The 288,358-nt window shown below is 45.0% G+C and overlaps 1 long non-coding RNA gene across 1 annotated transcript; it reads left to right on the plus strand.

The window, feature by feature from the left end:
- Nucleotides 1-3,875: 3,875 nt before the first annotated feature.
- LOC146870477 (uncharacterized) lies at nucleotides 3,876-240,605 on the plus strand. Its single transcript, XR_014959399.1, has 5 exons — nucleotides 3,876-3,988; nucleotides 99,065-99,203; nucleotides 182,169-182,220; nucleotides 191,262-191,419; nucleotides 238,941-240,605. It is a non-coding gene; the product is annotated as an uncharacterized LOC146870477 (long non-coding RNA).
- Nucleotides 240,606-288,358: the final 47,753 nt, after the last annotated feature.

Genomic DNA, 288,358 nt, shown 5'->3' on the forward strand with positions numbered 1-288,358 from the left:
CCCTCTTCACTACAAGTGGGTAAGAGGGCTGACACTGCTCTCTCATTGACTCGTTTATTTTGCCATGTCGAGTTTGAAAGGGACAAAAATAAACGGTTACTGTTTAGCAATGTGCAGTGGTCTGCAGTCTCGTCGGAGAACAGGACAGCATTCTTAATAAGCACGGCGGCTAATGACGTAAACAGGTGCATCTGTATGACATTTCTGGTGCAGTAAAGCTTCCTGGGGAACAAGAGTTATGTGGGGGGATAAACACAGACTCGTGACATTTTCAATCAAGAGAAAGATTTCAAATATTGATACAGATACAACTTCACACAGCACGTTAGTTATTTATACTGGCTGTTGTTCCCGCACTTTGTTCGTGTGAAGAAACGAACCATAAATTCCAGTGGGCAAACTTGCTGTGGAAATAGGCCGCATTGCAGCCAGGATGAATTGCCCGGCCCCAGTTTGCCCCTCTGCCAAGGCCAGACAGGAAGCATGTAATAAAACTGAAAGAACCAGTTTCCTTTTCAGCCTCAGTGAATACCGTTTCTCATTCTTCCCTCCATATATTTCTCCATGTTAGTGACAGAGACAGTAGTCACCAGCTCCAAAACGAGACGGCTCCTCTGTGCAAATCTTCAGTCAAAGTAAATTATTTTCTATTCCCTCTTCATTGCTTAAGGAAGGCTGAACTTCAAAGCTCTATTTTATATCTCAAAACTCTGTGATGTTTGAAACTGTTTACTTTGATTAGCTGTGTTGTTCAATAAATTATTCAGAGAGATTGTGCTGATCATGTCAGTATGTACTTATTGATCTTTCTTGTTTGCCATGCAGTATGAAAGATGAACATATTGCATTCACGTTCATTTATATTAAAATAGTTGCAAAAAGTAGCATTTCTCTTATGACAGTCTTATACCGCAACACTTTCTTGGTGCAGGTATGGTGTACAAGTGGCCTCCCAAATTAAATGAGTATCAGTACCTTATCTGGAACTGGTACTACCCTATTGCTTGCACTAGCTAGCGCTTCCTTACTACCTTGGACGAGACATCGCAGCGCTGATATAAGTTCAGCTCAGACTGCAGCAAACTGGGCATCGGAGAGGCTGTTAAATCACCCCAGACTGGGCCACGTGTTTTATTTCTGGGAAGAGGAGTGCAGCAGAGGGATGAGAAATACAGGAAACTAAAAGTGACACCAAGACTTTCAGTCTGAGAAAAGAAGGGCAAGCAGCAGCTGGAAGAAGGAATACATGGGGGTAAAACAAAGTGTGAAAGAATCAAAGGGGAAGAGAAGGAAAACAGGACATAAAGGCAGAGAGAGGGGGGAGCAAAATAATTTCTGAAGAGGAAAGGCAGCAACAAGAGGTGGAGAAACGAAAAGGATGAGGGAATCAATATAAGATGTTTTAGCAGGCTTTTTTATAATTGAAAGTTTCACAAATCGTCATTAACTGACCATAAAACAGATACAGCAGAGGTTGCAGCAATGCAAGCTTCCTATAATGCACAGAACAGGCACGCATATAGCTGCTCTTTGACTCTTTTTTTAGCTTTTAATAGTGCATTCTTGGCCTTGTAGTTTGTCGTTTTTACATTCCTTCATCTGCTTCATTCCAATTAATTTCAGGGAGAAAACTGGAAAGTACTCCTGAGGTCGGGCTTATATCCCCCCGCTGGTAAAAAAAATGGTGGGGAGTCGCAGCAAACTGCCAGTTAGGTCAAGGGAGCCACAGGTCAAAAAAGTTTGGGAACCACTGGACTAGAGCAATGACTGGCTGTACGGGGCGCCCTCCCCAGTATCTTGGTGATCCACCTGGGGGGCAACAACCTTATTCCCATGGGAAGGAGGGCTCTACTACAAACCATGAAGTCTGACTTGGGGGAAATCAGCAAACGCATGGGACAATGCGAACTCTGGTGGTCACAAATCATCCCTCACAGAAACTGGCATGGGGCCAGGTCCAGCGAGGCGGTGGAACATTCTCGTAAGAGGGTTAATGCTGCCATGAATAAGTTCACAGACCAGAGGGGTCTGGGTTTCATCAGGAATGAGCTGATTCAGTCCAGAGTCGAGGGATACTTTGAGAAGGACGGGGTCCACTTATCTCCTGTGGGGAGGGACGTGTTCCTTCTGGACTTGCAGGAGGTGCTGGAAATAGCAGGTTGCAAATAACAGTATAGCTTGCGTGGGGGGGGCTATGGCGGACGCCTCCAGAGCTGTGGCGGAGTTACAGAGTAACCTGGAAGCAGACTAGTACAGTAAGGGTACCTCTGCACGGCACAGTAGTGGTGCCAGAGCCAAAGACCAGGAGCCTCAGGGAAGATTCCTGGAAAACCGTGACTGCGCCCCGTTAGTACTTCGGGTGGTTGGGGGCCTGACCAACCGGGGGTTTGCCCTGCTACGCTCCGCCCTGGAAAGGGCGTGCATAGAAGAGACCAACGTGTCACCTGATCCGGAAGAGGATCATGAAAGATAGCACTGACTGGGTGTCCCACAGTGCCGCAGCTCACCAGGCGGGCGGGGGCAGCATAGGTTGGTACAGCTGCCCGCCCTTGAATCGCCCGTAAGATAACCCACATATTGCATACTCTTGCATGCTATAAACCTGCAGCAATATTTTCCCAGAACAAAAGTGGTCTTGTGTATTTATTCATCCGTGCATGCTCAGACCGGGAGTGGGGGAAGTTGCCTGTAATGGCACAATGCAGCTGTCCGCGGCCCCCGCAGGGGCCAATACAGAGGGCAGCCCTTTAGTGCCATTTTGGGCACCACTCACCCCGTTCTAGCGGTTGGGGGCTCCAGCAGGAGCCCACTTGCCATGTCGCCACAGTGGCATCAGTTCCGGTGCGCCAGGTGGGGGGAGGGCATATAACCTCCCCCGCCACTCCTGGCGGCCTCTGTCCACCAGTTGATAGCACTATAAGAACCCTGATGGAACTGATGATGATTATGTTTGTATTCTAGAAACCCCTGAAGAAGTGAAATGCATTGGGTGATTTTAAATAAAGTGCGGCATGTGGAAACAACTTTTCTCCTGTGGTTATATGAAGAGTGAATGAACGTACATGACAAGGAGTAAAATGAATTGAATAAAAAGAAGATAACAAAGGATGAATAATTTTGGATAAAATTGAGGATTAATAAGCATGAATTTATTTAATTGGATTCGTTGACATTTGGCTGTGCAGCTTGACGGGGATCGTAAAGAGTTGCCCTTGTGTTTCTACTATGTTGCAGCGCACGTGGACAGAGCGCATAACAAGCGAGCACGCCTACCAGTTTGAAAGTGGAGAGTATACTACAAGGAATACATTAAAATTGGAGTACAGGGGAGCGCATCTCACCTCTAATGTTTTTTTCACTGAATGAATTTTCCGTCCGATTTGGTGAGGTAGCACCCACGGTTGAAATGACAAGCAGCAAGTGTTTAAAGGATTGGGATATTATTTTACTGTCAGCAACATCGACAACACAGTAGTCAAGTTTCCCCACATGCATATTGGTTGTTAACATGACAGTTAAATTATAATGAAATGATAGCAACTCGCACCAATTTATAGAAACTGTACATCACAAATGTAATTTTGACGGAAGGTCTAATTTTGTTCCTTTAAGAAAAAGTTGTGTACATTGACGTGTTTAGAGTATTAGCAGTATTTAGTAATATGGGTGAGAGCGCTCGTTGTAGTATTTATGTAACATGATTAGGGGTATTATGGGCATTGGAGTTTAACATTATATAACGATTACAGCCATTCTTCAATCCAGTGCACAGTTTAGTGCGCGCTCTAACACACGTGATAGTTCAGTTGAGGGTAGCTGGGGGACTAAAGTGAGCGCGAAATTGCAGTAGTCGAATACTGTTTTTTGGCGAACAAGGCGTGTTGAAGCAGAGCACAGGATTCCCTGAGTTACAGAAATAAATTAAGCTGAAAATGAGAGGACGTTCAGCAAAGCTTCGGTCTCGAAGGTTTTACTAACACATGTCACGGTGAGCGCGCTGCAAAGTATATTTTCTCTAATTACAACTAAGGACAGGTCTCAGGGGTGAGCAGTAGGATAGTAACATTGGAGCAGTGTATACGCTTAGTTTTTTAGACATTCCAGTTGTGAGGCTAGTTGATAAGGTACATGGATTAGCGTTTTTAGATAGGATTGCTGAATCAAATGGTTTTCAGGGAATGAAAAGAGTATAAATGTATAGTTTAAACAGCTTGGAAATATGTTTGTGTTTAACTTGTTGATAGCACTATAAGAACCCTGATGGAACTGATGATGATTATGTTTGTATTCTAGAAACCCCTGAAGAAGGGATTTTTTCCCGAAATGCATTGGGTGATTTTAAATAAAGTGCGGCATGTGGAAACAACTTTTCTCCTGTGGTTATATGAAGAGTGAATGAACGTACATGACAAGGAGTAAAATGAATTGAATAAAAAGAAGATAAAGGATGAATAATTTTGGATAAAATTGAGGATTAATAAGCATGAATTTGATTCATTGGATTCGTTGACATTTGGCTGTGCAGCTTGACGGGGATCGTAAAGAGGTGCCCTTGTGTTTCTACTATGTTGCAGCGCACGTGGACAGAGCGCATAACAAGCGAGCACGCCTACCAGTTTGAAAGTGGAGAGTATACTACAAGGAATACATTAAAATCGGAGTACAGAGGAGTGCATCTCACCTCTAATGTTTTTTTCACGGCCTCTGTCCACCAGCCACGCCGTCTACAGGGTTGTTCATTCATCCACGCCATCTAGAGGATAGTCCGTTCGTCGCTGTTTGGTCGTGCCCGGTGCATTTGAAGCAAGGATAGTGCTGCCCCTCCACCCCCTTTAACCTCTGCCCCGCACTCCATCTTTTTCGATATGGCCCGACCACTTGAGGCCCTCGGGGTTATTCACGCTGGCATGCTTGCGGTGAGGGACCTCAATGGGGGCAGAGGGAGAGAGGGGTTTCCATGCTGCTCGGCGGCATGCCAGGCAGCCGGGTCCCAGCCAGGGAGCCTTCGAGCCTCGCTTGCTTCCAGCCAGGTCAAGCCCAGCACCGGCACCCGTATAGCCATAGAGGCTATCCGGCAAGAGGCGACTAGCGGGCCTGTGGGGATGCGGCCTGCCCCACCTACCTCTTCGTGCCGATGGGGTCGTGCGGCCAGGTGGGCTTGTTGTTGGTAGGGTCGTGCGATTTGTGCGCTGGGTGGTGAGGTGAGTCACGTTACATTGGATGTGTTGATTGTGGTGCAATTCCTAAACCCCCCCTGCCCAAACATACTGCTTGTGTTGGTGGCCTGCAGTGCCATATCAGGGCCCTCTGCCCTGCCTAAATTTAAGTTTTAAATATGTTCTCTGTGGTGCACCTTCTGTTACATGACTCAAAAAATGCTGTCTTTGCCACCCCCAGAGATTATCGTCGAGTATGGCGAGTGGAGGCTCCAGGTTCAGGCTAACAGCTATAGGCAAGGCAGAAAGCGGTACAGGGCTGCAGACGCACAGAGGTATTCGGGGGTGACAAGCAGAGATGGAGGGCCCGTCGTGGGGGTGCACCAAGGGTGAATTGTAGACACGGCATAGAAGTTCATGCAGGGGGCCGCCAAAACAGGGGGGCACCGAACCGGCACATGTAGGGACATAACCTCTGTCAATTTTGTCACCAATGTTACGAAAACAATCGCCCAAGCCCCAATCAAGAGGCCCGACGGAGGTCACCGGGCCGCGTAAGCGTCGGAATCATTGTGTTGGGGAGGTTGGGCCAGCTGAGGGTGAAGGGGCAGAGCGGGGGGTTGATGTGGTACCAAGCCGCCATGGAATGTCCGAGCTAATCGGTCTTTCCAGTAAGTTGTCGTTGACGCTTCGCTTCCGCAAAAGCGCCGGCCACCCACAGCTCCGATACGTTCTTCCCGCGACCGCTCAAGAGTTTAGGTGTCGGGAATCCAGAAGTGAAGTAAGTACTGGGGCACGAGTGGGTTGGACACGCGCCGGGGATGGGAAACGGGGCTCCCTGTGGCCCAGCGGTGTGGCGGCACCCTCAGGAATGGAATTGGTTTGTGGTGAAGTGTCTCATTTACTATTTGAATTGTAGCAACCTGATCAACCTTGGTTCCATTGTTGTGGGCGCTTCGATTCCACAAGTGCGCAGACTACCCACCGCTCCGACCGTCCTTCCCGCGACCGTTCAAGAGTTTAGGTGGCAGGAATCTAGAAGTGAAGTAAGTACCGGGGCACAAGTGGGTTGGGCACACGCCGGGGATTGGGAAACAGGGCTCCTGCGGCCCAGCAGTGGGGCAGTACACTCAGGAATGGGTGGGGCACGTACTTAAAATTTTCTCTCCCCTCAGGGCACGACTAGGCAGTCGGCTAGACAATACGGAGACATGGACAGCCAGGGAACTCCTGCCACACTGTTCTCACAGATCAGCTGTGTAGACGAGTTCCAGCCCAGCACGTCGCAGGAGGCACTATGGCAGAACTTCATGGCCATGGCCAAGGCTAAAGGACCAGAATGGGCACAAGGATTCCTCGACGCCCGAGGGCAGGAGGATTCCGGGGTGGTGGCCTACATCCCACAGGTGACACAGGCGGGGCTCGTGGATCAAGGACCAGCCAGATTTAAGTGGGTGCGCAAGCCCACCAACAAGGAATTTCCTATGGACATGACCCCAGCGAAAAGCAGGGTAGTGAACACCCCCGCGAGAACCAGAACCCTCAGGGGTACCGGAGGCCGTACCGAACACTATCGCAACAGGCGCCGAGAACTTTGAGAAAATGGGTAAGGTGATGGAAAATATGCTGATGTTGATGGGGCAATTTCAGACGCGGCTAGACGCCATGGTATCAACAACTCCATTGCTGGCTGTAGCGCCCACGGCACCGTGGGCACCCACAGTATTGCAGGTTTGGGGGGGGTCAGGCAAGTTGCGCAAACACAATCACCAGGGTGGTGGGGTCTGGGGCCACTACGGGGCTAGGGCCAGGGTCTGACGCAGTGTACGTGCCAGACCCCACACCAACAGCCATTTCTGCCACCGGTCAAGGAGGCAGCCAACTGGCGACACCACCAGCAGATGCTAACCAAGCGGCAGCAACTAGTTCCCCGCCGACCGGGGGCTGTTACGACCACCCCACCTCAACCCACCTCCACCCCTCCCACTCTGATCCCCCCAAATCACCAGCGGTGACGGCACCCCGGCCACTGTCACGGTGGCACCCTTGGCCTCGGGGCGTGGCTCTCTGTCTTGGCAAGTGCCCCAGGCGGCCAAAGAGGGGATATGGAGACGGGAATTTATTGATATACTGACCCTGCTCATGCACGGGGCAGCAGGGGCAGATACCAGGAAAATGGGAGGAAAAGAGGAGAAGAAAGTGAGGTACCAACGCTGGCCCAAAAAAACGATTGAGAACTGGGTTGAGGCGTTCACCATACTGTCAGCAGCAATTATGGAGAAGTATCCAGAGCAGGGGGAGGCGCTAATGCAATATTCTCACACCATACAGCATGAGGCTAAAGTGACAAGAGGGGGTCGGTGGTTCAACTATGATCAGGATTTCCGTAAGCGAATGGTCATATGCCCGGAGTTAGGGTGGGATCAAAAAGAGATCCAGCTCTGGGTTCAACACATGTGTAAATTTACCGCTGAAAACAAGGATGGGGTTGCCAAGAACCAGAAGGAGGGGGACAATCAGAAAGGGACCAAGCAGACTGGTAAACGCCCCTTCAAACAGCCTTTTCGAGGGAGCCAGGGAGGGGGACGGAAGCAAGGGAGCAGGAAATTCAACTCCGGCACCTGCAGGCTGTACAATTCGGGGTCCTGCTCCTAGGGCAAGGCCTGTAAGTTTGCCCACAACTGCAGCAAGTGTGGAGCTACACACCCGGCCATGTCATGCACTGTTAGGCGAGAGGGTACCCCGCCTCACAAAGGTAGACAAGGCAGCTAGAAACAAAGAAGATAGAACCGTCCTCTGCCTCCCACCCCACTCCCCCCCCTTGCCCATCCCCCAATGCCAGCAAGCGCCATCCTGCCAACCTCCAACGTCCCTCCCCCATCATTATACGCAACCTCCTTCCCCTGCTCAGGGCCTACCCCAATTCCAAAGACAGATTGCTTTTAGCCAACGGCTTCATTGAAGGGTTTAAGATTCCATACCAGGACCCCCTGGGTTGCAGGGATGCAGAGAACCTCAAATCAGCCAGGGACTTGCCAGGGGTAGTAAGGGAGAAGGTCCGGAAGGAAGTGGCACTGGGCAGAGTAGCGGGTCCCTTCAATCACACCCCCCTGGAGCACTTTCTAATCTCCCCGCTGGGTGTGGTCCTCAAGAAGGAGCCTGGGGCTTACCGATTGATCCACCATCTGTCCTACCCTGAGGGCGACTCGGTGAACCACTGGTTGGAAGAAGGGTCATGCTCAGTCTCTTACTGCTCCCTAGACATGGCAGTGGATATGGTTAGGAGGGCAGGGAAGGGTGCTTGGCTGGCCAAGGAAGGGGGATTGGCTGGCCAAGGCTGATATTGAGTCGGCCTTCCGCCTGCTCCCGGTTCACCCTGACTGCCAGCACCTCTTGGGGTTCAAATGGCAGGGCGAAGTGTTCTTTGACCGTTGCATGCCCATGGGCTGCGCAGTATCCTTCAGCTCGTTCCTCCAATGGGCGCTCTCCTGGGCTTACAGCATAGAAGGAGTGACACACTACCTGGATGACTTCCTGTTCATAGGGGATTTAGGAACCCAGGAGTGCAGTGAGGGATTGCAGTGTTTCCAAGATCTGCCGGGGCATCTGGGGGTCCCCCTGGCACTGGGTAAAATTGAGGGTCTGGCCCAGGTTCTCACGTTTTTGGGCATCGAGCTGGACACCATCAAGGGCGAGTCCAGGCTTCCTGCCGAGAAGGTGGAGGATCTGCGGCAGGATATCCAGGCGCTACTGGGCAAGGACAAGGCCCCCCTGGGCGCGGTCCAGAGTCTCCTGGGAAAACTGAATTTCACAGCAAGAGTTATCCCAGCTGGGAGAGTATTTTCCAGAAGGCTAGCTAGAGCTACTGCCAAGGTATATAAGAAACATCACCTGGTGAGGCTAGGCAGTGGCCTGAAGGAGGACTTATCAATGTGGTTTGAGTTCCTACTCGATTTCAATGGGACAGTCATATGGAGAGCCCCCTGGGCAGGCAGCCCCGAACTGTGCCTCTTCACAGACGCTTCAGGGAGAGAGGGTTTTGGTGCCATAATGGGGGAGGAATGGTGTGCCCAGAGGTGGCCTAATGCATGGCGGCAGCATAAGATAACCTCGAACATCACGGTACTCGAGTTCTTCCCCATTGTGATTGTCCTGCATTTGTGGCCCAAAGCGTTGACGGACAGGAAGGTAATTTTCTGGTCCGACAACATGGCTGTTGTGCAGGCAATCAATGGCCAGACAGCGAGATGCCACATGGTGCTGTGCTTATTGAGAGAATTGGTCAGGGACGGCTTGCAAAGCAACAGAGAGATTAGGGCTAGGCACATCGAAGGGGTCAAAAATGTGGCAGCTGACTCTCTCTCTCGTTTTCAGTGGTTCCGTTTCCGGGAGGCCTGGCCACGAGTGAGAGCGGAGATGACACCCTTCCCAGCACACCTATGGCACATCCTGCACTGGAGCAGCGGCTGAGATCGTTGGGTGAACGCTCCTTGGCACCGGGGACCAGGAAGAAGTACAAGGCCCACCTCGACACATTCTTAAGCGTTACAGAGACTCTGAGCACAGGCTCGCTTGCCTTGGACCAGCAGGTTCAGGCGTTTATTTTATGGGCCAAAGATCAGGAGAAGAGCCACTTGTGGGTCTGTGGCCACCTGGCGGCAGTGAGCCACTACACCAAGCTGAAGGGGGGGCAGGACCCAACCAAGTCCTTCTTGATCAGAGCGGCCCTCAAGGGATGGGCCAGAGATGAGGTTAGGACCCCGTTGACTTTCATACCTTACAGGGATTCTAGATGTAGTAACCCAGGTCACCCACTCGCAATCTGAGGCCAAACTATTCTCGGCTGCCTTCTGCCTAGCTCAGGATGGGCGAATTGGTAGCCAGGTCACAAACAGACGCGTCTGGTGCCGCTTTGAGCAACCAGGATGTCAAACTAACAGACAAGCTAGTGATACATATCAGGAGGTCCAAAACAGATCAGGCAGGGCGTGGTGCGGATGTGGTTCTGGAACCGCTAGGAGACCCTAGGTATTGCCCAGTGGCCAGAGTTAGGGATTACGTGTCCGTGCGCCGGCGGCACAAGGGTACTTCCTGATACATGCAGACTTGGGTCCCCTGACAAAATTCCCGATCGATCGGGTCATGGGCGCCTGCCTGGCTGGCTCGGGCCTTGCCTGCCCCGACAAAAAGTATTCCAGCCGCTCATTTAGAATTGGGGCAGCTACAGCTGCATTCAATGAGGGCATGGAGCCGGAGGGCATAAAGAGGGTTGGGCGCTGGCAATCGCGCTGCTTTGAGCGTTACATTCGCCCAAAAAGGCTCAGCGTGTAAATATAGTTTTGAATGCCGTGGTTTGTAGTGATTTTGATAAAAGTGTGATTTGATAGATATTAAACAAGTTTGTACAAAATGGCGTCCGTTTGTTCACTAGGTTCCAGAGTGTGGGTGATCGGCCATTCATTCGTTGACAGGATTGCTCAGTGGGCAGCATGCAGGAATTGGATGCGGGGGTTTGCGCAGACACAGTTTGTATGGATGGGCTTCCCTGGAATGAGATTGAGCAGCATCACCAACAGACTAGAGCAACGACTGGCCCTAGGGGGCGCCCTCCCCAGTATCTTGGTGATCCACCTGGGGGGCAACTACCTTATTCCCATGGGAAGGAGGGCTCTACTACAAACCATGAAGTCTGACTTGGGGAAAATCAGCAAACGCATGGGACAATGCGAACTCTGGTGGTCACAAATCATCCCTCACAGAAACTGGCATGGGGCCAGGTCCAGCGAGGCGGTGGAACATTCTCGTAAGAGGGTTAATGCTGCCATGCGTAAGTTCACAGACCAGAGGGGTCTGGGTTTCATCAGGCACGAGCTGATTCAGTCCAGAGTCGAGGGATACTTTGAGAAGGACAGGGTCCACTTATCTCCTGTGGGGATGGACGTGTTCCTGCTGGACTCTCTACAACACTGATAGTGGAAGATCTGCAGAAAATTCTACCTCGTGGCGTTACACGTTATCGACTGATGTCCTCACTACATGACATCTCGCCGTGAACTCTGGTAGGAACTGAAGCCACGCGATACTACAGCTCCCTTTCGGATAATTTACAACATTTACCCGTGGAGTAGTCCCGAGGTTGCCTGGCCATCATCACACTTTCAGAAAATACTACCAACCGCCCATACACGATTTTAAACAATCCCAATCCACGTCAAACCTTGTGGTATCTGCTACAGCTCACCCACCACAGATGTTTGGCCTCCCTTGCTTATGGGCAACAATCAATCCGATCCTGACATTGACACCAAACTTAAACTCTTGAAGTAACTTTTACTAAAACACATGCCTAAGCAACACCAATAGAGAACAGACAATACACTAAAATAAAGCCCGATCGCAATTCCAAAGGACAGACACTAAGATACCACCTACATAACTGTAGACAGTACAGTCTAGCCACACTCGTCTGATACAGAGCAATCAGAGCCCAGTATTTTGAGGGACAAAATGCAGTGTAATAATGTCTTACGCTTTAACGCAACAACACTAATTCACAGTTACATTTACTCTGCCTGACCCCTATCAGTACACAACGCACCAACATACATTCAGTGAAGTCTGTTTTATAGTCGACTCTAACACAGAAAGAAGTCAGAATGTTCTACATACCAATCATAATAGAGGTAAAATAGCCCTTATCAACCAATCGAAACAAAAAGGTAATTAAAACGTAAAATGCGAACCAAAACTAAAACAAGCATTGGCATAGCCAATAGGTCTCGCTTTTTGGACCTTAAAAGTATTTAGTTATGCAGCACAATATCCTTGGTGCACCAACATCAACTGTTGCATGGCTAAACACTTATAAGGTCCCAAAGGCGAGACCTATTGGCTATGCCAATGCTTGTTTTCTTGTATGGTGGGATTTTGAGGTGAGATGCCAATCTGGAGCGAAGGTTCCTTTGTTGAATGTATCAGGTGATTTTATTCCTGATGAAAAGTGGTCCTGTTCCATGCATTTCTTTGAGGGTGATACAAAGCAGCTTGACTGTGGATCTTATGTCAATCGGTAACCAATGGATGGCCCTCAAGGCAGGGGAGATGTGGGCTTTTGGCTGTTCATGGAGGGGAAGTCTGGCAGCATAGTTCTGAATCCGTTGTAATCTTTTCATAGTTGATAAGGATGATCCGTGGTAGATGCCGTTGGGGTAATCAAGTTTAGACAGTACGAGAGAGATAGTGGCTTGGACCTTGTGTGGAAATCACATGTCAGGAAAGAATCCCAGGTGGGGGAAGATGCGTTGCAGAGTTTTCATAGTAATGAAGCTTGATCTTGCTAATTTGCCCATTTGGGCATTCATTGATAAATTGGAGGCCATGGTAATTCCATGGTTTTGTGATGCCTTCGATATTTTAGGAGGTTGTCCCAGATCGTCAGGCCAGGCGCAAAGTGGGTCATCATTTTTACAGTCACCACATGCAAGTTTTACCATTTTGGAAGCATTCAATTTGAGATGGCTCTATGTCATCCACTGATCAACGGCTCTGAGGCAAACTGAAAATGTTTGAATCTCCAATGTCTTTGGGACTTTCCAGTTTAAGGAGTATTTGTGTATCATCTGCATAGTTATAGCATGTGAGCTGGAATTGATTGATGATTGCCTGAAATGGCTTCATGTAGATGTTGAAAAGCATTGGTGAGATAATAGAGCCTTGAGGGACCCCTACTTTCGTGAAGTATGGTTTGGATAAGAAAGGTGGAGAATGGATCACATTTATTCTGTTTTGAAGGTACGATGTGATCCAGTCGAGGGCAGTCCCCTCCAAACCAGCTTCATAGAGTCTTTGGGTTAGAATGTCATGGTCAACTGTGTGGAAGGCAGCTGAGAGGTCCAAGAGAAGTAGTGCAGCAACCCTGTTGCAGTCTACTATGTTTTTAAGGTGAGTCTTATCCCATGCCCAAGCATAAGTATCACAGTCAAATTGACGTTGAGTACAGATGGTATCATAAATAACAGCTACAAGTTCTTGTGTTCTTTTTTTGTATTTTCTTAAAACCAACGAATGTCCTGCCAACACGTGTTTCGTCGTTCGAGGCGAACCCCGCCACTTCTTCAGGGCTAAAGACAATATGATAAACAATGTGTCAACATGACAAGTAGTAGTGGAAACCCAACTCATGTGCCAAATCCAACAGCCTCCCGTAACCAGGAGGAGAAAGTGAAGGGTAATACTACCCGTCAGTGCTAACGTGCGGCATATAATGCATGACGGGGAGCGAATCATAGTGAACATAACCTGGACTAATCAAAGTGAGAGTGAGTCCCAGCATTATGGTGTGCACTTAAACAGCTATTCAGTCGTGGTTTGTGCATGGGTGTGTCTGTCTAAACGGTTGCCTACACATGCAAGTGCACGAGGTTCCATAGTAACCCTTTCTATAAGGGCCATGCCCCCTACCTGTAAGGATCTTCAGTACATATATCCTAATCCTATAGACAAATCACACAGTTTCAGAATATAGTATAGTCCTCATGTGTACATAAGCCAAAATTACTGTGGAAAAAGAAAGAGGCTCTGACCTCTCTGCCGGTTGAACTTCCGACCCGGCTGGTCAATAAGTGTAAAAACAAGCTGTGCCTGATTATTCAATGCACCCGGACTGCTGTTAACCTTAAAAAAGTAAATGTGTAATCAATAACTCCTCACCAAAGAATAGGAACTCTCTCTGTATTGCAACATCGCACTGTTATGCACTGTCGAAGTACCTTACCTTGTATAAGGTATGACGAATCCTCTACAGTAAAGAGGTAGTCAATCGAGTATGGCCCCACATGACAAGAAAATAATTCTGTAAATATAATGAGACGGATTACTATACTGTCAACCAAGTATTTTGAAGCTCAACCCACCAACAGTGGCTAAACAAAGCAACCTACATCTGGGGGTCTAGTAACACTTACCTAAGCGAGTACGCTCCTTCAGCACAACGACTTTTCAGGATTGTGTCCAAATCAGAAGTAACCCGGACGCGCTACTGCCGTTATATACACCTCGTGCTCTTTCCCACTAGTGCGCTAACTGTGCCGTACATAATGCACGCAGAGAACGCGTCTCATGCAAACAAAGATCCGGGATCACGTGTGAACCGGAAATAATCTGGGACGTGAAATAAACCAATGCGTTTAGATACTAGAGCGCTGACCGCGCCGTCTATAGTGACTGCAAATGAGAGTTAATGTTGGCCTCCCTGCCACTACGTCCCAAGAAGCTCTATGCCAATAAAGTATTCCACTCACAGCCAGTAAAGCCCATGAAGCCAAAGTACCCCATGTGGGGGTCAGACAGTGTCATTATAAAAATATAAAGCGAGCCAGTGAACCTGCAAACAAGACCGCTTCCATGTCACTATCAGGACAGTCAACATCTAAACACCTAATAAACAAGCATTGGCCGCGCGCCCGTGAAAGTGACACGGCCTCGCGGCCTGCGAAAGTGATCGCGATCAAAGACAGATGGCGGCTGCTCGCGTGAACGCAAGCTCTAGGCCACCAAAAGCCTGTGGCAGCACTTTGAAAACCCACACACTAAAAGTCTCACCAGATCAGCGCATGCGCTGGGTCAGGCGAGACCTAAACAGCACCTACAACCCAGCTAGCCTACGAGGGCAGAGGACGCAGGGCCGTCTGAACATTACCGACCTCCTCTAGGAACGAGGAAACACAATTGACCCTGAACTCCAAAGTCTTATCTAATCAGAGCATAAAACCTCACACCGCGAAAAGAGGCACCTGCAAATGGGCAAGTGGCACTGTCGTGTCGCTTCGTAACAGAATCACAGGAGACAGGTAAGGATGAGTGAATACTTTATTGGAGTCTATGTTGTTGTCGCCGTGCCCACGCACGTCTGCCCACGTCGCTCCCTTACTCTGCAATGCCCTCCCACATCCCCTGACCGGATGTGGTGTCCGGTTCCCTTCGTGTCCACCTAGTGTCTTGCAGGGTCCTAGTGCCCTGCCCTCAGGTCACTACATCTCCCCCTTTTGTCACGAAGAAGTGACGAGAAAAATGAAACATAGAGATGTGTAGATAGAGATAGATGCAAAGTCTGCCCGGGCACTTGTCGGTGTGCCTCCCATCATCACATTTCTTCTATTAGTCTTTTTGGACGTCTGCATGCTCTTTTCTGGCTTGCTTCCGTCTGTTGCTCTTCTGCTGGCCCCTCACCATTGTTATGCTCTTGCTCTTCTTGTTCTACTGTGTCCTTATCCTGGTCCTCTCTTTTTTCCTCTTTTAGTTCTTTGAAATGTGAACTGTTTCGTGTTATCCGCTGATGTGCTGATTCTGCCGTGATCATCGGTCCCTTTACTTTCGTTACTGTTAGCGGGTCTTTGGAGAACGTGCTGTCTGATTTCCTTTGTTGCCGCTGACGTACTATCACCGTGTCTCCTTCCTTTAGGTCTGACACTCTGGCATGTCGCTTGGCATCTGCATATCTTTTCATTTTGTTCTTCTCCTCTTTGTCTCTTTCTGCAATGCTGCTGTGATCCGGTGTCATTGTTGCCTCAATTTGCGGTAACCTTGTTCTGCTTGTTCGCCCCAGTACTAGCTCTGCTGGGCATCTTCCTGTGGAGTTATGCGGTGTGTTTCTGTAATCACGCAGAACCTGGCATAGAGCTTGGCCAAGTGAAATTTGCGCCAGTTTTGCTCTTTGAACTGCCTTTTTGATGTTTCCCATGAACCTCTCCACCATTCCATTCGCTTGAGGCCACAGAGGAGTTATCTTCCTGTGGTTTATCCCTAGGTAGGCCATGAATCTGCGGAAGTCTTCCCCTGAGAATGGAGGACCATTGTCTGTTTTTAGTGTTTCTGGTGAACCCCATGCTGCAAAGATGTCATCCAGTATCGGTAGTGTTGCTGTTGCTGATGTCGACGGGACCTGTCGTACTATTGGGAACCGTGAATATTCATCTATGACCACAAGCAGGTAGTTGCCTGTTTCTAGGGGCCCAAAGAAATCAGCCGCTAGTGTTGTCCACACCGCTCTCGGAAGTTCCGACATTTGTAGTGGTTCATTCCTAGCTGGTGATCCTGTTGCTTGACATAGGTGGCAGGTCGTTATGGTGTCTTCTACCATGTTGTCTAGGCCAGGGAACCATACTTTCTCTCTTATCAACTTCTTCGTTGCTACTATGCCTCGGTGTGACTCATGAGCCAGGTTTACCAGTTGCCTCCTGAGTGATCTTGGTATCACTATTCTTGTTCCTCTCATCATTATCCCTGTGGCTGTCTCTGACAGTTCCTCATTAATCTTCTTGAGAGCTAGCACTTCTTCCTTGCATACTCCTGTTTCCCAGGCACAATTATTGTTGACATGCCTCCATCGCTGCTTTCTTGTTACTTCTAAAGCCATTTGCATCGTGGCGTCTTTCTTCGTCTCAATTGCCAGTTCTGTTAGTGTTATTGGTGCCGGGGTGTTTTGTTTCAGTATGAAATTGAGGTACTCCTCTGCCATCGATGTCGTCTCATGGGCTTTCGGTAGTGGGTGCCTCGACATGTAATCTGCTGGGTTGTGCTCTTTCCCTGGCTTGTGCACAATCGTGAAGTCATAATCCATCAACCTTATGCCCCAGCGTTCAATCCTGGGCGGCATTTTGGCTGACGGGCTGCCATAGATCGTCACTAGCGCCTGGTGGTCAGTTATGATGGTGAATGACTTCCCGTAGATAAACATGTGGTAATGTTCACACGCCCAGACCACTGCTAGGCTCTCTTTTTCTGGTTGCGAATATGCTCTTTCAATGTCCGTTAAACTCTTACTCGCATACGCAACAATTTTCCTTTGTGAATCTCTCCCTGGCAGATGCTGCGCTAGTATCGCTCCTAGTCCTACTGGGCTGGCATCAACAGTCAGTTCAGTGCACAGTAGTGGGTCAAAGTAGGCCAGGTGTTCCACAGTCACCACCGCTTCTCTTATTTCTTCAAATGCCCTGTCGCATTCCTGAGACCAGATGAACTTCTGTCCTTGTTTTGTCAGTTCTCTTAGTGGTGTGCTCACCGTGGCGAAGTCCTGTATGTACCGCGCACAATAGCTGGCGAGACCTAGAAACGACCGTACTTCTGCAACATCTGTCGGGTGGTTTGCATTTTTCAGTGTTTCAACTTTGCTTGGGTCTGGCCTCATCCCTCGTTTGGAGAAGATGTGCCCGAAGAACACTAGTTCCCCTCTTCCCAACTCGCACTTCTCTCCATTTAGCGTGAGGCCCGCTCGCTCCAATTGTGTGCACACTTGACGCAAAGCTGCATCATGTTCTTTGTCTGTTTTTCCAAATACCAAAATGTCATCGCTGTAGTTCAGGCTGTTCCGTACCGGTCTTATCACTTGCCTTATTGTCTCCTGGAATATCTCCGCTGCTGACGATATTCCAAAACTCAGTCGCTTGTATCTGAACAGACCCATGTGTGTGGAAAATGTTGTGATGTACCTGGACTGGTGGTCCAGTTCTAACTGATGGTACCCTTTGCACAGGTCCAGCTTTGAGAACCGGCAAGCCCCAGTGAGGCAGCTGATCATGTCATTTAGGTGTGGCCCCGGGTGACGTTCTCTTGCGATTGCGGTATTCGGGATCCTCATGTCCACACAGATGCGGATCTTTGAGGTGTTCTTCTTTGGGACTGCCACAATCGGGGACACCCAGGGCGTCGGTCCTTCAGCAGGTTCAATTATATCCTGTGCCAGTAGGCTTGTTATTTCCTCCTCAACTTGTGGTTGTAGGTGAATTGGTACTCGTCTGTGATGCTGGGCCACTGGCTTGATCGCTTCATTTATGTGTAATGTTATCTGTTTTCCTTTTAGTTTGCCAAGACCCTTCAATATGGCTGGGTATTCTAGTAAGATGTTTTCCGTTTCTGACATGTGGTATGTCATTGCCAGTAGCCCCATCACCTGGGCCGTCACGTTGCTGAGCAGGCATGGTGCTGGGATGTCACCCTTAAGCACATGTATTTCATCTTGGTATGATTTGCCTTTGTATGTCAGAGTCTCTGTAAATTTTCCCATGTTTTCTACCGGCCGTTTGGAACCCCACGTGAACACGTCCACAGTTAATGGTGATAGCCGTGGTTTCACTATCATTTTTTGATATTCTGACATGCACATGATGTTGCAGGTTGCTCCACTGTCAAGCACAAACTTTGCTTTGTGGTTTCCTACGCCGATGTCCACAGTGGCCGTTTTCTTTATTTGTTCTTTTTCTACGAGATGCACATGTTCTGTCTCTCTGTCCTCTCTTGGGGCGTCTGACATCAGATATAGTCTCGCTTCCCTCACAGATGCTGCCGTCTCTTCTGACTCGTCGGAGGAGCTGCGATTTGCCGTGTCCATGTGTCGGGCGTATCTGTTGCTTGTCATCCGTGGCCTCATCGTTCTGCCTCTTTCACTTCTGAATTGTCTGGTCATGCACGTGCTTGAGAAGTGATTGTCCCTGTTGCACTTCCTGCACTTCTGACCCATTGCTGGGCAGGCGCCTACATGCGGGAACTCTAGGCCACATCGATAGCACGTTTGTTCGCCTCTCTTTTGTAGGACCGGCGCCTGGAATTCTTTCTTCTTGAAGTTCCCAGTGACGCGATGTGCTAGCTCCGCTTTCTTCTCTTTCCCCATCTCCATCTGCTTCGCTTGCTCCGTGGCCCGTGCTTCTGTGCGAGCCATCGTCAATATCTTCTCCAACGTCGTCGGTTCTTTCAGAACTCGTGCTCGGAACTCCACCGATTTACACCCTTCGATGATGCGCAGTCTTATTGCTTGCTCATTATCGAACTTGTCAAACTCGCAATATGCGACCAGCTTCCTTAGTCTCGTTGCAAAGTCGTCCAAGCTCTCTTCTCCCTGCTGGCATGCCGTGTTGAATGTATATCTTTCAAAATCGACATTTCGTTGGGGGTCGAACTTTTGTGTGAGACATTGCATCACTCCCTTGTAGTCCGCAGTCTGGTCAGTAGGGAATGTTAATAAGAGATCTTCGATTTCATCCCCTGCGAGATTCAGTAGTAGGTGCAGTTGCTTGCTATCCGGGACGTCTGTGGCACTCATGTAGCGCTCGAATTTCCTGACCCATCTTTCCCACCTAATGCCCGCTTGTGGCTCCGATAGGCTAAATGGTAACGGCCTGCGGAAAATGGCTTGCGTGCTCTGCTTCTCCTCGTTGTCATTCATTTTCTTTTATTTATTTCTTTATTCCTTTTATTTCTTTCTTTGTTCCTTTCCCTTTTATTTCTTTATTTTCCTTCTTATTTCTTTGTTCCTTGTGCTTTATTTCCTTTATTTGCGCCTTTATTCCACTTTTTCTTGTTTTTTTCAATGTATTTCAATGGCCGCCTGACTTCAAAATGGCCGCCTCTTATGCCTGGCTTCTCATTGGCTCCCTTGCCTGACTCTAAAATGGCCGCCGTAGTCTTGCGAGGTGTCTTTTCTCTCTTTCTCCCTTCGCCTGACTTTTAAAAATGGCCGCCGCTCGTTTCTTGCTTCTGATTGGCCCGGGATGCCTGACTCTAAAATGGCCGCCGTAGTCTCGCGATAGTTTGTTCAAACTAACGCGCGCCTTCCTTCTCTCAGCGTTAGTTTAATCGGAGCGCTCTTGGGTGCAGGAGCTTATTTGCTTGCCGCTTCCCTCTTTATTTCCTCACTATGCACAGCGCGCTTACCGATGTGTCGGTCGGGGTGGGCTCCCGCGTCGCGCTGTTTTCTGGCTGCACTGCTCGGACCAGGGTGGGCTCCTGGCTCCGCTCTTCTTTCCCCGTCACTCCACCACGCACGAGTGTTTCCTGAGTTGGCCAGCGGACCAGAGTGGGCTCCTGGTTCCGTCGCGCTTCTTCTCCAGGAAACAGACGTTCTAATCCACTTCTGTCCTTCGGATCCCACCTTCGTCGCCAGATGTCGTGTCGCTTCGTAACAGAATCACAGGAGACAGGTAAGGATGAGTGAATACTTTATTGGAGTCTATGTTGTTGTCGCCGTGCCCACGCACGTCTGCCCACGTCGCTCCCTTACTCTGCAATGCCCTCCCACATCCCCTGACCGGATGTGGTGTCCGGTTCCCTTCGTGTCCACCTAGTGTCTTGCAGGGTCCTAGTGCCCTGCCCTCAGGTCACTACAGGCACGAGAAACAGTCCCGCGAGCGATCAACAGAACAAGCAGCTAGATCCTAGATGGCGGTCGTGCAGAGGTGCGTGGGCAGGACGTTTACATCTTTCTCGCTGGGCGCCGAAAGGTACAGTCTGCTTCCGGGTCACGGGGCGGAGCAGGGCCAGCGTGTTAGCTGCTGCCCTTATGATTGGATGGTGCTGTTGCTTGTCAAGTGCGTGCTGCACCGATGAAGTGTAGAGGAGAAAAGGGAGGGAATTAGGAAAAGAAGACCGGATGGTGTCGTTACAGTCCGAAACATGTATAAAGGAAAAGTGTTACGCCCGTGTGCTCGGCTTCACTTATTAAGACGAGTATTGTAGATGTGGGAATTTAAAGAAATACGGTGCTAGTAGTCCCACAGGAGATATTGGAAAGCCTTCAGTGCTTGTTGATGTTCGACAGCAGGGCAATTGAACGCAGTAAAGGTAAGCAATAGTTTATTCTGTGTTAATCCGTTGTTAAGTAATTACTGGAACCAAAGGATTACTTTTAAGAAGTTGTTTATTACTCCAAATAGCACCACCAGGAGGCGCGGTCTTTCTTAACAGCTGGAGCCCGACCGCAACTGTCACGGTGCTCACACGTCATTCCAAACCGAAATGTAGAGCTCGCATCTTGAGCACGAGGGTTTATACAAATAGTGAACGCTAACCATCCGCCTTCGTTAAAAGTAATGAACCGAAACAAAATGAATCAATAACAAACACAATTAGAATTAACAAAATTACAAAGTGCACATTATACTAAAGTGTATACGGAATGATAAAAACCTAGAAAGAAATAATTGCAACACAGTTAAAACACATTTTTCCCATCCCCTTTGCAAACGTAATCAGACAGCCATGGCAACTAGAGCCACATTTCGGGGGGGGGGGGGGGCAAATAATTTTTTTTGGGGGTGTAATTCTTCCAGCATTGACAAAGTGTAGATGCAGGGGATCTAAGAAGGGGCGAAAAAGAACAAAGCCGCATTAACAAGCAAATGGTCTTTTAAAGACCTGTGAAGTACTCTGGTGCGGCTGTGTGTGCGCCCGGGAAGCTGTCTCAGCACCGGCTGCCACACACGACGGGGGGCTGAAGCCCTTTGAGCCCAATTGGTGTTGCACGCCTGCAGGTTTCCCCCCGTACCATTTGCTCTTCTGAATTCTCATTTTCTCTATTATCTGGAACATTTCATTCCACAGTCATATTCACTTCCTACAAGTTCTCCCATTTCATGTCACTGAACTCCTTCCTCACTTTGAGAATCCTGGTTATTTTCATAACAACTGTACATGTAAGATCTTTCTTTATTATATACCTCTTTCTCCGCCTTTAATAATGGCTATTATTTCCAGATTCCACTATTTACCCCCCCCCCCCAAAATTGTTACTCGAAAAGGTCCTATAAATTAGCTCTTGCGCTTTCTCGCTTCCCAAGGTTTTTAACCTTAACCCACATTCCTACAATAATGCTAGAACCACTTACTAATCCTCTCCTACAATCATACTTAGATTTGTAATTCCTTTGGGTGTCCTTAATCTTCCGCATTATCTACTTCATATCTACATTGGTAGAGGTGGATTCTACTAGCCATTAAGAGTTGTTTTTCATTCTAGGTAACCTACCCCTCATAATTTCAAAAGGCGAGCGACCAGTCATGTCATTACAAGTAGTTCTGTGCATCCACACTGTTTTGAGGACTTGCAACTCCCACTCATCATTTTCCTGCCATCTGAATTTCACCTTTAAGCACTCTATTAAACCTTTCAATCATGTTATTCCCGCTTCGAATATAAAGTGATGTAGTATTATGTTTAATGCCAATTCTATTGAAGTAATCTTTCGCATTGCCTGATAAAAACTTCGCTCTATTGTCCGTGATAATTTGGATAGGCAACCCATCATCTGTGAATATAACATCAAGGAAATATAGAACAGAATCCATGTCCACCTTGTCCTCTATCTTGAATGTTGACCACCTTGAAAAACATCAATAGCAGCAGTGGCGTACTAAGAATTGGCCCCTATAGGACCCATAATGTCCACTGCAATAGTCTCCCACGGATTCTTCAGGAACCCAATGAATGTTCATCCATGTAAGGTCTCAATGTTTTCAATAATTTATCAGCATTGGCACAGTGCCTGACCAATCTTTCAACAAAAAATCTTGCGTTCCGGACAACAAAAATCTTTCTTGATGGATTATTTGGTTCTTACAGTGACCCTATGTCCTTCATGACGTTTCTAAACGATCACCTCTCTAAGTTTGCTAAGTTCAAACATGTCAACATTTTAGGACAGGGATGTGGGAGATTTAAAGTAAAAAATCGGGAGAATGAAAATTCCCCATTTACTTCTATTGTAGAAAATGCAATTTCAGGCAGGAGACAGCTAAAATAAAGCCATGAATTGGGTCTATTGGCATGTATGTAGGTGGTACTGCTCTATCACTTCTCCATATAATGTCATTAACACAGCCCAGTTTGTTTCTAATCTCTGAAAAACGTCTTAAATCAGATTTCAGCGTTCCTTTAGTGGGTCAACCATTTTTTAATGAATTTTTAAAACCTCTTACAGCAATTCATCTTCGGCATATTCTCTCACCCATACATCTTTCTCTATAGGAGGAATACCATTATCATGAACTAATGCTATATGATATTCATCCCACTCTCCACAGACATACTTTCTGATTTGCAATGGCATCCTTGATAAAAATCTGGAGTAATGATGTCTTTACTCAAAACATAAAATATCTTATATACAAAATCCTGGAGCCTCATTGACTTTCCAACAAGCTGTGCAGATGCTTTAATTATCCCTTCAGTATTAACCAACCTATCTAAAAGTTTGTGATCACTCGTTATCTCACATTGTTTATCCCAAAACAAAAGGTCTAAAATGTTCTAAGGCCCAAGCCAGCATTTTTCTCTTGATAACCGAGTACTTTTCTTTGGCATGAGTAAGCCTCTATACTTTGTTCCTCACAATCATCTACACATTAAACTCTCTGTTTTCTCTCCCTCTGGAAAACCTTAGAAAAATGTCCCATCACCCACCAGTTAAGGCACGCAACGCCCATTGGGCTCAAAGGGCTCCAACACCCCCCACACCCCCACCCCCGTCGTGTGTGCCAGCCCAGGATGAGACAGCTTCCCGGGCACACACCGCCGCACCCGAGTACTTCACAGGTCTTTAAAAGACCATGTACTTAATAATGAGGCTTTGTTGTTATTTCACCCCTTCTTAAAGCCTCTGCAGCTCCACTCTGCCTATTACTTGAAGAATTAACCCCCCTGAAATATTTCCTTGCCCCCCCCCCCCCACGAAATTTGGCTCTAGTTGCACCTCTGCACCAGTTAGAAAACTTCTGCTTGAGAGCAGGACACAATTGCGATTCTCCTATTAACACGATCAGAGAATCTGGATTTCATTAAAGACACGGAGGGTAACATTATGCATTCATCTTTTAATGCAGTCACAGGCAGCCGCACTACATCATAAAGCAAAACAGTTCTAGAACAGAACACAGATAGTCTGAAAGGTATGAACATCAAACAGGCTGCCTCTTTTAAATGTGGAAGAACAACGAAAAAGTTCTGAAGAGTTCCAAAAGGTGAGATTCATCTTAATCTTGAAGGCGGAGGATCCAAGAGTCCGGAAGGAGATAACAATGAAAAGTGAGGAGGAGACAATGATGATGAGAAAAATCCATTAAGAGGAGTTGTCTGAAAAGAAGGAGGAGTATGTTAAACAAGTTAAAATAACAGAGCATCAAAATTGAATAATGCAATGGCATAATAAATAAATACAGGCAAAGATTAGAAGCAGCAACAATCGTAAATATGCATTTAGAAAGAACAGAATAAGTGCGGAATTGTCCGACCCAGGCAGAGACGGGAGGGATAATGTTAGCCTCCGTGTCTTTAATGAAATCCAAATTCTCTGATCATGTTAATACTAGAATCGCAATTTCATTACAAGACCGGAGGCTACATTATGCATGTTGGTAGCCGTGAAGGACAACGTCGGACATGTGCGCGATAGGTTTGCAATAGTGTCGAGCAAAGGTGGATGCATTGGACCAGTCCGCTGCTTTGAGGATATCATCCAACTTACCACCAGACCAGAAGGATTTACTGGCCATAGCACCTCTAAGAGAATGGGCCTGAAATTTAGATAAGTCAACACCGGCTAGTCCCATAGCGGACTTGACCCATCTGGCAATGGAGGCAAAGCTAATGGGCTTGAATTGGTTTGACAAAGGAAATAAGCAGTTGATTTGCGTCATGAGGACAAAGATCATTTATTCTCCTATCATATTCTTTCATACAGTCTACAACACAAAGTTTGTTACACAGGTCGAAACGAGGATAAAAAATCAAATCTGACATAGTTTTGGTTCTTCTAACAATTTCGAATTTGACACCAAACATATCATAATATCTATAAAATATATGAAGACATTTAATATCAGAGACTCTACGGCAGGAAATTAAGCACAAGAGTGTTGCAAGTTTAATAGAAAGACATTTCCTGTTCAGAAAAGAATTATCGTGCCAAGAAAAAAAAAGGTCTAAAATAGCCTTAACATCCCACATGGATTGATACTTAGGTCTAGGAGGCCTCTTCAGTCTAATACTCTTTATAACTCTACAAACAATAACATTTTTACCTACCGTCTTACCGTTGATGAGCGAATGACCAGCGGAGATAGCTGATATTTAACAATTAATAGATCTATAGGAAAGACCCATATCGAATAGTCCACCAAAAAATTGACTACGTTTACGATAGGAGCCTCCACGGGATCCAAGTCCCTCTCCATGCACCAACGAAACCATTTTCTCAAAATGTTGTTGTACCTATAGTGTGTTCCAGGGGCCCAAGATTCGCCGTGGAGAATTGCAGCTGATTACGAAAGGCCAGACAGTTCGTTGGATTTCCTGACACTTTCCAGGCAAGAACGTTCAAATTCCCGGAAAGAATTAGATGGTGATCTTCTCCGTCTGCGTTGGTGACCAGACCCCTGACTGCTGGAATTAAGAAAGGGATGTTGCATGCTAACTCCAGGGTTGTCGGGAACCAGGCCTGAGACGGCCAAAAGGGGGTTATCAGGATCAAAGAACAATGGTCCTGTCTCACTTTCTGGAGGACTCTTTCAATCATGGCAAAGGGGGAAAAGCGTAACCCCGGAGGTCTGACCATGACTGTAGAAATGCGTTCACTGCAAAGGCGCCCGGGTCCGGCATCCAGCTGAAGTATTTGTCTAACTGGAAGGTTAGTCTGCTCGCAAATAAGTCAATGTCGAGGGGACCCCAGAAGCGATTCAAAGCGTTGAAAACATTCACATTGAGTTTCCAATCGCTGGAGTCTAAGAGGAATCTCGAATTCCAATCTGCGGAAAAATTGGATTTTCCATGGAGATACTCTGCTTTTAGAGCGATCTTGGGCTCTAAGCAAAACATCCAGAGTTTCTTCGCTAAGTTGGAGAGGTCGGGGATCTGGTCCCGCCTAGGCAGTTGATGTAGGAAACTGCGGAGATGTTGTCCATCTTCAGGATAACAGATCTCCCTTGAAGAGAGTTTCTGAAGCTCATAAGAGCGTATAAGCCTGCCGTAAGTTCCAGAAAATGTATGTGGTGGGAGGTGTCCGCAAGAGACCAAACACCACCAGTGTCTTGGTTGAGGAGACGAGCACCCCAACCATGAAGACTCTCATCTGGTTCCAGCACAAACTCTGGACTTGAGCCGAAGATTGCCCTGCCATACCAGGAATCCATATTCTCCAACCGGCAGGAGAGCTCCGACCTGGCTTCTTGATCCAACTTCACTAGGTCTCCGTACCACAGGCCGGATCTGAGAGCCTTCCCTTATATTCTCTGAAGTTCCCGGTAGTTGAGAGGTCCCGGGAAAATGACTTGAATGGAAGATGAAAGGAGACCTAGAAGTCTGGCTAACTCTCTCAGTGTTAAAGAACCTTGTTTTAGAACAAATCTGATTTCTTTGCGAATCTTGGCGATCTTCTTTGTGGGAAGTAAGAGGAGACATTTTGAAGTGCCCACTGTAAAACTGAGGAACTCCAGGGATCTGGAGGGGCTAAGGATTAATTTCTCTCGGTTTATAATGAAGCCTAGACTTTCTATGACATTCATAGCAATCTTCAGATCCTTCAGGAGTTGAGAGTGTTGTTGGGACATAATGAGAATGTCGTCCAAATATATAATTGAGCGAATACCTCTTTCCCTTAGGAGAAGGGCGATAGTCCTCAAGATCTTGGTGAAGCACCATGGGGCAGAGGAAAGACCGAAAGGGAGAGCCTGAAATTGAAAAAGCCGATTGTTCCAAGTGAATTAAAGGAAGGGTTGGTGTTCTTTGGCCATAGGAATGGTAAAATAGGCGTCCTTTAAGTCCTGCTTGATCAACCAGTCTCCTTCTCAAAGTAGGTCGCTCAGGAGGTGTATGCCCTCCATTTTGAAATGCCTGTAGACCAGATATTTGTTAAATTCCCGTAGGTTTATGACGGGTCTCCAACCTCTGTCTTTTTTCTGAACGAGAAAAAGCGTACTTACAAACCTCTTTAAACTCCAAGGAACCTCTAAGATTGCGCCTTTTTGAAGCATGGAGGCAATCTCTTCAACAATTTTGTGTTGATCCTCTGGGAGAGATAGAACCTTCGGGGTGTACGTTTGTACAGGGGTAACGGTAAAGTCTATTTTGAAGCCTAAAAACGGTTTCTAGAACCCAATGGTCCTGAGTCAGGGTTTCCCATATGTGGGAAAAGAATTGAAGTCTGCCCCCTACCTTTGGAGGGAAAGAAGGAGTAAGAGGTAAACTTACTTTGAAGGTTGGTGTTGATGGGTGCGCCGCAGGATCTGAATCCTCTGTTCCTCGATCCTCTCCCGATTTGAGGATAGAATTGGGTGTTGGATGAGAAGAAACCTCTTCCAGAGCCTCTGAACCTCGAAAAGGGCCTTTGGTTGCCATGGCCGGAACGAAGGCCCCTTCTTCCAGCCCGTCAAAAAAGGTTGGAATTAAAAACACGCCTCATATTAGCTTTGGCTTTGTCGAGGGCGGTGAAGGTAGAAACATATTTACCAATTGATTTAATCATATCCTCACCAAAGAGGAGACCTTTTGGATTTTCAGAGGGTTCTTTTTCTTCCATATCCCCCAATTTTGGATTTATCTTAGTGAGGATGACTTCCTCCTTTCGATGTTGAGGCTAGAGTTAGCATTGCCAAGGAGGACCAAGGCCCTCTGGATCCACCCTCTGATAAGATCAGTGTCAAGAGGAGTGTCATTAATGTGACATTCTTCAGCTGTATCAAGAATTCTTGTCAAAGGTCCCAGGATGTTGAGAAGGCGATCCTGGCAGCCCTTGAGGGATTTCTCCATACCCTTCCTTGGGTCCTTACCCAGTTTGAACAAAAACTTAATCAGGTCGGGGTCAAGGTTGGGGGTCTGACAGACTTTCTCTTGAATTGCCGGTCTAGGGCACTCGGACCTGAGGGTACTACGAGTCTGAGCCTCCAGGGTGTTCCTGAGCCATCTTTTAATGAATTTCGCCACATGGTCCTGTGGAAACCATTCAGAACTCCTGGGGTGGGAGACGTTAAGTGGCGAAAACATTTTCTCGCCCAAAGGGTCGAGAATGACATTCTTAGAAGAGGATGGTGAATCATCATCAATTTGGCTATTGAAGTCCAGTTCCTCATTGTCCAAGTCAAGGACAAACTCATCATAAGGGTTAGGGAACCTATCCTCATCGTCAGAATCCGCATCAGGTATGATATGAGCACTCCGATAATTTGTGCCGCTAGGGACACCCATGTAGGTCGTGCCGCGATGGACACCTGAATGATTTGTGCCGCTAAGGACACCTGTAGGGTTTGAGGTGCGACGACCTCCTGCAATATTTGAGGTACCTAGACCTCCCAAGACAGTTGAGGTGCTAGGACCTCCCACAGTGCTCTTTAAATATGGCTCAGTGTTTTTACTTTTTTAAACTCTTTTCCCCTGGTTAATAGGTGTTAAATTATCAGTAATGGTGACTTCATGGACTTCGTCCTGAAAGGGGAGGGGTCTTTTTGATGACATAACCGCCTTAAATGTGTCAAACATGCAAGACCTCATCTCTGTTTTAATAAAATGTTTAAAGGCTTCAGTATTGAAATTAGGGGAGCAAGATGCAGCAGCATCTGAGTCAGAGTCAGACATTATTTTTTAGGTAAATATGGCAAGATTCTGAGCGTATGGGCAGAGAAACGAAAAAAAACCGCATATGGGGCACAGTCTCCGGCAGAAGCTGGTAACTGACAAGACGCGCTCGAGAAAGCGCTCGGGAATCAGCTGCTGCCGAGAGATTAGATGAAGGAGATTAGCAACATGGGGGCGTAGCGCCACCGTTGCTAATGTGCGTTTCTCTAAGGAACGCGGAGGGGCTTCGCACGGAGCCTAAAAACAAACTGCTGAAGGACGCGAAGGTTTGGCATCGATTTAAATAATGTTTAGACGCATGAAAGCGATAGGTTAGACACGTGTGAATGAAACGGGTTGAAGGCGATAGATTCGCGCAACCTACGCGAGTCTGGCTTGAGTTAAGTTGAAGAAAAAAACAAAGCTAATTAAAGCGGACCCCCCACGTTAGAAGTGCGGACCCGTCCGAGGCAAATTGGATGCAAACTCCGGTAAGGGGAGGGCGGGAGGCTTTGATAACCATAAATTGGAAATCAAGTGGGGGGGGGGAATGAGGACAAAAGACCTCTAAAAGATCACATTACCTAAGTCTACGATAATAATAATTAAAATGGAATAAACAGTACATCTAGTAGAAAACAAGAGAGAATAGAAAATGAACTTATCTGCTTGAGAGCCCCATTTAAAAGAGGCAGTCTGTTTGATGCTCATGCCCTTCATACTATCTGTGTTCTGTTCTAGAACGGTTTTGCTTTATGATGTAGTGCGGCTGCTAGTGACTGCATTAAAAGATTAATGGATAATGTAGCCTCCGGTCTTGTAATGAAATTTACCATGTTGTGGTAAATAATTTAATTACCGGAACTTAATTTGATGCGGAAAATCTATAACAATAGCTCAGTAAAATAAGAGGCAGAATCCGTGGTATTAGAGGTTCGGAACGGGCTTTATTCCATAATCAATTTAAATCGATGAGCTCCAGATTCCATCACCACGAAGGTTCAGGAAGTGAAGACCGTACTTTATTGATAGGTAATCATTTTTATACAATAGGCATTACAGTGAAACAAATGGAGGAGGCGTAACAATTGATAGTAAAGATAAAACATACATGCGTAGCTAGAGTGGGTGTAACTGGGCGTAACTTAAAGAACGTCATCAGGTATGATGTCATAATAGGGTGGTTCCATGAAAGAATTTCGCAATGTCAGCAGAAATACTTTGGCAGAAATGCGCGCGCAGCAGCATGACGTGTGATTGACGTGCAACTAGGGGGTGAAGGGGACTTGACATTTAGCTCTACATGTGGCGACAGAAGTCTGGAGAGTCAAGTCAACCTAATCCCAAATCATATCTAACATCCTATGTTTAAAGAACTATGTTATCCAAAAGAGAGGCCTTCTTGGAGTAGAATCTTATTCTATACTGACTATACTGACTGTGAGTGCGTGTACAAGCGTCTAAGTGTCTACACTAGATGCGAGGGCAGGAATCTTCCATAGTAACAGGGCTATGAATTACTTGCATAAAGACAGAGAAGCCGGGCCCTTTGCTCGGTAGCTGGAAGAATGTTTACTTAGACTACTAGTCAGGAATGCATTGGGTAGGGAGCGGAGCAGATAATTTCGAGGTGAAATACAGTTTTTGGCAGGCAACAGGCTGATGTCAGGCACCGTTAGCTGCGCAGAGAATGAGGACAAAGTTCATGGATACAGATGCGAGCTCAGACTGGAGCTTTCAGAGGCAGAAGGCAGGAAAAGCTTGATGGCAGAATCAGGGCCTACTTGCCTGGACTGTAAAAATGGCATAAGTGAACCATATAAAGCCGGTGGCCTTTCATACTTAGGAATGGAATATCCGGCCCATTCATGGCAAATCTGAAAGAGAACATGTTGGCGGTGGACACACATGTGTTTGCGTCTTCATAACTGGAACTGGAGGGAACATACATGTACTTGTGATTTATACATGAAACCGTTGGGGTCCAAGATAGGGGACATAACTGACCAGAAAAATCCATATTTCCACATTCCCTCCTTGTCCCCTACTTGCCCGTCAAGAGATATCAATCTTCATCAATCCATTGATCTGTTCATATAGCATCATTTGTTCTTCTTTCTTCTTCCGTGATGAATGAAATCTTGGTGGTGGAATACACGATGTGGCACACAGACCACAGATCGCTGGTCCACATTGTAGACATAGACAGCAACTGAATAATATGAGGAAGCCAATACCTAGGAAGGATAGGACCTTCCATCCAAAGGTAGATAATACACTCCAAAACCAACCGGACCAAGTCCAGGTGCCTGGATTCTGGTGTATCTGGCTTACAATCTTATGAAGGCGAGTTATGGCTTTATATACAGATGGCGAATTTTCTGGTATGAAAATGCAACAACTTGATCCGATGACCCTACAAGCTCCGCCCCTATCGGCCAGGATGACGTCAAGGACAAGACGATTTTGAAGCACAACAATCCGCATAGCAGACTGCTCTTCTGTTAAATTGCCTAAGGCGGAAATAGTTTCGTTCACTACTGCTTCAAGGGTTCTGGTTAATCTACGTATCAGCTTACTATTGGTAACTGTACCTATATAGGGAAAGAGACCTTTATTGAAATCTGTGTATTTTTCCCATGCTGTCTCAGTGTAATCGACTATTGGGAGATCTCTCCTTTCTCTATTGTGTACTAAATGAGTATTTCTGTGATAATCAGGAGGAGCTAGGAAAACAGGTGGCAAAAGGAATCCGATGTAGCAGGTACCATCCCAATCTAGTGGCAAACGTATGTATGCTGTCTGACCACATATGAAGTAGGAATGGCGGGAAGCTCTAAATGTAGACTTGCCTTGATCACTAAATTCTATTACAGTGGTGCATCTACTATGGCCCATATGTATGGAACCATTCTTTCTTACACATAATTCACCTTTAACTGGAAATACTGACATGGCGGGCAAAATTGGAGTAGCTTCGGATTCGACATTCAAGATCATGAGATTGAGCGTAAAATTACCTAATCCATATACTTCATTTTCTAGATCAGTTCCTGTTCTTTTGGGAAGTCCCTCCTTGTTAGGGTGACAGACTTTGAGTAAAACTAAGTTCAGATTTCCCCATACCCAGTTATCCTGGTAAACTGCAGAATTCGAATCTAGGGAATTAATTAAACTAAACCATGCTCCACAGGAGCCGTTGTGTGTGAACGGGTATGGAAAGAGAGGTAGAATTCCTTTATAGTTCTGATAGGGAGGGAGTCGACCACATATCCAACAATTTGTAGCATTGCTAACCTGATGGGAATGATGTAACATACTAATAAAAGTGTTATTGCGCAGCGCAAATCTATAGGACAATTCATGCGGAGGTAATTCACTAAAAGAATGTTCAGCAGTAACATTATAAACATGTCTAGAAATAGGATAATATGTGTGCAACAATATACTTGCAGTAATTACTAAAAGACTTAAGAAAAACAGAATTAATAACGTCACTGTGCAATGACTACGCAGTGATTTACAGTACGCATATCGTTTCAATTTTATCCTTCTGTTTCTTTCTCTATACAGGTCTAAGGGATACATGTCAGAGACAAATTCGACCGCTTCACCTTGGAGAGGACTTAAACAATCAAATTGCCTGACTGGTTAGACCTGAGTTTTAGTCTGTATAGTTCATGGCTATTCAATTCAACCAAAGGAAGTTTAGAGTCACTCGGGGAAGACACGCAAAGTGTGTCGTTTACGTCTGATGGTAGTCCATGAAATTTCTTGATATGACTTGAATGTATCCAGCCTTTTCGTCCTTCGATCTTTACGGCTGTCCTCGTCGTTAGCAGTACGAGCTGAGGCGACTTCCACCTAGGATCCAGCTGAGACTTCCGATCAAAGTTCCTCACTAAAACCAAATCCCCTGGAAGTACGTCATGGGGTTTCACCTCGGTGTTGTCGGGAAAGGCTGCAGCTACCTGTGAACGACAAGATTGTAGTGCAGACATCAAGGAAGCTAAGTAATCTGTCAGCATATTACAGTCAATATCAGTTATTTTGCGTGGTATAGGCGTCCCCCACATATTTGGTGGTCTACCGAAGATCACCTCATAAGGGGATAGCCCTGTTCGAGAGTGTGCTACCATTCTCATGTAAAAGAGTGCAACGGGTAAGGCTACTACCCAGTCGACACCTTTCTCTCTACAAATTTTGGACAATCTAATTTTCAGGGTCTGATTATGTCTTTCCACGAGACCTGCTGCCTCGGGGTGTCGGACACAGTGAAATTTCCACTGATAACCTAACAAAAGTGAAACGTGTTTCATTAGTTCGGATGAGAACGGCTGGCCGTTATCTGAGTAGACAACACGTGGTAAACCGTATCGTGGGAAGAATTCTCGAACTAACTGTTTGGCAGTAGTCGGGGCAGTGTAATCTGAAACCGGGTATGCCTCTGTCCAACGGGAAAGAGCACAGACAACTACGAGAACATATTTGAATCCTCGACATCGTTCCATCTGGATATAATCCATCTGGAGGACTTCAAAAGGGTGATCAGGAGGCTGAAATCCACCCTGTTCTACGGGAATGCTTTTACCTGGGTTAAACTGACAACAGATCATACAGGTACGGACTTTTTGTTTAGCTGCTGCTCGTAAATGTTTGTTGAACCAAATGTGTTTAATGCTGTCTAGCATAGCTTTTTCTCCTAGATGTGCTGGACTATGTACAGTGTTAATAACGACTTGAACCATTGAATCAGGAAGGAACCACACAGATTTTTCCTTCGTCATCCATCCTTGATCCGTTTGGATCCCTCCTAATTCAGTCCATTTCTTTATTTCGTCTGGTGTAGCATGTGTCTGTATGTCGATCACGTCAAGAGCGGGATCCTTAACCATCATGCAATGTGTTGGTGTCGGGACTATTGTCTTTGTCATGTCGGATGTTTGAGTTTGAGCAGTCTGTTTAGCTGTTCTATCAGCTAGATCATTGCCTTGAGAAATGATATCAGTAACTTTCGTATGAGCTTTACATTTCATAATTGATATTGCAGTGGGTAGATGTATTGCATCTAATAAGGCATGAATAAGGGGTCCGTGCTGAATGTGGGCACCGTGAGAAGTTAAATAACCTCTCTCTCGCCACAGCACGCCGAAGTCATGTACAACTCCGAATGCATAACGTGAATCAGTGTATATGTTGACTTTTTTATTTGTGGCTTGAATACAGGCTTGTGTCAGAGCGATGAGCTCTGCTGCTTGAGCGGACAAGGTATTTATGCAATTTGTTTCAATGATTTCAGTGTCTGTTGTGACTGCGTAAGCGGCCACTAGCTCTCCTGTACCTGTTCTCATACATGAACCATCTACATACAACGTCAGGTCTGGGTCTGACAATGGGACATCTGTCAAATCTTGTCTCGGTTTCGTCGTGATAGTGATAACTTCGATACAATCATGTGCAAGTGGGTCTGTTCCATTTACAGGTAACAGTGTGGCAGGATTCAATGTACTACAACGTCTGATTTCTATATGTGGCTGAAACAATGTTAATTCGTAACCAGTAAGTCGTGCTATAGTCAAGTGTTGTGTTTGTGTGCGGTTCAAGAGAACCTCTACTGCATGTGGTACTTGTACTGTCAATGGATGTCCTAATACTATGGCATCGCTTTGTCTGATTGCTAAAGCTGTTGCTGCCACTGATTTCAGGCACGCAGGCAAAGCCTGAGCTACGGGATCTAATGTACTAGAAAAATAAGCACATGGTTTGTGTGATCCTGCTTGTTCCTGTGTGAGTACTGACAAGGCAGTACCTTCGCGTTCTGTAACGAAGAGTGTAAACTGTTTATTGTAACATGGTGTTGCTAAAACAGGTGCTTGGCATAAGGCTTTCTTTAGGCTTTCAAAAGCTTGTGTATGTTCCTGAGTCCAAGGGAGAACAGTCGATGTGGCTGCCTCCTGTGTTGTCAATTGAATGAGTGGTTTTGCTAGAAATGCATACTGAGGGATCCACTGCCTACAATATGAAGTGAGGCCTATGAAAGCCCGCACCTCCTTTTGTGTCTTGGGTATCGGCATATTAGCAATTAGCTGGATGCGATCTGGTGTAAGCTGCCTTCCCTCCTTGGACAGCGAGTGACCAAGGTAAACAACTCGCTGGACACAGAATTGCAGCTTGGAAGGGGACACCTTGTGCCCCTTTTCGGCCAAAAATTGTAATACCGTCAGTGAGGCTTTCTCACATTCAGGTTCGCTTCTAGCGGTGATCAGCAGATCATCGACATATTGAAGCAGGGCAGTGTTGACTGGCATGTGGATACTGTCGAGTTCTCGTTTCAGTGCTTGGCTATAAATGCTGGGGCTTTCTGTAAATCCTTGAGGTGCTCGTGTGAATTTAAAGCTTCGTCCATTTAAACTAAATCCGAACAAGTATTGGCTTTCCGGATCTATTGGGACGCTGAAAAAGGCATTCTTGAGATCAATTACAGTAAAGAATGTTGCTTCGGAATCAATTGCTGTCAGTAATGAAGAAATGTCTGGGACTACGGGGTATTGTGGTACTATGCATTTATTTAATTCGCGCAGATCAATAACCAATCGATATACTGGCGGGGCTGTTGGATCGGTTCGTTTAAGAATCGGAATTATCGGTGAATTACATACATTGGAGTCAGTTTCCACAACCACTCCTTGGGTAATAAGCTCGTCAATGATTTGTAGTAAAGCCACTACAGCATCTGGGGGTAACTTGTATTGTCGCATTCGTGGAAGTACCACTCCTGCCTTTAGTGTGACTTGATATGGTGTAATGTTCATGCAACCAACATCTGTAGGGCCTTGCGCCCATAAATGTGTCGGTAAGGTCTGTAGTCGGTGATCCATGTCTCGGGACACGTAGTGCCCTTTGAAGTCACGTAAAAACAATCTTACTCCTTCCGGAGAACAACATATAATAGCTCCTAGAGCTTTCAAAGTTTTTATACCTAACAAATTTTCTGGACATGATTTAGTAAGCAATAAATCTGTAGTTCGTGTCAAGGGACCAATCGTAAGTGGAAGAGGCTGTGTTACTTCGTTAATGATAGGTTTTCCTGAAAAACCAAGGGAAACATTCTGTGCGCCTGAGAGGGGTGCCCCTGGAACTTCACTACGTTTTATTGTTGTTCGGCTTGCCCCTGTATCAAGTAAGAATTTTCTATCTTGACCTAACAGTTCACTGTGTACATAAGGTCCTTCTTGATCCACAGGGACCTCAATAAGGGGTAAGCCAACTTCCCTCTCTAGGCTGTTTCATGAGTATCGTTGGTACTCAGGATAGTCATACTGTGCGGTCTGATACATTTGTCGGGTCGTTGTTTGGGTGGCAGCAATAGGCTGCGGTGGTGGAGCTGGCATAGACTGTTGCAGAGCTGGCATGGACTGTGCATGCTGCGGAGCTCCTGGTTGGTTCTGATCCTGTCTAATTGGTCGTGGTCTTTCTTTTGCGTTACCTATGGCAATATTATGTTTTAAAACGGGACAATCGTGTACATAATGACCTGGCTGTTTACAATAGTTGCACGTCCCTTTAACAGGACCTGTTGAAACACTGGACTGTGTTATACCCTTCTTATGACCGTCAACTGGCACTGTCTGGGAAACTAGAATTTTCATTTTCGTGTCTTTCATGCGTCTATGTTCATGTTCTTGTTCTTCTCTAATTCTATTGTGATGGTACTGTAGCATTTGTAACATTTGTGACGGAGTGTTACCTTGCCAGGTACTCTCGAACTTCAATACTCTATTCTTAACTTGGGGCAAGGCATTTTCAACCAATTTTGTCACAAACAGATGTGGATACGACTCGCTACTTGCTTTTATTCCACTATTTATACCAAAACATTTCTCAAATCGGGAATAGAAATCACTAGTGTCTTCATCTGATTTTTGTTTACAGGCTGAGATTGCACCCCAGTCTTCCTTTTTCGTAGTTAATAAACGTGGCAGTACCTGTACTAGTAGACCTGGTAGTGCTTTGATCTTGTCCCCGAGCCCTGAACCTGGACCTCGAGCTTTTTCTTCGTTTTCTAATGCTGTCCAATCTATCTTCTGGTCTCCCACCTCCCAATCCTTTTCCTTGAGTTTTTCGTAAATGCCCGCAGGCATTAATACCTTCAATATTGTCATAATGTCGGGGTAGGTATATTCTCCCATGAGTAACATATCTTTAATTTCACGATGGAAACCTGCTGGGTCTTTATCATGACTGGGTACCACTTTCTTCATTTCTAATAGTTCTATTTTAGATATGGGTGTGTATACAAACACACGTTTAAACTCATTGTCATCACCCTTTATCGGGTGCACTTCGCGTAAGGGATTCTGTCTATCCATGTAATACGTCGTTCTTTCCTTGATGGGCAGTGAGACATGTTCAGGACATACAAAAAGAATGTACTGTCTTCTAGATTCTAGTATTTCTCTAATTAACTTAGTACCGGAACCTCTCCATTTATTCGTGAGTAATTCAGTCAATATATCAGGTAAGGGACCAGGATCGGAGTGTTGGCTTTTATATAATATAAGGAGTTGTTGAATCATATAGATACCAGCTAAACGCTGTTCATCTGGGGCGAGGTTCAAAAACGTATGTGCTAGTGTATCATCACCATATTTTCCAGGACTATCAACCCAGTGAACGGCTGACCTGGCTAATTCTTGTTCGTCCATAGAATCGAGTATATGATAACCCCTTCGTTCTCGGAGTAATTTGTCAGCGGCTTGGAATGAATGTTCGGGGGACCTTATATTTATTATAGGAGTTTGGAATTTTCTGTTATTATCTGGACGTATCGGACATATCGGATCAGTAAAGCATCTAGTATTATTGCAAGATCTTCCTCTACCTACATAGGCCATTGTTTCTAACTGTCCTGTGGGCAGTTCTAATTCTTCCTCGTCCTCGGTTTGTTCTGGTTCGTCTACTGCTAATCTTTCCTCGTGTATTCGTTCTATTTCTTTGCGGATCTTTCGGCTCATAGCTACTATGCATGATCGTTTATCGTGTCTCCCCTCTGATATATTCTTACCCCACGTGGTAAGAATTTGCATTTCTTCCGAATTTACCCCTGGTTGATCTTGATTTCTGATCACACAGTTTATGAGGAAACGTAACAGTTCCCCCTGTATTTCCACCTTTTGATACTCCATGGCTCTGTTAATACTCTCAGGGTCTCGCCCTGATTGAACAAAATGATATATATTTTCTAAATGTGCAGTCATTCCTGGTAGCTTCCCTAAATATATTGCAGCTCGTCGGATACGTAATGATGCCAGCATCATTTCGTCCCCTTTTCCGGGCACAGGGTCATATCTACAATCTATTAGAAGTTCCTTGAGCGTGCTGGGAGTTACTAGTTTGGGCGTACGTTGGTGGGCTAATTTTTGAAAGGAAAGTTTATTTGTTCTGGGTGGCGTAGAAAAAATGCTTGATGTACCTCCGGTAGCACCACCTGGGGTGCTGGATGTGAAAGGATTCGTTGAACGTGATATAGCAACCATAGGTGTGGATGCGGATGTAGAAACAGATGTGCTTGCCGGAACTTGTGTCGGAGTTTGCTGTTGCAGAGGTACAGACGAAGGAGGGTCTCGGCGTTGAACCCCCTCGGCAGGCGGTCTATGTGGCGCAGCATTAGCATACTCGGGAGCTGCGTCGTCTAAATAAGAGGAAAGAAAAACATCTTCTGCGGTTCTGGGATGCCCTTTGGGATGTGCTTTTATCGGAAACAATGGGGGTGGCAAGTCTCTCGGTATCTCCGGGGTAGCCTTAGGTAGTCCTTCGGCCAGGAGAGGATACATACCATTCACAAGGGCATTTCTTTGTCTGTCTGTTTGTTCTGACTTTACTCGGGTACCTTCTTCAATGAATACACTTTCTCGAACTTTATTTGAATTCTCCTTACTCTTCTCTTCCTGTCTACGTGCTTTTTCTGTACGTCTATACGATTCTTTACGCCATAATTCAATGGCGTCTTTCTGTGACTGTCTAGCTTTCCTTTTCCATAATTCTTCCTCTACTTTCACGATGCAATCTGCATCCCAGGTCCCAGCTGCGGGCCACCTCTGACTTTCTGGTAATTCCTTGGTGTAGTCTACCCATAGATCAAGAAATAATATGGCGTCTAGGCCATGTTTATGATACATGAAGTACCCTGGAGTGTCCCTAGGAGGAATGGGAACAGCTTCTTCGAGTACCCCTTTTCTAGTTGTGATCTGTCTTAATTTCGAAAAGAGCGGCATATTTGAGAACTGATCTGATACCTAATTTTGAACACGTTTAATACCATAAAACACAATAATGAACAGTCATTCACACCACAATATACAGAACGTATTTAAAACATTTTAACATTTAACATTTAAACAAAATAGACAATGATGGCCAATTAGGGAACTAGTCCCTAAGCATAATACTCGATACTAACTAGGTAATTCTGAATTATATACTAGACATACTTGATATACTGCTAAACAGTACAGATACACTGCTGAAACAGTGCAGACCGGATTTGTGTACCCAAACCCGTCTTGACCGGCACAACCTATGTGCACGTCAGAACGCCTCCCCGATAATGGTACTCACCGGGTAGCTCGGAACGGAAGGCCTCGGAACGGAACTGAACTTGAACCGGACTGGACTCGACTCGAAACTTCGGAAACTTCGGAAACTGGTGGGCCTCTGTATACCTCGGATCTTGCTCTCTCAGCTAGGCTCTGGTCGGGATACTTCGCACTTCTCACCGCCTCGTCTGGGTGTTGATCGCAGCCTCAGTTACCCCCGCTCGGCAGGAGGGAGATACAGGAAATCCTGTGGGTACGCGTTGTTGTCCGTCCAGCTGTGACAGGAGACCGGGCCTGCAACGCACCGCCGGCGCGTGAGATGAGAAAGTGTCCCTGTTCGGGCGCCATTTATGTGGTAAATTTGCTGTTGCAACAAAAACATCTTAAGTTTTCTCTGTTCGCTTCATATTGCTTCTCCTTATTCCCTTCAAAATGTTTTTTATCAGTTTTTTTGAAAGTCTCCTTTTCTGGGAGTAGATTTACTAGTGATTTTACATACACTTTCCTCACGTTGAGCATTCACGTTTGCTTGCACTAACCTAGCATTTCTACTTCACAACTCAGATTGCCTGACAATAACTCAAATATGTTGTAATTGTGCATCCTCCTTAACCTACAATCTTTCTTGATTAGATGGGTCTTTTACATGCATTACTATCTGGTCCCCTATTACATTTTCCTGAAGAACTCAAAATTTACAATCCAGCGACAAAGTTCTAAGAGCCGCTACGAAACTGTCAATTGATTCATCAGCCTCCTGTTTCCTCTTAAAGAACTAAGGGGCATATTATCAAGGACGACGTTACAATTATTGCCGCTTTAGCTGCAGGAAACCGCCGCTAAAGCGGCAATAATGGGCTTGATAATATGCCGCAGAGAATTCCAATCGAAGCCCATATTCACACCAGAACATGGGCTTCTATTTGAATTCTCTGCGGCATATTATCAAGCCCATTATCGCCGCTTTTAGCGGCAGTTTCCTGCCACTAAAGCGGCGATAATTTTAACGTCCTCCTTGATAATATGCCCCTAATACCTTACTATACCTGTACCTATACATACCTTAGAAAAAAATAATAGTCGAATTCTGCAATTGCACAATCAAATACATTTCTATCCCCCTCCCCACCAATCTCCTTAGTCATTTGTTCAAATGCTTTTAGACCTTCTGGATCCACAGAATGCAGGAAAATCCTTTTTTTCTATTCTGCAGACATGTTCCCTTCTTCATTCACCTTTAAAATATAATTTAAAAAAATATGCTCTCCATTCTGCCCACTTCATACAAGGCATACCCCCAGCAGGCAAAAATAATTGTGGAGGAGCGAAGGAATAATTTTGCGCCCACTTATTTATAGTAAAAAAAAAAAAAAATAAGGAAAAAGCAAATGGGGACTAGTCCACTGTCAGAGTATCCCTTGAACCAGAGAGAAGAGAAAATTCCCTTGATTCAACAATTTGAAGAGCATAAAGTATTATGTCAGAAAGGGGGGTTCTATGTAAGAATTGTTTATTAAAAAACATGTTTCTCATTATAAAACATACACAATCGCAAGGCATTTGATAATACATCAAGTCAAAATTATTAAAAACCTCATACAGTACATATCAATTCGATCTCAATCACATAAAACAGTATAACACAATTATGACCAGCATAACATGGAGACAGACACAAAATGTAAGATCCAATTACTCTTCTTTACAAATGCACATCAAAATGAGCTCTAAAATACAGCTTATTATACATGGATAAATCAGTCTATAGTTAATCTGTATTGATTCTTTGATTGTGCTTATCCACAGCGTTGACGCGTTTCGATGGCTTAAAATGATATTACCATCTTTGTCAAGACCACATGATTCTGTCTCCCACCACAATTAGTGTTTTTCCTACAACAGATAAATACAATTACTTTTACTGATCCGAATTATACACATAGTTGCTATTCATAACAATCTTAAAGTTTATGTGCCCACAGCTAGATGATGATTCTCATTCGTTCTGCTATGGTTGTCCCATGTAAAGCCCATCTAGGGGACATTATTGTATCTGTTACCCATACAAGTAAGGGTAATACGTACTTTAACCTGTTTTTTTCAATTGATTAATTATATATCGTAGGATTACCCATTATAATTCGTAGTAGTCCCTACATGGCTAGTGTTTTTTAGCGCCACCTTTTTTCCGTTCACAATGCGAAGATTATGACCCGATCCTTCATTTGATTGTATTCCTGGGGCAGTTATGCAATCCCAGGCACATAGTCTCTCGTTACAGTTCTTCATCTTTTACCCCAGAATTATTGCCATTATTAACCACCCATTTCCCATTGGAGTATACTCGAGTACTAGCCCTTTCCTTCATTAAATCGTATTCATTGGGGTAGCAGGCAAAAAACCTAAAATTGCAATTCTTCGTATTATTTATTTTTTACAAGGAGTTTCTGCAAAACTAAATTTTAGGCTCCTCTATGTTCCCTTAAATACAAACACATTCTCACCTTTGTATAGGGGGACGTTTATATATGCTCCTGGCTCTCTAGCTAGTGAGATAAACACAAACTCTCCTTCTACTGCCCTCGTAGTTTGTCGAGTAGCGTGTTCCACCTTATCCAGGATAAAGGAGATATGAGTATTAGCTTGAATTTGTTCTTTCCCAGCGTTGTGAGTAACCTAGTTGTGATAAACTCATATCCCTACTATCGCTCACGTAATTACCTTTTCGTGAATCTGGGAGGCTTATTTATTATGAATTGCCTCTTCCTTCGATTATAATCCGAAGTTCCCGCACCACAAGAATGTGCTAAAATCCTCTTCTTTTTAGCAGTGGGTCTAAAGAGAGGAGGGGGTGGGGGGAGGGGTGGGGGGGAAGAGAGGATACATTGTATGTATAAATATCAAAGGGTCAAAAGGACATGCTTTCCTCAATCGACATCAGTTTCAAAGCCTCTATTCCCTTACCTAATTTCCGCTGTTTTCTCTCCGTCGTGTTTGTTACCGGATCGCAGCAAAATCACTCTCCTGTTATCCCACTTCCTATTTATTGTATCCATCTTACTCATTGGTTCACCTCCCTCACATGATGCGTGTTAAGGTGCTACCATACTAAGCCGCTCAGGGATTGGTTACCACAAACACATGGTCTAGTTTTCCTCCTGCATGTTTTTTTCTTTTACTCCTAACTTTATTGGTTCTCCCTACGCTTATGTGTTTAGTTTCAGAAGCCGAAATTAAATGCCTATCGTAGTTTTCTTAAATCGACTCCTTTATCATGTGATGCGTGTAAGCCGAAATTAAATGCCTATCGTAGTTTTCTTAAATCGACTCCTTTATCATGTGTATGCGCGTGATGTGTTGTCGTGCAAAAGAGTTCCGAATTTATTTTTCATAATCACCAAATTGTAAAAACACTATCTAACACTACTTATATTCCCTATTAATCGATGCTTTCTGAATTATTTAGAAATTATTCTTAACATCATGTCTATACGTAAGTTATTCCCCCGCTTTGTCAGAATAACTGAAATATGCATCGGTGGCCCAAAAATCTTTATTTTGTAATAGACATCCAAACACACTTCTATTCACTACCTTTCTGTCTCTGTTCATTTTAATATTAATTCCAATATCGTTCCCCGCATTATGAGCAATGTTTTCATTATTGCTCTGATATTTATGGCCTTCCGTGAGTAATATCCCACACTCATTGTTCGTATATCATTCTACTTCTAATCTACACTAACCTATTGTCTTTCCTATTAAGAGTTTCCTATTTGTTGTCCAGGGAAATTGTAACACTGTGTATTCCAGGTAGGATGGATGGAAAACTTACAGCACTCCGGGAGCAAAAGCTTCATCCAATCCTCTCTGGAATGCAAGCCTCTTTCTACAGTGTTCAGATAACAAATAAACCATTGTTCTCTTTTTTTTCTCATAAAATCGGGATTTCCTCCTCTTCTGTTAATCGTGATCTTTTCCAATACAAACCACTTGAAATCATTACATTCATGGTTTGTCTTAACAAAGTGGTCAACTAGAGGGGCATTTTCCTTTTTCGTTCTTATCGCTGACTTGTGTTCTAAAAGGCGTATGCGGAGTTCTCTGCTCGTTTCCCCTACATAGCCTAGCCCACATGGGCAAGTTAGGAGGTAAACAATGTTCTTACTGCGACAATTATTTAATGTGGTTGCAGTCAAATTCTTACCAGCAAAAATAATACTTTTACCTTCTAAGCATTGTACACATATCGAGCAGGACCCGCATTTATAATTGCCTTTTGCTTTCTCGCCTTTTAATGTACTTTGTTTTTCCACTTCTGTTGGATATGTTCTCACAAGTGCGTTTCTAATTGTTTTATTGCGCCTAAATGACAAAAGTGGTTTATTTAGCTGGACATCTGTGCTATAGATTAAGATTTTCCAATTTCTATTTACTATATTGTTAATTTGGTTACTTATATTTGAAAACTGTGTCACAAATACCACTCTTTCTGTAGATGTGTTCTTCTTCTTCTCTTTCTTTAAATCCAATAGACTGTCTCTATCGTAGAACCTCGCTCTTTTCAGGGAGTTGTTAATTAATTTTTTGGGATAACCTCTGGCCTGTAATTTTGTTTTCATGGTCTCCGCATGGTGGTAAAAATCTGCAATACTCGTACAGTTTCTACGCAATCTTAGAAACTCCCCAAAGGGTATATTATCCTTCTGTGAATGGGGATGATTGCTTGTATATTGGAGGAGAGTATTCTTATCCGTGGGTTTTGTGTAAAGTTCCACATGCAATTCACTATTTACCTCTTTAATTTTGATGTCCAGGAAATCTACACTGGCATCACTATAGTGAGCTGTAAATTTCAAATTGGGGTCCCCCAGATTTAACCACTCCAAAAATTCTGTTAAATCTGAGCTGGCACCATTCCATATGAAAATGACATCATCTATGAAACGGTCCCCTAGATGGGCTTTACATGGGACAACCATAGCAGAACGAATGAGAATCATCATCTAGCTGTGGGCACATAAACTCTAAGATTGTTATGAATAGCAACTATGTGTATAATTCGGATCAGTAAAAGTCATTGTATTTATCAGTTTTAGGAAAAACACTAATTGTGGTGGGAGACAGGATCATGTGGTCTTGACAAAGATGGTAATATCATTTTAAGCCATCGAAACGCGTCGACGCTGTGGATAAGCACAATCAAAGAATCAATACAGATTAACTATATACTGATTTATCCATGTATAATAAGCTGTATTTTAGAGCTCATTTTGATGTGCATTTGTAAAGAAGAGTAATTGGATCTTACATTTTGTGTCTGTCTCCATGTTATGCTGGTCATAATTGTGTTATACTGTTTTATGTGATTGAGATCGAATTGATATGTACTGTATGAGGTTTTTAATAATTTTGACTTGATGTATTATGAAATGCCTTGCGATTGTGTATGTTTTATAATGAGAAACATGTTTTTTTAATAAAAAATTCTTACATAGAACCCCCCTTTCTGACATAATACTTTATGCTCTTCAAATTGTTGAATCAAGGGAATTTTCTCTTCTCTCTGGTTTAAAGTACCCTACTTCCCTTGAGTATCAAGGGGTCCCTCTCAAATCTTTTTCATAGAGTATCCCTTGAAACAGTGTCCGTTGTTCACCCTGCGAAATTCCAGAAAGTCAGTTGTAAGGGACTAGTTCACTGATTAGACTACACAGTGCCTGTTCCTCACCCTCGAGAGAACCAAAGCAGAAAGGGAAATAAAAAAATGTTACCTCAGAAAAGCTGCACGACCTGTGATAATGTAGACTGGAAACAACTGCAAACCTCTCTCACCAATTCAAATTTCTCGATGTATAGGGGTGCAAAAATGTCCTCAGAATATGCTGTAAAAACAAGAATACAAGCTCACTGCTGCCCTGGAAACCCTGCCGTGATGACTAGACTGCCAGCTGACACCTTTTCCTCTTTAGACCACATCCAAAATGGTAGCACGCAACTGCGCAACATACTGTGTCAAGACTCCCAAAGACTAGACCACACCACTGAAGAATACTGTTTTGTGTTCTCCAATATGTCATCACGCAATGTTGTGAAATTGACGGGCTGCGCAATGACAAACCAGCGCACTTCAAGTGCAGTGCACCTCCAAGCAGTGACAACACCATGCCTGAAACACCAGCAAGGTAAGACTCACGTGCAGTGCTAACGTGGTATCCTCGCACTTCTCTGCTTAACCGTTACCCCCGGAGGAGGAGCAGGGAAAGCCCGAAATGAGAAAAACACCTTACCAGGCCGAAGGTAGTGCTATTCAAGCCGATAACAAGCACAAAAACACCAGTCTCCAACTCTACTCAGAAACCACTCTTTTTTCCAATTCCATGCAGGTTTCAATTAGAATATTCCTGCCAGATTCGTATATAGGTTCGGTGTGGTGGTGCTCCAACTAGTCGCCAACTTCTAAATAATCACTGGAACCAAAGTTTTACTTTTAAGAAGTTGTTTATTACTCCCAAGTAGCACCACCAGGAGGCTATTGCGTCCTTTCCCAACAGCTAGTGCCTGCAACTGCGACGGTGCTAACTCGTAATTCCAAACTGGAATGCAGAGCACGCACCTGAGCACGAGTGATAGTACAAGTAGTAAACACTATGGGGCAGATTTACGAGGACTGGCGCATCCCTGCATATCAGCAGGGATGCGCCAGGTAAGATGCGTCACGTAAGTTTACCCTTGCGCCACCACAGGTGCGCCACATTTACAGTGCGGCGCATCATGGCGCAAGGATAAACAGATGCGTGATGCATCTGATGGCGTAAGGGCGGCGCATTGCTGGAGTCGTGTCGCAAGGGCGACGCAACTCCAGCAATGCTCAGGGCCTGCCCATACCTAACATGCTGCGTCACGCCTTACGCCTGCTTCAAGCAGGCGCAGGGTTTTGACGCAGCGGCGTCGGAAAAGTGACTCAGTAAAATCTTGTAGATTTCACTGCGTCACTTTTCTGAGGCTTTTCCCGACGGAACGCCCACCCTTCATACATTAAACCTGACGCAGGTTTAATGTGGCGCAGGGCTTTACAACGTGACGCATCTCCCTAGATGCGTCACGTTGTAAATAAGTCGCAACATGGCGCATGGTTTACGCCACCGCTGTCACAAAAGTGACGCAACGGCGGCGTAAATGTGTCGCAAGGGGCTTGTAAATCTGCCCCTATATCCTTGCATAAAAAGGGTGACCACATGATTCCATGTCTCCCTGACGCAACTTTCCAATTCTGGTTATGATTTAACATATCAGTGCATACTGGGAGCTGTTGTCTTGTTTCATTTTAATTTATCCAATTGGAGCAACACACATGGTACAGATGATATGTAAAAGCAAAGTCCAGTAACGGACACATGTCGACATAGAGCCATTTGGATACCCATCAGCGTAAAGCACCATCAGGGAGCCAACCAGCAACTTTTGGGATGCAGACATTAGTGCCTGGTTGCTTACCAGTAATCTTCATTATTCGTAGTCCGGAGTCTCCTCGTCAAAAAAAAAGTAATGACTGAGACGTGGACAGAAGGACAAAGGGATAATTCTTTGTTCTTTGTGACATCTTCAACTAGACGTATTTTGTTTGCGTGAAACAAGAAGTTTTTAAATTGACCAAAAGTGTACACACAAGGCACAGGGGTGCTTGATTCTGGGCTTGCCCATATCATTTATAAGGCTGAGCCCCAAATGAAAAGCTCAAAATTATAATGAAAAGAAAGGACGTGAGGTTTCAACAGTGGGGTATACTACATGATTTGTTGTACAGTCACTAGAACCATGGTGCAAAATCAGTTTGTTGTGTAGTTCATGCATGTAAACGGCAAGCATTGAGAATATCAGCCTGATGCGCAGTAAAGGTGGTTTCTGGAGTACAAACACAATTCCTAAACCACAGATGTCTGTGGACTCCACATTGAGTGCCCTGCTTTCTCTCCTTCCTGAAGCCCTATAAACCGTTTGTGTTCTCTGATAACACTCCAACAATTGGTGTTGGGACAGGCAGTGACAGAGTACTATAGAATTTATATAGTACTTCATAATGTTAAGGGACAAAAAGTGGTACGATTTGCATGATTATTGGGGGCCGTTTGACAGTGCATAGTGTATAGAGTGTTAATTGTAGTTTGGCCTATATGATTGTAGTGTGTGGTTTGCAGATATCTAAACATGTTCAGTTGAACTGTTAGCAGTGCCGAAGATGAGGTGTTGCTGAGAATTTAAGAATAGACATTGTCACAAATGTGGGTGAGGTAGCGAATGAACCAAGCCTGGCACAGACATTCCTGAACCATCAAAGGTAAGGTATAGGATGTCAAAGGGGCAATGAAAATTTGGGCAAGGGCACTACGGTCCCCTTCCCTGCCACAATTTTTAAAAATGTATTTAAAGTTTACTCTAGTGATGTCCATCTCGTAGTGCTTTAATCCATTAAATCCATTTGCAAGCCATTTCTTCGAAGCACTGTGAATTTGGTTCACCAACTGCAGATAATATTGTCTGCCACTAAATAATGAGATGCTACAGTAAAGCATTTGCGCCTGTTATGTAAGGACCTCCTGCAGGTAAATCCAGACTGCAAAGTCTTCCAACTTTGCATGGCCCTCTAGGTATCAGGAGACTTCTTAGAAGCTTTTGTGTCCACCTGAAAGAGTTGGTAAGTATGTGCCCAATGCATGATGATGAGATGTAGGGGTCATGTTGGGGTGCAAATTATATCAACTGTGATGACAGCTTCTGAGAGGACCACATACAAACGTGACCATCCTGGTACTGGGCAGAGGTCAATAAATACTTATATAGCAAAGCAATAATTTTCAAATGTAAATATTGACCATAGTCATACATCTAAAACAGAAAAAACAATTACTGTAAGCGATAAATGCTGACAGAGGGAGGAAACGAACTAGCCTCCTGTGGATAGTGCATTTTAGTTGTAAACAGAAAATTCAGAAGCAGAACCATCTAGTTATTAGTAAACAACCTTGGTGATCACACAACAAGAAATTGGAAAAATAACTTGAAAGCGTGTATATCCAGTGTAGTAACAAGTGCCTGAAATTAAATCCATAATCAGGGTCAGTTATTTAAAACAAGCATTGGCACTGGCTTTAATGGATTATTGTATGGTAATGTGGAACATTACAAGTAAATAGCATGGGAATAGATATGTATTTGTGTGGCAGCAAAGAACTATAAATAATACTGGTGTAGGTTAGAAGGTAACAGTTGCACTGTCAAGCTAGGCAAAATAATTCATGTAGGTTAATACTGCCCTCCTCCGATCTGTGCTGCTGCCAGAGAAAAACAGCATCAACTCTCTGATTATCTAAGACACTTTAATAGCAGTCTATTGTCATGTGTATACCCCAGAAAGTTCAAGCATACACGGCTGGATAATAAGCGAACTTTGTTACAGGGAGCGTTTTAGGGGTACTAAGCACCTTCACCGACTGATCGAGGGAGTTATTTAGGGGCAAAAGGGACACCTTAACTTGAGGCGGGGTGTGTAGGAACGCTCACACTAAAATGAAGGAAACAGATGTGTGAGCCATGGAAACCAAGCCAAAAGGTTTAACAGATTTATTTAGAAGGTGCAACTTCAAGAAACTTCAAGAAAAAGGCATAAAAATACATATATAGTGACCTCGCATTCACAGAGAGTCATATGAATCAGAAGGCATTTCTACATGGAAGCATTGAATTTATTTGAAGAGAGACACTTCAGAAAACCTCAAAGACAGATTTATAAATGCATTATGAAAAACATAATTTAAATCAAGGAAAATGTTCTCAGAATGCAAAACACATTTGATCTAAAATGCAGAGAATACTCATGTTTAAACCTAAAAGAAAGCAGCCATGCAAGTGTAATATAAGCATTAAATTCTCAATAAGAAAACATCAATTTAGAGACAAAATAGCATACATAACATATACAACAAATATATTGGCAAGTTAAATTATATCTTAAAAACAAAAAACAAGAGCCCTTGGGGAGCACCCACACCCGCTTGCCATCTACCAACAGATGGGTGGGGTAGTCCAACGAGAACGCCGCGGGACCCTTTTTATACTTTTTAAGGCAGTGAGAAGTGCCTACACGTCATCTCACGCCAGTCCTACCTATGTCACTTATAGCATGGTTCGTACATTTATCAGACATTGTCGCGCTTATTCTACTAAATGCGGAACATAGACTAGGTGAAAGGTTATATTCTCAGGCCAAGCGCTCGTCGTAAATTGCATAGGGCAAGCAGAAAATATGTAATGCAAAGGAATAAATTATATATATAGAGATATGCCTTGGTTGCCACATTCATTACCCTAGCTTGATGCTGCTGCGGTGGGAACATCTCTATTCTCATGTACAGACCCAGGATGTGATGTGCTATATGTGGACAGAATAGAGAGACAGTGAACTCTGCGCCAGTGAACTTTGCGCACACGGGTAGGGGGGAGGCTCTATGGTTTGGAGCAGGAGGCCTCGCAGAGAGAAGCTGGCTGTGATTTTTAGTCAGACAGGCTTAGAGCCTTCTTTTCAATAAAATGGGTGCAGAACATAGGTCAATTTAACAAAAGGCCTACAAATTAGGCAGGCAGGGCCAATGTAAGGGGTTCATACTTCAGGTGTGGGCAGAACGGGCCTGGGGTACCCTATGATAAAAAATAGACCCTGCTTCAACTTATCACAACTGCATGGCTGGCAAGCACTTTTTTTGCAGAAGCTCACAACTTTTGGCCAATCAGCATGTCTACTCCTGGCTTCTAACATTTGGGCGTAGCCAAAGCCCCTCTCTAGTGATGATCACATAATTGTCTGGTGATAGCTATGCTGTCAAGCCAGACCATAATGAGGCACAGCTCAGTCCATTAGCGACAGAAAAGAACCTAGTGGCCCATTGCGATGGCGTAACGATCGCCACCGCTGAGCCAAATACCCCCGCCATATTACGATGGCGAGGGGTATCGCGGCGGACGCAAAGTCCGTCCGGCGGTCAGCAATCGTTCCGATTGCTGGACGGGCGGTGCTGGGCCAGTAATATGGTGGTGGTGCCTAGCGGGGAACCGCCAGACATGTTATGATGTGGGTGGGTAACAGGCCCTTCCATGGCGGCGATGCCGCCACGTAAGGGCTGACGGGGATTGGCTTTGGGGGCCGTCGCAGGCCCCCGGGGGGGTGGAGGGTTGCACTTGGGTGGTACCCATGGAACCCCCCTGCAGTTCCCTACACCAAGTGGCAGACACCGCGTGGTGCCTGCCACCTGGTGCAGGAAAATGCTGTGCATGTCCTTTCATCATTGTGGACGGTGCTGCAGCCAGCAGCACCGTCTGCAATGGTAAAGGGACAGGATGTGCCCGCCAGTATGGCGAGCGCATCCTAATTGGGCTGGTGGGACCGCCGCACGTCTGGTGGTCGACCCCATCACCGTTATGGTGGAGGGCAGACTGATGTCCGCCCGCCATCATTATGGGCCCCCTAGTTTGCTTGTGCAATGTCAACCCCGTTTCAACCTCCAAACTTGCTTCACATAGTTATTATCAGGTCAGAAGCAATTCAACAACAGGATAAGAAATGAACAACTTCCAGAAAGAAGAAAAGGATCCCTGGGAAAGTCCAAAAGAGACCATTGAGTGGAGCAGCTTGATACATGTAGTATAGGTATACTTCCGTTAAATCGCACACTATAGTGGTAATCTCACAAAATTGCTCCTGGAAATTAAGTTGACTTTAAATTATCTGGAGTTGATAGTGAGTGTTCACACTTGTAAGAGAAATCATTTAATCCAAGATGCACCATTGGGGAGCAGAAACAAAGAATAAGGAGCTGCTACATACAGTGTAGAAACAAGCAACTAAACAAACTAAAGCTGACTGTTCACCTCACACCTTTAGATCCCTCACAAAGGCTAGGGGAGAACTAAGCAAACTCTTGATGGTGTAAACAGCAAAATAATATTATTTCTACATCAGAAACATTATGAATGGGGTGATCAGGCAGATTGCATCCTAGCTTATAAGGGCTCGAAAAATCCACTCGCCTGCTCACATTTGCAAACCAGATTCAATTAGGGCAAGCTATTTTTAGGTCCTACTCACCCTTTCTAGTGAGTAGGAAGATGGACTGACTTTTGACCTCTGTCTCTGAAAGCAGAGGAAATGTGACCAGATTGCAAGATTTAAAGGCATCTTTATTGCTCACAATCTGAATGTGAAATAAAAATGCCTTTAAATCTTGTTAACTTGTCACATTTGCTCCGCTTCCAGAAACTGAGGTAAAGTGAATTTCAGTTAGGTCATGTACATTTTTTAGGTTACTAGACCTACAGGTGTAGTACAAATTAAATGATTTTTCGAGTCCTGCTTATGGGCTCACCAAATCAGTAACTTTATCCAGAAGTTCAAACTATCTAAAGGAACAATAGTAACAAAAACGCTAAATATCCTTCAACAGTTAATCAATTTCTATATGGTTTCTATTGGGTTTGGAAAGTGTTGTTTGGGAGTTCATAAGTTCATAGTAGGAAAAGAGGCTTGGGATGAGTCAGAGTAGAGATGGGGATATTTCAAAAAAGGAATAGGATGAGTCAGAGTGGTGATTTTGATGAGGTTTGGGGAGATTTTGTTCTTTTCCTTTTCTCTGCAGTAGGTGGAAAATATATAAATATGTAAATACATGATCACCCATAAGAGGTATACATGCATAAAGATTTTAACATGATACATATATGAAAAAAAAACTGGATATCTAAAGTTGTACTAGATAAAGTCTTATATGTACATGCATGAACAATTAACTCGGGCTTTCTGTTTTTGCTGTATATTAAGATTCTTTTTTTTTACTTTTCCTTTAATTTATAATTGTCCCCAATATTTCAGTAGTGAATCACTTATAAATACAGTTGCTATAATCATATTTACAGATTGTGACGTGTAATTACAGGAAAATTAACCATAAGCCTATGTTATTGATGCATTGATCTACTTATATGTGAATATAATGATAAAGTTGTATATATACGTATATAATATTTTTTATTTGTTTTTTGAAATATATTTATTTATTTATTTTCATTCCTCTAGTAAGTATAATGATATATATAAAAAGCGATACATAGCCATATTATATATATATATTTTTTTCCATTAATTAATTAGTATTATTTGCTTTTATTATTTTGATTTGTGTGTTAATGATTTTTAAGTGAGAAATATATTTAATAGTTAACTTTTCACATACCCTCTGTATAATCATATTTATCTGTTGTAATATGAGTGATCATAATTGAGACCCAAAAGCATGCAGTCAATACTTATATGTTATTTACGTAATGACCTATAAACATTTTAAGCATAAATATAAGGAGTGTATATATTTTCACCATAAGTAATGTATACATTTCTTAACCATTAATAACCATTAATATAGGAATGTCCATTTTGTTTATTCATAAGTAATATGTGCATTTGAACAAAGAGACATATCTGAATACATACATAAAATCAAAGTATAAATGTTTACAAACACAAATATATGCACCATTTGTGCCTTGTGTATACTATTGCTGTACATTTTTATTTTGACTATGGTGGTCATATAGGGAAGAGCTAGCTCTTGAGTAATCTTCTGAAGATAAGATGTTTATCTGTGGTTCTTATGTTTGTGGGTAATGAATTCCATAGTTTAGCCGCTTGAACAAAGGAAGATGTTCCACTCATGTTTTTTTCTGGTATGCTGGGATTTTGAGGCAGGGTAATGATGGGGTAGATGATTCAACACATGAGGTGAAACAAATTCTCCAAGCTGCGGCCTTTACACACATAAAAGTCCCATTACACTATCTTGGAATATAGTTGCCCTCGCAATGTACATCCTTATACAACTGCAACCTCTCCCTTGTATAAATGGGTACCGAATCGCAAAATAGGGTTTCCTGCATCAGAAGAGCATTTTTTTGCATTAGCAAACGGCCGATTCTGCGAATCGCCCATTGGCGAAGGCAAAAACTACTTGGTGCACGTGGCCCTAACTGCCTTACTGGCCAATAAGATGCCCAGGTTCAAACAAATTTGAAGCCCATTTAAAACCTACACCAAGTCCAGGATCGGTGGCTGAAAAATAGCCCCTCATGTCCCGGATTAGGTGCTGAGGACCCGCTTTGACAGAATGTCAGGATCATCTGAGAGTAGCTCTAGAGAACCAACAGCCTCAGGAGCAACCAAATTCTAACCACAGTTTCTCGTTTTGTGGAGCTGGCTCTCTGACCCCTGCCTTAATGGGGGAGATGGGCCTGCTCCTGTGCTCTGCTGTATGGACTCATGTGCCATGTAGCGATCAGACTTAGCACTCCTCTCCACTTCTCTTATTTTCACCAGTTCTTCACCTATCGCTTTCCCTATTTTCCTATACCTTCCTAGATATGTACATCACCCATGTTTTTTCAACCATGTTTGTGTCATAGAGCCGATGTTATATTGTCATGTTATAACATTTGCATAAGCTTTTACCACTTGATGTAATAAATATAGTTTGGGAAAAAAAGGAACAAGCAACTATGGTTAAATCCAAAAGCTGGATCAATTATTTAAAATGAGTCGCAGCTTAGTCCATTAGTGATAGAAAAGGACCTAGTCTGTTGCAGTGTCAACGCCTTTGAACCTCTGGAATTGGTTACATGCTCATCATCAAGACAAAATTAATTAATGGACACAGGGAAAAGAAATTGACCACTACCAGGGCGTGGAAAAGGACCCTTATACATATAAGGATATTTTAATGGTGGCTATTTGCCTCTGCCCCATTTAGGAAAATCCTTAAGAGTCGATTATATAGATGATTTGAGAATATTGCTGGTGACGTGATATTACATAAAAAGTTAGTCCCTGAGTATATCAGTTGTGACTAATAACAAAAGAGAGGATTGTTTCCAGCTTTACAAATATATATAGATAATTGATTTTGATTCAACTTTCCCTATTTTAGAATAGGTTTAAATGATCACCAAATAGTTTGACATGATTGTAGATTTAGAAACTTGGTGGGATTGAAATAAAAATGTTTTTATACAATTGAGATTTTAATGTGCATTTGCATGTGCACATTGAATATGATGACTAACATCATATAATCACAAAGATGATGTGTGACTTAAGAATTTAAAAAGTTTACAAATATGTTGGTAACTAACTTTGATCTTTACCTGAGGAAATTAGGTTTATTTGAGCACCAAATAATTTGACTTGATCACTCTTAAGCTGGTGTTGGGCAGAGGAGGCAAGATTTCATAGTTCCGTGCATCTCAAATTCTGTGTTCATGGCAGAGTCCATTGAGAAAAAAAAGAGACTATACCAGACCGACAAAACATCTGACTAGACAGAATAATCCTGTTCACTGGAAAGGTCTGCCAGTCAGGTGAACATGTGCAGCTCTGGATAGAGTGGATGTGCTAGATCCCTTCACAAGTGGTAGGCCAATGGAAAGGGGCCTCCAAGAAGAGCAAGCTCAGCCACTGTGTAAGAATCTGCAAGGACAGAGAATACAATAACATAGGCACGAAAGGGGCTGTCCTCATAATACATTCCAAACATAGTACCAGGATCCAAACTATGACAAAGATGTACAGGTAGGGAGTTGGTGGGGCACTCCAGGTGTCTTGGACGAGAACCCTCACTCACCTACGGGTGACATGCTTCATCATTGGGTCCCTCCACACACTGCCCCACCAACTCCCTGCCTTTTATCTTTCCTTTATGCTTCGCTACTCTATACACTGTGATAGCCTAATTATCTTGGAAATTGTATAGTACAGTCTTTAGTAGCATATACATCCCTTCGACCCCTTGTGAGAAGTTGGCCTGGTATATGATGTTCACTAGTTAAAGTGACCACCTTGTACCATGCCAAGCAACCCTTATGGTGTGGTTGTAAGTCAACCTTTTTGGACTAGCTGCCCTAGTGGTAGCGTAGGCTAAGCAGTCTTTGAGGCTAAACTCGTTAAAGCGTGTTAAGCAGGCTGTTTTACCAAATGTAACCCCCCCCTTTATACCAATGAAAGGACACCACACAGATATATATTGAAAATATATATGTATTTATTTCTCAAAGTATCCCCTAGACTCTTTATGAGCACAGGAGCACAAATCGTTAAACAAGACAACGTTATAATATACAGAAGTTGCACTTTATATGGATGGGCCCTGGTGGCCACTCAAACCATATACTAAAATAGTGGTATAAGTACCACGAACAGGAAAGGGAAAAGGCCTAGGGCCTCTAGAATCGCTGGGCCTACAAGGAGCTAACTTCAGTTAGTGACCAGGAGGTCCACGGGTTGCGCTTGCAGTGAGGAAAGTTACACGCGGGCTCCCATAGGTTTTCAATGGGTGCGTAAAAGTTAGAAAGTTACTGCAGAAAGGGTCTTCTGGGTGGACTACGATCTTAAGATTTGAAACACAGACACTAGAGATGATTCTCTACACTTGGGCACCGGAGTGCCAGCTTTACCTCACCCACAGGAAGCGGGTGCATAGGTCTCGAAGTGCGTCGGGTTTCTTCTATCGATTCAATGGAGCCTGATGACAAAGATGCTGCAGGCGGTCGGTCCAGAAGAGCTGCGTTGGATCCAAGGGTGGATCGGAGTTGTAGAAGACCTGAAAGCAGAGGGGACAGTGTTCACAGTCACTAGCCAGTGACCGGCGTGGCACCAGGTAGGTACCAGGCGATGTCGGGTGCAAACAGGTGGTTAGGTGTAGCTTGTTTCCGCAGCCACGTGGTCCCTGAAGATCGACGACGTCCAGGAGTCGCGTCACGAGCTGTCCCACGCAGGCTCTCGCTGTCGGCGGTGTCGGCGACTTGAAAGAAGCAAACAAGCCTTGGCAAAGGCAGGAGTCGTGGAAGTTCAAGAAAGCTGATTGTTCTGACCAGCAAGGTCAGAGGGGCTGCTCTTTTGGAGAGCAGCTAGGGCCAGTCTGGAGCAACCAGACCAGCGTCGTTGATTTCAAAGTTCGTCGCTAAAATGGCCACTAGCCAACGGGCCAGGGACCGGGCAGGCGCGTCGAGATGCAAAGTGCAGAGGGGCCCCACGCAGATCGTGGAGATGCTGGAGAGCTCACCTTTGGTGCAGATGCTGCTCGGTGGTTGGGCTTCTCAGGACCCAAAGCACAACTTGGAGGGAGCCTCTGTCGTTGTGCTTGCAGCTTGTCGTCGGTCTTCCAAGATGGCTGGCTCCACGTGTCTCGGTGCCTCCAAGGGTTCCTTCTTTGCAGGGACTGTGGATCGGGCTGTGAGAGGTCTGGAGGTCCAGGTCTTGTGGGGCTCTGGGCTCGGGCTCCATCAGGAGGCGGCGGCAAAGCAGACGTTGGATAGCTGGTTGGTGCTTGCGTTAGCAAGATGGTCACTCCCTGACCATAGGGGAGATTTCCTTCAGTCCTCTGTGCAGCAGAGCGTCGAAGTTCCCGTCTTCTTCTTGTTGTTAAGTTGATTCCAGGATGTCTGAAGTCTTAGGATACAGCTCCTACCTTTAAGCGGATTCTAGGGGCCGGACTACCTGCTAGGTCCCTCCCTAAGGGTGGGACCAGGAAGGGGGGTGGTTACACCCCCAATACTTTGTCCAGCTCGCCCCAGGTCCGGGGCTGGTGTGCCCCAGGACCGGATTGAACTGGCATATGCACCGAGGCTCCTTGTGAGCCTCAGGCATGTCTGGTTTCTTTCAAGCCCTACCTGATCAATACACAAAATCCTGTCTGGGGTGGTGCTCGCACCTCCCCTGGCAGGAAACCCTTTGTCCACGTCTCCCAAGCTGGAAGGACTCCCAGCAGCAGGAGGGCAGACTTGTGTCTGTGGTGGCAGCATCCATTTTGTGGAGCTGAGGCTATGTCTGATTTTACCCGGGTTTCAGGTACTGTACATGTCGTGTCCCTCTAGAAGGGTGGAATGCTAACCCCGTCGCCAGAATTGGCGAGGGGTTAGTATTCCAATTCGTATGACACCTTACTCGACATGTTTTGATAAAGCCAAACCAAAGATAGCATTTAACCGCGAGGTTCATAATGCACTTAAGAGTATATGGTATGGCGATATCTGGAAACGGTAGAAGGAAGTTGTTCCGACCACTGCAGACCGGCTCAGCTCATGCCAGAGCACCATCTCACATGGAACCAAGCACTCTGCCTTCAGGATTATTAAGGCCTGCCATAGGAGTGACTTATAGGTTAACATGTGTCCCATTTAAGGTTAGGTATAGGTATACTACACCTAAGTAAGAGGTGGTTACACCAACTTACCCCAGCTGAGTGATCAGCCAGTTGTGTCAAATTTGTTAGGCCAAGCCTGGGGTGGCATAATACATGCTTCAGCCCCTGGCAGGCCTTAGATACACCAATGCCCTGGGTACCTAGTGTACACTGGTACAGGGGCTCACAGGGTGATCCAATTCCAATTGGTTATGCACCTAGGGTGCACAGTGTCAATTTAGTTAGAGAGAACAGCAGGCTGGGGGTCTGATTAGCAGGCCCACAGCCTCAATATGTCAAAAACCAGTGAAGCAAAAAGCAAAAATTTGGGGTGACCATAGGATAGCAGACCCTACTCTCCTACACCCCTTGTGTGGGATACAAAGATGTATAGGTGTCATCAGTAGTGCAAACTGGGATGTGCCCAAATTGGGGCACCTCAAATGTTAAGTGGTAGCCTAAGGCCTGAATATCGTAGGCCTAATAGACACGGGCACCGCTGTAAATGTGATGGCTCTCACTCACTATCAGCATCCCAAACCAAGGCTAGATGTTAAATATTCAATAATTGAACGATGGAAAATGAATAATTAATGTAATGGAGAGGTGGATACTAAGTAATTTCTCAGTTCCATACTCAACATATTTTGGGTGAAAAAACACTTCATCAGGAGGAAGTTGTCATAAATTAATATCTTCCTACAAATAAATATTTCAACTTTCATAACAAAAATAACTGCTTTATATTCAGTGTCACCCTTAAATATTTATGACCATTTTCATTCAGTCATAGAAATATATATTTAGAAAAGATTTCAAGAGAATTAGTTCATAAAATTTCAGAAGTGTAAAGTGAATAAAATATAGTAGTTTAAATAAAATTAAGTATTCCATACTGTAATCAATCAAAACATATTGTTAAATTTCTCAGGAAAAAATGAATATTTTAAGCACTGGAGAATTGCTGAAGACAATTTGTTGAGAAAAATCAATGTTTACATACACCCAAGAGAAAATGTCTGAAAAATCCTAATTAAGTTATAACAATTTGTTAAGTATCCTCTCTAGAAGATAGTAATTACCCATTTATAGGATTTAACAATTGTGAGAATGTAATCTGAGGTCCTGAAATAACTCATATATATATATAATGGGTGGAGAAAAGATTATGGCATCAGAATATGAAACGTGTAATAAAAAAATTGAATCTATTTAAGTGTATTGATGTCATGTGTATCTTGGACAGGTATCACAAAAAATAAAAATTTGAATAACACAGATCATCCATTGGAAACAAGGAACATGTTTCAACGTGCCAAAAAATTTCCTTAAAACAAATCGCCAGATGTCGAAAATTAATATTTCAAATTTGTGAAATTGTTGATAGACTATAATTATTAATAGTATTTGTCTCTACTCTCTGAACAATTGTAAAGCGCTTTAATAACCACAAGGGTCATGTTCGCGCTTTTATAAAGGTTTCTTGGAATACACATATATCACTATTGTCCACAAAAATGCCCCACTCCGGACAAGCTAATTTATTTGGTAAGCCTGCCACATTCCATGACAATATAGACATGCATTTTGTGTTCCCCACACTAGGACATATACTGTCGGGCAAAATATCGTCTCTCCCTAGGGGATTATCGTAACTGGTGGTTGCTAAGGATGATACTGGTAATTGATCATCGACTTTCCTTTCCAAAACAGGCATTACACCACTCCTTGGTCCTGCCTGGCCCAGGTTTCTTGGAATACACATATATCACTATTGTCCACAAAAATGCCCCACTCCGGACAAGCTAATTTATTTGGTAAGCCTGCCACATTCCATGACAATATAGACATGCATTTTGTGTTCCCCACACTAGGACATATACTGTCGGGCAAAATATCGTCTCTCCCTAGGGGATTATCGTAACTGGTGATAGCTAAGGATGATACTGGTAGGTGATCATCGACTTCCCTGCCCAAAACAGGCATTACACCACTCCTAATGCTACCTATTAGGGGGTTCTGAGCTCCTGGCGGCTCACATGCCTGATCTCTCTCCACCACAGCCGGGCCATCCCCGGCAGCTTCATCATGAGTCAGGATCTCATCCTGCATATCCTGCCCAGCAAAAAACAGTCAAACGACCTGGTCCAGGACGCAGAACCTATTGTAACATGGGATCTGATTCTGGGCAGATGGGTGGTGGCCATGCCAGTTCACCCCTCCCCTCCCCACTCGACGGTGTGATACGAGCGACCAGGCTTCGTCTGAGTCACTCAGTTGATTGCTAGTATAGAAATAGGAGAGAGGCCTAACTTCAATTTTTGTGCCTATGCTAGCTGAGCTCCATTTACATATGTGGTCTACAATATTTGGATCCCTAAAATTGACCTGTACACAATCGCCAGTTAAAGTTTTGGGTGTGCGCCCTACCCCTCCCACCCTTCGGACCATAGATATTTCAGTAGTCATGTGTGGGGGAAGGGGTCTATGCACATTAAGCCAATGTATGGCTTTGTTTTTCAAAGAAATATAAGATTCAACATTCGGCATACTAATTTCTGGGACCCCTGTTAAAACAATTAGATAGGGACTCACTTCTGGTGGCAGTTCCACTGTGGGCTCAATACGAGGTCTCTTGCTTATACCTGCATCTGTACCTGTATCTGCAGTGGCCCGCCCTTCGTGTGAGTCGTGACCCTCCTGCTCTACTGGGCACTGTATGCTGGGCAGCCCTGGGTATAAGACAATACATTTGTTCCCCCCGTAGATAAAGTGTGATTAGCAACAACTTGTTGTGTCAAAGAGGTGGCAGGATTGTCGTACGTCACAGCCCCCCCCAGCTAGGATCGACAAGTTCGATTTGCCCTGAGCCATTGCATTATTAGCCAGACTATTTAGGGTGCCCACTGTTACTTGTTCAAAGTTAGATAGTCGGCTTTCAATATTGGCAAGTCTCTCTTCTAGTGGACGTAGTGTGGCAGTCAGGAGTGCGGTGATTTTCATGCATAAGGAATCCTCCCATGTCGATGATTCTTCCCTGGATAGACCTGCGCCTGGCAGAGTATCACCTCCAGAGCTTCCCAAATGCAGGGGGGATTTCGGTGCAACAACTGACATTTGTGCCTCAGCATCATTTGGGCTTGGGCTTGGTCTTGGCCTTGTGCTTGGTGGAATTACATTTTTGCTATGGCCTTTGGCTGATTTGGCTGCCCTAGCTCCCGCCTTATTTGTAGATGGCTGTTTCTTCTTAGGAATAGCACCCTGTTTCTTCTTAGGACTAGCACCCGTGCAATTGCCCTGATGCTGGCGGGTATTAGGTCTTTCTGGGGTTTTAATCAAAGTGGGGGCATCCAATTGCACTGAAAAGTCCTGCTGGATCAAATGAGTAGGGAGTTTCGACCGGACCCCATGTAGGTAATTGGTTTTGGGCAGTCAATAAGGCGTTGTCAATATTCACATTCCTTAAACCTCGGGTGTGCGAGCGTTCGCAAGATACCCCAATGAAGATCTTTTGGCCATAGCAAGATCTTGCGACACCCTACGTTCCATTAGCACAATACCCTGATCAATCACTGAATTGGCTCTCAAAATAAAATTGTCCAAAGTTCCTGTAAGTTTGCTGTTGTGGGCTTTGCTTCTAGACTCCTGTGCAGCCATGTTACAATCGTACTTTAAAATGTAGAAACTGTATTCCCCCACCAAAGGTACTTACTAGTAGCTACAACTGGCTCCAAGGATGGCGAAATAGGGTGGTCCGGTCTCCACCGGGCTACAACTTTTGCCCGGCGCGTCCGCGTAGGACAGCCCCAGTAACGTAGAATGGTGGGCGGGAAGAGGACCCAACGTCGCCGCGCGGGCTGCTGGTCCTCGCAGTCCCGCCGGTGTCTCAGTACCAGTGCTTTGCCCCACAAAACCCTCCTACCTCCTTAGCCTTCAAAGTCTCCTGCTGCCTTGGCTTGCCTCAGAGCGGGGCAGTAGTTCTGCAGTAGTTCTGCACTTCCCTCCTCGGCCCCTGTTCTCTGGCCAGGGTCCCTCACTCCAGGCCTCAAATGCTCCCTCTTCCCGGGCTCGGCCGCCCTCAAACGCGCCGGTGCTCTTGTGCTGTTATGTGGCTCCGGATCGAGTTCTTTCTCGCATTAGTGCCGGCAGCAGGGGTGTGATGGCACTCCGGCACCCAGCTCTGCCGCGGTTCTAGGGTACTGCCTGCGGTGGGCGCTGCTCGGGGAGGGAGGCTCCCGTGCCTGTCCTCAGACTCTCTCCCTGCTCCTGGTGCTCCTGGTGCCTGGTGCTACCTTTAAACTGCAGCTCCAGGAAAGCGATAGTGACTTTCAAAATCTGTTCTCTGAGCCGTTGTTCCTCGATAGAAGCACGCAAGAGGCCCGTTCCCCTGCCACCTAGCACCGCCTTCTCCCGTTGGGTACCAGGTAGTGCTCTCGCACAGGTGGGGCCAGCAGGCTTTCCGGCGATTTTCACAACTTCTTGTACAAAATACAGTTACTGAAAGCCAAAGAAATACGAAGTGATAAAAGAATATCAGCATACAGTACGTCGAAATCAAATTTAACAATATACGAACACAAATGACTCGTGACTTTGTCTGAAGTATACATGGAAAAGAAAATAAACAGACTGACAACATTACATACAGCATATGGCATACATGTTTACGTAGCATCAGCTTTATGTGAATCGGGCTGAGTTGCAGTACGCAGGTATGTTAATAGGTGCTCCCAGATGTCGTTTGGTCGTGAGGACGGTGGCAGCTCCTCCGCAGGACTATATTTTCTCTACCGAGTGACAGATCTTTAAGCCACTGTACCACTGTGGGGCTCAGTGTACTATCCCACACCATCGACACCCGGCGTTTGGCAACAAGCAGTGCTACTCTCACTAACCTACCTACGGCACCTTTTATGAAAGGAACTAAACCCAGCAAGCGTATCTGTGGAGAGCATTGCAGCGCAATCCCAATAATCTTTGATAGCGTGGTGATCACTTCAGCCCAGTATTCCGACACCCGTCCACAGGTCCAGGCTAGGTGCCAGAAGTCCGCCCCATAGCTCTGCAGCGCTTACAAGCATCTGTGTCCCGGAACCCATTTTTAAACAGCTTATATGGAGTGTAATAAACCTGGTGTAAATATTTAAAATGTATAATATGGAGATTCCCATTAGAGGTGAGGGCGCTAGTAAGTTGGCAGCAGACTTCCCAGCCCTTCTGCGTGAGTGGTGGGTCGAGAAACGCATTCCAAGTCTCAAGGTTCTTGTCACAGCTGAAGGGTCTGTATTCCTGAGCTGCGCTATACAGCTTAGTGACTAGCTTGTGTCGGGTGGGGGCAATTATAATGTTGTGTATAGATTTAGATTCCGTATATAGGTTTCCTGATTTATGCCCTTATATAGGTACAATTCATATTGCCCTTATTTAGGCATAGAAAATCCAGCCCTTATTTAGGCATTGTCCATGCTAACCAAATACAGGCATGGTCTCCTACATCCGTCAATACACGTCACAACGAGTTCTTGAAAAACCACACTCTTAAGCCTTTAGGAATTTTCCTTGCTTGGATATTGATTTCTCCAAGAACTCATTTATTATGCATGAACATCTATTCCTTAGGGGTTCATTCATGACGTTCCGATGCCCGACTTTTACGTCAATACAGGCATTCCTAAACACCTTCAAGGTATAAATATACCTGCACTTGCCCTGGCAAAACATGATTCCGGTACAGTGCAGTTCGACTGCCTACTTGCGGTTCGCCACGTCAAGTTCGGAAGGAGATCAAATTCCCGCCTGATGCACTGACCAGACGCTGTCATCCTCCTCGCAGAGAATCCAGCTCCAGTTTTTCTGACTCCCCTTGCGGGGTGTTAGATATCGAGTCCCAGAAAGAGATTCCAACCTCACACATTCTAAGGTATGGAGCAGACTAGAACTTAGAGAAAATTTTGGCAACTCTTGGCAAAACTAAAACTATAGCTAGTTTACTTTAGAAAACAGCACCTACTTCTTACCTCGTACTACACTTAGGTTAGGTACACTGGGGTAGAACTATTTAGAAGCATCAGATGAGTATTCACATTTTAGCCTGTGTTATTTATGTATGTATTTTATGAATATATGTCATAGCTATAAACCATGCTATTGCAGTATTATTTTATCTTACTGCTAACCCTGTACGTATTGTACTTCGCATCCTGTCTTGCGATTGTAGCAGTTCATATCTCTTGCATGAGAAATAAGACTGTTCAATAAACCCCTTTTTATTGAAGCGCCCGTCTCTCTATTTCTGTGCAACTCTGTAGAAACGAAGCATGCACGATTGACTGAGTGAAACTGTTATCTATTGTATCCACGGTTCTGAGATTGTTCCGACTCTAAGGGAAACAAAGTTGTCATGTTTATGCGGTTGTCAGAAACTAATCCCTCCTTGTATATTCGAGAAGTTTCTAGTGACCTCTGAGTTAGCTGGCACACACAAGTAATTACATTTAATGTACTCGATAGAGACATACTGACATCAGTCCTATGTCAAAACTATAGTGTATATTATTCCAATGCGCAGAGCCTATCGGGGATATAGGAACTACACTACATGGCGCCCAACGATTTGGTAAGGCACTAATTTAACACTAGATACTGAAGTAACTCAGTCGTGCTTTTCTCAGAGACCCCTACTCATAATACTCCATAAGACAGCTGGAGTGGGTAGGGATAATATTCATCATAGCTGAGTAGGACAAAAATCCTATGCATTAGCTGTTTGGTTTGTTCAACGTTGAAGGATACAGTGTTCCAACATATTGTGCACCTTATCTTTGTTTGCTTGAAACTTGTCCTACATTTTTCATTAAACAAAATGTCTGATACAGAGGCTGAACTGACCAAGTCGTAGCAGGCTTTAATGCTACAGGTTTAAATGAAACCGATGAGGGTGTTATAAACAGCCATCAAAATTTAAGGAGAGCCATCACTCTAAAACTTATAAAACATGGTCTAACACCAAGAGGTGGTAGAGCAGTTTTTGTGATAGAGGCACATGAATCCCACCAGACAGTGGTATTCTATTCATGGATAGTATTCCCAGAATCAAATCCAGTAACTAAAATGTTTCCCTTCTACAAAGAAGATGAACCACCTGAGGAATATATTCCTTTCGAGGATATTGAAATTCCATTTACATACCAGGAGCATGATCTCTGGTTTAAAGGCGCCCTAAAACATTACAATCACATTACCAGGCTCAGTCCACTAGGTAGACCAGGAGCAACATGGACGATTTTAGCCGGCTACACACCTCATCCTGACATTGAAGAAATGACAGATGTAGAATTACTTGCTCAACTCAAAGAGTTGATAAAAATGTATAGACAATTGGTTCAACATGTCATGAGGACTTTCACAGTCCAACCAACAATAGCAATTCCAAGACAAATGTCTCACCAGGGGAATGCGCTAAAAATCACTCCACAGACTTAACACGCAGTCATGGGTAAAATGCCCACAAAACGTGAACAAATTCCATTCTGGATAGCTCAAAAAATGACTCAAATCGAAGCAGTATTTCCTAATACTAGCCCTTATGAGAAACACAGAATTCTAACAATCTGTTTACCAATGGGGATCAAACCACATCTGGAAGACTGCACCACTTGGGGCACAGTCTTTGCTGCAATCTACACAAAAACACATGGTGTTCCGTCTATGGCGGTAATACCTGATGTCCTGAAACAGATTCAAAACGAATACGGGAAGAGCTTGCTCTGAATTTAGGTATGAAGTTACTTAAAAATTTCGACCAGGTCTCAACAATAATATTATCTAATATTAAAGGAGAAGCAGCATCAGTGGCAATCCGCCAGAAATTAAGGGAATTTGATGTAACAGAACAGCCACAAGAACTAGCCAGAATAATTGAAAAATCCTATGAAGAATTAGGCAGAGACAGTTTGGGAGGGAAACCAGTCAAACCACAACTGTCTGAAAGTCCTGATAAGGTCTTTCCTAAAAACACTCCTACCTCTTCTAAAAAGAAGTGGGAAAATAACATTCAAAAGAGAAAGATTCTCAATCCTGAGGTAGGTCTCCTCAGAAGGAGCCCTCTGAAAGGAGGTATAACCTCAGGAATAGGGATAATTTGAGAAAACTTGACAGGTATCAAGATACTGATACACGTTCCTCTCGTACCTTTCAGATATCATCACAGACATCCGAAAGAAGAGGACGGTCCGAGAACAAAGAAGAACGCGTAAAGTCCAAAGACGATCAACACCTTAAGAAAAACAAACCAAAACCTCAATTCTCCAAAAAGAAGGTAGCAGTTCTGAAGATAAGACATGCAGAGGATTCTGAGAACACAACTCAAGAATGGAGAATGGGCTCAGACAATGTTGGACAGTTCAGCAGAAGTTACAGTAGCTCGCCAGATCCTGAAGGGGCATCTGGAGACAGTGGGCTTGAATGAGGACATTCAAGTTGAAACTGCAGATACCAGGGTTAGTTCCCCGCATAGGTTATATGAAATAACGCTCCGGATGGAGGGAGACATGCCAAGAAAAATGAAAGCACTCTTTTGGGAGCGACTTTTAAAGGGTTATGATATACTTCTAGCAGAACAAGACTGGCCACCAGAATTTGTCAGGGAGTGCCCACCTGGCGAAGACATCATTATGCCAGCCTTCTCCAACGATGTTCCAGTACACTTAAAATATACTTATGCCAGGAAATGGGCAGTGGCCCAGGCCCCAGCATTATATAAGAATCATGTAGGATGGGATGAGGACTCACCTCACCACAAAATCCAGTTAAAAAATCAACCAACTGCACAAAGGCAGTACCCGGTCAAGCAAGAAGCTAAAAAACAAGTCAGAGAGATCTTAGATCAACTTGAATACCAAGGGGTGATTGATACATGCAACCCATCAATGAACAATCCTTTATTTCCTGTCTCCAAACCAGACAATACATATTGTCTAGTTTTGGATTACAGATACCTAAACTCTTGTTGTGAAACATTTGCAGTGCAAAATGCACACAGTACAGCATTAATGAATAACATTGTGCCTAAAAAGTACAAAACCAAAACCATCCTGGCTGAAGAGGGGTGAAACCCCGAAACCGTTCCTAGGATGCTTGATTCCGGTCCAGGGAGGACACGGCTTGGCAGTTCGGGCTGGACTGTTCCCATGAGGCACAGGGTCAAGACTGATTTGCAAATGGCCATGTCTGAACTGGGGTGGCGTGGTGAGCAAAATAACGATGGATTAAACCCAGATCTGTGACTGCGGGTGAATGTTTTGCTAATGTTCAACATTCTGTCCATCATCTTGTGTGTTTTGCTGTTTGCCCTATGTGGGAAGGGTATGCCCAGACGTGGGTCCCGTGCTCACTGCGCCACTGGAGTCAAGCTATCCTGGCTGAAGAGGAGTGAAACCCCGAAACCGGTCCTAGGATGCTTGATTCCGGTCCAGGGAGGACATGGCTTGGCAGTTCGGGCTGGACTGTTCCCATGAGGCACAGGGTCAAGACTGATTTGCATATGGCCATGTCTGAACTGGGGTGGCGTGGTGAGCAAAATAACGATGGATTAAACCCAGATCTGTGACTGGGGGTGAATGTTTTGCCAATGTTCAACATTCCGTCCATCATCTTGTGTGTTTTGCTAAAAAGTACAAAACCACATTAGACATTTCAAATGGTTTCTTTTGTCAAAATATTACACCTGAAAGTAGATATTTGACCGCTTTCTCAATCATGGGGACACAGCGTCAATTTTGTCGACTCCCACAGGGGTTCAAAAACAGCCCGTGGTTATTCTCAGCAAGAGTAACAGAGTTACTACAAATTTATGATAACGAGGCATTGTCATATGTCGATGATATATATCTGACAGACGATGACCTGGACAGACACTTGAACAGGGTGAACAACATTATATTGGGCTTCGCCTCTGAGGGTTACAAATTCAACATTAAAAAGTCCAGAATTGCCCATCTCAACGTCCTTTTCCTAGGAAGTGAACTTTCAAGTGAAGGCAAAAGCCTGGCAGCCAACTTTTTAGAAAAGTGTGCGCTGCTCCAACCTCCAAAAACGCTGAAAAACCTACAGTCGATTCTAGGTTTCCTGAATTTTGGAAGAACATACATTCTAAACTATGCAGAGAGGTTTAAACCTCTCTACGAATTAATCAAACCTGATTTCAAAGCCACAACTTGGACACAAGAACACACAGAAATTCTGTGTTCACTTCAAACAGACATGTCAGCAACTAAACACTTGCAAACACGCATAAATGTACGCAACTTAGTGATCCGAATCATTCCGGGTCAATGCGGATTCACCTACTTAACTTTTAACGAAGGTGAAAAAGTACCAATTGCATACAAATCGCACTTGTATACACAAGCAGAAATGAAATTCACTTCTACAGAAAAGATTCTGGCAGCAGTTCAAACCACTATAGCAAAAGAAAGAGCCCTAGCACAGGGGAAACGCATTATGGTCGTGACTCCTGTACCAGCCTTAGAGGCAGTTACTAAAGCTAGCATTCCGAATGCAAAAGCTTTACATCCAAGATTGATACAATGGGTTAATTCTCTTGCTGCAACTGATGTTGAATATGTTTTTGATCCTTATTTAAAAACACAAGCATTCCTGCAATACGAACACGAATGTCCTCTGCCTACTGAAATTCTCCCTCTTGATCAGTACGAATTTATAATTTATACTGACGGATCTGCACAACCCGCTACGGGGAGTAAACAAGCTTACAGTGCAGCATGCACGATCGTTAAAGGTCGTATGCGCGATGGCAAATTCAAACCAATGGTCACAAAAACGCAATCTCTAGGAGATTGTACAGCTCAGCGAGCTGAACTACAAGCATTCAAGATGGCACTTGAAAACACGGATCGCAAATCCCCCACACTCATAGTGTACGATTCTTTTTACTGTGTTCAATCTTACAATGAATATTTACAGAATTGGCTTCAAAATGGTTTCAAAGATGCAAAAGGTGGCACAATCAAGCATAAAACAAGTAGTTCAGTTGCGAAACGGACTACAAAACACTCACGTGAGATACACGCTGAGTCATCAACGTGATGGCGTTCACGTTGAAGGGAATTCATTGGCTGATGAAGCCGCGAAAGGGGCTGTGCAAACGGCTTCCGTAGCTGCAATCACTCGTTCAAAAACGAAAATAGACAGTGAAATAATGCTGGCTGTCAATGCTTCAAGCAAAGGCAGCGGTGCAGCATTACCTAAAACATTTCCACTCAAATACTTACATATAATTGATGCGAACAGTGTTCCGTTTGGTCGAGTCCCTGGAGTGGGGGATAGGGTAATACCAAACATGGAACGAAGAGCAGCTTTGATTTATGAAGCACATCTGGGAGAGGGTCTAACACATCAGGGGATCTCTAAAACAGTTTTAAATTTAAAAGAGATGGACTGGTGGCCAGGAATGAATACACTGATTCATATCTTCATCAATAACTGCATAGACTGCAATAGAGATTGCAGTACAGAACGCCACCAGATACCTGACTACAACATAGCCAGCCCAGTTCAGACACCATTATTAGACAGCATTAGACTATCTACGTACAGGCGTCCTATTGGACAAATGCAATCCCAGAAGCACTAAATCTAGGTTCCTATGGATGTGGCCTCCGAGCTCGGCTGACGCTCGAACTGTTATAAAAGAATTGTGAGTCTTTATCGGCCTATACGCAATAGGCACACTACATTCTGACCAGGGTCTTGCGTTTAGCTCTCGAGCTTACAAAGAAGCCATGGCCAGTTTGGGCGTAGCATTGCGGTATTCTTCTCCATTCCATCCTGAGGGAAATTCTGTTGTGGAAAGAAAAAAACGGGACATAAAGCAGTCTTTAACAGCTAGGGTATTAGGGTCGGGTGATGGGTGGGTCAAACATCTTTATGGGTTCCAACGCTCATTAAACAATTTGCCAAGAAGTTCTCTAGGGGGTGTCACTCCATATGAAGTTCTATTTGGAACTAGAATGTTGGTACCGGACCTTGATATGCAAGGCACAGTGATGGAAAATAAGAAATTTGATATCAAAGATCGTTTGGCTGTTTTACAGGACTTAAATGAACTAAGAACGAAACAAAGCAACGTGCTCCTGAAGCCAACCATCACTGGGGAAAAACCGGCCGTCCCAGCAAGGCCTGTCTGGATCCCAAAGATTGGTGATCTAGTCAGAGAAAAGATCGCGGACAAGAAGGAATTTGGGCCTTCATACAGACAACCAGTACCTGTCTTAGCAATCCGTGGATCAAGAACAGTACTTTTGCCACCCCTTGCTGGTAAAAAGGAGAAAAGATTTGTGTCCATCAACCTGATCAAACCACACTATGTGGCCGATACTAACCAGTAGTCCAAGTTGACTCCGACAATGTAGCAGGCGCACTCCGCTAGCTACAATCCAAGAGGTTCAAACTGAGAGACTCATCTCCTTTGAAGATTCTGCAGTGAGAAATGAAGGACTAAGCAACAGAGCTATGGAACTCGTCCCTCTTGAAACCCAAATAACAGTTCGTCCTGATACACCTGTCTACAACGAAGTAACAAGTGATCAACTGGTTCCAGCGAATTCAACAAATCCTGATGCAATTCCAACCATTGACAGAACTGCCTCTGGCTATTTCATGAACTTTGATACGTTTTCTGAGGATCCCAGCGAACCTGAAATTACACCAGCACAAAGAACTTTCAAAGAACAAGCAACAGACTTTTTTCATCTCCTGAAAAAGACTTATCTGGTTTCACCATGGATTGAACTATGGATTGTTTTGGGAATATTCTTCTTTCTACTATGGTTAGCTCTGGTAATAACTCTAGGTATGCTGATAAGTGGAAGATATATTCAAATGCACAAAGCAAGTAAAAGAGTGAACTTACTTCTCCAGCCACACAAATCATCCCATCGTGAAGCAAGAGACTTGTCAGCAGTGAACATCACAGCCGTTCCTATACATGATAGTATAGTTTGGGACCAAACTGAATATGACATTTTTGGCCCGTTGGAGCTTTTGAAGATTCCACATTTTTTTAAGATTTCATTGAGTGACTTTATTACCTCTAGTACCTTTTCTGATGATTGGGACTTCGAGACTGTTAATAACATGAAGTCTGATCTAGAGATGTCTACAGTATTCACAAATCATGAATATTTAGAGGGTTCATCAGACTATGAACAAATGTATTGTTATAACCACTATGGTCATCATTTCTTGCATAAATCTGCAACACCTAGAAATGTATTTATGTATAACCAATGGGAACATTGTCCTACACCTCCAAAGGGTAGTTTGAAAACTTTTGCAATTAAATTTCCATGTTTTTCAGGCTACAATTTGTCTAATCCAGAAACGTTTTACTTTAAAAATGTGAACAAGACAGGAACGAAAAATGTTAACCAATACGAAACAGATTTATTCTGCAGCCTTTATTGCCCAGCTGTCTAGACAATCTGTCTGGGGAACAAAAGATTGGCAAGTACAGGGGCTAGAAGCTTTGTTTAGAGCCTGTATCATCCCTGAGCAAAATATGTTTTTGAATGACACTGTCCAACAAACGTCTTACCTTGGGTTAGCTGAGATCAAAGACATGAACACACCGACCATACCTATACCTGCAAGTAATAGCACTACACGGGGGGAGTTCGGCGTACATAATATTGTGCATCACAACAGATCAGATTCAAAATGGAAAAAATGGTTGCTCTGGCCCACAGACACGAATAACTGTCAAGATCGATTCCTGAACAAAACACAGGGTTTCACTATCAATAGGCCAGACCCACGCTATGTTCAAAGACAGCATCCAGGGGTAGTAACAACATACAGTGTAGGGAAAGTTTGCCTTGATTGCTACAGAAAGCTACACTGAGGGATGTAAAACAACACTTAACTTTACTTCAAGAAGGCGCAGACCGTAGGGAATTCTTGCTAGGACCAGGAAAATGGCGTCAAAAGCGTTTCATATATGCTGGTATCTGCGCTGCTTATAATGAAGTATGGAAGGTTACCCAAGCAGAGACTGCAGAACGAATACGAGAAATTGATCGTATTAATTTCGAGAAAACTCTCTCTGTAGTAGACAATGGGTTAACAACTCTGTCGTCCAGAATATATTCATTGGACAGCATTGTGTCCTCTGTCATAGACATCATGGAACAAGACTCGGTCATGTTGCAACATGCTACGTTCTATCATGCTATTGGGCTGGACGCTACAAAACTTGCGTGCAGGCTATGTGCCTTGGCGTTTAATCAACACTACGTCACTGTTTTCAGAATGCAATCTCACTGATAAACAGATCAAACTGGCACAAAGGGGAGCAGACTACTCTGTGCTGAGCATTGAAAAACTGGAAAAATTACCATTCACATTGGCAGAAAAACCAGCTACTGAATGGCTCATACATGGTAAAATTACTCTGCCTGTTACAACTTTCCATTTTCAGTATTGCCTAAAACATATACCAGTAGGCAAATATGAAAGGTTGGGTAAAGGATACATCAAGACATCCTGGGATTTACCTTACACACACAGATGTTGGAGTGGGGAATGTGAAGTGTTTCTTAGCGGTGAAAACTGTGAACACGCATGAAGCGGTTCTCTCCTTTGTCAGGGTATTAACTTACACGGGGCCTGTGAGGGTTCCACTACAAACTTATCCTGTCACCTGCAAGGTTCACCGGCTGCAGTGATTAATCCAATTTTTGGCCAACTTTCTTATGGGAGTTACATTATGTTGAATGATCACAGCTGCTGTGGCATGTTGCCAGGTATCCCATATCTACTAACGGTTACATCCAGGGTTGCTTACTGTATGCAAGTCTTGTTTCCACAAATAGACACAGTCAGTGAGTCGCCTTTATGGCCTTCACTGAACATCTCTTCTATATGAATTGATACTCTAAGCAGAATGAAAGCCATTCTTTTACAGAAAACAGTGACACTGACCTCGGCCAGAGAAACCTATGATCTACAAGTCGCAAGGACTTCTGCCGAAATACATACCCTTTTGTATACAAACTGTCCTGTACATTTCTCAGAAATGTTAGGTCGTATCTTAAACATGTCTGATACGAGCGGTATTATACATGTATTTAAGAATGTATGTGCAGGACTGTTAGCACCTTTTCAAGCAGTCCTCGGCATATTTCCAAACTTCGCGCACTCTGTGTTTGGCGGACTGCCGCTCCTTTTAGCACTCGTTGCAGGGATCCTATTTTTGCTCCTACTGCTACGATATGGTAAGCCAAATCACCAGCGACACCCAATTCACCATGGAGAGAGCTCTATTGGAGATGAAGTGGCGTGAGCGCATCGTCCAAAGTTTGGGCTTAGCTCGTCTACGAGAATTAAACTTCACATGGTTTCTGTCATTCAGACCAATCTGGCAAGATTGCATCTTACCTGTTCTACGCTGCCTGCTCTGCGGTGAAGAATGCATGCTAGACATCTGTCTAACGCTCCCATCAGTCATGCCTACGAATATCGATACTCTGCTGGACCCGGTAACGGCCCATGCTCTGTGTTGTCCCCAGTGGCTACCAATCCTGATGACGGCATTCATTGAGATCTCACAGACTCAAATTGCTACTGCTGAGGTACGAGAAGAAACATCAGGCACGCCGGTAACATTCGATTCAAACATTGCTGATGCAACCAATGCTGAAGGCGATAGTTCACATCTATGTGCAGTTAATCTTCTAAACAAGGTATTCCAACTTTCACCTACAACGGTAGATGACTTTTTGTCTACAGAATTAGAAGATTTCATGTTTTCGTCAGACCCACACACTGACTTTTGATTCAGGCACACAGTGTTCCCATGAGACTCTGAATTTGGCCTTCATTCTTTTCAGACAAGGGACTAACTTTGGAACTTTTTTCCTATGATTAATTCTTTTTCTTTCAAATTTGTATTTTTTTCATTTTTTGGCACAGTAATCTGCTTATAGTAGAACTATTCATAGAGAACAGAATTCTTTGAAAATCTTCCAGGGACATTATGCCATCTTGTCACATCAACAATTGATTTGTGTTAACCTGATATTAAATGGTTTTGGCCCCTTTTCTTCTGTATTAGCGAGCCATTTCATCATGTGTATATATTTCTGGTTCATTCTTGTTAGCATTTCCAATGCACACATATGCTTAGAAAGAAATATTGCTTTTAATATGGACAGCACCTTATGCATAGCAATGGTTTTGTAATGCATTTTTAGGACATATGTTTTTAGATATGTTTTAGCATGTTTTAGCTAATCATGCGATACTCTCTTTTAGATATGTTTAGTATGTTTGGGATTTAGTAATGTCGTTCATACGAAACTGGAGTGGGTGTTGTGTGTAGATTTAGATTCCGTATTTAGGTTTCCCGTTTTATGGCCTTATATAGGTACAATTAATATTGCCCTTATTTAGGCATAGAAAACCCAGCCCTTATTTAGGCATTGTCCATGCTAACCAAATACAGGCCTGGTCTCCTACATCCGTCAATCCACGTCACAACGAGTTGCTGGGAAACCAGACTCTTAAGCCTTTAGAATTTTCCTTCCTTGGATATTGATTTCTCCAAGAACTCATTTATTATGCATGAACAGCTATTCCTTAGGGGTTCATTCATGACGTTCCGATGCCCGGCTTTTAAGTCAATACAGGCATTCCTAAACACCTTCAAGGTATAAATATACCTGCACTTGCCCTGGCAAACCATGGTTCCGGTACGGTCCAGTTCGACTGCCTACTTGCGGTTCGCCACAACAAGTTCGGAAGGAGATCAAGTTCCCGCCTGATGCACTGACCAGACGCTGTCATCCTCCTCGCAGAGAATCCAGCTCCAGTGTTTCTGACTCCCCTTGGGGGGTGTTAGATATCGAGTCCGGAAAGAGATTCCAACCTCACACTTTCTAAGGTATGGAGCAGACTAGAACTTAGAGAAACTTTTGGCAACTCTTGGCAAAACTAGAACTATAGCTAGCTATACTTTAGAAAACAGCACCTACTTCTTACCTCGTACTACACTTAGGTTAGGTACACTGGGGTAGAACTATTTAGAAGCATCAGATGAGTATTCACATTTTAGCCTGTGTTATTTATGTATGTATTTTATTAATATGTCATAGCTACAAACCATGCTATTGCAGTATTATTTTATCTTACTGCTAACCCTGTATGTATCCTGTCTTACGATTGTAGCAGTTCATATCTCTTGCATGAGAAATCAGACTGTTCAATAAACCCCTTTTTATTGAAACTCCCATCTCTCTATTTCTCTGCAACTCTGTAGAAACGAAGCATGCACGATTGACTGAGTGGAACTGTTATCTATTGTTTCCACGGTTCTGAGATTGTTCCGACTCTAAGGGAAACAAAGTTGTCATGTTTATGCGGTTGTCAGAAACTAATCCCTCCTGGTATATTCGAGAAGTTTCTAGTGACCTCTGAGTTAGCTGGCACACACAAGTAATTAAGTTTCATGTACTCGATAAAGACATACTGACCTCAGTCCTTTGTCAAAACTATAGTGTATATTATTTCCAATGCGCAGAGCCTATCAGGGATATAGGTACTACACTACAATAAGTGTGCGCAGCACCAATGCCTCGGGTGGCTCCGAGGGGAATGTGGGGTAGTGAATCCGCAACGCCTTTTTTAATCTATGCATGTAAAACACAAAGAGCGGTATCTTATTCTGAATGTAGTCCATGTCAATGGGAGTCAGAAAAGTACCACCCGGAAAAAAATCTTGCAGCTTGGTTATGCCCACTTGCTCAAGTGTACGCAGTGCTCCCTGCTCATTTGTTACAGATACGCTCGAGTGGTAAGCCACCGGTAAGAGCGGGGAATATAATGGTAGTTTTCCTGCCTCTCGACCCAACACCTGCCAAGTGGCAATCGTAGAGTTAATGGTGTTGAAAGTGTTGCGAGGTGTAGTCCTATGACTATGAGTTAATAAGGAGCTCAGTGGGATGGGGTGTGCATCCCAGTGTTCCACAGCTACATGAGGGACAAATGCATGCGTGGAGAACCAGAAATGTGCATATTGTGCATGTGCACACAGATAATAAAGATAAAAATCAGGTACATTGAAACCCCCGTATTTGTAATCCAGTGTGAGAATCTTCCAGCTTACCCGCGCCTGACGGCCACCCCAGATGAGGCGAAGCATCAATGTGTGCAGAGTTTTAAAAAATTGTTGCGTGAGTTGAAGCAGTATGTTACCGAAAAAATATCAAAATTTGGGTAACGCCACCATTTTGACCAATGTGAAACGGTCTGCAAGCGAGAGCGGGAGTGTTATCCATCTATCCACTTGTTTTTACAGCATCGCTGTGGCAGTCCCGTAATTCTCACGGATAACAACCTCCAGATTGCGGTGAATCCATACCCAAAAGTATTTTACCGAATCTGTGGTCCACACTAGGGGAAATTCGAGTTTGTGCGGGATGGTGCTCTCCGTCAGCGGCATCACTACGGACTTGGACCAGTTAATATTCAGGCCAGAAAAACTGGCAAATCGGATATATTCACGAAGAACTGGTGCTAAGTAAGTGCGGGGCTCACGTATAAAAAGCAGCATATCATCTGCGTAAAGAGATATGATGACAGGCCGATGTAAAAAATTCAGAGCCGCGCATTTATGTGATTGTCTAATAAGGCAGCCTAGGGGCTCCAGTGTCAGAGCAAACAACATCGGTGAGAGCGGGCACCCCTGCTGAGTGCCCCTGGTGATTTGTATCGGGTCCAATGTGTAGCCTTCCACCCGCACGTGCGCCATTGGTCCAGCATACAAGAGCCGCACCCAGTTAATAAAGAGGGGTGAAAAGCCCATCCTCTGCAAGACATAAAAAAGATAGCCCCATTCTATAGAATCAAATGCCTTTGCAGCGTCAAGCATGATCGCCGCAGCCGGCAATTCAGGATTGAGGGTGCGGAGTGTGGCAAACAGCGTCCGCAAATTATGGGAGGTTGAGCGCTCTGGAATAAAGCCCGATTGGTCAGGCAGGACCAGTTTTTGCATGAGCGGTTGGAGGCGAGTAGCCAGAATCTTCGCCAAGATCTTTACATCTATATTAATGTGTGACAGAGGCCTGTAAGACTCACAACTAGTGGGGGATTTATCTTTCTTGAATAGTGTTACGATTAGTGCCTCGCGAAGTGATGGCGGCAGTCTGCCTACCTCATACGCTTCAGAGTACATTTCTAATAAATAAGGGGAGAGTTCTTCAACATAAGCCTTGTAAAATTCACATGTGTAGCTGTCGGGGCCCGGTCATTTTTTATTAGGTAACGTTTTTATCGCCATTTGAATATCTTCCACCGTGATCAGTTGATTGAGGTATTCGCTCTGACCATCTGATAGCCATGCGACGGCTCTCTGTGAGAGGTATTTATCAAGATCGGCAACATCGTTCTCACCTTGGGAGGAGTACAGTTTCTCATAAAATTGCCGAAATGTATTTGTTATGTCTGGAATACTGTGATAGTCTTGACCCGCCTCATCTGTCACTTTAGTAATGATCTCTCTCTCCAGTCGGTAATCTTATTAGCTAAGTGATGTCCCGGCCTGCCAGCCTCTCCATATGCACGTGCTCTATATCGTTTAGATATATACTTCATCTCTTCCTCCGCCAAAGTTGCATGTTCAAGGATAGCCTCTTTAAGGGAAGCTAGGGTCGACTCACAAGGCGCGGCTTCATATTCCTGTCCTCTCAGATCCTTTAATATATCGGATGTTGTGCCGATACAGGTGCCCCGAATAGTGGCTTTAAACTCCTCCCAAAGCACCCCAGCACTATCTATTGACCCCTTATTATGCTCAAAGTATTGTGTTATGGCTTCTCGGATCGTCTCCATGTAGACGGGGTTCAACAGCGCTTCAGACCTAAAGCGCCATGTGAAGGCCCTAGGGATATCCTGCGGGACAGAGGACAAGGCGGACAGGACAGTGATCCGAGAGCGTACGCGGTAATCCAGCCACGTCTGCCACCCAGCCCACTGCCTCCTCACTCATCAACCAATAATCGAGACGGGACCAGCTGCCATGTGTGGTGGAGATGTGTGTGCCCTCCAGTGTGTCAGGGTGTTTATGGCGCCAGACATCTAGCATTCCCAAGTCTTCCATTCCATCTTTAATCACACGCGTTGCTCCAGGTGAGTGACCCTCCCTGCTGCTAAATTTATCTTTAGTTGGAACCAAATGTGTATTAAGGTCACCACCCCAGAGAATGATAGCATCCAGAAGTGCACGGAGAACAGCAAAAATGTGCTCATACAATATAGGGTCATCAATGTTAGGACCATAGGTATTAACACTAGTAACAAGCGTGCCCATCAGTTTCCCATGCAGAATAGCATAGCGCCCTGCTGTGTCGGTATGAGTTTGGATTGCAGTGAATGGGAGACCTTTTTTGACAAGTGTGAGGACACCCCGGCTATAGGAAGAATATGAGGAAGCAATTCGATATCCAGCCCAGCGATTTCCCACCAACCTATCCGTTATTTGTGTCAGATGTGTTTCCTGTATAAGGGCAATGCCAATACCGTGGTGATCTAAATGCGCCAGAACTTGATGAATCTTTTTTGGTGAATTTAGCCCCCATACATTCCATGTCAAACAGGAGATTGACCTCACATTACTTTGGACAACTGCAGCAATTTATATCTGAGATGCACATAGCCCATCGCATCAAAATGCCTATCCTCACTAGGAAACGAGTACTGACCGAACATACAAACCACTGTTAAAGGATTTAAAAACAAAGTCAGTCACGTTAACAATCCCTACCACACCCCACCAACTCCCCCACCCACTTTAGCGGCCCCAACATGCCAAAGCCTTCCCGAACCTCCCAAAACAATATCCAAGTGTAATACCATGGGAGAAACCAGTTGCCAGGATCACCCATGAGGAGGGACCCTGAGCACAGTAACCCTCCCACTGAGAACAGGAGGTGGCCAAGCCATCATTATAACATCCGCTTGCTAATTGTTACAGCATCTCGCAAGAACAAAGCCATTAGCACAAGGTAAATATTTCCACCAAACATCAGTGATAGCATCGGAGCAGTACATGTCAATTATTAACACATTGTTATTTAATGCCAACGTGGCATCATGGTTAATGGCCAACAATGCAGCTCAGTAATATCACAATAAACCAAGTTGAGACAACACGTGCGGATATTGGCCACTATCATTCATCTTTCATATTCACTACTTCCTCTGGCATCAGGCCCCGCACTAGCGGTGCAGGAGCAACTGCGTTGTGTAATGTTTTTAGCAAAAGTCATCGCCGTCTTCGGGCAGGTGAAAATATTGTGCTTTCCATTGTCCTCTATGCGCAATCTTGCAGGGTATAGCATGGCGTAAGGTATTTTTGCTGCGATGAGAAGTTTCTTCACAGGTTGATACTCTCTCCGGGCCTCTTGAACTGCCATCGTGAAATTAGGGTAAAAGGTTAGATTGTTCCCTTGATGTGTGATGGAGCCCTTTTCACGCGCAGCCGGAGCACAGTTTCCTGATCTCTATAATTCAGAAAGGCGGGCAATGATAGGACACGGAGGCGCACCTGGAGGCGGCCGGGCAGCCAATGTGCAAGTACCACTATCAGGATCTGCGACAACTGTTCAGCCCCGAAGAGCTCTCGAAGAAGATTCTCCACGTATGTTTCCAACCGTCCTGTGTTTGTGGATTCTGGTAGGCCCGTAATGCGCACATTGTTGCGGCGCGATCTAGCTTCCAAGTCTTCATTACGGGCCTGTATGACTGCCAGCACCTTCTCCATAGAGGCCGCTTTGTCGTTAACTTGTTGTAGACCATCCTCCGCGTCCGATATGCGGGTCTGCTTCACCTAAACGTTGCGCATGCTTATCCAGTTTTGCGGACATGTGGTCCATGCGTAAATTCAAATGATCGATGTTACCATCTATGGTCTGAAGACTTTTTACTGGACTGCTAGGAGTGTTTTGCCAATGTTTGTGAGATAATCAGCGGGAGCGTCCGCCTCAGAGTCAGAGGCTGCATATTGAGAAGCCCGGCTGGTCTTTCGTGGCTCAAACGTGAGTCACGACTGGCCGCGTTCGGATTTACCCATGATAGTGACTCAGCCGAGTGTGGTCGGAGTGAGGCACGGACCGAAAAATAAAAAATAAGGTTAGTCTCTCTTCGTCAGGCGGTATGTCTCAGTAGCCCAAGGAGAAGATGAGGGGAAGGAGATGCTGTGCAGACTGCAGCACAGCTTTTGTCAGTGTGCACCCAGATCTCCACCGATATTTCCTGTCAGGCCTGCCCGCAGTGTACAATGCCAGTCAGAAACCGGGCCAGCAGGAGAAATATAGGCCTGTGCGTGGTCAGGAGAGAGGCACCGCTGCGCAATGGAGGAAACAATGCAGCAACATAACTCTGCCAGTCCGATGAGAGGCCAAGGTTCAACGAGACCTAGGTGATAATCAGGCAGGGCCGCAAGTCCTCAATCACCTACGGGGCAACAATATGGGTCTTACTTTTACATTAGCCCGTAGCCGCAATGTCAAGGAGGAAGGAGAGCAGTACAGCAGATCTGCAATGGAGCAGTGCCTCACAGGACTCCTCCACAAAGGCGAGTTACAATTGCACGGGATCCACTCCAAAGCACCACTGCAGCACAGCGCTCAGGATTCACTCCAGCAGCATGGAGGGCATATATGTCACCAGCCCACAGACCGCCGCAATCTCCTTACAGTAAATGGTGCTGCTGTCCGCACTAGGGGACCGCTCCTGGGCAGCAACAGGCAGTGATCGCAGGCACTCAGCAGGAGGTCTCCCGTGCACCAACGGCCACCACACCACACAGCAGAAAGGTAGGGCTGCCGCGCCCACACCGGGGAGCCGCTAACCAGCCTCGCAGTGCCGAACCTAGGCAGCCCGGAAGGTTCCGGCCAACAGCCGTGAGCGGCGGTGGGCAACACAGCTTCCCGCAAACCCGCACCGGCAGGCAGCGGAGAGCCGAGAGCGGCCTACTCCCCCAGCCCGATTCTCGCAGCGGCAGGAGCTTACCGGCCATCAGCTCGCGCCCCGCAGTCCACGGAGCATAGGCCTAGCAGTGCCGCGCCCACCACAGCAATGCAGCACAAAGCCGGCACCCCCCAGCCCTCACTGCACAGGCTGGACACAGTCCGCCACCTTGCCGCTGCAGGCCGGAACCTCTCTCGCCTCCGATCCGCTTGAATTCGGCTCCACCGTCCGCAGTTTCTGGGTGTGTTGTTTTACACGCCTTCACAAACGTGTATTTTGCCAAGATGGCCTTAAACAAAGGCGGATGATGCAGGATAATGAAATGATTGTGGGCTTGGCCGACGGAGCTGCTCTACAGAGCAGCCATCTTGCCGTGCGTCCTCTAGCACCCCCCCACCCCACATATATTTCATCACCTCTTGTAACACCTTATCATCCTTTACAGCTTGGACACACTCTTCTTGCGAAATTCGCCCTCCCACCACGACGCTTAAACCAGCCACCATCTAATCCTTCTCATTCAGATCATGTTCTTCCAAACAATTAACTGGCAACCTTGACAAACAGCCAGCTTGCTTTTCTTTCCTGGCAAATATTCTACAACGTATCATCATACTCATCATCCATCTTGCAAACCAAGCGGATGCCTTGTCTGCCCCCTCTGTGGTGAAGACATCCACCAATGGGCGATGGTCTGTCCGCAATACAAATTCCCTTCCCCACGCAAATTTCTTGAAATGACAAATTCTCCACTACCATTCTAGGGCTTCTCGGTCAATTGTGGAGTATGCTGATTCCGAATCCCTCAATAGTCTTGATGCTTAAGCTATTGTTATCTTTTTCCACTCACGACGCTGTAATAACACTGCACTCATACCTACACTGCTGGCATCCGTACAGATTATGCTTTTGTAATGAGTGTCGAATTGTTTCAATGAGGGAGCAGATGCAATGTCCTTCTTTAATTGCTCAAATTCATGCTCCTTCCTACCCCACACACTAATAAAACGTAAACATTTTTGTGATAAGTTTTCTCATATTCACAGTTCTATCAGCAAAGTTTGGTATGGAGCTCGAAAAGCATTCGGCCAAACCCAAGAAAGATTGCAGCTGGTCTTTGTCCCCAGGTTTCAGCACTCTGTCCATCATCTCCTTGTGTTTGCTTTGTTCACCCTAAGTTGGCAGGGCATGCCCAGACGTGGGTCCCTTGCTCACTTTGCCACTGGATTCAAGCTAGCCTGAAAACCAGTTACTCCTCATTAGGCTAACCATCAGGCCGAAACATGTTGGCAATCAGAATGAAGGAATACTAATCATCCCTATCCTTCTCCTTACATTTTGAATCTTACCAGGGCTAATCTCGTATAAAGGTATTCGGCAAAATTCTTAGGTAATTTTGCTTGCTCTTTCTCAGTCTTTATGCCAATCACAAATCATCATTTTGTTATCAAAGACCTCTGAATGTTATTCAGGTTAAGGGAGATTACTTTAACTACCATATGAGACTTTTGAGTGAGACCAATGAAGAACCATGACACCTAGTTGGATGAGTGAGGGCTAGTGTCCTTGTAATGAGAATCCTCTACAAGCCATTCATTGACCTACTAGTGGTGTACATTATAGTTCCAATTTCTGCTGAAATAAATTATTTGTTTTGTATAGCCTCGGGAGGGCTTCCATCAAGGGTGACCCCCTCTTCCCCATTTTTGTGTATAGGAATCATGAACCTTTGACCGGATGTCACTGTAATCATTAATGGAATAGTTCTGAGAGGGAGACACATCATTCTGCAAGAGCGATTCAGCACACTAACTTCCTAGCATGTGGCACGCTTCATGAGATGGTCTAAACAACAGCATGTCTTCAGTAATAAGTATTGTTCCCAGGAATAGACCCTGTGGAGGAATACAATATGCGAGATTGCATTATGTGTCATAAATCAGTACCCCCCTCCCCCATATCAGTACCTATCCAGAATGACACATTGATGGATATGCCATGACACACAAGGGTCAAGACTGATTTGCATATGGCCAGGTCTAAACTGGGGTGGCATGGTGAGCAAAAGAATGATGGATTTAACCCAGATCTCTTGACTGGGGGAGAATGTTTTGATTTGTTCTGCCTTCCGTCCATCAATTGTGTGTCTTTTGATGACACACAAACAGCACAGATTTCTGCTGTACTCCTGATGGAAGACATACATTTTCTGTGAGGCCCTCTCCCCAGAGCCACAGGGGTAGGATTTCTAACCCCCTGGTGCAAGGACTCAGTCAATACACCAATATGAATTAGAAAACCAATTGGACTGCAACCCATACATGACCCGGTAAACAATACTGCACAAGAAGTGTTTCTGGTAACAATCAGTATCAGTTACATATGATTGGGTCAGGGACACAGTTGAACACCAAACGCTCTTTCGTCCATGAATAGCACACTCAGAATAGCAGTAAGAAACAAAAAAAAAAGTTTAAAAAAAAAAATCCTTATCTAGTGCATAAAATATGAATGATAACCACACAGAATGCAAAAGATAATGCAGCAAACCTTTTAATTGGCAACAAGATCTGCAGGGATATTTTTAACATGGTTAGCAAAATTAACTCCTAACACCCTAAAGCTGTTTCTACGCTCTACCCTACATTTTATTGGAAGCAATATATAGTATTCCTGTGGTTCAAGTTTCTTAAAATGGATCGTACAGCATACCTTTTTTCAGTAGGAAAGTAGCCATTCCGCTATTCTCTATCACAGCTTTGCCTGGGAATGAAAAACAGTGCTGGACTGAAGGCCACTTCTCTTTACTGCTCCTTGTGTGGCCCCTGACACAGGAGTGAAATTTGCATGACCAATGGCTTGATAGTTCTTGTGCAAAGTCTCTACCCGACCTATGATCAGATACCTGGGTTTTTATGGTAACTGATCATCCAAAGCTGCACTTAATGACACTAAAGTATCAACAAGACTAAACAAAATGGAAAAAAAGGCACCATCTCGATTCACATATTATTAAATTCTCCTATAAAAAAAACAATAAAAACATGCCAGGGGGGGCGTGGCTTGCAGCCGACAGCGATGGCCGCTGCCTAGGAGAGCTCCGCGATCGCCAGCGTCTCCCCCGACAATCCTGACACGAATCCGTTAGCACGGCGAACCGGGTCCTGACACTGAAAGACCGCAGCCTGTATCGCTGCTGCTCCAAGACCGATACGTAAGCTGGACGACTCGCAACACCGAGAGAAGAGTCGGCGGCCCATGAATGTGAAAGCAGCCGGGGACTCTCGTAAGACCGCGAGGCCCACGGAGCGACAGGAAGCAGTCATCGGCGGGAGCAGACAAGGGACGCTGCAACGAAGAGAGCGGACCCGCTCCAGACCGAGTAGGAGACAACACTAGACGCCGACCAGCGCCACAGAGGATCTCACGGAGGCAAGGACAAGTAAAACGACATGGCGCGGGCCCGAGTCGGGCCCCCGCTTAGACGCGACGCGGGCTTGTCTAACGGCCCGACACTCTCCGCAATCAATCATCCGGCCAACAGCTCCTAAGAACTGTATACGGGGAGATTGCAAACCGGGGGCTGGACCGGGACCTCGCGCTCCGTTGTGTGGAGCTCTCACCACAGGAACAGGCGGGGGCACGGCCGTAGTGGAGGGCCAGTGCCGATCATGAGGCATGGATGGGATTGCGGGCGTTGGTGAAGCCCAGAACTGGAAGGTGAGCAGATCAATTCTACATAACACAGTTGTGCCCCATAGACGCCCTCACTACCAGTGCATGACTTGGATCGGCGTCCTGCGCACTGTATAACTCCTGCCAGGCGCCATTTTCTGGAATCACTAGCCTCTTAGGGCACGCAGAGGCAGAGACGTTTGCAGGCCTATACTAGCCCAGGGGGAAGCATTTTCACTGCTGTTAGTGGAGACAATAAAGTACTCCTCCAGGAGCAAACGGGCGAAAGGACACAGATACAGGCACGCTGCGACTATAAACCCTATATATCCCAGGAAGCAACAGGTCATACAACACCGCCAGTGGTCAGGCCTCAGCCATAGGCACGGTGAAGAAACCGAAAAACCACGATATTGACTGTGTGTGCTGATTGCTGGCAACAGCGGAGGCGGGGGCCAGGAAAACCGAAAGGCCGTGTGTGGCAGTAGTTCACACAGTCAGGCAGTGGCGATTACTGACCTCACTCCCGCATAGCTGCTACACCCACCAGCAGGTCCTGCTACCATGGGAGGCAGAGGCCAATGTGTGATGTAAACAAATAAACTAGAGAAATACGTCTGCCGCGGAGACAAACCGCAGACCCCGGAGACTCAAAAGGGAGGTGAGAGCGGTACTCAAACCGAGGAAGCCAAAGAAGTAACCTTATAGGACATAATGTGTACAATGACTCAAATGCAAACATCGATTGCCGCAATTTCCACAGACATCACGCTGCTACGTGCGGACGTCTCTAAAATTAGCGACAGACTAAAGGAGGTGTGCGCAGTCCGGCTCTGGACCTCTTTGTGGAGGATCTTGTCAAAACTAAACTACAACCACGAAGCTTATCAAGTTTCTTTTCAGTAGAACGCTTATAGGGTACCGGGGGGGAAGACCCAGGCCAGGAGCCCCACCCAGGCCAATACTTGCCTGGATATTCAACTTCCGAGACCGCGACGCCATCCTACAGGTGGTGCATATAGCACCTCCAATACAAGTAGACAATAGCACGGTCACGATGTACCCGGACTATACTGCGCTAGTAACAAAGCAGCGCTGAGACTTCTTGGAAGTGAAGAAAGAGCTCCGAAATAGAGAACTCAAGTACGCAATGGTCTTCCCCGCAAAATTAAGAGTGGAGGCAGAGGGAAAGCATTGGTTCTTCACATCTCCGCAGGAGGCTACGGATTGGTTGGAGAGATGGTGTAAACCGCAGAGGCCCCATAGAACGGAACAGAAACACAGGCAATCCGATAACAGATCAGCGGGACCAGAATCATCGGACAAGGGAGCAGCTGATGGCACACCGAACCACATCACACAGGAAGACTCGGTTGAACACAATGCAAACAGACACTGGTGATGGAACCAGAGACTTCCCCGACAGGACTGTCTTCATATTAAAAGCAGTGAGCGCCGACTCCAATGGAACACTCAAACTAAGGACTCACCCAGTGAAAGAGATGTGCAGACAATACAGATATGGTTGGACTAAGGGGATACATTCCTAACAGTGGTGTGAACAGCCGTGGACATACCGAAGTATTAAGGGGGAGATGAGAAATGGTTGTGAACAACTCTTCCCCCCCTACACCCAAGTACACAGTTATAGGGACTAAGCACTCTGCTCATTTGGGGAGGTGGGTAGTTTGGAATCCACCAGGCAGGGGAGGAGGGAGGGGGGCAGGGACCAGTTCGTTTTTTTTTTGTTTACAATGGTTCAGCTGCATAACAAGAAACGAAGGGAAAAATTGCTGAATGTTAAAGCATACACACTCGTAACCACAGACATGTCCTATAGCAAGATAATCAGAAACAAGAATACAAATGGTACCGAAGTCAGTAGACACCTCACGAACGGTAGATGATAGCGGAAAATCAGTACACCTCACTGTAATGTCATGGAATGTGAACGGGTTGGGAGACAAGATAAAGAGGGGTCTTGTCCTACAGTACATCAAGAGGAGGGGACCGGCGGTGGCATTGTTACAAGAATCACATTTGACAGGCTCCACTTATAAGGCCCTAGACAGATGGGGTTACAAAATGGCAGTACATTCCGAATTTGCTTCGGGTTCTAGGGGAGTGGGAATACTAATACAGAAACGATGCCCCTTAATACTAAAGAAGTCCTGGGCAGACGACCAGGGAAGATTTGCGGCAGTTACATGCCAATTGGAAGGGAAGTCATTTAATCTAGTATCGGTCTATGTTCCACCTGCATTACACCAATCCAACCTCCCAGACCTAGGCAAATTCTTGCTTTCGCTCCCGCAAGGAGAACTTACTATAGGGGGGGACTTCAACGCAATCATTGATGCATCTAAAATAGGCAACCCCCCAGAGATTCAAGCAGCACTAATCCCAAATTGAAAGATTTGGTCAATGCAATTGGATTAACAGATGTATGGAGGGCTAGACACCCGAATGAGTGCCAATACACTTTCCACTCAGGGCCGCATAACACTTTGTCCAGACTAGACTACATATTTACGCTGGCGGCAGGGATGGAGAGAGTACTTGAGATAACACACTTGCCCCGGAGTATATCAGACCATTCACCAGTATTACTTACCTATGCTTCAGTCCTTCCAGATAGATGCAGAATCTTCCCATTATACCCATACTATCTGAAGGTCAAAGAAATCAAGAAGAAACTAATTGCAACCACGAAAAGATATTTTCTAGAAATGAACGTTCAGTGCCGGCACCAACGACCCTATGGGAAGCATACAAAATGGTCCTACGGGCCCAGGCTATCTCACTGGTGATACATCACAAACGATAACAGCGCTGATAAATTCAAACGCTAGAGCAGCAATTAGAAAGGGCAGAAGCTGATTATGCCTCAGATATGAACGATGATACCATTCATAGGCTTAAACTAGCACAACAAGAATATAAAACCTTCGTATGGGAAGAAACAAAATCTAGACTCACAGCTACGCATCACACTATCTATGAGCAAGGGGATAAGGCCGGAAAACTCTTGGCCTGGCTAGACAAAAAGGAGAGAGCCAGTAGATGGATAGCGGAGCTCGAAATACAGCCAGGTATCACGACCTCAGACCCTCAGGGTATAGTTGACCACCTCGCGACTAACTACGAACACATATACACGCCTGTAGCCACAGCTACGGTAGACGACAATATAAACTTTCTAAAAGACATAAAAATGCCACAGCTCGACCAAGAGACAGCACAATCCTTGGAGGCAGGTCTTACACAGGAAGAACTAACTCGGGCAATACTAGCCTTACATACAGGTAAAGCATTGGGACCAAATGGAATTCTCGTAGAGTTCTATAAACAGACCACTGGTATACTCGTGCCCCACTTACTCAACATGTACCATGACAGCCTAGAACGGGGCGAACTTCCTGAAGAACAACGCGTGGCGACAATAGTTGCAATACACAAGCCGGGCAAAACACCACACAGCAGCATGTCGTATAGGCCGATTTCCCTTATCAATGCTGAAGCAAAGATATTAGCCAAAGCTCTGGCGATACGATTGATGCCATATTTAGAAAATGTGATCCACCCGGATCAATCAGGATTTATGCCACAACGCAATACGGCACTGAATTTGAGAAGGCTTCATGGCGTATTAGCGCGCAGATCCACTATAGAAGAGGATGCAATTATCCTATCTCTCGATGCCCGAATGGCATTCAATATGGTGGAGTGGCCCTTTTTGTTAGCTGTTCTGCACCACTTGGGCTTTGGACCCAATTTCATACGGTGGGTACAATTGTTATACACAAAACCAGTGGCGCAGGTGGTAGCAAAGGACGAATCTCTGCTTCTTTCCCACTGGGTAGAGGGACTAGGAAGGGTTGTCCTCTATCTCCACTATTATTCGCAATAGTATTAGAGCCACTTGCGGCATGGATATGACAAGACCTGGTAATCCGTGGGCTTAAATGGACAATGGGATGGGAGGATCGCATCTCGCTTTATGCCGACGATGTGCTCTTGTACTTGGCCTCGCCCTCGCGCTCGCTTAACTGTCTCATGGATATTTGTGCGGCATATGGACGGGTGTCAGGCTACAATATAAACTGGGCGAAATCACATATTTTCATATTGTCGGGTGAACCCCCACGACTCCCGCGCAACTGTGACATACAAATAGCTTGCGAAGGGTTTAAGTATTTGGGTATTTATATAACATATCAAGACATGTGCTTTATTGCAGAAAACCTTATGAAGCCACTGGCACGCTTTCGTCGAGACGTAATCCACTGATGATCTCTTCCACTCACATTGCTGGGCAGGGCGGCCCTCTTTAAAATGATGGCGCTCCCCAGATTCATATATAGCCTACAAAATACGCCATTCCCGATTCCCTTGACATATTTCTTAGCAATCAGTGGTGAAGTAAATAAGCTGTTATGGGATGGTAAGGCAAACCGTATAGCCATGCATAAACTGGTTAGAAGCTGGTACGATGGAGGCATAGCGCTCCCCAATATCAAAACATATTACTGGGCATCGCAACTGACAGTCATAAATCAATGGCTTCATGCCTCACAAGAAGACCAAGCTTACCGGCTAGACCGACACCTTCTGGGAACAGACGGTCTTATGGGAGAACTGTATAACAAGACTAAAACGACAACTTTGACAGGCCCGACAGCACACACAATCAAGATATGGCATACAGCGCAAAGAGAATTAGGATGGGAAGGGTTGTGACGCTTTCCACGCCATTATGGGACACTACGCAACACTAAAGGGTTTAGGCAATGGGACCTGATAGGCATCTCAAAGGTGGGGGACTTATGGCGGAAAACTGAGATTATCCCCTTTACGCAACTACAACAGACCTACGGCCTAGCAAACTCAAAGGTCACGATAGTTCGTCAGAATCTTCAGGAGTTTCTGGATGCAAAACCAAGTGATGACTTCATAGAAGTTGAAACCCCAGATCAGCGCATCAGTCTTCCAGACAGACTTTATAAACTAAACACACAGATTGAGGGTGATAATGCGGACTATAGGGGTAATATACTAGGAAAACGTAACACTAAGTCATGACATTCTCTTAGCGGAGGTTGATTGGTCACCAGAGTTTGTAAGAATAGACCCACAAGGAGAGGAAGTAATTTTACCATCTTTCTCAGTGCTTGTCCCTGAAGGTTATACAAGTGTATGCCGCAGAATGGACTCTTGCACAGGCCCTTGCATTATACTGCAACAATGTTAGCTGGGATAAGGAACCGCCTTTTCACATTATACCCATATGGTCCAGCCTGCAAGTGCAACCGCAATACTCAATTAAACATGAAGCTAGCGCTCCAGTGAGATAAATTCTCTCACAACTCAAGTGCCAGGGAATTATTGAACCCTGTGTTTCTCCTATGAATAATCCCTTATTTCCAGTAGCTGAAGCAGATCATTCCTACAGTACAGTCTTAGAGTAAAGACATTTAAATAGTCATACACACACATTTGCAATTCAAAACTCACACAGTACGGCTTTAATGAATAACATTGTCCTTAAAAAAAATACAATACAACCTTGGCTATTACCAATAATTTTTTTTCTGCCAAAACATAGCACTTGAAAGCAGAGATCTGAAAGCATTCTCTGCGCTCAACTTTCATTTTCGCTTTTGCCGACCCCCCTCTGGGGTATACAAATAGTCCTGGACTGTTTGCTGCCAGAGTAATGTCCATCCTACATGATATTGACCAAGAAGCATTGTCCTATGTTGATGATATATATCTAACAGTTGATGATCTAAACACACACTTAGCCAGAGTACATTGCATTGTATGGGGATTTGCTGAACACTCTAGAAATTCAATTTCAGAAAAACCAAAATTGCTTTTCTCAATGTCTTATTTTTAGGATACGAGTTATCGAATAAGGGCAAGAGCCTGACATCACATTTCCTAGAGAAATGTGCTCTTTTACAACCACGGAACACCATAACAAATTGCAATCCTTGATAAGATTCTTCACTTTTGGCAGAACATACTTACCAGATTTTGCACAACGGATAAAACCTTGACACGATTTAATTTGCCCTGATTTCTCCAGTACGCATCAGAACATACACAAATATTTAGATCACTACATACTGACATGCTTGCATCAAGACACTTACACACACGTCGTCAAAACAAATTTGGTCATCCATATAATTGCTGATGCCATTGGCTTCATATATGTCACATTCAATGAGGGTGACATTGCTGATTATATATAAATCACATTCCTATTCTAATGCTGAAATACATCCCCTGAAAAAATACTATCTGCAGTACAGATGGCTGTCATCAAGGAAAGACCACTGGCTCAAGAAAGGTGCATAATTGTTGTTACTCCAGTCCCAGCCTTAGAGGCTATTGCAAAGGCCAGCATTCCTAAAGCAAAAGCCTTACATCCTAGATGGATAAATTTAGCTACTTCCCTAACGACTACTGACGTGGACTGTGTTTTTGACCCTACTTTATAAACTCATGAATATATCCAATATGAACATGAATACCCCTTGCCAGTAAAATTTTGCCTCTTGATCAATACAAACACAAATATACTGATGGCTCAGTCCAACCTGCTGTAGGCACTAAGCACCAATACTCAGCGCTATGTGCTGCAGTACACTGTTTCATGTTGGATTGAAAATTCCATTCTTATAATTATTTTAGGCAGTCCCTCAGGGATTGCACTGCACAACTGGCTGAACTAGCATTGATTGTGGCACTAAAGAATACGGATCCTGAATTCCTCACACTCATAGTGTGTGATTCGTATTACTGTGGCCAGTCTTTTAATGAAAATGTATACTACTGGCGCCTGATTGGATTCAGAGACTCAAAGGTTAATACTACAAAGCATAAACTGCTTTGGGGAAAGGTGTCACAACTTAAAGAGAGTTTGCCACAGTCTCATGTGATACACACATTGGGTCACCTGCGTGTTGGGTAACATGTTGTAGGGAACTTATTGGCAGATAAAGCTGCCAAATCTGCAATTAAGACTGCAACTGTAGCTGCCAATATTCGTCCTCGCACGAGGGTGGATGAAGATAATACAGCTGCAATCAGTGCTTCGGGCCACGGGTCCCCTTAACCTAGAAATATCCAGCAAAATATTCCTTTCACTTAGGTGCTCAAAATATTCCTTTCACTAACATCCCTGGGGTGGGTGATCTGGGGAATTCATTACAAGACCTGAGGATACCATTATGCAACTCCACACAGCCACTTTAAAGTATGACATCACAATGTAGATTGTTCTAGAACATAATACGCTCAAGCTATAATAGGCATGCATTCTGTAAACTCTACCTCGTTTAAATGTGACTCCAAACAGATAAGTAACCTTACTATTTATTACCTTTCATAGCACATAACTATTTAATTGCTATTTTAACAGATGATCAAAAGAACGATATCTGTCTATAATCCTCCTAATGTTTACTCTTTTAGATAGGTATTGATTCTACTATCTTATTTTTGTATTGTTTCATAACCATTAAATCTTTTACTTCAATGCGGGCAAAGGGCAAGGCTTCCAATTTGTGGTTGCCCCCCACGCCCCTTTATTTTCTTCAATCTGACGATCAGTCGCAATCAGCACTCTAGTGATTGGTGGTGCCCTGGTTACAGCTGATCACTCTGCTCTCACTGCCGCCACGGCGTGCGTGGTAGGGCGGCCAACCTCGCCCCCTCCATCACCGTGGCTTACCTAGCCGCTAACACCATTTACCGAAAGGTGCAACTCATACCCCATAGCGAGGAGCATTGACCGCTCCAATTCTCAGGCTCCGCTTCTCCTGACACGTATCGTCATAAGAGCACATCGGCAGAGGTTTCATTTTGAGAAAAGGCATTGGCAATGGCCGCTTCGTGCTGTCATAGACTCAGCTATTCACTTGAGCAACTTTGTCAGTTACTACATCAAGCGAACAGCTGAGCATCTTTCTGGCAACCTTAGAAATTTGCAAAAGAGCCCATTTTAATGCCTACTAGCCCTTTATAGCCATATAAATATGAAAGTCAATAATAATTATTAATTAGGTCTGGCAGGTAAGACAACAGGGGCACTACCCAGTGGCGGTTATCATACCGCACGTCTACACGACTTTCTGTTTGAGATTGTCCGACCTCAATTCCTCATTTGGATGTTCACGCTTCAGCTTATTACTATAGGACTTTATACTTTGATCCCTCTTATGATTTTGGATACACATATAATCCTGGCTGATTGTGCCTTTCAGAAGACTTACTTATAATTTCTTTATGATTACATCATCATCTCAAACTTCTTGATTGTTACTTTGGAGCCCTGACTAAGTTCCCTTGGGGACGAAACGCGTTAGCTGTCTGCCAGTTTTAAAGATTGAACCTAATAAATGAACATTGTTTTGGAATAAGACCTGGTTGAATTGATTAACTTGACACCGAGTGCAACTTCCACCTTCTTTTATAACAATTTGTCAGTAATTGCACCTTTGGATGGTGGGTGCAGGAAGTGGTTGCACCACTAATTTATTCATTGGACTTTGGAATTTGAGGTGCTTGGCCTTGGTCAGCCGTTTGTCCTTTTCTTTTCTCGCACTACCCAGTACCTTGAATAATTTAAGGAACTCTATCCCCCAAAAAATAAAGAAAAATGTATAACAATAGAAAATAAGGTAAAGACCCTTATTTTTTATTTAAAATATATACATTAAATTAATTTAGAGTGCTCAAGATGTAAGATGTAGACAGCCAGAGCTCGGAAAACCCCCCATATTTAAATGAGGATCTGATTAAAAAAATTAATCCAACAAGAAATGCGCACTTGTGTGCGTAAGACCATACATCAGCTCATGAGCAACAAAAGAGCTACCCTCTCTGAGGAAGAACCTGACCTGAACTCAGTGTCTGGTGGGGAGTCTGAGACTCATAAACAAAGGGGAAAGAGGTTTAAAAAGACCAAACACATCGAGGGTGTTTGCTCCAATGACATTGCAATAGGTCCTAGTGCCTCAAAATGCCCAGGAGGTCTAAGCACCTCGAATATGAGGGGTGCCCTACTCGCCACAAACCCAGTGAGTGCACATAACGACACCGTTACCCGCACTAGTCTGAGAAAGACTCAAGAAAATGCACTGGAAGAAACCAATTCCCAGAATGAGGAGTTACTAGATAAATACATATTCAATCTAGACTAGATAGACCTAGATGTTGACGGACTGCTTAACGAGGAAGCCCCCTCCATATTTAAGGACCTAATACTGGAACCTCAAGGTCAAGAAATGGTCTCACCCAACAACATTAAACACCCTAGAAGGGTGGAGTGGTGGCCTCAAGACCACATGGCCAAGTTTATTAAAAAGTGGTTAAGAAATCCACTAGAGAGGGAATTGAGTAATCTCCTCCAATCCGAATGCTCTAGACCGGTCTTTCAAGATACGGTTTCCCTAATTCCTAACCTTGACCCAGAACTCATAACATTTCTATTTAAAATGGGCAGAGACCCTAGAAGGGCATGGAGAGGTACTTAAAGATGTGAAAAGACAGTCTACTCAATGTATTGGGTCCACTAGCTAGGATCATCGACATGGCTGAAGAATGCCACTTAAACCACCACCCTGTACACGTCCCTCTCCTTAAGGGTTGGCGCCAATGAATGCTGATCTTGCTAGGTAACTCTAACGCAAATGTAATTTCAGAACAATGTAGAGTTTTTCTATCAAATATAAATCCCAAGCTGGGTGACTTAGCTACCCAAGAATCTTCAGAGAACCCCAAAGGCCTCCTATTCGAGTTGCAAGCTTGACTGAAAGTGATAGGAGCAAAATCATGAAAGATGAGAAACGCGAACAATTTTAATGAAAGCCGGCAGTAAATGAAAAGAAGACGGGGCCGTGCAAACGCACTTAGAGCGTTTAAATAAAACCATTGTTGGATCTCTTAGCCAGATATAGAAGCGCCTGCTAAAGGAACTCACTCTGAATTCAGAACGGTTCCTGTAATACAAATAGAGACGGAAAACAACAGAAACGACACAGCTATAGCACAAGAAAAGGTCACCATACAAGTGCACAAGTAGAAAAGAGGATCCCCCTTCATAAGAAAAACACCACTGCTGTTAAATTCAAGAGCCCTAACGAGAGTTCCTGTACTTAATGCCCGGGATTCGCAAACGTGTTGGCACACGATAGTAACGCAGAGGAATGATGAATTGAAATTTTGTCTGTGTATTGAGGAAAGTTCCCTGTATTAGACATAAAAATGTTCCCTGTGTTTTCCCCCCTTTCTTTTTGATACCTGACGCAGAAGCTCTTTGAGATAGTTAAGGATCAGCACTTCGAGTTCATTGCTAAAGTTAGCACAAGAATACCTAAATATTGGATGTTTGTATGTTTATGTATGTATTTTTTTAATTGTATTTAATTAAGCAAATTGTCGTCATTTAATGTTTGTTAATTGATAATGCACATATGGATTGTTTAATGTAGACTTTTTGTGTTTTTTGTGTTTTTGTCTATTCAACAAAATGTAAATGTATTTGTACTTATATAGCGCACTCCTACCCAGAGGTCTCGTAGCGCTGTATTCATAACACTGTGGAACCCTTCCTGGTTTTCCTGTGAGATGTTCACTCCTGGGCACCCCCAAGGTCTAGCCAGGCATCCTAGCGCTGTGGGGGCCGTTGTGGAGATTAAGCAAGCAATTGCCCAGAGTTGCACAGTGGGACCCATGATTAGAATAGGCACCGAGGCGAGAATTATCAGGTCCGGGGAAATTGAATCCAAGAGCCGACGAGGCGGGAATTGAACCCTGGTCCCGGGCCAGACCTCTGCATCAGGGTCTGCCGCTCTAACCATTGAGCCACACTTCTCCAAATTCAAGTGAAAGGTATGAATAAAATACCAGTTCAAACAGAAAGCAATGTGTTTGTCCAAACGTGAATTAAAATACGTTCACTGAAATAATAAGGTTCAGGCCCACTCTCTTTGTGTAACAATCCTATTCGGAGACGGCATGATAAAGTCGCTCAGTAAATATGTTGCTACTTTTACTGCTGTGGACAAGGCCCAGTCAAACATGCGAAGGGTGCCACCAAAATGTTTTTGGACGGGCTGGAAGACATGGCCTTTCTCCTGACCAAGCTTCATACAGGCCTAATTTCAGAGCAAGGGGCTTTGGCAGAGGCCTCCAGCAAGGAACACCACCACCCTTGTACCCATAATGTGGCCGAGGCTCCCATTAAAGAGACCCATGGGGACGCGCACAGATCTCAAGCACCTTTACCAGTGAGTACCAATATTCTTCTTTACAATTCTTCTCAGGTAAAAGTGGGTGGACACCTCAAATTCTTTTCCCAAACCTGCCAATAAATCACCAAGGACCCCTGGGTCCTAGAAACTGTCCAAGTGTTCAAGATAGACTTCCTACAACCAACTAGAACTAAGTCTACCTCTGGACAAATAGAGGGTAATAGAAGAGGAGATTTCCTCTATGTTTAAAAAAGGCGCCATAATAGAAATACTATTGAACCACAAGGTATTTATAAGCACACTCTTCCTGATAAAAAAGAAAGACAAAGGCTGGAGACCGGTTATAAATCTCAGTGACTTAAAAGTGTTCCTTGTCTACAGACAATTCAGAGGATATCCACCTCCAAAGAGACATCTTACTGGAGGAAGACTGGTTAGTAAAACTGGACCTTAAACATGCCTATTTCACTATTCCAATGGCCCAAGAATGTCAATGTTGCCACCAATTTTTATGGCAAAATCTTTTGCACTTTTAGGCACTCCCCTTTGGCCTAGCATTAGCCCTTTGGTGCTTTACAAAAGCGATAAGAGCAGTCTTCTCTTTCCTTAGAGAGGGAGGAATACGACTTATTATCTGGACAACATTCTCATAATGTCGCAGCGTCAGATGCAAATTCTCAAAGACTTGGAGGAAACAATATCGCTCCTGGAGAACCTAGGTTTTATCATAAAACAAAGAAAAGTCTATTCTAACACCCTTGAAAAACATAAGAGTTTCTGGGTTTCTCAATAGATACAGTAAAATCTATTTTACCAATGAAAAGGTGGCCAAAATCCGCAGAGATACACTTTGTTCTGAAACAACACCTATTAACCCTGAGAGAACTTGCCAGGATTCTAGGTCTTCTATCCTCCTCCATCCAGCCCATATTCCTGGGTTCCCTCCACGACCATGCTCTTCAAAGAATAAAAGCAAGAGCTCTTCGAGCAGGCCTGTGGTATGGGGACAAAATCACCTTGGAATCGGAATTGAGTTGGTGGCTGGAAAACCTAGATGCACATGGAACAGACGTTCAATCTTTGGATCATCTCCAGATTACATTCTCAAAACCGATGAGAATACGGGGGACTGTGGTCCCACATGGAGAGAGCCCACCACATAAACTTCCTAGAATTAACCGCGGGACTTTATGCCTTGATGAGTTTCAAACATTGTTTACAGGGCAGATCAGTTCTGCTGAAAATGGACAATGTTTCAGCAGTAACGTATATAAACCGTCTAGGTGGCACCAAATCTACGGATCTATCAGACCTGGTCAAGAGACTTTGGATGTTTTGCTTAGAACACAAACTCTCGCTCAAAGCAGAATACTTACCAGAGGAAGCCAATGTCTCAGCCGACTGGAACTCCAGGTTTCTGAAGGACTACAGCGATTGGAAGCTGAATGTTTCAATCTTCAAAAAACTAAACCTTCTATGGGTCCATTGAAAATAGACCTGTTTGCAAGCAGACTCCCCTTGGAACTAGAAAAATGTTCAGCTGGATGCCAGACCCCAGTGCTCTAGCCGTGAATGCCTTCCTACAACCCTGGAAAAGTTGTTATGCATACACCTTTCACCCCTTTGCCATGATCCAGAGAGTCCTCCACAAAGTTAGACAGGAAGCTTGCTCCCTACTCTTAATAACTCCCTTTTGGCCATCTCAAGCATGGTTTCCAACTATATTGGAATTGGCATACAACATACCCTTTTTCCTTCCCGCAAAAGAAGGACTCCTAACAAGAACAGATGGCGAGGAACACCCTCTGATCTCGACAGGGAGTTTGAACCTTCTTGCCTGGAAGATATCAGAAAATCTAAAGAGATGTCAGGACATTCGGAAAGAGCCTAGGAACTCCTCAGGGAATCCTGGGCTCCTGGAACCCACAAGAGGTACAATGCAATTTTTAAAACATTGTATTGTTGGTGCCTGGAAAGGGACCTGGATCCCGTGGCGGCACCTATAGTCCAAGTATCCAACTTTCTAGTAAAACAGTTTGACAATGCCCTCAGCTACAGAACTCTGAACTGCTATAGATCAGCAGTCTCAGCTGGTCACAGTTTAATAAATGGCAGAAGCATTGGCAAAAACGTGATGATATGCAGAATCCTTAAAAGTATTAGATTGAGAAGACCTCCTCGACCTAAATATGAATCTCTCTGGGTACTGAGGGTCCTGTGTAGGGTTTTCACGTATACAGGAAGAATGGCGCCTAACCTGGTAGCGGTGGGTTCTATTAATAAGCAACAACAATGATACGGTGCTACAAGGTCAGAGGAGACCCCAATAACCTCTGAAGGAGGTGGCAAGGGCCCACTTAGTAAATACAACAAAAGTCCTGTGCACTCGTTACGGTAGGTACATATAAATGTCTGACATCAAAAGCGAAAAGGAATTTGTTGCGAATGAGACAAGGTAGACACAATTTAGTGGTTTTTTTCAAAACGAAATGTATTGGACCTTCCTTTCGGGAAGGATGACATCAAAGAAACAACCAGCCGACACGTTTTTCGTCAAGCGGGCAGTGAACCCGTGACTCTTCAGGGCTGTGTTAAGTCAATAGATACAGGTTCGTATGGCCGGTGATAATTCCAACCCGGCGCTCAAGGGTTTGGGTAATATACCAGAAAAGGCTAACTCTAGCCAGGACATAACCAGGGGACGGGCGGGTACATCCGTCAAACCGGAATATCTGTTGGTACGAAGAAGGAGAGACGAGTAGTGTCTTCCTCAGTGCTTGAGGAATCTCTCTGGGATGTCAATTTGGTCTTAAATCTATTCAATTATTGGCCAAATAATAGATTCCTAAGCAAAAATATGCTTTCTTTGAAACTAGCCTCACTACTATGCCTTATCTCATGCAGACGAGTGTCTGTTGTAAAAGCTTTAGAGGTAAGCAACAGATTTTACGATGCCTTTGGAGGGAAGTTTGAAATTGTTCAAAAAACTAAATCTATGTCTGACTCCATCTTTTACTCTAAATTTGATCTATGCAAAAAACTGTGTGTGGTAGACTGTATAAAAGAATACGAATATAGAATGAATCAACATCGTCCAGACAGCGTTAATCAACTTCTCATTTTAGTTGTTAATCCTTTCAAAGCAGTGACTTGCGCTACGATAGCTTGTTGGGTAAAAGAATCCATGCCCTTAGCAGGCATCAACCTTAAGAGATTCTAAGCACATTCCATGAGGGGCGCTATGGCTAGCCAATCCCTTTGGATAGGTGGCAGACTAGAAGACATCCTAAGAGCTGCCGATTGGTCAAACTCCTCTACATTTGTGAAGCATTACTGTAAGCCAACAGAAAACATGTTCGATGTTCTGCAGAGCTACTGACATGCATAATGGTAGTCTCCGGTCTTGTAATGAAATAGCGATTCTCCTAGTTACCATGCCAAGAGAATCTAGATTTCATTAAAGACACGGAGGCTAACATTATCCCACCCTCCCAACCCTGCACAAAAAGAATACACATGTAGAGTATATGTACATCAAGTATGGAGACAATATAAAATGTAATACTTTATTAATATTGTTTTACAGTACAATACGTATGCTTTAATAAAATTTCAAGCCTTGTTACTTGCATTCCTCAATATGAAAACTTTACTTGTAAATGTTGGATCTAATATCTGTCTTTTATTTCAGATAACTCTCAAAAATCCAGAAGTCTCTCATACAATCGCCTGGAAGACACCAAGCAATGAGTACCCGGCCTACTATTCAATTTATTTGAATTTCTGGACCCTAGTTTGCTGTCGGTTCACCAAGGATCTTCTATTTCCAGGTCTGTTGTTTCTTAACCAAGGATTCCTGTCTTACCATATGTTTTGCAAAACCTTCCAAATACATGACAAGAACCTTATTCGCATTTAAAAGAGGCAGATTGCATGCCTTTTATAGCTTGTCTGTATTATGTTCTAGAACAATCTACACTGTGATGTCATACTTAAAAGTGGCTGTGTGAAGTTGGCATTAAAAGATTAATGCATAGTATCAGCCTCTGTGTCTTTAATGAAATCTAGATTCTCTTGGCATGGTAATTAGGAGAATGGCTGTTCCCAACCAAGACCGCAGGCTTGAATTAATCATAGCTGTTCATGAGGGTGTAGTGTCTGCCCATGCTGCCCATGCTGGTGTCTGAACTGGGGTGGCAGAGTGGGCTAAAGAACGGTGATGGATCAAACCCAGATCTGTTGACTGGGTGTGAGTGTTTGATTGGTTCTGATGCTCCGTCTATCACCACCCCCTTTTGTACCGCTTTGTTCGCCATAAGTTGGCAGGGTATGCTCAGACGTGAGTCCCTTGCTCACTTTGCCACTGGATTCAAGCAAGCCTGGCTGAAGACGGCTGAAATGCCAGAAACCGGTCCTAGGAAGCTTGTTTCCGGTCCAGGGAAGGCATGGCTTGGCAGTTCGGGCTGGACTGTTCCCATGAGGCACAGGGTCAGACTGATTTGCATATGGCCATGTCTGAACTGGGGTGGCAGAGTGGGCTAAAGAACGGTGATGGATCAAACCCAGATCTGTTGACTGGGTGTGAGTGTTTGATTGGTTCTGATGCTCCGTCTATCACCACCCCCTTTTGTACCGCTTTGTTCGCCATAAGTTGGCAGGGTATGCTCAGACGTGAGTCCCTTGCTCACTTTGCCACTGGATTCAAGCAAGCCTGGCTGAAGACGGCTGAAATGCCAGAAACCGGTCCTAGGAAGCTTGTTTCCAGTCCAGGGAAGGCATGGCTTGGCAGTTCGGGCTGGACTGTTCCCATGAGGCACAGGGTCAGACTGATTTGCATATGGCCATGTCTGAACTGGGGTGGCAGAGTGGGCTAAAGAACGGTGATGGATCAAACCCAGATCTGTTGACTGGGTGTGAGTGTTTGATTGGTTCTGATGCTCCGTCTATCACCACCCCCTTTTGTACCGCTTTGTTCGCCATAAGTTGGCAGGGTATGCTCAGACGTGAGTCCCTTGCTCACTTTGCCACTGGATTCAAGCAAGCCTGGCTGAAGACGGCTGAAATGCCAGAAACCGGTCCTAGGAAGCTTGTTTCCGGTCCAGGGAAGGCATGGCTTGGCAGTTCGGGCTGGACTGTTCCCATGAGGCACAGGGTCAGACTGATTTGCATTTGGCCATGTCTGAACTGGGGTGGCAGAGTGGGCTAAAGAACGGTGATGGATCAAACCCAGATCTGTTGACTGGGTGTGAGTGTTTGATTGGTTCTGATGCTCCGTCTATCACCACCCCCTTTTGTACCGCCATGCTGGTGTAGCAGCAACACGTTTACTATTATAAAAACACCCACAGACACTTATGTACCCACTTACAGACATTCACACAGGTACTCTCACACCCATTTACAGACCCACACAGGTAGTCACACACCCACTCACAGACCTACGCAGGCAGTCATATACCCTCTCACAGATCCATGCAGGCACTCAAACTCACTCACAGACCCACATAGCCACTCACACACCCATTCAGACCCACACAGACACTCACACACCCACTTATAGACCCACACACTCACAATCCCACTCGCAGACCCACTCAGACACACATATCTCACAGATACTCACAGACACACTCAGACCTACAGACACTCACGCACACATTCACAGACACACACATCCACTCACAGATAGATGCTGGCACTTTCACACTCAGAGTCCCACACAGGTAGTTACACACCCACTCACAGAGCCATGCAGCCACTCATAGACACGCTCACAGACCCATGCAGGCGCTCAAACACCTACTCAGACCCACACAGCCACTCCCACACCCACACAGGTAGTCTCACATCCACTCATAAACCCACCCAGGCAGTCACAGACCCATGCAGGTACTCATAGATCCATGCAGGTACTCAGAATCCCACTCACACCCACTTATAGACCCACACAACCATTCACACACTCCCTGACAGACTTTCACATTCACTCGCATACCCACTGACACAACCACTCACACACCCACTCAAATGCATGCAGGCACTCACAGACCTATTCGTACACCAAGATAGGTACTCCGACCCACTCACAGACCTTTGCAGGCACTCACAGACTCGCTCATATACCCACATATGTACTCACACACCCACTCACAGACCTGTAAAACCACTCACACACCCATTCACAGACTCAGACACTTATACACAGACTCAGACACTTATACACCCAGACACTTACACACACTCACTCAGACTCGCTCACACCCACTCACAGAAGCTAGCCTGGCTGATGAGGGGTGTTACTTTGAAACCGGTCCCATGATGCTTGTTTCCGGTCCAGGGAAGACCTGGGTTGACAGTTCGGCTGGACTGCTCCCATAAGGAACATGGTCAAGACTGATTTGCATATGCCTTGGTCTGAACTGGGGTGGCGAAGTGAGCTAAACGATGATGGATTCAACCCAGATCTGTGACTGGGGGTGAGTGTCTGAAAGGTTTCCATCGATCCATCCATTATCTCTTTGTGTTTTCGTTTCACTCTCACACCCACTCATAGAATCACACAGGCAGTAACAGGCCCATTGAAACAGCCATGCAGGCACTCATACATCCCCTTACATATCCACGCAGGTACTAACAAATCCACTCACAGACCCATACTGGCACTCAGAGACCCACTCATAGATCCATGCAGGTACTCACACACCAACTCACAAACCTATGCAGGTACTGCTATAGCTACTCAGAAACCCATGCATCCACTTACACACCCACTTCCAGACTTTCACAGGCACTTTCACACTCACTCACACCTATGCAGGCACTCACAGGCCCATATAGGTGGTCACACACCGACTTTCAGATCCACACAGGTACCCACAGACCCACTCTAAGTCACACACACACCCACTCACAGATCCACAGACACTCACACCTACTCACAGACCCACACAGGCACTCACACACCCACTCACAGATCCACACACGCAGTAATACAACCCATGCAGTGAATCCTAAATGTGCTGCTTGGTATTCAATGTGTGCTTTTGGTTTGTGAATCCACGGAGTCGAATACAAATTTCCAAAACAGGATTTAAAAAGAAGATGAACCAGTGGTTGGGTAAAATGGTGGCTCTAAAAAGGCCCTATGTTTTTATTGTGTACTGATAATACCTAAATATAAAAGAGCATGCACTCTTTCAAGTGATATAAAAAAACATTTTTTTGCGGAAGTTATTTTTAACAGTTATTTATTTTTTTATTGTTTTTTTTTCCAACAAAAAGTAAACAGGGTGGTAAAATGGTATGGTAAGGAAATGCAAAGAAGCAATGAGCTTCATTGTTCAAAGTGTAAACTCGAAGCAAAAAAAAACTAACAGTGATGCTTCTTCACTCTATCCAAGAATGCACCCACAGAAGATATTTTTACAGTGACAAGTAGGTGGCATTTCGCACAGTAAGTAACCATCTCACTTAATTCTTCACAGGAAACTGGTATAGTACTGACTGCAGCTGATGATGGCTCTCCGAAGGGTGCTGTTGAGGTGACCCTCCGTAAATACTTTCTCACGCATCATCCGGTTGTAGTCCCTTTCATAAATTGTTTTTAAGTGTTTCCACTTGGAACTTGTCCGATGTGAATTATTTGCAATGCCCCTGAATAACTGCTTGCAGCAAATACTGCACTGTACATATTTAGCAGCAACCTTCTTTTTCCTTGAAGGTATTGTAAATCTTGCTCCCCATCCTCAACAGGTTGTGGATGTTCACCCTGGACAGACAATAACGCTTCAGCCAATCTATCAAATTATTCATTAAAGTGAACAAAATACAGAGCACCACTGCTTCTGAATCCTCAGAGTTCACTGGAGAAATAACTGTTTTTGGTGTGGTTTTACATATACGTGGGTAGGGTCCTAATGTAGCCATTCAAAAGGCAAGGTTTTGGTGTGTCATCAAGTGAATTCGCAAATCCAGTCCGTAAATACGCAAAACTCATAAAACTCATAACTTTCTTGAAAAACAGATATAGGGTGCCATATATATACTTAGAAATATGTTCACACTGAGGTCATTAATGAATGGAGAGGGATGTACATATTTTAAATAATTTTAGAAATTTGGGGAGAATGTGAAGCACAATTCGTTGATTCCTTTCAATCACATGATTGTAATTAATAACCAGAGTACTATGTTTTCAGACGTGCTGAGATGTAACGTTACCATAAAGAATTTTTAAAAACCTTGCTCAAATACATTTACAAAAACATTCTATGTTTTACATTAAATACATATCTGATTTTTACCTTTTAAAACTTATATAAAGTATATTTAGTTTGAAAAAAAATATTACTGAATTAAAAAGCCAAATAAATTGTATTATACATAGTACTAAAATAAACCTAGAAATGAACTCCAAAAACGAAACATTACAGGGACATAATACTGTGAAAATAGAATTTGAAAAACCTTAGAAATTCACTAAAAATAACAAAGGTTACAGGGAAGTTATAGCTCAGATTATACATGCACAAAACCATAGAAATTAAGTAGTTATAGGTACCTGAGCTAACTATAATTTACGCCCCCCACAATGTACTGCTTATGACCTCCCATACTACATCACTCATGACATGGCCAGTGATGTCTGCCACACAGATCCCACAGAGATTTCTGTGCTCACTATCACAAAAAGGGATGTTCCACAAGTTGTGTGGGACATCATGAGAGCAGGGGGGCAGTGGATTATAATGTGAAAAACAAAGGTTGACAAACGTGGGCTCCTTCTTCAAATGACTGATGCCATGAATTTCAGGAATGAGGTGTGAATAAGCCTCATAGTCTGTCCTTTCCAAGATAGTGGTGTATCGAGGGTAACCTATCTGAGAATCCCCATCCACAATGGAAGAACGATTCTTTCTGTAATATCAGGTCCTGTTTTAATCATTTATAAGTGGGTAGCTACAAGTGATGGATGTTTCAACCTGCAATAGTTCCCTTATAAGGGCTGGGGGGAAACCCAGAAGGACTTGGGGGCATTAGCGTACCCTCCGCATAAAAGACTTGCATGGACCTCCACGAGTATTTCTTTGTTGCACAGTTTGCACAAGTTTGGAGGAGGGGGGACCACTCACTTGTCCTGGGGTGTGGGCGTTGGGATGTGGAAGGGGACATGCCAGGCCCTATCTGACTCACACCAATGGCTAACTTCACGACATATAAGATTCTCACATGGAACATTAGGGGATGCATACTATGCCCAAATGCTATAAAATATTCACCCACTTGAACAGGCGAGGGGTCCATATTGCTCTTCTGCAAGAAACACACCGACTGGCTACAGGGATGGCTGCCCTAAAACGCAGGTGGCGGGTTCAGGCATACTACACCTCTTACTCAGAGTTTGCCAGAGGGGTGTTGACCTGATCAGGGCTGGGGTTCCCTTCCAACACACACAGGATTTGGTAGACCCGGAGGGTCATTATGTGGTGCTCACAGGTAGACTAGACATCCAAGATGTGGTGATAATTTATGTCTTTGGGCCCAACATTGATCAGGGTGCTTTTCTGTCCAATCTGTCGGGTACCGTGGCGCCCTACATAATTCATTCTACAATCCTGGGAGGAGACTTTTATTGAGTAGCTGACCCTTTGATGGACCGATCGCATCCCCTGCTTAGAGACACGACTGTGCACCGCATAGCGCAAGCCTTCACAGACTGGCAGAACAGACGTGGGTTAATAGAAGCACAGAGAAGTCTGCACCCAACGATACGCGATTACTCCTATTTCTTGCATGTGCACGATCTACATGTAAGACTGGACAGTTTTTTATGCTCACCGGACGTCCATGCCCTGACCCAAGACGTGGAATACCTGACACGCAATGTGTCAGACCACACCCGGGTCCTTCTGCAGCTGTGGTGGGTGACCCCCCCGCCAGACAATACCTACTTGGCAGCTCAAACCTGAAGCAATGAAAGACAAGGTATTCATGTAAGATATTAGAGAACATATAATACAATACTTCATAGACAATGCCGACACAGCCGCGTCCAGACTGTTAGAGTGGGAATCCTTTAAGGCGGTAATTAGGGGTCGGTGCACGGCGACGTCTATAGGGGTCTGACGCAGTCTGGTGGCGAAGGTGGAGGAATCTGACCGACCATCAACCTACCATCAACCGACCATCAACCTACAAGAGGTTAGAGCTGCCATCAAGGGACTGGCCAGGGGTAAAACCCCAGGAACGGACGGGCTCCCTGTTGAGTTATATGTCACTTACATAGAGGAACTAGCCCCTAAGCACAGCGCTCCCTTCCCCAGACCACACGGGAGGCACTAGTGGCTCCCCTTCTCAAACCAGGTAAATCACCATCAGACTGTAAAGCCTACTTGCCCTTATTCATGCTTAATCTGGATTTTAAAATACTGAGTAGAATATTAGTAGTGAGACTCCTACCATTTATGATCGCCCTCAGACACCCGGATCAAGCAGGTTTCATCCTTGGCCGTAACACAGCGTTCAGTTTACAGCGCCTCCTGTCCATAATGGAGGCACATGGGCGAGAGGGGGCCGTCTTTGCGACTGATATAGAGAAGGCTGTTGATAGCCTGGATTGGGGGTTCTTATAAGTGGTCATGGAACGTATGCAGTTAGGATGAGGTTTCTTGAAGTGGGTCAAGCTGCTGTATACAGACCTTCTGGCCAAAGTCAGAACGGGTCGAACAATCTTGTAGCAGTATAGTGTTGGGAGAGGGGACACACAAGAGTGCCCCCTATCTCCCTTGCTGTTCGCCCTGGCCATGGAGCACTGGCCAATCTTGCTTGGACAGGCAACAGATACCAGGGTATACAACTAGGGAGAAATCACCATTGTATAGCACTATACGCTGACAACTTATTAATGTTCCTGGGCAATGTGAAGGGAGAACTGGAGGGGGCAAGAGGTCTGATGGACGAATTCAGGGCGCTGTCAGGGCTCAAAGTCAACTGGCAAAAGTCTAGGCTCTTTCCACTGACAGAGGCTAGAGGCCCACCCAAAGGGTTGGGCTATCTCCAATGGGAGCCTCGCTACCTGGGATACTTAGGAGTAAGATCGATCACTCCCAACCTGACTTGCAGGAAGGGAATATAGGGACCGCTATAAGATCTCTGAAAGCTAGTGTGGACTTCTGGAAAAATCTCCCTTTGTCAGTGGCGGTGCAAGAAATGGTGGAACTCCAACAGCTGCTGTGCTTCTTCACAACGCCGCCTATATGGATACCAAGAACACGGTTCGCTGAGATGGACCCTCTCATAGTGTCCTTTATCTGGGGCAGTGGCTGCAAGCTGGTCGCATTGGGGACGCTGAAGCGCCCAACGTGTGAAGGGGGGCTCGCGGTTCCCGACTTTGAATCGTATTATTTTGCGTGACAGCTACAGTGGTTCACACAATGGCTAGCGGGGCGACGAACACAGGAGCGTGAGATTGGACCATTTGTGCCAGAACTAGATGTGCTCTTAGGGATACTACTGAAAATGGGTGGGTTTCCGAATGAGTGCACTGGTGAGCTTCAGGTAGTGCGGCCTTGCTGGAGGAGATGTCTCCAAAAAACGCAAAGCCGGGTCTTATTCACCAGAACTCCCTATGACAGTGTTACATATCCTGCGACACAGGAGACAGTGGAGGGGCATTGGGGAATGAATACAACCAGGAGCGACTAGGAAAGGGGACCTTTATAAGGAGGGGGAGCTTCTTCTATTTGAGGATTTCAGAGAAGGGTGTGACCTTTCCCATGGCCATTTTTTACTTCATAGAGCGTTGACGGCCCTACAACGCCATTGAATGACAGGCGCCTCAGAACCCAAACACCACAATACTTGCAGGTATATTGGCACAGAGGGAGGTAAAATGAAGGCGGTTACATACCTCCGCAAAGCGATAGGAGACGATACTCTATAACCACTGACTGCATAGATGGACCGCTGGACAGCCGACTAAGGGACCCCCATAGACAACAAGGAGTAGGAGAACACCCTAGCCAGGAAGCCCAAGGTAGCAAGACATGCCGACTTCCAACTAATTCATTTCTATGTCCCACACAGAGCATATCTCACCACTGGGCGCATTAACAAATACTTGCACAGGATGCGGCGTGCCCGCAAATTGAGGAACTCAGAGCAGAAATGCCGCACATGATTTGGACATGTCGAACACTGCATAGTTATTGGGATGAAGTCACAAGAACAGTGGCGAGTTTCACTGAGAAGACGGTTCCCTGTTCACCGCCCCCCTGCCTACTAAGTTTGTTCACCAAGGATACAGTCGCTAGCTGGGAGCCCAACACTTCACGATCCTGGGGAGGGGGGGTCGGGAGGAGGTCCAGCAGAACAAAGAGTAGACGACCAATAAGATCCAGGGAAGGGAGAGACCAAGAGTGAGAGTGAACATCAGGGGAGGATTGGAAAACCCAGCTACATCTTTAAGACATGGTTGCAACTTGCAGCGGGGAGTTGGAAACTGGAAATTTAGAACTGATGCTATTGATACATGTTGACCCGAACAATGTAAAAGATCCTAGTTCATTGACGAAGAAGGATTGGAAAACCCAGCTACATCTTTAAGACGTGACGAGCTGTTTGAGTCCGAGGTTGTCATGCAGGGTGGTGGAGTTGCTGTCATTGGTGTTCTCGAGGTGGAAGTTCAGGTCTCCGAGGAGGATGTAGTCCGTGGATGCAAGGGCGTGCGTGCTGAGGAAGTCGGCGATGGAGTCGCTGAACTGCAGCCGGGGGCCGGGGGGTCTGTAACATGAGGGTTCCTCTGAGGGTGGTGTTGGGGTCGGTGTGGATCTGGAAGTGCAGGTCGGCGGCGCTGAGGGTGTCGTCGGTGCAGGTCGATATTCTGAGGGTGTTTCTGTGGACGATGGTGATTCCTCCTCCTGTTCCGTTGGTGCGGTCCCTACGGGTTATATTGTAGCCGTCAGGGATGGCTATGGCGATGTCGGGTGACGAGGAGGGGTTCATCCAGGTCTCCGTCAGGAAGGCGACGTCTGGGGAGGAGGAGTTGAGTAGATCCCAGAGTTCGATGGCGTGTTTGCGGGCAGAGAGGGTGTTGAGTAGAATGCATCGGAGGTTGCTACGTCCTACCTCGGTGGACTTGGTGGTTGTTTGGAGGCTGGTGTAGCTGCAGTTCTGGCAGGAGAAGGGTCCTTGGGTACGCTTCGGGGATGCCCGGAAGCAGGTGTGTGATCGGCCGAAGGTGAGGGCGTGGAGGGTGCTGGCGTCATAGCGGCGTCGGGTGTCATGGTGCTCGCGGGGTCAGGGGGTCTGGCGCTGGGCGCGGACCAGGCGCGGACAGGCACAGATGGGCTTGCCTTAGGTGCGCTGTCATGCGCCAGTGGCCCGCCTGCTGCGCGCGTCCACTGCGCGGCCGCACAGCGGCCGCCATAAGAAGGGGAGGTGGGAGGGAGGAGCAGCTGGGAGGCGGGAGCAGGACAAATGGGCGAGCGGGGGGAGGGGCCACAGGGAGCGCAGCGGCGGGAACCAGGAAAGCAGAGCGGGCGGAATTAACAGAAGGGCACAATAACAATAAAAAAGGAATAAAGGAGGAATAAAACAGATTACAATACAACAACCGAATGCAAAATCACAGCAGGGCAGACAAGAAGAAAAGGGGCAGAGCGAGCACACAGATACCTACGGCCTACCACTAGGCCACCAGGGATGAGGTGCAGGTGGTTGCCTGCGTGTGGAGGAGGGGCTCGAACTCACGGCAGTAGCAGCAGCAGCGAGCTCAGGGACACGGGCACAACAGGTGGTGCTGTGCAGCGTGGGGAGCGACCTGCCTGGAACAGGGTCAAGGGTTGCTCTCCTCACCGCGCATCGGCTGCCATAAGAAGGGGAGGTGGGAGGGAGGAGCAGCTGGGAGGCGGGAGCGGGATGAATGGGCGAGCCGGGGTGGCGGGCCACAGGGGACGCAGCGGCGGGAACCAGGAGAGCAGAGCGGGCAGAATTAACAGAAGGGCACAATAACAATACAAAAGGAATAAAGGAGGAATACAACAGATTACAATACAACAACCGAATGCAAAATCACAGCAGGGCAGACAAGAAAAAAGGGGCAAAGCGAGTACACAGATACCTACGGCCTACCACTAGGCCACCAGGGATGAGGCGCAGGTGGTAGCATGTGGGTGGAGGAGGGCCTCGAATCCATGGCAGTAGCGGCAGCAGCGAGCTCAGGGACACGGGCACAACAGGTGGTGCTGTGCGGCGTGGGGAGCGACCTGCCTGGAACAGGGTCAAGGGTCGCTCTCCTCACCGCGCAGTGGCCGCGACATCGCTGTTGAAATATGCTGTAGGTTACCATGCCGCTGAAATGGACATAAATTACATTGAAGAATCTCTTTACTGGATACTGAGATCCACATGATTGTGCTGCAATTTTTGGAAACGTTATTATTACATGAATGAGCACATAAATTACATTGAAGAATTTCTTCACTGGAAACTGAGATCCATATGACTGTGCTGCAATTTCTGAAAATGGCATCATTACATGAATGAGCCCTGAAGACGTCTCTATTAGAGACGAAACGCGTCGGCTATGATTCCATGAGATTTTAATGAAAACTCAATAAAGACCAGCTTTTTGCACCAAAAAAAAGACGAACGTGCGGACTTTGGATTTCTCTTCATGTGCTCACTGTTTTGAACATTCCAATATAACTATGTTGTGTAGTGCAGAACCTTTGTGATTTGTTTAGTTTGTAGGACTTTTGTCCTTAGTGAGGAGTATAAAGGGAAGTGCTCCTTGGTTCTTTGCACTCGTGTTTTTTATTTAAAAGAATACTATATTTGTCAGGTGCGGTTCTTGACAGCCCCTACCCTCAGTTTTGCTCAAATACAGGTGAAAAGTTGTTTGGAAGAAAACTGAGGGTCTCCATTTATTCGTAGTATAAATTAGGTTCTTAACCTTTGACTTCTGTGGACCTCCATTTCGATCATAGAATCATTACCAGAATCTAGGGATCCCCACTGAGTCATTACTGGAAGGTAGGGGCCCTAGCTGAGCAATGTCTATGATTTTAACCTCAAAACAATACACAAAAATACAGATACAAGTATACATCAAACAAATAGAGAAATTATGAATATTGTATTCAGTTCACAAATATAGAACTATTGAAATTGTAATGGAAGGGTTGGAGATTTTCTAAATTCAGTTTTAAATTCTAAATGCTGACACAAAATAGTAGACTGTCTCTTTTTTGCCCCTACTGCATGCTCTCTTTTTGTCAGCACGTCAATTGAGGCTACCCATGATACATACTATATTCTGTGTGCTGTACTTGTGCTGCTCCAACGAATCAAGCAACTTAATTTAAGCCTCTCATTTTAAACAGAACATTTAAAATATTCAATTTAACATTTTGCTTCTTTATTTATATGTACATTATTATTCTGCTAATAATATTCAATTTTCTAAATATTCCCTGAGTAGACCTGACGGACCCCCAGGACTCTACAGACCATAGGTTAAGAACCGCTGCTGCCCCTCCTCTCCAGGCTATTATCCTCATTCCCTAGCAGCTTCTTTCTTGGTGGATCATTTATTCGGGGTTGTCTCTGTAGGTTGAAGCCAGCTGCTCAGGGCAGGGAACTTTGCTCTAATACTCCCGCCCCCTCACTCACACATCCTGACCGCATCTCCTCCTCCCTGTAGGAACCGCGATCTGTAGTGTGCTCAAAGCTGGTCGTCCTATATTTCTGAGTGGAGAGTTATTGTATGCTTTACAGTGTTGTACCACCAACATGATTGTTTTGTCCTGCAAGACACATTCTAGTGTCTCGACAGGCACAGAGTTAGTAGCCACTCCCCCATGGGAGTGGGCACTCTTGCACCCCCACATGCATCCCTCACAGGCGTCACGAGTGACGTGAGCCTGTTAATAAAAGGGCCCGGGTGCACGTGCTCGTTGCCAGTTCCAGTATAGCACTACAGTCTCTGTGTGGTTCTTTTACCTAGCATGTGGGCCTAGGGCCCAAAACACCACTGTGGCGACGAGCGGCTCCGACCCCACGTGCACACCGGCTGCCTGTCTGTCGTGCCCCGGTGAGAGATGAAACCTACACTCGCATGCGTGTAAGGCATGACCCTGCAAATATGTGTGGCCGGGAAGAGAAGCAATGAGGGAGTACTGCGGCACCAGAGAGTGACCCCGCCCCACGCATATCCAACCAGCACGAGAGCACCAGCAGAGGGCACGGGTGAAGCCGACAAAGTTGACGAGACCAAACCAGCATGCGGCTGCGTTCACAGTAAGCACCAGCAACCCTTATGTGGTGGCCCCGTCCAGGGTGGTGAAGGGAGGAAAGCATTAGTGCTGGGCCGCCATAGCAGCGGCAAACCCCGCCCCTCCTGCTAGCATGCTCTCTTAACTTCCCATGCGACACAGAGCCCTGTTCCAGAATGCATGCCGGTTCAGCCATCAGAGAGAACTCATGGCTCTAGCACCTTCAAAACCAAGCAACCTGCCTTAACCTGCCCCGCCAGGAAAAGAAGGGGAAAACACTCTCCCCAACTAAGCAGACCTGCAGCACCGTATCTGTGGCAACCCCACCGCAAGCTGCCCAGTGGCGTCACTAGAGGGGTGCGGGGGGTGCGGACCGCACCGGGTGACACCATCGCATGGGGTGACACCGTGGTCCGTGTCGACAATAATCTTGGCCGGCGGCCGGGTAAGGTTCGACAGACAGTAATATTATTTTGCATTTTGGTGTCACGGAGTCCATGACACCAAAATGCTAAATAATATTACTGTCTGTCGAACCTTACCCGGCCGCCGGCCAAGATTATTGTCCAATTAAGCTACGACGTGGGCGTCCAGACGACGTTCGAAACGTCACTCACGTGACGTGGCTCCAGGCCCCGCCATTTTCATCACTGCCCATGGGGTTTTGCAGCGCCAGGTGCACGCTTGTCTTCCTCTGCAGCTGGTAAGTGCCACCCAGTGGCGTAGCTAGGCTGGGGCGGTGGGGTGGGGGCGGTCCGCCCCAGGCAGCACTATTGTGTGGGAGGACAAAGGCATTTAGATAAGACTCGGCTTGCTTTCGTGGACGGGCAGAGGAGGAATAGGACTCGGGCAATGTCCTCTTCTTTTTTGTGCTGGCAGTTGTCCCCACCTCTCTTCCTATTATTCCCTCTCTTTCTGTCTTGCTCCTCACTCACTGAAAACCGTGACTTGAAGAAACGGTTCACAACCTATCTTTCATTCTTTCATTTAGTCGCTTCCCTTTGAAATGGATCCAAAAAAGAAAAACACTCTTGCGAGAAATGCCCTTTTTCTGACATTTTTCTATTCCAAAGTGCAGCCGGATGGAGAAAAATAGGTTTTAAATATGAAAAATAAATACATAACTAAATAAAGCAAGACAGAGTGGTTGCAAAGTGGCCAGATTGATTTTATTTACATCCAAATAAATCAGCATCACTTTACAGAGTTTGCCAGTGAAGCGCTACTTTTGTTTTCTCGTCTTTCTTTGAACAGCATTGTTGTTCCCAGGTGGGAAAGTGTACCATTCCTGGAGGTACTGCAATACCTGGTTGATGGGTGGATTGGAAAACAAAATGTGTACCATGGCTCTGTGTTTATGGATGTGGTCTTTTTAAACCATACTACTTACGTTTTGTAAGGATATAAGCAATGGACATTGAAACGGTTCCCTTCAGGGCCCTCTAGTCATGTCCTTAACTTTTCAGGTAAAACCACTTGCTGATTTCTGAATAGTGAGTGAGAGATCGTTAAGGTAACCATGTTGTTTCTGCTTACATTTCACATGCTTTACTTAATCTTGCATCCCCCCTTTTTTTTTTTTTTAAATATTTTTATTAAGAGCATATCCAGGAAAGTTAAATGCAAATACATACGGATACATTACACCAAGGAGATGACAGTTTAAAGAGGAAAACTTATAATGATACATACAGGGGGACAACTAATTCATCCTCGCATCACTACTCCAATTGGCGACATACGCCCAGATCTTCCTACCCCTAATTCTTGCTTGTCTGCCTCTGCAGGCATATATAGACATCTCTTGTTTATATATCCCAAAGAGCCTAGCAAGCCACATATGTAAGGTTGGTGAGTCCTGGTCTTTCCATCTTGTGGCCAGTAATAACCTGTAGACCGCTGCCCCAAGGAACATACCATATTTTTGTTCGGTGTTAAGACCCAGCGTACTGTCATGGCCAAGAATCTGCAAAGTCGGAGTTAGATCTGGTCTCAAACCGAACAATGATTCCCAGAAACCCGACAAACCTTCTTTAAGTAGGGCCAGTTTGTCGCAGCCATAAAACATGTGTAACAGAGTGGCGGGTCCAGCCCCACATCTAGGACATTTGTCGTCAGCCCTCATCCCCATTGAAATAGTTTAGCAGGGGTAAAATATAGGTTAAATATCGTTTTATATATTTGAGCTTTTAAGTTTGATGTTAGAAAAATTTCAGCTGTTAAGGAAAGGCTCATGTAGATATCCACATCGGGGTTACTAATATTAGCTGCCCAAGATGCTTCAGTTTTTTCCAGGTCATCAGGGCTTTTATCCATGAGTATTTTATAAAAATCCCTAATTCTATTCATTTCCCTGGTTGCTGTTTCTAATAGCGGAATCTCCTCCAATTGAATCTTTGGCTTCCGTGTGATAAGGACGTTCTTAATCTGGAGAAATTTAAAATATTGATTATCAAGGATACCAAAGACCCGCTGTATTCTAGGGAATTGAGCCTCTTGGACCTCTTGGATCCCCCCACAGAAGTCACCTATTGTGCGTTTCCCATTTTTTTCCCACCTTTTCCCCATATCATCGTTTGCCAGGTGGGGCAGCAATGATGAATGCCATAGAGGGGTGTATCTAGAGAATCTTGGGATACCCATAGCCTTAGAGACCTGCTTCCAGACTTTCCATGAGCCATAAATTACTTTGAACCGCACCTTTTTAAAATAACTGGGTTCCAGTTGTCTCACTAACAACCCGGAGGCTTCCTTCCCCAGCGAGAGCTCATAAATTGTAGGTATATTTGGGCCCTGTGCTGATTCCTTATTGTTGTTTACCGATAAGAGAGTGGTCATCTGGAGTAAAAGGGCTGACCAATAATACTTCATGATATTAGGGACTGCTAGGCCTCCCCTTTCCTGCGGCAGTGTTAGATATTTTAGGCTTCTTCTAATCTTCCCGTATTGCCATATGAACTTAGAGAAAGTTGTTTCCAGTATCTTCAATAAGTTATCGTCAACTGCCAGTGGTATAGCACGAAACAGATATAGTATTTTCGGCAATATAGTCATTTTTAAATAGTTGCCCCTCCCAATAATAGATAGGTGCAGCCCGTTAACCCTCCTTAAGTCATTCTCAATGTTTTTGATCAAAGGTATAAAATTAATTTTACTAATTTCATCTACCTTGGCACATATTCGAACTCCAAGGTAGACTGCAGAAGTTTCTCTCCTAGAGTCGATAAACACAAGGTTGTCTGTACATACTACTATTGTTTTCCCAGAATTTAAGGCGTAGCCAGAGAAACAACCAAAGGCCTCGGCAATCTCCCCAATTACCTTGATCGCCTCAACAGGATTGGGAGTAAGGACCGCAATGTCGTCGGCGTACGCCAATACTTTTGTCTCAAATCCACCCGTAATTATTGGTGCTATAAGTCTGGAGTGCAACAGTTTCTCAAGTAAGGGGTAATATATAGGGCAAATAAAATTGGGGAGCAGGGACAGCCCTGTCTAGTCCCTCTTGATATTTTGATGTTGCCTGATATTCCCCCCAGTAATTGCAGTCGAGCTATTGGCTGGTGATACATTGCCTTAATAGCCTTTACTAGGTGTGGGCCAAAACCGTTCTGTTCTAATATCAACCATAAGAACTCCCACGACACCCGATCAAAGGCCTTTTCGGCACCGAGGAGGATCATGGCCATCTGGCCTCCTGTCCCAGACATAATGTCGAAAAGAGAAACAACTCTACGAGTGTGGTCCGTTGTTCCTTTGCCAGGGATAAACCCATGTTGCCATGGGGAGACCAGATGTCCTATGACCCGCCCTAGCCTAATGGCCAGGATTTTTGAATAGATTTTAATATCTGAGTTTATCAAGATCGGGCGGTAGGACGATGGATTGTCCAACAGTTTCCCTTTCTTAGGAAAGATGACAATAGTAGTCTCTTTCCAAGACTCAGGCGGGGCTCTGCTATATTGTACCCCCTTAAACAAGTCTAAAAGCAGAGGTGTAATGGATGACCCCAAGAATTTATAAACCTCAAGGGGTATGCTATCGGGGCCTGCCGCCTTTCCTGATGCCAGCGTTAACAACGCGAGTTGGACTTCTTCGGCTGTAATTTCCGTCTCTAGCTTCTCTCGCATGGATCCGGCCATCCTTTCACCTAGAATATTACCTGGGAACTACCCTGCCATACCTTGGGAGACCTCATCTCGAGTTTTATTAATGTCATCTTGATAGAGAGCCTGATAGTATTTTTGGAACTCCCTTATTATATCTTCCGGATCTGTATAGACTTGTCCCTCGATTTTAATCGACGATATGGCACTTAATACTGTCTTCTGCCTAGTGCGTAGCGCTAACCTCCGACCGACTTGTTCTCCGGTTTCGTAAACATTATTACGGTGCGACTGATATTCCTCAGCTGATTTCTGATTTAACCAATTGGTAACCTCTGCTTTTAGTGCGATAATTCAATACTGAGTTAGATCTCCCTCCAGCCCCTGTGCTATTTGCATAGTGTGCTCTTGTTCGGCACTAGCTAGGTCTTGCATCATTTGTTGTCTTTTTAATTCCTGCAGCTTTCTAGACCTAGTAACAAAAGAGATAGTCTCGCCACGGAGGGCAGCCTTAAAGGTGTCCCACACCACCCCCCTACTAGCACTGAATCTATTTATATCGAAAAATTCCTGTGCCCACTTTTTCATATGAGTGATATATTCACTGTTCACAAGAAGTTTCCGATCAAAGGTCCACCTACTCCGTGGTTTTTTAAAGCTAGCTATTTCGAGCTCTAAAATCAGGGGATTGTGATCAGAAATTATTTTAGAAAGTTTCTTAAACCTGGCTAGCACGGCGTGGTCCCTTGTGCTGAAAAAGTAATCAATCCTGACGTATTTTTGATGTGGAGAAGAGAAGTACGTATACACAGGATTGTCAGGGAGCTTGGAGGTCCAAATATCTACCAGGCCATGACTAATTTTTAAAGAGTTAAATGCCCTATAAACTCTGGGCTTCCGACCCGTGTATACCCCTGGCCCGTAGTCCAAAGAAATATTCAAATCCCCACAAAAAATCAAAGGGGTTGGCCAGGTAGCAAGCTCCACTTCTAACTCCTCAAAAATCTGAGGATCATCCTGGTTAGAGCCATAGACTGCACAGAGCGTGCTACCCATAGCTAATTCGATAATTGCCCATCTACCCAGTGTATCCACTAATTTCTGTTTAGCCATTCCCAGAATAGTTTTTGCTAGGATAGCCACCCACCGTATATTAGATGTCTGGGTGGTACATGCCAGCAGATTATATCCTGTTATTCTTAAAACTTCTCTTTTCCCCCACGGAATGTGTGTCTCCTGCAGACAAATTATATTAGTAGGGTTTAGTTTAATAAGTTCAGCATACCTTGCCCTCTTAACCCGATCATTCAACCCAGCAACATTCCATGAACAGATAGTTATCTTCCCCATTTTAGGTTAGAACCATATTCCTGAAGTCCTCCGCAAAACGTTCTCAACCTCATTCCATTATTAAACACTTGCATCCCCTTGCGTCAATGATTTATCCCTCTTATTTGTCCCCGTACTTTATAGCGATTTCTGGAGATGCTTTTTTCCCTCCCCCTTTTTACCCCTCCACCTTCTCCTCCCCCCCTTGGTCCCCCCCCCAACAACCCCCCTCTCCCCAATAAGGGCAGACAGACTCAATCCTGAGTCTGAACATGATGGATATGCTGCACGATTGAGTGCTGGGGGCCTTATTCTAGGAACTGTAAACAAAACAAAAAAACAAACGCTGCTTCAGACAAAATTCCCAGCTCTTTGATCTCTCACCGTGGTGCTCCCGAACAAATACTACGCGCTGAAACTACAATTGTAGATTACTTTTCTTGTTACTTTTATCTGCGATTTTTTAACTAGGTAGTCCATCCAGGTACTCTCTGGTCTTTATTTCAGACATAAAGAAACTTGTTTGGCCATCAAAAATTACTTTTAAACGAGCTGGATTGTTTAAAAAGGCCTGAGCCTTTTTGTCCTGAAACGGTTTGATAAGCTGCCGTAGTCGCCACCTCCTTTCGACAGTGGAATGGCAAAAGTCCGGGCGGACGAAGTAAGAGATCTCGTTGCGGGTTCTTTTAGAATCAGGTCGCGCTTTTTCGAACACTGCCTGGCGTAACAAAAAATTGCCGAAATAGACTAGGATGGCCCGGGGTAAGGCTCCTGTTTTTATAGGCAGTTTCTGGACAAAAGGGACCCGATGAGCACGCTGGATCTCGAGAGCCCAGTTCCAGCCGGTAAGCTCAGGTAGAGAGTCTCGCAGCAGGTCAACCACAAAAGAGCGTATATTCGCTCCCTCGATCCCCTCGGGAATCCCAAGAATCCGCAGGTTAGAACTCCTCCAGTTTCCATCTAACATCCACTAACTGTGCCTCATGAGATCCCACCATCGCTTGAGTTGTGGCAGCATCAGATTCCGTGGTGACTATCCTAGTCTCAAGGTCTGTTAGGTGTTCCCCAAATGAGCTGCAGGTTTTCGTAAGTTTACGGACGACTCCCTGCATTTTACGCATGGCCAACTGAGCCTTGCGACTATCTTGGCGAGTTTCCTCACGATGCAAGGAGATAGCCTGAAAAATAGTCTCTAAAGTTGGAGGGGTTGACTCAGATAAAGCAGGGGCCGGTTGAGAGCCGAGCTTAGGGTTAGACAGTTGGTTCGTTGGAGTGTAGTCCCAGGCAAGCTCCTTGCCGCCACTCTTCCTTTTTTTTTCCTCAACAGTTTTAGATTTGGGACCAGCTGTCCCTTCCTCCTCAGTATAGCTTAAGTCTGTGTCACCTGATGACTCCTCAGTCCACTCTTCACCATCAGAGACAGAGAAAAAAAAATTGCTGGATTCTTTATCAGGCTCTGTTAGATATTCGCAGTCGATATTACTACTGGCATTTGCATCGATTTCAAGAGCGTGCTTAGTGGCAACTAGATCGAGATTAGCATTGGAAAGTAGCTCCTGCTCCTGGGAGCTCAGATTGTTGTGACTGTCAATATGGCCCCTAGAGTCCCCACCGTCAATAGCTATTTTTCCGATATTGCCTGTATTACCACTACTCTCTGGGTAGGTCACCGCCATAATCGGCATTTTTTCCAGCCCCTCCTTAAGACTCTGCGTCAGAGTTTGAGATATAGAGCCCCCAGGCCTACCGTCTCGCTGACTAGACCATTTGCCAATCTCTGAATTCCATCTCCCGGTGCAAGCAGCGAGTTATTCCCAGCAGGTTCTTCGTATGGTGTACTCGGTGGTGCGTCTGGGCTTAGATCGGAGCGGACCATTACCCTGAGCTTCCCTTCGCGACCCGGACCTGCTCTCCCACCAGGACCTCTCAGCAATTCCACAACCGTAGGGCCGGCCGGGTGACCTTTCTGTGAAGGCCCGCCTCTTCCTCTTTTTTCCGGGTCCGGGCCAGTCAGCGTCCCGCGTCGTCCTCTTTGCCGCGGGGTCAGAGCACAGGATTGCAGCGCGCTCTGCGGAGCCTCTGCCGCGACCTCTCCCGCTTCAGTCCCGGGGGTCTGCTTGACAACTTTAGCCCTGGCCCCCACAGTGGCTTTAGGACCCATCTCCACGCGCCTGGCAGTCACCGCCCGGGAATCCGCTGAGTCCTCCTCGCTAACCGTCAGCGTCTGTGGAAGTGAGCCCTCTCGTGAAGCTGCAGACCTGGCCGCCACGATCCTGGCGAAATGCCGCAGAATGGAAAGGCCGATTGCCGTACCCAGAAGCCGCAGGTACTCGCTGCCAACCTTTTGGGGGTAAGGTGTTTCTGGGCCGCACCCTGCAGTATTCATAGTGCCGGTTATAAATGTTCTTCTTTTTTTTAAAGCAGCATTCCTGAAATCCAGAGCCTTCAGCCCTCAGCAATCTGTGCACCTACGGTCTCAGTCGACCGCCATCTTGCCTAATCTTGCATTCCCTATGAGTGGTTGCTTTTACTTTTTTTTTTAGCCAGGATATTACTCTTATCAAGTGCATAATTTGAATTGAGCCACATACAAGTGTTTATAGCGGGCACAATTAGGTTATAGCTGAAGGCAGTGCGAGTTTCTCTCAGTGGGGAAGTATGGTCTTCAGTGGGGGAGAGGATGTGGCACTATGGCCAGAGCTGTCGAATTTGGAACTGGGGAACCGGGTTCAGCCTTCATGACCAGTCCACCAGACCACTCTACTGAGGGAGCACATTCCCATGCTAGACCTTAGAAGGCCCCACTAGACCTTAGAAGGCTTGATGTCTTAGCACAAGCAGGTGTACCCTAGTGGTGTCAATTGTGGATTAACCTTGAATGCCTGTCCACCAGAATCCATACTGAAGTTCATCTCCAGTCTTGCAGGCAGGCCTACGAAGCAGCACACCCTAGAGCAACAGTGATCCAGTCGCTGTGACTCTGTCACTGAGGTCACATGAACCTTGAGCAGGTTAGGGCGATGCGAACGGTGTGACCGCACTGGGTACCTATTTCGGGTGGGTGCGTAGTGTTTGCAAGTATATTATGGTTTAAAAAAAACTTGCTGCCTCCTTCCTGGCCGCCAGCAATTTTCAGAAACAATAAAAATGTCATGATAACTTTGGTGCTTAATGTTCTTCCTAGAGAGAGATCTGAGTTTTGTCTAGTGGAAGGGTTGACTCCTGGAAAGGTATCACAGAGGGTTAATGTGCCTGCTGCAAAGAACATGTACCATGCAGATCACAAAGTGCACTGCTTTAATGGGGGCACCATGATGAATGGTCATTTAATGTCAGCTGTAGATGATGGATCCCTGAACAGTGTCATGTATGTGCATGTTTGCATTGTGCTGAGGGGATTACCAGGTAATTATTCACGCAGCTCTCTGATGGATGTCACATGCGGTTTTTCTCAGTCCCCAGATAGATCATGCAGTCTGTGTGTTCTCTTTTGTACTGCCAGTCACTGCCAGTCACCGGTGTATTCAACTGTGTAGCCTTGGACCGTGTCATGTATGTGCATGTAATTTGCATGATCGAGGTAACTATTAGCGGCGATACTACGTGTCTCTTGGACCTCTTTCAAGTGCTCGCCGTCCTTTTTCCCCAGCAACCACCCCTCCCTAGGGGCGGCAATTTGAGGGATAGCCCCGGGCGCAAAAAGCTCTAGCTACGCCTCTGGTGGCACCCCCATTCTTCCCTTCGCTGTGTTTGAAAGTATGCCCTTTGTTTATTGGAAGTTCTTGGGCCGTGCTTTCCGTCTGGGTATCAATCAATCTGACACTTTCCTGTCCACTATGTGGCAACTCACCATGTATTACTACTAACCCAGAGGTCTTTCTTTTTGAATCGTTTAGATCTTCCTGCATAGCCTGGCAGGCTCAATCTATTCCCCCCTGCTCTTAGTTGCCCTGGGCCCAGACCATCTGCTTCTTGAGATGGCAGAGAATCCTTTCGTGCTGACATTTGGCTTGGGGCTGGACCCTCCCCCTCTACGGCCGTGGATTCAGGATCTCTTGTGACCCTCGGGGTGCCTTTCTTGTGTCAAATATCGGAAAGAGTTTTATACTGGATGATTCTTCTATCTTTGCTTTTTTTTTGCTTATGTTGCTTGGGCTATTTTTAATGCAAATTATATATTTGTAATGCTAATAATATTGCCTTCTGAATTCAGGCCAGCCAACATTAAATTGTTGTTACTGCTGCTGGCTCTGTTTGGCAAGGATGTCTGCACCTTTGAGTCATTTTGGTGATGGGTATCTGATGTTTGGGCTTCCGTCAGGGGCCCCTCCTCTCTCTGGCTCCCTGGCCTTATTTGGATTTCGAGCTCCTTATCATTTGCAATATTGCCTCTGTTTCTATACTTGTTTCTATGCTTGTTTTGGCACAGCTGGTTAACTGAGATATTTCAGGTCCTTAATCATAGATGTAAAAACTTCAGGCAACGTTGCTAGTTTCTCCACTATGATTCTGCAGTGGCAGTCTTTATGGAGTAGCTCTTTTTTTCCAAGTGTTCTAGCGATGGCCAGTGCTATAGTTTGCATAATGTCCATTTGGACCTCCAGCTTATGTGACTGCCAAGTGAGGGCATTAGTGGCTTCTAAAAGTGTGGCATTAATTGATGACAGCAGGATATCTTGGTTTTTGTGCAAGTCTTGGCTTTTTTCATGCCTGGTCTCCTGGAAATTGTCATGGGACATCAGATGTGTGTGTGTTATACTGAGCAGACTAGCCCCTTGCTAGTGCACCTCCAACCACGGCATAGGTCTGTTTCCACTCAGCTCAATACAGCTGTCTCTTGATGTCAAGGGGTTGGTTGGGATAGTTTCAATTAGGCCCATTAGAACACTCACTGCATCCTTGGTGTGTTTTTCTACAGTGATTTCACTGTGTCGAGCCTGTTGTGGGGACCTGGAGCCTGACATCCTTGTAGACGACTAAATGGGTTTGTCGCCCCTTTGACAGGGCACTACTAATGAACCTGAGGAAAGTTCTATCACGCCTGTATGTGAGTGGCGTAGGTATCACAACTTCTGACACTATTCTTGGTGACTGTTTGATACGTTGGAGCCTTTTCATTACTTTGGGGGCATCCAAGTCCATTTCATTACTGATGCTAAGCCCCTCTTTATCGGGGAGGGCTCTCGACCACCTCTCTTTGACGTCCTGTCACTGTCATTATCCGCTATCATAATAGCACTGGAGTCAAATGTTGAGCCCCTGAGATTCCAGCTGGAACTCTCCTATAATAATCGTCATGGGGTTTTGGCCCCTTTGCACCCTTCTTTGTGCTCCTCTTCGCACAAGCTCTAATCTGCTGCTTTCTAGTTCCCCCTTTTACCATGGCTGCTGCTCTTCTCTGCAAGACGACTCTATGAGCTACTTTCCAGCCTGAGGCGAACACATTGCTTTAACTTGCTGACGGTCACCATCCGGGGTCCTTCTTGATGTCCCTAGTGCTTTTCAGAACAGTATCAAGGCGGTTGTCAATAGGACTCATTAGGCACCAGCTGGTTTAATATTTTCTTCCTATTTTCTTCCTGCGCGCCTCATGGCGTGAAGTGACTCAGGTGCAGCATATAAAATGTTTGTCCGCGCTAAAAGCCTAATAGGTGCGTAGTCAACAAAAGTAGCCATTCGCAGTGGCCTCACATACACCTGCACCCCTGTGTCAAAACGAGTGGCACTGCTGCTCAGTGCGTGAGCAATAATGCACTGAAAAGGAAGAGTCGGAAAGGTGAACACTGTCTCTGCACTTCTGAATATAAATAAAAAAGAAGCATTCGTTTTTATCATGTAACTTTCTTTGGTGATGGAAACCAATTGGTTAATAGAGTTACAGGCTCTCAAACAATTTACTTGTGCCCTGTATTATTTATTTGGCAACATTTTTGCCCTCTCGTCTTACGTGTTAAAGAAAGTTGTTGAGTGATGTCTTGAGCAGAATGAATAGCAATGACACTGTGCCTGGTAAGACAATTGGCATTGTTGTAACCGTTGACGGGTGCAGAGCTACTGTTATTTAAGTAAACTCCAGTCAGGTCCAGTGAGCATGATGCAAAGCGCCACACATTGGAATGGGGCAGGTGTCTCTGCCTCAAAGGAATGCATCAAAGCCACACTCCACATTTTCCCGCACGTGGTTAAGACTGTTCTATGTTGGCCAGGAGCAAGGGGAGGAGTTATGAAAGGATGGGTAACACCTCTGCAGTGCTTTAGACTCCGGTGTAGAGGAGTGGGCTTGGAAAGGACCCAGAAGAAGAGGGACTCCCTCCGTGGGTGCCGCACAGATGAATACATCTCCTCGAGGAGGTCCATCATGGATTCATGAGATAAGTCGTGAGGGGGTGACACCATGAGTTACCCGCACCGGGTGACACCAACCCTAGTGACACCACTGAAGCTGCCTGCCCACCGCCGTCGGGATTAATGAGGAAGGACTGCCTTCCTGACGTGGTACCCGTTTTGCCACTAAAAGAAGCCCGGCACCGGCAGTGACTACCTGGTGATACCCACATTGCCCTAATGAGGGTCGCGGTGCCCTTCGGTTCTCTGCTGCACCGCGGGTCCATACCTGCACATGTGGCCGGCCACCTTCCTCCATAGCTCCGTTCATGCTGCCAGATTCGGAATGCGGAGACTGCAGTGCCACCTAGCTGCTGATCCACCGCACCGTTCCACCAACAAGGAACAGAAAAATAAAAGGCAAAAGCTCAGAACACTTGAAACCCTACCACATTTTTCCTTCCTGGCTCTCCACCACTTTCCTGCACCGCATGCGTGCCCTAGCCGCAAGGCCCTACAACGTGAGGGATAGCTGTTGTGGACCGAAAGAACCGAGCAGACCTGCAGCACAAGAAATGCTGCCGGGCCTCCGAGAAACTGCCTGCAGCGGCAGCTAGTGGCAACTCGTGATACTGCAGCCACCAAAGGCCTCATAAAGGAAGTAGTCCTGGAAAGTACAAAGGTTCTGCAAGCGACATGCCATCCATAGGAGGGAGACCCAGCAGAGCCCTACTCACTCTGGACTTGCATCCCTGGGTACAGGGGGTAGCATTCCTACCCAGTAAGTGAAAGGTGCACAACAAGGAACGTGCTAAAGTCTGCAGCAAGGTGGCTGTGGCGCCACCAAGAGAACATGTCCTACCAAGACATATGAGAAAGGAGTAAAGGCAGCACTGCCAGCTGCACACTGAGTCTGAGACAGGCAACAAAAAAAAAGGGAACGACTCGGGCAAGCCCACACACAACGTGCCAACTTGGCAGTCCATGAGGATCTGAGGGCTGCGTCCTCACCCTTTGCAGCAAGTGCAGACGGAAGGAAAAGCCCTGCGGCACTGAGTGACTCCCTACCTCAACTCAGCCTCCATGTCAGTGGGGAGACCAAGAAGGTGAGGTACAGCCAGATGGGCACAGGAAACACAAAGCCTGTATCTCCAGCACCACTGCATCAAGGGAGCTGCCCTCAAACTGCAAGGTGTGCCTGCCAGATAACTTGTGCTCAGCACCTGCCTCAAGGGAACTCCGACACATGGCCCTCCAGCGCTACTGTGAACGTCTCTCTGCCCCAAATCTCAGCACCTGGACAGGGAAAGAGAGCGAGAGCACAGCACCAATGAAAGGGCAGCCCGCAGAACTAAGAGTACCAAGAAGCCCAAAACAGCCCTAGCACAGAGAAGCATCAAGCGACCAAGGGCAGCAAAACCTATGAAGGCAGCAAGCCCCAGGCGAAGCACAAGAAGAAGGTGCGCAGTGCATGCAATCCCAGTGACTGCCTTACACCATCGAAGAAACTGTGCCACACGCCCCCAGTGGTGAATGGACACCACCGCAAGCTACAACAGGGGCACACCAAGTGCCAGAAGAGAAGGCGTCCCAGAAGAAGACGGGGCACGCAAAGTCAGAGGCCCGCAGACGGCCGTGCCAGTGAACCTAACAGCACGGGCAGACTCCTAGGAGATAGAGACATCTCCACAAAGAAGCACCGCTGAACGCAGCACAGAGAACGACCATGTCTCCACTGCACCATTAACGCCCCGCAGCGGGCCGAAGGCAGCACAGTGTACTCCCTCACACTGCCTCAAGCAGGAGTCATCAGTGGCCCAAGGCTGACGAGAGGAGAGTCGAACACTTCGAGTGGCCAACCACTACACTGGCTTCCTACTGTCCGTGGAAGCCATTCCCTGGAGAGGGAACAGCCGGAGTAGGAGCTTCGCTCCCTACGGCCCGTGGAAGTCATTCCCTGGAGAGGGAACACCTGGAGTAGGAGCGTCAATAAGCTGCCAGAAGAAGGAGAACCCAAGATGAGTGGCTGCTCGCCATGCAGCTAAGAAGAGCGACTGAAGGTTCGCCTGAGTGGTCCGGAGACCATTGAAGTTCAACGGCCACATTGGCCGTGTTAACCTCTTCAGTGCCCATGACGAGCTGGACTCGTCATGGGCCGCGGTTGCGCTGTGCCAATGACGAGTCCAGCTCGTCATAAACCCCGCCCGCTAATGTAACGGCCGGCACAGGGCGGGGAAAGGGCGTGGCACTGAAGGGGTTAAAACATGGTGCATACCATTGCACCCGGAGAAGAAACAGAAGAGTGGAAATTGTGTCACCCAGAAGAGCTGGACAAACACAGGTGTGTCACAGACAATGAGAGGAGAAGCACGAGGATTCATGGCATCATAAGCCGAAAACACCTCCAAACTCACCAGACAGCCACCAAGACGGCACGACAGCCCTGGCGACAGCACCAAAGGAGAACCACACGTAAGCCTCAGCAAGCGCAAACCGCGTTGCTCCCATCGCTTCACAGTGAGACCGTCCAGCCACGAGTGTCGGCTGTTCGAGTCGAACGGCATCCATGCCCTTGTCTGCAAATGCCAGAGGTGCAAGAGAAAATTCAGAAGTGGTAGTCAAGTGGCTACGACATTCATCCAGGAAGGAACCTCCTCTCCTACCTGATCATCGCCACCTGTCGTCCAGGCACAATGGCAGCTACGTCATCAGTGCCATGTGCATGACACCGCACTCAGCAAGACACGTGGAAGTGGAACTGGAGGGTCTACACCAAGAATCGGACAGACAGCTGAAGTCAGAAGTGGAGTCATGAGTGGCAGGGCAGGACGATGAAGAAGACCCAAGCTACAACAGGAGTGAGTCCTGACACAGCGACAGCAAGGGAAGAGGGGGATAACCCGAGAAGGCACTGGCAACCGCACAGCGGAAGTCCGAGAGTAAGCCGCTCAGCCTGCGTGAACCGAGTCTCAAGCCTTACGTTTCTCAGCGTGTTCATCACTTCTCCAGACTCAAGCCTTACGTTTCTCAGCGTGTTCATCACTTCTCCGTCATCAAAGTTCCAACAGCCCAAGAAGTCCAAGTACATGAATGCAAGTACCTCCACAGAGAACATGGAGGTACCTGGCCACTCCCTGCCTCAGGTGATCGACTCCAGACTAAATGCCTGCAACCATCAAGGCAACCCGCCATCATCCTGATTCACCACACGGCTGGCAATGCTACCATGCCAGTCCTCATCAAGTGCGCCTACTGAAACCATCTCGAACACACATGGAGTGGAGTCCTACACTACTGCCAAACTAGCCAACAAGGAAACTCGAAGGCTACCTGCTAACCTGGTCTGCGGCAGCGAGAGCATGTCGTGACCAAGACCCATCCACCCATTGAGGTTTGTGCGAGAGACTGGCTACTGGCTCCTTGGCGGTTTGCAGCTGCCCCCAGCCAGCACACACGCAGTCCCAGCGCAGCCTACAAGCAGTCCCATGGCAAACCCGACGAAGGGCCTCCCCAGGCAGGGGAGTTGGAAGAGACATTGCCCCACCGACAGGTCACCGATACAGCAAGACAGCCTTATAGAGACTTCAGGCGATCCGGAAATAATCCAGTGAACTTTCACCATGGACTCCCACCATGATCTTGACGCACCCAGTCAATGAACCACCACATACCATCCTCCATGTCAGCGAAAGGAAGCTACCTGGTACTAAAGGACATGCTTACACCAGCACGTTCCCAGTGCGCAGCTGACGCCTTCAAGCAAGCGTTCGTGTCCGGAACCGATCAGGTTAAATGATGAATGCCTGCTGAGATTGTCCTGCTACAGTCGGAATCACCAGTCCTTGTTTGCTGTCTCCTGGATGCCTGACCCGAGAGGCTGATGGACACTGTGGTATATATTTTGTTGTTGTTTTATCCCTACAGGTTGAACTAATGAGCTTTTGTTTTTCATAAAAATTTTGGAGGGATGTTGTGTCCTGCGAGACACGTTCTAGTGTCTCGACAGGCACAGAGTTAGTAGCCATTCCCCCATGGGAGTGGGCACTCTTTAACCCCCACATGCATCCCTCACAGGCGTCACGAGTGACGTGAGCCCGTTAATAAAAGGGCCCGGGTGCACGTGCTGTTGGCCAGTTCCAGTATAGCACTACAGTCTCTGTGTGGTTCTTTTACCTAGCATGTGGGCCTAGGGACAAAAACACCACAATGATCAGAGGCTCATCTTGCTAATGGTTTGGTGCTACTGTGATGCCTCATACGGGGAGAAAGGTTTTGCTGTTTAGAATGCTCCCTGCCATGACTTGGATTGGTAGGTGTTAGAAATGAGGGGGCTCTGGTTGGCGCAGGTAAGTACCAGCGACAAGCAGGGACCCTTTACTTCTAGTCAGGGCGAAGGATGACTCTTTAGAATAACCCCTGCTCACCCTCTAGGTGCGTGGCGCGAGTAATCAAGGCTAAACTTCAGGGCGTACACAGTTAAGCATTTGTAATTATACACACAGCAAATACATTGCATGCACCACAAACGGACACCAGGCAGGTTTTATATAAAAATAAGGCTTTTATATATCTATCTTTTATGCAGACTTATTACACGACCCAGTAACGTTTGAAAGGTTGGGCCACGATATCTAATATTGCGGAAAGTTCTTTAGTGCGGGCAACAAGATGAACTGCTGGTCTCGGTGCGCTTCGCGCTGATGCGGCGACGTGCAGGACGACAGGGAAAACAAACGTTGCGGACCCTGGATCCGATGCGAGCTCGCGGTCGAGTTTGTGTGTCACAGTACCTTATTTCTTTGTAACGGCGGGTGCGGGGCGTCCAGCGGCTCTTCAGAAGGGCGAGGCGGTGTCCGGGGCTCCCAAGCTTTACGGGGGGATCTGGTCCTTCAGGCTTACAGGGAGAGTGAGGTGTTCAGGTTGGGCAGGTGAGCAGAGCGGGGCAGCCGGGTACGTTTCCCACGTCCGTGCCGTCCGAGGCTTTTGGGATGCTCACAGCGCCGATTCCGGCGGGAGGGGTGAAGGTGCACAGCGGGCCTCCAGCGGCGAGGTGACGGGGGCAGCCCAGCACGATGTAGAGAGAGCGGCTCGGATCGAGCGAGGCTCTTCTCAAGGCAGGGGCGGCCAAGCAGCCCGGTCACGGCCCAAGGAGGGGCTGATGAGCACGAGAGTCACGGCTCCGGCGAGGGAAGGAACACCACAGTCCAGCGGTAGGCGGGTGAAGGTCAGGATGAGCCCAATGGTCCTGGGGCTCAGTTCAGGGGGCAAGCTCGCTTCCAGGCCCTTGGAGATTGTTTTGAAAGCACGTGGTTCTTGAAATAAAAATGGAGCAAGTCTTAGTAAAGGGTTCTTCTTCTCTCCTTTGGCAGCAAGGTCACCACTGCAGGCCAGTCCCCCAGGATAGGGACAGTCTTCCTCCGTACAGCTTTCCTGGCACCTCCTCCTCAGGCAGAGATTCTTCTTGGTTCAAAAGCAGATCTGATTTCTTAGGAGCAGGGCTCCTTCTTTTATACACCATTTCTTTTGTTCTTCCAGGCCAGGGGGGCCCTTGCCTAGTTCAGTCCAGTTCTGGAGCACTTTGTTGATGCGATGCAGAATTCTTCTTTCAGGGTGCAGGGCAGAGCCATCAGACGCTCCACAGGGGGCGGAGCCAGCATTGTGGTGGCAGAGCACAGCCCTATTCAGAGTCCAGGTGTACTCCTCCCACCCATCTACAGGTCAATCTTTCTATTCACCACCAGGCTACCTAGCCCTGCCCATCTGGGTTTCCCCAGCTCTGTCACTCACACAAGCCAGACAGCAGATACACATCACGCAGAGGCGGGCTGAAATGGTTAGGCAAGCAAAGGCCAACTTTCTAAAAGTGGCATTTGCAACCGCAGAATATTAAAATAAACCTTACGAAAAGATGTACCTTATTATTCTGAGTTCAGGCATACTAAACTCGATTTTCTACCATGTTCCCTGGGTCTGTTAGGATCATAGGATGTAACAATCTTAACAGCCCATTCTGGCCTATGAGAACAGGGTAGCCTTACAATAGTGAAAAACGAAAATGGCTGTAATTCACTATTAGGACATGCCACACACATCAGGGCTTGTCCTACCTTACGCTACAATGCACCCTGCCCTTGGGCCTACCCTAGGGGTGACTAACATGAAGTTAAGGGAAGGTTTAGGGACTGGCAAGTGGGTGCACTTGCCGGTCAGTACCAGACTGCACGCAGGTTCTGCGATGGCAGACCCTAGACACATTTTACCAGGCCGCTTCTGTGGGTGGCACAACCACTGCTGCGAGCCCACCAGCGGCATTTGTACTTACACGCCCTGGCACTCCTGGTGCACTTTACTGGGGTCTGACAGTAAACCAAATAAGCCAATTATGGAATCCAACCAACATAGCAATTTACAATGGGGAGAGCATATGCACTTTAGCACTGATCAGCAGTGGTAAAGTGCCCAGAGTCATAAAACAGCCAACAACAGATCCGAAAAAATGCAGGAGGAAGGCAAAAAGTTTAGGGATGACCCTGCAAAAAGGGCCAAGTCCAACAGTAGGGCTCTAATAAAGCGGGTTGGGGGGATGAGTAAGCTGATGGGGGGAGGTGCTTCGGAGTGATTGTCGGAAAGCTGACATTTTCCGTGTGTACCATAATCTTATCTCAGTGCCAAAGCCAGAATAACACAGAATTCTCAAGTGTGTCTAGCTCAGTTTAAGATGCCTGGATGTGCAGCCTGGACAGCACCACACTGAAAGTACAGCGCTGCATTGTACTATTTATATCTGGATCACTTAGTCAGTAACGGAGCATTTTCATGGCGTTGGCGACAGTCCGCAAGTTCCATTACATTCTGGAGTTCTCGTAGTGGTAGGCCCAGCTACAAAGACATGGCTGATGGCAGCGCAACCCCTAACGCATTAAACTTGTGGGCTTAAGAGCAATTTCCATCAGGTTAGCACGTGAAAGTGGGAATCGGACTGTGCACCGAAGGGACAAGTTTCCTCCTTAGCTTGCCAAGAGGAGTGATATGTTTACAGCATCACGATGCCTCATTTATCAAACAAAGTATAGACTCTCCCATTAGGATAATAAACATAGGCTATATACAATAAGAGGATTTTTCAAATGTTTTTATGGCAATTTATTGGGACACAAGACTCTAAAGGGAAGACCAGAGGGCGTGTTTTCTATTATCAAGCTGTTTGCTTGCAATCACCGTTTCCAACAGGAGGTTATGTGCATATGATGAAACAAAGGAGACTGGCTTGCCTTCGTTTTCAAGCATGGGGGTTTGTTTAAATCATATGGGCGTGTCGTTTAGGTAACCGCTACTAGAACTATGTGGGACAGCAACATGTGCTTTGTTGCTTTACTGGACATGCAATGCAACATGTAACGTTTGAAGAACAACGGTTTGGTTGTTTTTAAAATTTATTTTAGCAACAGAAATTGAAAATGTGCAAGGCTACCTTGGGCTCCCCAATATAAAGAATTAAGGTGCACATGCATCAGAATAACGAATCCTTAATTGCGATTTTTAAGGAATCGCAATTAAGGATTCGCTATTGGCTATGCATGTAGGAATCTAATAAATTTGAGATTCCTACAAATTCCTTCATTGCAACTCGCAAATTGTGAGTCGCAATTAAGGAATTGCTTCCAATTCATTCCTATGTGCCTAGAGGCCCATAGGAATGAATGGGAATTGCATGCGCATTTTGCGAGTACTCAATTGGTACTCGCAAATGCCGAAAGGACCCCCTGTTGCACCCCTGAAATTACAATTTATCCACATGTTGCACACACACATGCCCCAAGGGCATGTGTGTGTGTGTGTAACATGGGACTTTGAAAAATGCACTTTGGTACGTTTTTCAAAGAAATTGCAAATTACCATCACCTTTAAGTTGACGGTAAGTTGTGATTCTTAATTGCGAAATCGCATTTTTTTCTGTAATGTATTGCATTTAAGGAATTGCAATTTGCAATTTTTGCATTGGGGATGATGCATCCCCAATGCAAAAATACCGGTTGCAAAGGGGCACATCCTGCGAATCTGCCCCTTTGCGACCGGTATTTGGTTTGCTGCATGGGTACCTAAAAGGTTAGTTCTTCAGATCGCAAACTGTGGGGTTCGCTAATGGTCCAGATTTCGATGCTCAAGGCCTGCAAAACACTTCCATGCAATATTAATAATTAGATCTGGCGTTAGTCAAGACCTTTTGACTTCACTAAAATGATATGTATCACATACTTCCTTGAAGGGGCTTTCAGCCAGCTATCTTCTGCCTTTCGTCTGTTGTCTCATTCACATTTTTCTTCCGCCCACTACAGCATGCAGCAGGGGGCAATGGGTCATCCTACTTAAGCTACTGGTTAACTTCACTTTGAGTGACTGTATTTTGCTCTTTCACAATGAGCACATCCACACATAAGATAGTTCTCTTCAGTGCTAGTGTTTTTATTCTTACTTTATAATCACTTCAGTGTTGCATTTGTTTTTAGAGCCATATGTGATAGCAGGACGCTTTTAATGAAAGAAAGGCACAGTCTGGCCTCATCAGTTCCTTTATCCTGCCAATGGTGTTGAAAATAGCTGTTGGAGCGTGTTTTGTTAATCTGACTTCAGCTACTTCAAAGCACAATAGGTTGTGTAGATTTCAGTATTAAGTTATGCCTTCTTTCTTTCTTGCAGTCTTTCCTTCTTTCTTTCCTTTTTCCTTCTTTCTGGCTTTCATTCTTTCTTGCTTTCTTTCTTACTTTCTGTCTTGCAATCTTCCTTTTTCTTTCTTTTTTCTTTCTCCTTTTTTTGTTCCTTTTTTGAGCCTTCGTTCTTTCTTTCCTTTTTACGCTCTTTTTTCTTTTTTCCTTCCATCCCTTTTCTTGCCTTTGTTATTTCTTTGATTCCATCTTTGTTTTCTTCCTTTCTCCCTTTCTCTTTCTCTTTCCTTCTGTCTTTTCTTCTTTCTTTCCTTATTTCTTGCCTCATTTCTTTCCTTCTTTCCTTCCTTCCTTCTTTCTTTCCTTCTGTCCTGCCTTTTTTTATTTGATTCTTTTTTCTTTCCTTTTTCTTTCTTTCTTTTGTGCCTTCTTTCTTTTTTGCCATCTTTTTTTTCAAAGGCAGAGGCTATCAGTCAGTGTCAGACAGATTGTCTTTTTTAGGTCTATGTTAGCCAAGATCTTTTGTTTTTTACAAAAATGATATATTTATCATAATTACTTAAATGGGTTTTTAGCCAGACTTCATCTATTAGTCTGTGGTTGTGTCAATCACATTGGTCAAGGGGCAGTGTGTCAATTCATGAACATTAATCGGGGAGGTTTAATATGATTACAAGTGGTTATACAAGCTGTACATATCGTAGGAGCACTTTGAATGCAGCAGCAGCAAGTAAGAAAGATGGCTCCTATAATTACTATTCCCATTAATAATTTCCAACCCCAAGTGGAAATAAGTCCCTGTAACCATTCAGACCAAGACCATGTTCTTTGGTCTTTGTGATAAGAGGCAGGTGCTAAGAACACAGGGGGAAGACAAAGGACACATAACAGATGCCGGACCAACTGACTGGTAGATGACAATAACCTTTGTTTCCACAAATGAAGTAAATGTTATGGGAAGATAAAAAAACTGCTATTGTTCGTTCCAGTGATATTCAACACTGTAGTACAGTCACCTTTTCCCACGGGAATACTGCCAATACTACTCACACAAAGTTCTGCTCGGGCTCTGGTTACAGCGATAACAGGATACCCATTACCCTTGACTGTTCGAGTGTTGGGATAAACATATCCTGTGGAGGAATTCCCTCTGCGATACTCCTCCATTTACCATACAGTTCCTTTGGCTTGTGGATCCCCTTCCTCATCGAGGAAACAAACCTTGTTTAGCTGGGCATTGAGTCTTCCTACATTGGCTTGAGTGATATTACTAATTGCAGAGGCCCACAAAAGTGCGAACCAGGCTCTACAGGAGCCATTTTGTGAAAATGGCAAGGGAATGAAAGGTGTTCCTCCCTTCTTCTGATGAGCTGGCATCATTCCACATACCCAGCAGTTGGTAGTGTTCGTAGCATTATGAGTATGATGTAACATTTGGATGAAAGTGTTATTGAGGTAGGACATCCGATGTTTCTGTTCATGGTAGGGAAGAGTGAAGTTCTAATGTTCCGTGGGGACAGGAGTAGTAGCGGGCAATAGGGTTTGAGCCGGAATCACTTTCTCTGTCCAAAAAACTGCTGCCAATATTATCAACATTTTGATCAGAGTCACCATACACAGAGTCTTGTCATTACTTCGCAACTTGGATCACAATTTCTGCATTTCTCCTTCTTGGTATTGATACAACCACAGGTCGGAGGGAGATCCAGGCACCACTGAACACGCATCACAATCCCCTCTGAACCTAGTTCAGCCGATTCGGTGATCCTACCGTGTCACAGCTGAACTGTTCCACTAATTGAAACCGGTCCTCTGGTAAATCTATCTGCTCTTTCCCTTCCTTGGTCGTAAATCGTACCTTGTTGCTGAAGGTGTAGTTTGATCAGGAAATAAAGTGTCTTCGTTCAGAGGAGCAATAGTCTTCTGAGTCTGTAAGATGTCTTTCACATCATTTCTGCCTTCTGGCTGGAGAACAGTTGCGGGGATTCGCTTGCAGTGTGCTGCATTAATCCAATGGCGTCTGTTGGTGACACGGACAGCGGTTCGAGTCGCAAGCAGGATCTGCTCCGGATTCTTCCAGCGAGGCTCCAAATTTTTAGAGCGTTGGAAGTTTTTTACGAGGACGAAGTCACCAGGTTGAAGACCATGAGCCGGACCCTCTGACTTGTCTGGAATAGCTTCATGCACCTGCTGATGAATCAGAGACAGTTTCTCAGTCACATTTTTTAGGTAATCACTCAAAACAGGGTACTGTATTTCTTTAATTACATTTGGCCTTGGTGGTCCCCATACATTCATAGGCCTACCAAAGACTATCTCATAGGGAGAAAGTCCAATCTTACTATGTGGGATGGAACGAACGGATAACAATGCTAGAGGCAAGGTATCTGGCCAATTAAGGCCCATCGTTGCTTGTATCTTTGCTAGTTTCAACTTCAATGTGGCATCGTACCTTTCTACCAGACCTGCTGCCTGAGGATAATTAGGAAAACCAAAGGAAATGATGGACGGAGTGTTGAACATTGCAAGCACTCACCCCCAGTCAACTGATCTGGGTTTAATCCATCACCGTTCTTTAGCCCACTCTGCCTCCCCAGTTCAGACATGGCCATATGCAAATCAGTCTGACCCTGTTCCTCATGGGAACAGTCCAGATTGAACTGCCAAGCCATGTCTTCGGCTGAAGACGGCTTAAATGCCAGAAACCGATCCTAGGAAGCTTGTTTCCAGTCCAGGGAAGACATGGTTTGGCAGTTCGGGCTGGACTGTTCCCATGAGGCACAGGGTCAGACTGATTTGCATATGGCCATGTCTGAACTGGGGTGGCAGAGTGGGCTAAAGAACGGTTATGGATTAAACCCAGATCAGTTGACTGGGGGGGGAGTGCTTGCAATGTTCAACACTCCGTCCATCATTTCCTTTGGTTTTTGCTTTGTTCGCCATAAGTTGGCCGGGTATGTTGAGACGTGAGTCCCTTGCTCACTTTGCCACTGGATTCAAGCAAACCTGGCTGAAGACGGCTGAAATGCCGGAAACCGGTCCTAGGAAGCTTGTTTCCGGTCCAGGGAACACATGGTTTTGCAGTTCGGGCTGGACTGTTCCCATGAGGCACAGGGTCAGACTGATTTGCATATGGCCATGTCTGAACTGGGGTGGCAGAGTGGGCTAAAGAACGGTGATGGATTAAACCCAGATCAGTTGACTGGGGGTGAGTGCTTGCAATGTTCAACACTCCGTCTATCATTTCCTTAGGATAATTAGCAGCATGAAATTTCTGTTTTACCCCTAAACAACCTTCATTAGGTACTCTATTATCTGGCCAGTTAAGTGGAGGCTGTTGTCACTCCATAGGACTCTACAAATTCCAAGGGGGAAGAACTCCTTCGACAGAACTTTTTGTGTTGTCTTTGGTGGGATAAGCTTCTACCCACTTACTAAAGAAACAAACCACAACTGTTGGAAACGGGTAGCGTGGTGCAGAGCGGGTGGGCCAAACTCTGGAGGAAATGTGCAAAGCATTCACGCAGTACACACAGGCGACACACAAGGCACACTACAAAAAGAGACACTACACCAGTTTGTGTGAAAATAACTTTTGTATTGTCAAAACACAGTATGTTTGGTAATCTCTACACGGCGTCAACTGGCGCTGGGTCAAAAGGTACAGGGGGGAATTGTATACAGGGCAGGGCCAATCGGGCCCCTGCCGGAATCATTGCGACATAGAAGACAATAAAAATAAGTCCATCAGCCTCAAGCCTGCAAGAAAATCATCATGGCATAACATTAAGCAATCGTCCGGAACACCTGTAATAAAAACATCATGGCATTCCCCTAGGCATCACCAATATGCGCGACCCCTGAGCTTGAGGCAGAAATTAAGGTAGGCAGTGCATCAACATCAAAACCTGGCATCTAGACATAGCGCTGCACATAGCAAATCAATAGCGCGTCACATAGAGCCTTTTAACATAGCACTGCACATATCAAGGCAATAGCGCTCAGAACATGGCATATAAACATAGCGCTGCACGTAGCAATGCATTAACGCTTCAAAACATAGCCTTTAACATAGCAGTTGACACAGCGCTTAAGAACATGACATTTGAATATAGCGCTTTAAAACATGACATCTGCACCTAGCGCTGTACCTGGAGGATCAATAGCGCATAGCCACTCAATAGGGCCTCGTAATATGGTCTCTGAGCCAAGCGCTACCCCTGGCAAGTATACCAGGCCTTCGACGGGACACTCAGTCTGGGGTGAGGTCCCACACTCTGGGGCTCCAAAGTCAGGCAGGCCCCTTCGTTGCAGCTGCCCACTGGCCTGCGGGGCAGCTGTGCCGAGTGCACCAAGTTCCCGCAATGATGGGGTCCCCTCCGGGACTCGGAAGGGCAGGAAATGCCTCCCAGAATAAGTACGGGCCCCACGGGCCCTCCATGCGGGCACAGGGGGGCGGGCACCGACTGTATGCCCCGGCTTCACCTCTAAGTGCGCCCCACCAGGTCCCCGTCACGTTGCCGCTGCCCCCTCCTAAGCGGGGAAGCCCACACGACCCCTTTGGTTCTTTTCCAAGGGAGCACCGGGGGCGGGCACCGATACTGTGCCTCGTTGCCCCCCTCCACGCCACCAGTCCCCCACGGAGCCCTTCACTCACCGGGCTCTCCTGGGATGTTGCTCCTCCTCACGGGGCACAGGCGGGGTGACTCCTGACGTCTTCAGGGGCAGGGAAGGCACCGTCCATGTGCCTCGGCCCTCCTGGCTTGCTGGGCACCGTCGGGAGCGTCTTCTCGACGGCGCTCTTCACTGGGCAGGCGGGGCTCTCTCTGGCGGCAGGTCTAGTCACGCAGGGCTCTCCTCCGCTCCGCTCCGGAGAGCCCTGCTAGCAGCCGCGCCTTGCCAGACTTCACCCGGGCCCCCTCCAGGGACCCGGGACTTTGTGGACTATACGCGGGGTTCTCCCTTCCATCTGGGAGCCCCGCGCGTCACTTTCTCACCAGGGGGGAAGGCGGGGTAGCCTCCCGCTCTCCCCGGAATTCTCCGACCGGCGTCCTCCAGTCTTGGCCCTGACTTCGGGGCTGCTTCCTGGCGTCACGGGGGCGCGGCCGATGACGCAGCCGGCGCCCCGGTTGCTGGGCAACGCGCACTCGCGCGGCCCAGGCCCAGCACCTCCTCCAAACAGCGCCCGAGCGGCGGTGGTGATTTTTCCTCAATTTGCAGCACGGGGTCGGCTCCCGCTATAATTTTAATCTGCAAAAGGGCGGTAATACCGCGGGGTGGGCAACCTCTTCCTTGGCAACGCGGCGACCTCCCCCGGCAGCAATCACGTGGGGTGGGCACCCGCTCAGTTACCGGAGCATGCAAAACACCGCCATTACGCGGGGTGGGCACCCGCTGTCAAGACACAGTACCCAGGCGGCAGAAACACGGGGTGGGCTCCCGCTGTTTCAAGTCAGCAAAAGGACCATGATAACACGGGGTTTCCAAATAAACCAGTTCTCCTCTCCTCCCCAACGCTATGGGGGCCATCGATATAGCGCTTCCCAGGCGCTAGGTAGCAGGCAGCTGGGATTCCCACACTCACCAGCAGGGCACAGTCAATTAGAACTGTAGCGCTCACTGGATATAGCGCTCTCCTTCCACAGGCAGCTTATAAATGGCGCTCTCTCCGCCGGAACTGCAGTCCGGGTCCCACGAGGCGCTTGCGGGCTCCTGCGCCCTTGGTTGAGGGTTTCTCAAGGGGGGGAAGTTGAGTTGGTGGCTGAAGGCGGACTGATAAGTCTCTGCCCGTCGTCCCTGGGTTCTCCTCTCGCTGGGCCAGATCAGTGGGTTAGTTCAGGATCCCTCACTCACTTAAAATGCAGCACCTAAGCCCTGTCACTTTCAGAGGCATAGGTCCCTGACTAAACCCTACCGCCTAAAACTCCTGCATAGGTTTCTCCAGGTTTGCGTTGCCCCAACTATAGCTTTCCCTCGCCCTGGGGACAGTAGAGGGGAGTAGGTAGGCTCAGGGCCCAGCACACAGGCCCATGTGGCGGTAACCCCTGGCAGCAGGTCCCCTCTCTCTCAGGTCCACCCTCTGACTGAGCACATGGCAGCCCAGCTCCGCCCTTTATACGCCCCTCACCCCACCTTCCAGACAGTGCCAGACGCTTCTAGAAGCGTCTGGGGGGACTGGCTCTAACTGGCCTAGGGGGAGGGGTAGAGCACCCTGGGTGCCAGGCTTCCCTCCAAAAGCTGGGGTTGCTGGGAAATAATAACTAGACTGTTAACCCAGCTCAGTCAATTGGCACAACCACACAGCCATGGCATGCATTTTAAAAGTTATAGGTTTAAAATGGGGAAACTCAGTCTGCGTACTTTATCGCACAGCATTCAATCTTCGCATTTACACATCATGCGATTTCCCAGAAAAGCGAAAAATTTCAGGGAAAAAGGGCCAAGTCCAACAACAACTAACACATACTTCAAATTATTACAGCGCTCTAACTGAATGTAATCCATTTGAAGTGCTTCGAAGGGATCCTGAGGTGGAGAAAATCCACCAATAGGGGTTGATACTCTCTTCCCAGGATTATACTGTAAACATATCATACAATGCTTAATCAAATGCTCAGCCGTTTTCCGAATGAGTGGATTATCCCATACCTGATCTAGTTGGGAGATGGTGTTTTTGGCACTAACGTGAGCAGGTCCATGAGCCATAGTCAAAAAAGGTAATAAATAGGCATAAGGCAAATTCCATTTTGACATATCTTTTGACATCCAACATCCCTCATCATCTAACTCTCCTTCCTTTTGCCATTCTGCCCTTTCTTGTTAAGTGGCTGACTGCTATATTTCCTTAATCACTGTATACATGTTTTCCCATCTTTCAGCTTGGGATCGTAGTACATATACTTTACTCGTGAGTGCACTTGCAGTATTTCGTGCAACTTCGTCAGCGAAAGCATTTCCTTGTCCCACCTTGTCTGTAATTTTATTGTGGGCACTACATTTGATAATGCAAAACAACAGTTGATGGACAGAATGCAGAACAATGTCATGCATTCACCCAAGTACAGAGATCTGGGCCTAAATCCATTGTTTTTTTGCTCACCATGCCATTCCAGTTTGAACCCAGCCACATGCAAATCAGTCTTGACCCTGTGCCTCATGAGAACAATCCAGCCCGAACTGCCAAGCCAGGTCCTCCCTGGACTGGAAACAAGCATCCTAGGACCGGTTTCGGGGTTTCACCCCTCTTCAGCCAGGATAGCTTGATTCCAGTGACATGGAGAGCAAGGGACCCACGTCTGGGCATGCCCGTCCCACTCGGGGTGACAAATGCAAAACAACAGTTGAGGGACAGAATGCAGAACAATGTCATGCATTCACCCCACTTCAGAGATATGGGCCTAAATCCATCCTCTTTTTGCTCACCATGCATTTCCAGTTTGAACCCAGCCATATGCAAATCAGTCTTGACCCTGTGCCTCATGGGAACAGTCCAGCCTGAATTGCCAAGCCAGGTCCTCCCTGGACTGGAAACAAGCATCCTAGGACCGGTTTCGGGGTTTCACCCTTCTCCAGCCAGGATAGCTTGATTCCAGTGGCAGGGAGAGCACGGGACCCATGTCTGGGCATGCCCGTCCCACTCAGGGTGACAAATGCAAAACAACAGTTGATCGACAGAATCCAGAACAATGTCATGCATTCACCCCAGTACAGAGATCTGGGCCTAAATCCATTGTTATTTTGCTCACCATGCCATTCCAGTTTGAACCCAGCCATATGCAAATCAGTCTTGACCCTGTGCCTCATGGGAACAGTCCAGCCCGAACTGCCAAGCCAGGTCCTCCCTGGACTGGAAACAAGCATCCTAGGAGCGGTTTCGGGGTTTCACCCCTCTTCAGCCAGGATAGCTTGATTCCAGTGGCATGGAGAGCACGGGACCCACGTCTGGGCATGCCCGTCCCACTCGGGGTGACAAATGCAAAACAACAGTTGATGGACAGAATGCAGAACACTGTACAACTGGATTTAAGCTAGCCTGGCTGAAGAAGTGTGACAAACCCTGAAACCAGTCCCAGGATGCTTGTTTCCGGTCCAGGGAGGACCTGGCCTGGCAGTTCGGTCTGGATTGTTCTCATGGGGCACAGGATCAAGACTGATTTGCATATGGCTGGGTCCTAACTGGGGTGGCGTAGTGGTTAAAAGAACAATGGATTTAACCCAGATCTTTTGACTGGGGGAGAATGTTTGCATTGTCAACATTCTGCCCATCATTTGTTTGCTGTAACACTTTTCGCCCTCAGTGGGATGGGTATGCTCAGACGTGGGTCCCTTGCTCACTGTGCCACTGGATTTAAGCTAGCCTGGCTGAAGAAGGGTGACATACCCTGAAACCGGTCCCTGGATGCTTGTTCGGTCCGGGGAGGACCTGGCCTGGCAGTTCGGTCTGGACTGTTCCCATGGGGCACAGGGTCAAGACTGATTTGCATATGGCCGGGTCCAAACTGGGGTGGCGTAGTGGTCAAAAGAACAATGGATTTAACCCAGATCTTTTGACTGGGGGAGAATGTTTGCATTGTCAGCATTCCGTCCATCATTTGTTTGCTGTAACACTACATTTGATAATGGCTACACTCTTTGGCAATGTCAAGGCAGTAAGAAGACTATTTACCAATTCGCTGTGTTGTATTTTAGAACCATGGGAGGTTAGGAATCCCCGTTCCTTCCAACGTTTGCCAAAATTATGTGCCACACCAAATGCATACTGGCTATCCGTATAAATATTTACCGATAATCCCTGACTGAGCTCGCAAGCCCTTAAAAGCGCAATGAGTTCAGCTGCTTGGGCAGATTTTTTGGGGTACAGGCTGTTTCCACCACAGTTTGGAATGTGGTTATAGCATAGGATGTAGAGGTGGTGCCATCAGGTAGTTTTAAACAAGAGCCATCCACCAATATAGTTCTCCCTCAGGATCAGACAAAGGTGTATCCTTAAGATCTATTCTTCCCTTAGTTTGTTCTTCTGTGAGGAAAATACAGTCATGTAAATCTTGAGTTGGTTCAGCTGGAAAATGTCACAATGTAGCTGGGTTTAATGTCAAACATCTCTTGAGTGTGATATGAGGTGCCAAAAGCGTAAGTACGTATCCTGTGAGTCTAGTGCTAGTCAATTGTTGTGTTTTAGTCTGGTTCAGGAGCGCATCTGCAGAATGTGGTACCATAACCATAAGCTTGTTACTCAACACTATCCCTTCCGATTGTCATATAGAGCTGGCGGTGGCAGCAACTGCCCTAAGACAACCTGGAAGTCCTCTGGCCACTGGGTCTAATACAGAGAAATAAGCACATGGACAATGCTTATTACCATATGGTTGTGTCAAGACGGACAATGCACAACCTTCTCTCTCGTGTACATATAGTATGAAAGGTTTTGCATAGTCTGGAGTGCCTAACACTGGAGCAGAACAAAGGGATGCACGAAGCTGCTGATATGCTTCCTGACATTCAGATGTCCATATGGTAGAGAAGAGGGAGTGTCTTTAGTAACAAGGGACAAAAGAGGTTTGATGATAAGTGAGAAGTTCGGGATCCACTGTCTACAGTGGGAAGTAATACCAATAAGTGCCCTGACTTCTTTTTGAGTACTTGGAATAGGAATTCTTAGGATAGCTTGAATCCCGTCTTTAGTCAGAGTGCGGCCTTCCTTAGACAAGAGGTGACCCAAATAAGTGACCTCAGACTGACAATACTGCAGCTTATTCTTAGAGACTTTATGTCCCTTAACAGCAAGATGATGCAATAGGGAGAGAGTGGCCTCTTTACAATGCTCAACTGTTTCTGCGGCTAGCAAAATATTGACATATTGCACAAGTGTAGCTCCTGGTGGCAAAAGAAGTTTATCCAACTGTCGTTTAAGTGCCTCACTGTAAATTCTAGGACTCTCTGTATAGCCTTGTGGAGCCCTACAGAATCTAAATGAGCGGCCCCGTAATGAAAATCCAAATAGATATCTGCTGTTTTCATGTATAGGAATAAAGAAAAGGTCGATAACGGAAAATACAGTTCCTGTAGGTGGGATTAATGTCAACAAGGTCGTAATATCAGAGACGACAGGATATTGAGGAATCACTATTTTATTGACTTCTCCTAAATCAATCATGAATCGGTAAATCTTATCCCCTGTTCCATCGCCCCGTTTTATTATAGGGAGAATGAGGCTATTGCATACATTAGAGGAAAGTTCGTCAACCACTCCTGTACGTATCATGTCATCAATGATAGATATCAGCGCATCCACACCTTCCTTTGATATTTATATTGCGGGACCCTTGGTAAGGAAGCATCCTCCCGAACCTGTATATGCACTGGGGAAATGTACATCCTTCCCACATCTGTGTCAGCAGTAGCCAAAACACATGAAGGGACAGATCAAGGTCAGAACATAAAGAAAAATTATATTGTTTAGGCAATGTCTTTTTCTCAAAAATGACATGTACTCCAGATGGAGAAGAATGTATAGTAGAATGGAAATATTTCAAAAGATCGAGTCCCATCAGATTATCTGGCGCATGTGGGGGAAGTAAAAAGGGGGATGTAGTGATGACATGTTTAACCTTCAAAGGTAGTTTTTGGGACACAGGGCTAGGAGTTGGTGTTCCATCAAATCCTATCGATGTAATCACTTGGCCAGACAAGGGTGTCCCAGGGACCAGTTTCTGAGATATTGCACTACGTGTCGCCCCTGTATCCACTAAAAATTTCTGATCCTGCCCAAGGGTAGTGGCTGTTATATAGGGCCCTGACTAGTCTACAGGTATCTCAACTGGTCCTCCTTGTTCTACACTGTCCTAGGCAAAATGTGTTCCCACAGTTTCCTCTGATTCCCAATCCTCCATAGAATATTGATTAATTTGTTGATCAAAATAATTTCCTGACCTATTTCTCTCTGGAGCTTGAACCTGCTGTTGCTGCTGTCGGGGAGCTGAAGTCCCCCGACTACCATTCACTTGTCCCCTTCCTCTCCCACAAGCAGCTAAAACAGGACATTCGGAACGCCAATGTCCCTTCTCCTTACAATAAGCACATTGATCCAGCCCTAGTGGAGTTTGTCTATGCGGTGGCCCTACTATGGCCCTACTAGAGGGGATTGTCTGAAATTCTGACCATAATTTTGACCTCAACCTTGAGGTCCATAGGCCTGGACCATCATCACCTTAGTTTTCAATTCTTTTAGTTTTCCTTCTTTTCGTTCTTGCTCAGTGGTCACCTGATTCTGATAATACTGAGCCATATCTAATATAGCTTTCGGGGTTACTGAAGCCCATGTACTCTCAGAATTTTTTAAGCGAACCGACATCTCAGGAAGTAAGGGGCATATCAACAAGGCAGCGATAATTTTTTATCGCCGCTTTAGCGTCGATAAAGCGGGGATATTTGTATCGCCTTATCAACAAGGCGACGCTAGCCCCTGTTAGCGTGAGTTTTCCGGCGATAGCTACCGGATTTTTATCGCCTTCCAAGCCAGCGATAATTATCGCTAATGACATGCAAGGTAGGCGTTCCTGACTGAAATTTCACGAAAAAAGTCGCTAACACAGCTGCTCCATATTAACAAGGTTATCTCCAAAACACTTAGCTACAAAAAAACGCACACTAACTCCCGCTAACTCCAGTTTCTAACACCTGATAAAAACCTGACTTAAACTGGAGATAAGTGGGTGTATATAAGGGAGAGTTGGCCTGAGCTTCCCAGAACAGCCACAGAAGCCATGGAGATAGTCATCCTGCAGCTCGGACTCCCACCAATGCAGCAACAACAACAACCACCGCCAATGCCACCACCACCAGGACCACCACCACCCATGCAGCGACAAAGAAGACAGCGCTCATTGCGCAGACCTGTCTACCTCACAGACTTAAGGCCAGAGGAAGTCATAGCCCACTACAGGCTCAAAAGGACATCCATCCAGCACATCCTGACCCTCATTGCCCACAGGCTGACGCCACCAACACAGCGGACAACCAATATCCCTCCGCAGACAAAACTGCTCGCTGTGCTGCACTTCTTGGCCTCTGGGACATTCCAACCAACAACAGCCAGAGTCGGTGGAGTATCACAGGCATCCTTCTCAACCTTTCTCCCCACTGTCTTGGATGCCATACACAGCCTGATTCCGCAGCACCTATACTTCTCCAACACTGTGCAGGAGCAGATTGCCATAAAGCAAGGATTCCATGCCATTGCTGGCATACCACAGTTGATCGGTGCAATTGACTGCACATATGTACCATTTGTGCCCCCTGCGGACAGCGAACACATCTACTGGAACAGGAAGCACAACCATTCAATGAATGTGCAGGCAATAGTGGACCACCGCGGACTGTTCACAAATGTCGTTGCCAAATTTCCAGGGAGTGTGCATGATGCATTCATCTTCAGACAATGCATCATAAACCAGCGCTTCCAGGATGGCATATATGGAAATGCATTGCTTGTCGGTAAGTACCAACTGAACACACCACATGCACAAAAAACACTATCATGTTGACCCATCTAGAGGGAGGATGTAAATACATTGCCAAGGTACTGATTGGGGGGTGGGCACAAAATGCATGGGCACATGTTGATGTATTGTGTACGAGGATGAGGTATACAGGCTCCACTGTGTAGAGCACGGCTACTCACAGTATGGCCCACGTGCTGCCAACGGCCTGGCAAGACTTTCTTGTTGGGCCATGGACCTTGCAGACATTGTACCTGTGTGCCATGTCTGCAGATTTCAGAAGAGTGCCATCAAACACTGCCGCAACAGCGCGGACTCCGACAGACTCTGCACCATGGGGGTTGTGCGAGTCCAGCGATAGTCAGAGTGGAGATGCATGTGCGCCAAGAGGTGAAACACAACAAAAAATAGTTAACAAGTAAATGGTCCATGAAAGACCTGTGAAGTACTGGGGTGTGGCTGTGTGTGTGCCCAGGAAGCTGTCCCAGCCCAGGCTGCCAGGGGAGGAGGTGACAGAAGGTGACAGAGGGAGAGAGAGGCAAAGAGACACAGGGAGGGAGACAGAGGGATGAGGGTGACAGAGGGAGGGAGGGAGACAGAGGGAGGGAGAGATAGAGCAAAGGAGGGAGAGACAGAGCGGGGGAGGGAGACAGAGAGAGGGAGGCAGAGAGAGAGAGTGAGAGAGAGAGTGAGAGAGAGTGAGATGTGTGTATGCCAGGTCTGGTGGCTCAGTGACCGAGGGTGTGCGCACCAGGGGCCTATGTCCAACCACATGGTCAGTTCCCTTACTCACTAGCCTTGCCCACTTCCCCACTGATCCCGCACCCACCTGTGTGCCACAGGGACACAAACCACACAGCAAATTTGGGACCAGAGAGAAAGTATGTGAGTACCCATGGTGTAGAGTAACCCCCAGTACCTGGCCATGCATTTACCTTATTTAAGTCATCCGGACTGGTATCCCACTCCGGTGTGTGGTCGCATGGTTGATGAAGATGATCATGTTGCAGTACTTGTTGCCGGTGACCTATTAGGGTGACCCAACGTTTCACAAGTACTCACACATGTACAATCAGTGTGTCAAGTCTGTGGTCTTCGTGACCAAGGTTGTAACAATGCACTTTGATTGTAGGAAGTGCAGAGTGGGGCAAATATGCATGCATATGCCGGAAAATGTGTCATTAAACCACCATACTGCGCCATTGGTGTTGACTGCAGTGTTGTTGGATGCTGCTGTTGATGGTGTCTAGTAGCATCTCCTCTCTCACTCTGCCATAAATATTTCTCAGCCTCAACCCTGTCATATGGTGTGTCATGTGGTTGCCCAATGAGTAAGTGGATGTGTATTCGGTCACTACTTGTGTGTAGTAATTGACCTTTCAAATGCTAGTCCATTACAAATGCTAAGAAGTGTGCAAAGGTGAGCCATGCCATGTGTATCAGCGTGGGGAAGTGTGTGGACAGTCTGATCTTGTCGAACAAACCACATATTGAAAATGATTGTGAGAAGTTGTGTCATGTGAGTCTAATGCTCTGCTAGTGACAAAAACGATTGTGATAAGTTGTGTCATGTGAGTCTAATGCTCTGCTAGTGACAGATGAAGCAGGCCAGTAAGTTCACGTGGTGTCACAAGTCATTTTTGATGGTGTGTGCCAACCTTGACTGTCTCCATTGGGCCCTGCAGGTGAGGTGGCTGTGGTCTGTTCCTCCGTATTACCTCGGGACATACAATTGCGTGGCTTGTGTGGTGTCACAGGTCTGCCATCAGCATGAGATGCATGTCTGAATGTCAGCTGTGCCATGTGTGGCCGAAGTCATTTGAACATTCACATGGCGGTGACTGCAACAAGTGTGGATCAGTGCCATGGGTAGATGTTAGGAGAGCCAGACTGCCTGTCGGTGTCTGTGGTTATTGTGCAGGCATCATTCCCATTTTGGACACTTGTAGTGACACTTATGCAACTGTGCAGCAAACACCAGCAAAAAGGATGGTTGGAGAATCAACACTGAGGCAATGTACTCAGCATTGATGCCGCTAAATAGCCAGAAGCAACACATGTCTAACCTAAGTCAAAAAATAGCAAAAAGAACAATCGCAAAATATGTCAACACTGCCAACATAGTATGCCTAATGAATCATGTACACATCTTCCAATTACATCTCATAGGTGATCAAGGATATGCTCTCTGCCCGTGGATGATGACCCCAATACGAAACCCCACCACCCAGGCACAGAGGCAGTACAATGCTGCACATCGACGCACACGTGGGATCGTGGAGCGTACATTTGGCGTGCTCAAGTCACGTTTCCGGCGCCTGGACATTACAGGTGGCAAACTGCTGTACAGCCCAGAAATGGTCTACAAAATAGTAATAGCATGTTGTGTATTGCACAACATTTGTGTCCGCACAAATGCGCCCTGGATCGAAGTGCCTGCAGCACCGGCCGAAGACCAAGAAGATGAAGAAGATCAAAGAGGTGGCCCACACACCACTGCCAATGCGGTTGGAATTGTCCGAAGGGACAGGATAATAAACAATTATTTCACTTGAGCACATGACATTGTGACTGACAAAAACAAAGACATGTATATGGAAAATTGCCTCAAGAACTGTTTGTGACTATAAACAAACTCAACACACATACCCTGTCTGCAAGTTATTTTCCTGCATCAGTATATCACTATGAAATGTTACCATTGTACAATAATTGCAAGTAAGACTCCAAAATGACAATCCTGGTGTGTATGTTTCAGCATCACAGAGAGTTAACAGGGTGTCAATCGTGTACAACTTGACTTTACAAGGAGTAAAATCTGGCACACAATTCATCAATGGTTGTGTCAAATAGCATGCAAACCATGATTCACAGGGTGTACTTATCATTAAAAATGGAAACTTCATGTGTTTGTAAGTGCCAAATAATGATTTTCATGGTTAATTTGGTGTTAAAGTTTCAGGACAAATCTGAAAATTGGGCATGGAATGTTGCTCAAATCTGAGAAGTGGGTGTTGAATGGGGCTCAATTCGGAAATATGGGTCCTAAAATGTGTGCAAATGTTAAATTTGGGTGTGAAACGGTGCCAAGCATGAAAATATATCTCTGCATGCATCCAAGACATTGAATGAGCCACCAGCAGAGCTCACATGCACACCATCTCTGGACACCTTCAGGAAGACCGTCAAGACCGGTCTCTACTTTGAATAAATCAGCTCATTGGCAGTATGACCCAACAGACAAGACGAACTATCTGAACATCTCCCTGCACCCCGTGGTGGACAAAGTCACTGAGAGACACATAAACACCCAGATGACTGGCTACATTGAAGAGAACTCCATCATGGACCACTCCCAGTCTTGTTTGGGTATCAAGCACAGCACCAAGAACTTACACCATGCTGACAATGCTTAAATATGCATGCCACTTAACCTGTGTCACATTGTGGACAACACATCCTACTATACGTCTATGCAGCTACAAACACCCTCTCACACACCCCACACCACATGCCAGACACCACCACAAGGGGATACAAGGAAAAGCCCTCTCCTGGAGTACAACATGGAGCGTCACTAACACACACGTTTTGCAATATGCACATGTCCCCACTCACTGCCATTGCTAGACAGCACGGGGTAAGCATATCATCCCACACAGACAACACACAGCTCATCCTCCCCCTCAAGAACTACACAGAAGACACAAAAGCCAGCTCCCAGGAATGAATGTCAGAACTAGCAGATTGAATGACACACCCTTGTGAGCCCGCCCTCACTGACAGACCATGCACGCAAGTTTGGCATCATCCCAAGTACACCATCATCCTGCCCAGCAAGATCTACTCCATTGCATGCTACAGCTGTCTACAGACCGAACCTAATCCATCACAACGGATAACCCCAGGAAGCATAAAAATTGGCCAAAACGCACTCATCCACAGCAGACTGGACTAATGCAACAAAATCTACGCAGGGAGATACAAAACGCCACTACACAAGTTCTAACACAGTATGAAAGCGGCAGACACACCTATCTTCAGAAACCCACATCCCAAACACAAGAGGCAACACATAAAGAACATCCAATGTAGCACCAACAAGGAGAAAGTAAGCCGGTAACTACTCACACACACATTCAATTCACTACACATCATCAGCCACAAAGACATCCATGACAGAGTCAACCTCAACATCCCCCAAGAGGATCAGCTGCTCTGACAACCTTGCCTTTGCAGACTGCCCCCTACGCCGCAAGCAAAGCCACTGATGAGATGAAAGTCAAATTCCCACAATCTCACACCCAGCATGCTAACATGCGGAACAACAAGACATGTCTATTTGGATGAGTTGGAGCTGCACTCCTACTCCCCCACAGCGCATTGGGAGCCGCACGTCTGAATAGGGCACATCATGCACACCCTTATTGTCGGATTTATATGCACACATACTCATCACCTACAGACCACCCCAGGGGAGTACTACCCTTACAATTCACATCCCTTTTTGTAATGAATGTCTGTGAAATTACACAAAGATGTGGGGATGAGTAATGTCACATGCCATTTTGGGTGTTGACTGTCTGGGAACATAAAAGGTAGTCTGTGTATACCCCTGAGGAAGTGTTGCCTATGAAACAACAATTTTCATTCTGTTGTGTGCAGTGGGATACACAGTACCTGGGCCTACAACTTGCTCCGACTCTTGCCTGTACAGCGAAGCTCAAATATCCAACACTGTTGGATGAGACGGATAAGGCACTGGACGCCTGCTCAAAACTGAGCCTCACATGGTTTCGAGGCATAGTGGGAGGGTAAATGTTGAGTCTTCCACGCATTTCCAAAGTATGTCAATTTGGACACATGGTGTCCCACCACCGTGCACTCACACAATTGCAAGCCATCATAACTAAGTCTGTCAGGGAGGGCAAGCGAACTTGCCTCCCACATGTGCAGCTTACACGGCCGAAAATTAAAGGCTGCCTGGGATTGCCCCTCATTGGTGGCTACTAACAAGCCACATGCCTCTGATATATAGTTAAATGGAATGGGCTGCCATGGGAGAAGCAATGGAACTTCATGGACCAGTCTGTGGCGGGCAAAAACATCTGGATCTAACTGTGGCTAGCCCATAAGCACTGGCCCTGGGGCTTGTACTCTTTGCCGGTTAGGGCGCCCACCCACAAGGTCTTGGACAGGGTGGCAGTATGGAAGGGGTGGCCCTTTATCCCCTCACCGACAAACTACAGTGTGGATAACCCAGACTTGCCCCCGGGTCAGGAATCTGCGATATTCCATCACTATCAAAAACAGGGCTGCAAAAGCATAGGGTCTATCTTTAATCCAGAAGGGCATGTGCCATATCTGTGGCACATACAGGATTCTGAATTTCCCGATGCTGTTGTTTACTCATAATGCCAAATAACACACTGGGTCACTGGACTCTACGTTGGTTATGTCATATGCAAAGTGGTCAGCGCGTAAGGAGAACAAACATTCCCTCATATCTGAGCTGTACGAAATGCTCATCACCACTCTGAGTGGTCAGTGCACAAAAGTGCAGGTTTTGATGGAAATGTAGCTGCGGAGGCCAACATAAGCCAAGGAATGGGAACGTATCCTGTATTGCGCACACCACACTGTGCACAATGTAGCGGGGGCTGGAACCCCCTACAAGGTTTGCTCTCATTGTTGTCACACACCTGTGCAACTACATGTCTGGTATAACAGCCAGCCAGATTGCTGCTGTCAGGGATGCAGGATGACTGGTACCCTCGTGCACTTACTCTGGCATTGTCCAAAATTGTAGAGATATTGGGGTGAGTCCTTAGATAACATAGATACAGCATGCGACATTGCAATGCCCGGCGCACCAGAGTACACTCTCCTTGGCCTCTCACATCCGAAGGCCTTCTCACTAACATCCCTCAGGGCTAGGCAAATAGTCACAGCTTTGCTGGCGGACAGGCCGATTATCCTAGCACAGTGGGGGACAATGGCAGCTCCAGGGCTCCTGTTCTGGTTACAACGTCTAAGGAACCTATTAGCTCTTGAGCGCCTGTCTCGGGCTGCAGAGGGAAGGGTGAGAGAGTTTTTACACTCCGTGTTTCCCCTTTGTGACTTCATTGTCGAGAGATATGAGGGAAGTCACATGCCCAAAGTACTTGCAGGTCTGACGCATACCAACGATGGGGCAATCATCCTCCACCGGTCACACAGTGGAGTGACGAGGGGGCTCCCTTACACACATATTGTGTATGCTTACTCTCATCTAGGTAGGCTGAAACTATTGCGGAAAGTGGAGTTGTGGGAGGGTTATTGGGGGAGGGGTGTCTTTTCACCCTTTTTCATGATTGTTCCACTTCTCTGTTTTACATGGTTATTCTTTGGAAAATGGAAGACGCTCTTAGTGGCTTCTTTGCTCTTCCGGTATGCGTCCGGCCTCCGGGTGGCGGCTTAAACGCTGTGTAAATGCACACAATGTGTGCACGTCCGACATCCGGATGTAGCCAGCAAGCTGGGTTGCCAACATTAGCCTGCCTTCCTATAAAAATAGGTAACCCTCAAATGGAGTCGGCCGTCATTGTGCAAACCTATCTTCACATTGTATTATTGTGCAGTGACCAGAGTATTGGCCTGAATGTACATCATTGCCATATAAATTCCAGGATGTGAGAGTCTCATCGCAAACACGATTATATATCCCCCGCGTATTTAAAGGCACATGGCTGGACACACTCCCCAATACGGTATCAGCATCAGGCCAGTAGCAGCCTCTTAGCGTGAAGAAACCCATTGAAAGCTATGAAACATGCCGCATACACATTACAGTAAGCATATTGACATTAGCGGGTCCTTAGCGTGCAGATTTTGGTCGCATGTATGCTGCATGATTACATTAGCTGCCCCTTAGCGTGCAGATTTTGATCGCTTTTCATTAAACTGTATGCGTACACATTACAGTAAGCATATTGACATTAGCGGGTCCTTAGCGTGCAGATTCTGGTCGCATGTATGCTGCATGATTACATTAGCTGCCCCTTAGCGTGCGGATTTTGATTGCTTTTCATTAAACTGTATGCATACACATTACAGTAAGCATATTGACATTAGCGGGTCCTTAGCGTGCAGATTCTGGTCGCATGTATGCTGCATGATTACATTAGCTGCCCCTTAGCATGCAGATTTTGATCGCTTTTCATTAAACTGTATGCATACACATTACAGTAAGCATATTGACATTAGCAGGCCCTTAGCGTGCAGATTTTGATCGCATGGATGCTGTATGATTACATTAGCTGCCCCTTAGCGTGCAGATTATGATCGCTTTTCATTAAACTGTATGCATACACATTACAGTAAGCATATTGACATTAGCGGGCCCTTAGCATGCAGATTTTGATCGCATGGATGCTGCAGGATTACATTAGCTGCCCCTTAGCGTGCAGATGATGATCGCTTTTCATGAAAACGGGCCGCATTACCATTACAGAATCAGCCAGAGTACAGTATCGGCCCCTTAGCGTGCAGTTTCTTGTTGCTTTGTAAAAAAAATTGTCTCTAACACACAGGAAGTGATCTTATGCCTGCTTCCTGTCTCCATGTGTGTGGCATTCACTTTCACTTTCTCTTTTGAGCACATTGTGTTGGATTTGGATGAGTGAGGAGGTGTTTTTGGTATTGTGCTGGTGGAGAGTGTAGTTTGGAGTGTTGCTGTGTTGCTGTGTCCTGTCTAACGTGTTTTTTGGATTTTATCACATTTAGTTTACTTTCTACTGTCTACTGTCCTCAGTCTTGTTGTGTTTTGTGTGGGTTTTTTCACTATTGTCCTCCTTGGGTTTTCTGTTTTGTATTCTGGGGTTGAGAACTGGGGTGTGTGGAGATGCCGGCGGTGGGCAGGTCAGGGCGGATGTCTGAGGAGGCATTGGGGGGCTTCCTGTGGCTGGTGCGGTGCTACCTGCCTCTGATGCTGGAAAGGGGTGGGCGCATTCTCCAGGGGTATGATGTTGCGGTGCGCAAGTTTCGGTGGGAGCGCGTGCGGGCGCAGATGCTCCGCTGCTTTAAGGTGACCCGGACCGTGCGCCAGTGGAAGCACCACTGGCAGGATATGCTGGCGCGGTAGGCGGACCTGCCCGATTACACTGGTGTCCTGCCTGGCATCCAGGGTGGTAAGTACCAATTCCCTTGTTGTCCACAACTAATGTTACGTACATATATGAGTGACGTGTGTGAGAAGAAGATAAGGGGGCATATGTATCAAAAACCGTATTTGCGATTCCCAAATAGCGATTTTTAGAGAATCGCTATTTGAGAATTGCAAAACGGGATGTATGTAAAAATTCGCACATATTTAGCAAATTCTGAATATTCCTTAATTGCAATTAGCAAATTGCGAAATCGCAATTAAGGAATACCTTCCTGTTAGAAATGGGATCTCTGGTTGGCTAAGGCTTGCGCCAAAGCCAGGCAGAGACCACCACTCTAAGTCAGGGCTGGGGAGTTACACGCCAAAGATAACCCCTGCTCACCCCCTTGGTAGCTTGGCATGAGCAGTCAGGCGTATCCCGGAGGCAATGTGTAAAGCGTTTGCGCGCGCACACAGCAACAACACCCTAGGCCCACCACAAAAGAAACTCCACACAAGGTTATATATAACAAAATAGCCTTTTGTATTATAATAAACACATTAGATGATAATCACATAATTTACACTGTGCCAACTGGCACTGGGCAGAATTTTACAGGACTATTTACACAAGACAGGGCCACATGGACCACTGTCAGAATTAGCACAAATCACTAATTGTAGATGTAAAACATATATCAACTGTACACAAATTATAACTGTAGAGCACAACCAGTACCTACTGGTAAAAGGTAAGTACACCCTACGCAATCCTAAACACCTTAGGCATATATCACGCAGGGAACCATGAACTCACTAACACAACCTATACTAGGAAAAACCATCTCCTACGCATAGACACAGTTAGAAATAAAAATAAGCATAAAGGCAATGCACATTAAATGTAGAACAAATCAGAAATGTAACGCACAACCAGTAACTACTGGTAAAAGTTAGGAGCACCCTTATGCAATCACAATCACCTTAGGCATAAAACATATTAGACCTAAAACACAGGATGCAATCCCTTTGCGCAGGAATCCCCTTTGGTACTAGCCTCAGGCCAACTGGCCTTCCATGGGGCCCAAATGCCCTATGTCCCACAGTCAGGGCTGGGCTGCCAAAGCAGCGTAAGCAACAGTGCACCGGGGCACAACCTAATCGTTGCAGCTGCCCACTAAGTGCTGGGTAGCTGGGAAAATGAGCCTGGGCACTAGCGTGCCGCCTGAACCCCTCTCTGGGACTCTGAAATAACACTGTCCCCAAGGTCGCAGCTGCCTGTGCTCTCGCAGGGCAGCTGGCAGAAAACGCAAATGCAATCTGGCACTCCTGGTGCCTCTTGGGCCCCCACTGGGGCTTTAACTGATAATGTCCCCCAAGGAAATACGGGCACCGACACCACTGGGCTAACGGCCCCCCAAAAGGAATGCCCCCAAGGCAAATCAGCCCAGGCACCAGGGGGGCACCGCTCTGGGGCCCTTAGAATAAAATCACCCCTGACGTTGGAGCGGCTCGCTCAGCAAAGGGGCACTCTACACTCGCCCCATCTGAAGCCCTACTCACCGGGGCTCTGTCGGGGCAGCCTCCTGCTGGTCGCGCTGTAGTAGGTTTCCTGCACGCCGCAACCAGGACACGTGCCAGACCTGCGGGGCTCTCCTTGTGGCTACGGGAGCCCCGCACACCAACAGGCCGCCTCCAGGCTTCGCTTCAGGCGGTGGGGGCGGCTGGCATGGAGCACGCGCTGCTCCGATGTCTCCGGTGACGGCGGGGCTCTCTCCTCCTCACGAGAGCCCCGCTTGGGCATGCAGCACTTCCGGGACCTTCCCCTAGGCCGCGGTGTGATTGGGCGGCCCGCACAGCTTCCGGGTGGCCCGCCCCCAACCAGGCAGTCCCGCCTGACTTCCTGTTGGCCGCTCCGACGCGGCAGTCTATTTGGATCTTGGGCTGCGGCGGTGATTCTTTACTGGGAAGGCAGCAATGCTGGGTGGGCACCTGCTTCGAGGGTATCGGTAATTGCGGGGTAAGCTCCCGCCTTCTATTAAATAAATTCAGTAGCGGGGTAGGCTCCCGCTTAAAGCGCATAAACGCGGGGTGGGCACCCGCTCGTAGGATTTAATTAAAAAGGGGCAGCCATAACGCAGGGTGGGCACCCGCTTGTGGCATAAGCCAAAAGGGCGGCAAAAACGCATTGTCCAGCACACAGATGCAGGGTGGGCACCTGCTTGATGAATAGCAATGGCGGGGGAGTCCTCTACGCCGGGGATTCCCTGTTCCTCATGAGCAGTTCAGCGCTGCAGAAAGTCACAGGTCCAGGGTAAAAAATGGCGTGCTCTTCTCAGTAATAAAGAGCAAAGCGCCCTTTCAAAGTAGAGGCCAAGTCCAGGGGGGCACAAGGCTGGGCTCAGGCAGGCCAGCACACAGGGCCCTCCAGCAGGGAGGCAGTCCCTTGTGGCGGTTCCTCCTGGAGCCCAGCAGCTGCAGCCCCCAGCGTCAGGATCAGTGCAGCAGAGAACCCCTTACATGGGGTCACAGCCCCTTTTTATACACAAAGTCCTTTGTCTCAGGCTGCAGGGTTAAGGAAAACCAGATGCAACTGGTTTTGGAGCACTCTGTTGTGCTCACCCCTCTCCCCATTCACTGGACAGGCTAGGGACATCAGTCGCACCACAGGGGGCACAGCCAGCATTGTGTAGGGAAGGCCCAGCCCTATTCAGGTCCCAGGTGCACTCCTCCCACCCATCTGGATGTAAATCTCCCTATTCACCACTGGGGCAGACCCATCCTGACTCCTGGAGCCAGGCACACCAGCCAATCACAAGCCAGACAGTCACTTCACATTTATTACACAGACATGCCAGCTTCTAGAAGTGGCACTTCTACACTAGACACAGTAACGCCGCATGCATCATCGCGCAGCATTCAATCTCACGAGTTCGCACATACCAAACTCGACCCTGCACTCCCCACGCATCAGGAACTACCATGGACACACACATTCCCCATACATTCCTATGGGAGGGCAGGTCAGTCTCACTCAATGTAACAGAGAGTGCACGCAGTTTCCACTGGGACACAGTGTAAAAGCGCCTAGAGGCCTAAAACCACTTACACAACATAGGGAAAAAGCTAGGATAATTGCAAAAAGTTTTGGGGGTGAACCCGCCAGAAGGGCCAAGTCCAACATTACCCCCTTCCAGCCAAAACGCAGGGGAGACCAATCACCACCGGGATGGGCTTCCCTGCTTTGGGCGATAGAACACGGACGCGGGCCCGCAACGGCAGGGACACCCTCCGATTCTACGCCACTCTGAACCCACGTGGTTCCCTCTGTTAAAGCTCTGCGGACCAACTGATTTCTTGCGAATCGCAGCATTTGCGAATACAAAATCGCTTGATACATATGCCCCAAGATGTTTTAATGCTGTCCCAAGACCGTGATACTATAACAACGTGGTTAATGCAATGCGACTTGCGATAAATACTTGCGCATGATGGCCTTGACCTTGGATTTGCATGACACACTCTTCCCACTAAAGTGTGTGCAACAGTACGGAAGGTGTTGGGATAGTCTATCAAAATACACATTATTGATGTGCGCCATGCAGTGCAAGGTGGAGTGACGACTGGCGTTGCAATGACCGCGTAGAGTAACTGTGCCACTGGAAATACCACATACGAATGGAGATCCCCAGTGTCAAACATCCCAAAACACACATGCCTAATGTGAGCGAATACTCAGCAGGAAGGGTTGCAGGGGCATGGCGGTGTTTGCATTTTGAAGTATATCAAGGGGTGTGTCTGTCGAAGAGCAATGTTCAGAGTTAGTGCTTGGAGATGGGGAGCAACGGTGCCTGTCAGAGGTGTAGCGGAAGTGTGCCACAGGCCATATCTGCAAGGTAGGAAAAGGAGCAGACTCACAATCAGGTCCCTCTGGGGCGGGGAACATGGCATAGGCCAGCTGGTTGGATCGTCGGGTCCTTTGATGTGCCATGGAAATAGAGTTGGATGTTAAGGTATGGTTGCCCAGTGTTGTGGATGGCTGTGTGATCCTGGGTGCACATCTTGAATGTGACTCGAGCTTTGATGTGAAGACAGTGGAGTGTGCGCAGGTGGTGGGAGGTGTGACAGGGTCCTGGCAGTGTCATGATCAGTCCTGTGGTTGCATTTGAGATGTCCTGCATCTTGCGGTTGTGGTTCATGTTAAATATGTCATGGACTGTGTTGCCGAAGTAGGGTGAGCTATTGCACAGGGCATGAGGGAGTGTCTATGTGAGTAGGAGTCATTTGAGTGTCTGACATAGGAGGCAGAGTGTGTGGAAGCACGATGATGAGACCGGATAGATCTTGCAACTATCTTGGACATCGGAGTCCATGCTTGGGCCGTGTTGGGGTGTGGGTCCCCCATGCCGTGTGAGGAGCCTGTGTAATTACATGCGTGGATGTTTTGGTGCATGATGGGTACTTTTCGTTTGTTTTTGCTCACTGGTATGCAGCTCTTTGACATTCATCTAGGAAGCTCTGCCATGGATTTGCAATACTTTTGTTTGCTCTAGTTATGTGGGCTGGATGTGTCGAGGAGGAGTTGGCAGTGGTATGCCTATGATACAATGTTGAGTCCATAGCTAATCACGATTGTGGCGTGCGGAGACATGTAGATGTGAAAGATTGTAGGTCTGAATGAGGATCTCTGGGGGACTCCACGGCTGGTTGTTGGAGGCTCCAAGACAACAGAGGGGTGTCTGACCCACACGTATGTACGTTGAGGAAGGTGCGGATCCAGTTGAGGGCCTTGTCTTGGATCCCTTTCTTGTGGAGTCTACATATTGGTGGCCTTTGTGCGACAGTGCTGAAAGCCGCTGCGATTGGTCAAGGATGATGAGTAAAATGGTTATTTGCGCTCCGTGTGGATGAGGTGCCTTGATATTGGGTGAAACAACTCAGATGTGCAGCTCGGCCAGCAGTGATGTTTTGGCTGTGCAGCCTCTGCTTCCACATGTTTGTGTGTGGATGCCATTCAAAGTACGCCCAGTCATGTCGCCAACATGAAGTCAACACCACAGGGATGTAGCATTGTTTGTCACTGTAACAATTCACATACTGAATATGCCACGTTTGCTGGGGTTCATAACAACACATATTTGCGTTTTCCTCTCACAGAAGGACACCAACCGATCACCCAGGGGGACATTGACCGTTTCCGGGACCCATATGCCACTGGTCAGTAGTGACAAGAAATATTGGCATGTTGAGTGGTCATGAGTGTCTGTGCCAAATGCAGCACGTTGTTGATTAGCAGTATGGGTGTGTATCGCATGTCAATTGCCTATGATGTGCAGAGGTATTCAGCCTTTCCGAACTGTGTCTAATATGGTAGTGTGAAGGAGTACAATGCATCTCATTCAGAGTTGTGAGTTTGTCTATCAACAGTCATTGATACACGTGTCAATGTATGTGCCTATTTCAGAGCTAATGATGCTGCCAACTAGGCATTTACACTGCAGTTGTGATGGCAATAGGCCACTAGCATTTAGTCCCATGTTCATTTGCGCAGCCTAAGCAAGATGGCACACTTACATGCGGTAGACATCGTCCAAGGGGCGTGCAGTGGGTGTAGCATTGTGCACAATGAGGCAGTGCTATTATGTCCGTACAGGGTCATACATCTTGTCACAGTGATACCTAAGGTATGCTGCATAGCACAGAAGCAGAAGTGGCAGGGTGTAGCTCAGATCCAATATTGTCAATGGTGTGTTACACAAACACATTCCATAGATGTGTACGTCAATTGAGAATTGATATTTGTGCACTGCAATGGTGTTGACAGGCTATGTCCGTGTGGACATACCAGGCTGGAATCAGGATCATGTGTACCAACTCATCTGACATCACTTAACACACATTTCATAGCCATGCATTAGCTCATAATCATTTTATGTCACATAGATTATCTAATCAGGACTGCGGCAACAAGATCTGTGTGTACACATTAGCCATAACAATTACACAATCCTCATGACCCCAGGGTGCCATTACAATGTGTAATCCATTGTAACAGTTTGCGTAGTTGAAGCATGCGTGCTCATCTCTACTACGGAGTGCGATTGGGGGTTACAACACATGCATGACTGGCAGTTGTGGGTCAATGATGTATCCCCCTCGCAGTGGATGACTATCACCAATTGCATTGTAATGGTGGAGTGAGTAAGTGCCTAAGTCCGCATTCATATCCTAAACATGTTTCCATGTGTGCGGCATGATGCAGCATGATTACAAGTGTGAGTAGGGCAGTCCCAGGCCTGTTATTGTGCATGTAGTGTGAGACTATAATAGGTAGGTATTCACACCTGCACACATACACCCATGCCTGTCTTGGCACTGACTTGATGTACTGCACACAGTTCCTGGGGGACACACATGGCTGCACATGTGCATTTTAATTCTGATGCAGCTGTCTGTCACAGGGTGGGAGAGGGTTGTGCTGTGCACGTAGGGGTTATGCCTCTTGAATGAAGTCAGTTGTACAGGTCACACCCAGCCCGGTTGTCCAAAGGTGCCTTGTTTGTAGCGTATCCTTAGCTTTCAGTTGTGTCAGTGCATGTACCATGCCATGCACTGTCATGTCAGTATCAACAGCATGTAGTTATTTAATCCTGCGTAGACATTGTGTTTAACAGGTCAGTCCTTGACTTAACATGTTGTTTTCCACTTGTGATACAGATCTCATGTTGTACGGTTACATAGTGTAGGGGACAGAAAACTGACAGATTTTTTTTCTCTCTCAGACAACATGACACCTGAGGAACAGCACCGGTTCCAGGTCACCAAGGACCGGTACCTCCATGTGCGGAAGGTACACAAGGGTTACAGGTTGATGGCATGGAGGTACCGGGCCGAGAGGAGTGCAGGGACCTGGCCGTCGCTGCCAGAATGTATCACCACTGGCAGCGGCTCTACACCATCCACCTCAGGTGTCGTCGTGGGATCCCGGGATGTCTATCCCCCTGCTGCCACACCCGCACCGGTGCCAAGCCAGCATGCGCTGCCACCTGCACCAGCCCCGGCACCAGAACCAGCCCCGGCGTACCAACACCAGCACCGGCACCGGCACCAGCCCCCGCACCAGCACTGGCACCAGCACCGGCACCAGCACCGGCCCCCATGGACCCTGGAGCGGCACAGATAATGCGGATTCTCCAGGGCCACACTACCCTCCTACAGGACCTCCGCCATGAGTTCCTCTACTTGAACAGGCAGATCCATGAGATCAGGCCCCACCTCGGACTGCCCTGAACACTGCCCCAGTTCTCACCTCCCCCCTCTTCTCCCTTCCCACACTGTCCCCCTTTTATTATTATGTTGTGGGATGTCCTAGTTGTATGTGTTGTTTAGCATAGTTTTAGTGTAGGCTTAGTTAGGGTTAGTTTTAGATTGGTTTTACTCATTGAATGTTATAGTATTTGGGGATAGGTTTCATTTATCTTTGGGTGGGGGGTTGATGTATCTATTCTTTTTCTGTGTTTGTAAATAGTTAAGATAGTTTTAGGTAGAATTCATATTTGTACTTAGGTTAGGGCTAGAGTTAGGGACATAGATTAGTGTAGGTTATCATTTTATATATATTTGTCTTTGTATAATAAATCTTGTTAACCATAGATTTCTGCTAGCACTTATATCATGGCTGATGCGGGGGAGTGGGTCTTGCACCATCGTGTGCAAATCATATCATCTTTGGAGTAATCATTGTATGTGTAACTATGGTCGTGACCTGTCACTCAGCAGGATGGATTGAACCCAGATACCTTAGATGTGAGCACAATGACCTTGCATGTCTGATAGATTAGCAATTATGGTTTACGGCCTACTCTGGTGACAGTTCATTGTGACCTCCAACATCTCACATGTTCCTGGCCATGGCCAATCGATCTCCATTCCATGCATGCTGTTGGTCATTTGTGGGTCCATTGTTAATGTCACATGGCACAACAGTGTCACGAGTCACATGAGTTATATGAGACTGACTAATGCGTTTGGAATAGAGGTCACTCACAGGTGTATGGGAGTATTAGCACTGTCCGGAATACAGACTTAACTTCGAGTTTCGTGCTTTTGTGACACACTTACTCATTACAGTAATGCCTTGGGACCTGATGATGTTGGTTTGCAGATACACAGTTGTGCTGCACACAGGTGGTGACATGCTGCATTGCTCCCTGTACCAACAGTGCCATAGCCACTCATCCCAGCTGTTACTATTGCATTGTCTCACAGTGATGACACCCTTGTAATCTTGCCACTGATCCAGACTATATGCTGAGTGCAATTCAAATGACATCCGTGGGCACATTGGCCAATATGTGTGCACTTCATGGCAGTGCTCAGAAGTAGCTTTTGCATAGGTTTTGCACAGGTAGGGGCTGACTGACACAATGCACTTTGGAATCAGTAAGTATTGTGGACTCAACTTCAGTGTGGCTTAGTTTGTAGTTCCATATATGTATGTTAGACCTGTGCCCTTGGGTCTCCTCAGCAATGTGAATCTGTTGTGAACCCCTAGAGATGTGACATGCAATGTGCTACATCACAACAATCTTTGGCCAACACGTCCCGTGTTTGGCTATATGCCAGGAGATTATGCTTTGCTATCATTCTTTGCGACACTACTTGTGTCCTGCAACAGGCTTGTACATGTTGTCACAGATGCATATTGTTAGAAAGTGGCTAGGTATACCCTGTTTCCAAATAGGTACGGTGTGCACAGAGTCCACAGTCACCAGAGTTTGTGCAGAGCTTAACGTTAGATATAACCTTACTCTATGAAGTGGTAGCTTGGTCAAGCAGTAAGACAGTATCAGAGGACAGTGTAAAGCCTTTGTTGTACACACACAGTCAGCAGGTGGTCTCACACACTCAATAACTGAACACAAGGCCACAGTTTTTGATAGAAAAATATATGTTTGTTTTATTTTGTAACCAACAATAGGTATTAACAGATACTTACTCAGATTGCGAGGCTTTAGTTACATACTTTGGCAATGTGCCATTGACTTTGGTAGGTAATAGTTACAAGTTGTTGCAATAGGCAACACAATTTCAAACACAATAATACATTGAGCTCAATGTGAGTTTGAAGTGATTTGCTAATGATTACTTCCAGGATAACTTGTGTAAGTCATGGCCTGGATCCTATATTCAGTCCTGTGCAAGGTCTTGGAAACATGTGAGTATATCCATTGTAGTTGCTGTTGTGATTTTCAGGAAATATGTTGCTATTACTAAATTTGACACTAAGAAGAAATTTTACAGAGTAACTGCCAATGATTTCCTATGGAAGAAAATAGTGTGATTGGTAAGTACTGTTGTGAGTGGTTTTCCGGGTCAGTGCTGGGCAACAGGATCCAGCATTGGGATCTCTCCTAATAGCAGTTGAGTTGTTCCATTTCTGTTAGTTGGTTGTTTTTAAGCAAAACTTTTAACTTTTAGAATCTCAACACTTACAAGGAATATCTTATGAAACCAATCAATGTTACCCTATGGAATACATTTGGGTTATCGGCTTTTTGGTAAGTACTCGACTGGCAGAGTTAAGGTTCTGGGCACAGACTCAAGGTTCTCCCAGGCTCAGGTTTGTACAGTTGTTACACCCTCTGTGGGACTGAGTCGGACAGGGGCAGAGTGAGTTTGGCACGATGCTATCCCATGGGAGGCAGGGGGTCCTTGGTTGCTGGCTGCTGACTAGCAGGCCACACGGCTGTGGGAGCTGGGCTCCTGGTCACTTGCTCAGGGCAAATGTGGGAAGTGGGTAGGAGTAGAAGTTACACTGCCAGGGCCACTCGGGCAGGTCGGTGCAGGGTGCCTTTGACCCTTTGTGCGCTCAATGGATTGCAGTGGGAAAGCTTCTGGGCAAACCAAGGCTGCAAGCTCGGGGTCGCAGTTTGTTCATGTGCCCCCACCACTTTGTGAGTTAAATTGGGTATTTGGAGGGTGGGTATGTCCCCAGGAGTCGGGCATAGGGCGCCGCAGTGTGCCGGGTGCTGGGGTGACTTTTGGTCTTGGTAAATCTTACCCTCTGTTGATTGTGGCCGGGGGGGTCCCTGGTTCTGAGGCTGCAGGCGTCGTAATGAGCGTCGTGGTGTGGAAATGTGGATTTTCCTGATCAGTTATGTCCCCTATCTTGGACCCCAACGGTTCTATATGCATGTTACAAGTACATGTATGTTCCCTCCAGTTCCAGTTTCTAAGACGCAAACATATGTGTGTCTACCGTCGACATGTTCTCTGTCAGATCCACCATCAATGGGCTGGATATTCGATTCCTAAGTATGAAAAGCCACCGACTTTATATGGCTAAGTTACTTCATTTTTACAGTTCAGGCAAGTAGGCCCGATTCTGTCCTCAAAGCCTTTCCCTGCTCTCTGTCTTTGACAGCTTCAGCTTGAGCTCGCATCTGTATCCATGAACTTTGTCCTACTCCCTGTGCAGCTAACGGTGACTGCCTCGGCCAGTTTTCGCCTGTCTGCCAAGAAGTTGTATTTCACCTTCGAATTATCTATTTTACTCTTCAGCCGATGCATTCCTGTCCAGTGATTTAGGTAAACATTTCCTTTAGCTCACAAGCAAAGGACTCAGCCTTTCCGTCCTCCTGCAAGTGATTCATAGCCCTGTTGCCATGGAAAGTTTTCTGCCCCTCGCATCTCATATAGACACTTAGACGCTTGTACACGCACACAGTCAGTATAGAATAGATTCTGTCCGAGAGTTCTTCCTTGTGGATAACATAGTTCTTTAAACATAGGATGTTAGATATGATTTGGGATTAGGTTGACTTGACCCCAGACTTCTCGTCTCCACATGTAGAGCTAAATGTCAAGTCCCCTTCACCCCCTAGTTGCACGTCAATTACACGTCATGCTGCCGCGCGCGCATCTATGCCAAGTATTATCTTATAGATCCACCTATGTCTGATAATTCTAACCAATCATGTTTCTTTTATTCCTTATTACGCCTAGTTTCGATTATGTCACTGTTTTGTCACTTTTCTTATCAAATGTTACGCCTTCTACATTCGTTTCATTGTAATGCACTTATTATAAAAATACATGTCTGTTAATGAATTATTGTACTTCACTTCCTGAACCCTCGTGGTGACGGAACCTGAGGACCGCGACTCGAGTCGGCCATTTTGAATGGAATAAAGCCCATTAGAAAACCTCTTATACCACGGATTCTGCCTCTTGTTATTTTGAGCTATTTACTTTAATTTAAGATTCCGCATGAAATTCAGTCCGGTAATATTTATTTTATTTACCACATAATGGCGCCCGAATAGGGACACTTTCTCATCTCACGCGCCGGCGGTGCGTTGCAGGCCCGGTCTCCTGCCACAGCTGGACGGACCATAAACGCGTACCAGCAGGATTTCCTGTAAGCTCCCTCCGGTCAAGCGGGGGCGACTGAGGCTGCGATCAACCCAGACGAGGCGGTGAGAAGTGCGAAGTATCCCGACCAGAGCCTAGCTGAGAGAGCAAGATCCGAGGTATACAGAGGCCCACCAGGTTTTCCGAAATCCCGACGTCCAGAGGGTCCGATGTCCGCAGTTATCGAGTCCTGTCCATTCTCTGAGGCCTTCCGTTTCAAGGAGCTACTCGGTGAGTACCATCGCCGGGGAGGCGTGTTGACGCGCACATAGGTTGTGCCGGTCAAGACGGATTTGGGTACACAAATCCGGTCTGCACTGTTTAGCAGTGTATATGTACTGTTTAGCAGTATATCAAGTATTCCGAAGTATTCAGTTATTGTCAAGAATTCAGCGTGGTGATTAGTTAAGCAGACTGTCATCATTGTCGACCATTGTTATAATGTTTAATGTTTAAAGTTTAAAGTATTCAGAAATGTCTTGCATATTGTGGTATGAATGACTGTTCATTGTTCACTGTTCATTATTGTGTTTCTCGTATTAAGCAAGTTCAAGAGTAAGTATCAGATCAGTTGTAAATATGCCGCTCTTCTCGAAGTTAAGACAGATTACTACCAGAAAAGGGGTGCTTGAAGAAGCAGTTCCTATTCCTCCTAGGGATACTCCAGGGCATTTCATGTACCATAAACATGGCTTAGATGCCATATTGTTTCTTGATCTATGGGTAGATTATACCAAAGGATTACCGGAAAGTCAAAGGTGGCCCATAGCGGGAACCTGGGATGCAGAGTGCATCATGAAAGTGGAGGAAGAGTTATGGAAAAGAAAGGTCAGACAGTCACAGAAAGACGCTGTTGAGTTATGGCGTAAAGAATCTCATAGACGAACAGAAAAAGCACGTAGACAAGAAGAGAGGAGTAAAGAAAGTTCAAATAAAGTTCAAGAAAATCTATTAATTGAGGAAGGTATCCGAGTGAAATCAGAACAAGTGAATAGACAAAGAAATGCTCTTATGAATGGTATGTATCCCCTTCTAGCCGAAGGACTACCTAAGGCTGCTCCAGAGATACCAAAAGACTTGCCACCCCCATTATTTCCAATTAAGGTACATCCAAAGGGGCATCCCAGAACCGCAGAAGATGTTTTTCTTTCCTCATATCTAGACGATGCAGCTCCCGAGTATGCTAACGCCACACCACATAGACCGTCTGGCGGAGGGGTCCAACGTCAGGATCAGGTATCTGTCCCCGTGCAACGGCAAGTCCCGATACAAGCTTCGGCAAGCACATCTGTTTCCGCATCTGTCTCCGCAGTCGACTCTACAGAGGTATCGACACCCATAGTTGCTGTGTCACGTTCAACGAACCCATTCACACCCGACGCCCCAGATAGGGCCACGGGAGGTGCTAGCAGTACTTTTACACCACCTAGAATAAATAAACTTGTCTTTCAAGAGTCAGCGCATTCACGTACACCTAAATTCGTAAGTGAACGTACGCTTAAAGAACTCCTTGTAAATTGTAGATATGACCCAGTGGTTGGTAAAGAGGACGAAATGGTCCTGGCATCATTACGTATCAGGCGAGCCGCAGAATATTTAGCAAGGTTACCAGGGATGACTACGCATCTAGATAACATATATCATTTTGTTCAAACAGGACGAGATCCAGGATGTATTAACAGAGCTATGGAATTCCAGAAAGTAGAGATACAGGGGGAACTGTTACGTTTCCTCATAAACTGTGTAATCAGAAATCAAGACCGTCCGGGGGTAGACCCGAATGCAATGCTTATTCTTACAAGATGGAGTCAGAATATATCAGAAGGGAGACACGATAAGCAAAATTGTATAATAGCCATGTGCCGAAAAATACGTAAAGAAATAGAGCGTATTCATGAAGAGAGATTGGGAACAGACGAGTTTGAGCAAGATGAAGTGTCCGAATCAGGGAATTCCGCAAGACAGTCAGAGACCATAGCTTATGTAGGCAGAGGAAGATCTTGTGAAAATACTAGATGTTTTTCTGATCCCATACACTCCGTATGTCCAAATAATAGCAGAACGTATCCGACGCCTGTAATAAATCTGAAGTCTCCTGAACATTCGTTTCAAGCCGCAGATAAGATACTACGAGAACGAAGAGGTTACCACCTCCTCGATTCTATGGATGAGCAAGAATTAGCCAGATCAGCCGTTCACTGGATTGACAGTCCTGAAAAATACGGTGATGAGACCGTAGCACACACGTTTCTCAACCTCAGTACAGATGACCAACGCTTAGCTGGAATCTATATGATTCAGCAACTTCTCATATTATATAAGAGCCAACATGCTGACCCTGGTCCTTTACCTGATATATTAACGGAACTACTCACAAACAGATGGAGAGGTTCTAGTAATAAGCTAATTAAAGAGATATTAGTGTCACGTAAGCAGTACGTCCTTTTTGTAAGTCCGGATTCTCTCTCGCTGCCCCACAGAGAAAGAACGCCGTACTATATGGATAGACAAAATCCTTTACGAGAAGTGCACCCAATAAAAGGCGAAGACAATGAGTTTCACCGTGTATTTGTTTACACACCCATATCAAAAATGGAATTATTAGAAATGAAGAAAGTAGTACCTAGTCATGACAAAGACCCAGCGGGTTTCCACCGAGAAATTAAAGACATGTTACTGATGGGAGAGTACACCTTTCCTGATATTATGACGATATTAAAGGTGCTTTTGCCTGCTGGCATATATGAAAAACTGAAAGAAAAAGAGTGGGAAGTGGGAGACCAAAAGATAGACTGGACAGCATTAGCAGAGGAAGAAAGGAGCCGAGCTGCAGGTTCAGGGCTCGGGGATAAAGTTAAACTGTTACCAGGTTTACTAGTACAGGTACTGCCACGTTTATTAACTACAAAAAAGGAAGATTGGGGTGCAATCACAGCCTGCAAACAAAAGCAAGATGAAGACACAAGCGATTATTATGCTCGATTTGAAAAATGTTTTGGTATAAATAGTGGTATAAAAGCAAGTAGTGACTCATATCCACATTTATTTGTGACAAAATTGGTGGAAAATGCATTGCCTCCAGTGAAGAATAGAATATTGAAATTCGAGAGTACCTGGCAAAGTAACACTCCGTCGCAAATGCTACAAATGTTACAGTATCATCACAATAGAATTAGGGATGAACAAGAACACGAGCATAGACGCATGAAGGATACAAAAATGAAAATGCTAGTTTCTCAGACAGTACCAGCAGATGGTCACAAAAAGGGTGTGACACATTCTGGTGATTCTGCAGTTCCTGTAAAAGGAACCTGCAATTACTGTAAACAACTAGGCCATTATGTACATGATTGTCAAGTCCTGAAACGTAATATAGCTACAGGTATTGCAAAAGAGAGACCACGATTAGTTAGACAAGATCAGAATGAACAAGGAGCTATGCAGCATGGACAGTCCATGCCAGTTCAGCAACAGTCTATGCCAGCCTCACAGCAACCCATACAGTTTGTGCCAGCTGCACCACCGTTGCCTGCTACTGCCACACAAACCACAACACGACAAATGTATCAGACTGCACAGTATGAATACCCTGAGTATCAGCGCTACGCATGAACCAGCCTAGAGAGGGAAGTCGACTTACCGCTTATCGAGATTCCTGTAGATCAAGAAGGACCTTATGTACATAGTGAATTATTAGGTCAAGATAGAAAATTCTTACTCGATACAGGGGCAAGTCGAACAACCATAAAACGTAGTGAAGTTCCAGGGGCACCCCTCTCAGGCTCTCAAAATGTTTCCCTTGGTTTTTCAGGAAAACCTATTGTTAATGAAGTATCACAGCCTCTACCACTTACGTTAGGACCTTTGACACGAACTACAGATTTATTGCTTACTAAATCATGCCCAGAAAATCTGTTAGGAATTAAGACTCTGAAAGCACTAGGAGCCATAATATGTTGTTCTCCGGAAGGAGTAAGGTTGTTTTTGCGTGATTTTAAAGGTCACTATGTGTCTAGAGACATGGATCCCCGACTACAGACTTTACCAGTACATCTATGGGCACAAGGCCCTACGGATGTTGGCTGCATGAACATTACACCCTATCGAGTTACATTGAAAGCAGGAGTGGTACTACCACGAATGCGACAATACAAGTTACCGCATGATGCTGTAGTGGCTTTGTTGAAAATCATTGATGAGCTAATTGCCCAGGGAGTAGTTGTAGAAACAGACTCCAATGTATGTAATTCACCGATAATTCCGATTCTTAAACGAACTGATCCTACTGCTCCGCCAGTATACCGATTGGTTATTGATTTGCGTGAACTAAACAAGTGTATTGTACCACAATTCCCTGTGGTCCCTGATATATCATCATTGTTGACAGCAATTGATTCCGAAGCAACATTCTTTACTGTAATCGATCTCAAGAATGCCTTTTTCAGCGTCCCAATAGATCCGGAAAGCCAATACTTGTTCGGATTCAGTTTAAATGGGCGCAGTTTTAAATTCTCACGCGCTCCCCAAGGATTTACAGAAAGCCCCAGCATCTACAGCCAAGCACTGAAAAGAGAACTTGACAGTATCCACATGCCAGTCAATACTGCACTGCTTCAATATGTCGATGATCTGCTGATCACCGCAAGAAGCGAGTCAGAATGTGAAAAAGCTTCTCTGACAGTTTTACATTTCCTAGCCGACAAGGGGCACAAGGTGTCCCCTTCTAAGCTGCAATTCTGTGTTCAGCGAGTTATTTATCTTGGTCACTCGCTGTCCAAGGAGGGAAGGCAGCTTACACCAGATCGCATTCAGTTAATTGCTAACATGTCAATACCCCAGACACAAAAGGAGGTGCGAGCTTTCATAGGCCTCACTTCATATTGTAGGCAGTGGATCCCTCAGTACGCATTTCTAGCAAAACCACTTATTCAGTTAACCACACAGGAGGCAGCCACATCGACTGTTCTCCCTTGGACTCAGGAACATACACAAGCTTTTGAAAGCCTAAAGGAAGCTTTATGTCAAGCACCTGTTTTAGCAACGCCATGTTATAGCAAACATTTTACACTCTTTGTTACAGAACGCGAAGGTACTGCCTTGTCAGTACTCACTCAGGATCAAGCAGGATCATGCAAGCCATGTGCTTATTTTTCCAGTACATTAGATCCCGTAGCTCAGGCTTTGCCTGCATGCCTGAAATCAGTGGCAGCGACAGCTCTAGCAATCAGACAAAGCGATGCCATAGTATTAGGACACCCATTGACAGTTCAAGTACCACATGCAGTAGAGGTTCTTGTGAACCGAACACAAACACAACACTTGACCATAGCAAGACTTACCGGTTATGAACTGACATTGTTTCAACCACACATAGAGATCCGACGGTGTAATACATTGAATCCTGCTACACTATTACCTGTAATTGGAACAGACCCACTAGCTCATGATTGTGTTGAAATCATTGAAATAAAGACGAAACCTAGACAAGACTTGACAGACGTTCCATTGTTAGATCCAGACCTGACGTTGTATGTAGACGGATCATGCATGAGAGCAAGTACAGGAGATTTAGTGGCCGCGTATGCAGTCACAACAGACACTGAAGTTATTGAAACAAATTGTATAGATACTTTGTCAGCCCAAGCAGCAGAACTCATTGCTCTAACGCAAGCCTGTATTCAAGCCACAAATAAGAAAGTTAATGTATACACTGACTCACGTTATGCATTCGGAGTTGTACACGACTTCGGCGTGCTGTGGCGAGAGAGAGGTTATTTAACGTCCCATGGTGCCCACATTCAGCACGGACCCCTCATTCATGCTTTGTTAGACGCAATACATCTACCCACTGCTATATCGATTATGAAATGTAAAGCACACACGAAGGTTACTGATACCATTTCTCAAGGCAATGATTTAGCTGACAGAACAGCTAAACAGACTGCTCAGAATCGCACATTAGACATGACAAAGCCAATAGTTCAGACACCAACACAGTGTATGACAATTAAGGATCCCGCACTTGATGTAATTGACATACAGACACATGCCACAGCAGAAGAAATAAAGAAGTGGACTGAACTAGGAGGGATCCAGACAGATCAAGGGTGGATGACAAAGGAGAAATCTGTATGGTTTCTCCCTGATTCCATGGTTCAAGCCATTATAGCTACAGTTCACAGTCCAGCACATTTAGGAGAGAAGGCTATGCTAGACAGCATTCAGCACATTTGGTTCAACAAACATTTACGAGCAGCAGCTAAACAAAAAGTTCGTACCTGTATGATATGTTGTCAGTTTAATCCAGGAAAGAGTGTTCCCGTAGAGCAGGGTGGATTTCAGCCTCCTGACCATCCTTTTGAAGTCCTCCAGATGGATTATATTCAGATGGAACGTTGTCGAGGATTCAAATATGTTCTCGTAGTTGTCTGCGCTCTCTCCCGTTGGACAGAGGCGTATCCCGTATCAGATTACACTGCCCCGACTACTGCCAAGCAGCTAGTTCGAGAATTCTTCCCACGGTACGGTTTACCACGTGTTGTATATTCAGATAACGGTCAGCCTTTCGCATCCGAATTAATGAAACATGTCTCACTCTTGTTGGGATATCAGTGGAAATTCCACTGTGTCCGACACCCCGAGGCAGCAGGTCTCGTAGAAAGACATAACCAGACACTGAAAATCAGACTGTCCAAAATATGTAGAGAGAAAGGTGTCGACTGGATAGTAGCATTACCAGTTGCACTCTTTTATATGAGAATGGTAGCACACTCTAGAACAGGGCTATCCCCGTATGAGGTGATCTTTGGTAGACCACCGAATATGTGGGGGACGCCTATACCACGTAAAATAACTGACATTGACTGTAACATGCTGACAGATTACTTGGCTTCCTTGATGTCTGCACTACAATCTTCTCGTTCACAGGTAGCTGCAGCCTTTCCCGACAACACTGAGGCGAAACCCCATGACATTGTTCCGGGTAATCTTGTCTTTGTGAGAAATTTCGACAGGAAAAGTCAATTGGAGCCCAGGTGGAAAGCACCGAAGTTGGTCCTGTTGACCACAAGAACAGCCGTGAAGATCGAGGGACGTAAAGGGTGGATTCATTCAAGTCACGTCAAAAAATTCCATGGACTACCTTCAGATATAGACACTGTGCCCTGCACTCCCTCACAGACTGATTCAAAACTTCCTTTTGTTGAAAAGAATGACTCTCAGTGCTATAAATTAAAGCTTAGGCCCAAACAGTCGAGCAATTTGATTGTTTAAGTCCTCTCCAAGGTGAAGCGGTTGAATTGTCTCCGACATGTATCCCTTGGACCTGAGTAGAGAAAATACCCGAGAAATGTTGAAACGACAGGCGTATTGTAAATCACTGCGTAGCCACTGTATTGTGACTTTATTAATTTTGTTTTTCTTGAGTTTTTTAATAGTTACTGCAAGTATATTGTTGCATATGTATTATCCTGATTCTAAACGTGTTTTCAATATAACTGATGAACACTCTTTTAGTGACCTACCGCCACATGAGTTGTCCTATAGACTTGCGCTGCGTAATAACACATTCATTAGTATGTTACATCATTCCCATCAGACTAGTAATGCCACCAATTGTTGGGTGTGTGGCCGACTCCCTCCCTATCAGAATAACAAAGGAGTTCTGCCTTTCTTTCCACATCCATTCACACACAATGGCTCCTGTGGAGCATGGTTTAGTTTATTAAATTCCATAGACCCAGACACAGCAGTTTATCAACAACACTGGATATGGGGAAATCTGAATCTAGTTTTATTCAAAGTCTGTCACCCTAATAAGGAGGGTCACCCCAGTAGAACAGGAACTGATTTAGAAAATGAAGTGTATAAATTAGGTAATTTTACGCCTAATCTTATGATTTTGAATGTTAAATCCGAAGTTGAACTAATTCTGCCCACTATGTCAGTATTTCCAGTTAAGGGTGAATTATGTGTACGAAAAGTTGGTTCCATACACATGGGCCATAGCCAATGCGTTACTACAGTAGAATATAGTGATCAAGGTAAATCTTCATTTAGAGCTTCTCGCCATTCTTACTTTATATGTGGTCAGACGGCATATATGCGTCTGCCTCTAGATTGGGATGGTACTTGTTACATAGCATTCCTTTTGCCACCTGTTTTCCTAGCTCCCCCTGATTATTATCGAAATGTTCATTTAGTACACAATAGAGAGCAAAGAGATCTCCCAGTTGTCGATTATACTGAAACAGCATGGGACAAGTATGTAGATTTCAATAAAGGTATCTTTCCCTATATAGGTACAATATCAAATAGTAAGCTGATACGCAGACTCACCAAGACTCTTGAAGCTGTAGTAAACGAGACTATAGCCGCCCTAGGCAATCTGACAGAGGAACAATCAGTGATGAGAATTGTTGTTCTCCAGAATCGTCTTGTCCTTGATGTCATCCTGGCCGATAGGGGCGGAGCTTGCAGGGTCATCGGATCCAGCTGCTGCATATTCATACCAGAAAATTCGCCATCTGTATATAAAGCTATAACACGCCTTCATAAGATTGTAAGCCAGATACACGAGAATCCAGGCACTTGGACGTGGTCCGGGTGGTTTTGGAGTGTGATATCAGCCTGGGGATGGAGAGTTCTATCCTTCCTAGGTATTGGCCTTCTTATGCTCTTCAGTTGTTGTTTATGCCTACAATGTGGACCAGCGATTTGTGGTCTGTGTGCCACATCGTGTATTCCACATCAAGGTTTTCGTTCAGAATACCGGAAGGAAGAAGAAATGATGCTCTATGAGCAAATCAATGGAATGATGAAGATTGATGTCTCGTGAAGGGCAAGAAGGGGACAAGGAGGGAATGTGGAAATGTGGATTTTCCTGATCAGTTATGTCCCCTATCTTGGACCCCAACGGTTCTATATGCATGTTACAAGTACATGTATGTTCCCTCCAGTTCCAGTTTCTAAGACGCAAACATATGTGTGTCTACCGTCGACATGTTCTCTGTCAGATCCACCATCAATGGGCTGGATATTCGATTCCTAAGTATGAAAAGCCACCGACTTTATATGGCTAAGTTACTTCATTTTTACAGTTCAGGCAAGTAGGCCCGATTCTGTCCTCAAAGCCTTTCCCTGCTCTCTGTCTTTGACAGCTTCAGCTTGAGCTCGCATCTGTATCCATGAACTTTGTCCTACTCCCTGTGCAGCTAACGGTGACTGCCTCGGCCAGTTTTCGCCTGTCTGCCAAGAAGTTGTATTTCACCTTCGAATTATCTATTTTACTCTTCAGCCGATGCATTCCTGTCCAGTGATTTAGGTAAACATTTCCTTTAGCTCACAAGCAAAGGACTCAGCCTTTCCGTCCTCCTGCAAGTGATTCATAGCCCTGTTGCCATGGAAAGTTTTCTGCCCCTCGCATCTCATATAGACACTTAGACGCTTGTACACGCACACAGTCAGTATAGAATAGATTCTGTCCGAGAGTTCTTCCTTGTGGATAACATAGTTCTTTAAACATAGGATGTTAGATATGATTTGGGATTAGGTTGACTTGACCCCAGACTTCTCGTCTCCACATGTAGAGCTAAATGTCAAGTCCCCTTCACCCCCTAGTTGCACGTCAATTACACGTCATGCTGCCGCGCGCGCATCTATGCCAAGTATTATCTTATAGATCCACCTATGTCTGATAATTCTAACCAATCATGTTTCTTTTATTCCTTATTACGCCTAGTTTCGATTATGTCACTGTTTTGTCACTTTTCTTATCAAATGTTACGCCTTCTACATTCGTTTCATTGTAATGCACTTATTATAAAAATACATGTCTGTTAATGAATTATTGTACTTCACTTCCTGAACCCTCGTGGTGACGGAACCTGAGGACCGCGACTCGAGTCGGCCATTTTGAATGGAATAAAGCCCATTAGAAAACCTCTTATACCACGGATTCTGCCTCTTGTTATTTTGAGCTATTTACTTTAATTTAAGATTCCGCATGAAATTCAGTCCGGTAATATTTATTTTATTTACCACAGTGGTGAGACCTTGGTGGCCAGATTCGGGGTCACAGTTGCCAGGGTCTTTGTCCACTCCGACACAGGCCAGGCTTGTCCAGTGCAGGGTGTGCAGGCTTTGCGGTTCCGTGATGATGCCAGGGGTTAGAAACTTGCTTTGAGCAAAGCTACTGCTCATGGGCCTCCCATATGATCAGAGTCACAAGGTAGCCAGGTCCGCAGGGGTTTGTGAGGTTGCTGGCCACAAGTGGGTCTGGGCTGTGGCAGGAACAGGTTCAAGGGTCGACGGGCCGGTAGGGCTGGGGCCAAAGCAGTTGGTGTCTTCCTCTTCTTAGCAGCTGCACTGTAGTTTCTTTCTTCTTGCTCTTCCTTGCTTTTTCAAAATCAGGCAGGGTAAAGCTTCAGGGTGCCTCTAAATACAATGTTTATTTGCGTTACAGGTAGGTACAGGGCAGGGACCAATGGGTCCCTGCCCTGGGGTGGATACACACACTATCCTGCCACTCACCTGTGGGAGTGGGCCAGTAGCCTAGTCCTGATGGGCTTCACCTCGCCTCCCACACCTGAGAGTTGGTGTGGGCAGGCTGGAACATACCCTGTCCTTATTTTGTGTTTCCGGCCAGTCTTCCCGCAAGAGTGGGTGTCAGAACGGGGTGTTGGGGGTAGTTTTCTGGGTACAGCCCGTGGCCTGTAGAAGCTCACTGAGTCTGCATGCCTTTGAAAGTTCCCCCTGGCCATCCTGGGGGAGGAGACCTAGCACCCCGCCCAGCATGTGCATTATTGCAGGCCCTGGGGAGCGGGGGCTGTACACCCTGGGGTCCAGCAACATGTCTGATGAGTGGCAGCTTAGGCAGCCTCCCAACCAGACGTGGATTGTAGGTTAGTTGTCCATGGTTTGACAATTGTGAAAGTTAGTGTTTAGGGAAGGAACATAGGCCCTGGGCACCTGATTGGCAGGAGTCCAAGGCACACTCAGTCAAAGTCCATTCAGCAGTTCCTCAACAAGTGTGTGAATACCATGCATGAAAGATTGTACTTTTTCACACATATGTCATACATGTTGTGTGACCAGAATTGGGATATTGCTAGTTGTGCCATCGGATCAATGTTGTCAGTGCAATTTTGACCGTGTACTCTTGTGGGGCACCCTGTGGCCCATCTTCACTATCTGACTCCGGTTGTCTCATCTTAGCCGTCATTGTAAGTGTTATTTATTTTGCAACACTGTGCCCCCTTCTGATGGGTTTAGTTGTATTGCTCATTTAGATTTCTTAGCCTGTATTTGGACACGTGTTTTTCAAACCGCCTCTGCTCTCCCTTCCCGCCACAGTTTCCCCTGCTGAGACGCACAGCAACATGCACTTTCGTAACACCCACATGCCAGGCTGATCCGCCCACCTCCCCTTCCACTTGCGTATATCCACGCTGGGTCCGCGCAAAGTGCAGGAACATCCTGGGTCGGCGAACGCAACTACACACGTTGCCACTACGATGCTAGCACTCAACGCCCTCAACATAGGACGATCACACACCTGCTTCCTGCCCAGAACGGAACACACACAAGGACACATCTCCAGCCGGAACTGCATTGTCACCAGCATTGATTCTGCAAATCCAACCACTGTGTTGTAAGCAAACTACCTCAGATGCATTGTCCCCAACACCTGCCACAGAAGCCAACACACAAGTGAACTCTGGAACCTACTCAACTCAAGCTCCCCAGACATGGTCTCCATGACAGTGACCTAATTGTACCCCTCCTCAGAACGCTACCTCGCCATAGCCATCCTGTGCAGCTACAAGATCAACCACATTGACGGCACCGTATCCACCACCCTGACCGACACCCTGGCCACCCTCGGGCTCATACAACTTGTCACAACACCCACCCACCACAACAGCCACACGATTGACCACATATTATCCACAAGCTCCCACGTCTACTCCAACCACCCAGCCAACCTCCACTGGAACAACCATCAACGCAGCAAATTCGCATTCCATGAAGACACCACGCGCCACTACACCCAACAGATCCACGGGCACTGTTGGAGCACAGTCACAGAAGCACAGGTAACCATCAACCTTGCCTGGAGCACAACCACCGACACTCACTCCAGCGCACAGAATGTCAGACAAGGGATAGGCAACAGCGCAAACCCATTCGCCCCGATTAAGACACACCAGCAAGTAAGCCAGCTGGTTCAATGCAGAACACCAGGCCTCAATGCCGCCCTGCCATGAGCTAGTGAAGAAAGACACCATCAACTCCACAGATACGCAATTGGGCCTCCTTCAAAGACCACATTGCCAACAACGCACACACCAGCTAAGTGCTCATCAACCTAGTGAAAGAACTCTCCAAAACCAGCTCCAACAACAACACCATCCCACCTTTGCAAGACCTGTGCAGCTCCTTAGTTACTTTTGTCCATCGCAAGGGTGCAGCCATCCACGACAGCTACAACGCCATGACTGCCACGACTAGCACTGAGACCTCCATCACCACGGATCCCATACACGCCAAGCCCCTGCTCTCCTAGACCAACGTAAACAACACAAACACAATGCACATCTGGTACTACATCCACTACGGATCAACGTCAGGCACATGCCCACACCACATCTGCTCCAAAGCCAGCCCCACCATTGCACCCCATTTCCAGATGAGCATCAACATCTCCCTCGTAAATTCAACATTGACGTAGAGCTGGAAGCACGCCGATATCAACCCCTTACTCCACAAACAAGACTGACCCCAAGGACCGCCTTTTGCTTACGTCCCATCTCTTTGCTACCATTCGTGTGAGGTGTCATTACGAAGACCATCAACAGACAACTGACCCACTAACTCTATGGGAACAGCATCCAGGATCCGTCCCATTTGCGCTTCAGCTGCAACTCCTGCAGCAAACTGGACATATCTCCGCCAACAATGACATAATGCCACGGATGGACAACAGTGAAAGAGCAGCACTCATTGACCAGTACCTGTGATTTGACTTCAACACTGTCTTGCACTGCACACTATGCACACGCATACACGAAAATGAGATCCGAGATAAGGCTCGTGACTGGACAAACTCCTTCCTCTATAGCAAAACCCAGTCCACCCTCCTCCACCCTTCCTGCTCAGAGTCCACAGTAATCTTCTGCGGATTACCCCAGGGCTCATCCCTCACACAACATTGTTCTACCACATGTCACCACTTGCACACGTTACCCAACTGCCCAACCTCAACATCATCGCCAACGAGAACATAAGCCAGCTGATCCTCTCCCTCACCATGGCCACCCTCACTTACACAACCATACACCATGTAGGACTGTAAGACAAATCCACCCCCTACGCATGAGACACCTCCTGGTGTGCGGCTGCCCTGGGAACAGATCCAGCAACAACCACCCACGCATGCACCATGGGGTTCAACATCAACTCTACTCTCTCCATGCCAAAGCTGGAAAACGCCATCTCGTCCTCCTGCTTCATCACCCTCCAGATGCTTGTCAAGTTCAACAGGTGGATTACCACCAAGACATGGAGTACAGTCACACAGGCACTCTGCATCAGCAAGTTGGAATACGGTAACATCCTCTATGCAGGAGCCTCGACCAAACTCTAATAACTTAGATGCATTAAAAACGCCTCTGCACGCCTGGTCCTCAACATCCCTCGCCGACAGCACATCACACCCCACCTGTGAGACCTGCACTGGCTCACCGCCAACAAGTGTCTCACCTCCACGCACAAGACGCACGCACACAGGCCACTCCACAACACCGGACATGCATACCTCAACAGACGACTCAGCTTCTGCTCCCCAATCCAGCAGGTCCGCTACGCTGACATTGCAATTGCCACAGTCCCCCGCATCTGGACAGCTAACTCCTGCAGGAGATCATTATGCCACCTCAACGCAAAAAACTGGAACACTCTCCACACCCTCCTGCAGCAGGCACAGCATATGCTGACATTAATGTGACTCCTCAAGAACGGGTTTTCCAAGCAGTGGCAGACTCCCACCCACCCCCGCTCCTTGAGACACTCAGGGGTTAGTGTTGCACTTTAAAGATGTTGTCATAGGAAAATTATCTAGATTGCTTTTGCACATACACGGCCATCTCACTGCCTATCCGTGTCAGGTGACACATGTACATTGATTGAATTAGCCTTGCTGGACCTTCTTGTAAATTCACAGCCCCTTACTTATTACCTAAGTTAAATACTTGATTGTTCATGGACACACGCACCTGTGTGATTAAAGTGCATTTATTTACAAAAAAAAGAGGTTGTGCATTGACCAGAACTTGACCATAGGACATGGGATTGGCAGTCCATTGCGAGCGACAGAGTCAGGGGAGGAGGCGGATTTAGCAGTGCCAGTGCCATTGTCAATGAACAAGAGGAGATTTGCTGTGGGTCAATGTGTGGGTCGACGCTGGGTGTTGATGGACGTCGGCAGACAGTGGGAGGGAGAGGAAGGGTAGTGAAATGTTGTTGTGTACAAACCAACAGGCCTTTGTACATCACTGCTAGCTGAACTTGCGCATCACCATGGTGGCAGTTTCATCCTCAGATTCGTCCGATGATGTGTCGTGTGTCTCACATGTGGGCGGTGGTACGGTGGGAGCAGCACTGTGAGGCACAGACACATCAGGGTGCGGAGCTGAGGATGTGGATGCGCAAGCAGCAGATGTCACAAGACCGCGGGGAGGTAAAGCTGGCATGTGGAGAAGCATGGCCTGCCATATCTGTTGCAGATTGCACTGGTGTTGAGCCGTGGCAGCCATCTGTTGGAGCTCCCTCCGCTCCCTGGACTCCATTACCCCTGCCAGTCGGGATAATGCAGCAGAGACACTGCTGGAGATATCCTGCCGGGACAGTGTGTCCACTCTCTGGATCAGGACCCCAGCAATGTCATCCAGGGAGCGTTGGATGTGATTGCATGAGGTGTGGATGTCTGACAGCCTCGCAAAGTTGTTTTCAAGGGGATTCAGACACCCTCTGAACTCCTCAAAGTTGGCTGCCAGGCTCTCCAAGCCCGCCCTGTGTCTCCCGTTGGACCTCCAGCACCATGGTTTGAAAGGCCGCATAGGTGTTGGCTGGGTCCTGGGAGGCAGCTGTGGTTGGAGGTGCTTGCTGCTGGGTGGTTTGTGCAGGGGGTGGGCTGGGCGCAATGCTGGTGGGTAGCCCTGCTACTGGAGTTGGTGTTGCGAAAGAATCGAGGAGACGCTCAAACTCGTCCATATTGATAGTTGGTGTTTGGGACGAGTCGTCGTGGTGGAGTGGGTCGTCCCGCTGTCCAGGAGGTGTTGTCGCTCCCTCTGAAATGTTCATGGGAGATACAGTTTAACAGTGGTATCCATGTATGGGCATGCATTATTTGACTTAACAATCAGACTGAGGGAGACTGTACACGATAGATATTTTGTACAATATGCATGCTAGTTACTTGATGGTGATTATTTCAGAGACATCACAGATGTGTGTGTGTACTTGTACGTTGTAATATCACAAGTTCCCTAGGTGAGAAATGAGCCTTGACAGTGTCTACACACAAATGCTACCTGTTGTGTCTTGGTTTGTGTTATGTGACTGATGCAGTCCGCAACACCTATTAGGTAATGTTGATGTACTCCGATTAGTATGTGTGTACACTGCATTGTGTGATGGTGGCACCTGCTGCCTTGGTGTAGCTGCCCCTTGTCCCTTTCATGAAATGGGCCTTTGACTTCTGTGTATGGACAAGGCAGACATGTGTAAATCTGTGTGGATGGTGTATCCTTGTCAGAGTAGTGACACTTGTGCATAGTATTCATCAAGGGGCATATTATCAAGCCAGGCTATAAAATTATCGCCGCTTTAGTGGCAGAAAACTGCCGCTAAAACGGCGATAATGTGCCCGATAATATGCTCTATGGAATTTCAAGTGAAGCACATGTTAGATGTCCTTCACATCTAACATGTGCTTCAATTGGAATTCCATAGAGCATATTATCAAACCCATTATCGCAGTTTTAGCGGCAGTTTTCTGGCGCTAAAGCGGCGATAATTTTATCGCCTAGCTTGATAATATGCCCCCAAGTGTCTTGGTCACATCAGGGGTTGTGTGTACATAAGTTTGTGCCAGGGTGTGACATGCTCCCTTGAGGATGAGTTCTACACTCCGCAACATCAGTGAGGTGTCCTGCACCATGTGAATCTCTTTGTCCTGCAGGCATGCTATCCATCATGCCCTATCACATGCCTTATCAGTGTGGCTCAAGGAGTTGCAGCTTTGCAGGGGCTTGCACATGTGCATGTGTTTAGTGTGCTATTGGTGATGTGTGATGAGTGCCCACTTTTGGCACATTGGCAATGGGAGCCTACTTGGGGGCATGTTATCATGGACGTCCATGGTGTTATCTGCGCTTTAGCAGCAGGAGACTTCCGCTACAAGCGGCAAAGATGTCCTTGGAAATGTGCCACAGAATTCCAGGAGAAGCACATGTTCTGGTGTGAACATGGGCTTTGATTAGAATTCTCTGCTGCATGTTATCAGGCACATTATCACTGCTTTGGTGTCTGTTTCATGCTGCTGAAGTGGCGATAATTTTAAGAACGTCCTTGATTACATATGCCGTGTTGTTTCTACAAAGCTGCACTGTGTAGGACACATGTGCCTCTAAGTTGCTTTGGCTCCTTGAAATATGTGTTGTGTGCATTGCGTCTGTCATGTTTAAACTTGCTTCCTGCACTTCTTTTTGATTACCCTTTCAGAGTATGGTGCAGCATGTATGGCAAATGTTGTTGCTATCTGAGCAGACAGTGTCCACACACATTACCCACAGATTTTGTCCCACATGTGGAGTGTGTGTGGCAGTGGTGGGCCATATTGTGCATCATATCAGGCGCAAACATTCTAGACTCTGCATGAGCGGTTTGATTTTCAAAGGGGGGGACTACATACTCCCTGCAGCGATCACAGCGGATATTTGTGCGCATTGTAAAGGGGACAAAGCATGACCTGAGCTTTCTTTAGGGTGCCAATACATATTGACAGCAGCTGTAAAGTTTAAGGCAGTCACATGCCTGTACATGCGCATGGGTCTCGTAGAGCTGCCCCCTTTGGACAAACTGAATTGAAATGGGAGGTAGATGTAGTTCGAGAGATCCCCGAAAGGGCTTGTGCAGAGATTGTAGAGTAAGCATGGAGATGCATCAGGCACACCGGCTTCCAAAGGCTTATTTTAAATGTTTTACACTGCCTTACCTCACACCGGCAGGAAGTCAATGCATGTTTCTACACTGACTCAAAGGTATGCACAAGGGTTCAGGGAGAGGAGGCAAACTTTCCTCACATGATTTGGGGGTGAACACTTTAGGCAACTTATTGGACCATAGTGATAACAGTATTGAAGGTGTTGACAGACAGGGAGGTTGATCTGTCGTAGGAGGCTTGTATCCTACATTGCTTCCCACACACGGCTCAAAGTGGGCTTGCCGCAAGTTTATGGATAGGGTATTATTATTGGCCATGAGGGGATATTACGATGCACTGGAAGGCAAGTGGGGCCACGAGTTTAGATCAATGGGAGTGCCAGTTGTCAGGTTCGTGACCCTTCTTTGAAGGCGCAGGAGCAGAGCGTCGCAAGCTTCCCAATGCCCCACTAAGATTACCCCACCTAACGCAGTTTAACAGCGTATCAGTGAATATAATCTCATGGGGGAAAGGGGAATGGACAGAGAAGAGACGGCCACACCGCTTGCTTCTTCTTTTCACTGCTTCACAGTCTTCTTTCTTCTTCGCAATCTTTTCTAGCTTGACAGGTAAGTATGTAAATATAAGGAAAATCCACACAGTATTTAGTTAATATGCATTTCCTATTCTATCTTTCTTAATGCTTCAATCTTACTGTTCACCTACCCTGTTGTGATGTGGCCTATGCTCCTCTTCTATCTTTTAATGATTAGTTTCTGTGTGCTGTGGACTAAAGATTAATAATTATTATTCCTGGTCCTTATCTTTTTCTGTTTTAACCTATCTCAATCTCTTGCAGGTTCCTCACCTTGGGTGTACACAGCTGAAGAGTTAAACCTATCTTTAAAACGGTAAGTAAATCCTTTTATATTAATTTCTTCAGCCCTTAAGTGCTCTTGATAATTAAGTTCCTTAGAAGAGGTTCTGTAGATTTTAACTAGGTTGACGTTGCAGTTAATTCACTCCAATTAAATATGACTTATCTGCTCTTGCCTCCCAATACTTTTCGTCTTTTTATTTCTTCTTGCTCGAAAAGGATAACTAAGACTCGTAGACTTGTGCTGACTCTACTAACTGAAAATAAAGGGGAGTTTCCTCACAGATTCAACTCCAAAGAATACTTGTAACTCCAAATGCGCATGCTCACAAGGAATACTACTTTTCAGTCTCTATATACGCATGCTCCCCCCTTTAAACCAGTACAGTCTTACTTTAGTAGGTCCGCAGACGCGTGCCCTCCGCCCACCACTAAACAAAGTCGAGCGCGACGAAGTTAAACACCTCCGTCTCACCGTCGAAGTTCGGTGAAGTGCGCCACAGTACCGGCACGACACCTGGATCTGGATGATTGCGGTCCAGCACTAGAGCGCCAACCGCTTGCTCGAGTTTTGGACTTCTGGCGGCCATCTTGTTTTCGGTATGTGATGTGCATTTGCTCTGCCTTCTTTATGAATATAGCTCTAAGGTCTGTGGTTTTTACCCTGAGCCTTTTTACATGGTTAGATTTGACAACCCTGACACCAGTTCACCAAATGGGAAGAGTGTGATGGGAGACTTCGGCTACTACTGGTCAAGGGTACAGTGGACAAGGGATCACTTAATGCGGCTAGGGCATGGGACCATTTCTTTGGACCATTTGTGGACGAAGACAGCGAGTGCGATGTCAACACTGAGCCAGGTGAGCTGGTACCAGGCTAGTGCCTTTATAGCGCGTAGATATGACCATTCCACACCATTGTAGACATGCATGATGGGTGAATCTAAAGCGGCAGCCTGTATATTGTGTTTTTCGTGTTTAGCTTCTGGATAACACAGATTACCACAGATTACGCACTGGTAAGGCTATCAAGGAGTACAGAGCAACATGGGTAGTGACATGCCTTGAGGGATCGTGAAATAGACTTTCGTATGGATTAGTGCTGGTGATGTTGGTTTATATGGCCGGTGTTGTTAATTGTTTGGTATGCCACTTTTTACATGGTTCTTAATATTCAAGGTAGTAGAGGAGACATGTCATAGTAACAAGCCAAGGATCCTATGCTCAGAAAAATTAACACCATAGTGAGTGGAGAGGGACTAGGGGCCATATTATCAGGATCAGCGTTAAAATGATTGCGGCTTTAGCGGCAGGTAACTGCCACTATAGCGGCAGTGTTGGGCTTGATGATCGGCCCTTGTGAATTCCCATAGGAGTCCATGTTCTGGTGTGAACATGGCCGTCTCTGGGAATTCCCAGGGGCATATTATCAAGCCCATTGCAGCCACTTTAGTGGCAGTTTCCTGCCGCTAAGGCAGCAATGATTTTAACACTGATCTTGGTAATATGTCCCTAGGTTTGCACAATTGTTAGATCTGAAGATGAGGATTTTTAAATTTTGCTAGTGAAAATAGTACATGCCATGCGTTGACGTGGGGCGGGAGAGGGTGGTGGGTATTATGGACAGGGCTATGTGTGCATGCAGGTGAGTTGCCTTTGGATGACTGAATGGTGCGCCCCACATTGCATTTTGCAATGGAGAGCACACAACTAAGGGCCAAATTATCAGGGACGGCATTACAGATTATCGGCATTTGAGCGGCAGAGAACTGCGGCTTAAGCGGCGATCATGGCCTTGATAATATGCCCTAGGGAAATCCAATAGAAGTTCATGGTCTGGTGTGACCATGGGCTTGTTTTGGAATTCTCCAGGGCATTTTTTAAGGGCCATTATCGCCGCTTTGGTGGCAGTTTTCTGCCACTCAAGCAACTATTATTTTAACGCCGTCCTTGGTAATATGCCCCATAATCCATATTTTTGGTGTGACATTGCATGTGTTGTCGGTATGCAGAGTGACTCATTACTTTCTCATCTTACTGTACACAGTGCTGCATAGCATGTACAGGCAAGGGGGCATTTTTGTAGTACAGGCATGAGGTTGTCACAATGTCCCCCTTGCCTCATCACCACACTTATCCAAATCTTCTTCAGAGGTCCGCAACTCCCATGTGCCAAAATGAGTATGCAGCGTGAATGTGACTGGTCATGTGCACGAGTAAGCATGCCACAGACAGGCTCAGCACACCTGCAACATTGCACATGTGTCTGGCTCGTGTGCAAGGTTGTGTGTGGCCCTCCAAGTCACACTTGTTGGCCACGCACATCCTTCCACTCAAGTCAGCCACATGTGCTATTTTGCAGGTGTGCTGTTCTCGCTGTTGGCATGCTTACACGTGCGCGTGATCAGTCACATTCACACTGCATACTCATTTTGGCACCTGTGAGTTGGGGCCTTGTGGAGATTATTTGGATATAGGTTGTGATGGTGCAAGGTGTGCATTTTGTGAGCATTGTGCGTCTCTACGTGATGTGGCATTTTGGTATGTGATGTGGCACTTATTTTGTGGTCTGATGATGTAGCTAGACTGTGTTTTTCTGAGGTTTCAGTGCACATTTCGATGTCAGTGTGTCCGTCAAAGTGTGTCTAGCAATGTTTATGTGTGTCCATGCCACCATGCACAGGGCTATCTGGGACCTGAACCACAGTAATTGTGGGTATGCAATGCTATTTATTATACATGTGTGCCATTGTGGCCATCCACCCCCGTCCACCCACTCCATAGTTTGTACTCACCCTGTGGTTGTGTCTGTTGACCTGCAGCGGTGTCCCGACCCGGCACTCCAACCACCGTCTCCTCTGTGATGACTTGCGCCACCAGATCCTCCTGTTCATCCAGCTCCAGCTGCGACACGGGGCTACCACCTCCGGTGGCCATGGCTGCACTCCAGTTGGCGGCCATCTTCTCCTTGGTGTTCTTCTTGCTGTCGATCTGTCGATCCAGCGTTTTTTCACCTCCTCCACGGTCCTCCTCTTCCTCTCTCCCACAGCATTGACCTTAGCTGTGATCTCCTCCCAGATGTGTTTCTTTCTGGACAATGGCACTGTCTTCCTTATATAAAGCTCCTGCTGGTGTTCAGCCACCAGGCTATACAGGACCTGATTCTCCTGGTGGCTGAACCTGGGGTTCTTCCTCCTCTTTTCCTTCCCCTGGCTCTCTCCCTGCTCCTCCTGGCTGGCTGTGGGGTTCGCTGCGGTCTCTGCGCTTGGCCCTGCTTCCTCCATGTCTCTGGTCTGGTCTCTGGTCACTGGAATCCATTTTATTTTGCCTGCTTGGGGGCCTTTTATAGTGCATTTTCCCGCTTGCTGCGTGCAAAATGCAGGCCTGTTGTCAATTGTCAGGCTGATTTTTTAGATAAATTGCTTATCTCTACTTTTCGCGGCTTAGTGTCCGTTTTTTTATCGCCGGCGCTAAGATTTTATCAGCATCCCTAAGCGCCGGAACTGATTGTTATCGCTGGCTAGCGGCGCCTTGTTAATACGTCGCTATGGCGGCGATAAACAAAGGACTTCGCCGGCGATAAAAATGTTCGCGCTAACCGCGCTTAGCGATAATTATCGCTATTTCTTGTAGATATGCCCCTAAATTTCCCACAAATCGATCTACGAATGTGCACCCGTAGGTGTAGACGTATCTTGCCCACTAAAATCGTGGAACACTTCCTCAAAGCGAGTAAAGAAATCAGGGACGGCCTCTCACTGTTTGTTTACAAGCAGTGAGAAGTGCCAATCTATTTTCCTAGCTGGAACCATCGTTTTTATATAAGTGAGTATGTTTCCAGGAAGACTAGGTTTCATACCATTCTTCCTATCCCTATCGGCTGCTACTATGGCAGCCCAGTCTCCTCCCAAGTCAACCGCATGATCATGTTTCCGGGTAAGTCGCCACATATCAGGTGGTAGGATCATACCAAAAAACATATCAATATCTGCTAAGGTCATGATACAAGAATCAGTGGCTGCCTGTACATCATCAAAAAATCCTCTAGGATTTTTCCGTATGTCTGGTAAGGAGGCTTTTAAAGTGAGTACATCCGCCCTTTTCCAGGGCGTCTATATCCAATTATACAAAAAATGGGCTCTCGCATCAGGACTATTAGGGTCATCATTATCTGCATTCCCTCTTCCAGGAATGAACTGTGGCACAGCTTCCCTCATAGGTCTTATTCGAGGAGAGGGAGAGAGTTCATTACGATATCCAATTATCGTTGCTATGGCAGTGTTAATCCTACTTACAGGGAAGGCTCCTATCTGACACTGTTGATTAATAGCTCGAACATCATCAGGGCCATTCTGTCCTGTAGTCATCTCCCATTGGACCATAAGTTGATGACAAAGCTCATTTATGAGACAAAGAAGATCGCCCTCAGAAAAATCCTGTATCTGATCTATCATTTCTCCCACCTCCATTTCTAGATCACCAATTTAATACCATCAATCTTATCGCATCCTGACGTGATTGAGATACAGTAGAACGAAGAATTCGAGGGGTCAGGACAGATACAGAAAGTACAGGATCATCAGTTATTTCGGGTGCAGTAGCCTGGGATGGGGGCACAGTGGCCTGGGATGGAGGCACAGTGGCCTGGGATGGAGGGGGCAGAGGATATACCGGTACTGGTTGGAAAATAGGGAGCTGGACAACCGCATGCAAAGGAGGTGGAACTGGAAGTACAGGGGGGAACGACATTTGGTGGTCCAGGGAGAAGAGGTGTTAAAGGTACATATGGTGGTCGGGTCGTTCGATCAATAGTCCATCACTGTCTGAATCCACATCCTCTTGGTGGAACTGAACTGCTACTGTCGGTCTAACTATATATTCCTTCAATATTAATAATATATGCTCTCTATCTAAACATTCCTTTTTCTCCTGAACTTCCTTATCCTTCAATTCCTTATACTTCTGATACTCTGTCTTCCTTTCCTGTTTCCTTTGTACCTTCTCTGCCTTGAGCTGTCGATCCTTCACTTCTTTCCTCCACATACGCAAACTGTCAAACATAGCTGGCCTAACTTTCTTTAAAAACAATAGTTTCTCTAGATACTCAAGTTTGTGGGGGTCCATTGTTTCCTCTAATGGCCATTGCAAGTGGGGATCCCCTTTTGTATATTTGTTCCATCAGTGCATTATACATGATGGGACAAATACCATATTTGATGTACATCTCAAAATTCGGCGTACCTTCTGGTGGCGCCGGCTGACGCAGCAGCAACAACAAAACTTCCAAAAGGTGCTAATCGCAGGCATGTTATATAAGCTATACAAAACTTATCAACAGAGAGAAATAACAAATGTTCTCATATTACCTGTAAGAACAAATGTTAGTCAAAACAAATAGCAAGTTCCAAAACAGATTCTAAATTCTGAAATTCCAAGCAGATTCCGAACGGATACCAAACAAATGCCAAGGCAAATACAGAACAAATTCTAACTAAATGAACTGCTTCAATACAGATTTACCTTATGTGTAGTCTTCAACTCCCACCTATTGATCCTCCCTGATCCAAAAGAATGACCGTCCGAGGTCCCCAGTCAAGGCCAGCAGCCGCCAGGAAGGTCAGAGTCGGAGAGCTGAAAAATCACCTTGGACCACGAGCAACACTAGTCTTTTCAGGTGGGGAGCCCCTCAGCGAAGTTCGTCTTACCGACCCGATCTCCTCCCCTGGTCCGACTGCAAGCCCTTGATGGGGCCTCACGTTTGGGCACCAATTGTGAAAGTGGATTATTAATAACCCGCTGGTGCAGGGTCACCTTTTACTCCACGGGCTCTTAACAAGTAAGGAGGAATCGACACTGGAGCGAAGTACAAACTATAGGTCATTTAATTAGCATTCATGAACGGGGCTCCGCCCGACTAGCACCATAGAGATACTCAAGGAGAGAGCACGCCGAACTATGGTTACATGGGTTTTTATAGCAAAGATCACAAACAAGGGACGCCCAGAGGTAAATAGAGCTTTAGGAAGAACACACAAATGAAACAATCGGTAAGAATCAACAGTCTTGGTGGCTTGTGTAACTGTCGCGTCCTGAAACTGCACAACAAGATATACTATCTGTGCAAACTTTACTTGAGGCTTTACCACTGTCTGAAAAACCCAGTGCAGACGCCAGCTGTTCTTTTGCGCAGACTCTGCATGTATACACAGCCTACAATGCCCCAGATTTTTTACTCATGTTTATATGGATGCGGTGTCAAGGATAGAGCCAGGCTGAAAGCAGAGCAGGGGTGAGAAATGGATGAGGCATAGCTTAATAAAAAAACGAGAGAATCAGATTTAACATTTTAACAGGAGTACTATGGTAATGTGTGTTTTTCTGAGACCAAAAAACAGTTTTGCCTTCAGCCAAGGTTTCATTTTACATTGATGAGGGCCCAGCAGCTTCCCGAACAATACAATGTTGCAGAAAATACAAATAAAAATTGCAAAAAAGTTGGCGGGCAGAGCCAGACCAATTGTCTTTGGCAGTGCTTGTTTTGTGAATAGAGGCTGGGCTGACACATTAGCGTACAGAATGCGGGCCGCCCAACAAATAAACTGGGAAAAACCAGCTGATGCTCTGGCTTGGCTCTGCAAGCCCTTTAATGAGCAGAGCTCTCAAAATATTTCCAAGTGTGCAGAATCCCTTCAATGTTGTTCTCACATCTTCGAACAAAGGTTGATGAAGTTCCCAAAAACCAGGTGTAAAATGCTTTATTAAAACCAAGCACTGGCAAAACCATTAGGTCTGTAGCTGGCTACCAGCTTTTGACTTTGTCAGTGCTGGTTTTGCTTTGACATTTTGCTTTTTAAAAAGAGTATTGTCAGGGAGCTGGCATCACCAATATGAATAAACAACTTGGCTGAAAGGGAAAATATTTTTTGGTCTCAAATGCTGCACATTGTCATAATAGTCCCAGCCACTGAAGGAAACTACTTTGTGTGAGGATGTGCTCCTTAGGAAAAAGTAGAATCCCGCCACTCACAGTGATTTGGCCAATGGCTTAAGTAGGCTGACCCATCACCCCATGCTGAAGTATGGCGTATGTATAATTTTAGTAAAATCCAAACGTCTTAGCTTATGCCAGATTTAAACTTTGCGATGTATTGGATTTGCCAATCCTTATTACTCCTACTTGGGACCTTCTTATTGAGACCTACTACCTGTTAAATGTACTATTAAGTGCAGTGTGGCTGCTGGAATGAGTTACTCTTTTCTCATATAGTCAAGAAGGTGTTTCAATGCACTTCAACATTGAGTCTGTGACAGATTGCCATGCTAACGACTCCTTAGGTTTGCCGATACTATGGATCCCTCCCAGGACATAGTTCAAGAGTTACAGCAACTACACCTGAAGAATTTGGTTTAGTAGTAGACGTTGACATTGCTGTTTACTGATATCCCAGTAATTTGTTATTCTGCGCTTTTCTGGGGATCCAGTTAATAGAATTTTTAGATTCTCTTATGGTGCGTTTTGCTGTTCACCTGCACAGTTTAGTCAAAATCAAGCAAAACTGAGTTATTTGATTGATTCCCTTACTGGACCTATATTGGCCTGGGCAAATCCTTTACTCTTGTCTGGTGGCATAATATGCTTTTCTGTTAGCATATAAGAAAACGTTTGCAGGTCCTACCTTGAAATATTCTGCTGAAGATACTTTGTGCAATATACGGCAAGGTGGAATGGATGTTTTGAACTACATGACTTGTTTTCATTAATTGGCAGCTGAGACTAGCTAGGTTGATAGAACTCAGATGACACTTTTCTGACAATAATTCAATGAGACTTAAGAAGACTACTGAAATGATTTGAACTGTTGATGGTTCACCATTAATTTCAAGGCTGATACACAAAGCCCCTGCTTAATTGCAAGTCTCATTTAGAGTGCATATTGAAGTGTTATCTTTTGGCAAATATATTCTCCAAATGTGCAATAATATTTAGAATCCTATTACAGTGGTATCAGTGTCCTAACTTTTTTGCAAATCCCAAGTACCATAGTTAGGCAAAGTTAACCTATATACGATTTATAGATTTGTATTACAAATGCAGAATGAAATATTGGTGCTCTAACAACATGCACCCTGTTGTCATCAGGTATTGTTGCCACGTCTTCCAGAGGTTTCTGTTTCGTAATATTAAGTAATATGTCAGAGAACACAGCAAAGTATAAGGTACACAATAATTCAACAAGTGAGTACATAGTGGTCGTATATTTTTGAAGTTTACTTAATCCAACTATGGAGAAATCGCTGTTTAGAAAGAAGCCAACACATGTTTCATCTGACGATCTTGCTCAAGGCTGTGAATGTATCTGCAATTTTGACCGCACAAGCTATAAGGATATTTAATTTAAAGGTAGAAGTTGGCACCAATTAGGTTTCGGTCATGAATATGCCGGTAGTCAGGATAAAAAATAGAACGTCCATATGCAATCGGTCTTTCTCCTATCTGGGTCCTACTTTGTGGAACTAGCTTCCCCTTTCCCTTAGTAAGGTGAACAATTATGGTCTGTTCTGCAAAATCTTGAAAACTTGGTTATTTAATGTTTAAGCCCTTGTTACCTGATCTTTGATCTGGCTGACACCGGGAAACCCCTTGGGGTAGCTGTGCGCCTTACAAATTCTAATAACATAACATAACATACCAGTTCTGATGCTTAAAGTTCCAGTGCTATTAGTAGAGATGTACAGTATTATGTCCTCTGGCAAGTTTAAACTTCTATGATAGGCCGTTGATCCATCCACTTTGGACTCACTTGCTGAATTATTGTGTACCTTATACTTTGCTGCTTACTACAATATGTGTTTAGTTTCTTCCCTTGGTTAAAGAGGCATAATGCAATATCTCAGCCTTTGCAGTTTTGTCACGACCATTATGCTTGAAGAAGCTATTGGCTACCCAGGGATGAGATTAAGGATACTACATCCAATTTGATAGTGTCTAACATCTCAACAGTGTCACTGCAGTATACTATGTTTATTTTAAAGCTGTCACCATTGTTAGTTTTAAATGTATTTTCTCTTTGATAGAAAAATAAAAAAAGAGGATACTGATGGCTTATTTGCAGTAGAATGTACCATCCTCATCACCTGCTGGGACGCCTTTGTTTTTTTGCACCTAAGAAGCATCAAGATCTTCATCTTTGTAATGATTATCAAGGTTTAAATCCAATCACGATCAAAGAAAGGTATTGTTTATCTCTTCTGAGGATATTTTGGAATTGTTTCATGGAGCATGAGTTTTAACAAAACTAGATTTACGAGGACTCTGCCATTTGTTAAAAATATAGGAAGGCGACAAGTGATAAATGGCCATTCACACCCCATTTGGACATTCTGAATATCATGTAATGCATTTAGGTTGCCTAATGACACTGCTGTTTAACAATTTCTGGATTCCATATTCTCTGATGTCTTTAAATTAGTTTGTATTGCTCTGTTTGGATTATATAATAATGTTTTTAAAGACGTTTGCTGTACTTCACTGTCAGTTTGGTACTGTCAAGACTTCAGCAACATCATTTGTATTGGTTTTACAAACCATCAGTGATACACTTTACAGAAGTAGGATTTTGACCAGTTGTTTACATTGTTATTGTTTGTTATCTGAGAGGGTATGACATTACGGATTCAGTGCTCATCACACCTGTTCAGGACCCCCTCAGAAGCCCCTGGAACCCCCGCCATTGATCCCAGATTTTCTCCCATTTTTTAGGGCATCCCCAACTTTGGTATATTGTACGTTCAGCTAACCAGCACCAGTCCATATCTGTTTGCCAGTCTCTCACTTATGGTAGGGCCCTTACCCCCCAAGCACCTGGCCAGGTTACGCTTAGCCACCATACCTGCCAACGCCAGCCATATTTTGGTATATCTAGGCCTGTCCTTCTCCCCGGCTATCCCCAAGAGAAACCATCACGGCACCATGGGGATCATCTGCCCAGTCACTTGTGACATGATGTCCTTGATTCTGCCCCAATATTTCTGAGTTTCTGGACACTCCCAAATGAGATGATAAAATGTGCCCTCTCGGCCGCACCCCCTGTGACATAGAGCTGATCCTACATTGCTCAGTCGGCTCAACAGTCCCGGGGAACAGTATACCCTGTGCAGAACCTTTAGTTGGATTAGGCGAAAACAGGAGCTTTTTGCAACTTCCCTGGGGCTTTGAAGGGCCTCTACACAATCTGAGTCCTCTAGTGTGCTTATGTCCCCCTCCCACACTGTTCGCAGCTGTCCCATGGGGCCTGGTGCATTGTTCACCAGTTTGTTATATGTTAACGAGATGGCCTTCTCTACTAGGGGATCTGTCAACAGTCTGTCCTAATGGGGATGCTTCTGCCAGTTCCTCCCCTTCCTTGATGTGTCTACGTAACGCATGGCCCAGCTGCAGGCAACACAGCCACTCTCCAGGGCCCATTTAGTACTCCTGTTGGAGGACCTGGAATGTCACAAATGCCTGGCCTCTCCAGACAGCTCCCAAATTTTCCAGCCCCAGTAATTTCCATTTGGCGAAACCCCTTTACTTGCACACTTCCGCCAGTTGGTCACCCGCCCACAGGGGTGTCATTCCTGTCAGTCTGTCACTCCAGCGCAGATCCTTGCCTCTTCATTTTGGTCACTGTCACTGGCAGGTCCTTGGATCCCTTTCTGTCATAAAGTAGGGAGCTATATCCCCTGTCTCCCATGTATTCACCACGACCAGCTGAGATGCCCAGTAGTATAGTTTCACAACTGGGATCGCCAGCCCATCGTTGTGCACGGCCCTTTGAAGCTTGCAAAGCGCTATTCGTGTTACCTCACCGTGCCACAGCAGTGAGCGCAGTTCTGTCTCAATTAAATGAAAGAATTTCGTCGGAATCCAATAGGGGGAATTCTGCAGGACATATAACAGCCTGGGGAGTGTCATCATTTTGAACAGTGCCGTGCGGCCCATCAGAGACAGCGTCAGCGCCTTTCATCTCTGGGCGTCCAGCCGAAACCTGATCAGCTGGGGCAACAAATTCTAGTCATAGTAATTTTGCAGATTTCACGTTATGTGTATCCCCAAATATTTAAACCCCACGAGCTCCACCGGGACTTCGCATCTGGAGGTTAGTTTCGGGACGCCCCCACCAGCGGAAACAGCAAGGACTTGTCCCAGTTAATGCGATAGTGCTAAGAAGTCTCCAAAAATACAGAATATTTTCAGAATTCTGTCCATTGATTGCCGCGGTCGCTGTACGTATAGCAGGATGTCATCCGCATACAGGGATATGCTGTCTTCCGACTCATCGCCTACTGGGATACCCCATATCAAGGAGTCTTGGCAGATCCATGCTGCCTACGGTTCAAGGGCCAGGGCAAATAAACTCGGCAACAGAGGACAGCCCTGCCTAGTCCCTTTCTCCAGGGGGAATTCTCTGGAGACTGTTACGTTAACCCTCACCCTGGCTAGCGGTTGTTTGTACAGCAATCTTATCTAACTAGTGAACTTAGGTCCGAATCCCATGCGCTCCATCACCGCCCAAAAGTAGTTCTACTCCACGCTATTGAACGCCATGCCGGCATCCAGGGACAGGCATGCCGCTGGCTCCAAAGGGCTCAGGTTCGTTACATGCAGGATTCTGAACAGTCTTTGGAGATTAAGTCTAGTGTATCTGTGTGGGTGCACCAGTGAAGTCAGAACCTCATTCAACCGCATCGCAAGGACCTTTGCTAGCACCTTTACTTCGAAGTTAAGCAGTGATATAATTCGATACGACCCACACCATGTTGGCCGCTTGCCTTCTTTGGGTATGACAACTATCATTGCCGTCCGCTGATCATGGGGCAACCTCCCTTTCTGTTTGGCTTCTTGGAACATCGATAGAAGATGGGGCACTGTCTTGTATAGCATACATTTATACAATTCTACCGGGAGACCATTTGGACCCGAGGCCTTCCCTGAATGCAGTGCGTGGGTGGCTAGCGTTATCTCTTCCACCTTTAAGTCTTTTTCTAAGCTATCCCTGTCTCCCTTGGACAGGCCCGACAGCTTGATATCCCTAAGGAAGTTGAAGCAGTCCGCCTCAGTGTTTCTCGCTGTGGATGTATATGTATTTTCATAATATGAGGCAAACACCCCAGCGACTTCCCGTCACAAATCTATCCCCTCTGTCTCCCATGATTTCTGGGATCCACCTTCCTGAAGTTTCACGCGGTTGAAGCCACCTTGTCACCAATTTTGTAGACCCTGAATCTCGAGACTCTCGCCTGGGCCTTGGCTTACCCTTCCACCGAGTCTCTAAGCTCCCTTTGTCTAAGGGCAAGGCGGCGTTTTAACTCCTTCAACCTCCCATCCTGCTCTATCACTTTGGTGTCCAGGTCCAGGATCTTGTTTTCAAGCTGCGTACATTTCAGTTTCTGTTCCTTATTGGATGCCCCAATTTGCGACTGGGCGTGCTCCCTGAGGACTGTCTTGAATGCTTCCCACATTGCCACCTTGGAATCAACTGAACCCTGGTTCTCTGTAAAGAAACGGTCAGCGCATTCCCTAACTCTTTCTGTAAGTTTTGGGTCCCTGAGGTGCCACGAGTCAATCCGTGGGGTCACTACATTCTCTCGGCTGGGGCCCTCCAGTACCGCCACCACCGGGGAGTGGTTAGATATCCCACGGGCCATGTGACTGGCGTCTTTGAACCGGCCCATGGCATGCATGTGTGTTAAGAGATAGTCTAGTCATGCAAAACTGCCTTGTGCCGCGGACTGATGTGTGTATTGTCATAGCTCTGGGTGATGATGTCACCAGACGTCGCCCAGCCCCATAGTCTTAAGGAAATCCCCCAGAGTCCCCACCCTCCTCCCAGAAGACACGCCTCCCAAGACATGCAGCTCTGCTGAGAGTGTATCATTCATATTCCCCTCCCCAAGGCGAGTATCCCTTGCGGGATCTCTAGAAGGAGTGATCTCAGCATGTAAAATTGGCAGGCTGGAGTTTCGGCGGGGCATATACGAACATAAGTTAACAGTTTGGCCTTCCCACTGTCCACTTAGCACCATGTAACTGCCATGGGGCTCTGCTCAAGTATTCTGAGGGATAAAAAGGAATGCTTTCCTGCATAGTACCCCTACTCCCCTGGATTCCCTAGTGAATCCCGCGTGCGCCAGCAGGACATAACCAAATCTATCCAATGCTTTCCATTAGTTACCCTTAAGATGTGTTTCCTGGAGTAGGACAATGTCGGGAGCATGTCACTTAATAAATTGTAGGGTGATCGTGCGTTTCAGCCTGTTATTTAAACCAATTACATTCCAAGACCATGTCTTCATGGCATTAGTTAGAGTACTGGTCCTTGGTGTTAGTATTGCTCCCTACCTTCCTGGTAGGTTTCTCTGGCTGTGTGAGGGAGTGAGTCACTCTTCCCACCCCTTCCCAATCCAACCCGGTACCCATTATCACCGGCTGACTGCACACTGCTTTGACTGTGCTAGAGCGGAAGACCGGGAGAAACAACTTATACCGGTATCCTCCCTGCGTCGCAGACCCGTCGTCACACACTCTCATTCATACATGCATCCATTGGTGGGGCCCATAACACCAAACCTCACACAACCTATTCAAGAGTCCGCACGCAGGAGGGATGAGTGGCTCGCACATGTGAGGGAAACACCTTATTACCTATAGGGAAGGAAAAATCATTTACAAAATATACATTAATGCCCTCTCGCCTATAGATCCTAAATCCTAAAACATCAAGGCACTCCTCCCACTTCGGTCAATGGACCAAGTTAGTTGGATTGGTTGATGGCGATTTAGAACCAGCTAAAACACATTTTAAGACTTCAGAATCTATCTCTTAAATAAAACTCATGACTCATGAATTCTCGTTAATCAATAATTGTTTATCTAATATTTCATAATGAATTTAAATTTTCATTTTGTCTCGTCAAAGTTTAGAAAGGTCATATCAATATTTGAGTACATTGCAGATCATCATATTTACCTAATCTGGCTATTTGGAGTCCTCTAATTCATTGGCTCTGCATAACTTTGTCGTAAATTGTCCGAAAGCAAGCCAGAGCTCAATAGTTCTTAGCTCGGCAGGTTACAGTCCAAAACGTCTGCGTCGGCGTCAGTATCAGCCAAAGCGTCAGAATCTCGAAAAGATGGAGGTAGAGAGAGAGTATAATATCCCTGTCTATTCTACTAGTTCATTTATAATAAAGTGTAGTACAGAAGATGCAATATAATAATTTTGGACAGTCCTGATTGGCTGGTTGATATCGTCCGATGTCAAATTTTAGTTTTCAGTACAGTTCGAGGGGTGATGTCATGAAATTGTTCAAAGTCATTTTTTTCCGGTTTTATTGTAAGGTTGATTGTTTTCTAGGCTTGGCTGGTAGCCCACTCTGTCCTTGCTCGGGTACATCTCGGACCAAAGGTCGTGATGAGGTTTAGGAGAATCCTTGCGCGTGCGCATTTCACTCCGCGCCTCGTGGAACAGTGGCCACTTCGTCATGTGGTGTCGGCGGCCATCTTGGTTTTAGGCCCTAGTGCTAATTTAAGCGAAACAAACACAAAAGTGTAATTAATACATAGAAATAATGAATCTAATGTTAACCCCTTACTAATCCCTCTATGTGTTTGTATTTATGTAGCGTATAGCAACATTTAAAGCCATTATATTCACCTTTTCGGTCCTCTCCTTGGGCAACATTACAAAAGCAACATATATCATGCAATATTCTAATTACCACTTATACTATTGTTAATATGTGTACAGATTTTAGTCATAAAAGTTATTTTAGTCATGCAAATGCAAATCCCACGTGTAATTCGAATGTTAATTATGTTGGTTAATAAAACATGCAAACTTGTTTAATAATATTATAGTTTATAGATTATTTAATTAGTATTTTCATACAGGATAGGGGAGGTATACAAAATTTTGTACTACCCGCTCCATCATCTGCTTAAAACATGAGACATCACAACCCCATCCATCCCCCCTCCCCCCACCCTGCGAATCTGGATGCCAATACCCCAACTACTCAGCTTGCAGAGTGCTTGTCACCCATCTTTTAACATTTCAGAACTTAGCCTGAAGGGGCATTCGTCCCGCCAAGACAGGCAGCAAACAGACACACCTTTTCACCCTCTCATACTAGCCCAGCACTGAATAACAATCTCTATGTGTCCCTTCGGGGGGGAAGGTGGTGGGGGACAGGGAAGAGAACCAACCTGAGCCATAGTCCAAGGTCAAATCCGTCCCCGTAGCTTTTGGTTACGTCGCCTCTCCCAGCACTTCTTATGTAGTTACCACCACTCACACTCAGTCTTACCTCAGCAGTGATCTCGACCCTTCATAATCTTTAAGACCCCACCCCCTTTGTGGGTGAGCTCCCAACTCCCGGGGACTGGCTTCCCTCGGTATCAATCATTTGTACTGTTAACCATAAACGTTTGAGCTCAAGAAAGAAGTTGTTGTGTAGCTTGGATTTAGATTGAATACTTCTGACATTTGCTTAATTGCAAGTATTTCAGTTATATTGGATTAGCTCGCACCTTCAAATGTTAAGGAGACTTAATGTTTCTTGTGAATTTTATTGTCTGTTTATTAGCAAGTTTGCAGAGAATGCCAGGGATTTAACTCATGAGTTAAAGAAATGAAACATCACAAGCGTGATCGAGGAGGAGAGGCATTTTGTACCCTCAACAGATGTTTACCCAAGCTCCCATTTTATGTCATCCTGATGCTTCAAGAACGTTTATTTTGGAAACATAGGGGCAGATTTATAAGCCCCTTGCGACACTTTTATGCCGCCGTTGCGTCACATATGTGATGCAGCGGTGGCGTAAACCATGCGCCACATTGCGACTTATTTACAACGTGACGCATCTAGGCAGATGCGTCACGTTGTAAAGCCCTGCGCCACATGAAACCTGTGTCAGGTTTCATGTGGTCGTTCTGTCGCAGGATGGGCGTTCCCTCGCAGGAAAGCCCCGTGAAACTGACTCAGTGAAATCTACAAGATTTCACTGAGTCAGTTTTACGACACTGCTGCGTCAAATCCTTACGCCTGCTTCAAGCAGGCGTAAGGAGTGACGCACCACTTTAAGTATGGGCGGCCCCTGTGCATTACAGTAGTTGCGTCGCGCTTGCGACGCGACCCCAGCAATGCGCCACCCGTACGCCACAAGATGCGTCACGCATCTGCCCCTCCTTGCACCATGGTGCGCCACATTGTAAATGGATTTGGATTCATCCCCAAATTCTGATTTGCAGAGATGCGCCAGAAGTTGTAAATCTGCCCCATATACTTTTGCGAAAGCACTTGAAGCAGTTTTGTTACAGTAAAAAGATTATGAACTAGAACATCCTATCTCTAAATTGGCTTATATTTTATCAGAATCAGAATTAAACTACTCAGTTCTTGAAGGGGTGAAACAACAATTGGAATACAGTCGCCTGTATTGTGGTTAGAGAGACCTAGATCGGAGGTATCACCATGCAGTTTTGTGGTATGAAACTTGCCCCCTGTTGCACTGCTCAGATGAGCTGATGAACAGACTATCAGCATGCCGTCTAGCACTCTGTGACATATCTGAAGGTGACTTGGCCCCACCTGCCGTATTGCTAGGCCCTTGCATCTCTGAGTGTCCATGAACTATGCCACAGGACTGCATTGCCATTTCTTCACTCTGCGTTTATAGCATCCGCTATTCTTGAAAGAAAACTTTTAGCCATGAAAATGGCTTGTACGAAATGGAAACAGCTTTTGATGGCTACAAGAAAACCTTTTGAAATTCGAACTGATCTCCGGAATTTGTATTGTTTGTGAAATCTTCAAAGGAGGAATAGTCATCAAGCTAGGTGTTTATTTTATCTTTGCACAGTATTATTTCACTATCACTTATATTTGTGGTTCAAAGAGTCTGTTAGCTGATGATTTATCTCATCGTTATCTAGAGACAACACTTACTTAGGATCAATATGTGATTGCTTCTCAGAGGGCAGTTAGAATAGTTTGATCTGTTGTAAGCGGAGCTAAGATGGATCAAAAACAGGTGGATCCAAGAGAACTGGAACATATTTAAGTAAAGGTTCATTTAGTTTAGGAAAATGAATTAATTTTAACCAGCATACTACCATTGTGCCTACTAAAGAACTACAGTTGGTTATGAGTATGTGTGTCATGACATAACCACTTCTGGTCAGAGTGGATTTGGTGTTGCAGTTTTTTTGGGGTACCCAGATGTTCTTTCTAATGTTCAAGAATGTTATTGGACATGTTCAGGGCTCCCCTGAGATGGTAGCAAATGCAGGGAAATACCAAAATTCTTCGGAATCATATGTTTTCCTCTGCCGGGTTCTGCACAACAGATAGAGTCTGTCTGCAGAAAGCATGAAGAGCAATAAGGGTGCTCCAAAATAACACTGGTACGAGCTGAACACCCTTGGAGGCCCATCCCTAACATAGGTGGTTTGCGAGCCCCTCCCACAGTCAGCCATATCAGCCAAGGAGGAGGGCCCTGAATCTTTTGTGGGCAGGCTGCTGCCATGCGTTAAAGCCTAATTTACTTGAGAGACCCTGGGAAGAGATAAGGCTCTGGCTTCCAATGGAACCTGTAAATGCAGCAGCAAAACATGGCATGCCTACTGATATCCTAGGCAGTAAAAGATGCACTGTGCTGAGGTGCAGTCCTGTGCTGGTATGTGCACAACAGAGCCCTTATAGTAAGTATGCCCATAGGCATCTAAGTCCACTGGAAATAAAGGTAGAATTTAGGCCGAGAAAGTAACATGATTCCTGACCTGACACTACACGAAATACCCCATATTGAGAGTACAGCCGGAATGCCTGAAGGTTGATGGGAGTTGCATGAGGAAGCATGAACTCTCTGAGGCCTTGCTGAATTTAACCATATGGGTATTGTATGGAGAAAATTTTTCTGCAGCCTACTTACCCTAGAATAGCAGTGTTGACTCAGGAGAAATAAAGAACAAGATCTGCTCTGAACATAAACAGTAGAAATGATAATGCCGCTCTGTGGCCCTGTTCATGGAATCTCAGAGATGCAAGGATCCTAGCAATAGTCTGTCCAGTAGGGCTGGGTCACCTCAACTTATGTGACAGAGTGCTGGAGGGCATGCTGATAGTCTGATTATCAGCTCATCTGAGCAGTATGACAAGGTCATGTATCAAGCCATAACACAGACCGGTGACATGTGCAAGAGGCAGAGTGGAGAATGTGCCTCCAGTAAGGGAAATTAGATCCCACAAAGAAGTGATGTCATGAGAAACCTACAGCTGGGAATGAAAGGCAGACTCAGTTCCATTGGTGGCAAAAAATACTCCTTCATGAAAGAATGCCTCGACAACCAGATGAGAGAATATACAAAGCAGAAAAACACATATCTGTGGTGGAGGACACCTCTAACACGTCACAGGAGAGCTTGCTCAAGATGGAGACGATCTTCGACAATGCAGGGGCCAGAAATAAAGATCTAGAGGCACTGGCTCGTCAAAATAACATCCGCATTGTTGGTCTGGTGAGTGGCTCGGGTAAGACCAAGTTGATTGTTGAGAACATACTGAAGTGACTCCTGGGGTGAGATGCTTTCCGACAGTGTTTATGGTAGAACAAACACACAGGTTGCTGGCTGCTAGACCACCTCTAGTGTAACCTCCCCACCCCACCTCCCACTGCCCTCTGATAGCCATGTTGCTCAAATATTGTGTGCTGAAATCCTGGGTCCTCATCTCCTTAAGATGTATTTGGGAGGTAGGTGGTGCAGTTCAGAACACAAAATCTCCTCCTGCTTCCACGGACGGAATGATTCTACAGTCACACACACATACACACATCATACGCTGGTGGGGCCCATAACACCAACATTCATTCTCATCAATCTATCCGTGCCTACAGAGGAGAGATCTTTAATTTAACTTCCGAACTACAGTTCTATTTTCTTTGGATGGAGGAAACCACATCTATTTAATTTTACCCTAACAATTCCTCCATCCGGAGGTCGATTGGATCATTTAGTTGATCTAGTGATTTGATGGCAAACACTTCAATTCTTGTACTAATAAAAGAAACATCTCAAGAAATAACCACCCGACACAGTTCTTCAAACAATAATTTTATTTATCTAATTAAATTGCAGGTCAAAATCCTAACAAATTCAATAGTATCTTGTGTCATAATTACCTATTCTGGCTAATTGTCATTCTCTAAGTCAGAATCGGGTCCTCAGAAATTCATCAAAGAGTCTACCGTCCCGTCCTCTGCTGTCAGCGTAGTGAATAGCATCGATCAGGGTGTGTCTCAAGCTCGTTGGGTGGTAACCTAATTTCCCTCTCTGGACTACTAATATTTATACTAAAATTTACATATAATAGAAACATTTCATACTTTTCAAGGCTTTTCATTGGCTGAATTCAGCCCCGTCCCAAGATTTTAAGAAACAATTTAAAATTTCTCATACGGATGATGTATTAAACTAGGCGTATGGGAAAATCGTTCCCAGGTCAGGAAAGTATCAGTCTGTTGTGAAAAGGTGGCTTTTGGTTCCCAGATGGCAACATTTCTTCCATGTTCAGGGACATTGGCATTTCGTCCAGAGTGGTCTTCATGGACCAGGTTCAGGGGTTCAAGGAGAGGTTGCTACGTAGTCAGTGCAGACGCCTTCCTCTGCTGTCAATTGCATGAAGTCATGTACTTTAGTGTTGATTCAGTTGGCGGCCATCTTTTAGCAGGCCAAAATAGTCAACTTAAGGTAAAAGAAACACAAACGTAATTAATACATAGAAATGAATAAAACAATGATTTTCCCTTACTAATACCCTTATGTGTATGCATTTATCTATTAAACAACAAAAGAGTGACAAAGGGATAGGGAGCAAAAAAGAGAGGCACGGGCAAAAACCAAAAATATTTGTTAAAAGAACCCTCACTCACCAACCTAGTTGGTGACATGCTTCATCATCGGGTTCCCACCAGAGAGGCCGAATGCCTCTCTGGTGTGCTGCGACGCCTGTGTTACAGCGGAGCGGGTTTCTGGTTGTGAAGGGAAGTGAGATTAAAAGGTGAATGATTTTAACCAATGACAAGTTTATTCTTGGCAAATCAAAAACCAATAAAAACGTGAATTGGGCAAGTTCTGGCCAGTGATGTTGACCAGGGCTTGACCAATTTTTAGGTCGACATGTTTCTGCTTACGGTGCCTAATCGGCTAAGCTTTCATCAGGACCAAGGTAGTCTCCACGGCGGTATGCACACTCTAAGGCGCACCCTGACCTGTGGAGATCAAAAGGTAAAACTCACGGTTTTACCCAGGAGCCTCCTATTATCCGGGGCTCAGAATGTCTGAAAAAGAAATGGGACAGACGAACCACATATAAAGAAACATACAAAGACAAAACATTGTTTGATTGCAGTTACAACCGTGCTTGAGTGAACAAACATTTTATGGAGCCGTGCTGTACAACGAGAGTGGGTCTCTTGGTAGCAATATTAGCTAGCAAGACCGCAGTACGAGTGATTATTCGTTGTATCTTTCACTTGTGAAAGTGTGGACTGGTATTCATAAGACTAAAAAGCACTATTTGTGTCTAATTACGATTACTTAGTGATGTCTGCACTATTGACAAGGTGCAATCGTAGTGGCTAGTTGGCCGGAGTGTATGTCAAACATATAGCGAACTCGTGAAGTGGCAGGCATGCTAAAAACAAGCGTCTGTGGTGTTTGCCAGGCGCCGTTGCTCCAAAGCATGTCTCACATTAAAAATAGCTGCATGAAAAAACCAAATAGCCCTCTTACTTATGCTGTTGTTGTTACTAACATCATGGGTCCGGGAGGGGGGTAGTGAGCTATAGTATCTGGCGAGATAAAAAAAGCAGATCGTAGCTGTTATCATCTGCTTTTGGAAAGGGATTAGGAGGGAACCTACTGCGGTGTCTTAGCGATTCGTCAACTTACTTCCATGCTCGCACACTCCCGCGATCAACCTCGATCTGTCCTCCTCGGCCCGGATCTTGGTAATGGTGCGGAGAACACGGAAGTAAATACTTCCTGGTTCTAATCACGTGATGGATTCTAAGTACGTGTGGTCCAATGGGGCGGGTGAATCCGAATGCGGAAAATGCCCTCCCATTGGTTGAGTCCTCGTGATTAGTGTAGAAGGAGGGGCGGGTAATGACGAGTGTGAGTGTTGGAATCTTATTGGCTCTCGCCAAGAGAAGGAGGTTCTTTTGGGTAGGTGCGTTTGATCTGTCATATGCTACCATTGGAAGCATATAATATCGATGTCTGAACCCCGGTTTGTGAATTGTTATGTGCATATATGTATGATGCAGATAAACACTCTTTTCTAGATGTTAGTATACCCGAGTTGGTATGTATCGCATCGTGCGTACAAACTGTGGGCAGCATAGCCGGAGGAGTTGGTCATCTATGCTGTCACAACACACAGAATGCAGTGTGTGCATAAAAGAACTACACGGAGGCTACTAAGGAGTTGATGTCGTGTATGATGGAATCAGTTTTTCAATATGGAACCCCATGGAATATTATCATTCAGTCCTTGGAGATGAGTAGATAAACGGTAAACCCAGCGTTGTTCTTTTTCAAATAGCAGTTGTTGGTTGTTTGCTCCAGGCTTGAGTTTCTCGATGATCGTCCATCTCATGTCATTTGTGGTATGGTTCAACTGTAGGTAATGTTCAGCCAATTTAGTGCTCAGTTTGCGACATCGGATGGTGCTGCGATGTTCGCAAATTCGCTGTTTTATCTTTCTGCTCGTCATTCCGACGTACCTCAGTCCACAAGGGCAAGTGATCATGTAGACCACATCGGTGGAGTTGCAATTGGTGTGCATTCTCTGTATCCATTGTTTGCCTTGTTCCAGTAGTAGGTATTTAGATGGGGAAGTCAAATGGCAAACACTGCATGACCCACAGGGGTAGTGGCCCACAATGGGCGAAAGGCCCCATGTACTGGTAATGGACTGATCTTGGTTTCTTTCTTGAACTTTCGGACGGGTATGTACAAGGGAGTCCTTAATACTTCTTGCTCTCTTATAAGAGAATAATGGCTTCTCCCAGTCATGTTTATTACTTGTCAGTATATGCCAATTTTTCTTTATGGATTTGCTCACTGCGTTGGAAGCTGCGTTGTAAGTTGTGACGCAGGTGAGAGGTGTAGTGTCCTGATCACCTTTCTCGTAAACTTCCAGTAGAGCTTCTCTGTTCTGGTTGCGAGCTCGTTTGTTACTTTTTGCCAGTATTTTGGTAGGGTATCCACGATCTTTCAATTTGGCAGTAAGATCATTGGCTTGCTTTTTGTACATTGAGACCTCGCTGCAGTTACGACGGAGCCGTAGGTATTGTCCAAACGGCAGGTTTTCCCTCAATGGACGAGGGTGGTAGCTGGTAAAATGCAGTAAGTTGTTTTTTGCAGTTGGTTTGTGGTGGGTTTTAGTTTGAAGAATATCGCCCACCCTGTTAATTACCACATCCAAGAAGATCATTTCCTCTTTATTGTGAGAATGTGTGAAATTTAGGTGAGGATCGCATTCGTTCACCCAGTTGTAGAAATCAAGGAGGGAATCCTCAGATCCCTGCCAGATGATCAAGACGTCATCAATATATCTTTTCCAAAAGAAAATATTGGACGAAAAAGGGTTTTGTGGCGTTAGGATGAATTTGCTCTCAAAATCAAATACATACAGTCCTGCTACCGAAGGCGCAAAAGTACTGCCCATCGATGTGCCGGATGATTGTAAAAACAGATTGCCCTTGTATTCGAAGAAATTTCTTTTTAATGCAAGTGTGGCACATGCGATCACAAAATCGCGCGGAGTTGTATGATTCCACGTGCTGGAATCAAGGGTACTTCTGATTACATTGATGGTGTCATCCTGGGGAATACAGGTGTATAGGCTTTCAATGTCCATAGTCACCAGAAAAATTACTCCATCCGGAAGAGTGATTTCTTGGAGGAGAGCCAGTAGACTTTTCGTGTCTTTCAGGTAGGTGCTAGTAGCCTGTATCAATGGTTTCAGGAAGAAGTCGCAATAACGTGACAAAGGTTCCAAAAGGGAGCCAATCCCAGATACTATGGGACGTCCGGGAGGAGGTATCCTGTTCTTGTGGGTTTTAGGGAGAGTGTAAAAGTAAGGGATGATTCCCTCACTGGTAGTGAGGTAAGTTGCTTCTTGTTTGGTGATAAAACCCTGGGTTTCCGCGTTTTCTACCAGTTGGTGAATTGTACTGCGGAGTTCATCGGTTGGATCAGTAGCAAGAGGAGTATAGCTGATAGGGTCATTAAGGAGGCGTCTGCACTCCGAGTCATAGGCAGTAGTGTCTTGTATTACTACTCCGCCTCCTTTATCAGCCGATTTTATCACGATGTTTGGGTTGGCTTGTAAAGAATGTAAAGCTTGGAATTCGCCAGTTTTCATGTTCTTAAAGCGATTCGGTTCTACAAAGGCATCAATGTCGTTGGATACCGCCTGTTCAAAAGCTGTAATCTCCGGTGGAATAGCATAAGGAGGCGGGGTGAAGGTGGATTTTACCTTCAACCCTGTATCACTTTGTAGCGGCTGGGTGTTATCCAGAGGCTGTTTATCAAAGAAACTCTTCAGTTTCAGTTTCCTGAAAAAACTCGAGAGTTCACATTTCAGTTTGAATTTATCGAAGCGGGCTGTAGGTACAAAACCTAGTCCCTTTTCCAAGACTGATGTCTCATCTGGTGTCAGTACCACTGAGGAGAGATTCGTGATCAAACTCTTTGGTTGCTGGGGCCTGCTCGTGGTGCCTTGCTCCGCGTGTTGTCCCCCACTGTTTCGTCCTGTTGCCATTGGACTTGGGTTTGTCCTCTTCAGCGAATTTGCGAACATCGCAGCACCATCCGATGTCGCAAACTGAGCACTAAATTGGCTGAACATTACCTACAGTTGAACCATACCACAAATGACATGAGATGGACGATCATCGAGAAACTCAAGCCTGGAGCAAACAACCAACAACTGCTATTTGAAAAAGAACAACGCTGGGTTTACCGTTTATCTACTCATCTCCAAGGACTGAATGATAATATTCCATGGGGTTCCATATTGAAAAACTGATTCCATCATACACGACATCAACTCCTTAGTAGCCTCCGTGTAGTTCTTTTATGCACACACTGCATTCTGTGTGTTGTGACAGCATAGATGACCAACTCCTCCGGCTATGCTGCCCACAGTTTGTACGCACGATGCGATACATACCAACTCGGGTATACTAACATCTAGAAAAGAGTGTTTATCTGCATCATACATATATGCACATAACAATTCACAAACCGGGGTTCAGACATCGATATTATATGCTTCCAATGGTAGCATATGACAGATCAAACGCACCTACCCAAAAGAACCTCCTTCTCTTGGCGAGAGCCAATAAGATTCCAACACTCACACTCGTCATTACCCGCCCCTCCTTCTACACTAATCACGAGGACTCAACCAATGGGAGGGCATTTTCCGCATTCGGATTCACCCGCCCCATTGGACCACACGTACTTAGAATCCATCACGTGATTAGAACCAGGAAGTATTTACTTCCGTGTTCTCCGCACCATTACCAAGATCCGGGCCGAGGAGGACAGATCGAGGTTGATCGCGGGAGTGTGCGAGCATGGAAGTAAGTTGACGAATCGCTAAGACACCGCAGTAGGTTCCCTCCTAATCCCTTTCCAAAAGCAGATGATAACAGCTACGATCTGCTTTTTTTATCTCGCCAGATACTATAGCTCACTACCCCCCTCCCGGACCCATGATGTTAGTAACAACAACAGCATAAGTAAGAGGGCTATTTGGTTTTTTCATGCAGCTATTTTTAATGTGAGACATGCTTTGGAGCAACGGCGCCTGGCAAACACCACAGACGCTTGTTTTTAGCATGCCTGCCACTTCACGAGTTCGCTATATGTTTGACATACACTCCGGCCAACTAGCCACTACGATTGCACCTTGTCAATAGTGCAGACATCACTAAGTAATCGTAATTAGACACAAATAGTGCTTTTTAGTCTTATGAATACCAGTCCACACTTTCACAAGTGAAAGATACAACGAATAATCACTCGTACTGCGGTCTTGCTAGCTAATATTGCTACCAAGAGACCCACTCTCGTTGTACAGCACGGCTCCATAAAATGTTTGTTCACTCAAGCACGGTTGTAACTGCAATCAAACAATGTTTTGTCTTTGTATGTTTCTTTATATGTGGTTCGTCTGTCCCATTTCTTTTTCAGACATTCTGAGCCCCGGATAATAGGAGGCTCCTGGGTAAAACCGTGAGTTTTACCTTTTGATCTCCACAGGTCAGGGTGCGCCTTAGAGTGTGCATACCGCCGTGGAGACTACCTTGGTCCTGATGAAAGCTTAGCCGATTAGGCACCGTAAGCAGAAACATGTCGACCTAAAAATTGGTCAAGCCCTGGTCAACATCACTGGCCAGAACTTGCCCAATTCACGTTTTTATTGGTTTTTGATTTGCCAAGAATAAACTTGTCATTGGTTAAAATCATTCACCTTTTAATCTCACTTCCCTTCACAACCAGAAACCCGCTCCGCTGTAACACAGGCGTCGCAGCACACCAGAGAGGCATTCGGCCTCTCTGGTGGGAACCCGATGATGAAGCATGTCACCAACTAGGTTGGTGAGTGAGGGTTCTTTTAACAAATATTTTTGGTTTTTGCCCGTGCCTCTCTTTTTTGCTCCCTATCCCTTTGTCACTCTTTTGTTGTTTAATTGATTTAATCTGGGGGAACAAGAGTGATAGTCCCTCACCCTCTCTTTGTTTTTGAGATATGCATTTATCTAGCCATATGCGACATTTAAAGCCGTTAATGCTGATTTATTTAAGCGCAAAACACATGAACGTTGCTTAAGCTAAACATATACATTTAATATGCGTACAAACTTAGTTCACTTATTATTTTAGCCATGCTAATGCATTCCCACATGTATTCACTTGATTAATAAGGTTGGTTAGTTCATCACAGCATACTGCTTAATCATTAGAATTAATTATTTTAGTCGTTTTAATATAAACTTATATAAATGGATTGGGTATACCAAAATTTTTTATTTTACCCGCTCCAGCAATCCCCCCTTTGGTGATTTTATCACCACCAAAACAACCCACAAATTTCAATTTGGTTTTCCCCTTTGCAGAAATTTGAAATGTCTTTTTGCTTAATTAAAATTCTGTTTCCCTTTCATCTTCTCTCTGGGTTCTATCATACATATTCTCCTTCCACTCTTCCATTTCTATTTCATTGAGATCTTTTTCTGTTTTTTTTTCTCTCTTTTTGTAAATTTCTCTTTTAACCTTCTTTTTATTTCTTCTATATCTACAACATATGCATCCTAATCGAAGTAATAATAATACGAAAATCACACAGGTTAATGGAAATAATATTTTCCCTATTATAGTACTACCTAATTTACCTAGGAAAGCTTTTATAGCAGCCATCTTATTACTAATTCTAGTCCAGATACTTTCAACCTCCAGTGGTTTTATTTCGTCATGCAATTCTGTAATATTTTTGATATAGACTTTTAGATCTCTGCTTTCGTCAGGAATGTAAGTGCAACAATGTTGAACTTTCAGCATTCCACAGACTCCACCCTCTTTTGCCAATAGAATATCAAGGGCAAGTCGATTTTGCATAATCATAGCACGCATGGCAACTAATTCAGTATTTACCAATAGAAATCCTCCAGCTGTGCTTGTTGACAAACGATCCACAATGGTGGACAGCTTCCGAATATTATTTGCATTCAAAGATATTCCCACTGCTGGTATCAAGGCTCCAAAAATATCACCTACAATTTCTAACCAGGTTTCTCTTCTGCTACGCACTAGTAGGTTATTTGGTCCACTATTTTCTACTCTATCCATGTGAAAGATCTTTGGAAAGACCAGGCATACATAACATGTGCCATACCAATGGTCAGGGAGCCTGTAATAAGCCTTATTCCCACAAATATAATACAATCCAGGAAAAACTGGGTCTTCTCCACCTCTAAATCCCCATCCGGATCCAATGAAGTATGTATCATGACACTCACTTGTCCCTATGTATATGTAATCATACTGGGATCTTTCTCTCATGATGCATAATTTGCCTTTCTGTGGTGAATCTACAGCTATTGTTGGTCTAGCATCACCTTGCGTTTCCTTGTTCCCATCTATTGCCCGAATGTTGTCCCCTTCTTTATGTCCTTCTGCATTCTTGTATATCTTCAATCTTCTCTCCTCAACCATATCCAAGAATGTTTTCTCTTCTGGTTTCAAACTACATGTTAAATTGTTCTTAAAAATATACTCTAAGGTTAGTCCTTTAGTCTCTATAAAAATTTCTCCTAATGTATTAGCTTCTTTTGCTGGATTTAATTCTTTATTCATGGGCAATCGTCCAAGAATATTATCTATGTTAGACAAATTATACTCTAATTTTCCTACTTGATAAAATATACTAGTTAAAACGCTACATGTTATTCCATAAGTTGCTGGGAGGTGATAAGTCTCCCCTTCTGAAACAGATGCAGGTAATTGCATGCAGACGTAGCAATCCCTTACTTCCATTGTTTTAACATATTCATATAACAATTTTGAAAACACATTACTAGAGAAATCATTTATTGACCTATCTTGATGCACATGCTCTGTGCTTGTTATAACCGGTATTACTTTTTGTGAGTTCTTCACTATATTAGTCATATTCTCAGTATGTCCTACTAATGTACAGCAACATGTCTTGCACCATCTTCTCATGAAGGTACATCTACTCTTATTAGCATCTATGTTAGCCATCTTGTTAGATTTAACCATGTCTTTTGACTTAGCCTCTTCTACTCCGCCTCTTATAGCTTTCCTATAAGAGCTAAAGCTTATCAGGTTGTCCAAATACTTCGATTTTCTTATTCAATCCTGTGTATTCCTACAAGGATCGCCTGAAATTACTCAGCTTGGCCTTTCGTCGCTTTTCACTTCTTTCTCGTCATACACATGCAGGATTTCCTGATCTTCCGCCTCTTCTCCAATGTCGGATAAGAGAACTCTCAGGATTTCCCCAGTTTCTTCTTCTTTTATCAATTTCAGCCAAGTCTCCTCTGGATTTCCTTGACTATTCGCCTCTTCTCCTTGTTCAGGCAGTGCCACGTACGTCCATTCAGGTGACTTATACTTCTGGTTTGGTTTTCTTGCTCGTTTGTTTACCTCTGACACTTCTGTTTCTCCCTCTTTCTCTGGATGCTGACTGGTTACTTCATTCACTTGTTCAGCTTCCGAGGGTTTAGCTCGTATCAATCTGTATCTCAGTTTCTTAATTTTATTTGGCCAAATATCTCCTTTGGCGTTCCTTCTTGGTTTGCCGTCTTTGCCGTTTCTTTCCTCGATCCAAGTTCTCTTTCTCAGAACTCGACCTTCTGGTATCTCTGTTTCACTGTCTTCAGATTCTCTTTCATTTGATTTTTCTTTTTCAGAAGTTTCTTTTTCCACCTCATGGATTGGCCCTACTTCTGTCCCTCCTCGGGTCTCTGGCACGCAATCTTCTTGCTGACTAATTGTCCCTTCACCTAGCTGGGTGTTGCAGTTCCCTACACCTCCTCGGGGATCTTCCGCAATCTGTCCCTCTCTTTCTACAACTGTCCCTTCTTCTTCTTCCAATATTTTCTCAGGTGGAATTTCTTCTACTCTCTCATTTGGTGTAAATGTTACTTCTGACTGAATGTTCTTTTCTATTCTTTTCTTCTTTCTGTGTTCACCGCTTGCATTTTGCTCATCTCCAGAATCTGAAGTATCTGAAATCTGAAATCTTTTCCTCAGAATTTCCTCTCTGGGGGTCTGAACTAGTCTTGGCTCATTCTCCCCCCTTTCAGGATTTTCTTTTGTTTTTAGGCTTTCACTGCTTGACACATCACTTGATTCTGATTCATCAAAGTATTCTTTTCCAATGCCGTCTGCTGGATTTGGAACTCTCAGTGTGTGACTAGCATGTATCCAGTTTTTCAGTCCTGCACACTTCACAGCAGTTGTTGTGGTCAAGATGACCTGTCTTGGCCTTCCCCACCTTGGAACCAGGCAGTTTTTTCTTCTGTGTACTTTTATCCTTACCCAGTCCCCTGGGCTCAAATCATGGGCTGGTTTCTTTTCAAGTGTGGTGGCATCCGCTCCAACCTGGTGAAACACAGAATGAACTGCGTCAGCCAGGCCTTTACAGTAATCCAAAATCATGTCATCAGTTATAGTCATCCGCTTGTTGACTGGCACAAACACGTGTCTCATGGCACGTCCCATGATGATCTCATGTGGACTCAAACCTGTGGTTCTATCTGGAGTAGACCTAATGGTCATCAAAACCAGAGTCAAGACATCAGGCCATTTCAAACCTGTGGCCAAACACATTTTTCCAATTCTATTTTTGATGGTACCATTTATTTGCTCAACCACACCAGAAGCCTCTGGTCGGTAGGCGCAATGCAGTTTCTGTTGTACACCCAATGCTTCACAAATTAGTTTCATGATCTCATTGTAGAAATGTCCTCCTCTATCTGATTCAATGGTTATTGGGAACCCGTACCTTGGGATGAATTCCCTCAACAATAGCTTGGCCACTGTGATTCCATCATTTCTTCTGGTCGGGTATGCCTCCACCCACCTAGAGAACAGACAAACTACCACCAAAACATACCTCAGTTTGTTATAAGGGGAGATTTCAATGAAATCTACTTGCATTCTGGTAAAAGGTCCTCCCTCTCGACCTATGGTACCCAGACTCACCACTGTTTTTCTTCCAGGATTGTACTGCTGACATGTAAAACATCTCTGACAGAGACTCTCTGCAATCAGCCTGAATTTTGGATTATACCAGGTCTGTTTAAAGGCCCTTATCATGGCATCCCTTCCCAGATGTCCTTGGCCATGATACATCCGTGCCATGGTTGACATCATGCTATCAGGCATTACTGGTCTTCCATCCCGATAGATCCACACATGATCCTTTTCCCTGGGTGCACATCCTGCTTTTACCCACTGTCTCATTTTCTCATCTACTGCTTCATCCTGCAATTGCCTCACTTCATCCCATGTTCCCACAACGTTAGAAAACATTATGGAGCAAAAAGACATTTCCTTTTCCTTAGACCGATTAATCGAATATTTGTTTCGGGCACAATACTGAGCCATGTCATTTGCAAACCGGTTTCCGGTAGTGATGTAATCACTACCTTGTCCATGAGCAGCACATTTTACCACAGCCAACTCTTTGGGCATTTGTATTGCCTTAAGCAATTTTCCAACCACTTCTGCATTCCTTATGGGAGTTCCACTTGAGGTCAGGAAACCTCTTTGCAGCCATAATTGGCCGAAATCGTGGACAACTCCGAAGCCATACTGGCTATCAGTCATCACGGTCACTCTCGCATTTCTCCCAATCTTGCATGCCTTGGTTAATGCCACTATTTCTGCTACTTGAGCGGATCTAACTCCTTTCAAGGGTGATGCCTCTATAACTGCTGAAACTGTACATACTGCATAGGCTGCACTCAACACTCCTTCTTCCGTTCTCAAACAGGATCCATCCACAAAAAACACATGATCACTCTCTGGCAGTGGTAGATCTCTTATATCAGGACGAGGTTTTGTGCAGTAATCAAGTACATCCAGACAATCATGATCAGCTTCTTCTCTTATCTCCACTCTCTCTGCATCAGGCAAAAGTGTGGCTGGATTCACATTCACATTACAAAGGGGCGCCTTGTCGCCCCGCCAATCGCACTGCTGCGTAACGCCTCCTTGGCAAAACTTTATATGAGGTAATCCATTGTTTAACAATTCTTAGACAATTTTTAAACATGACTTTTACTCAAATGATTTTCCTTTGTTTAACTAAGTCCACACACCAGATGTGTATGCCATTTCCCAAGCTTCTAATGTTCAAACTGTGTCCATACAGACTTCTTGAAAGAACACGAATAGAGCATTCTTCATAAAAGGCAGCGTTTATTCGATAAAAATACCCAATGCATTTCGGGCAGGATTGCCCTTCTTCAGGGGTCACTGTAAATAATCAAAAACACATAATCACAAATACTGTATAACATGATATCCACACTCTTTCTAAACAAACTGTTTTTTCGTCGGTATATGTGGTATTCCACTGTCTTTACCTTGAGCCCTTATGAGGTTTGTACGATTATTTAGATATGCCTTTGTATTATACCCATTGAAAAATAGTCAGCCCAGGTACATAGGTTCCTCATTACTTCTATCCTAAGGCTTGTCAAAAGATCTGTGCTATTACACTGATGCGCTAACCTTTACTCCATATTAATCATACATTCCTATTTCACCCTTCACAAAAGCATCAACCCAAGTACTTGTATTCCTGTTTCGATTCTATCCTAGTACCCTTCAAGTATCTTTATTTTTCGCCCATCGATTAATCTTTACTTTTAACATGCCTCTCTACATGGTGTTCTAAACTAATGGTTCTTCACGTACCTGCCGTGCAACGTTTAAAAACAACTCCTGCTTTGACGTTTCTTAAATCCTGGCCTAAGGCTCGACTCATTTCTCCTTCTTTATGTATAACTTTTGGCCCCTCCCTCTTATCAACTAATTGGCTCACTACATATGAATTTCCCGCCGTTAGGCACCATTATTAGCATCAGTTGCTTATACGTTCTAAACTACATTTCCCATAATTCCAATGGAACACAACGTATACTGCAGTTGTAAAGATTAATCGATGGGCGAAAAATAAAGATACTTGAAGGGTACTAGGATAGAATCGAAACAGGAATACAAGTACTTGGGTTGATGCTTTTGTGAAGGGTGAAATAGGAATGTATGATTAATATGGAGTAAAGGTTAGCGCATCAGTGTAATAGCACAGATCTTTTGACAAGCCTTAGGATAGAAGTAATGAGGAACCTATGTACCTGGGCTGACTATTTTTCAATGGGTATAATACAAAGGCATATCTAAATAATCGTACAAACCTCATAAGGGCTCAAGGTAAAGACAGTGGAATACCACATATACCGACGAAAAAACAGTTTGTTTAGAAAAAGTGTGGATATCATGTTATACAGTATTTGTGATTATGTGTTTTTGATTATTTACAGTGACCCCTGAAGAAGGGCAATCATGCCCGAAATGCATTGGTTATTTTTATCGAATAAACGCTGCCTTTTATGAAGAATGCTCTATTCGTGTTCTTTCAAGAAGTCTGTATGGACACAGTTTGAACATTAGAAGCTTGGGAAATGGCATACACATCCGGTGTGTGGACTTAGTTAAACAAAGGTAAAACATTTGAGTAAAAGTCATGTTTAAAAATTGTCTAAGAATTGTTAAACAATGGATTACCTCATATAAAGTTTTGCCAAGGAGGCGTTACGCAGCAGTGCGATTGGTGGGGCGACAAGGCGCCCCTTTGTAATGTGTTTTATATTCAGTGCCAGTTGGGTAGGGCACTTAACCAAGTCTGCACGCAATAATGGAACACGTTTACAAATCGGAAAACGGAGAATTGAAAAACGAGGAGTGCATCCCGTCTTTATGATGGATTCACATTCACACATCTTTCCAGACTCACATTGTTTGCACTTAGAATGACTTTTTCATACTTATACAGCCGAATATGTGTTCTGAACTGTGTTCGACTCCTTGTTAAAAGGATCGCCACACTATGGGGTACAAACACTCTTACTGGATACCCCATCACAATTCCCTCACTCTGCTCTAGACTTCGGCATGTAGCCGCTACAGCTTTCAGACATCCTGGCAGACCTATTGCCACTGGATCTAGCATTGACGAAAAATAGGCTATTGGCCTTCTTTGTCTTCCATTTTTCTGTATCAACACTGAAAGTGCACACCCATTTCGCTCACTACAGTATAGCTCAAACTCCTTTTCATAGTCTGGCATACCTAGTGCAGGGGCTTCACAAAGACTGTTTTTCAGCTGTTTGAATGCTGCCAATTCTTCTTTGTTCAGTTCAAGGGGGTCTTTCACCTCACTTTTTGTCAATTTTACCAATGGTTTGGCAATCAGAGAGAAATTACTTATCCACTGACGACAGTAACCAACCATTCCTAGGAACATTCTTACTTCTCTTTGGGTCATTGGAGCTCTCATTCCTCTAATGATTCGGATTCTGTCTATGGTTACTTTTCTTAGGCCTTTCTCAATATTATGACCCAAGTATGTCACTTCCTTTTTACAGTACTGCAATTTTGTTGGAGATACCTTAAGTCCTCCATCTGATTTAGCAAAGCTATGGTGTCTGTTTCACAAGCCTCACGTGTCTTTGACGCCACTAGTAAATCGTCAATATACTGGACTAAAACTGAATTCTCGGGCATGGTAAGACTTTCCAGAGATTTCTTTAACAGCTGATTGAAAATGGAAGGGCTCTCTGTGTACCCCTGTGGGATTCGGCACCATGCCAAAATACGGTTTCCAAACCGAAATGCAAAAAGTGGCTGGCTGTCATGATGCAACGGAATGGAAAAGAAAGCATGACACAAATCAATTACTGTGTACCATTCTGCATCATGTGGGATCTGATATAAAATCACTGAGGGATTTGGAACAATTGGACAACAGGGAACAACAATCTTGTTAACCTTTCTCAAATCTTGCACAATCCTGAATTTCCCACTTGGCTTTTTCAGTCCCATGATAGGCGATTTACATGGACTGCTCATTATTTCCCTCAATACTCCTTGCTGAATCATCTTCTCAATCAAAGGGGTTACCCCGGCTATTATTTCTGGGGTTAGTCTGTATTGTGGGATGTTGGGGTAAACAGCTCCCTCTTTTACAGCGATTCTCACTGGGTCTACATTTCTCATCAGGCCTACATCTTCCCCAGTGAAGTCCCAAACCGCTGCTTTCACTGTCTGCTTCAAGTCCGGGGGCAATTCATCTGGATTGAATACTGCATAGGTTCCAGCAACCTCACACTCTTGATTAGCTATGGTCATTTTATACAGGACATCCTCGTCTGGTGTTTCAAAAGCTATTCCGTCTGGTGTACAGAATATGGTGCAATTCATTTTGCACAACAAATCCCTTCCTAATAGATTCACGGGACTGGTGTGACACACCACGAATCTATGCATGTCTGAAAATTTCCCTATTCTGACCTTTACAGGATCAGTAAGGTATGTTTTAATCTGGGTGTTTGACCCACCAACTACTTGGATTGTTTCATCCGAAAGAGGAAGATTTTTCACATCTGCTGATCTGACAGTGGATCGTGTAGCTCCAGTGTCTACTAAGAAAGTAATGTTTTCATCATTAACTTTCCCATCTACGAATGGTCCTGTCTGATCTATTTCTAGAGATGCACCAAGAACGCACTCTGCTTCCTCTTTTCGGCACCGTCAATAGATTTCTTCTGGCTCACTTTCATCATTGTGCATCCAATATTGTGACACAGCGCTCGCACGTTGCGGTTTGTTCACCTGTTCTTCATTGTAGAATCCCGTTTCCTTGCTATATCTTTGTGTACTCCGGCTCTGTGGTAATGGCGGTTTTGGCACCTGATTCTGCAGACCAACAGCCTTCTGCTGTTGTGGCGATGGGCCACTGCCCTCACACTGCACCTGTGGATTTAATGACGGATTTTCATCATTAGCAAGAGGTGGATTTTTACACTCGGATTTCCAATGCCCTAACCTGCCACAGTTGTGACAGGGAAACTTCTTCTTGGCTTCCTCAATGTTACCCTTTCCCTTTCCTGGACCAAACTTTGATTTTATGCCTGGATTATTTGCTTGTTCTATTAGCTGAGCTTCCTGTCTCTCTGCAACCTTTACTTGAGCGCACATTGCCTTCCCTTTTAGTTTCCGCTGTTTTGCCTCAATTTCATCACTAAAGTATTTAGCATGTCTCAGGATCTCATCTATTTTCTTGCATTGCCAGTCCACGGTGTGCTGCTTGATCATATCCCCAATCTCAGGACGCAGACCATACACAAATCTGTACACAAAATGGCTCAAGTCCTTTTATCCCAGACTGTCATCCCCACTAAACTGTTTGAAAGCCAGAATTAGCCTCTCATAGTATGCGTGGACTGACTCTTTCGCTTCCTGATGTGTTCGATCTATTTTAACCCAATCGGTTTCTTTTGGAGGTACTTTGTTCTTCAAGAAAGCCATGACCTGTTCATACTTCTTCATGACCTCCGGGTCTGGGGCTCCGGTTTTGGGATCTCTCGGGTATTCTTTAATAGGCCAGTCTATGACTATCTTACATTCTGCCCACAAGTCTGCTGGCACAATTATATCAAACAGACTATTCAAATCAATCCACAGTTCTTTGGATAATTTCACAAATCTGTCTACCTGTCTGTACCACTCGACTGGCTTTTCCCGTAATCTAGGGAAGTAATTTGTAAATGACAAAATGTCCTGTCTGGTCCATGGGACATGCACATATCCTCCTCCTAGAATCTCTCTCATAGGCAACTCCATTACCACTTTTTCTTTTTCTCTCACGGGAAATGCTGGAAATGTTCTGTCCGAGGTGTCATCCCGCTTCCTATACCACCTGCTCTTCCATTTGTCCACATCTCCCCATTTCCTCAATACTGTGATTATGTCCCTAATCTGCCCTATTCTTCCTGCAGCATTCAGATTCTCAATGTCTTTTTCTGTAAAATCCACTCGATATGGCTTCTGTAAAGCTTTTACCTTGTCCATGTCAATTCCCATTTCACTGGCTATCTCTGCTAGTCTGTCATGTAAATTTTTTGCTCTCCAAGTGATGCTTTTACAGAGGAACAGTAGTTTCTCATCTTGGTAGTTTTTCAGCTTTTCTGTGGGAATTATCCCTACTATTAATTCTTCTAACACCATCCTTAATTTTGCAACATCAATGGTATGTGATTCTTTTTCTTTATCCTGCAAACCTTTTAGCCAGTCATTCAAATCTTCAGTAGTTATGCTCACTGACTTCTCTGCATTCCCTGGTTCTGTCAGTCTCTGTGGTTCTAACATTGATCCCTCTACCCTTCGGTTTCTCTCAGCAGTATCGGAACAATAAAATGGATTCTTTGACACAGGTAGTTAATTTTTACCCATAGCATGTCCCCAGGAACTTTCTTTCGTTTTCATCAGGGGCTGTTCTGCCTGTCTTTGGTCACATACGGAACTGTTAGCCCATGCTCACTGTTTTTCTGCTTCTCAAAAATGGGCATAACAGGACCTATGGTCACAGGGACTGTAACTGCTTCTAGATTTTTCGTTAGTTCCCTTATTTTCTCGGTCAATTCCAAGGTGGTTTCCGCTAGTTCTTTAGAATTTTCGTTCTCGACCCTATTTCCCTTCTCTTTAAGTGAATTTCTTCTTTTTACTTCTGGGGTCATAACTTCTGTTTTAATGATTCTCAGAGTCTCCCTTACTGGGGTTCCTGTGGTTGGCGTTTCTGGTTCCTGTCTGTATGGAGGCGGGCTCTTGTAAAACATATCATCTAAAACATCATCATCCGTGTCACTAGCCCCATACCTCCGGGTTTCTACATGATTTCTCTTTTCTAGACATTTTCTTCCTCCACTTTCTCCTTCCGTTCTAAGAGGAAACAATCCTTCTGTCATACTGGCATCTCGCCACCTTCTCATTCTATCACTATGAATTTCTCGATCATTTGGCCGTCCGAACATGTACCTATATCTAGATCCGTTTCTCTGCTTTTCTCGCTCATGCATCTCATCTTCCCACTCTGTCAATGCCTCGAACTGTGTAGGCCTGGGTCGCGGATCTAAGCTCATCATCCTCTCCCGTAAGTTCCTCAATATTGTCAAATTAAAGGACCCATCCTCTGGAAATGCTAGAACTCCGTCTTCCTTTGTATACTTTGCCCAATTGTCTAACCAGATACAAGTATGGTACCCATATTTCGCAACCATGAAGGATGCGGGGGTCTTTGCCGGAGGGAGTAACTGTCCTTCCCTAGTCACAATCTTCTTGTCCTTTACAAATACATTTTTCAATTTACTGAACACAGACTTTTTCTTTCTCTCGGGTGAATGATAATACATTTTCCTGTCTTTTTGTGAACTCTTTAGTCTTTTCTACCACTGTACGATCTCTAATCCAATAGTAGCGCGACTCTTACTCACGCACCAATCCTGGCGCGTCTACGTCACTGCCACTACCTCCAATCCTTGCGCATCTCACACTAACGCACCAATCCTGGAGCGTCTACATCGTTGTCACAACTTCCAATCCCTGCGCGACTCACACTAACGCACCAATCCTGGAGCGTCTACGTTACTGACTTGCTGTCCAATCCCAGCGCGTTCTTTCTGACGTCTACAGTCGCTGCAGCAGCTTCTGCTCCTGACTCCTGTCCTCAGTCTACCCCTCCTTTACAAAACTACTCGGTAGACTTTGTTTCAAATTTACAATACTGGTTAGTTACAACGTACAAACATCTCCATTGTCTGCTCCGCTAACCACAGAATAGCAAAAGACCTTTCCCACGAGAATCCTGTTTTCCCGAGAGCAGCGCTTACCTCTGCCCTACTACAGAATTATTACGTCCGTTGACAAAGTAGCGCATCCCTCTACTTCACCCTTCTACCACGCTTAATTAACTGTTCTCTCCGGAATTAAAACACCTAGTTGGAAACGTAATGCTCCTGAGAAATAAAACCAGAGTTCCGCAATTAATTCAAATGCTATTTCATTCACGCACTTTCACACAAAGAAGTACTGTTCATTCACACAGAATCCTGCTTTCCCGAGAACAGCGAACAGTCTGTCCTTCTACAGAATTATAACATACGTTAAGAAAGCAGCGCTTACCTCTACTTTGTCCTTCTAACAAGCTCAGAGAACACCTGCTACCTTTTCAGTAAAAAGCGTTATCGGCATACCTATTGGTTTCCTGGTACTTTAGACCGAAATTTCACAAATAACTCTTTGCTATCATATACACTTCTCTCACACAGAAATTGTCCCTGATGGCAACATACAGCGATGTCACTGAATCGAACCCAGACAATGCGACGCGCAACTTCAATTGTCACACGTTTTTCCCCGTGTACCTACGGGCAACCACAATCCCGTCTTTCCCGAGAACAGCGCTTACCTCTGTCCTACTACGGAATTGTCACCGACTTCTTACTTCCCAGAAGCCGTACAGACTACATAGAACTCAATACGACTTCAACATATAGTGTTAATACATACATCAATACCAATCAATAATCAATAAGCTATATATACATGCCAAATCATTAAACTAAAACAATAAAACCCATCTCTAGCTACCAAGAATACTAGTAGCTATATATATATATATACACAACTCATCAAACCTAGACAATAAAAACCATCCTCTTGCTTCCAAGAATACTGGTGCAGTTCAGAACACAAAATCTCCTCCTGCTTCCACGGACGGAATGATTCTACAGTCACACACACATACACACATCATACGCTGGTGAGGCCCATAACACCAACATTCATTCTCATCAATCTATCCGTGCCTACAGAGGAGAGATCTTTAATTTAACTTCCGAACTACAGTTCTATTTTCTTTGGATGGAGGAAACCACATCTATTTAATTTTACCCTAACAATTCCTCCATCCGGAGGTCGATTGGATCATTTAGTTGATCTAGTGATTTGATGACAAACACTTCAATTCTTGTACTAATAAAAGAAACATCTCAAGAAATAACCACCCGACACAGTTCTTCAAACAATAATTTTCTTTATCTAATTAAATTGCAGGTCAAAATCCTAACAAATTCAATAGTATCTGGTGTCATAATTACCTATTCTGGCTAATTGTCGTTCTCTAAGTCAGAATCGGGTCCTCAGAAATTTATCAAAGAGTCTACCGTCCCGTCCTCTGCTGTCAGCGTAGTGAATAGCATCGATCAGGGTGCGTCTCAAGCTCGTTGGGTGGTAACCTAATTTCCCTCTCTGGACTACTAATATTTATACTAAAATTTACATATAATAGAAACATTTCATATTTTTCTAGGCTTTTCATTGGCTGAATTCAGCCCCGTCCCAAGATTTTAAGAAACAATTTAAAATTTCTCATACGGATGATGTATTAAACTAGGCGTATGGGAAAATCGTTCCCAGGTCAGGAAAGTATCAGTCTATTGTGAAAAGGTGGCTTTTGGTTCCCAGATGGCAACATTTCTTCAATGTTCAGGGACATTGGCATCTCGCCCAGAGTGGTCTTCATGGACCAGGTTCAGGGGTTCAAGGAGAGGTTGCTACGTAGTCAGTGCAGACGCCTTCCTCTGCTGTCAATTGCATGAAGTCATGTACTTTAGTGTGGATTCAGTTGGCGGCCATCTTTTAGCAGGCCAAAATAGCCAACTTAAGGTAAAAGAAACACAAACGTAATTAATACATAGAAATGAATAAAACAATGATTTTCCCTTACTAATACCCTTATGTGTATGCATTTATCTAGCCATATGCGACATTTAAAGCCATTAATGCTGATTTATTTAAGCGCAAAACACATGAACGTTGCTTAAGCTAAACATATAAATTTAATATGCGTACAAACTTAGTTCACTTATTATTTTAGCCATGCTAATGCATTCCCACATGTATTCACTTGATTACTAAGGTTGGTTAGTTCATCACAGCATACTGCTTAATCATTAGAATTAATTATTTTAGTCGTTTTAATATAAACTTATATAAATGGATTGGGTATACCGAAAAATTTTATTTTACCCGCTCCAGCAATCCCCCCTTTGGTGATTTTATCACCACCAAAACAACCCACAAATTTCAATTTGGTTTTCCCCTTTGCAGAAATTTGAAATGTCTTTTTGCTTAATTAAAATTCTGTTTCCCTTTCATCTTCTCTCTGGGTTCTATCATACATATTCTCCTTCCACTCTTCCATTTCTATTTTATTGAGATCTTTTTCTGGTTTCTTTTCTCTCTTTTTGTAAATTTCTCTTTTAACCTTCTTTTTATTTCTTCTATATCTACAACATATACATCCTAATCGAAGTAATAATAATACGAAAATCACACAGGTTAATGGAAATAATATTTTCCCTATTATAGTACTATCTAATTTACCTAGGAAAGCTTTTATAGCAGCCATCTTATTACTAATTCTAGTCCAGATACTTTCAACCTCCAGTGGTTTTATTTCGTCATGAAATTCTGTAATATTTTTGATATAGACTTTTAGATCTCTGCTTTCGTCAGGAATGTAAGTGCAACAATGTTGAACTTTCAGCATTCCACAGACTCCACCCTCTTTTGCCAATAGAATATCAAGGGCAAGTCGATTTTGCATAATCATAGCACGCATGGCAACTAATTCAGTATTTACCAATAGAAATCCTCCAGCTGTGCTTGTTGACAAACGATCCACAATGGTGGACAGCTTCCGAATATTATTTGCATTCAAAGATATTCCCACTGCTAGTATCAAGGCTCCAAAAATATCACCTACAATTTCTAACCAGGTTTCTCTTCTGCTACGCATTAGTAGGTTATTTGGTCCACTATTTTCTACTCTATCCATGTGAAAGATCTTTGGAAAGACCAGGCCTACATAACATGTGCCATACCAATGGTCAGGCAGCCTGTAATAAGCCTTATTCCAACAAATATAATACAATCCAGGAAAAACTGGGTCTTCTCCACCTCTAAATCGCCATCCGGATGCAATGAAGTATGTATCATGACACTCACTTGTCCCTATGTATAGGTAATCATACTGGGATCTTTCTCTCATGATGCATAATTTGCCTTTCTGTGGTGAATCTATAGCTATTGTTGGTCTAGCATCACCTTGCGTTTCCTTGTTCCCATCTATTGCCCAAATGTTTTCCCCTTCTTTATGTCCTTCTGCATTCTTGTGTATCTTCAATCTTCTCTCCTCAACCATATCCAAGAATGTTTTCTCTTCTGGTTTCAAACTACAAGTTAAATTGTTCTTAAAAATATACTCTAAGGTTAGTCCTTTAGTCTCTAAAAAAATTTCTCCTAATGTATTAGCTTCTTTTGCTGGATTTAATTCTTTATTCATGGGCAATCGTCCAAGAATATTATCTATGTTAGACAAATTATACTCTAATTTTCCTACTTGATAAAATATACTAGTTAAAATGCTACATGTTATTCCATAAGTTGCTGGGAGGTGATGATAAGTCACCCCTTCTGAAACAGATGCAGGTAATTGCATGCAGACGTAGCAATCCCTTACTTCCATTGTTTTAACATATTCATATAACAATTTTGAAAACACATTACTAGAGAAATCATTTATTGACCTATCTTGATGCACATGCTCTGTGCTTGTTCTAACCGGTATTACTTTTTGTGAGTTCTTCACTATATTAGTCATATTCTCAGTATGTCCTGCTAATGTATCTAAAGTTACTTTGAAAGAGATCAAAAGAGCGAGTACACTCCAAAGAAGCATTAATAGTCCTGTACAACAGCAACATGTCTTGCACCATCTTCTCATGAAGGTACATCTACTCTTATTATCATCTATGTTAGCCATCTTGTTAGATTTAACCGTGTCTTTTGACTTAGCCTCTTCTACTCCGCCTCTTATAGCTTTCCTACAAGAGCTAAAGCTTATCAGGTTGTCCAAATACTTCGATTTTCTTATTCAATCCTGTGTATTCCTACAAGGATCGCCTGAAATTACTTTCGTCGCTTTTCACTTCTTTCTCGTCATCCACATGCAGGATTTCCTGATCTTCCGCCTCTTCTCCAATGTCGGATAAGAGAACTCTCAGGATTTCCCCAGTTTCTTCTTCTTTTATCAATTTCAGCCAAGTCTCCTCTGGATTTCCTTGACTATCCGCCTCTTCTCCTTGTTCAGGCAGTGCCACGTACGTCCATTCAGGTGACTTATACTTCTGGTTTGGTTTTCTTGCTCGTTTGTTTACCTCTGACACTTCTGTTTCTCCCTCTTTCTCTGGATGCTGACTGGTTACTTCATTCACTTGTTCAGCTTCCGAGGGCTCGTATCAATCTGTATCTCAGTTTCTTAATTTTATTTGGCCAAATATCTCCTTTGGCGTTCCTTCTTGGTTTGCCGTCTTTGCCGTTTCTTTCCTCGATCCAAGTTCTCTTTCTCAGAACTCGACCTTCTGGTATCTCTGTTTCACTGTCTTCAGATTCTGTTTCATTTGATTTTTCTTTTTCAGAAGTTTCTTTTTCCACCTCTTGGATTGGCCCTAATTCTGTCCCTCCTCGGGTCTCTGGCACGCAATCTTCTTGCTGACTAATTGTCCCTTCACCTATCTGGGTGTTGCAGTTCCCTACACCTCCTCGGGGATCTTCCGCAATCTGTCCCTCTCTTTCTACAACTGTCCCTTCTTCTTCTTCCAATATTTTCTCAGGTGGAATTTCTTCTACTCTCTCATTTGGTGTAAATGTTACTTCTGACTGAATGTTCTTTTCTTTTCTTCTTTCTGTGTTCACCGCTTGCGTTTTGCTCATCTCCAGAATCTGAAGTATCTGAAATCTGCAATCTTTTCCTCAGAATTTCCTCTCTGGGGGTCTGAACTAGTCTTGGCTCATTCTCCCCCCTTTCAGGATTTTCTTTTGTTTTTAGGCTTTCACTGCTTGACTCATCACTTGATTCTGATTCATCAAAGTATTCTTTTCCAATGCCGTCTGCTGGATTTGGAACTCTCAGTGTGTGACTAGCATGTATCCAGTTTTTCAGTCCTGCACACTTCACAGCAGTTGTTGTGGTCAAGATGACCTGTCTTGGCCTTCCCCACCTTGGAACCAGGCAGTTTCTTCTTCTGTGTACTTTTATCCTTACCCAGTCCCCTGGGCTCAAATCATGGGCTGGTTTCTTTTCAAGTGTGGTGGCATCCGCTCCAACCTGGTGAAACACAGAATGAACTGCGTCAGCCAGGCCTTTACAGTAATCCAAAATCATGTCATCAGTTATAGTCATCAGCTTGTTGACTGGCACAAACACGTGTCTCATGGCACGTCCCATGATGATCTCATGTGGACTCAAACCTGTGGTTCTATCTGGAGTAGACCTAATGGTCATCAAAACCAGAGGCAAGACATCAGGCCATTTCAAACCTGTGGCCAAACACATTTTTCCAATTCTATTTTTGATGGTACCATTTATTTGCTCAACCACACCAGAAGCCTCTGGCCGGTAGGCGCAATGCAGTTTCTGTTGTACACCCAATGCTTCACAAATTAGTTTCATGATCTCATTGTAGAAATGTCCTCCTCTATCTGATTCAATGGTTATTGGGAACCCGTACCTTGGGATGAATTCCCTCAACAAAAGCTTGGCCACTGTGATTCCATCATTTCTTCTGGTCGGGTATGCCTCCACCCACCTAGAGAACAGACAAACCACCACCAAAACATACCTCAGTTTGTTATAAGGGGAGATTTCAATGAAATCTACTTGCATTCTGGTAAAAGGTCCTCCCTCTCGACCTATGGTACCCAGACTCACCACTGTTTTTCTTCCAGGATTGTACTGCTGACATGTAAAACATCTCTGACAGAGACTCTCTGCAATCAGCCTGAATTTTGGATTATACCAGGTCTGTTTAAAGGCCCTTATCATGGCATCCCTTCCCAGATGTCCTTGGCCATGATACATCCGTGCCATGGTTGACATCATGCTATCAGGCATTACTGGTCTTCCATCCCGATAGACCCACACATGATCCTTTTCCCTGGGTGCACATCCTGCTTTTACCCACTGTCTCATTTTCTCATCTACTGCTTCATCCTGCAATTGCCTCACTTCATCCCATGTTCCCACAACGTTAGTAAACATTATGGAGCAAAAAGACATTTCCTTTTCCTTAGACCGATTAATCGAATATTTGTTTCGGGCACAATACTGAGCCATGTCATTTGCAAACCGGTTTCTGGTAGTGATGTAATCACTACCTTGTCCATGAGCAGCACATTTTACCACAGCCAACTCTTTGGGCATTTGTATTGCCTCAAGCAATTTTCCAACCACTTCTGCATTCCTTATGGGAGTTCCACTTGAGGCCAGGAAACCTCTTTGCAGCCATAATTGGCCGAAATCGTGGACAACTCCGAAGCCATACTGGCTATCAGTCATCACGGTCACTCTCGCATTTCTCCCAATCTTGCATGCCTTGGTTAATGCCACTATTTCTGCTACTTGAGAGGATCTAACTCCTTTCAAGGGTGATGCCTCTATAACTGCTGAAACTGTACATACTGCATAGGCTGCACTCAACACTCCTTCTTCCGTTCTCAAACAGGATCCATCCACAAAAAACACATGATCACTCTCTGGCAGTGGTAGATCTCTTATATCAGGACGAGGTTTTGTGCAGTAATCAAGTACATCCAGACAATCATGATCAGCTTCTTCTCTTATCTCCACTCTCTCTGCATCAGGCAAAAGTGTGGCTGGATTCATATTCACACATCTTTCCAGACTCACATTGTTTGCACCTAGAATGACTTTTTCATACTTATTCAGCCGACTATGTGACATGAACTGTGTTCGACTCCTTGTTAAAAGGATCGCCACACTATGGGGTACAAACACTCTTACTGGATACCCCATCACAATTCCCTCACTCTGCTCTAGACTTCGGCATGTAGCCGCTACAGCTTTCAGACATCCTGGCAGACCTATTGCCACTGGATCTAGCATTGACGAAAAATAGGCTATTGGCCTTCTTTGTCTTCCATGTTTCTGTATCAACACTGAAAGTGCACACCCATTTCGCTCACTACAGTATAGCTCAAACTCCTTTTCATTGTCTGGCATGCCTAGTGCAGGGGCTTCACAAAGACTGTTTTTCAGCTGTTTGAATGCTGCCAATTCTTCTTTGTTCAGTTCAAGGGGGTCTTTCACCTCACTTTTTGTCAATTTTACCAATGGTTTGGCAATCAGAGAGAAATTACTTATCCACTGACGACAGTAACCAACCATTCCTAGGAACATTCTTACTTCTCTTTGGGTCATTGGAGCTCTCATTCCTCTAATGATTCGGATTCTGTCTATGGTTACTTTTCTTAGGCCTTTCTCAACATTATGACCCAAGTATGTCACTTCCTTTTTACAGTACTGCAATTTTGTTGGAGATACCTTAAGTCCTCCATCTGCCAAATGATTTAGCAAAGCTATGGTGTCTGTTTCACAAGCCTCATGTGTCTTTGACGCCACTAGTAAATCGTCAATATACTGGACTAAAACTGAATTCTCGGGCATGGTAAGACTTTCCAGAGATTTCTTTAACAGCTGATTGAAAATGGAAGGGCTCTCTGTGTACCCCTGTGGGATTCGGCACCATGCCAAAATACGGTTTCCAAACCGAAATGCAAAAAGTGGCTGGCTGTCATGATGCAACGGAATGGAAAAGAAAGCATGACACAAATCAATTACTTTGTACCCTTCTGCATCATGTGGGATCTGATATAAAATCACTGAGGGATTTGGAACAATTGGACAACAGGGAACAACAATCTTGTTAACCTTTCTCAAATCTTGCACAATCCTGAATTTCCCACTTGGCTTTTTCAGTCCCATGATAGGCAAATTACATGGACTGCTCATTATTTCCCTCAGTACTCCTTGCTGAATCATCTTCTCAATCAAAGGGGTTACCCCGGCTATTATTTCTGGGGTTAGTCTGTATTGTGGGATGTTGGGGTAAACAGCTCCCTCTTTTACAGCGATTCTCACTGGGTCTACATTTCTCATTAGGCCTACATCTTCCCCAGTGAAGTCCCAAACCGCTGCTTTCACTGTCTGCTTCAAGTCCGGGGGCAATTCATCTGGATTGAATACTGCATAGGTTCCAGCAACCTCACACTCTTGATTAGCTATGGTCATTTTATACAGGACATCCTCGTCTGGTGTTTCAAAAGCTATTCCGTCTGGTGTACAGAATATGGTGCAATTCATTTTGCACAACAAATCCCTTCCTAATAGATTCACGGGACTGGTGTCACACACCACGAATCTATGCATGTCTGAAAATTTCCCTATTCTGACCTTTACAGGATCAGTAAGGTATGTTTTAACCTGGGTGTTTGACACACCAACTACTTGGATTGTTTCATCCGAAAGAGGAAGATTTTTCACATCTGCTGATCTGACAGTGGATCGTGTAGCTCCAGTGTCTACTAAGAAAGTAATGTTTTCATCATTAACTTTCCCATCTACGAATGGTCCTGTCTGATCTATTTCTAGAGATGCGCCAAGTACGCACTCTGCTTCCTCTTTTCGGCACCGTCAATAGATTTCTTCTGGCTCACTTTCATCATTGTGCATCCAATATTGTGACACAGCGCTCGCGCGTTGCGGTTTGTTTACCTGTTCTTCATTGTAGAATCCCGTTTCCTTGCTATATCTTTGTGTACTCCGGCTTTGTGGTAATGGCGGTTTTGGCACCTGATTCTGCAGACCAACAGCCTTCTGCTGTTGCGGCGATGGGCCACTGCCCTCACACTGCACCTGTGGATTTAATGACGGATTTTCATCATTAGCAAGAGGTGGATTTTTACACTCGGATTTCCAATGCCCTAACCTGCCACAGTTGTGACAGGGAAACTTCTTCTTGGCTTCCTCAATGTTACCCTTTCCCTTTCCTGGACCAAACTTTGATTTTATGCCTGGATTATTTGCTTGTTCTATTAGCTGAGCTTCCTGTCTCTCTGCAACCTTTACTTGAGCCCACATTGCCTTCTCTTTTAGTTTCCGCTGTTTTGCCTCAATTTCATCACTAAAGTATTTAGCATGTCTCAGGATCTCATCTATTTTCTTGCTCTGCCAGTCCACGGTGTGCTGCTTGATCATATCCCCAATCTCAGGACGCAGACCATACACAAATCTGTACACAAAATGGCTCAAGTCCTTTTCTCCCAGACTGTCATCCCCACTAAACTGTTTGAAAGCCAGAATTAGCCTCTCATAGTATGCGTGGACTGACTCTTTCGCTTCCTGATGTGTTCGATCTATTTTAACCCAATCGGTTTCTTTTGGAGGTACTTTGTTCTTCAAGAAAGCCAGGACCTGTTCATACTTCTTCATGACCTCCGGGTCTGGGGCTCCGGTTTTGGGATCTCTCGGGTATTCTTTAGTAGGCCAGTCTATGACTATCTTACATTCTGCCCACAACTCTGCTGGCACTATTATATCAGACAGACTATTCAAATCAATCCACAGTACTTTGGATAATTTCACAAATCTGTCTACCTGTCTGTACCACTCGACTGGCTTTTCCCGTAATCTAGGGAAGTAATTTGTAAATGACAAAATGTCCTGTCTGGTCCATGGGACATGCACATATCCTCCTCCTAGAATCTCTCTCATAGGCAACTCCATTACCACTTTTTCTTTTTCTCTCACGGGAAATGCTGGAAATGTTCTGTCCGAGGTGTCATCCCGCTTCCTATACCACCTGCTCTTCCATTTGTCCACATCTCCCCATTTCCTCAATACTGTGATTATGTCCCTAATCTGCCCTATTCTTCCTGCAGCATTCAGATTCTCAATGTCTTTTTCTGTAAAATCCACTCGATATGGCTTCTGTAAAGCTTTTACCTTGTCCATGTCAATTCCCATTTCACTGGCTATCTCTGCTAGTCTGTCATGTAAATTTTTTGCTCTCCAAGTGATGCTTTTACAGAGGAACAGTAGTTCCTCATCTTGGTAGTTTTTCAGCTTTTCTGTGGGAATTGTCCCTACTATTAATTCTTCTAACTCCATCCTTAAGTTTGCAACATCAATGGTATGTGATTCTTTTTCTTTATCCTGCAAACCTTTTAGCCAGTCATTTAAATCTTCAGTAGTTATGCTCACTGACTTCTCTGCATTCCCTGGTTCTGTCAGTCTCTGTGGTTCTAACATTGATCTCTCTACCCTTCGGTTTCTCTCAGCAGTATCGGAACAATAAAATGGATTCTTTGACACAGGTAGTTCATTTTTACCCATAGCATGTCCCCAGGAACTTTCTTTCGTTTTCATCAGGGGCTGTTCTGCCTGTCTTTGGTTCACATACGGAACTGTTAGCCCATGCTCACTGTTTTTCTGCTTCTCAAAAATGGGCATAACAGGACCTATGGTCACAGGGACTGTAACTGCTTCTAGATTTTTCGTTAGTTCCCTTATTTTCTCGGTCAATTCTAAGGTGGTTTCCGCTAGTTCTTTAGAATTTTCGTTCTCGACCCTATTTCCCTTCTCTTTAAGTGAATTTCTTCTTTTTACTTCTGGGGTCATAACCTCTGTTTTAATGATTCTCAGAGTCTCCCTTACTGGGGTTCCTGTGGTTGGCGTTTCTGGTTCCTGTCTGTATGGAGGCGGGCTCTTGTAAAACATATCATCTAAAACATCATCATCCGTGTCACTAGCCCCATACCTCCGGGTTTCTACATGATTTCTCTTTTCTAGACATTTTCTTCCTCCACTTTCTCCTTCCGTTCTAAGAGGAAACAATCCTTCTGTCATACTGGCATCTCGCCACCTTCTCATTCTATCACTATGAATTTCTCGATCATTTGGCCGTCCGAACATGTACCTATATCTAGATCCGTTTCTCTGCTTTTCTCGCTCATGCATCTCATCTTCCCACGCTGTCAATGCCTCGAACTGTGTAGGCCTGGGTCGCGGATCTAAGCTCATCATCCTCTCCCGTAAGTTCCTCAATATTGCCAAATTAAAGGACCGATCCTCTGGAAATGCTAGAACTCCGTCTTCCTTTGTATACTTTGCCCAATTGTCTAACCAGATACAAGTATGGTACCCATATTTTGCAACCATGAAGGATGCGGGGGTCTTTGCTGGAGGGAGTAACTGTCCTTCCCTAGTCACAATCTTCTTGTCCTTTACAAATACATTTTTCAATTTACTGAACACAGACTTTTTCTTTCTCTCGGGTGAATGATAATACATTTTCCTGTCTTTTTGTGAACTCTTTAGTCTTTTCTACCATTGTACGATCTCTTATCCAATAGTAGCGCGACTCTTACTCACGCACCAATCCTGGCGCGTCTACGTCACTGCCACTACCTCCAATCCTTGCGCGTCTCATACTAACGCACCAATCCTGGAGCGTCTACGTCACTGACTAGCTGTCCAATCCCAGCGCGGTCCTTCTGACGTCTACAGTCGCTGCAGCGGCTTCTGCTCCTGACTCCTGTCCTCAGTCTACCCCTCCTTTACAAAACTACTCGGTAGACTTTGTTTCAAATTTACAATACTGGTTAGTTACAACGTACAAACATCTCCATTGTCTGCTCCGCTAACCACAGAATAGCAAAAGACCTTTCCCACCAGAATCCTGTTTTCCCGAGAGCAGCACTTACCTCTGCCCTACTACAGAATTATTACGTCCGTTGACAAAGTAGCGCATCCCTCTACTTCACCCTTCTACCACGCTTTAATTAACTGTTCTCTCCGGAATTAAAACACCTAGTTGGAAACGTAATGCTCCTGAGAAATAAAACCAGAGTTCCGCAATTAATTCAAATGCTATTTCATTCACGCACTTTCACACAAAGAAGTACTGTTCATTCACACAGAATCCTGCTTTCCCGAGAACAGCGAACAGTCTGTCCTTCTACAGAATTATAACATACGTTAACAAAGCAGCGCTTACCTCTACTTTGTCCTTCTAACAAGCTCAGAGAACACCTGCTACCTTTTCAGTAAAAAGCGTTATCGGCATACCTATTGGTTTCCTGGTACTTTAGACCGAAATTTCACAAATAACTCTTTGCTATCATATACACTTCTCTCACACAGAAATTGTCCCTAATGGCAACATACAGCGATGTCACTGAATCGAACCCAGACAATGCGACGCGCAACTTCAATTGTCACACGTTTTCCCCCAAGACCTACGGGCAACCACAATCCTGTCTTTCCCGAGAACAGCGCTTACCTCTGTCCTACTACGGAATTGTCACCGACTTCTTACATCCCAGAAGCCGTACAGACTACATAGAACTCAATACGACTTCAACATATAGTGTTAATACATACATCAATACCAATCAATAAGCTATATATACATGCCAAATCATTAAACTAAAACAATAAAACCCATCTCTAGCTACCAAGAATACTGGTAGCTATATATATATATATATATATATATATATACACAACTCATCAAACCTAGACAATAAAAACTATCCTCTTGCTACCAAGAATACTGGTGCAGTTCAGAACACAAAATCTCCTCCTGCTTCCACGGACGGAACGATTCTACAGTCACACACACATACACACATCATACGCTGGTGGGGCCCATAACACCAACATTCATTCTCATCAATCTATCCGTGCCTACAGAGGAGAGATCTTTAATTTAACTTCCGAACTACAGTTCTATTTTCTTTGGATGGAGGAAACCACATCTATTTAATTTTACCCTAACAATTCCTCCATCCGGAGGTCGATTGGATCATTTAGTTGATCTAGTGATTTGATGGCAAACACTTCAATTCTTGTACTAATAAAAGAAACATCTCAAGAAATAACCACCCGACACAGTTCTTCAAACAATAATTTTCTTTATCTAATTAAATTGCAGGTCAAAATTCTAACAAATTCAATAGTATCTGGTGTCATAATTACCTATTCTGGCTAATTGTCGTTCTCTAAGTCAGAATCGGGTCCTCAGAAATTCATCAAAGAGTCTACCGTCCCGTCCTCTGCTGTCAGCGTAGTGAATAGCATCGATTAGGGTGCGTCTCAAGCTCGTTGGGTGGTAACCTAATTTCCCTCTCTGGACTACTAATATTTATATTAAAATTTACATATAATAGAAACATTTCATATTTTTCTAGGCTTTTAATTGGCTGAATTCAGCCCCGTCCCAAGATTTTAAGAAACAATTTAAAATTTCTCATACGGATGATGTATTAAACTAGGCGTATGGGAAAATCGTTCCCAGGTCAGGAAAGTATCAGTCTATTGTGAAAAGGTGGCTTTTGGTTCCCAGATGGCAACATTTCTTCCATGTTCAGGGACATTGGCATCTCGCCCAGAGTAGTCTTCATGGACCAGGTTCAGGGGTTCAAGGAGAGGTTGCTACGTAGTCAGTGCAGACGCCTTCCTCTGCTGTCAATTGCATGAAGTCATGTACTTTAGTGTGGATTCAGTTGGCGGCCATCTTTTAGCAGGCCAAAATAGTCAACTTAAGGTAAAAGAAACACAAACGTAATTAATACATAGAAATGAATAAAACAATGATTTTCCCTTACTAATACCCTTATGTGTATGCATTTATCTAGCCATATGCGACATTTAAAGCTGTTAATGCTGATTTATTTAAGCGCAAAACACATGAACGTTGCTTAAGCTAAACATATAAATTTAATATGCGTACAAACTTAGTTCACTTATTATTTTAGCCATGCTAATGCATTCCCACATGTATTCACTTGATTAATAAGGTTGGTTAGTTCATCACAGCATACTGCTTAATCATTAGAATTAATTATTTTAGTCGTTTTAATATAAACTTATATAAATGCATTGGGTATACCGAAAATTTTTATTTTACCCGCTCCAGCATAGGGACACTACCACCAGATCTGCGCCGGGCTACGATAGTAGTAATCCATAAGAGACGGAAACCAGCGATGAGTTGTAGCACCTATTGGCTGATCTCACTGATTGACGTTGAGACTAAGATTTTGGTGACGGTATTGACTATGCGGCTCATAGGAGTTACATTGTTATTTATGTATTTATAACGTTTTATACAGTGTGAACATGACCTAAGAGGGTATCAGAGCGCTTTACGTGAAGGGGAGGTAAGAGATAGTTGTGAGATCAAGAACCAGTCTCATATATGAAAGAGGTACAAACAGAGGATTAACAATTTAATAAGCTTGACCTCCATAGGGAGTCAGCAATGTAGTAGCCAAAATCAGCAAATTAATAGCAGACAGGTATAAAATCATTAAACAAAAGGTGTGATCTTGGGGCAAAACCTTGTTCATCAGAAAATGTTTTCACTTCTTTTTTGAAAGAGGAGGTAGACAAAATCAGGCGGACATCCGGAGGCATTACCCTTGATTCATATGGCTCAGTCGGAGTTCATGTTGTGTAAGTCCCACAAGATTTAATCTCAGTAGACTCCATAACTGCTTAGTGACAGTCCATTTGTGACCAGATCCACATATCCTTTCCCAGGATGCTGAAAAGGCCTTTGATGCAGTGCAATAGCCATTTTTGATGCAAACTATAAAGAGATTTGGATTCATCCCCAAATTCTTGACTTGGATAGTGCTGCTGGACTCGGAGCCCATAGCTGAGGTGAGAGTGAATGGCACCCTCTCCTCTGAGTTTCCCATTGAACAGGGGCCATGGCAGGGCTGTCCCCTGTCCCCACTCATATTAGCCTCTTGCTAGAGCTACTGGCCTGCATGGTTCGTGACCATCAGAACATCAAGGGCTTTAGGACCACAGAAGAAACAGTTGAGGAGGGAAAGATCTCGCTGCACGTGGATGACATCCTCTTGTATGTCACCTGGCTGGAAAACACACTCCCTATGGTATTTCAGATATTTGAAAAGTATGGCCCCCATTTGGGGTTTGAAATAAATTGGTCTTGTACCCGATAGGTGGGGAACTAGATGCGTCGGCCAATCCGGGGAGGTTTCGGATGGATAAAGAGGGCTTTCAATACCTAGGGATCTATGTAACCTCATAGCTTGTACCGGAACCTCTGGAGAGTCTTGGCGGAATTCCATGCAGATACAGATCACTGGAAGGCTTTACCACTAACTTTATTGGTCAGTTCAGTCATGTTTAAAATGATCACACTGCTGAAATGTTTATATGTTCTTCAAAACACCTATTATAAGTTCTCAGATGAGATCTTTACTAAATTAGGCGAAGAGGTCCATAAACTGTTGTGGTGATGGGCACCCTAAAGTGGCACTGAAGATGCTGCAACGTAATCAATATAATGGAGGTGTTGCCCTCCTGGACCTCTTAGCTCATTATTGGGTTGATTGTAATAAATGGTTGGGGTATGTGGCTGGCGACCATCCCACATATGTGTTGGAAAGGAGCCAGTTCCAGTCCAGGCCATATTTACATTATCTCTGCAGTAGGAAAAAGGCAAGACATCTGCTGCCGGCAACGCAGGTGATGTTAGAGGTTTCGTCCAAGGCAGGTAAGGGTATAGGATGGCGATTTAGGAAGACCCGTGTGACCCCATTATGGACGAGGACGAGGCTTAAAGAAATTGGAAAATTGAGAGGCTTTGGACATGGGAACTCATTGAGACATCTAAGCTTGAGGATCTTCTGGAAGAGGGTGGTTTTATATCCTTCAGCTCCCTTCAGAGTGACTACCAACTTAGTGACATGCAGTATTACAAATACATGCAGCTTAGACATGCATGGAAGGCAGAAGGCCTGGACACTCGAGCTGCCCGAATATGCACAACTCAAGGGTAGGCTGCTCCTGGGTGGGATGGAGGAAAAGGTGGTGTCTTCTGCCTACAAAACGATAAATGACAACATACCGGACTCACTGACGAAATTAAGGACCGAATGGGAAAGCGAGCTGTGAGACCTAGATGATACACACTGGGAGGCAACATTAATGCAGCCAAGGGAGGTAACGATCAAATCACACCTAAAACTCATACAATTCAAGATCCCACACTGGGTTTAATATGATCGGGCTTGATTACTTAAGTTTGGGAAGCCAGAATCCCCGAGTGGCTGAGATGTAAGGAAGATAGAGGGTCTTTCCCACATATGATTTGGAGTTGCCATTTTATACAACAATACTGGTGCGTAATACTGGCAGAATGAGGAGAGATTATGGGGGCAGCGTTTACGGTGGAGCTTAAATATGTTCAACTGGGTACACCCACAGATGTGGTAGCAGAGAGAGACGTAGCCAAACATTGGGGGGCCCCCAAAGTCCTGTCCCTGCAAGAGTGGGAGACTGGAATGGACTTGTACGTGGCGGCTGAGATAGTCACTTACAAGATTAGAGGGTGTCCAAGGAAATTTTATAAGATCTGGTGTCCCTGGATAAAATATTATGATCTGAAACTGATTATGGATAGGGAGAGACCCCTATTGTCCAGGTTCTCCCCCAAGATTCACAGTTGCCTGCCCCTGTCTGACTGGGACTATGTATCTGGATTTGTCACTGTACCTGCATGTGGAATCTGTAATTGGGTCAATGTTGCATTTCCTCTGCTCTTATGTTTGTATTGTAGTGGGTGCGAGTTTGCACCCTTTTGCTGTTCATCTATGAAAAATAATATATATATATATATATATATATATATATATATATATATATATATATATATATATATATATATATATATAGATAGATATATTGTTTTATGAATTTCTCCCTTTTTTAGTCAAATGTATTATACAGATATGGAGAGAGTGCAGGATAAATGTTAAATTAGATTTAATATGCACAGGAGGTTGTGCCACAGCTCAATGAGCAATAATGTCTGGATCAGAGACTGTAAGGTGACACTAAAAGAGACACACAAATAGTGAATCCCCACTCCTCCATATAGTTAAACCTGAGCTGGTCCGGTCGTCTTTTCAGCCAGGTATGGGGAAACCTCTCTTTGAGGAACTGTTAACATACAATATGATGTGTATCATCACAGGTTGTATATTATTTGTGGCGATATCTGTTGAGATGTGTTGACTAGGTATCATTTATAGATCTGTGGAATTAGTGTGGGTTGGACGTGTGGGGTTCTTACAGAAGTTGATAACAGTTTATGATGTTAATGCTTCAGGGCCATGTAGCAGAATGACTTAAATGACCATTGTAGATAGGTGACTACTGTACATATATTTGCATTACAAAAACACAACGGGGGCCTTAGGATGTTTAATGGACCAGAGTGGGCAAACTCCCCAATCCTAATCTATCTAACACACAAAGAGCCCTCGGGTCTGGGGTCGCATAAGGCGAGAGTATGGGTGGGAACTACTATGCTGAGGTGGGGTGGTGGATGTCCCTTTTAAGGACGGTTTCTCTCATACACCAGAGGTGTCATGCTTCATCATAACGATACCTCCTCGCATCACAAACCTAGTTGTGACGCGGGCTACAACCCCCTCGCTGCCAGGAAGGAGCTCAGGGATGTTTTATAAAAAGGGGTAGTCATAAAAGCCAATGTAAGCGTAGTGTGTTGTGAAGGGAGTACAGTGCTAGTTAAGCGTGGTTAAGGCAGATAGCAGTCTAGTGTCCGGATGGGCGGTGAGAGGAACAGGAAGCATCTGCATCTGGTGGCTGAGTGCAACATTGTTGAGAATGGCACAATGCAGATTTTTGGCTAGTAAGATGCCATTTCAGAGGAGTGGTATAACCCAGTTGGCACCACATACTGGGCTTGGTACGAACTTATATGACCAGGAACAGAGAGCCAGACTAAATTCAACTTTGTCACCCTTAGCTTTGAAACTAGCAGCCCTGGCCACCTTTGAATTTAGGGACTGAGTGCTCCCTAGGAAGGTGGGGTTTACGCAAATGGGGAATCTGTACCAAAATGGTATCTTCTTGAAATTAAACTAGTTTAAGGAGAAGGGGAACACTAATTACTTAGACATGTTCATATTCTCCAGCCTGCAACATGCTATGCAAGAGCCCCCTGAATCTGAACTCCTTACCTAGATGATTATTTCAGTAGATACACGATGCTGAGTGGCCAAACTGTTTGAAATGACAAGTGCTGCATGGGAGGACACTGGTGGTGGCTAGGAGGCAGCTAGAGGCTGAAATTGGGGTGGACATTTCAAATGCGTGCGGGACAGTTTTCCCTAACTACAGACAAAAATTGCTATACTTCAAATACATACATTGGACATACAAGCAGAAGATCTAGCCCACTGTTTTTGACTGATATTTTTTTTCTACTTCATGTATAACCTCATATCTGATTCAAGTGCTCACAGCCTCATTTATACTTGGATGTAGTGTGGTAAAAATTAGGAAAACAAGGAAAAAGTGCTTTCTAGCTTCGCACTCATTGCTCATATTTAAACCATGTCTGTACCAGCGGAGAAAGGGCGGCTAAATCTGCCCATAAATGCGGATTTATGCGTGTAAGATAAGGAAAAGATTTGTGTACAATTGTAGTATTTATTTAGCATTATCACACTTTTTCCTCCCCTTTATGCGTAGCTGAGGGACTCACAGGATGGTGGGGCTAGCAATTAAAATTCCGCCTGGGTTGCATTTGCGGTTTCGAGATTGTTTTACAAAAAGACTGGCCTGCCATAGTTTTTATCACGTTACTGGCCTCAATGGGGGCTGGAGAGTTCCTTAAGTAACTGCCGTCCCTCCAACGTGAATAACAAACATTTGCAATGCAAACTATGTCGCATTTGAGAGAGTTTAAGCAATTGGCATTGTAAATGACAATGCCTTTTATTTATCTGTTTTGATAATTAACACAAATAAAAGGCATTGTCACTTACAACGCCAATAGCTCAAACTCTTGTTAATGTGAGGAATGGGACGGGATGTTTTGAAAGTGAAAGCGAACATGGCGCGCTGAATGTTGCAGGAAAGTATGTCATACCTGCAGTAGGAGAAACGCATTAAAGAAAATAGCGCTTATAGACTAAATATGACATGTGTTTCCTTATATTTTGCCATATTACTAATTTGCTACAATTTGTTTCCTTATTTTTGAAGATTTATAGGTGCAGACTCTGTTAGATTGGCTGTTCCTCCTCCATGATGTCAGTGGTAGCTTGGTGCCTTGCTGTTCAACTCTTCATTAAAATTAATCTATAATCAAGTGCTACGATAATACCAAGCAGTTTTTTTATACCATTGGGTTTGTCCTCGTTTTTTGGATGCTCCTAAGGAAACAGGTGACTCATTTCATATGTACAATCAAGTACAGGGTAGCACCTTGGCTAATGTCTGGAGTCATCCTTTCCTCTGGCAATCAAGAAGAAGGGTATTCTGCAAGCCTTCTCAGCATCTTTTCCTTGACAATACTAGGAAGTCGAATTTCTAAACTCCGCTATTGCTCCAGTCATTCCTAAACTTGGGAAAATCAGGACAACTGCTGGACTGTCTGTCAAACTCTAGCCCAATAATGGACCTGCAGGAAGAAAGACAGTTTTTCCTTCACCATCAAGATATAACCATCAGGAGCATAACACCTTGAAGACCACAAGCCAATGTAGAACTGCACTGTTCTCGCACATCCTAAGGAAGATACTTTTACATAGCCACCAATCAATACCAGTTCCTAAAGTAATGTCATAATATGCCCCATGCCATCATCTAGGATCTTCCTGCTGCCACCCTGACAGGGTGCTGTGTTTATGTCTCTTCACCCATGAACTTGTCGAGGATTCATCCAGTCTCGAGTAGTTTTGAAGGCGGACATGCAGCTATCTCTGAAATACACACTTATAGATGTTGATAACACATGCACATACTGAAAATGTCTCAAATGCTAACCAGAGATTCAACAGGCAAGAGGTGAGGTGCAAGTACAGGACCGCGGGAGATAGTGGATGCAAAGCAACATGAAATGGTCTCCAGAATAGCCACCACAAGGGGGGAGATTGTGTTGAATGATGGTAGAATAAATGTATTTCCAGAATTCAGCCTCATGACCCTGAGACTCAGGAAGGATCTGTCCAAAGTTTGCATGTCCAACACAATTAAAAAACGTTTGTGCTTGTCATCCCAGAAGTAGTTCAGGTATTTCTGAGGTGTATAGTACATTGTGCCACAGGTTGGGGTAGACATTATGTCCGCCCTGAATGATTTTTTGCCCTGTGACTCATTGAGGGTCTTGTCTGTTGAAATGTTTCCCTAATACTGCCGAAGTTAGTGGATCTCTTAGACTTCCATGGATTGATAGCTGACTGCAGTTATATAGATTTTGTACGGTTCTTTGCACTGTTGTGCTAGTTTTCCCTTTCCTCTGCCATCCCCCTTCCTCACGTGGATCAAGTCGGGAAGTCAATGTATACGACATAGTATGTAAAATGAAATGTAATTCCTTTTTTGAGTATACATTAATGTATACTTGTTTATTTAATGTTTGATAATACATTGGATGGTGGCTACTGTTTAAGGGTTCTGTACTATTTCTATTTGTATACAGTGAATGCCATTGTTTATGTTACTCATAATAATTAAAAAAAAAAATACCAAAACATTACATAAATATATCATACAATATCTTACTTCATTAATCCCCGTATCATTCCTGGGCAAGAGACAGGAAGTAAAGGCCATCTTAACGTATGGTGCAACTTATGGCGACATTTTCACACAACTCCTTACCCTTTTTAAATCTTTGAGTCCATACCCAGGCACCATAAAAACATCATATCCACTTTTGTTTGTCATTCAAATTTCCATATGGCCTTCATTCTCTTAAATTCGAAAGAAGCACCTCATCTCACCTTGGTAGGAACAGTTGTCCTAAATTTGAATAGGCATAGAAGGAAAATTGCACTTGCTTCTCTTTTAGCTCATGCACTACTCTGTATGTGCCCGTTTGAAGCTTAATTAAAATCCTAGCAACATAGAAGCTTGCAACATTCTTTTATTGGCTTGCATATTTTCAGAGATAAGCAACAAGAGCTCAGCGGACTGATGGGATCTGATTTATAACATGATTTTAACAAAGCCATCAATTGCTTTGCCATGTTTAATATCAGTTAAATTAATGTCCGTTCGCTGCCTTTTTTCACTTTTTCATGTGTTTAACATGCACCACTTCCTCCACGAGCACTATGTGTTCACTATGTACTTAATGCACAGTGCTTAAGTAACGTTGATGCTGCTTCTTAGCTCCTGTTGATCATCTCTGGAAATATAACAGCATAACTCAATCGTGGGTGCTATTGTTGTTTTCCTTATAATTTAGTTATACTTTATGAATTAATCGTGCAATTGTTACCTGGTGAGACATTGTTGTAGGTTACTATATATCATCCAGGCCTTAGCTGGGTTATTCCTGTTGTACATATAATACTGTATTGAGCGACCGCTAGGTTTCAAAAGATTGTTTTAAAGCTGTTCAGCTTTACTCTGGTCACTATTTTGGGCTGTAATGTGGGTTGAATGCCAAATAATGTTTACTAGAGAAGCACTAATCTATTCAGATGATTATATAAACAAAATTATTAGCGGTCGCTCTGGCTTCAGTCATTTGGCCACCACTTGCTCTAGGCATTAGATGGTACTAGGCATCAATACCAGCCTTTGAGCATAACCAAAAGAGCTAGAGGAAATTACAGAGTTGGAGAATTAATTCTTTTTTTTTTTTTTTTTAATTGATTTCCCCAAATTAAGAGAATACATTTAGGATTACAATCATCAATGGCAGTTCTTCATATGTAAAAAGGAAAATAAAGCGAGCATAGCAAATATACACATCTTATAGATCATGCAGATCAAAGTCAGTGGGGCATACATGCAATTATGCGTAGCAAGTTCGTTGCAGAGTTAGCAATAATCATAGTGTATATCATTGAACAGATTAATACCAAGTGCTATTGCAGAAGAGGCTCAGTGTCCCATATTTGTATTGTCTGACAATCATGATAGCAAGGACTCAGTGGTGATCGCAAGGAGCCCAGGCAACAGTGGGCGGGCTATGAGTGTAGGTGGTTCAGTGTTGAAGTGGTGTCTCCCTCCTTCTCATGTAACAGATACGTCAGGAATGGCTGCCATATGTCAACTGGCCTAGATGTTGGCGGCTGTAGCTGTGCATATGTGTCACTAGTTGTTTTGCAGAATGTCATACTTAGTAGCCATGCCTTAAGAGTAGGAGCTATTTTACTGGCCCATTTAAGTGCCAGTTTGCGGTTAGCAAGTAGAAGCGCCATAGCAACGAAACGTCGTCTGAATTTGGGGAGGTCATGCACATGCCCCGGCAATCCCATTAGGGGCGACGGCGCTATCTCCATTTCCACCATTTTGGATACCTCTCTAAATATTGATGCCCAGTAGTCTTCCAGCTTAACACAAGTCCACGTCATGTGCGCGAAATCCGCACCCTCGGAGCCACACTTCGGACAGGCATCAGATCTAGCAGGAACCATACGATTCAGTTTACTAGGGGTGACAAGAATTAATTCTTAAGAACGACACCTTAACTGACACTGAGAGCTTGCTTGACAAGATCAACACTACAATAGCCACATTCAACACAATCGAACAAAACAAAAACATCGACAAAGTCCAGAAGGATATAAAAAAAACTTCATCAAGGAAAAACTCATGCTTACCTAAGTGAAAAATTGTACAGCACCACCTACCTAGATTATACCACAAAAATCACAAATTAATGACCTTCTCTGAGTCCTCAAACACCACTGCTTTTGACTCTGACCGAGGCGCGGGAACTAGCTCTAATGTAGATCCTAGACGACCACTCTCGGGCAAACTTTTTTTACGGGAGGAGCCGTAGTAAGGAGAAAGTTTCATTACGATTACCCAGGGGAATGGCGAATCCACCGGAAAGTTTATTAGTGGGGCACCCACAATAAACCTCCCCAACAAGGACTTGAATTCTCCCACCCATTTCGAGACCTGATTGTGGGCTAAGACCACGACTTTTTAAAGGGATCAATACCCTGATGAAGGCCGCCTTAACCCGTGGGGGCATTTGACAAAGGCCGAAACATATTTGTTCCTACAAATAGGATATAGGGGTACTGATTTTCCCAAACTCTTCTTTGTTTTGTTACTTTATATACTTTCTTTCCTCTCCACTGTATACTAAAAAGAATTTGTTTGCGCTCTGCCCAGTGTGTTGGTCTGCACCTTGGCGTTAGATGCGGTCCAATGATGAAGCATGACACTGAAAAGTGTGTGAGGGCAGTATTAAGAATATACATTTCTTTCCTTCCCCCGCCCCTTATTTGCCCTGTCTCTGACTGTAAGAACTAGAGTAGTCCACAGTGAGAACATGTAATAGTATCTCATTGGATAAACTTACTTTGAGAAATTGGTACTACATGAAGTAATGAAAATCGAAAAGGATTTTGCGTATGTCCCATGCAACTTACCATTGATTGGAAAACAGGCCCTAGAATCTCTAAAAACAAATTGTAATTTGGTCATCAAATCCGTGTATAAAGGTGGTGGAATTGTAATTATGGACTCTGAAAAATATAGTACTGAAATACTGAGACGATGCTCTAATACAGACCATTACTGCTCATTACCTGCTGATCCCTTATCTGAAATCCAGTCATAAATCAAGAGGGTAACTGATGGAGCTTTGATAGAAGGCATTATTACCACAAAGGAACACACCCACCTCTGCACTCCGGTTTTCTACGTTCTGCCCAAAATACACAAAGACATAGAAAATCACCTGGGACACCCCATTGACTATGTCCAGAAAAAACCAAGATCCTTACACATGACAACCTGTTTTATCACCAGATTTCCTTCTGGATGCATTATATTGAAAACGTCCTCCTTATTTGGCATGGGAAAACAGATCCTTTACATATTTTTGTCAATTGGCCTAACACAACACAAGAACACCATAGATTCACATTTGATGCCAAAAACAACCTACCCCTCTTAGACCTCACCCTTCAAGCACATGATGGCAAAATAGGGACATCTCTATTCAGAAAAAACCCACTGAAAGAAATACACTTCTACTGAACATAAGCAATCACCCAAGAGATTTACGGAATGATTTACCTTATGGACAATTCCTCAGTATACAGAGGAACTGCAAATGGAAGATAGATTACTTCAGGGAGGCAGCCACTCTAGCAGACAGATTGATATCCAGGGGTTATCCATAGTCTCCTGTGCATTAAAACGTGCTTGGTATTGCCCTAGGAAAACCCTACTTGTGTCTAAAACAAGAGGACAGAACAAACGCATACCAGTTGTATCTACCTTCTGCCTCTCAAGCAACAAAGTGAGAAAAATGATAAAGAAAAATTCCCCCTCTCCACATAAGGACAGGAGTTGGAGGGCACAGATGGCACAGCTGATTTGGATGTTAAAACCGTCCTTATGGAAATTAAGTTGAGTCTCAGCGCCATTGATTCCAAAATCAACCACCAATACGCCCGTATGGGTCTAATGAAAGACTGCATAGATAAACTTGGAGATCACATATATGAAGCAGAACATAGGCTATCTGACCATTAAAATAACGCCCAAGCTAAAAAAGTCAGCAGACCACTTAGAGACAGAAGTAAATAAGATCAGTGTTAAAAATTAAGATCTTGAGGCATGCTTGTACAGGACTCATGTGCACATAACGGGCCTTCCAGAAGCTACAAACATGGGAAAACCAGAGATCTTTGACCAACGTGCGCATAATGGGCCTTCCATAAACAAGAAACATGAGAAAACGAGAGACCTTCTGCTTGCAGATCTGCTAGGCAGAAACAACTTTTCCAGCCACCTGATCGTTGCGAGAGTGCACAGAGTCCTTAACACCTAGGTGACCTATAATAGCCTGCCTCTCAAATTACTGTGACAGAGAGACTGCACTGAGAGAGTGAAAGGGCCCATGACAGTTTCAGGGCTTCTCCATATTCCTGTAGCCTGACTTCACTGTGGCGGTGCAGGAAGCAAGCAAAGCATATAACAAAGTTAAAAAGCTCCATTGCGCACAAGACATTAAATATGCAGTGTAATACTCTGCGCGCCTCTGCATCCAGCATGGTGACTGTGTTACTATTTGCCAGACCCTGAAGGACGCCATGAAACTGAGTAAGGACATTATGAAGAAAAAGAAGTGTGAAGATGATATAACACCCACTACCCATCTGAACTCCGACCTGGACAACGATGGGGCAATGTGAGAACCCTGCAGGGTCTACTCTGCATGTAAAGATGTGCCAAACTGAATACAAATGTTGGATGCACTGAGAGATCCCTAATGCAATTCTCCACTTCCATTCCACAACCCAAGCCAAAATGCAAGAGGCGCCTTGTTCAATGTGTCCCCAATATACCTGAGCTTTTCTTGGAAGGCCTCGGAACATGGTGCTTTGTATTATCTTTGTCAACAGCTCAAATCTGCTGTCTAGGTTTGTAAGCAACCAGAGTAGATTACTGCGTATATCAACACTTGGGAGTACGGAGTTGGACGGCAGTATCTGACCCCTTATCATCATTGTAATGATATGTTTTTTGTTTGCAGAATGTAACATGTTTGGGAGAGTTTGTATTGACAGTTGAGGCAATCTGTGCGGTAGGGTGAGAGGTGCTGGGAATGATTCATCTTACATGGGACACAAGTCAGAATTCTATTTGATATTGACCAATCTTCCCTGTTGACTGTAACCAGTCATGTGCAAATTTAAGGTTGTTACACGGAATCATTAGAGGACTGGGTAACCCTAAAAAGAGGCACCTGATTATGGAATACCTTGTTTGTCACAAGGTGGAAGTTGCCATGTTACAGGAGACATACCTCACCATTGGCTAAGGTGCTCCCTTTGGCTTCTTCTGGGACACCAATAAATATTTAAGCTCCTTTATTTTGTACTTCTGCAGTGTGGCTATATTGATCAAGATGTCTGTCTCCTTTAAATTTACAAACATGCAGGTGTGCATGCAGAGTACAACATTAATGATAGAGGGTCTAATGTATGATGTACCTGTCACACTAATGACTAGTCAATACACACGCCGCCAACATAGATACACCATATTTGCTTGACGGGATAATAGTGCACTGCAGGCAGCAGAATGCCCAAAACATTATATGGGGAGGGAATCTGACACTGTGGCCAGACATAGATTGCGACAACACATGCAGAATAGATCACCCGAGATCCACCAGATTCTTATGCACCATGCATCGGGATTGATGGATTACAAGACCACTGGCACATGGGGAAGGGGCCTGGGCGGGCATGCTCCTATTACTTCTTTGTCCACACAACTCGCTTATATCACTGTCAATCCTCCCTTGGATCACCGATGTACACCGGCACACACTGTCAGGTCAAGTACTGCTCGAGATACCAGAACTTCTCCAGTGTATCCCCTTGTGGCGCATCAGGAGTTCTGAAGTACTCTGTGTTCTGCTCAGAATTACTATCAGCCATGGCAGAGTTCTTTAACATTAATACAGGCTCAGTGTCTCAATTATTCATGGTGTGAGAGACATTTAAAGTTTACATCAGAGGTTACACAATAGGTAAACCCAGCTGGCCAGACTGGAGCATACATCGTCTGACTTAGAAAGTGTACATGCCAAAACCCAAGACCCTAAAAATGTCAATGCCCTAAACGAAACTTCTCTCCTATCGGGAACTGACAGACAAACAGGTTACATTTTTCAGCATAAAGCAGGCCTATAGAAAATACGGCAAAGGCGAGCACCTCAGCATGACCTTATTGTGGCTCCTAAAACACGTTCATAAGCACATCCTGGTTCATATCCTGAAATCAGTTACCTGCGATACCATAACTGGAAGCTTATATCTACACGATTCATCACTTCCTATGGTTATGGGTCACTGTGATTACACAAGTTCTTGACAAAATAGTACAAACTAAGATCCGTTGCATTCCATTAACAGACCACTTTCTTTGAAATATGCATGACCTGGAATGTAGCATATGCAAAAACAGTAGCCAGGAAGCAATAGCATACTTCCAGGCTTTCAATCCCATTACACAGACCTATACATTTATGCAGCCCCTACAAACCGAGATGACATAGGGCCTGATTTAGATCTCGGCGGGCGAGTTACACCGTCCGCACGATGACAGATATCCAGTCCGCTGAAATATAAATCCCATTATATCATATGGGATTTATATTTCGGCAGACGGGATATCCGTCACTGTTGTAACAGAGTACCCCGTCTGCCGAGATCTAACTCAGGCCCATAGTATTACATAGAGACTTCTGGAGCCCAGCGGACATAAGTATATTGTTTATTTTGTGAAGTATAAGGTAATAAATAAGGAGCACCCACGCAGCCTGTCGTCAGACGCCCAACGAAGACTGAGCAACCGATGCGGGATAGTAGCATGGGTCATAAAGCAGAGCATAGCAACCAGAATTCAGTTACATTACACAATATTTACATCTCTACATCTATTATTTTTTTCTGTAAGACATATAGTAATTTTTAAATTTAGAAGGCATTGTACTATTGCCTAGAGCTCTGGTGTTATGGGACATAATGCAATCATTAGATTGTTCAGGCACAATGTCTAAACCACGTTGACTTTGTGTAAGTAACAAATCATTTGCATTATCAATCTGAAATGACTCTTGACTGTCAGTTGACTGCTATTGAGTTGTTTGCCACCAAGTTTTTTCAAGAGAGGAATTGTTGCCATCAAAGCCTCACACAGCTTGAATTTTGGCTGCCTGTGCCTGGGTATTTTGACCAGATCTCTCTTACTCCACCAGCCTTTGTCCTTCATAAGTACTGAGACTTTAGACACTCTTTGAACACAAACTGATTTTGAAAATTTCGATAAACCTTTCTTGACCTGAGTGGAATATTTTTATCAAAACCGAATCCCCTGCTTTCAATGTTAGTTCTTTGATACGGTGTGTTTTGTCAAAACATTCTTTAACCTTACTTTGCATTGCTTCAACTCTGGATGCAATAGTCTTCAAGTCAGGTGTGGTCTTTTTACTTACCTCTCTCACCCAGTCAAGACACACGGAAGGCCTTGGAAATCTTTTGTGTAACATCCTAAATGGGACATACCTGTTGTACTGTATGGAGTCACCAGATATGACCAAACTTTCTGGCTGAGAAATGTTTCGACCTCAAGACCCATGGTCAACGATGTTCGCACACCCTATTTTAAGAACATATTAATGTATTCAAGCAATTCATTGGTAGAAGGTGAGTAAAGTGCAACTCTGAGATGAGTAATGTGAAAAACTTCAATGAAATCCTTCATGCGCGCTGATGTGAAGTGGGTGCTGTTGCCTGTAACAATATTTGGGATGCTCCTTTTACATCAAAAATTATTTTAAAAAGTGTGATTATACCCTCAGTGTTGGGAACAGAGGTAAAACCAAAATACACCTATTTTGAAAAATAGTCAATCAAAACCATCATGTATTTTTTTTTAATAGGTGATAACTCAGATGGACCCGCAAAATCAAGTGCCACTTTAGGCTAAGCATCCTCCAGTAGAGAGTCTATATAAATATGTGACTCATGTACCTTCCAGTGCTTCTCAGATACCAAGCAGATGGTGCAATTGTCAATAAACATGGAAACTTGAGCTTACAATAAAGACCACCAGTAAAATAGTGTTATATATTTGCATGTGCTTATGACACCTGAATGGCCCTTGTGTGTCTCCTTAATAATATCATCTCAGATAGTAGTCACATGAGGCACATAGATATCATTGCGTACTAGCACCACTTCAACAACTGATAGGTCCTCTGAAATCTGTACAAAAGGTCTCAAAGAGACCTCAACATTTCTTTCCTTGGGCCAACCTTCTTTCATGAATTTGAAAACAGACTGTAAAATGGCATCCTGTTTGGAAGCTTCTAGCCACTGTTTATGTGTGATCACCGTTTTGTTCAGCAATATATCCTTCACAAAAGCAATCTCATTATCTTGAAGTGTGTTGGATTCTTCACCTCTGATGATTTTCTCACCAGGTATGTATTCCACCGTAAAATTAAATTCTTTCAGCTTTGATAACAATCTGACTATTCGTGATGATGCTTTCCCTGAACTATTGCCAACAGGTGGAGCAATGGTTTGTGGTCTGTGAATAGATCAAAATGGGAACCCCAAATACAAGTTTTGAACCTTTCCACTGCCCAACAGCATGCCAATGCCTCTCGCTCAATGATGCCGTAATTTGCTTCCTCAATACTGAGAGAGCGAGAAGCAACGGTAATGGTGTTTTCTTTGTCCTGACATAACTGTGAAAGCACAGCCCCCAATCCAACTTGACTGGCATCAACAGTTATGAGACACTTTCTGCCAACTACAAATGGAGTTTAAGCTGGGCTCAAATAATGAAATTCTTCACTTTCTGAAAAGCTTCTTGCACATCATCAGACTAGATATACTTCACTCCTTTCTTTCTCCAAAGGGCTGCACAATAAAAGCACAACCTTGCACAAACCTTGGACAGTATTCACTTAGCCTGAGAAAGGAGCGAAGTGTATCTTATTTACTCAGTGGATGTACATCTTCAATAGCTTTAACCAATGAACATTTTGGGGAAATACTATTGAGAGTGATAGAGTGTCTGAAGTAGTCAATATTTTCTGCAAAACATTTGCATTTATCTGTGCGAATAGTGCCACCACACCAGGCGCGGTGCGTCCATTGGGGCGTGGGGGCGTTGCCCCCCCGCCCCCGCCCGCGCGCCCGCAGCTCCCTCCTCGGTGTCTCTGAACTTAGTTTACTTAAGTTCAGAGACGCCGAGGGTGGGGAGAACAGACAATGCATGTCAGTCAGCATGACGTCGGACCGTGGGCGGTCCGGCGTCATGTTGACTGACATGCATTGTCACAAGCCAGGGAAAGGCAGCACAAGTGCGCATGAGTGGGCATGGAGATTAATTTTTAGCCCGTGCCCAGTCATGCGTACTTGTGTTTTAACTGCCTTGCGCATGCCCATTAAGAGCCCCTCGGTCTCCTAATGGGCAGGCGGCGGGCGAGGAGTAGGCTGTGCCCTCAGCCAATCCTGGCGCTGCAGCAGCGCCAGGATTGGCTGAGGGGTTGCCAGTCACTTGACTCCAGTGCTGACGTCACGTGGTGTTCCGGACCGGTTTGCAGGGGTAGAGGCGCCAACGCGGACCAGGAGAAGAGGCGGTCAGGTAAGTGTCTTTTAATTTTATTAATTTTAATTTCTCCCGCTGCTGGTGGTAGGGTTGGGGTGGTGTTTAGGGTAAGGTGGTAGGGTTGGGGTGGTGGAGAAGTGGTTTTTAGGGTGTTCCAGTGGATCGACAGGAACGGGGCTGCTGTGAGTGGTAGGGAGGGGTAATTGATGGGTGTGCAGGAAGTTTGGGAGGAATCGATCGATGGGAAGGGTGTTTTTGGGGTTCGATTGTAGGGTGTTGCAGGTGGTTCCGAGTGGATTTGCTTAGCTGGGATGAGAGTTGGGAAGGTCTAATTTTGATTGCAAGTCTTTCGAAGAAAATCCATGGAGGGGAAGGGGTGTTTTGGGCCTAGTTTCAGAGTGCGTTTTGACGGGGCACTCCTCCAGCACTTTTACGCCCCGCCATTTTCAGATGTCACCAGCCGCCCCTGCACCACACTCTTGAAATTTTGTGAAAACTGCATCTAGAGTGTGATTATGTTCAGGTAAAGATTTTGCAAAAATCAGCACATCATCTTGAAACGCTTGTACCCCATTCACACCCTCCAATTTGTTATCCATGAGACACTGAAAAAATACTATCTGCTAAAGGGAGTCTGCAAAACTTACATGTTGCCAAATGTGTTACAAAGGTGGTTACTCTTGGGATCATTCATATAATGGGATCTGTGATAAGCTGATTTGAGATCCAAAAGTGTGAAAAATGTTGAGTCTCCAATGTTCTCTTGAACCATGGGCAGAGGATGGCAATAGACAACAATGTTCCTGTTGAGGCTCCGTAGATCAGCGCACAAATGAATCTCACTATCCTTTTTACGCACAATTACAATGGGACTTACTCATTCAGAGGAGTCAGTGGGTTTGATAATGCCATCTCCAACTAACTTCTTTATTAGCTTTTTTAGTTTGGCTCTAACACTTGTGGGGACAGGTCTGGCTTTGTGTGTAACAGGTATAGCATGCCTCTTCAACTTAATTGCACATATTTCTGAATGAGCCAAATCTTACCTGAAACAATTTCAGGAAATCTTTTAACAATATCTTCAGTGGTATTAAAATCACTAGTAGTGAGTACAGATAAATTTGCTACCCTGTCTGGTGGATCAGTACAAGGCACAAGCAGAAGGCCAGGTTTTGCAAGTTCCTGCCGGCCAACTACATTTCTACCTTTGATTGCAACGTAGATTTTAGTTGACATTGACCTGCAAAGACAAGACACAGTGTCTACAAAGAACCAAACCATATCGATATCCTGATCACCATAAGCTTTAGGATGTATCACTGGTGTGTTCAGGATAGCATTAGACACCCATTGTATGTAAAATAAGGTATCAGATATGATAGTAATAGGTGCACTTGAGTCACACACCTTGTTAAGAGTCATTTTGGAATCTAGAGTTACCTGACCTAAAGGTTCCTTAATTTTGTTAGCAAACAAGGAGTTAGTCTCCGGATTCAGGACTGCATTTGATAGATCCACAGGACAGTCCCCTTCATTTAAGTCAACACTGTGTACTTTAACTTGGTGTTTACCAGAGCTGCAAAAACTGTGAAAGTAAAGTAATTTCATGCATTATTGCATTGTTTACCTACTATAATTACTTAGAGGGGATTTACAGCTGCACCTAAAACAAAAAGTGTTAGTATTATGTTGAACATTCTTAATGACTTTGCCCTTAGTTTATACAGCATCAACACGTTGAGAATACCCCACAGCATTAATAACTGGAAAAGATGTCTGGGTGGCTTCCTGGTCCATCATAAGACTGGAGATTATTGAACTTTTAATGCTTTAGGCCAGATCAACAACCTCTGACAATGGCGGTTCTCTGCAACTGAGTAGCCTTTCTTGTATCTTTTTTGAAAAACAGCTAAACACAAACTGATGTCAAATGTATATGTCAATAGAGGCTCCAAACATGCATGTAGCAGCTAATGCCCTTAATGCTGATATGAATTCTTCAACATTTTCATCAGTTGTTTGTTTCTTCCCGAAAAAGATTTAATCTATACAATCGAATGCTAGGTTGTTCTCAGAATGTGACTTTTAAGTCTTTTAATTGTTCCTAAGTACTCATTAGAATCACAGGATTGTCCAGATGTGGCAGCAGCTGGAGGCAAATTATTTAAAAAGTTGCTGACCTTTATTTCTCAAATAACTATACAAAATAGCAGCCAGTCTTTTAGTATCAAAGCCATCTGCTTCAACTGTGATTAAATAGTTCTCAAAGGAACTTAACCAAGCATTCTACTTAATCAAAGGCTTGCCAGGAAGTTAAAGAAATGGTGAGATCTGAGATGCCACCATCCAATGAAGACTTGCCACAGGTAATGACACACTTATGAGAAGGCAATAAATATTTCCAAGTTCACTTCAGCCAGTTAAAACAAAAACTCTCAAATTTTAAAGAAACGTTGCTGTAAACTTGAAATACACCAAATATACACAGGGTTTGCCCAAGTAATCCTCCACTATCTGGACTGTAAATATGCACACAAACAAAAGTGATGCAGAGGAACAAATATCCTAAAGATTCAAAATAAGGTACATTCAATTACTTCTATACACTGGTTCAATGTCCCATCAAATACACATATATTTCAATATGGTCACATCCCACGCTCATTCCAGATCATAAACACAATTTTTTTTTTTAAATAATTTTTTATCTGGTTAGGATCAATAATCCTTTTATGAATCAACTTTGAACAAAAAAATTTAAAACAATCCAACAAGACAAATGTACACAGCATACATTCACAAAACATACAAAGTTACACAATGCTAGAATAGTCATTACCTAAGCCCCAAATTTACAAAGAAAGTGTCTATTCCTTAATTACAATGCGATCCACTGTGAGGTAATCCTTTGCACATTAGAGGTACCCTATTCACCTCTAACGAACTTTCTCTGTGTGCATGTCCGTTATTAAGTTTTATTCAATATTCAACGGATTCCTCCTTCTTCAATTGTCGATGCGTTTCAGCCCCATTAGTTGGGCCTCATCAGGACTGGGGTGCAAGGAACAACCTAAAGTACAATTTCACAATATATAAATAATCTTACTGTATTTCGAAATACCTACGGATAAATTACAAGGCTGTGCTGAAAAAGCCCCAACATGCGCTTAAAACACAAGTGAGTCGGGTGACGGGGAATAAATCCCAAAGGCATCAAAAAAGAGAAAAAGAAAACACTACGTGTGCATACCAATTCAATCATATCTAGAAAAGGATACATTCAAAGACCTCCAAGAATCTAAGTGCATCCAACCACCGAGTGCTCAGATCGAGTCAGAGAAAGAAAAGGTGTATACCTACCCATTCCCAACCTGCTGTGAATCCTATTACTGAACAGGCGCGGTGCGTCCATTGGGGCGTGGGGGCCCCTCGGTCTCCTAATGGGCAGGCGGCGGGAGAGGAGTAGGCTGTGCCCTCTGCCAATCCCGGCGCTGCAGCAGCGCCAGGATTTGCTGAGGGGTTGCCAGTCACTTGACTCCAGTGCTGACGTCACGTGGTGTTCCGGACCGGTTTGCAGGGGCAGAGGCGCCAACGCGGACCAGGAGAAGAGGCGGTCAGGTAAGTGTCTTTTAATTTTATTAATTTTAATTTCTCCCGCTGCTGGTGGTAGGGTTGGGGTGGTGTTTAGGGTTAGGTGGTAGGGTTGGGGTGGTGGAGAAGTGGTTTTTAGGGTGTTCCAGTGGATCGACAGGAACGGGGCTGCTGTGAGTGGTAGGGAGGGGGAATTGATGGGTGTGCAGGAAGTTTGGGAGGAATCGATCGATGGGAAGGGTGTTTTTTGGCAAAGTCGAGAAAGGGAAGGAGCTGCCATAGGAGCCCATGTTAAACGTGAGTTTTGCATGTTTTTGGGGTTCGATTGTAGGGTGTTGCAGGTGGTTCCGAGTGGATTTGCTTAGCTGGGAAGGTCTAATTTTGATTGCAAGTGTTTTGAAGAAAATCCATGGAGGGGAAGGGGTGTTTTGGGCCTAGTTTCAGAGTGCGTATTGACGGGGCACTCCTCCAGCACTTTTACGCCCCGCCATTTTCAAATGTCACCAGCCGCCCCTGTTACTGAATCTCCTACTCAGAAAAGCCAACTCTAAATGTCGTCCCGCCTGAAGTGTCCCTGCTAGATACTGCCGTATAATTGCTGAAGTTAAAATCGAAAGCAATTCCTTGCATCGATTGACGTAACAGTAGCTTCAATACTGCCCCACTTATAAGGCCGAAACAAAAAGAAAAGAAAACACGATCTACATCATAAAACTTATAGTGATATAGCAATCTCGTGCAAGTTTGCCGGAGTGCTGAAATCGTGTACCTGAAAAAATACTCCAAAGGGATGCGCTTCCGGAGACAGGCTATTCTCGTGCCAGAAAATGCCCGGTATATCCTTTAGATATAGCCGCTGTAATAGAGTGAAGAACGCTCCCGTAAATGTATATCCACATGACACGGCAAGAATGCCGTTTACTGAAAATCAGGACTCACCCCCACTCACATGTTTCTCCGTTTCACTACAGTCTTCGCATGAGCATGAAACGTTTCAACGCGGACTTCATCGGCATCTAAATTAGAACAACGAGTACCCGGCTAATATACGGGAAGGCCAGGTGGGCGTGAGACCGGTAGAACTGGAAAAGTTACTTCTGTTCAACCTATATTTTCTTTATGAAACAAGACCTCCCTTTAGTGGTTCTCGGTTCTAATTATTAATACTGCAAAAGGACATAGAATAACGGTGCCTCCCTCAGTAAATTCTCAAATGTTATAAATTAATAAGAAAAAATGGAAATAAAAAGGAATATAGAATAAACCTTAGCTGTGCAATAAATGAGTATTAAAGTGAAACACCTTAATCCCGTTTACAGCAAGCCCTGAAAATAGCCTAGTGACCAGAGATAAAGAAGAGGATAAAACCATGAGTCGAAAGATCCATATTATGTACTCCTAAGTGAAATAAACACAGGATATAGTCCAAAGTTTTCCTAATGAAACACAATACTTATACCAAGTGAATTTGTCAAAAACATTACAATGGTATTGGCATACATTAGTATTACATTCTCCCACCCATGTTGTAACAAAATTGTTACTCATTTCATGGTTTACATTGTACCCAAATCAGTCTGGTGGTTTTATACAAATATACTTCATCATGCAAGGAGGGAAACTACAGTGGCTGAATCCCTATTTGATCCAATCCCCAATGTGTCAGATTTAAATCAATGCCCAGATTTTGTCCCAGTCATTGAGACTGTGTAAAGCTGTCTTATATTTCTCAATCATCCTAGCCTCTTGTCTGTTAAGCTGAGCTTGTAAGCCTGCTCGGTTGCTATGCTTAACCACCAGTAAAACTGACCAAAAGATATAATTCTCATCATGGTTACATGCCTGGTATTGTTGAACCAACGGAGCTCCATGGGTCTTGCACATGTTTTTGATTGTTTAACATAACAAATCTCGAATCTTTCGTCATGGTACATGCTGCACAATTATTGCACCTGAAATGACCCACTAACGGTGCTAGGCCCAACATCTCTCTGAGGTCCTTACTGGTGGATGTGGGTCATGCTGCTTTAACCAGATGTTGTTGTATATATTTTTTCCTTTCTGAAAGGCAAATAGCGGCTTCGGAATCCCTAGATGTCTCACTAACCTCCAGATTCTTAGGATTATTTTCTTAATTTTGTTAGCCTTCAAGCTGTAAGTCAGCACACATGTCAAAGGGTTAGTCTCAGGTTTAGGTTTATCCAAAGCAATCTAGCACTGGCATTGAAATATAAGTGTTTTGGCACAACGTCAATAATTAAAGCAGAAACAGATCAAAAATGTAAAGTTAGTGTCAGGAGGACATATGTGCTTAGAGCATCTAAATATTTACTTGTAGGCCAGCCATTTAAACCGCAGAAATTATATCAAGCTCATACTGTGCTGGCTAGGTGGCTCGCCTGTGTTGTTGAAGAAGTGGAGCACACGTCATCGAGATGCCCTCATTCCTCTACAAGGCTGCAATCAGGACCGAGGTGCCAGCACAACTCCTGATCCCACTGCGCTGAAGGTGTGGCCAGTCCTGTGTCTCCTCACATGCAGGATGCCACTGATGTATGAGAATGCAGCAGCCATTGGCCGCATCAGATCCAGGGCTCATGGCGCAGCAGCCATTTCCCCAGACCAGCTGCACCACTCCTCCCGACCCTGTTTCGGGTGTTCACATACCCTCAATGCTCAAACTCCAGCAAAAGTCTTTGCTGTGTTTCTCTCACCCCCGCTCTACATTGCGAGACGTTTGACCTTTGCATGACGGAGTATTTTTTGCCCGCTGTGTGGGGGTTGGGGAGGGGGACAGGATGGGCAGGTTTTAGGGGCCTGCTGGACAGGGGCTGAGGCAGAGGGGACAACCTGGATCCTTCATCCTATTGGCCACCTTAGTAGTCAATAGCGCCTCCGTTCTCGTCCTGGGAGATTTTAATTTCTGGCCTACTGACCCTGCTGAGGATACTAAATCTAAGGACTTTACACAACTGCTTCTCAGCCTCAATTTCATCCAGCATGTTCAAGGCCCTACTCATATTCAGGGCCACATTCTTGATCAGATATGGACACTAAACATCCCTACGTCAGTCCCTACTATTTCCCCCTGTCCATGGTCTGACCACTCCATGCTCGCCTTTTCCTTGGATTTGAGCCACAAAACAACTCCTTCCTGCCCAAAAAACACCCGGGCAAGGAACTGGAATCGAGTCGATATTCCTTCCCTGTGTAACTCGTTAATTACTACTTGCCCAGACCTATCGGGCCTGATCCTTCACTCCCAGGCTATCATTCTTGATCGCTGGCTCATTAAAGCCTGCGACGCAGTGGCCCCCCTGAAGCGGATTACCATCAACCGTACCCACAATGCCAACAAGTGGTTCAGCCCTGGCCTCAAAGCCAAAATATTGGAGTTACGGCAGGCCGAACGAGCTTGGAGAAGAGAATACTGCCCAACCCGGAAACAATACTACACCACCATTCTTAGCGAATACAAACAAGCTATTCTGGCAGCTAAGACAGAATACTTTTCGGAGCGTATTTTGGCTGCAGAAAGCCAGCCACGGGAGATCTTTGCCACCGTCCACGAGTTGGCATGTTCGGACAGAACTCTGCCCAAAATCCTCCCTTCTCAGGTGCTATGCGACTCGCTTAACGAATTTTTCATTGATAAAATAGCTTGTATCAAAGCAAATATTCCCCCCCCTTCGCTCACTTTTTCCCACTCCCTCCCTCCAGGCAATACCTTGTCCCTTACTTCCATCCCCGCACTCACTAGAGAATCCCTGCTTCCCTCGCTTAGCCGTGTCAAGTCAGGTTCCCCAGTTGACATCTGCCCGGCACGTACTCTTCGTCAGATCTTTGCCGAATGTCCATCCCCTGTCCTTATCCTCCTCAACGACTGCTTCACGCATGGCATCGTCCCTGCCCCTTTCAAGACTGCTATAATCTTCCCCATACTAAAAAGACCGGGGGCAGATCCCTCCTCCACGACAAACTACCGCCCGATATCCCTTCTCCCCTACTTGGGCAAGATAGCTGAGTCCCACGCCACCCAGACACTTAGCACCTTTATTGAGGACAGTAACTATCTTGCACCCTGCCAGGCGGGCTTCCGTCCCCGCCATTCCACCGAGAAGGTGGTTATTTCGGTCATGGATCAACTCAGGGAGGGTCTCGATACCAACACTCCTCAGGCCTTGGTCCTCCTGGATTTGTCCGCCGCTTTTGACACGGTGGACCATTCTATTCTCTTGTCCCGTGTCGAGGCGGCGGGCATAGGAGGACAAGCACTGGCCTGGATAGGCTCCTTCCTGCCTGACCGCACTCAGGCCGTCCATCTGGCCGAATTTTCCGCTCCACCCCGTAGGGTGCAATGCGGCGTCCCTCAGGGCTCCTCTCTCTCCCCCTTATTATTTAAACTTTATATCTTCCCCCTTATTTTCGCGCTGCAACAAATGGAGGTCACACTCTACAACTATGTTGATGACCTCCAACTCATTTTTAATTTCTCCTCCCCCCTCACTAGCTGTTACTGCCTTCCAGTCCGTCATGCTGTTTATCCGGGATTGGATGAATGCGAACCATCTCAAACTCAACCCGGACAAAACAGAGTTGATTCTGACGGGTGGCAGTGGCAACCCTTGGTCTTCTCCCTTTTGGCCCCCCTCCCTTGGCTTACCCCCAAACCCTCCTATTCAGTCAAGACCCTTGGTATCACACTTAATCATCATTTGACACTCCACTCCCACATTAGTTCGGTTGTTTCTTCCTGTTTCTTTACCCTGCGTATCATTAGGAAAGTATCCCGGTTTTTCTCTCCCTCTGCACTCAAATTGATTGTAATGGCCATGGTTTTATCCAAGATCGATTATGGGAAGATTATTTGTAATGGTGCCCCCGGTTTCGCACTTCAACGTCTTCAGTTGGTGCAGAACCAGGCAGCTCGCCTGGTACATGGCCTATCTAAATTTCACCATTCGTCACCCCTTCTCATCGCCCTTCATTGGCTCCCCATTAAGCAACGGGCCCTGTTCAAACTTGGCTGTCTTACCTTCCAAGCCCGGATGGGCACGGCCCCTGCCTTTATAAATTCCGCTATTATCAACTATTGCCCTTCCAGAGTTCTTCGTTCATCCACCAAATCTCAATTAGTCATTCCTCTCTTCAAGAAGCAAAGATCAGGAGGCCAGAAATTTGCGGTGCTTGCGCCCACTTTCTGGAACACCCTCCCTTTTTAGGTTTTGCCTAGACAGTGCTTGCACTGTCTCTCCGAGACATGCAGTATACACTTTAGTGTGGAAGCTTCGTAGAAGCTCCGCCCACTCGCCGCCCATCTGTTTCATTGGCTTAGGTCAGTAAAAGCTGCCTTCCGATTTGTTTAAGGCTTGCTAGCCCCTCCTCATGACGATCATGTCGTCATTTGTAACCTTCCAAGGCTACTGACCCCTTTACTCACGCGTCACGCACTTTCTTCTGGCAGGGGTCTAATCACAACTGAGCACACACCATGATACGCTCTCTTCCTGCTCCCCGTCTGTAATGTAAGCGCTCCCTTCACGCCCCGTGTGTGCGCATGGCCATCATGCTACGTACCCCCATTCTGCAGGTTCAAATTGTCTGACTGTCAGTAGCACAGGCGACGTGGTTTGATTGGCATTCACTTGAGGTTCTGCCCGTAAAAGGGCTGCATGTTGCGAGGTCAGTGCTCGACAGTCAGGCAGGACCGGCTCACATGGTCATACAAAATCATAGCAACTTTGTAAGGAGTGAGCACTGCTGCAGCGACGTTTGTAGATTGTGGATTTTTCGTCCCCTCCCTCCCGGTCTTGCACTCTCTTCGTCCCTCGGTCCTCCCGGCGCATTCTTCTGCACCTACTCGCAGGTGGGTGCATGCGCGCGGGCTATGAATAATGACGGTATGTAATGGTTTCACGTGCTTGCCTCTTCCCTTGCCGTTAATGGCCTGTCATTTACATAGATCCTGGGCTGGCGTGTGCACAGCCATTTAACTAATGCGCTTTCACTTCCGTGAGCAAGATTAAGGGGTAGTGCTAACTGGTCCCCCTAAAACGAGCGATAGTTTGGCCTTAGTGCTATGCCGTTTGCCATCTTCAAGCACCTAGCGCCGCTTTGCTTCATAACGAGGTGCTGTACGATAATTCATCGCCGTGTATAATGGCCTTTTAGCTGCTTGTTTGCGACGCATCCTATTGTTACATTTATTTAGCAACAAGTGATTGTAGTGTCCTGCGAGACACGCAGTTGTGTGTTTCTGGTACGTGTGCGATTAAAGTTTAGTTGCACAAAACAGATGGTTTATAAAAAGCCTCATGTTTGCGCTCAGACTCTTATTTTTTAATAACTTTAGCTCGACACTACTCTACAGAACAAAGCTAGAAGAGTCACGGCATTGTTTGCATTACTTACGGCCACGTGACATCCTTCTGCTTCACTCCCCTCTGCCCGCCCACCCTCCCAGGACGTTCCAGCAGAAGGGGAGGGGGCTCTCTGCCTCTGCAGGCTTCTGCTGTCTCCCGGTCTCTTTCTCCAGTGCTTTCAATGGAGAATTCTCAGTGTATGTACCTGCCGTGAGCTCAACCGCTGGCAGTGCTTGCCTTGTCAATACCATTGCTGTGCCCCTTAGAAATGCCAGCCCCCTTTGCTTGCATTGAAGTCGGGTAGGTGCTCCGCAGCCGCCGTCTCCCGATATTTACTCCCCAGATTAATATATGGCGCTGTCTCCATTGAAGCTATAACAGCGGCGGTGGCTTTAAAGCGTGAGTACTTGTTTCATCTGGAGTTTCGCTGATACTGCCCAACTGAAAGACACCTTTTCAAGTACTTCGCAGAATGTGTATTAACATCAAAACACATCGCCCAAACATAAACACCACAGCAATTAACGTTTCCGGCACCCATGTAACCAGACACTCAGAAATGTTTTCACCCTGAGAGTAGCTAAACCACGGACTAATTAGCCCGACGGGCAAACCTCAAACTGTCCCTCGCCAGGAGTGTCCAGCCCTTTCCCACATTTTAATTATTTACAGTCTCATAATTGTTCCCTTTCCTGAAAACGGCGGCGTCACCCACAAGACATCAAGGTCTCTCCCTTTACGGTTATGGCAGCTCAGGTGTTGATACCTGATAGTACATTTGGGCTTAGTCCTTTTTTGTGCAGTTTGGAGCTCATGTTTTCACTTTTCCTATTATAAACATTCATGGCGAAAAATGTTAGAGCAGGATGACTTACTCGCATCTGAAATAAGACAATGTGAGAGTCTGACTCGCCAAAGGTTTATCGGCAGTAACTGCAAAGATGTAACTCAATTGTAGAAACCCCATCAGTGCTTTAAGTGGGCCGGGTCCTACTGGTGCTCAGCAGGGCAGTTCTTAAAAGCATGTGCTCAGCAGACGGGTCCCTCTCGGGCTTGTCATTATTGAGGCACCACTGCTCAAAGCCTTTGATGTAACTTCCAAGAGGCTTGTTTTAGTTCTTCACAGTCTCATCATTTCACAACTGAATCCTTTTCAATATCATACACAATAAAGCCATAGTTGTTGCTTATTTATCTTATGCAACTAACCATTGACAGAAGCCAATAATCCTGACTTCTTGTAGGTGTAATGTTACGTGTTGTAGTATATAGCTGGATGTAATGACAGGAGCCGCAAAATACCAGTCGGGGAGTTTATATGTTTTTAAGCCATGTCCTTAATTGCATTAGCCATGCCCCTGTGAGAGACCCCACATTGTTTGATTCCACTTAAAGCCCTGAACACCATGGTACCAAGTTGAGAGACTCAAGTAATAAGGTTTAATCCAACAAACACCTCAGATCCTCTCCTTCAGCTGTCTCTCTTCGTTTTAAAAGATGCTCCCAGACTCCTTCTCTGTGCATCATTCTATGTGGAATAAGATGTTGTACATGTATAGTATTTTTATTGTCTTCCAGTCTCAGACAAATTGAAAAGCTGACTGTTTGCTTTAAAACTTTAAAGGCCAGGTGTGTGAAGCGTTTTTAGGTCGATACTAGCAGATTACATGTGCTGTGAGGCACAGTGTATTCAGTACATAGACTTCAAGCCGGCCCTTCGCTTGTCATTCATTGGTTGTTCAGGGTGCCTTTCTAAATTCCATACTTTTAAATGGTAAATCGTGCCTGATTGTCACTCCTTTTGGTCTGTCGTCCCCTCCCATACTGACTGGCCCCGTTACAGGGCTCATTTAGCTTCTTTCCATTTCAGTTTGCTTCGGGCACAATTTTTTCCGATTGCATGCCTGGTGTGCTGGATATATTGCAAACGTGGGCAGCTGACCAGTGTTACTGCTTTCCCCGAACACCCACTGTTTCTCCGTGTGTTCTCCCTTTCGCACCTTAGCTTCCACGTATAATCTACAGTCTGGGTTACTGAAGATCAAGCTGAGCAGTCACAAAATTAGAATGCTAGAAATGTGACTTTACTCGCTAGCTCCCTTTCACATAAGCTTTAGTTTTTAGCATTAATTATCTTTCACTCGCTGTGAGCTCTGTTGCTCCGTTTCTTTAAACAGAGCTGCAATTCTTGTTCTTTTTCTGTCACAAATGTGGCAGCTGTGTCGCTGATCCCAGTGGTAATTCCCCATTCTTAGTCCTATAGGCAGTCTTTCAGCTGTGTCTCTGATCCCAGTGGTAATTCCACATTCTTAGTCCTATAGGCAGTCCTGCAGCTGTGTCTCTGATCCCAGTGGTAATTCCCCATTCTTAGTCCTATAGGCAGTCTTGCAGCTGCGGCTATGGTCCTACTGGTAATTCCCCATTCTTTGTCCTCTAGGCAGTCCTGCAGCTGTGTCTCTGATCCCAGTGGTAAATCCCCATTCTTAGTCCTATAGGCAGTCCTGCAGCTGCGGCTATGGTCCTAGTGGTAATTCCCCATTCTTAGTCCTATAGGCAGTCCTGCAGCTGTGTCTCTGATCCCAGTGGTAAATCCCCATTCTTAGTCCTCTAGGCAGTCCTGCAGAGGCGGCTATGGGCCTAGTGGTAATTCCCCATTCTTAGTCCTATAGGCAGTCCTGCAGCTGTGTCTCTGATCCCAGTGGTAATTCCCCATTCTTAGTCCTCTAGGCAGTCTTGCAGCTGTGTCTCTGATCTCAGTGGTTATTTCCCATTCTTAGTCCTAAGGCAGTCCTGCAGCTGTGTCTCTGATCCCAGTGGTAATTCCCCATTCTTAGTCCTATAGGCAGTCCTGCGGCTATGGTCCTAGTGGTAATTCCCCATTCTTAGTCCTATAGGCAGTCCTGCAACTGTGTCTCTGATCCCAGTGGTAAATCCCCATTCTTAGTCCTCTAGGCAGTCCTGCGGCTATGGTCCTAGTGGTAATTCCCCATTCTTAGTCCTCTAGGCAGTCCTGCAGCTGTGTGTCTGATCCCAGTGGTAATTCCCCATTCTTAGTCCTCTAGGCAGTCCTGCAGCTGTGTCCCTGATCCCAGTGGTAATTCCCCATTCTTAGTTCTCTAGGCAGTCCTGCAGCTGCGGCTATGGTCCTAGTGGTAATTCCCCATTCTTAGTCCTCTAGGCAGTCCTGCAGCTGTGTCTCTGATCCCAGTGGTAATTCCCCATTCTTAGTCCTCTAGGCAGTCCTGCAGCTGTGTCTCTGATCCCAGTGGTAATTCCCCATTCTTAGTTCTCTAGGCAGTCCTGCAGCTGCGGCTATGGTCCTAGTGGTAATTCCCCATTCTTAGTCCTCTAGGCAGTCCTGCAGCTGTGTCTCTGATCCCAGTGGTAATTCCCCATTCTAAGTCCTTTAGACTGTGCTGCAGCTCCTTCTCTAGTCCCAGTGGTAATTCCTAAATCTAAGTCCTTTAGACAGTGCTGCTAGTTGCTACTCTGGTCGGGTCGGTAATTCCTCATTCTAAGTACTTTAGGCTGTACTGCAGCTGTTCTCTGGACACAGTGGTAATTCCTCATTCTGAGTTCTCTACAGAGTGCTGCAGCTGCTTATCTGGTCCCATTGGTAATTCCTCATTCTTTGTCTTCTAGGCAGTGCTGCGGCTGTGCTTCTGGTCACAGTGGTAATTCCTCATTCTAAGTCTTCCAGACAGTGCTGCTAACTGGTACTCTGGTCCCGTCGGTAATTCCTCCTTCTAAGTCTTCCAGACAATGCTGCTAGCTGCTACTCTGGTCCTGTTGGATATTCACACATTCTGAGTTCTCTAGGCAGTGCTGTAGCTGTGTCTCTGTTCTCATTGGTAATTACTCATTCATAGTCCTCTAGGCACTGCTATTGTTTAATATTTCTGGCAACTGCCTCTATTTAACTTTTTCTTAATAGAAAACGACCAGCAAAGGTCAGTGAAATACCAGAATCACTTTAGCATTCTCTGGATTCCAGTCCATAGAAATTGTGTTCCACGAGCACCCATAGATAATAATATTTTTTCAAATCTTGTATTTTCAGTGATATGGCCACCGAAGGGCCTGATTTTATATTAAAAACAGTGCATTGGACTATACCATTTCCCGCTGAAAGGCAATATTTCACTCCCAGTGTTCCCATACCTGGCGCTTCATGCAGTTTGGTGCTTATTTTCCCTCCATGTTAAAGAACAGTAGATGTTTCAGCCCAAAGGCTAACGTGCTGCATAGCTAAACACATATAGGTTCCCAAAGGCGAGACCGATTGCATTGCAAATGCTTGTTATATCAGACTTTCCCCCTCCTACATGGAGTTCCGCAAGGCCCTCAAGACTTTCCTGTTCAAGCAGGCCTTCAGCATATAGTCCTCCGCACTCTTCTTGCCCAGGAATCCCTTTAGCGCCATGAAACTGCATTGTGAACGTGTGCTTTATACATTTTTAAAAATTAAAATTCAAATCCACATCTGAGGGTTGATGGGTGCTTCTTGAGTGTGCTCTTCCCGACAGTGGCGTCACTAGGGGGGTGCGGACCGCACCGGGTGACACCATCGCATGGGTGACACCGTGGTCCGTGTCGACAATAATCTTGGCCGGAGGCCGGGTAAGGTTCGACAGACAGTAATATTATTTTGCATTTTGGTGTCACGGAGTCCGTGACACCAAAATGCTAAATAATATTACTGTCTGTCGAACCTTACTCGGCCGCCGGCCAAGATTATTGTCCAATTAAGCTACAATGTGGGCGTCCAGACGACGTTCGAAACGTCACTCACGTGACGTGGCTCCCGGCCCCGCCATTTTCATCACTGTCCATGGGGTTTTGCAGCACCAGGTGCACGCTTGTCTTCCTCTGCAGCCTGCAGCTGGTAAGTGGCACCCAGTGGCGTAGCTAGGGTGGGGCGGTGGGGTGGGGGCGGTCCACCCCAGGCGGCACTATTGTGGGGGTGGACAAAGGCATTTAGATAAGACTCGGATTGCTTTCGTGGACGGGCAGAGAAGAAATAGGACTCGGGCAATGTCCTCTTCTTTTTTGTGCTGGCAGCTGTCCCCTCCTCTCTTCCTATTTTTCCCTTTCTTTCTGTCTTGCTCCTCACTTACTGAAAACCGTGACTTGAAGAAACGGTTCACAACCTATCTTTCCTTCTTTCATTTAGTTGCTTCCCTGTGAAATGGATCCAAAAAAGAAAAACACTCTTGCGAGAAATGCCATTTTTATGAAATTTTTCTATTCCAAAGTGCAGCGGGATGGAGAGAAATAGGTTTTAAATATGAAAAATAAATACATAACTAAATAAAGCAAGACAGAGTGGTTGCAAAGTGGCCAGATTGGTTTTATTTACATCCAAATAAATCAGCATCACTTTACAGAGTTTGCCAGTGAAGCGCTACTTTTGTTTTCTCGTCTTACTTTAAACAGGATTGTTGTTCCCAGGTGGGAAAGTGTACCATTCCTGGAGGTACTGCAATACCTGGTTGATTGGTGGATTGGAAAACAAAATGTGTACCATGGCTCTGTGTTTTTGGATGTGGTCTTTTTAAACAATACTGCTTACGTTTTGTAAGGATATAAGCAATGGACATTGAAACGGTTCCCTTCAGGGCCCTCTAGTCATGTCCTTAACTTTTCAGGTAAAACCACTCGCTGATTTCTGAATAGTGAGTGATCGTTAAGGTAACCATGTTGTTTCTCCTTACATTTCACATGCTTTACTTTTTACTTAATCTTGCATTCCCTATGAGTGTTTGCTTTTACTTTTTTTTTTTTAGGCAGGATATTACTCTTATCAAGTGCATAATTTGAATTGAGCCACATCCAAGTGTTTATAGCGGGCACAATTAGGTTATAGCTGAAGGCAGTGCGAGTTTCTCTCAGTGGGGAAGTATGGTGTCCAGTGGGGGAGAGGATGTGGCACTATGGCCAGAGCTGTCGAATTTGGAACTGGGGAACCGGGTTCAGCCTTCATGACCAGTCCACCAGACCACTCTACTGAGGGAGCACATTCCCATGCTAGACCTTAGAAGGCCCCACTAGACCTTAGAAGGCTTGATGTCTTAGCACAAGCAGGTGTACCCTAGTGGTGTCAATTGTGGGTTAACCCTGAAGGCCTGTCACCCACAATTCATACTGAAGTTCATCTCCAGTCTTGCGGGCAGGCCTACGAAGCAGCACACCCTAGAGCAACAGTGATCCAGTCGCTGTGACTCTGTCACTGAGGTCACATGAACCTTGAGCAGGTTAGGGCGATGTGAACGGTGTGACCGCACTGGGTACCTATTTCGGGTGGGTGCGTAGTGTTTGCAAGTATATTATGGTTTAAAAAAAACTTGCTGCCTCCTTCCTGGCCTCCAGCAATTTTCAGAAACAATAAATATGTCATGATAACTTTGGTGCTTAATGTTCTTCCTAGAGAGAGATCTGAGTTTTGTCTAGTGGAAGGGTTGACTCCTGGAAAGGTAGCACAGAGGGTTAATGTGCCTGCTGCAAAGAACATGTACCATGCAGATCACAAAGTGCACTGCTTTAATGGGGGGGACCATGATGAATGGTCATTTAATGTCAGCTGTAGATGATGGATCACTGAACAGTGTCATGTATGTGCATGTTTGCATTGTGCTGAGGGGATAGCCAGGTAATTATTCACGCAGCTCTCTGATGGATGTCACATGCGGTTTTTCTGAGTCCCCAGATCGATCATGCAGTCTGTGTGTTTTCTTTTGTACTGCCAGTCACTGCCAGTCACCGGTGTATTCAACTGTGTAGCCTTGGACCGTGTCGTGTATGTGCATGTAATTTGCATGATCGATGTAACTATTAGCGGCGATACTACGTGTCTCTCGGGCCTCTTTCAAGTGCTCGCCGTCCTTTTTCCCCAGCAACTACCCCTCCCCAGGGGCGGCAATCTGAGGGATAGCCCCGGGCGTCACAAGCTCTAGCTACACCCCTGGTGGCACCCCCATTCTTCCCTTCGCTGTGTTTGAAAGTATGCCCTTTGTTTATTGGAAGTTCTTGGGCCGTGCTTTCCGTCTGGGTATCAATCAATCTGACACTTTCCTGTCCACTATGTGGCAACTCACCATGTATTACTATTAGCCCAGAGGTCTTTCTTTTTTAATCGTTTAGATCTTCCTGCATAGCCTGGCAGGCTCAATCTATTCCCCCCTCCTCTTAGTTGCCGTGGGCGCAGACCATCTGCTTCTTGAGATGGCATAGAATCCTTTTGTGCTGACATTTGGCTTGGGGCTGGACCCTCCCCCTCTATGGCCGTGGATTCAGGATCTCTTGTGACCCTCGGGGTTCCTTTCATGTGTCAAATATCGGAAAGAGTTTTATACTGGATGATTCTATCTTTGCTTTTTTTGCTTATGTTGCTTGTGCTATTTTTAATGCTAATTATATATTTGTAATGCAAATAATATTGCCTTCTGAATTCAGGCCAGCCAACATTAAATTGTTGTTACTGCTGCTGGCTCTGTTTGGCAAGGATGTCTGCACCTTTGAGTCATTTTGGTGATGGGTATCTGATGTTTGGGCTTCCGTCAGGGACCCCTCCACTCTCTGGCTCCCTGGCCTTATTTGGATTTTGAGCTCCTTATCATTTGTAATATTGCCTCTGTTTCTATACTTCTTTCTATGCTTGTTTTGGCACAGCTGGTTAAAGGAGATTTTTCAGGTCCTTAATCATAGATGTAAAAACTTCAGGCAACGTTGCTAGTTTCTCCACTATGATTCTGCAGTGGCAGTCTTTTGGAGTAGCTCTTTTTTTCCAAGTGTTCTAGCGATGGCCAGTGCTATAGTTTGCATAATGTCCATTTGGACCTCCAGCTTATGTGACTGCCAAGTGAGGGCATTAGTGGCTTCTAAAAGTGTGGCATTAATTGATGACAGCAGGATATCTTGGTTTTTGTGCAAGTCTTGGCTTTTTTCATGCCTGGTCTCCTGGAAATTTTCATGGGACGTCAGATGTGTGTGTGTTATACTGAGCAGACTAGCCCCTTGCTATTGCACCTCCAACCACGGCATATGTCTGTTTCCACTCAGCTCAATACAGCTGTCTCTTGATGTCAAGGGGCTGGTTGGGATAGTTTCAATTAGGTCCATTAGAACACTCACTGCATCCTTGGTGTGTATTTCTACAGTGATTTCACCGAGTCGAGCCTGTTGTGGGGACCTGGAGCCTGACATCCTTGTAGACGACTAAATGGGTTTGTCGCCCCCTTGACATGGCACTACTAATGAACCTGAGGAAAGTTCTATCACGCGTGTATGTGAGTGGCGTAGGTATCACAACTTCTGACGTTATTCTTGGTGACTGTTTGATACGTTGGAGCCTTATCATTACTTTAGGGGCATCCAAGTCCATTTCATTACTGATGCTAAGCCCCTCTTTATCGGGGAGGGCTCTCGACCACCTCTCTTTGCCGTCCTGTCACTGTCATTATCCGCTATCATAATAGCACTGGAGTCAAATGTTGAGCCCCCTGAGATTCCAGCTGGAACTCTCCTATAATAATCGTCCAGGGGTTTTGGCCCCTTTGCACCCTTCTTTGTGCTCCTCTTCGCACAAGCTCTAATCTGCTGCTATCTACTTCCCCCTTTTACCATGGCTGCTGCTCTTCTCTGCAAGAAGACTCTATGACTTACTTTCCAGCCTGAGGCGAACGCGTTGCTTTAACTTGCTGACGGTCACCATCCGGGGTCCTTCTTGATGTCCCTAGTGCTTTTCAGAACAGTTTCAAGGCGGTTGTCAATAGGACTCATTAGGCACCAGCTGGTTTAATATTTTCTTCCTATTTTCTTCCTGCGCGCCTTATAGCGTGAAGTGACTCAGGTGCAGCATATAAAATGTTTGTCCACGCTAAAAGCCTAATAGGTGCGTAGTCAACAAAAGTAGCCATTCTCAGTGGCCTCACATACACCTGCACTCCTGTGTCAAAACGAGTGGCACTGCTGCTCAGTGCGTGAGAAATAATGCACTGAAAAGGAAGAGTCGGAAAGGTGAACACTGTCTCTGCACTTCTGAATATAAATAAAAAAGTAGCATTCGTTTTTATCATGTAACGTTCTTTGGTGATGGAAACCAATTGGTTAATAGAGTTACAGGCTCTCAAACAATTTACTTGTGCCCTGTATTATTTATTTGGCAACATTTTTGCCCTCTCGTCTTCCGTGTTAAAGAAAGTTGTTGAGTGATGTCTTGAGCAGAATGAATGGCAATGACACTGTGCCTGGTAAGACAATTGGCATTGTTGTAACCGTTGACGGGTGCAGAGCTACTGTTATTTAAGTAAACTCCAGTCAGGTCCAGTGAGCATGATGCAAAGCGCCACACATTGGAATGGGGCAGGTGTCTCTGCCTCAAAGGAATGCATCAAAGCCACACTCCACATTTTCCCGCACGTGGTTAAGACTTTTCTATGTTGGCCAGGAGCAAGGGGAAGAGTTATGAAAGGATGGGTAACACCTCTGCAGTGCTTTAGACTCCGGTGTAGAGGAGCGGGCTTGGAAAGGCCCTAGAAGAAGAGGGACTCCCTCCGTGGGTGCCGCACAGATGAATACATCTCCTCGAGGAGGTCCATCATGGATTCATGAGATAAGTCGTGAGGGGGTGACACCATGAGTTACCCGCACCGGGTGACACCAACCCTAGTGACGCCACTGCTTCCCGACATATGTACTCCTGCTCTGTTACGGGTGTGGCCATTATCTGATAAAGGCTGAGTAAATGTGGCTAAAATGGTGATACTTTCCCTTCTCATATACCGTTGTGGTAATATTCTGGTAATCTCCTGACGACGAATGTTCCGAGATTTGGCAAATTGCTAGGAGATCATACATGGCATACCAGCTGGTGAAGGGCAGCCCTAACGAAATTACAGCTCCTTTTGGATGCAGGCAGTTTAGGTGGCCCGACTTTTGAGCTTTATTTCTTTGTGGCCCAGTTGCAATGGCTCTCCCGTTGGTTATCTAGAGGAAACAAAGATTTCTACACCTCTGTTGAGCCAGACGAAAATACTATCATTAACGCCACTAGGGGTGCCCCTATCACAAGGGTTCGCCTGCTTGCCCCGAGAAGCCCTACAGTGCCTAACTAGGGGACACTGGCTGACCCATAATTCCTCTAAACACATGCCTTCTATTCCCCTTTTGGGCCTTCCCAGAGGTGCAGGCTCCTTATGAGACGCGATTTGCAATTATGGGATGAATGAATAACAATGGCCACTGAAGTAGGACTGTGACTTAAAGTAGATGGATAACGACAATGACATAGTGCACACTTTACTCTTACACTGTCTCCTCTGTACCCTGCCAGTTCTGCTCATCAGTGGCAGCTAAAGATTTTTGTCAGAGGTAGGGTGTGATACTTCTCCGAAATTCCAGCGAGGTAAACGGGTAAACAGATTTCTTGTAGTTGGTTTGGGGGAGAGTAAACTCTTTCCCGGTAATTTTTTAAAAAAAACATTTGGGTCAAATTTGCTTCAACACCGTGCGAACTCTGGCAGACCATTGTGCCTGTGTGCAGGCATATTGAGCTGTAAAGTGATGGGTAAATGGAGTGCCTGTTTAAGTGCAGGCTGAGCACTATGCCCGTGTAAGTGCAGCGTGGGAAGAAGGAGTGCTAGGTGAGTGGTCCGAGTCCAGGGTGAGTAATGTGCCTGTTTGAGAGGTGTGAGCGCAAGGCAAGTGGTTTACCTATGTGAGTGACAAGAGTGCCTATGTGAGTGATATGCCCTTGTGATAGTAGGGTGAGAGAAGTGAGAGAAATGAGTACAGGGTGAATGATGTGAGTGCAGGGAGTGATGTGCCCATTTGAGTTTGGGTGCAGGTGACAATGCAGAGGGGAACAAGTGAATCCATGGTAAGCGACGTGCTTGTTTGTGATTAAGTGCAGGGTGAGCAGTAAGAGTGACAGGTTAGTAGAATGTCATGGGAAGTGCAGGGTGAGTGGTGTGCTCATGTGAGTGCAGAGTAAGCGCAGAGGTAACGACGTGAGCAGGGCCGGCTTTAGCACTGGTGACGCCCTGTGTGACAATCATGTTTTGCACCCCCTCCACCCCATGACCTCCTCTTCGGATTCCCTTACTACCACCGGGGCAAAGTGCCCCCCATCTCGCCATAGCCCCTTTCTCACATTGATTTCCGTAGTTTTAAAGCAGATTATATAGCTACCGAAACTAACCCTCTTTAGCAACATTAGGAAAAGATAATGAAAGACTGGGGGGAAAACATAACGCCCTAAACTATTTTATGCAGTTTGCATGCAGCTCTTTGGAGACAGTTCAGCAACAGTCACTGTTCTATATCAGGGTTTATTTTAGGAACTGCAGGAGCAAAAGGATCTCTGTGACAAAAGCAGCAATCCACTCAACTATCCACATAAAATACAGATCTGTGATCTGCACGGTATGCATTCTTTGCAGCAGACATATTAACCCTCTGCACTACCATATGGTGAGGCAAAATTGCCACTGGACAAAACTCTGAGTTCTCTGTCTAGCAGGAACATTAATCACAAGAGTTATCTTGACATTTTTATTGCTGCCTGAAAGCTGAACATACAGGGAACTCGGTAGCAGCTGCTTTTAAAAATTGTAAGTTATTGCTAATCACAGAGCCCCAGCCAGAGAGGTAAGCCCCTCGGTCAGCACCCAGTGCAGCTGCACCGGAGGCAACGCCCTAAAGCCAGCCCTGGAGGTGAGTGCAGTGCGATTGCTGTGAGTGCAGGGGGAGCGGTGTAAAGGATGTGTGAGTATGATGTATCCCCAGGCACTCTGAGTTACTCAGCATGTTATTGACACATTTGCCACCGTGGCCCCTGCGGTGCGGGGGACGAGCTCCAGTTGGCCCCGTCAGCACTGTACACTGACTTGGTCGGCAATGTGCACGGGCGAGGGCCCCTGGCGGATGCACATCTAGGAAGTCGTCCATGAGATGGTGAGGTATGCCAACTAGGATGATAACACAGTTCAGTCCAGAAGAATGTTTGAGCAGGTTGTTTGGCAGTAGAAGGATAGAAATGGACAGGTTTGAAAATGAGTGTGTTAATGGGGCAGAGCTCTATTTCTTAAGATTGAAGAACAGAAAGTCAGTTTCCTGGGGCATAGGCTGGGCTGGCGCAGATAGGCAAAGATTATTTCTTCATGCACTTGGCTTGAATGCACAGAAAATGGGTGGTTTGGGGTGTACTGACTGCCCAACGGCACAGAACTGACAAGGGCAGCTGCATTGTACTCTATGTTCCAATGGTATCAATGATAATCTATGTTAATTTTGATACTCTGTAAAATGCCGCAAAGAATGTCAGGCTGCAAAGCGCGTGATCTAAATGTGCACTCCACACCTTGGAAAGAAGTGGAAAGGTGAGATGCACACTGATTAGTAAATCTGTGGGTACAGGCCAGGGTTTGCATGCCTTTTTCTGAAGGATTATAGGCCAAGGCCTGCTAAGGTGGAAAAAGCAATAACATTTACAAATGTAAAATATAAAACTAGAAATAAATGCACAGATTTAGTGCGCCTGATCTAAAATCTATGAGTATGATATGGGGCATGACGCCTCAATATCTTTTACATTATGTTGGATTGTGTGGAGTGTGTCTTCACTGTCTCTCTTCAGCACGTTGCATCTTTTTGTAAAGTATGTTTTCAGTTTAAATGGATATGAATCACAGATTATGTGATATATTACCTACTGGCGGTCGCCAGTAGGTAGTTATAGTTAGGACCACGTTTCCATAGGAAAACCTCAACATTCTATTTTGAATAACTTTGGCGCCGGTCGACGAATCCTCGCGAATTTCTCAAAATAGGTGGGGCGCTACGCTCCGCTCCTACCCTGAAAGTCTCGGGGGGATCCGTCAAGCGGGGGCTGAGATAAAAGGGGGGTCCCAAAACGCGTTTTTCCCATGCATTTTTCCATAGGACCTTTAGAACGAGCTACAGCCTGAACGGCTGAACAGAATTACTCAAAATTTGGCAGAGAGGTAGTCCCTAGGTCAAGGAAGTGCCTTTTGTAGGTTTGGTGTAAATCTGTTCAGTAGATTCTGAGAAAATAGCCTTTAAATCAATATATATATCTGAGCCCGCTTACGGTACGCTTACCGTACGCTTACGGTAAGCGTACGGTGGCGTGCGCGAGCGCGATTCTGATTGGCTCTTAGATCTTAGTAAACATTCGAATCGGCCGAAACCAGGAAGCGGCGGCCGCCATTTTCTGTGTTTCACTCTGAAAAAAAAAGAGTGAAAACAAGAAAAGGGGGCAATGAGGAGAGTTACAGACCCCCTAACATTTGTAAGGGGGTCAAAGAAGGACAGAAAAGTACAAAAAAAACATTTATTGATTTTAAAAAAAAATCACGGGGTACGCTTACGGTAAGCGTACGGTAAAAAAATAAAATAAAAAAATAAATGAAAATCAGATTTAAGTGTATAGATATTAGGGGGCTCTAAAAAGAGCCGTTGTGTTTATGAAGTCATTTTTTTAGTGGTACCTACAAGTAAGTACCGATGCAGAGTCTAAGGTTCAAGAGGAAGACTCTGTTCCCTTCATCATTGAAGTGCACACCATCTCCTCTATAAATGTCTTGCATGTCATAACGCAAGTTGTTGTGGTAAATGGCACCCATACCATAGTCACGGAGGAAAGCAGAAACAGATTTGTTGACGTGCTTTCTTGCTTTGTCAATCTGCGGACAGAAATGATTGGACCAGTTCCATTTTTGCCTTTGGCATATGTTGGAAAACACAAAGGCAGTTTTAGGGAAAAGTGTAAACAGTTGTGCAAAGGTGTCCTTCATAAGCATTTCCAGACCTACCCCAGTCAAAGTGCCTAGGTCATTGCCACCACAGTGCACTATTATGAGGTCAGGGTGTTGGATTTGAATGAAGGATTTCACCAATGGCATCAATTGGTGCCACTTTAACCCTCTCTGACCAATCCATTTAATGTCTACATTTGGCAAAGCGAGGTCTCTCACCATATCTGTTTTCTCTGCAAACTTTTCACTCCAGAAGACATAGCTGTGCCCTACAATCCACACTGTGAACATCTTCAAAGGAGAACTGGATGCACTCAGGAGGTGTCTTTCAGTAGAATGGCAATATGAAAAGAAAGACAGTTTGGAAATGGAGGCATACATATTTTTTTCAAAACAAAAAGAACTGATTGGCTGTTTCATACCATTCTAGAATAAAAACTAGGCTGTATGTGAAAATTAATAGAAGCATGTTTTGTATTGGTACAAAAAAATGTGTAACCAAAGAACAGTACTATGGATTTGCTGTTAGGTTTGAAAAGTCAAGCACTCTTGCTCTGTGGAATTGAAACATTGTGTGTCGAACTTCTGACCTAACTGCACACAGCAGTGTTCCATGAGCTGTTGCTATGGTAGCAGGCAGAAGTCAAGTTGGGGGAAGGGTACTAGGCAGAAGTCAAGTTGGGGGAAGGGTACTTTTGGAAAAGGGTTGGTTTTCAACCAATAGAAATGTGTGATTACATTTGAAAAAAAGGGGGAAGCACTGAGATTTGAAACTTACATGTATATGTGTGGTAAAATAGAGGGAAAGTTTGCCATTATCTGGTTCTGCTGAGAGGAGAGAGGTGAACACAACAGAGATCCTGGCTCTGATAATCTGCTGTTTGAGTGTCACATTTCTTTCACAACTAACTAATTTTAAAGGTGAGTTTACAGTTTGAGAGGGTATGTATGTGGTAACTTAAGAAATGAATAATAGAAATGGGAATTGTTTTTGTTGTAGTTACATATGGTGGTTTCATAATGTGTCAGTCTGTAAAAAGTGATTTACACTTGTTTAAGTCTGTAATGCAAATACATTCAGCATCACTAAGGCTGGTTGCCCTTGCTGGAGTGTAGGCAGTCACAGAGAATACACATGGTGGTGGTCTGAAAAAAAAACAGCTTGGACATGTGCAATTAAATACATTTTAAAAAAAGGTTTCATATGGTGTCATAATGTGTCAGTCTGTAAAAGTGATTTACACTTGCCCCGAAAAAAAAAAGAGCAGTAAGTGTGCTTTCAAATTGGCAAAGAAATTTCGTTTTGGGACTAATGTGAAAACATGACTCTGTGTGCATAGAAGAATTATAGGCAGAGATTTATTGCGTCTTGCTCTGGTGATTTCACAGTTGCATTAGATGGAAAGGGGGAGCGAATTTTTGGGGGAAGAAGCAGAGTCTTAGCACACACCCATGTGCTTGCCATGTATAGTCATGCACAGTATTTAGAAGCGAGTGGGGTTTTCAGGTTTAAGTCTGTAATGCAAATACATTCAGCATCACTAAGGCTGGTTGCCCTTGCTGGAGTGTAGGCAGTCACAGAGAATGCACATGGTGGTGGTCTGAAAAAAAAACAGCTTGGACATGTGCAATTAAATACATTTTAAAAAAAGGTTTCATAATGTGTCAGTCTGTAAAAGTGATTTTCACTTGGCCCGAAAAAAAAAGAGCAGTAAGTGTGCTTTAAAAATGGCAAAGAAATTTCGTTTTGGGACTAATGTGAAAACATGACTCTGTGTGCATAGAGGAATTATAGGCCGAGATTTAATGTGTCTTGCTCTGGTGATTTCACAGTTGCATTAGATGGAAAGGGGGAGCGAATTTTTGGGGGAAGAAGCAGAGTCTTAGCACACACCCATGTGCTTGCCGTGTATAGTCATGCACAGTATTTAGAAGCCAGTGGGGTTTTCAGGTTTAAGTCTGTAATGCAAATACATTCAGCATCACTAAGGCTGGTTGCCCTTGCTGGAGTGTAGGCAGTCACAGAGAATACACATGGTGGTGGTCTGAAAAAAAAACCGCTTGGACATGTGCAATTAAATAAATTTAAAAAAAAAGGTTTCATAATGTGTCAGTCTGTAAAAGTGATTTTCACTTGGCCCGAAAAAAAAAGAGCAGTAAGTGTGCTTTCAAAATGGCAAAGAAATTTCGTTTTGGGACTAATGTGAAAACATGACTCTGTGTGCATAGAGGAATTATAGGCAGAGATTTATTGCGTCTTGCTCTGGTGATTTCACAGTTGCATTAGATGGAAAGGGGGAGCGAATTTTTGGGGGAAGAAGCATGAAATCAGATGTATTTTGGAGTTATTTGAGATATAATATTGTGATTATACTTCTGAAACAAACATATCAGACGGTATTTTAAAGAAATAAGTATTGGTATTAGATGATATTTTTTTACAATAATATGCATTTCTATAATGTAAAGTTTAAGTAAAAAAAGAATCAGGGCTTTTTTAATACAATCTTTGTGATTGGTTTTTTTTTTTTGCCCGCTGTAAAATGATGAATGCAATTGCTTTCACAATTTATAGTGAAATGCAATATATTCTGAAAACAGCAAAAATAAGGCAAAAATATTTTTTGGTAAAAAATGTAAATATGTGTACTGTATTATAAAATGTTTAAAAAATATTAATACTTTTTTCTTTTTTTCCAGATAGATATAGAAAATTTTCGAAAACTACAAACATTTTTAAAACTATTTTTAAAAAAAAGAAATGAATAAATATTTTTTCAGTGAGTATGGTAAGTCAATAATAATAATTGTAGTCTCTCAAGGACAATGTAATGTGATAAATGATTTTTAGTGTTTTTTAAAAAAAATAAAAAAAAGGTACGCGCACCGTACGCGTACGGTAAAAAAAAATAAAAAAAAGTTTTAAAAAACATTTGTAAAAAAAAGATGAAAGATAAGGTTGGCTCTTAAAAGAACCGTTGTGTTCATGCAGGGACAGAGGAAAGGAAGCATGGGAAAATCATTCAAAGCTACAAATGTGCTGATCTATTTTGTTGTTCACTAGGGAAACACTGGTCTCCCTATGGCAAATTAGACCTTTACAAAATGTGCAATGAATATCAACCTTCCGAAATCGAAGGTTCATTTCCAGAGGGCCAGCAAAAGGAGATTCTCCCCCCACAGATGAAGGGCTCACCTGACCTGCAGAAGAAGGAGTAAGCCCTGCAGATGATGGTCCAGGCTGAGCTGCTGTGGATGTACTGGCTCGTCTTTCTGAAGAGTTACCTCCAAAAAGATGACCATGTGTCCTTCCGTGTACATCCTGGAGGTGCCTCTTCATGGTGTGATTCCCAAAGGAATACTTCCTGTTAGGATTACCTCTAGAAAGTACACGCTTACACAGACAGCAAGTAACTAAGGGTGCATTCACCTTTTGCTGGCCTTCTGGAAAAGTAAAATAATCCCAAACATAAGAAGGCTTTTGTTTCCTCGATCTCTGCCTCAAGACAGTGCTGCTGGTGCTAGGCTCACTCTCAGAAGAGCTCTGCTGTTCTGCCATCGTATCCCAAAGACAAACCAGCTCCTTCTCCCAAGGGATCACAAGCAGAAATGAGGGGAATGGGTGTGGTGTAGGAGAATTCTAGAACTGAAAGTAGTTTCAACCAATCAAAAGTTGTGTTTCAAGATCACATGACCTACCGTACGCTTACGGTACGCTTACGGTACGCTTACGGTACGCTTACGGCAAAAAGTACGCATGCGCGTAAAAAAGACACGCGCTTCCGCGCATGCGCATAACAGTCACTCCCCGGCACTTCCGCGTAACGTGCGCGTGTGGCGTAAGCGCGCACGCGTCCCACGCGCAGTTCGCGCGGCTACGCAAAGTGCGTAACTATACACGAGCAGCGTAGATAGATGACGGACGTTGCGTAAACCGTACGCTTACAGTGAGCTTACGGTACGCGTACTATAAAATAATAAAAAAAATTAAAAAAAACTGGAAATAAATTTTACATGTTTATTTTAAAAAATATATTTAAAAAAAAATATTTAAGGATTTTTAAAATTTAAGCATAGTCTTTATAAAAGGTAAGAAAAATAAATTAAAAATATGTTTGAAAAAAATGAAGAATAAAAAAAAAATTAGCATTTAAAAAACCTTGCAAATTCACTGAAAAAACCATGGGTTTCACACACGTTATAGTTAGGAATTAGCATTTAAAAAACCATAGAAATTCAGTGAAAAAACCATAGGTTTCACACATGTTATAGTTAGCTGGACATTTTACTCGTAAAAAACCAATGAAATTGCCCCGTTATAGTTAGTTCAGCTAACTATAACTCGCGCGCCCGCAATGCACTGCTGATGACGTCACATATTACATCACTCATGACATGGTCAGTGACATCACTCATGACATCACTGATGACATCTCAAATGACATCACTGATGACATCACTGATGACATCATCCAGTGAATGTGTGTTTTTCTGAAAATTAAATATGTTTTATATATGTATATCTCAAGGTCGATGGAAGAATAAATGGGTATATAAGTGTCTAAATGGATGATTTGTTTTTGAAAAATTGATTGTGTAACTGACTGATTAAGTGTATCATAGTGAATACATGGCTTAGTGAGTAATGTTTAAATATGTAAATATCTGTATCAGTCTCTCAGTTTGTGTATAAGTGGCTGCATGGGTTGGTGAGTAGCTACATGGGTGTCTATATAGGTTATTAGTTGGTTTTTTGAGTATCAGTCTGAGTGTCTGCATGGTTCGGTGGGGGGTATTACGTAGTGCATAGGTGCATGAATGAGTGGCTCACTGTTTGTATGTGTTGAAGACAGCATGTGTGCAGGACTGTATGGGTGGATGAGTGTGTGAATAGGTGTGTTAGTGAGTGACTGACTGTCTCAATAGTGTCTTTATGAGTAACTACATATGTTTTAAACTAGTATATGTGACTATTGGTGTATATATGTGAGTATATGTGAGAGTGAGAGATTGAAAGAGTTCCTGTATGAATAAGTATGTGTTTCTATAAGTGATTGTTTAAAAGACTAAGTATGTGTAAGTTTCCGTAGAAGTAAGTATGGTGGTGTGTGTATAACTGTATATGCAAGTAAATGTATGTTTGATTCTTTATTAGCATGAGTGACTATGTGTGTGAGTACCTCTATGGATGAGTGGCATTGTGTAACAGGATGTATAGGTGTATGAGTACATATGATGAGTGAGTACATGTATGAGTGACTGTATAGGACTGTTGGTGAATGAGTGGATGTGTATGTGGATCTTAGAATTACTGAAGAGGTTGTTGTAACTGGTATTGGTATGTCCATTGTTTTGAACATTGTAGTTTCTATTTTTGAATGTGTGTATCAAAGGTTATATTAGGGTGAGAGGAGGTCTGCCACTCTATCACAAGGATGATGTCATCAGTGATGTCATCAGTGATGTCATTTGAGATGTCATCAGTGATGTCATGAGTGATGTCACTGACCATGTCATGAGTGATGTAATATGTGACGTCATCAGCAGTGCATTGCGGGCGCGCGAGTTATAGTTAGCTGAACTAACTATAACGGGGCAATTTCATTGGTTTTTTACGAGTAAAATGTCCAGCTAACTATAACATGTGTGAAACCTATGGTTTTTTCACTGAATTTCTATGGTTTTTTAAATGCTAATTCCTAACTATAACGTGTGTGAAACCCATGGTTTTTTCAGTGAATATATATATCATTAGGAGGGCCATTGATTGCCCATAAATTTATAATGGTGGATTTTGCACCGTGTATGAAAGGTTCTGGCCACACCAATTGGGTGGTTTGTGAATGTTTGGGAGTGTTTGAGAGCACACATTTAAAAATTTTGTCTTTGTATTTTATATTTGTTGTGGAAACAATTGTTGTTATTGTTTTGTCTTTTATCTTTCAGTTCCTATTGGAAGAGTAAAGTTACAAAAAACACTCCAGACTCACAGGTGGAGTATAGCCCACTATAGTGGGCAGTGAGAGGGGCTTTGGAAAAGTAGCATAGGGATCCAACTTGTCCTGATGAATGCCGGAGAATAAGCTTTGAACCGGCAGAAACATGTTGACCGCTATGCAGAATGAAGGGGTGGTGAGCACTTAATTTACTCACACCACCACTATCCATCAGGTATATATTTTCTTATATACCTTTTTGACCCTGACTAGGGAATACAGGAATAAAATTATTATAGAGATATCCCTTAGACAGTTTTTAAATTTAAATTTACGACTTATCAGCACTTTAGGATCCTGTCTTTTCCGTTTGTCTTTATCACTGTTGTATTGTTTACCCCTCCCTATTGCTCCACCTCTAGTGTTGGGTTTGCGCAGAGGCGTTAGTAGCAGCCCTATGATGAAGCATGCCATAACTTGTTGTGGGTGAGGGCAGTTTTTACAAAGTGTGTGTGCTCTCTTATATCTATTACATTTGCAAACATATATAGGCCGCCTGTTTGTTGCTCTACCTCCTAGTGTGTGTTTTCATAACCCTCATCAGCCAGGCTATCTTGAATCCAGTGGCAAAGTAAGCAAGGGACCCACGTCTGGACATACCCTGCCAACTTAGGGCGAACAAAGGGGAGAGTTATGAACCCGAAACCGGTCCCAGGATGCTTGTTTCCGGTCCAGGGAAGACATGGCTTGGTAGTTCGGGCTGGACTGTTCCCATGAGGCACAGGGTCAAGACTGATTTGCATATGGCCATGTCTGAACTGGGATGGTGGAGTGAGCTAAAGAATGATGATGGATTAAACCCAGATCAGTTGACTGGGGGGTGAGTGTTTGATTTGCTCAAACGCTCCGTTCATCATCCCCTTTGGTATTGCTTTGTTGTCCTTAAGTTGGTGGGGTATGCCCAGACGTGGGTCCTTTGCTCACTTTGCCACTGGATTCAAGATAGCCTGGCTGATGAGGGTTATGAACCCGAAACTGGTCCCAGGATGCTTATTTCCGGTCCAGGGAAGACATGGCTTGGCAGTTCGGGCTGGGCTGTTCCCATGAGGCACAGGGTCAGACTGATTTGCATATGGCCATGTCTGAACTGGGGTGGTGGAGTGAGCTAAAGAATGATGATGGATTAAACCCAGATCAGTTGACTGGGGGTGAGTGTTTGATTTGCTCAAACGCTCCGACCATCATCCCCTTTGGTATCGCTTTGTTCGCCCTAGGTTGGCGGGGTATGCCCAGACGTGGGTCCCTTGCTCACTTTGCCACTGGATTCAAGATAGCCAGGCTGATGAGGGTTATGAACCCGAAACCGGTCCCAGGATGCTTGTTTTCGGTCCAGGGAAGACATGGCTTGGCAGTTCAGGCTGGACTGTTCCTATGAGGCACAGGGTCAGACAGATTTGCATATGGCCATGTCTGAATTGGGGTGGTGGAGTGAGCTAAAGAATGATGATGGATTAAACCCAGATCAGTTGACTGGGGGCGAGTGTTTGATTTGCTCAAACGCTCCCTCCATCATCCCCTTTGGTATCGATTTGTCCCATATTGACAGCATGCTGAAGACACCCTCTCAGTCCCCCCACCACCGACCCCCGTGACCACATCATACCCTGCACAGCACAGCATACCAATATTGTTTTTATTCCCCCCTCGTATCTTTAATAAAACAATAGCCGATTAAAGAGTCATTTTAAAGTCATGAATCTTGAGTCTTGTGTCTACAAAAAGAAAGAAAAGGAGGGACCTCCCTTATATCACAATGATCCTTGAATCAAAACTTGAAATCATTCCTTGCTGGTAGCTTGCCATCTTAACAGAGCTTGTTTAGCGTTCTGCTCATTAAAGAAGAAATGTTGTAGACCGTCTTTTATGATCTTGAGAGGAGCCGGTTCTTGCAGGAGCACTTGTGAACATACAGCTTTGAGAGGATCCATTAGCTGACAAAGCGTTCATCGTTTGTCCATTGTTACCTTACACAAGTCAGACCGTACAAAAATGGACATTGTGTCCACCTTAACTGAAAACGATGGGCGCGCCTTGAAGTATATAGCTTTGCAAAGCATAAAATTGCCCAGACACACTAAAATAGGTCTAGCAAAATTGGATTTAGCCTAGCTTCCTTGGGTAGTTGACAATGGCAGTCTATGTGCCCGTTGAACTTGAGTGTCCATATCCCAGTCTGCAAGATCCGGAAAGGACTTTCGTAAACGTTTAACTGTAAAGGTCCGCAGATCGTTGCCTTCCCTTCCTTCTGGAATTCCAAAGATCCGTAAGTTCTGGCGCCTCTGCCGATTTTCAAGATCTTCGACCTTAGACTGCATTAGCGTCATTTGGGAGTTCTGTGTCTTCATCAGATTGACTGTATACATGTGGATTCTTCCACCGCGGCTACTCGCTGCTGTAGATCCGTAACTTCGGAAGAAAGCATGCTGACCTTGGATGCTACCTCTGCCAAGGCTTGCTTGATTTCCCTGCTATCGGCATTAGCCTGTTTATAGTGTGCCTGGGCTTCTGCTCTCTGTGCATACAGTGCTTGCATGACATTAAACAATGACGGCTCCTCTCCTGTCTGCTTCAAATTGTTGAATCTGGAACAGCAATTAACGGTGATAGTAGCACTGCAGAGTTTGTTGTTGGGGAGAAAACTGAAGATGTTGGGAGATTACTGCTAATAGCAAATGCCGATTTTTCTGGGGCGTCTACCTGGTCGATGTCAGCTCTAACTCCCTCTGATAGTTCTGTAGGAGTGGTTGCCGTACTGCTGGCGTTGGATAACCTAGAAATGATGTTTTTAACTTTGCCTTTTGAAGAAACCCAATTACGCAAAGGGCTAACCCGTGAGCCAGTCTTAACAGTACCAGTTGAAGCCTCCTTTAATCGCTCCATTGCATTGATCACTTGTTGCTTTGCTTCCCCACCGCGACCTTTGCCACCTTTGCATGTCTTGGCAGTTTTGGGGCTTTTGACTCTCACATCCCCCCCCGCCAGGGGTGCTATCTTGGTTATCCTCCCAGCTTTGAGCCATATTAAACCACTCCGTATGGGGAGCCGTTGCAGCACAGCTTGAGCCAAACGCCCCTGTATTAGACACAATGTCGACAGAAGTATCTGCTAGATTGTGAGCACCTTGCCCTATTTCCTCTAGTTGTTGCCTCCCTCCGGCACTGATGACTCTGCAACCTCTACTAATGTCGCTACTGTTCCCCTCCTGAAGACTGTTTCCCGTTGTCTGATCAGAGGTCTCAATGGAGTCAATGCGTTCCTGCAAAGTTAGTTCGATATGACCAGCAGTCCAATTTATCCATTTGACTGTCTGTTTGGCAATCTCTCATACCCAAGAAGCCATCTTTCTCTGACTCTAAATCGCCAGCTGAGCTAATTGCTGAATCGATTGTCTTTCTGACTTCCTGTGAAATAATGACATGATGCGCAGCAAGTATGTCCGTAGCTTTGTCTGGGCTAGCCTCGCCACCTCTTACGTCCTGTATTGCAGCATTCAGCACTTCGGCCATCACAACACCCGGGATGGAGTTCTCAGATCCACATGACCTAAGCATTTCAGTTGCTCTCCTGGATTGAAGTAGTTTCAAAATTGGCTTTCCAAGCTGCGACCCTATACCAGACTCAACCCTGGAACCAGTAGCGATGGTAGTATCAGCATAGACCGCAGGGATACCGACAGACGAGTTAAGAAGGCTCAGCTCACCTGCTGGCGAAGTATTAGCGCTGCTTCCTTCCTTATCCTTGTTTGAGCTTCCCATAGTTTTGAAAGTTACACTTGCTGAATTTGTAATTTTGTTGCGCCGTCCTTTAGCAGTGCGTGGTGGAGCCATGTCAGCCCACAGCTCCTCTTCCCTTTCTGAGAGTGTGGCTGAGAGACAAACACTCCCGGAGAACCGCTCTCCATCCCTCCTACGCTGAACCTCCAGTGAGCCATCGTGGTCCCGCACAGTCCCGCTTGTCTTGCGGCCCCGCAGTAATAGAAGTTACGGCTAAGGTCTGGCTGTGTTAAGGATACGGACATAGCAGGTTACGTACCCGAGCGCTGCCCGCTTACTGCATTCTCCAAGGAGCTCTGAGTTAACAAATGTGCCGCATCTCTTCGGCAAGCAGGGGGTCTATGTGTCCCGAGCCGCATGGTGGATTTTTCGGCCAGCTCTGTTCCAGGTATTCCAGGCTCCCCGGATGCTGCAAACTCCTCCCACCTTCCTATAGCTAAAGGAGGAATCCATAAATAGAGGGTTGAAGGAAAAAGTGCAATAAGAAAGATGAAAAATAAACCACATTTTTAACGCACTTTTTCCCAGCCCTACACTTTTTTAACGCAGATTTCTCCATCATCTATGCGCTGGTGTGGAAATGGTTTAGATATGAGGAAAAAGTGCGAAGTCTGAATGCATATTTTCCTCATGTTTCCCCCTTTTTTACTGCACCAAAGCCAGGTATAAATGAGGTGGTGTGTGTTTGATGATTGCCTTGTGGAGAAGCTTACGCTTGTATCTGTGGGCCTAAGTTGGTTATGGGTGTAAGATGTAGGCCTAGGAAACGTTATGTCCAATGCTGTCGATCTAGTCTACTTATTGTGAAGCGTTATAACAAAGGCAGTTGGTCTAGCTTATTAATTGTGAAACGCATTTGTTAAAGCCAGTAAGCATGTAACAATTTGTTGTCATCACATTGTTTGACGGGCTAGAGACTTGAGTAGGCAGACATTGGCCTCCCACTCTGACAAGCCCTGTGGGTTTTCAATGTGATCATTCCTATTAGGCCCTGTTGAGAGAGGGTATATATTGCATTGCAAGCTGTATTTTTCTGCATAGTTTTACATTTCGAACTTTATGCATGATGGTTGCTAGTTTAGGTGCACTTGAATAGGCTTGTGTTCGGTAAGGTGTAGACAGTGGTAAAGAGTAAAAGCTTAATTGGTTTATTGGGAAAAATCATGTCAGATTCCGTAGGTTTGATCTGTTAATTATGAAATGTTATAACAAAGTCGGTAAGCCTGACCTACCTATTGTGAAATGCATGTGTTTTAAGGATGTGTGCAATTAAACTGTACTAAAGCCTATAGGCAGGTATATTGTTACATGGAATTTCACAGATTACCATAATAGACAATTAGTGTTGGTGATTCACACAAACAAGCAGTGGAGAAAGGAGATATACACTACAATAATCCTTGTTAGGCTCTAGAGAAACAGTATTTTTCTTTGTCAACTGTAATTTTGTATACATGTGTACTTTAATGACTGTATGCTGGGTGGTTGCTTTGTAGAAAGCTCACATTCAGTACTGTACGCTTGAGTTGGTTATGGTGACGTGCCAATGATAAAGGTTTTAGGTCTGATTGTTTATTATGAAAAGTAACAATAAAGGCCTGGAATATTGATTGAGAAAAGCATATGTTATAGTCAAAGGCATTTAAGAATGGATTGCTATTATTCATAATTAAAGCCTATAGATAAGTATATTGTTAAATGAAACGTCACAGATTACCTTTGTACGGAAGGATTTTGGTGGTGGTTATCCCCTCTAACAATCCGCAGAGGGAGAAGATTTGCACTGTGAGAATTCTTGCTAGAGTCTCTTCCTAGCTGTCTGCCAGGATCCTATAACAAAGAAAATCATAAAAAAATACATGCTCCCATATATACAATTATATATCCATATAGGTACATTAGAGGGCCTTTGAGTCAGCTCTGTTCTGCCATTGGTCTGTCTGGGTGATTTAGATTCTGCTTCCATCCATGACAGCGTACTGCATGGGGTAATGGTTCAATCCACATCAGCCATTGGCTCTCTTACAATGTAAATGAACACGGCGGAGGAAGTTCATTAATGCCTGTTTAGGTTCGTGGCTGCGTTCTAAACACTTCTACGGCAGCATGATTTCAGGATTTTAGGGTTGCACATTCACTGTGTCTTCGTTACATGTGACAGCCAGACCAGCCCATTCCTTTGGCTCTATGCCACCTCCAGGTACCTACTTCCCCCATGGCAAGCAAGCAACCACAAGGGGTGTTTTCATGGTGACACAATCTTTGTGTCTTCCACCATCGCATAACCTGTTCTTCATCAGACAGTTTGCACTTACTGGGCAATTGTTTGGATAATACCTGTTCCGCAAAGTCCTGAGGAAAGCCATAAAGAAAAGGGCTGAAACGTGTCGACCTACATCACCCGGGATCAACGCCCATTGAAAAGGACAATCATCCAATTTACATGTTGTGACAGACCTATGATAGGAATATGGCTCGATGAAATTTAATTATGTAATGTAGTATGTGGCATTTGTACCTGGAGATGGCTATTTTTGTAATATTACCGTTATGGTCTTTTGTCTGTTATTGCGATTACATTGTTTACCTAAATACCCACATTGTAGCAGATCACATTGCGTTTTTATACATTTTATAAATATGCATACTGTATGAGAATAAGTGACAAGAGAATAATTTTACTTGTTGCTGCCTTCTTTCTCTGCAGTCCAACAATGCCACCATTATGTCTGATCATAGGAATAATATAGATTGACACAATTGAGGCGACAAATAATAAGTCTTTCTCTTACTTGGTCATTGCTAGAGCCATATTTATGTTCATGAATGATGGCATTTTCTGATCATGTGTACATCTACCTGAAAATGTGTGTCCTCCAGTGTCAGGGATGATTGGCCAGTCCTTTATTTTTCAATTTTCTTCTTTTATAGTTCCCCTTTCATTTATATGTTTTTTTTCTTTTCATATTAATATTTCTTAAGATGATGCTACGGCTGTCCAGGCAATGCTTATGGGTCACTTGACTACTTCTCATTTCATCTGCAATTCGCTGCATCCCATGTGGCCACTCCTCTAAACAAAGAAACCATGATGAAATGCTGTTGTCAATGGTGTATAACTATTTTACCATTTCAAGATGGCCAAAAAGCTAGTCCTAAATGTGACAGCCATGCTGGAACTTTAAAACAATGATAGACTATTTATAATACCTATGCAAGTCGGACATCCGCTGCTATGTTTACTTACGTTATTGAAAGAATATGCCAGCCGTGTTGAGATGGTAGCAAGTTTTCTTTCGTCTACTTGTATTCTTGTAAATTATTGTGCATATTTTGTTGACTTTGTATGTGTGTTATTGCAGTTGGTTCAGATGGTGAAAGCAAGAATGAGTCAGAGGATGGATGAATGGATACATGAGTGCAAAGATGAGTGACAGAGTACATGTATGATGAACTTTTAAGTCACTAAATACATTGGTGACACAAGAAGCACTTTAATTCTCAAACAAAATCTATTGGTATTGCCAATGCTTGTTAGGTTAGGAGGGGCTCTCCTGATACCTCTGCCACTTTCCCCAGCAACACAGGGTTAATTGCAGCAGGCACGGGGAGGCTTCAAGAGAGAAAGAACAAGCGGTAGGAGGGTGGAAGGTAGAGAAAAAGCAATCAGTGATGGAGAAGAGGGAGAGGAGTGAAGGCGAGAGTGAGGTTTGGTGATTGTTTTTGAGATCTGTGTGTTTTGCAAGTCACAGGCTTAGATCTCTGCTTTGTTAGCTCTGCCATTCATCATTCCAAGCTCAGTGAACTCAATACCAGGTTATATTGTATAATATTTGCATACAATAATGTTCTATGTGGAGTACTTTGATATAATATCAATAGAAAGAACACACGTATTTTAGGTTTATGCCTTCTAATAGGCCTAGCTACATATTGACAGTCTTGATTGTGTCACAATGCTTTTACATGTACTATTAAGTATTACAATTCCCTGGTAGTGAAAAACTCCCAAGTTCATTTTTCCTTACTGTGAGACCTACCCCTCCCATAGGATAACATTTGGTATTCCTTATTACAATTAATAAGCTGTAATTCCTAAATGTGAGGAGGTAGATATCGAATGTTTGATACCTATGAACTTGTATGAGTTTAATGGTAAAGTCAAATTTATCATTACAATTTTGAAAATGCCACTTTTAGAAAGTTGTCATTTTCCTGCCCTTTGTGCCTGCAGCCTGTCTTAGGTCCATGACTGGGTATAGCTGACAGTTAGACTTTGCGAATTACCTTCTGACAGTCACACAATAGTGGGATTAGCGAGCCTTAATGGGCTATCAACTGGCAGAAAGGAGGGGGTGGAGCTGAGCACAGCCCCACTTGCACCTGAATAATTTGTGTCCTGTCTCCTCACAATAGGCCCAATGACTCTGTATTGTCACTGCAGCCAGCTTGGAGCCAGTGGAGGGAAGACAGGGAGACCCATGCACTTCATAGAAACTTCCCAGATCCTTCTCCCACTTTCTAGAAGCAGGGCACCAGGGTATAAAAATAGGACTCTCGGATCTACTCTACAGTTCACTACTGGATCTGTGGAAGGACTCCCAGAGGACAGCCTGCTGCTGTAACCTGCAATGCACTCTACCAGACTCCTGTTGTACCTAGAAGGACTGCTCTGCTGCTTGGAGCCTGCCTTGAACCCTCAGAGGCCAGCCATGCATTTTTACCTGCACCCAGAATTATTACAAGTGACTTTGATTGCTAGTTTGCTGACCTCCTGTTCAGAGCCACAGGGACATATTAGGCTTGCACCATCTTGAACCCGCACCTGGACAGCGCCCGAGTGAT

The sequence above is a fragment of the Triturus cristatus genome, chromosome 1_1 (genome assembly GCF_964204655.1).
Source record: "Triturus cristatus chromosome 1_1, aTriCri1.1, whole genome shotgun sequence".
Classification (NCBI taxonomy): Eukaryota; Metazoa; Chordata; class Amphibia; order Caudata; family Salamandridae; genus Triturus; species Triturus cristatus.